The 237,947-nt window shown below is 39.3% G+C and overlaps 1 protein-coding gene and 1 pseudogene across 4 annotated transcripts; one reads left to right on the forward strand and one right to left on the reverse strand.

Moving 5' to 3' along the window:
- Window positions 1-5,575: 5,575 nt before the first annotated feature.
- On the reverse strand, window positions 5,576-218,164 carry MAP3K5 (mitogen-activated protein kinase kinase kinase 5). Of its 4 annotated transcripts, none has more exons than XM_037520445.2 (30): window positions 217,279-218,164; window positions 145,004-145,143; window positions 132,050-132,073; window positions 125,802-125,995; window positions 124,822-124,990; window positions 123,269-123,375; window positions 122,263-122,433; window positions 103,773-103,885; window positions 94,899-95,058; window positions 90,673-90,826; window positions 81,469-81,576; window positions 72,937-72,986; window positions 70,412-70,507; window positions 67,222-67,303; window positions 55,227-55,360; window positions 51,484-51,611; window positions 50,101-50,237; window positions 48,174-48,279; window positions 43,442-43,599; window positions 39,331-39,508; window positions 38,572-38,592; window positions 34,810-34,987; window positions 34,204-34,372; window positions 27,428-27,613; window positions 23,284-23,389; window positions 17,524-17,767; window positions 11,035-11,147; window positions 10,004-10,116; window positions 8,431-8,507; window positions 5,576-7,187 (listed from the first exon to the last, which is right to left on the reverse strand). In XM_037520445.2, exons 1-30 carry the CDS (start codon window positions 217,718-217,720, stop codon window positions 7,127-7,129), a joined length of 4,119 nt encoding a protein of 1,372 aa, XP_037376342.1. In that variant the 5' UTR covers window positions 217,721-218,164; the 3' UTR covers window positions 5,576-7,126. The 4 variants fall into 4 exon arrangements, with proteins under 4 accessions (XP_037376342.1, XP_054553837.1, XP_037376343.1 ...); XM_054697862.1 differs by lacking the exon at window positions 217,279-218,164 and adding an exon at window positions 149,772-149,985; XM_037520446.2 differs by lacking the exon at window positions 132,050-132,073 and having other exon boundaries at window positions 217,279-217,751.
- LOC119253153 (40S ribosomal protein S3a-like) lies at window positions 211,687-212,505 on the forward strand (annotated as a pseudogene).
- Window positions 218,165-237,947: the final 19,783 nt, after the last annotated feature.

A 237,947-nucleotide genomic window follows, 5' to 3' on the forward strand; every position in this document is an offset into this window, starting at 1 on the left:
CTTCCTAAATTTTATTCAAATTATTTTATCAGCATTCCATTCAATAAAAATAAAGCACATGGTTGGCGGAGATAGTTTTACACATCGGCTTGGAGACACACACACACTTCATTAAGTCATCAGATCTTAAACACTTTCATAGGGACATCAGAAAGACTCTCTTTGCTGAATTTAAAAAGTTGAATACTCAGGAGGAAATTTGTAAGTGGTTTTCAACTTTTTGATTTACTACCTACTTAAAGTAAACCAATGAGTTTTCTCCTTTAACCACCCCCACAAAAAACTCAAGATTTATTGGTGTTTATATTTTTTATGTGGGTTTTTGGGGGGAGATTTTTTTTTGCGGGGGGGGGGGGGGAGAAGAGCAGTGTGCTTATCCCTTGTCCCATTCTTTTACCAAATTCTGCTTCAATTCAGTCTGTCATGAAGTTACACAAAAATAAGAGCAATAAGAAACACAGTGAAATCCTGCACTTCACTATTCCTTCCAAACTTAATGTGGTGTCTGTAACAGAGTGGGCTGTTTCATGAATATGCGGGAATGGATGACATCTGCTAAATGTCGCACACCATCAAGTACTTTGTGTGTACTTTACTTAGAACACGAAAGCCATCTGTCTTGAGCTCCCACATCCCTCTCAGAATCTCTCAGAAACATTGTGGTTCCCCTTCCCAGGGGAGTTGGAACTCCCAACACCTCCCCACCCCCCTTGACTCCTTTGCAACTTCATTCTTATCTCACCCTACTCCCCAAATGCCTCTCCATTCAGCAGTTCTATCCCCAAACATTCTGGACTCCTCACTTTGAATATTTGTTCTTTTAACTTTCCACACTTCCAAATCTATTGTCATACAATTTGTTCACCAAAGGTTAAAAAAAAATGTGGACTCAAATGCCCTTTTGGTCTTAACATTTCTTAATCAATTGTAACCTTTCTTCCTGTTTATCAAAACTTTCCAAGTCATGAAATCAAATTGCCTGTTATTATTTTTTAATTCATGTTTCCCCTGGATTCTCTGCAGTACTTGATCAAGTCTTCCTCTTGGTTTACCCCACTAGCTTGGTGGTTATTTAGTCTACTTTGCAGACTTAAATTCTTCCTACTCCCCAAAACGTCCTCCTCGCAAAATGTTAGGCTATAACGTTTTCTATCTCTCCTCTAGTCCTCACAGTCCTTATTTATTTTTCTGTCAATCCAGATGACTCCTAATCCAGAATATAACTCCCCTGACCTCAGTGCTGACTTCCATCACCATTCAGTGATCTTGGCACATTTCTATCATGATGCCCTGCCATTAATTTAACAAGTCACAAACAGCTCCCCCTCCAAAACTTGCCTATTTGCCTACTTCTCTTACTCACAGAGGCTCAATATCTACCTTTTCCCATATCACTGCTCAAATCAGTATACAGACAGTATCAACTCATTAATTCTACCCCCTCAATTCCTATTGCTCTAACTCCAACTAGACCCTCATTCACATCTGAAATAGTTTCTGAACAGCTCTGTCCAGTTTCTGTCCCCTCTAACTTGCCTGACACAACTTCACCAGGTCAAACTCCCCATATACAACTACTTACATACACCCTGCTCTTGCTCAAAAACCTTCAATAGATTCCTCATTTCTACATAACTAAATACTAGCTGCCCTTTACCCACCAGTCATTCCCCCCAATCTTACCCCGAGCTCTCTCCTACCCCATTTTCCACTTCTCATCTCTATATTCCATATTTGCAGCCAAATAGGAGCTACACTTTCTGTGTGCTCTATACGTGTCCTCCCTCTCAAGAACACCTTCCCGATCACAGCTTTCTGCCTTTGCTTTTGTTGCTCTCTGCCCAAAGTGTCTTTCTTGGCCCTGACTTATTTAAAAATAAGTCTCTCCAAGGCTTCGGCTGAGGTTCATCATCCTAGTGAAGTGTATTCCAGCTGCCTGGCTTTCACAAGCCTCCTCCGAACTTCTCGCGGGGTTTCCAGGCTAGCCCCTCATCCAGCCTTAACACAGACGAGGTGCGCCTTATTATTGTAAGGTTGTCTCTTCCTTCTGATATGGATACTTGGTGGCAGGACCTTTGTCTTCTATTTCTGCATAGAGTGTTCATAAAAGTCTGAGCCATCAATTATTTGTTTACAAATTTCAGCTGCTCTTAATGACATAATGTGTTATCTGCATTCTGAACTTGATGGGCGTGGTGTTTATCTTTCCTGCTGCTACAGTGCCTTGCCCGTGGTAGGCGTTCCAGTAGGTTAATCATAATTACTTATTGTCAAAGTGTTTTATGTGGTACCCTAGGAGGGATTAAAGCAAAAACGCAATGACAGAATTTTGAGAAATGATCAAATGTGGTTAAAAGGAGACACCGGATTTACTTTACCCAGCAGATTCCTGTTTTGTTACTGTTAAAAGACTGTCTCCACCATCCCTGCATAACTGTTCAATTACAGTTATTTTCCAGGCTAACTTCTAGGTCATGTCTGCTCTGGAAAGCTTTTCTTGACCCCTGCTGGCTGTATAGCATTTACTGTACATTTACTGCACATTTACTATAGCATTTACTGTACATTTCTGTTGTTTCTGCTTTATTTTGATCCCACCTCTAATGCCGAACTTCTCGGCACAAGAACTGGGTCTTGTTCATGACCTAGTAATGATTTAACAAATAACTTGAATGAATGATAATAATCGCATGGAGCAATCTCAGTGCTTACTATCTGCTCAGCATGCATTAAGCACCTCCCTTGCATTCTTCCACTGAAATCCTGCAGCAATTCTCTGAGGAAGGCATAACGTTGCTATCATCTCAGACAGTAAAGACTTGGAATGCTGAATTTGCCCAAGGTCAAAAGGAATGTGACAGTTTTACTCTAGGCCAATGTGAGTAGACTCTTGCTACACTAAATGAACAATGAATCTTACTACCACCTCAAAGGGGAGGTATTCTCTCCAGGTGTCACTTGGGATAAGGAGGTGGGACTTGAGCGTGAAATTGTAATTTTTATAGCCCCCCAGTGGCATGACCTCAGATTACTGAACTCACAAAGCTTCTGTTTCCACGTGAAAGATGGGGATTTAGAACCTATTCCATAGGGGTGTTGTGGGACTAAATGAGAACATTCACATGAAACACTCACTGAAGGCTCCATCCCTTGACATCAGTGTCCCAGTCCCTCAAACAATTGTCACACAAGGGCCTCCCTGGTGGAACAGGGGTTAAAGACAGCGCTATCAAGCTATCGCCAGCCACTGCAGCAAGAGTTCGATCCTGGGCCAGGGAACATCCAAATGACACAGCAGATCTCACCTGACTCGCCCACTGCTCCCCTCAGCAGTATATTTCAGTAAATCTGCCAGTTCTGCTCCCCACTCTGTCTCTGGTGAATCCTCTCACCTCCCCTCACCTCTGATTACACCCGAGTTCTTGTATGCATAAATAAATCTTAAAAAAAAAAAAAAACTCTCATACAAGCCAGCCACTTGGGGACTCATCTCACAACCATTTCCTTATATCAGCTCCTACAGTCCTGCTGCCTAAGCTGAGATCTCAAGTCTTCCTCTTCCTGTCTTTTTTTTTTTTTTTTGATAACTATATTTGGTCCTATGTCATCTTTCTGTTCCTCAGAACCTCTGTATCTGCTATTCATTCTACGTGGAAAGATCTGTCTTCTCTTCAACCCCCCTATCTCCTATATCTCCTTGTCCCTTTCTTCTTCCCTTCGCTTTTTTTTTTTTTTTAAAGATTTATTTATTTATTTATTTATTTATTTATTTATTTATTTATTTATATAAGCACTGGGTATAGTCAGAAGCACAGGAGGGTGAGAGAATCCACCAGAGCCAGAGAGGGGAGCAGAACAGGCAGACTAACCAAATATACTAGTACACTGCTGAGGGGAGCAGCAGGCGGCAGGAGAGGTCTGCGCTCAGGTGGGACTCTCGCCCTGCAGCCGGGAATCGAACCCGGTGCTGCAGAGGCTTCGGGCAGCTTCGCAGCCCAGCACTCAACCACTGCACCACCGGGGAGGCCCCCTCCCCAACTCTTAATCCCAGAAATGCCATTTTATTAATGTTCACTAGTTTTTTTGCAAGGATTTTGTTTTTCCCAGTCGTTTTTTATGCGAATGTCTATCATTGTGACTTGCTTTAATGCACATGATCCCCTCAAACTCATTCCATTTTTCTGTAAATGGGAGCATTTCACTTTTCCCTATGGCTATGTAGTATCCACTTCACATCTTTTTGATCTACTCACCTATCATGGGCATTTAGATTGCTTCTGTGTTGTGGAGCTTTTTAAAAGGATCTCTGGGACTCACCCTAGACCAATACAGATTCTCTGAGGTGATGGCATCAGTATTTTTTAAAAAATCAAACAATTCAGGGCCTCCCCTGGTGGCGCAGCGGTTGAGCGCTGGGCTGCAAAACTCTGCAGCGCCGGTTCGATCCCCTGCCACCGGCAAGGGTCCCACATGGCGCACAGACCTCTCCTGATGCCCGCTGCTCCCCTCAGCAGTGTATTTTGTCCGTCTGCCTGCTCTGCTTCCCGCTCTGGCTCTGGTGAATTCTCTCACCCTACCACGCTTCTGACTGTACCCAGTGCTTGTATAAATAAATAAAAACAAAATCTTAAAAAAAAAAAAAATCAAACAATTCACTTTAATGTAAAGTTGGGTTAAGAATTATTGGTCTGGGGCATCCCCGGTGGCGCAGCGGTTGAGTGCTGGGTTGCGAAGCTGCCCGCAGCCTCTGCGGCGCCGGTTCGATCCCCAGCTGCTCCCCGGCCACCGGAGGAGGGTCCCACATGGTGCGCAGACCCCTCCTGCCACCCACTGCTCCCCTCAGCAGTGTACTTCGGTCCTTCTGCCAGCTCTGCTCCCTGCTCTGGCTCTGGTGAATTCTCTCACCCTCCAGCGCTTTTGACTGTACCCAGTGTATGTATAAACAAACAAACAAACAAACAAATAAAACAGGCCTCTATTTAAAAAAAATTTATATAAAAAAAAAGAATTATTGGTCTGGAGTCTCCCTGGTGGCACAAGGGGTTAAGTCTCAGCATTATGAAGCTATCCCCAGCCTGGGAGCTGACCCACATGGTGCAGCAGATTTCAACTGTCTGGTCTACTGCTCTTCTCAGCAGTGCATTTCAGTCTGTCTGTTCTGCTCCCCACTCTGTCTCTGGTGAATCCTCTTACCCCCGCACCTCTGGCCTACACCCCAGTTCTTCTATGTAAAAATAAATAAATAAATCTTTAAAAAAGAATTACTGGTCTACATTTATGCCAAAGAACTTTCAAGTACAAACCTTTCATGAACTTTGAGCCATTATGGAACTGCCTAATTTTGTGACTAAGATTCAACATTGTGAGAAAAAAGTTTAATGATGCTTGTCTGGGAATGTGTTATAAGCAGAGAGGGACACAGGAACATTCTGCCCATGAACATAAGGGAGGAGGAGGAGCACAAGGAAAGTCTTTATCATTAAAGAGTCGGTTGCATGAACAATGATATAAAGAATATATACATATATATATATATATAAAAGAATAAAAAGAAAATTTAAAAAAAAATCCTGAATTAAAAAAAAAAAGAGCTGGTTGAAGATAGGTAGCTTGATCCTATGGAGGGTCTAAAAGAAGCCCTAAACCATAGAATTGAAGAGAGAACTGGCTTAGTCAAGAGGATACCTAGTGTTTCAATATGAGTATCATAATTCACACTTCACCACCTTTGAAATTTCCCCGAAGGATACGAGAGATAACTATTTGTCCTCAGGAATGGAAGGGGAAAAAAATGCAGCTATATTGTTGCAAGTATCAAATGAGAAAATAATGGTGAGACTTTTTTGTATATGCTAATATAATGTAAAAGATATTTACCTTGATGTTCACATAGAACGAAAGATGACTTCTGTTTTATCAAAGACTACTATATATGGATCAAGTCATGATACATAAACAGCTGTTTTATTTCTATTCTGCATAATAAACAGGTCCTGTATATTTAGGAATTTATTTATCTCATTTATCCATCTAGGAGCTGTAGACTTCATCCTATTAGTTGGGTAGTCTTATCAAATATAACATTCAGGTTAAAATAAAAATATTTCCTGGCAATAGGAAAACTTAAGATAATAGAAAGTGTAGTGTTCTCTATGGGATGCCATTGCAGACCTTTGAGACACACAATAATCATTCACGGTAACTTGGGGCTTAAAGAAAACACACTTGCTTTCTTTTATTCTTTTTCTCCACCTTCTTTCTTACCCTGATGTCCTGAGGAACAACCCAGATATCAGCTGTGCTTTGATGACTTGACTAGAAGACAGATCCTATTGAAAGACATAGCTGAAGAAACAACTAGAATTTGACACAGGAGTTTATCTAGTTTGTCAAAACAAAATAAGAATTCTTGAGAATTTATCAAAGCAGTATGTTGAGAGTCTTTTTACTTTTTAGGGGAAGTATGACACAACGATAGCTTTAGAACAAGCTAACATTACTAGGATTCAGGCATGTGCAACTGGTACAGTTCAGTAGTACATAAACAACTCAAATGAATGTACTATGGGCCAGAAACTTAAGTTACAAAATATAGTCAATATTACAATTAGTACAGATAAGTAGATAAAAACCATTACTTTCAGATACTGCACATTTAAAAAACATAAACTTTATACAATAATTGAAATTATGCATTTCTACTCAGATTACCAGAGCATATTACAAGCACACATAAGCCTAAAAAGTTATGGTCACATTTTGTTTTTGTTCCAGTGATGCACAATCACATGAAATGTCATATCCATTTTGTGTGAAATAAACATTTGGCTGAAGTACAATTGCTGCTGGGATAAAAATATTTCCATTAAAATGTTTAGGCTAAAATAATCCTAAACATGATAATGTTTAGGATTATTTTGATAGTTCTTATGAATTATAGAAATAGGAGCAGTTAGGAAATTTCAGTGTATTTTTGTCTATTTTTTTTTTTAACATGAGTAAACAAATACTGGATTTAAAGTGCAGCTTCTTTCTCCTCTCCCTTCGATTCTCTGAATCCTAAGAAGATCCGTTCGGTGTTTGTTTTTAGAACCTCCATGGAAAGCTGGAAACAAATGGGGGACCGTCAAGTCTGTTTGTCTCGAAAGTCAGTGATGGCCTTCCACAGTGTACAGAGCATCCCGCCCCTGTTGAAAGACACAAGAACAGGGTGAAGAGAATGTGTCTTCAAAAACATTGCCCTTGAAATAGAAACGTGACTTCTTAGCACTCTGCTACTCTGATCAGAACCTTGAGGATCCCAAATTCTTATCAGTCATTATGTAGCCTTTTTGTATGTTTTTCCTTACCAACCCTCCATGTCTTTCCTGTCCACTCCCACAAACTACCAGATCCCAAAGCACTATTTTTGATTTTCAGCATTTTTGAAATGTGCCTTTATAGAGGTGGGTGTCATTTACATGCATATATGCTTGGCCTAATGGAAAAACTATTTATCATAAGAAACTGCATCAGAGTAAGCCAAGTATTTGGAAGGTAAATCAGTACCTCATATTTCTACATGTGCCTCAATCATGAGCTACATTTGAGCATTTAAGATGGCATTAGAATATCTGCATGATCTTAGGCTGTCATTCTTCCAGTTGATTTGCATTTTTTCTTTTTTCTTAAAAGATTGATTTATTTATTGATTTATTGATTTATACAAGCACTGGGTACAGTCAGAAGCACGGGAGGGTGAGAGAATTCACCAGAGCCAGAGGGGGGAGCAGAGCAGGCAGAAGGACCGAAGTACACTGCTGAGGGGAGCAGCGGGCGGCAGGAGAGGTCTGCGCGCCATGTGGGACCCTCCTCTGGTGGCCGGGGAGCAGTTGGGGATGGAACCGGTGCTGCAGAGGCTGCGGGCAGCTTCGCAACCCAGCGCTCAATCACTGCGCCACCGGGGAGGCCCTGATTTGCATTTTTTTAAAAGATTTATTTATTTATACAAGCACTGGGTACCGTCAGAAGCACAGGAGGGTGAGAGAATTCACCAGAGCCAGAGCGGAGAGCAGAATAGGCAGACTGACGAAGTATACTGCTGAGGGGAGCAGCAGGCAGCAGGAGAGGACTGTGCGCCATGTGGGACCCTCGCCGGGCGCCAGGGATTGAATCGGTGGTGCAGAGGCTGAGGGCAGCTTCGCAGCCCAGCACTCAACCACTGCGCCACCCGGGAGGGATTTGCATTTTTAATATAGAAATATTGGTTTTTAGAACACCCAGTAACAGCCTGGTCCTACTAACTCAGTGTACTCAGAGCAATTAAGAACCAAACAGCTCTGTCCTGGATTTAGAGCTAGTTAGGTACCCAGCCAGAACAGGAGCCCAGACTTCTTGATCTCAGCCAGTGCTCTTTCCATGATGACAAATAAGCAGTAAGCAAAGTGGTACCTTAGTCTCAGGCATTTTAAATCATCTCGTGTAACATAGCAGAGAACATCCATCAGTGAATAATTCTCAGCCAAAAACTGTGGAGAAAGTAAAATATGCACAAAATTAAGATGGTTTATTTGCCTTTCAAAAAGCAAACTCTGTCTATTATGTTAACTTTGGCAATAATTAAAACTGCAAATAAAAGGAAATTCACTAACACAAACTTCTGGAATTATTAAGGGACAGTCTTTCCCATTATAAAATAATTACAAGGAACTATATGCATGACTTCCAAATGTGTAAAGATTATAAGCAACACAGAATTTCTGAATGGTTTTCTAATGAATAGATAAGATTCACTTGCAATTACATCTACTGTTCTTAAGACAATATCTGTATTAAGAGATTTGGTACTGTGTAGTTTTATTTTTCGCAAGTGGATAAAAAGTGTTCTTGGAAAGATATTGCCTACACTTAATACTTGAACTTATTTTTGATGGCTAATAAAATGACTACAAAATCAGAATCCTGAATGTAAACTGAAGTTTTTATGTTTTAATCTAATAAAAAGAGCGATGAGTCAGTAGCTGTGATTTACATCTAAGAGAAATATATATTTTGGAGAACTTGATCGAGTTTGGGTGTATTATTTTCCACAGGCAAGAAAGTTGTTTAAATTTATGGAGCAGTAACTTATTAAATGTAGATTTCTAAGGAGATGCTAAATTTTAATTAGTGGCCTAATAAATGATGAATTCAGTTGAAAAGACAACTTTAGTCTTAAAAATTTAAATACAAAACTGAAATCAATGTATTAAGAGGCCTTTTCTATAAATTAATAGATAACTTCTATGCCTATATGTACAAACATACATGTAGTCTTAAAACATAAAATAATGCCATTATACCAATAACAAAAATCTATAAGGACTTCAGAGGAATTAGGTTATTATAGATGTAATATGGGTTGTATTTGACATAAATTCACTGATTAGATCTATTTTATTATGTAGCAATAAGTAGGTGCTTCCCTGTAGCATCTCAAAATGTTGCTTAATAATGATATTTTAAAATGAAAAATTTTAAGCAAACAAAAGAAAATTAAAAATAGAAGATTATCTTTTAGTTTCATCTTGATTTTTCCCACTGTTCCTTATTTTCAATTCAAAAACATGAAAATCCTTAGGTCCTTTCTAGACCACATAGTTTTTGGCTGCTTCACTGCCTCTGCACACTCTGCACTCCCACCCGAGTGATTTCCCCCTGCCTATCTGCATGCCCACCAAACTACATACAGATGGCCTGTTTATTCTAATGGATTCCCTTAAGCCTCAGCCAATTCATTACCTTCTCAGAGAACCTCCCTCACCTCTCCCTCCATCTCATAACCTTTCTGATAACCTTTCCAGCACAGGATTTATCCAGGTATAATTGTACTTTTACCTGTGGAATGATTTTACTGTTCTCTTACCCTAGTTTGTAGGAAGGAAGGGCTGGGATTATGTTGTTTACCAGTGTGCCCAGAGCATAGTAGGCACTCAACAATATGAAATGAAGTGAAAGTGCTTATCCCACAGATAGTTATCTTTACCCGACTTATAGTGTCTTCATCAGCTCCATTTCCTCTCAACCAGTCAGTAAGTTCAGAATCTTCAGTATTTGTGCCAGAAGAATTTAGGTGACTTACAGACAATCCAGGAATATCTAAGACAGAATTGGGGTGGGTGGTATGCTTAGCTTCATTTAAAACAGGTTATCTGAGACTCTTCCAGTCAAAAGAAATGTATTGATACATTAAAATATTTTATCAGAAAAAAATAGAAACAATTGAGAAAGGCAGAATAAGTGACACTATAAATAACTCTTAAAGACTAGTTAACCAACTAATAAATGGAGAGTCAAGAAATAATGCAGTGATATTCCCATTTCATACTTTATATAATTTTATAGTTTCTTAGACTACTTTGTGCACAAAAATTGTACATGGAAAGATGAGCCTAAGTAGGACAAAACTGTATAATTATAATTTTTCCCACTACTGGTAATAATACGGAAAAACCATATGTCTGAATGTAAACTGAATAATATTTTCCTCTAAACTGGCAAAATAAAAATTTCTAATGATTATCTTCACCCCCAACTTCTAACAGAATAGATTTCATCAAAGTTCTGATCTCTGACTTAAAAAATTGAGCTCTAATTGATATAGCACATTGTATTAGTTTTTAGTGTATCCATTTATGACTTTTATTACTCTATTCTATTTAGGCATTGTCAAATTATAAGAGGAAAAAAACTAGAATAAAACTAGAATAAATAGAATACAAATAAAAAAAGTATTATTTTAGTCTAGTAATTTTAAAAAGGAAATAAAGACAAAATACTTGAAAAGCTCTATTTTCTCAAAAATATATACCTTACAAAAAGGTGACTGAGTCATCTCATTTTTACTGCAGTTTGCTACAATTAAGAATAGGATTTTTTTAAAAAACACTCCCTACTTGTGGCTGTGGTACAAGTGACATATGATGATTAAGCCATGAAATAAAACTGCCTGCCAGCTTTCCCCGTTCTCGGGCAGCCTGTTTAAACAATATGACTTTAACATATACTACTATTCACCTATTGGTTGGGACTTAAGCTTCAGGTGTTTAATTTCTTGGTCTTTTTCTTCAATAGCTTGATGAAGGAGTGCTTGTAGTTCTTTCTCTTTACGAACCAATTCTTCCAGTAATCTGCGGAAGAAGATTACATTGGTTGACAGGGTAATAAAGCTGGAACTGACACCAAGTGACCTTCTGATGTGGGCTTCTGAAGCGATAAAGAAGCATGGACACCAGGGATTTTAATGAAATGCAGCTTCTGGTCTATAGCTCTGCAGGGAGGGCGGAGAGTCTGCATTGCTATTGAGCTCCAGGTGATAGTCCTGGTGTTGGTCCATAGACATAAGCATTGAGTAGTAAAGTTCTAGAAGACGTCATGCTTCCAGACAAAAGACAAAATCTCCATCCCAATTACCTGCAAACTTTTCAGAGATACTGTTCCTTTGTTTCTTTTTATGACCTTAAATGGCATTTCCATGTGTGACCCTTTATCAAAATAGGTCTGGTCAATCAATATGGGTATTGTAATACAAAGTAGAAAGGTAGTAATTTTTTTTAAACTAGCGAATAATTTCACTCACATGTGGTATATAGCAAAACCAAGCAAATGAAAAATAAAAAAAGAACCCTTTAGTCTATAAAACTAATTGGTGGTTACCAGAAGGTAACAAAGGAGGGAAGGTGGATATATTGGGTAACAGGTCAACTGTATGGTGAAGGACAGAATTGGACTTCAGTGGTGAACTTAAGGTAGTATATATACGGATGCTGATTTTTTTTTTTTTAATAGAGGCATGTTTTATTTATTTATTCATTTATTTGTTTGTTTGTTTTTTTGTTTATACATGCACTGGGTACAGTCAGAAGCGTGGGAGGGTGAGAGAATTCACCAGAGCCAGAGCGGGGAGCAGAGCAGGCAGAAGGACCGAAGTAAATTGCTGAGGGGAGCAGCGGGCGGCAAGAGAGGTCTGCGCGCCATGCGGGACCCTCCGGGGAGCAGCCAGGGATCGAACCGGCGCCGCAGAGGCCGCGGGCAGCTTTGCAACCCAGCACTCAACCGCTGCACCACCGGGGAGGCCCCAGGGATGCTGATTTTTAATAATACACACCTGAAACATACGTAATGTTATAATGCAATGTTAATAACAAAATTTAAAGAGAAAAATTGAGAAATAACTATGGGCAAGGTGGTCTATAGTTCCAGTAAAATAACCCGCACTCAAATATTAATGGTTGTTGGTAGACTGGATTGTTGTGTTTATTCTTCTCCCTTCCAAGTGTGGCTGGAGTGGATAAAAGGCTAGCTGTGGTCCTGATACACTCATTTCCTATTTATTATTGGATGCATTTTACAAAGAAAAAGGAAAAACTAAGATATTATTTATACCATAGTTCTTACCCATGAAAATGATAGAAGCTGAGAATAGAAAAATTCAGGATGAAAGGTCTCATAAGGACAAACATCAGAGGGTGTGGGTAGGGACAGTTAATAAATCTTTAAATTTGGCTATGGAAGTTTCCAGGAATCTGAGGTGGAGTCAGAAAAGATTATCAGCAGAGGTGGGGCAGAGAAGATTATCAATTCTGGAAGACAAATCCAACCTGACCCCAAGGTGATAATTTCCACAAAAATTCCCAATAAAGAACACTATAAAAGAACACTTCTTGTCTTTTAAGACTGCCCACCTGTTTCTATGCGGGCATTTCTTTTTCCTTCTCTCTTTTCCTTAATAAACTTGCCGTGTGCTAGAGAGTGGGAACATAATGCTGAATTCTTTCTCAAATGGACCCAAGAACCCCACACTTGGAACACCATCATCTGAACCCCAATAAAAGGCTCACTATACAACTGGGAGCCAGCTGGTAACCTACTCGCCATTACTGACAGTTTCTCTAAGAAATATTCCAAGTTATGAGGAGAGATGTTCTGACTTTTTAGAAAATTATTTCTAAGTAACTTGTATTCAAAATTATAATGTGACATAATTATTAATAAAATTATCAAGACAAATTTGTATATCCTACAGCTCTTAACAAGCAGTGTTTGTTTCATTTTCTGGGTATTAGTGGATTTAATTCTGGACCAGATTCCAGTCCAAAAGTCTGTTTCCTCCTCAGTTGAGCTGTTCTGAAGGCAGCAGCGTGGTGCAACTGAGAGAGGCCCTTGGCTTGCCTCCCGGTCAGCCATGCACTTCCTGTGTTTACTCTAACAAATTACTTAACACCTCAGAGCTTCAGTTTCCTCATTTATAAAAAGGAAAAGTAAAACTTCCCGAAAGGTTTACTGTCAGCGTTAAATGAGACAACACATATAAAGTGCCAAGCACAGTGCCTGACCTTTAATAAGAGTGATTCTGTTCTCTACTGCAGTCTCTGGAGGTCCTGGAAAAGAGTTTTCCCAGAGCCCAGTAGGGATATCTTCCCTGACCCCCATGTCCACCCCTTATTCACAGGAACATAGTGATGTGGGATCCTTAAATAGAAGAAAGATTCAGGGAAGTGGTGGCACAAGAAGAAAACACAAGAGGCAGCCAGAGAAAGTGGTCTGGGAAGACAGGTTATTTAAAGACACCTGCAGAGTAAGCAGTGCATACTCAGGTGGGTTATGCAATAGGAACTGAAAGCCAGAAAGAAGGAAGCAGAGGATTAGGAGACTTTTATATACTTCAACAGGAATTATATTTAAAGAAATGGCTCAGTATGAATCTTTAAAGTTGGGAACTTTTTAAATCTGGTATATATTTTTGTCTTCCTTGCTAGTTTTCATGTATGAAATATATTTAAAAAATCATTTTATTTATTTATACCCACAAGAACTGGGGTCTATGCCAGAGGTGCAGGGGTGGAGGTGTTGAGAAGATTCACCCGAGACAGAGTGGGGAGCAGAACAGGCAGATCTACTGAAATACACTGCTGAGGGGAGCAGCAGGCGAGACAGGAGAGGTCTGCTACGCCATGTAGGCCAGCTGCCTGGCTGGGAATTGAACTCATGCTGCAGTGGCTGCTGATAGCTTCATAGTGCTGAGACCTAACCCCATATACCACCATGGAGGCCCTCATGTATGAAATAATGATAACACAATCTTACTGTTTCTCAAAGAATAGTGAAGTTCTCTAGAATTTCACATTTCTTTATCTGGACTATATGTTTCCTTTTTCTCTTTAAAAGTCAGACCTTAAATTGGAAGCTAAGTAAGGGGAGGGCACCTAATTTATTCCAAATCCAGCTTTCAGAATTATTTATCTTGAGGATAAATCCAATACACCAGTTTTATTTTCACTTTGTTTTAAGTTGGTAGGAAAATCCTTCAAAACCAAGGCAGTTGCCTAACTTTCTGTTCAAGAAAAGTTTAACAAGGATCTGTCATGAGGTCAATTTTTTCACTTTGCAGGGTGTGGGTGGGGAGGCAGGATGGTGGGTAATTCCAGAATTTCAGGAAAGGGAAATAAGATAACCAGTCAGTTCTGCCTGAGTTACATTTTAATAATGTCCCTTCATTAATGACCCAATTTCTTGTGAGAAGTAAAATATTTCAGCAACATTTATGAAAGCATATATACTTATATATAGTAAGACATACATTCTAAAGCCATGTTATTATTTTATGCTGATGGTGTGATAATCAAGAACTGGATACACCTAAGTTACCTATATCAGCAATCATCCTAAAAATCAGCTTAAGATTTTTTATATGAGGGACCTCCCTGGAGGCACAAGGGGTTAAGTCTGAGCACTACGAAGCTATTGGCAGCCACTGCAGCACGAGTTCGATCCCTGGCCAGGGAGCTGACCCACATGGTGCAGCAGACCTCTCCTATCTTTCCTGCTGCTCCCCTTAGCAGTGTATTTCAGTCACTCCACCTGTTCTGCTTCCTACTTTGTCTCTGATGAATCCTCTTACCCCCCCACTCCAACCCCCTGCCCCTCTGGCCTGTACCCCAGCTCTTGTATGCATAAATAAATAAAATAAATCTTTGAAAAAAAAAGGTTTTTTTATATGAGAATGGCAACCTATCCTAAAAGCACTCTAATATTTTCTCTTAAGTTTGTTTTGCAATTTATTTACTTCTATATGGCAAGTAATATTCAGCTGAAAATGACAAGGGCAAATAAACACCCGACCAACTCCTTTTTTCCACTGCTCAGTACTCATTGTATAGCAGCTGCCTTCTATTCTCATGTTCATCTCACTTTTCTGTGGTTGATGGAGGAACTATTCGAGATAGTACTAGAAAGAAAAAAAAGAGGCCTAATAATCTGGTAGATCAAAGGGTCAAATATAAATATGTAGAGAGAAAATATAAATGTGTAGGCTGTTATGAAAAATGCAACTTGTACTACTCTAATAAAGAAATGTGGCAAGTTCTAGTATTTTCAACAGAGATGGGCAGTTAGGAAGACGTGGAGAAAGGTGTGGACAGAAGCAGTCCTTGGGGATTGATGGCATAAGCATGAGGACAACAGGGACAGGGTGGTAAGCACTTAAATGGCCCAAGGAGAGAAAGGGAAGGATGCATTAAGAGGTAGGTTCTAGTAACATAGCCAGGGAATGTAGACGGAAGGAGAAGCAAATACATCCACTCATTAGTAAAGAAAGGAGCTTTACTCTTATAACTGGAAGCTGTGAGGAGGGCAGGGGGTTAGACCAGAGCAGCTGAGTGAACTGACTCTCCAGAGATGAGAGAAGCACGTGGAAAACAACTCCATTCAGGACTGTGTGGCAGAGAGTGAGCTGAAGAGAAGTGAGTCAAGTTAACGTGTACTCTGACTGACCGAGTCACAACTGGGCTATTGCTTGAGAAATCGGGGACAACAAGATTTCACTGGACCAGAAGAGAAAAGATTCAAAGCCTCTTCCATTCAGTAGTAGAGATGGTAAACAAGATGTGGGTTTCAGAGGACAAGAGTGGGATATGGAAGTCAGAAAGCCACTTCTCTTTTCAGAAACATTTTACTATGCAGATTAGAGAAGATATGTATGGATTTACTTCATCATGCAGCCAGAATTCTTGTTTCTGAATACTGGAGAGCTTGGTACTATTCATATGCTTGATAGTCAAACTTCCACTTTAAAATCCTAATCTTAAGGGCCTCCCTGGTGGCACAAGGGGTTAAGATGCAACCTATGAAGCTATCTGCACCCTCTGCAGCACGAGTTCGATCCCTGGCCAGGGAGCTACCCACATGGCGCAGCAGACCTCTCCTGACTCGCCCGCTGCTCCCCTCAGCAGTGTATTTCAGTCAATATGCCTGTTCTGTCCCCCACTCTGTCTCTGGTGAATCCTCTCACCCTACCCCCCCCCCCCACACACACCTCTGGTCTGTACCCTGTTCTTGTATGCATAAATAAATAAATCTTAAAAAAAAATAAAATCCTAATCTTATGATTAGAAGCACAGTATGTTTTATGTCCCTGGTGAATTACTGGAATTTTTAACCAAAGTTTCTAAATAGTTGGGTAAAACTTTATTGATTCACTCCAAAGAAAGAATTTTCACTGCAAACCCACAGCACAGTCAGTTGCTCACATGCCAACGGCAGCCTGCACAGGAAGCTGTAAATCATAAAGATTCAGACCTTGAACTGTGCCAACATCTGCAAAGAACAGGAAATATTTACCGTTCACTTAATAACCTGACCATGTGGGATCGGTGCTACCAAGTTCTCAAAGAAAATTTCAACTCCTGACATGACACAGCATATTAAGAAATGAAACAGAACCCTAAATGCGCTCAACTGATCATCCTTTCAAGATCCTAAAATGCCAAGCGTTAGTTACTCTGTTAGTTTCTATCATCTCAAGGAAAGAGCTCTTGCTCTCTTGAAAGAACTTGATATTCCAAATCAGGGGCTTTCAGGAAAACTAAAAGGCTTTCTGTCTTTTAGTTTATTTTTCAGATGGAGCCGCTGCTATGAATCTGTATCCAAGGCACAGCATGGAATTTAAGATAAACTACTCTGAAAATCTCAGTACACTTGGAGATCAAGTAGTGATCAGAGAAATGGCACTGAAGGAGAACTAAATTGTAGAAGCAGAAAATGTATTTGACTAAAGAGATTAAGATGAATCTCTCTTTTTTAAAAAGATTTATTTATTTTTATACAAGAGCTGGGGTACAGGCCAGAGGCACAGGAGGGTGAGAGGATTCACCACAGACAGAGCAGGGAGAAGAACAGGCAGGACCGAAATACACTGCTGAGGGGAGCAGTGGGTGATATAGTAGAGGTCTGCCACACCTTGTGGGTATCTCCCTGGCTGGCTGGGAATCGAACCCATGCTGCAGAGGCTGGAGACAGCTTCACAGTGTGGCGCTCAACCCACTGCACCACTGGGGAGGCCCAAGATGAATCTCTCTTGTGTTATGATGAAAACCAGTGAATCAAATTTCTATGAAAGAGATGAGATTTTACATTTTCTCGGACCCAATGTCAAAGTAGCCCCAAATACATGCGCTTTTATAAAAGTAAAAAGGAAAAGAAGGCCACTCACGTCAGAACTGGACTTACCTATTAGTTTCTATTTTCATCCTTCCAAGCTGTACATTCAGTGACCGGTGAGCACTCTGGGAATCGTGGGATACAGTAGAACTGAGCGTGCTCACCCCTGAGGTTGCCACAGCATCTTCAATGACGGGGTGAGGCCTTCGGACAGTTTGATTTGAAGGCCGTTCCTCATGATCCTCTTCTATATCCAAGTCTTCCTGGTCAGCAGTATCACTCTCAGATGCGAGGCTAAAGTGTGGCCTCAGTTCTGTAAAGTGTAATAACCACATTACTGAAATGTGAATGAATGTCTTAATTTCTCTTTTTAAAAAACATTTGTATTATTTATTTATGCATACAAGAGTTGGGGTGTAGGCCAGAAGTGCGGGGTTGGGGAGTAGAGGTGAGAGGATTCACCAGAGACTGAGTGGGGAACAGAACAGGCTGACTGACTAAAATACACTGCTGAGGGGAGCAGACAGCGAGACAGGAGAGGTCTGCTGCGCCATGTGGGTTAGCTCCCTGGCCAGGGATGAACTTGTGCTGCAGTGGCTGGTGATAGCTTCATAGTGCTGAGACTTAACCCCTTGCACCACCAGGGAGGCCCAATCTTAATAGCTTGTCATGAATGTCACCTCCCCTGCTACCAGTTAGATATGTTTCCAAACTGCTTTTCCAAAGATAAGGATGGATTTCCGCGCACTGATTCAAATTTGTACTTTCAATGAAGTACAAAATTCACAAGTTATGTACACTCAGAATGATCTAATGCAAACAGAAGAAAAATGTTCACACTGCACATAAGAAAAATGCTTAAGTCAGAAATTCTGTAAAAACCTGTTAGGTACCTAACATCTATTATATGACAACGCTCATTCAGTATTACTTTTTTATTGATTGTTTTAACACACTATATATGGCACAGGATCACACCTCCTCACATATATCTCACCACACCACATGCACCTCCAAAGCTCCCACTGTCCTCTACCATAGCCCATTGGGCACCCTCCCCATGGTTTTTTCCCAAAGCCTCAATTCTACAGTCAGATTTCTAGGGTTTGGTTTATTGCTGCTTGGGCCAAATATATAGTATTTGTATTTAGAAAGGAAAAAAAAATATGAAAAAAATCCCCACCAAAACCAAAAACCTTACTGTAACAGCAATTTCAGAAAGTACAATTAGAGATTAAATTAGAGAGCCCCCCACCCCCCATATTGGGCTAGGGGTTAAGTCTCAGAGCTATTACCACTATGGCCTAAGTTTGAAACCCAGTTGAGGGAGCTAACCCACCTATGGCATAGCAGACCTCTCCTGTCTTGCCCGCTGCTCCCCTCAGCAGTGTATTTCAGCAAATTTGCCTGTTCTGCTCCCCACTCTGTCTCAGGTGTATCCTCTCACCCCCTGCACCTCAGGCCTACACCCCAGTTCTACCACACAAAATAAATAAATAAATAAATAAATAAATAAGAATATCAGATTTGGCAGCTTAAATTTTTCTAAAATAATCCTTAAATTTCTCTTATGGTCTCTTAGACTGAAATTTTAATAGCAACTTAAAAGTTTTATTGTCCTATTCGTTAGGATCTCACTTTTTTCTTGGGGGGCAGGGGCGGTTCTTATATTTATTCTTTTTTTTTTTTTTAAAGATTTATTTATTTATTTATACAAGCACTGGGTACAGTCAGAAGCGCGGGAGGATGAGAGAATTCACCAGAGCCAGAGGGGAGAGCAGAGCAGGCAGACTGACGAAGTACATTGCTGAGGGGAGCAGCGGGTGGCAGGAGAGGTCTGTGCGCCATGTGGAACCCTCGCCCAGCAGCCGGGGATGGAACCTGCGCTGCAGAGGCTGCAAGCAGCTTTTGCAACCCAGCGTTCAACTGCTGGGCCACCGGGGAGGCCCTATTTATTCTTATACTTAAGTATCCACAAATAGTCCTATAATTCTGTACATTTTAAGTCATTTTTCCTTATATATAAGTGGCCCAATTATTTAAAATAATTTATTATTTTTTTATTTATATATTTTTTACATCATTGTTCATTTTTAAACAATATTTGCTTCCCCCAAACCCCTCAGGTGTAGTCCCCGTAGGGTTTCCTTCACCAAGGCACCCGTGCACCATCACCACAGTCCCCTGTGCTCCTCTCTCCCTCCCTCAGATCCCTCTCCCTTCTCCTCCCCTGCACAATGTCTCTGGTTTATAATTGTCTGTTTGTTTTTGTTTTATTTTGTATCTCAAATAATTTAAGGAAAATAGAAAATTGTGAAAGAATGCAATACTTTCTAATAGTGGCTCCCTGAATACACATCATTCATTACATTAGACATTGTAGGATATTCAAATGAGATGGTCCATCAGGCGCTTGTCCACTAAGAGAGAACAATCTAAAGCAGATATGAGTGAACACACAGAAGAGCCACACCACCATGGCCAAAGGAATATGGAATTATACATAAAAATTCATAGAGCTAAAAGTACCTTAGATGATCTTAGTTACAGACCTAACTCTGTATGTAATTCACATGTACATGCGTTAAGAGTGCTTGGGGTAACATCACAATACTTATCAGTGAAGCAAATGCTACCTGTTGAAGTTACTTGTACAGAACAAAATGGTGGTCCATCTTATATTTTATACAAGACACCTGACTCATTCAGCTTAAAGACTGCTAGTGTTAAAAATAAGACACAGGCCATAATGGAGTCACATATGCTAAACCCTGATCACCAACCAAGACTTAAGTTAATTATAGTCTCAGCCTCTCCCAAAATAGAACCTTAAATGGGTCAATCAGGAATGCTTATCAGCACCAGTTATGTTATCTGCCTGATAGACCCCTGCTGTCCTCTAAAGGAAGGTGACTTGCCATATTTAATCTAATCTTTTGGTAAGTATAATTTCCCTGTTCCTGCTTCCTTCTGACTCAATTGCCTTTCATTTTGTTTTTTAACAGTAGTAATATCTTGTGCTTTAGCAGTTTTAAAATCATTATTAATACTGGACACATCCCTTCATTATCATATCTCTCCAGCTAAGCACTGCCAACATACTCCCTATGCTCAGCATTTCACCATCTGGTCCCCCAGGCCAGATGGACCCTAAGGAGAAACAACAGATACTCAATGTTGCCAATCTTCTAAAGGCTGATTCTTGATGACTCAGAAAATAGCCTGAGGGAAAAAAAACTCTCAAGGGGTGTGCACTGTACTCTTTGTTCTGTGTGCTCTTTTTTTTTTGAAGAAAGTAGATGGAACACTTCTTTATTTTTTACTTTGAAATGATTTTAGAATAACAGAAAAGTTGCAGTAAGTAGTACAGAGACTTCTTACATATGGGGCCTCCCTGGTGGCGCAAGGGGTTAAGATGCAACCTATGATGCTATTGGCAGCCACTGCAGCACTAATCTGATCCCTGCCCAGGGAGCTACCCACATGGCACAGCAGACCTCTCCTGTCTCGCCCGCTGCTCCCCTCAGCAGTGCATTTCAGTCAATCTGCCTGTTCTGTTCCCCACTCTGTCTCTGGTGAATTCTCTCACCCCGCCACACCCCAGCCTGTACCCCAGCTCTTGAATGCATAAATAAATAAATCTTCAAAAAAAAAAAAAAAGAGAGCTCTCATATGCCCTTCAGCAGCTTACCTTAAACTTAACATCTTATATCACCTTAACATCATTTCCCTCCAAAATAGGAAATGAATATTGAGACCATCCTTTGAACTGACCTACAGACCTTACTTGAATTTTACCCATTTCCCCCTGATGTCCTTTTTCTGAGCCAGGGCATCATATTATATTATATTTGTGTCATTTCTAATTTCTCCTTGAGTCTTTTTCAATTTGGTGGTTCCCTAGTAATTTCTTTCTCTCTAATAATATATATATTTTTTTCTAGTTCATTTTTTTCTAGTTCATCCCCGGCTGCCGGGGATCGAACTGGCGCTGCAGAGGCTGCGGGCAGCTTCGCAACCCAGTGCTCAACTGCTGCGCCACCGGGGAGGCCCCCTCTCTAGAATTTTTTTCTCAATTATACAAAATTTCAACCCCAATTTGTGATGATCAAGTGGATCTTACTTACTTATTGTTTCAACCAGTATTTATTTATCAGGTACTGTGTGGACAATGTGGATGGCACAGGAAACTAAAACAGATAGTCACCCTCTGGTGAGAGAACCAACTATCAGACAAGTAAATAAGTGGTTCTGGATTGTGGCCAGTGTCACAAATGTGGAAAAATCCTACTTTCAACTTCATGGTGGGTCAGAACTCTCTGAGGGGATGTCATGTAAAGTGATACCTGAAGAATGCCAAGGTACGAGAAAGCAAAAGTCTGTGACCATGGGATGTGGGTGAGGGTGTGCCTCTTGTAGAGAAAGCAGGATGTCCAGGGATGGTAGGATATCTACTTATATTTCTTTCTTACAGAAGAAAGAAATCAACCTTCACTGATGCTCAATATAAAGATTGGCACTGAATCACCACTTACCCATCAGACAAGGTATTCTGACAGGAAGGAGGGAGGGCTTTTCACAGCCTGGAAGGCTTGATGGTGATTTACAAGTTTGAGATACCTTTATAAATAACCTAAATTGTGTAACACTTCATATTTATCTCTTAAAATTTCTATTTTAAAATGCTTTACTCGGGCCTCCCTGGTGGCACAAGGGGTTAATAAGCACAGCACTGTGAAGCTATCCACAAGCCTCTGCAGTACAAGTTCGATCCCCTGCAAGGGAGAGAGCTACCCTCATGGCACAACAGACTTCTCCTGTCTCTCCTGCTGCTCCCCTCAGCAGTGTATTTCAGTCAGTCTGCCTGTTCTGCTCCCCACTCTGTCTCTAGTGAATCTTCTCACTCCCCACACCTCTGGCCTGTACCCCAGTTCTTGTATGCATAAATAAATAAATATCAAAAATCATGTACAAATTAGTATACAGGGGCCTCCCTGGTGGCACAAGGGGTTAAGTCTTAGCACTATGAAGCTATCTGTAGCCACTGCAGCATGAGTTTGATCCCCGGCCAGGGAGGTGGCCCACATGGAGCAGCAGACCTCTCCTGTCTCATGTGCTGCTCCCCTCAGCAGTGTATTTCAGTCAATCTGCCTATTCAGCACCCCCTGCTCTGACTCTGGTGGGTCCTTTCATCCCTCCCCCCCATATCTCTGCCCTGTACCCAAGCTCTTGTATGCATAAATAAATAAATCTTTTAAAAAATTAGTATACAGAACATATCTCTTTGTACCTCACTGCAAGCATAGCTGGGACCTGCCTAGACCAGTGACTTCCAAACCTGGCTATGTGTCAAAATGACCTGGGAACTGGATTAAAGTCAGATTTCTGGGCTTTTTCCCCAGCGGTCTCTTACTCACTCAGTCTGGGATGGGGCTCTGAGAACTGTAATTTTAAATAGCTCCCTACATGACTCAATGTACTGGTAGGCTTGGGAATGGCCAACAAAAGACAACACAGCAACCTGTTTGGTGGACACAGATAAAGCTACATATAGAAATGCACAGGTATTGGGGTGACTTGTATAGTTTTCTATTTCTCTTCATATCCAAATAAGCTTTTTAAAGACAAGAAAGCAAGGCTTCCTTATTTGTTTCATAGTCAACATTTCACTTGTGTACTATGCTCAGACTGTATGCACTAGATAAATGTTATTTGTTGACTCTGAAAGATAAAGAAAAGGCTAAGCTAGTCTGAAAAGGAGAAAATACCATAAATGATAGATGAACAGTAATCTAAAATATCAAACACAAAGTAATTAATATTTCTGACCTGGAACCAAAATGGTAATGGCTGTCTGTACCGCCTTTCGGATGATACTGTCTAAAGCAAACATCCAGTGTGGCTTGATGTTATGATTCCGAAGAACTTTGTTGACCTGGAGAAAGAGAGTGACATTTAGCCTACTTATATTTTTAGTTGCAAATCATAGTTAATGCACACATTTAGATGGTATTCTGTCAACAAAAATAACTAAAATGTTTATTCACTTTCATTTGTGAATCATTTTTTTATGTCATCAGAATACAAATGAAAAATTGCCAATTTCATGGGCCTCCCCGGTGGCGCAGCAGTTGAGCGCTGGGTAGCGAAGCTGTCCGTGGCCTCTGCGGTGCCGGTTCGATCCCCGGCTGCTCCCCGGCCACCGGAGGAGGGTCCCACATGGCGCGCAGACCTCTCCTGCCGCCCGCTGCTCCCCTCAGCAGTGTACTTCGGTCCTTCTGCCTGCTCTGCTCCCTGCTCTGACTCTGGTGAATTCTCTCACCCTCCCGCGCTTCTGACTGTACCCAGTGCATGTATAAACAAAACAAAACAAAACAAAACAAACAAACAAATAAAAACATGCCTCTATTAAAAAAAAAAAAGAAAAGAAAGAAAAATTGCCAATTTCAAATTAAAGCTTCGTGATCTCCAAGTAAGCAAAGAAGGTAAGTAATCCAAACAAAGGCAGTCTGGTTAAAAGGGACTGTTGCTTCTTTGAGATTCAGAGCTTGTAGCTTCCATCCTACTTTCATGACATATGCAGATTGGATGGTGGAGGAGATAAAGGAGGAAAAAAGAGTCTAAGAGGCTTGAAATAAAAATAAATGCTGTTCTTAAATGTTATCATTCTGCCATTTAACACAGTCAAGCTTCAGCACTCCCTGGTGACTTGGAAAAACTGGTAAAGGGGGGAATTAGCATTTATGTGCAATCTATAAGTTTGCAACAATTCATGCCTTGCTTTCCTTCCCACAGTTGCTTATATCTCTGTAAACAGGGGAATCACCTGCTAAAAATTCCAGAAAAGCTATTCAGATTAAAAATCTTTGTTGTAGGGGCTCCTTGGTGATGCAGGGGTTAAAGTCTCAGCGTTATCAAGCTATTGCCAGCCACTGCAGCATGAGTTAGATCCCCTGCCAGGGAGCTAACCCTCATGGTAAGGCAGACCTCTCTTGTCTCCCTGCTGCTCCCCTCAGCAGTGGATTTCAGTAGATTTGCCTGTTTGCTCCCCACTCTGTCTCTGATGAATCTTCTTGCCCCTCCCACCTCTGGTCTATACCTCGGTTCTTACATGCATAAATAATTAAAAATAAATCCTTAAAAATTTTTTTTGTTCTAAGGTTATCTTTTTTAGTGATTAGTAATATTTCACACATTTAAACAGGTACTAAACCAGATGTATGCATTACCTTTCTTTTTTTTAATTGCAGTATAATACATGTAACACAAAATTTATCACCTTAACTGTTCTTCAGTGTACAATTCCATTCTTAAGTTCATCACATTGCTGTGCTACCATCACCACCATCATCTCTAGAAATCTTTTCATCTTATAAAATGGAAAGCTTTATATACCTTAAACAATAATCCCACTGGCTTCCCCCCACCCCTTCGGCAATCACCATTCTACCTCCTATCTATGATTGTGACAACTCTAGGTACCACACATAAGTACAGTCAATGGCTTTTGTCTTTTTTTGTGATTGGCTCATTTCATTAAACATAATGTGTCAGAACTTTCTTATTTAAGGGTGAATAATATTCCATTGTATATAAAAGATATGAATATTACCTTTTTTAAATAACTCTACCATAATGCCAAAAAAAGCTTACTAAAAATTTGAGCTGGTTGATACAAGGCAATTTTCCAACAGAGCCCTGGTTAGAGGCTTTAGTGAAAGCTGGGGAGACAGTAGCTAGCTGCTATCCTAAACTAATGCTGAAGTTAGTTGTTTATTTCTGCCCTTGTTTCATCTTCATCAAAATTCCCTAGTACAGAAGGGAACTGGTCTGTGGAATTCCTCATAGTAGTTTCTTTTTTTTTTTAGAAGATTTATTTATGCATGCATACAAGAGCTGGGGTGTAGGCCAGAGGATTCACCAGAGACAGAGTGGGGAGCAGAACAAGTGGATTTACTGAAATACACTGTTTGAGGGGAGCAGCGGGTGAGACAGGAGAGGTCTGTTGCTCCACGTGGGCCACCTCCCTGGCCGGGGATCAAACTCATGCTGCAGTGGCTATGTATAGTTTCATAGTGCTAAGACTTGACCCCTTGTGCCATCAGGGAGGCCCTCCTCATAGCAGTTTCTTCCAAGGAAGTGAATCACTACCAGGTTCCCACTTATTCAAGGAAACTCTTTAACAATGAGTTTGTCCAGGTACTTTCATTTCTTAAAGGATTTACCTGCTTATTTGACTAATGTGGGACATGTGGCATTTAGTTAACTAGATTATTTCTCTCAAGAGTCACACAAGGGGCAGTGGTTGAGCGCTGGATTGCAAAGCTGCCTGCAGCCTCTGCAGCGCTGGTTCGATCCCCGGCTGCTTCCCGGTCACCAGAGGAGGGTCCCACATGGCGCCCGCTGCTCCCCTCAGCAATGTACTTCGGTCCTTCTGCCTGCTCTGCTCCCCGCTCTGGCTCTGGTTAATCCTCTTACCCTCCCGTGCTTCTGACTGTACCCAGTGCTTATATAAATAAATCTTTAAAAAAAAAAAAAAGAGTCACACAAGAAGATGGAAGAGAGATCCTCTCTACTATGATCCATTCAAGCCCTTCATTAAACAGCAAATAAAGAACCCATCCTTTGGGTCCATTCCTAACCTGGACAGTGAGTGAACATGGGTGAGCACATGAGTGCATGTGTGTGTTAAAGAGACACAGACACAGACATCTGGGCCCAAGGTGCAGGATGACAACTAAGCTGTTCTCAGTCTGAATTCTACAGGCCAATTTGCTTCCCAATCTGCAGGCTGGAAACCAGATATGTGGGCAAGCACAAATTCAACAAATTATTTCATTTCATTTGCAGATGATTAGGTTTCCCTAGTTGCAGTTTAAGTGTGCCTTTAACATGTAATACTTGAGATAGGCTTTGACAATTGCTTTTCATTTCCAGACCTCAATCAAGTCAAGAGTGCTGTCCGCGGCCATGATAGCACAAAGACCAAGTGGCTTATAAAGAATCTCAGAAAACATCAGAAACTGGCAAAGGATTTTAATTTGGTTTTAAATCAGGGATCATTTGATGTGCCAAATACAATTGTCAATATATCGCCTATGTAGAACAATAAATACATTATATGCATATTTTAAAATTTAAATAAAATTATGTACAGTACTTCTACATTAACATCATAGGCACTCAAAACTCTTATTTTAATCCCCCACAGCTTGTAAGAGCCTGCTGGGAGTGGCTTAGGGCTGTTTTTGGGTTTTTGTTGTGGTTTTTTTTTTTTTGGTACGAAGTTCCATAGATAAGTTAATTCAAGAATAACACATATGGTTTAGACTCATTCTTTTGGAAAGTTCACCTGTAGTTTGTGTTGCATAGCAACTTAGTTTGAGAGAGAAGAATCCTAGCAATTGTGAGATCATGTGGAGTGATTTTCATTCAGAGATGTCCTGTACAGTAAAGTACATTGGTGGTTAGGGAATAGTGGGCATTTATTAAACAAACATGTTTAAAATGTTCTGTATGGAAACCAGAGAAAACCTGAATGCAAGAGTCCACTGATTTCATCAGGCAGCGACCATTCCAGTCTGTACTGTTAACATTTTTCTCAATGACCACTAGATGGCATTTCTCATATAGAATTAGAAAGTACATGACTAAAGCATATTCTGTTGCTAAACTCATCAAAGTAAGTAAAGACCCACTATAGGATTTCATAAGAATAAAGTTCAGCTATGGGAGATGTCTGTGAGTTTTGCTATTTTCCAGTTTTCAATTTTATGCATATAAAACTTTGGGGGAATGCCGTCACACAAAACAAAGCTGATCCTCAGACTATTTCACATTTGTCAATCATCAAAAGAGAACAGAATTCATCAGAATGATTAAAGAGAGGAAAACAGAACATTGGTGTAATCTCATTTTTCTGTTTAATTTAGCTGGAGTTTATGGGAAAACACTGGCAAAATATCATACTTACAGCATCTTGAAAACCAAAGAGCACCACTTGCACTTGGCTTATGCCATGGCTGTCGAAGTCCAGCTCCAGCTTCAGCTTAGAGAGTGTGGTGGCTATGATTTTCCGGTCAGTGGATCTCACAAATTCTCTGAGGCTTGCGACAAGGGTTGTGATATGCTCCCATTTTAGTTTAGGTTCTTCAGCTCCCTGTGAATGAAAACAAGCAACCTGTCAGTTGATCTGTGTTAAACAGTCTGCCATTCCCATAGCCCTTGATGAGAAGAACTGGACTTCAAAGTGTCCCCTATAGTTCATATTTGAACTATATGGCTCTTCTTCCCACAAAGAAACATTGGCCAATATCCATAATATAGTCAGATATACACAGCTTTGCCAAAATGGGGTCAGCTGAGGCAATATGATTCCTGTTCACAGAAATGTTAACTGGGAACTAAAGAGAGATTCATGCAATTAGCCAAAGGAACTCAATTTTGAAGTCTGGCCAGAGAAAAGAGTCATAAAATAAAGGCAAGAGCACATTAGTTGCAAAGAAGGCAGCAGAAGCAATGAAACTGGGAACAATAATCAGTGGGGTGAGAAGCAGATAGAAAAGGGAGACCGTCAATAAGTGGGCAGGAGTGCCAACACTTGGAACTGGAAGTCACTCCAGTTTCTCTCAGCTAGGCACTATGGCCAGAGACCCTCATGGCTGTGTGTGTTTACCTACAGCAGATTTGGGTCACCACCCAGGAAAGACACAATCTTGAATGCCAGATTCCCCAAGGTAAAGTCCCCAATAGCTAAAAATCCCAAAAGCCAAATATCCAGAAGATCACTATCAAGAAAGACTGAAATCGCGAATGTTGAAAGCTTGAAAGGCCCCATCCTCACTGAGGGAAAAAGGTCATCTAAGGGGGGCAGAGAGCCCAGTTGGCCAGTGGCTGCTCTGGTTGTTCAGGGGAGAGGTCTGTTAAATTGTTCCTCAGAAAAGCCCCAAGGAGTTGGGTGGACATGGCGACATCCCAGTGAAAGTGGAGAGTGGAGCGGCCCCTTCTCGTGGGTGTTAACATGATGGATGTGGCTGCTCGGTTGCCAGTACCAAAGCATCGCGGGACTTTTCAGCAAACTGCATACAAGATCTGAATAGCAAGCTGTCTCTAAATGTAAGTGCAGTGAGTCCATGTTCTCAGATGTCTCTCTCAGACACCATGCCCTTCTTCCAAAGGTCAAGAAATGTCCCTGAAAGAGTTTGGAGGTATTCCCTTCTCCAGGATTTTCTTTTTGAGATTTTAGTCTCTCAGAATTGTGATCTCTGGGATTTATAACTTTCAGGATTTCTACTTCTGGATTCTGGAGTTCCAGATCATCCTTCCGCATTATGATCAGCACTGTCTACAACCGTTGTCCCCAGTACTTCAACTGCCCTGCACTGTCAGCTCCTAGCAACCAAAGGGGCTGACTTCTGACTCCATCCTTCAAACCATTCCTTATTCACCAAGAAGCAATGTGTCTTAGAAATTGATCAATTGGCAATATATTTTACATAAAAAGTAATACAATATTTAAACAAAATAATATTTAAATAAAATACAATATTTAAATTATATTAAATAATATACAATATTTAAATTCCCTCTCTCGAATCCCCCCATCTCCCCCGCTTTGAGCAAGGAGTGATACTTCCTTAAAGGAAACATAGTTGGGTTATTTATGTTCATTTTCCTTCAAGAAACAACATCATTTTTATTATGCTCATTTCTGTCATATTGCCCATCTTGTTACTGAATCATTAGCATTAAATTCCTCAACTGAGCTGTGAAAATGATAACTTCTAGGATTCTATTAAAATTAAAGAGCAATGCGCCATCAAGCTCCTTCTCTACTCTCACTTGGGAGCTCCTTCTCATGTTTATGTTTTCATGAGAAAAGAAGATATTGAAAAGCTTAAAAGCTGTCATTAAGGGAGTATTTTAAAATCAAATTGGGAACAATTATAAACTTTGTTTCTTTTTGTACCATGAACTTAATTATACCCAAAGTAAAGCTTCACAGGCAATATCGTAGTAACATGAAAATATGTTCAAAAAGAAAAATGTGAGTTATTCAGTATTTGGAAGCTCATCTTAGAGAAAATTCAGTGACATGTTTGCCAGCAGTTTAAATAGCAAACTTTTTTTTTTTGACATTAGCTTTGTTTTCACAACAGAAAAACATGTTGCTTCTGGTTTTTTGATGTGTGTGCCACTGTCTTATAAAGGAACACTGTCTGCTCTGGGAAATGTTTTCTCTCTAGGGTATCTCCTCCACTTACATAATCGATATTTCTGTTCTAACTCCTGTACCCATGTGCACTTGATGAGGTGCCTTCATAAATGAATATCTCAGGTATCAGTTTAGCCTAATTCCTTGTCAGGAGACAGCACCTGACAGGCCTTTCCTAAGCACAGCTGTCATCATCACAGATTCTTCTGCACAGGTGCTCTCTCTTATTTGTTAGACTTCCTTGAAACGATGAGTGGATTTCAGAAGGAGGTTAAAGACTGAAAACGTTTTTGTGGGTTGGTTTGAGGATCTGATCAAACGTAAGTTTCGGTTTCCTTATAAAGGGTAGGTTTACATGTAAAATCCACCTAGAAAATGTTTGATACAATGAAAAGAATTCTATCTGGTTGCAGGAAAATTAAAGATATTAGATGACTATTGTTTGCCTGCTTGGTAATGGTAGCAACAGCAATAATACAGTTGAGATTTGTGGAACATGTAGGGCAAATGAATTAATCGGGCTTTTTACACTACTAGCTTCTGTGGCTATCACCTGTGGCTTTGATCATGTCAATGCAGAAATCATTTGGGAATGTGGGTGTGGGGCACATGTCCCTGATTGTGGACACCTGGAGTGTAGGTGTGCACGCATGAGCAAGTGTGACACCTAAGCCTTAAAGGCCAGGGATATAAGGCAGCGTCATTCAGGACAGTGGCTACGAGAGGGTGAGCGGTGTGATGCCAGAAGAGACTAGACAATGCGAAAGAGAGGATGTCAGACAGCCCAGGGAAAGAACATAAAGATTCATGGGGGGCTTAGGGGGTTGGCTGCCTACCTGCCTCCCAGCCTGGCTCATGCGCCTCCTTGCATGCCAGCCTCCCTGCCTGGTGTACCTGGTTCCTTGAGAGAGCATTAAAGGCTAAAATATGCACCAAGGGTTCCACGACTCTCCTTTATTCATCTGCCCAAATCAATAGTGAACCTGCCTGTGCCTACTGGCACGAGAAACACTTCTATTATTATTTTGATTGCTCACCATCTTAGTTACACCTTACTGCAAGTCTATGAGGTAGATACTATCATTTCCTCTATTCCATAGATTAGGAAATTCAACCTCAGAGAAGTGAAATAACTTGCTCAAATACATGATGTAACTATAGCTCATATAGAGACAAAATGAAGCTGAGAGCTAGCTCCTAATTATTGTATTCTATTGCCACAGTCAGCTGGAAGAGGCATCAGCAAGCTGGGGTCCCCCACTTGCTCACCATGATGTCAGGGGGAAGGACTCAGCATCCTCAGTACTATAGTCAGAAGGACCTTTGCTCTCATTTGACAGTTCTGGGTTTAGCATGTGATTCTGACCAGCAGTTTCAGGTCCTCACTGGTCACTTCATGCTGGTTCACTCAGGCATGCCCTCTGAAGGTTGCTTTTTAGCTTTTCTTTCATTTTTCCTTTTAGAGAACATTCAAGTATGTGTCAAAACCCAGAAAGTCACAAATGATTGACTTGAATGTATTTTTATATTCAACTCCAAAATTTAAAACTCTTAGCACAGCTAGAGAAGTGAATTCAAACTCTTGCTAGGCTCTGTTGTAAGTGCTGGCAACAATCTGAAACTCTGGCAATGGCCAAGGCAGTCCCTGCCCCAGTGGGCCTATGTTCAAGGGGGAGACAAAGAAAAACTCCCTATAGACAGACATTTTCTGCACTGGACAAGATGATTTTGCAGCTGATCATCAGGTTGAGGAAATCCCTGCATTCTATGTGTTTCTGACCTAAAAAGGGCCCATTTCACACCAGTGGCCATGGAGTAGTCTTCCCTCCATGAGGCTAATGGTGATTTTCTTTCCTTCCTCATACCTACCTCTACCCCTTATAAGCACTGGCAACATTCTGACTGCATGGCCTTAGGAAGTTTCTTACCTCTTCTCTGCCTCAGAATCATCTGCAAAATGAGGAAATGAATAGAACTACTGGGATGTCAGAGAAGTCATGATGTATTTTTTCTGTTTTTCCGACATCCCAATATTTACTAAAGTACTACTGTCGGGCCTCCCTGGTGGCACAAGTGGTTAAGCACAGCTCTGTGAAGCTATCCCGCAGCCTCTGCAGCACGAATCCGATCCCCAGCCTTCCAGGGAGCAACCCACACGGCATAGGAGACCTCTCCTGCCTCGACCACGGCTCCTCTCCGCAGTGTATTTCAGTCAATCCACCTGTTCTGCTCCCCACTCTGTCTCTGAAGAATCCTCTCACCCCTCGCACCTCTGGCCTGTACCCAAGTTCTTGCATGTATAAATTAAAAAAAATCTTTAAAAAAAAATAAAGTACTACTGTCATAGAATTAAATGAATTAAGACTCTACCTGGCCCCTAGACATTGTTTGCTATAATTGCTATTATTAGTCCAGCATATTGCATGTTACTGTATGTTATATCTATTTTTATTATCTTTTGTTATGTATTTAACTTTATATTTACTAATTATTTTTGTATTTTCTTTTCCCATTTAGAAGCCAGCACCATGAGTGAAGAATTTTTTCAGTTTTGTTCACTGTAGTAACTGAAGCACATAGAAGAGAGCTGGGCATTTAGTACACACCCAACAAATATCTGCAGAATGAATGCATGAACTCCAATTGCTACCCAGTTGCTCCTTCCATCTAAACTTGGTTCCTCTTGCCATCTGAGTCACGGTCCTTGAATGGCCACAGAGAGTAGAAGGAAAGGCAAGAGACAAAGCTACAGGTTCAAGACAGCTCCAATCACCTCTACCTTTCCTGCCATTCCTGCCAGCATCCTCAGTGCTCATCCTTCTTCCTAACTCAGCAGCCTGGGAGCATCTCATCCCTGAGCATTTCCTTCCTAGGCCTGAGAGCAGCTGCTTGAGACAACTTTCCATTGGCAGACAAGTCAGAGTTTTCCCAGAATGCATAGATGGGAGCTCATTTAAGTCCTTTCATCCAGAGACTCTATTGGCACACAGCTCCTTGTACGGGCTCCAATAAAACTAAGAAGGCCTAGGTGATGGAATCAGCAGAGAGGCTTAGTGAGATTCTTAAATCAGATAGGCGGGATTGCACAGCAGAAGCCAAAGAAGAGAAGCTTTGTTCCCTTTGCATCCCAATAAAAGCCAAGAACAGTAAACTGCTGGACTAAGAGACGAAAACCTCAACCTGACCCCTCCAGCTCCACCCTTTCTGCAGCTGTTTTCCCAGGACAGAAGGGAGAAAGGAAGATAGATGCGGTCCACTGTGCTCATGAAGGACAGGTGGTGACCACAGGAGCGGAAGCAAGTAAACCAGTCCTTGATGCCCAGGGAGCTAAAAGAGACTCGGGAGTCATGCTGGGACAAGGCATGTCTGCAGAGAGACATGCCCATTAGAGCCTCTGCTCCAGCCCATGGCTTAGCGCTGGGAAACCTGATGCGGATTTGGGGAAAGGAATGTGTTGTCCCCATCCCAACATTCACATGTTGAAGCCCTGAGCTCCAGTGTGACTGCTTAGGAAACACGGTCTTTAGTAAGAGGCAACGAAGGTTAAATGAGGTCATAAGGGTTCAGCCCTAGTCAATAGGACTAGTGTCTTCAGAAGATGAAGGGCAGCGCAGAGGGAAAAAGGCCGATGAGGAACAGGGAGAGGAGGTCATCTGCAAGCCAAGGAGAGAGGTCTTGGGAGAAATCCATTCTGCTAACACCTTAATCTCAGACTACCAGCTTCTAGAATTTTAAGAATTAAATTCCTGTTGTTTAAGCAACGCAGTCTGTGGTTACTGTTATGGCAGCCCTACCAAATGAAAACACCAGAGAACAATAGTTTGACCAGCTTTGTTTTTTCCTAGCACATATGGCCTGCTATCACACTGCATAATTTACTTAGTGTTACTCATCACTGCCTTCCTGAGTATAACCCCACAAACACAGGGGTCTCTGTTGTATTTGTGATGCTTCCCAAATGCTCAGAGGTCCCCAGCAGATAGCCTCTTGCTAATGCTGCAGTCAGCTATTCACATGGCTCAATGGGTATCTATTGATTGAGTGAATAAATGAATAAAGGCTTGAAGGAACAAAGCAATGAAAATGAAAGTTTTGCCCTGCCTTAAAAATAGATTATGGGACTCCCTGGTGGTGCAAGGGGTTAAGCTTCAGCACTATGAAGCTTCATGCAGCCGCTGTAGCACGAGTTCAATCTCCGGCCAGAGAGCTAACCTACATGGCACAGCAGACCTCTCCTGTCTTGCCCGCTGCTCCCCTTAGCAGAGTATTTCAATAGATGCGCCTGTTCTGCTGCCCACCTGTCTCTGATGAATCCTCTCACCCCCCCACACCTCTAGCCTGTACCCTAGTTCTTGTATGCATAAACACATCTTTTAAAAAATTAAAAAATATAGATTATGTACAAAATTGCAGTTTATGTGTTTTTTTTCCACTCTAAGGTCAATTTTTTTTTTTTTTTTGTGATAATTCCAAGTGGTTATGACACAGTTAAATATGTCAACTCTGGGAAATAAAGTATCCACGAGAGGTTTTACCTGAACCAAAGATTCCATCAAGTTTCTCACGACTTTGTCTTGATCTTCCGTCAGGATCCTGTGAAGGGTGGCCCGCCTTTCACTGTCTTTTCTCAGCATAAAGAATCCAGAATCTTTTTCTTCAGGGGAAGGGGGGGCGCTGTGATCCTCAAAATTTTCATCTGGGATGCTGTAAGAATTTATTTGACACAAGTCACAATTTCCTTTATAAAATGACACACAATCTACAACAGACCTTGAATAATGTGGGTTTGAACAGATTGGACCCATTTATACAAGGATTTGCTTGTAAACAGACAATAGTGGTAATGGTATTAATAAATACAGTACTATAAATATATTTTCTCTTCCTTGTGATTTTCATAACATGTTAGCTTCATGGTAAGAATACAGTCTACAGTGCATGTAACAAACTATAATAAATATATGTCACTTGACTATGTCATTAGCAAGGCTTCCAGCCAACAGGCTATTAGTAGTAGTTAAGTTTTGGGGAGAGTCAAAGTTACAGGCAGATTTTCCACTATGCAGGGGTGTCAGCACCCCTACCCACCACATTCAAAAGTCCAATGTACTTTTTTCATCCAGAGTAAGTCAGGTCTTTACCCCAAAAAAAGTGTCCGTATTCCTTTGACATCTTTTTCTCCACAGGATTTTGCTCTTGTCTTGAAAGAGAAGGGGTCCACCTTTAACTCTGTGTCAGGAGAAACTGAGCCATACTCGCTGCTGCTGCTGGTGTCCTCCACAAGGACAGGCACCGGCAAGGAAATGCTCCTCAGATATTCTGCTTGTCGGGAGAGGGGGAAAGACAAAGAGTGCTTTTAAAAAGTACATATACTGAAACATCTACGAAGAGAGAGAAATGCCACATGCTGAATTCCTCATTTCATTGGGTAACAAAGGCGGAGGCTGGTTATGGGATTAGGATTGCTCCTGGACAGGAGGGCAGCCAAGAAAGGGTCTCCCAGCCCTAGAGGAAATCTCTCAGGCTGTGCAACAGTAGAGGGAGGCACGGGCTCCTGCAGACCCTGATTTCTAATCCTTCATTTTTATTGACTCTGGATAGGCCATTTTATGGGTCTCAGTTCCTATCGCTACAAAATAATCAGATTAATAATTTTTTTTTTTAATACTACTCAGCTGTTTATTTATTTTTTTTTTTATAGAGGCATGCTTTATTTATTTATTTATTTGTTTGTTTTGTTTATACATGCACTGGGTACAGTCAGAAGCGCGGGAGGGTGAGAGAATTCACCAGAGCCAGAGCGGGGAGCAGAGCAGGCAGAAGGAGCAAAGTACACTGCTGAGGGGAGCAGCGGGCGGCAGGAGAGGTCTGCGCGCCATGTGGGACCCTCCTCCAGTGGCCGGGGAGCAGCCGGGGATCGAACCGGCGCCACAGAGGCTGCGGGCAGCTTCGCAACCCAGTGCTCAACCACTGCGCCACCGGGGAGGCCCCTCAGATTAATAATTTTTAAGTTATGAGGCGTAAGCCCACTGACAGGATTAAAGCAAGTAAAAATGTGTCTCTGGGCCAAAAGCCACTGAAAAGTTGATTAAATTGAGAGAAGTGTTTGTTGGATTTGACTGAATGGATTTTATAAGTGGCCCTGACAGAGCAGAGTCAGTGATCAATGACACTAGTCACAATCGAGGGTAAGTTTGGGGAATAAAGCGGTTGAGAAGATCTAGAGATATCGTATTTCAAGGCCTGAAGACATGATGGAAAGAATAAAATCTGGAGCCTTAGCCAACAAAGTTAACACTTAGTATCAGAGGACAGATTACTTTATGATGGACAATGCTAGAGCCTGTTCTATGGGAATTGTCTGGAGAAGATGAAGCTGAAAAATTCTTAGGAGTATGGGATCCTGAAACCAAGTGGGGATTGGCCTTGTATAGAAAAACAAATGCCTTCCCCATTGTAAGGGTGGGAAGAGGGAGAAAAAGAGTATTAAGGCAGGTAGGTTCATACATTCTTGGTAGAAATATGTTCAAATCTACTCCCTAATTAGCTTCTCAGATGATTAAAGATTCCAAGTTAAATGAGAAAGTATATAACTTGTATTCATTTGGGAGTGTAAGACCAGGTCATAATTCATAATTCTAATTAATAGAAGGCATTGGAGTTCCCTGCACCAAAGAACAATCTTAAGTGGGATTTTAACTGCTAATTAGGTTGCCATATCTGTCTTGCCTTCCTGGGACAGGGAGGGTGGGCAGAGGGAAGTGTTCATCAGTCACAATATCCATGCAATGAAATCCCTTCAGTTGAAGTCTGAACAGTTCAGTCATGCAGGGAGTTGGGGTTTATCATTCTTTCTAGGCCCAAGTTAATGTCTCTGGTCAGGAGGACAGAGCAGGGAGGGTTGGGTCACTGGAGGGATTTCTAAGTGAGGAAGAAGAGAAGGGGCCTTAAGGAAAAGAAAGAACCTTATGACTGGTTTATAATTCCAAACAAGCCTCTGGGCCTAAATGGGCAGAAGCAAGAAGAGCAGACCAAAAACAATAGATAATAACTACCTTAGGAAGGCTGTTGTGCTAAACATCTCACCTACACAACTATGTTCAATCGTCACCACAACCCCATGAGCAGCCCGTGAACTCTCCAGACACGAGATGCCTGAGGGAAGCCATTTTCGAGGTTACCCAGCTAACAAGTGAACTTGCCTCTAATCCCAATCAATACCCATCCTCTTACTTCTGACTCTATATACATTCTTTTTTTTTTTTTTTTAAGATTTTATTTATTTATACAAGAGCTGGGGTATAGGCCAGATGTGTGGGAGCGTGAGCGAATCCACCAGAGACAGAGCAGGGAGCAGAACAGGCAGAAGGACCGAAATACACTGCTGAGGGGAGCAGCGGGAGAGACAGGAGAGGTCTGCCCCGCCATGTGGGTATCTCCCTGGCCAGCCTGGAATTGAACCCATGCTGCAGAGGCTGCGGACAGCTACACAGCACTGCGCTCAACCCACTGCACCACCGGCGAGGCCCTCTATATACATTCTTAAGAGTCTATAATATCTCAAGTGAAGTTAGCCCCTAAAGACAGAGCCGAATGCAAGACGGCTCTGAGGCCAGAGGGTAAGAGGGCACGTGGGAAATATGGCTAAGCCCGAGTTCAGCAGATTTATACTTCCATGTGATGCTCATGCTAAGGCACAGGTTCCCTGAGAAGACTTGTGGTCACAACGGTTGGCTTCAATTCTGTCTCCCTCTCCTGCCAAGTGAGTGTAGTTGAGTTCACATAATTTAAATGTGTGTATGATGGGAATTTATTCCTTCAATAAAAACAGCCCATGTGGAAGGGATAAAACCATCATGGATTGAGTTTCTTCTGGGCATGTTGCCAGCCTCTTTCCGTATGTATTTTTTAATTTTCTTCCGAGAACCAAATCTGTTAAGTAGGTATTATTAGCTGCACAGAAAGTCGTATGAAACAAGTAGATGAATGCATGTCACATATTTAGAAAGTGGGTGGGGATCAGAAGCAACGTCTACATAGTTCCTCTTTATGAAATGAGCAATAGGCTGGTCAGAGGGACCGGGAAGCACCCCAAGATCTACCCCATGAAGGCAATGATGCCATCCAGAGTTTACGCTGCCTGTGAAAAAGGAGGGAAGGGAGGGCCTCCCCTCTCCTCAGTGTTTCCCCTAACTTTCAGAATTGAAGAAGAAAAATTGGAGAGATTGTAGCCAAGAAGCTCCAACTACAGGGTCTCTACTCTGGGGTAACTGGCTTTTAAGCAACTCAAAACAAACAAACAACCCAAACCCCTGGCAGGTGGAACAACACACATTAAATTCACTATTAACATTAAGCCTCCTGCACTATTTGATTAACTCATCCCACTTAGGAAGATCCCAAACCATGCTCATTTCTTTGATAGTCTCTGAAATACTTTAATTGATCTTCCAGGACAAATTGATCTTTCCTGTTATGACCTGCCAAGAATAACATCAAAGGACAGACAGGCAGCTACTCCTGGAGGACGAACTCTACCAGAGAGAACCAAAGACGACAGGGGAAGGTTGTCTGGTGATGAAATTTTCTGCAATAAATCCATTTAGCAGGTCAGGGGATCCTGCTTAAGAAAGCATGGACTCCACTCAAAGTGAAGATTTGAACAACACAGTCACATGTTTCTTTAGGGAAACACAACTTAAGCCTCCCATATGAAAGAGAAAGGCAAGGTATGTCACATAAAACAGCTGAGCCAGGTTTGAAGTTATGCACATCCCAGATACCAGAGGCCCCCATGTGAGAAAGCTGGGGAGGAAGAGGAGAGGCTGCTTGGTGGGAAATCTAGAGCATATCACATGATACACCAAGCTTCAGCTCAATGGGCAAAATAAAAACAAACTCACCATTCGATCCAGCTGAAAGAACTGTGGGAATAAAAGCAAACAGCAATGTAAGCACATGTGGAGTTTATTGTTAAACTCATAAATCAACAGAATGAAGGCTTGAAATGGGATCAATTTCCTTTCCAAATATTCAATCTGCTCATCCTCATCACATGTAAACAACAAATGGATCATTTACTTGTTTTTTCTTTCTGAAATGAATTGTGAAAATTATTCCAAAAGACAGTTTATATATTTACACTGCTGTTTTATTTACAGCAGCAATCTTTTGGGGTTTTTTTGGGGGGGTGGAGGGTAATTATAAAGAAAGATATTCTCTAAGACTGGCAGGTATTGTCTAATGCCTAAAATTGAAAGAATGTAATTATCTAGATGGCTTAAATGTTTACCAACTCTAATATCACTTGTAGCCCAAAAGTGGTAATTTGCAGTTTCAGTTTAAAAAGCAATGTCTTACCTCTTTTTATACTTTAACCTTTGTATCAGCAATACTAGAATGCTGTCAATGCCAATACACTACCTCCTAATGGAAGGTGATGGAAGACAATTATGTATGAGCTCCTAGCATTTGTGAAACTCATGGTAATACAACTTCCAAATACTGAAACCAAACGCCTGAGAACACTGTGCCAATGTTTCCACCAAATTCCCGTGATATCTATAAACAGACTAGCTTACTTCTTGGAAAAATTTTCCCTATTAAAAGCTTAAGATTTAGTGACTCTGACCTGTTTTCATTCTCTCAGTGCAACCACATACCTGAAAGTTTAGGTTGTGTCTTTTTCTTTTTGCTTGAAACTTTTAAGAACTCATCAATAAGCAAGTCGTTAGCACAAGCTCTCTTGTCAGGATCTGGTTCAAAACATTTCAGTATGAATGCCTTTGCCTCTCCCGACATGGACTCTGGGATCTCCGGGTGGACTTTAAACATTCCCACCTAAGACATAAGCATAATATGACTTCTGAGTGGCCACCTCATTACATGTGCTCCACCTTACATGTTTTGGTCCACAGCACAATGACATCCTTTATCATATACTACAAACTCATGACTTTTCCAAAGTTATATGAGATGTATTTTCTGTAGGTTCTGGAATGTTTCCATCAAACTTTCATAATTCTATCAATGTCACAGGTAGAATATCTAGCTTAACAAAGAAGATAGTACTATGAGTAATAATCCAGTTTCCAAAGCTTTGGAACACATGAGTATGCAAAAAAGGTTATTTTTAAATGAACTCACTCAGTTGTTCACAGTAGTGATATTCCAGTAACTGTTTGACTTTTTCCATTAATGTATCTCATAGAATTCTCCCAACAACCCAGTGGATTAAATATTTCCCTTGTTATAGCAATGAGGAAAATTAAGGCTCAGAGGGTGAGGTTAAATAGTTATGGAAAGGCAGATCTGGGATTTAACAAATAGCTTTGTAAAGCTATTTTCCCTGCCACAAGTTGTCTTCACTAAAGAGGTATTTTAAAACACTTTAAAATTAGACAAACAGTATTTTTATCACCATTAAAATTTTCTTCTCATTGCTATCATTCTACATTTTTTTTCAATAATGGTCTCATGCACTTAGTACAGAAAATAGGTAAGGAAATCTTTTTGCTATTATATAGTTTATTTAAATTTATTATTATATACATAATAATATACAATTATTTATAATAATCATCTAGCCATTACTCTGTATCAGACACTGTTCTAAGTGCTTTGCACATGCTATTTAAGGCATTCCTGAAAAAACTTTTATTAAATAAGTACCTCCTTTATGCCAATTTTATAGTTGAAGAAACTAAGATACAAGAAGGCTAAGTCATTTGCTCAAAGTCATCAAATGGATTGACCATAATGGGGCCTGAATTAATACTTTATTTATTTTATTTTTTTTTTATAGAGGCATGTTTTATTTATTTGTTTGTTTGTTTGTTTGTTTTGTTTATACATGCACTGGGTACAGTCAGAAGCGCGGGAGGGTGAGAGAATTCACCAGAGCCAGAGCGGGGAGCAGAGCAGGCAGAAGGACTGAAGTACACTGCTGAGGGGAGCAGCGGGCGGCAGGAGAGGTCTGCGCGCCATGTGGGACCCTCCTCCGGTGGCCGGGGAGCAGCTGGGGATCGAACCGGCGCCGCAGAGGCCGCGGGCGGCTTCGCAACCCAGCGCTCAACCGCTGCGCCACTGGGGAGGCCCTGAATTAATACTTTAGACTAGGGCCAGAGGCCCACATCAAATGCATGTTGTATGACCATCACCACACTAGTGCACAAGAGTGATTGCTCAACATGAAGTCTTAAATATTGTTAAAAATGTAAAATATTGGGCCTCCCCGGTGGCGCAGCGGTTGAGCACTGGGTTGCGAAGCTGCCCACAGCCTCTGCAGCATTGGTTCGATCCCCGGCTGCTCCCCGGCCACCGGAGGAGGGTCCCACATGGCGCGCAGACCCCTCCTGCCGCCCGCTGCTCCCCTCAGCAGTGTACTTTGGTCCTTCTGCCTGCTCTGCTCCCTGCTCTGGCTCTGGTGAATTCTCTCACCCTCCCGCGCTTCTGACTGTACCCAGTGCATGTATAAATAAATAAAAAATAAATCTTTTAAAAAAAAAAAAAAAAGTAAAATATTTTTTCATATGCCTGTTGGCCATTTGTATTTCCTCTATGGAGAAGTTTCTTTTTAGTTCTTCTGCCCATTTTTTGACTGGATTATTTACTTTGTTTTTGTTGAGTCTCATCAGCTCTTTGCAGATTTTTGTGATCAGTCCTTTATCATTAGTATTGTGTGCAAAAATTTTCTCCCAATTGGTGGGGTGTCTCTGTGTTTTGGTTACTGTCTCTTTGCTGTACAGCTCTTTAATTTGATGTAGTCCCAGCTGTTTATGTTTGCCTTCACTATCACTGCTTTGGGTGATGTGTCTTTAAAGATTTACTGAGGTGTATGTCATGTTGTGTTTTGCCTATATTTCCATCTACATATTTTATGGTTTCCAGTCTTATGTCTAGTTCTTTAATCCATTTTGAGTTGGTTTTTGTGCATGGTATGAGGTAGTAGTCAAGCTTCATTCTTTTGCATGTAGCAATCCAGTTTTCCCAGCACCATTTATTGAACAAAAGATGCAAATCAAAACTACAATGAGATACCATCTTACACCAGTGAGAATGGCACATATTAAAAAAACTAGCAACAACAAACATTGGCGAGGATGTGGAGAAAAAGGAACTCTTCTGCACTGCTGGTGGGAGTGCAAACTGGTCCAACCACTATGGAAAGCTGTGTGGAGATTCCTCAACTTGCTAAAGATGGAGCTTCCATATGATCCAGCAATTCTACTCCTAGGTATTTACCCAAAGGACACAGAAACATTAATTCCAAAGAACACCTGCACCCCTATGTTTATAGCAGCACTGTTTACAATAGCTAAGCTTTGGAAACAACCCAAATGCCCAAAAATAGATGACTGGATCAAGAAGATGTGGTATATATACACAATGGAATATTACTCAGCAATCAAAAAAGATAAACGCATGTAATTTGCAGCAACATAGATGGAGCTGGAAGGGATCATGCTCAGCGAACTAAGCCAGAAAGAAAAAGAAAAATACCAGATGGTCTCACTCATAGCAGGAATCTAGAACTCCTAAATAAGGGACCGGGAAAAAGACTAATTATAATAAAGTAAAAATCAAAATCAGCAAGCAACTATATACCAGAGACACACTACACAGCGGGGGAGTAGGATCAAAACAAGAGGGGTCAGAATTGTATGGGGACTATAACCAAGATGAAAATGCATACATTGTGCAAAAATGAAAAATGATGTAAAAAATATATAAATTAAGAAATAATAATAAAAATAAGTAAAAATTAAAAAAAATGTAAAATATTGGTCAAGAAAAGAAAGACACCCATTCATGTCAAGAAAGATAATTTTTTTAGTGGTGGCTCTCACTGTTCTTTCATTTTGGTTATCCTACTCATTTCTCTATCAGCAGTATCCCTTTGGATTAAAGCAATCCAGGTTTTGTGCAAAAGCAGAGGGTGTATAACCCCTACAAGAGGCTACTCACTAAAGGAACATGAGCTGGGAACATGGTCAATGGTAGGGTCAGGAATAATAAATCGTTATCAAAGTCCTCTGGCATGGAGAACGGCAGATGTGTGAGTTTTACTTGTTGAAAAGCAGGTTCTCATTGTAAACTTTCCTCTGCCTTCTCCATGTGGCATGGGACACCTGCAGGGATGCAGCGGTGGGGTCAGTGCTTTGCCCTGTCCCTGGATTCCAAAGCTGTGTTCCCTGGGTTCCCTGGGGTCTATTTCCATATCAAGTGCCCCTTACTGAAGATGGGGCTGGCTCCTACTCGCCAGAGTTACTACTGGGTAAATTAACAGGCAGGAAGAATAGATCTATAAAAAGGTGATTAATATACTTAAAAATAGCAATTAGGATCCCTTTGAAATAGAGCTTTCAACTATTATCATAGAGAAGTAAAAGAAAATATTACTTTGATTTAAAACCAAAATGGATAAAAAAGTTCTTACATCTCCCTTGGTGGCAGAGTTTCAGACTATTTCTGAAAGAACCTAAATCATCTTCCATGCAGTTATTTATATTGCATTGTAAAAAAGTGGTCAAAGGAAGTTACATTGAATCTCACTTTATAGTTGAGAAAACTGAGGTGGTGACTTCATTGGGAGGCACAGACATTGCCTGAGAGCCGTGAATCCTCTTGAACTTAATGTGTAATAAGGTTGTGCTTATTTAGGCTCTTTTCCTTTCACCTACAAAAGTATGACATGCACACAGAGAAAATCCAGTAGCTTTGAAAAGTTGTATCCATTGGTTTCTATGACTATTTAGACCTATGAAATATGACCTTGAACATAGCTGCTTGTGGTTCTCCCAGTTCATAGAAGGGTGGTTTTCCCGTGGCCATCTCGATGATCGTGCAGCCCAAAGACCAAATGTCTGCTGCCTTCCCATAGCCTCTTGGTCCTTTATCTATTATTTCTGGTGCCATATACTGAAGGGTACCTGGAAATAATTCAAACATACTTCCACTTTAAAAAGAAAACAGATGAATATTGACAATTTGTTTCTCTGCATCAATAAGCCGACTTTAAAGGCAGGATTTAGCTCTTAATGTCTAACATTTTTTAACTTATTTTTTGAGACCCAGTTTTCTCTGCTGTTAATGAAAGTGGAAATAGCAGTTTTTATAATAGGGTTTTATCAGTGACATAAAAATAGTTTACTAATATTATCTGGTTATGAATAGATATTATCTCATTTCCTAGATGGTAGAGTATAATTGAGGCATTGTTACAAACTTCTAAAAATTAGTCATTTGAGAACCACAGAGGATACATCAATACACATTTTCTGTGATTAGTTTTCCAAATACATGGAGACTGTATTAAATAAACTTTTCTAGGAAAAACTTAGATCATTCATCCATTTCTTTAGATCTATGCTTCTCCATTCCTGAATTCAATGCTTAGTTCTCTGACTTTCATTCTTATTTCTTAATCAAGAACGCATGAAGGTTCTGAATGCCATTTTTCAAAATAAAGTAAACAATGTTGGTATATTTTATTCTGTAAATCAAATACACGTGGCTTCTGTGGTATGCCTGAGGTCCACAGAATAACAGGTTTAACAGGTCATGAGTCATGAGTGCAGACAATCACCAGTCAGAATGAACATGAGTAAAGTGAAGAAGGTAAGAGATTTAGAAGGCTGCAAGAAATCAGTGTTGAAGAGTGCAATAGGATGAAAACAGCATTTCTCAGGGAACCAGGAACCCCTGGTTCTAGATCTAGGCTGCAGCTTCTCACTGGCTCAAACAGGAGGCTCGATCTGAACTTCCAATACTCCCTGGAGTGATTTTCCACAGTCCAACAATGAATTGGAATTCAACAGGAGCAGATTACTGCCATGTCCAACACTTCTGAAATGCTCGTACAAATGATTCAATCAGAAACAGAAGCCTATGCAAGATTGAATTACTTCAAATCCTGAGGCACTTGCAAAAAGAGCGACTTCAGTATTTTCTGATTTATAAGCAAAGTGACAGACATCTTTTATGAATACTTTCATGCACAGTTTAAAGGTGAAAACTGCTACACAAAATTCCTCTAAGCTATTCCTATGAAAACCATGATTATAAGCAAGAAATTCGCTGCTATTCATAAAAGTGTATTATTTTTGTCAAGTATTTTCATCTTGCCAGGTTTCCCCTCCAGACCTCATCATTACATGGCAGTAGCTCATGTTCCTGTTCATGTACAACTGCACACGTCTGCTCTCAGCTAAGTTGGCAACATTATTGGAGGAAAACATTCCACTTGGCAAAGGATGAGGTAACCATGCTCCTCCGATCACCTACCCTCACAGAAAACTGTTAGCATTTCTCTTCCTTATAGCTTACTCCAAAGTGATCATTTTTCTTGATGTAAACAAAATTAAGTGGTATTTCAGAAAATGTGTTGAAGCCTAGCACATTATTTTGTTGTCTTTAAAACAGAGTTGATGCGAAAACTTTAATTATATGAATTACAACTGATCAAAAATACAGTGGATTAAAAAATTAGACAATTCAAGTAATAGCTTAACAATTAGGCAATGTTTTTATTCATCAGATGATATTTCAAATGAGCGCTATCTGCCAATTGTGTTCAATTATCCCCCATAGAGAAAGTGCAAAAAAAAACCCCCAAAACAGGCTTAGTCATAGCTGCTCCTCTCTTTACTCACAAACACATGACACATGATATTTTACATAAAGAGATTTACAGATCTGGATAATGAAGATGTAAGTCAATCTGAATATTAGCCCCAGGGAAACAAGTGAGAGTATTTTAACTGTAAAGCTCATATCTTATATATCTTTATTTCAAAGTTTAAAAAAGTTACTTTAAAAAAAAAAATCTACTTTAGAATTTCTTTGCCACTGCAACCACCCGAGGAGGTGGTACATACAGCTTAGTGGCTGAAAACATAAACTCATGATGTCACCCTAGAGAGCACAATAAATGAAAATTATAAGCGTAATAAATAAGTAAATTATATAGCATGTTAGAAAGTGACGGGTGATGACTTAAAAAAAGATAGTAAAGAATATTGAGAGTGCCAGGACACTGCTATGTAAGTGGGGAGGGGTGGTCATAGTGGGCCTCTGAGCGAAGACTTTCAGGAGGCGAAGGGATTATCCATGCAGATAGATGGAAAAGTATGAGCATCAGAAGAAAAGCCATGTGCAAAGGCCCTGAAGCAGGATTCTTCCCGGAGGAGTGAAGAAATGAAGGAAGGCCCATGTTTCTGGCACACAGGGAGGAAGAGACGGGAATGAAATCTAAAAGACACACCCCTCTGTACCAGGTGAAAGACTTGCCCGCCACTGTAAGGACTTTGGTGTTTATTTACTCTGACAGAAAGCTACTGAGGGCTCAGTGATTAGGACTTGATTTATGCCTAAAAGGGATCTCTCTGACTGTGATTTTGAGAATAGACAGTAGGGGCAAAAATGGAAGCAGGGAGAACAGGCTACTGAGGTAATGAAGGGGAGGGGTGAGGAATAGATTCAGTTTTGGAGGCATGTTGAAGGCAGGGCCAAGAGGATTCCTTGATGGATAGGGCTGGAGTGTGGGAAAAGAGAGGAACGATGGATAACTGTAAGTTTGGAAAGGCTATCAGCTGAGATAGGGAACAGTGTGGGTGGAACAAGTTTGGGGAGAAGAGACTTAATTCCACTTGGCATGTTAAGTCTAGTTTGAATTACAGTTCTATTGCATTAGCTTTATGAGCTTGGGCAAGTTGTTTAATCTCTTTAATTTTCCCACCATGAACTGGGATAAAGATATCTAAGAGTTAAGGTTGATGTATGAATGTCAATGCAACAACATGTGTAAAGGACTTAATGCAGTCAGACGTGTGGTAATCATTTCAGAAAGGATGTCCCCTACTGCCTTCCCTGTCACCAAATCAACAAGAGGTGAATCAGAACAATGCCTTTCACTTCAGACCCTGAGAAGTTGGCTCAGCACCTGCGAATTGGCCAGTGCTATGAGGCCTACGGTGGTGGGTAGACCCAGTCCCTGGGGATCACGGTGGCTGACAGAACACAGCATATTGTCAAAGATGCCTCTCTTGTGTGAGGCCAGCACAAGGTGTACAGGCAAAGGGCTCAGGGAGGACAGCTTTACCTCATCTTCCTTGGGGATTTTACCAAAAACAAAACAAAACAAAACAAAAAACCCAATGTTTTCAAGATTAGAATATATTAAATTAATATTGTTCAAATTATGTACTTGACATACAATCTGCAGGGATTTCCCCTGCAGAAATTACTGAGTCTTAGTAGCATCTAAAATGTCTCTTGCCAAGTCGAGACAGTATGAAGAAAGAAATGTAAAGGCATTTAAACTTACTAAGAGGTCGAAGCTTATTTTGTTACAAAACCAAAAAACATTCAGAATGTGTTTACTTCTGGGTACCTTCATTGCTGCATGAATGTTCTAAGGAGAAAACTTGCTGAATTTCTCTCTCTCCCCCTCATAGGCTACCAGAACAGATAATTAGCAAGGTGGAGAAAAAGATGGACTTGAAAAGGTCAAAGCAGACAGCAAAGGGTAGATTAAATATCTACCCTTTATCATTTACTAACTGTTGTGACTTAGGTGTGATGTGTGTTGTTTCTCCGATTCCTTATTGGCAAAATAGGGGTACTGCTACCTCCCTCCCAAGATTCAGAAACAGGGACATCTAGCTGTTTTGCTGTATCTTAGACAAAAGATTACTCATGATCTTTTCTAGTGAAATTATTTTTTTCTGATAATAAATCCAAGAACTTAACACTTTGTGACAACAGGCAGGATGGAGTGATAAAAACATTGAGGGAAAAGCAGGGTTGAAGTTCCAGATGCTCTCCCTATACCTTCTGGGCAGCCATCCATTTCTCTGTGCCTAAGTTTCTTGTTTGCTACTGTTACCTTTTTGGAAATCACTTAGTCTCCACCCTCCCAGGACTTTGCTCTAGAGGCAGCCCAGGCAGCCCAGGGGCTGGATTGCCTAATTTCTCAGACAAGCTCTCTCTTCACCCCACTTCTGAGCTGGTGAGTCACTTCCTCTTTCTGAATTGAAATCCTACAGTTATTTATGTTGTGAGTAGAGGAATATACCACAGAGAGTAAACAGATTAGGAAAGAGGGAAATCATAGTCCAAATGGGAAGTGATTAAGGTATGACAAAGAATCACAGAGAGGTTAGACTAAAGAAATGCTAAAAAAAAAAAAAAAAAAGAAAGAAAGAAAGAAAGAAATCTTGTCAGGATTATAGTACAAGTGGGAGAGAACAATGACATAAAAAGAAAAACAAGTAGCAAATTGAGAGAAAACTTCAGTAGTATTAAGAGAAGGTGCAAGTTATATAAATACAAAATGAGAACAGGCCTAGATCAAAATCTATGTAACATTTTCCAGTAAGCCTCAACAGATACCAGCACTCATGTTTGTGAGAACACAGACTACACTTATCTCTCACAGTATGCTCAAATGCACCAATTATTTCTCTAATTACAAAAGATCTGTATCATCATTGCAAAAACATACCCGTAAAAGTTTCAGTACATGGATTTATGCCAGCAAGCCTCTTTGATGTCCCAAAGTCAGAGATCTTGAGGACACCACTGTAGGTATTAATCAACACATTGTCACCCTAGAGAAAACAGGATTTTAATTAAAAATATGTTATCTTTCTCCCAATACTGTTTGTGTTGACTTGCAAGTTCAATAAGAAAAGGCATCTTTAGAGCAAACAAGGACACTAATTTCATACTCTTATTTAATAGTTCCTCTCAAAAGCCTCTTGATACAATTTTTTTTAAAGATTTATTTATTTATGCATACAAGAACTGGGGTACAGGCCAGAGGTATGGCGTGTGAGAGCATTCAGAGAGACAGAGTGGGGAACAGAACAGGCAGACTGACTGAAATACACTGCTGAGGGGAGCAGCGGGCAAGGCAGGAGAGGTCTGCCATGCCTTGTAGGTATCTCCCTGGCGGGCCAAGGATTGAACTCGTGCTGCAGAGGCTGCGGATTGCTTCATAGTGTGGTGCTTAACCCCTTGTGCCACCAGGGAGACCCCCAATTTTTGTTTATAAATTATCAGTTGTTCAGAATTTGCTACTCAGGTCACAAGGTCAAACATGGTTTCTAATTAGAACTTGCTGTGGTTTACAGATAGTAGAGGCTGTGTGTGATATGTATGATAAATGTGAGTATGGTAATCATAAGTTCCCAGTCACTTAACATTCTTTTCTAAGTTGTTTTACTTCTTGTCCTGGAGCATTTAGGGACCAGCACAAATAAATGGGCTTTTACAGTGTTTTAGGAGTAGTTAACATTAACTTACTCTTAATAGTCAGTCTTGGTTAGAAATTGGTTACTTCTAAATTTCCTCTTTTTAAAGAAAATCTGAAGTTATTATAGCTCAGTCTGCATACATGTGATATTGTAACAGGGTGGTCCCCAGGAAAGGGGTAAGTTCCAGGTTCCCTGCCCCACCTAAGGGAGGGTGGAGCTGAGCAGGGAGAGAAGAAGCTGCAGAGGAGACTGAGGAAGGAAGCAGGATGGAGCCAGGAGACCTGGAGGAGGCGCATGGAGCCTAGACACATGAAAAAACTGCGCTTGTCTTTTGGTCATGGACTGGGTGACACAGATGTAGGTGAGACCCATGGGGAGGTGACAATGGCAGCTTTTATCTTGATGTTGATTTTGCTCTTTTTCTTCCGGGCTTGTCTGGTTGTTTCTGGCCCTTTTCTGTGGATCCCCACTGGAAGATGCTTTAGACTTGTGGCAGACTTTGGGGCCTTGCTCTGGGCCAATCCCATTTGGATGGACTTTTACCCACGAGGGGACGGGTAACTTTGGGTGCTTCATTTAGAAACTAGACTCTTTGCCTTACCTGTATTGTTTCCTAGTTTTATTAAAGTTCCTTCCCAATCAAGTCTCATATGTTTTGTGTTGATGAGGCGGATGGCAGAACCCATTTAGAATAGGCAGGTTTGCGGGGATTGGGCGGCCCCTCTCCCTGTCCTATAACAATACTACTTATGAGGGTAGGGAGATTTTTTTCTTCATTCCCACCAATCCTCCATTAATTCAATAAATATTTACTGGGTAGCTATTAAGGACAAGGATACAAAGATTAACCAGCCTATAATCTCCATATCCTGTTCAACTTTGATCTGCTGTGCTACCAGCCCCAGAAAGCACCGAAGCAGTGGCTGGCAGGTAATGGAAACTCAATCTCTGAACATGGTTCAACCTTGAACATGGTTAAGGAGTTTATTCTTTGAATAGAAGAGGTAAGAAATGAGTGTCAGGAAGTAATTCAAGGCAGTGTGATATATTTTTGCTATTTCTAAGATTTATTTTATTCACCATTGTAATTGATATTTATAATGCAACATGACTTTTACAAATAAAACAATTACCCACTAAGGCACAAGGAAAATGAGTCCTAGTTCATTTTACCTTTATATCCCGGTGAACTATCTGATTGTCATGGAGGTATTTTAATCCTTCCAGTATCTGCTTTGTATAAAAGCCAATTGTTTGCTCATTGTCTTTCAGAGGGCCCCATTTGGAACGAAGGAGAGCAGAAAGACTTCCTGTAAAGCAGGGCACAAGAAGGTAAAATTTTATTAAAGTAAGTCCTTTAAAGCACATTAACACTGTAAATTTGATTTAAGCTAATATTTATGAAATATTCACAGTGGCCTAAGGGCTGTACTGGACACTTGGGCTCAAATATGGATTTAAACTCTGAAGATAGTTTTCAAATATAGTCATAAAAAAGCTGACTCATCGAATAATCTTAATTCAAGTCACAATGATTGAGATACTAAGAGACAGAGTGTGTGTCCCTACAATATATCACTTTAACATGGGAGTAATCTTAAGCTAAAGACAATGAAGACCCAAAGACTCAGGAAGAGTTTGTGACATTCCTCTTATCTGCTGAAAGAATTTAGATAGAGGGTCTATTCCAGGAAAGGAATTATCACCATTGGTTAATATAGTACAGTAAGAGGTAGGTGTGGTAGATTGGGAGGAACCCTGCAGAATCTGTTAAAATTCCTCTGTCCCACTGTCTTAGCTTGGCCAAGCAAACACATTTGTCAAATATGTGATCTTTTCATCTTCTTGTGACTTTCCTTCCTTCCTTTTGAAGTGCTAGGCCCCTACTCTCTTTCTCTTTCGACCTAAATAAGATATATTTTACACACACACACACACACACACACACACACACACACACCCCAAATTTGTTAACCATCTTTGGAATTTTTAAGATCTGTGAAGGGTCCCTGAAGGTACCTAATTACATTTTTTCTCCAGTTAATTTGTCAAATGTTAATTTGACTGTTCAACCAACCAAGAAGAAACAAGAGTGGAAGGAAGAAATTTCCCCTCTCTGACAATATTAAAATAGTTTGGCTATTTATTTATCTGCTAATAAACTGCAAGGTAATATCTAATTTTTCTTTTAATGCAGGCAAATTCCACTCCAGTTTCCTCTGTTTTAAGACTCTAGACATTTATACTTTCTATTTACTAAATTTATTTATGCATACAAGAACTGGGGTACAGGCCAGAGGTGTGGGGAAGTGAGAGGAGTCACCAGAGATAGAGTGGGGAGCACAACAGGCAGATGGACTGAAATACACTTCTGAGGGGAGCAGTGGGCAAGACAGGAGAGGTCTGCTGCGCTGTGTGGATAGCTCCCTGGCCAGCCAGGAATCGAGCTTGTGCTGTAGTGGCTGCGGATAGCTTCCTAATGTTGTATCTTAACCCCTTGCACCAACAGGGAGGCCCCGCATTTATATTTTTTAAAGAAAGAAAAATATTTCTTACCTCCTGGGACCTGCTCCATAAAGATTTTAATGAAACCATTCTCACTGAAAGAGCCCAGATACTGGACAATATTTTTGTGCTTAAGATGCTTATGCAATGCTATTTCTTCATGTAGAGGCTGGGAGTATCTAAAAGACATAAAAATGTCAATGAGCTAATTATGTACCCAGACTTTAGTCTATACATGTAAGCAATACAAACTGAAAATGTCAGCTAAAAAAATACCCATATATATAAAATAAAATATGACCATTTAAGGCCCTTATTTCTCATAACATAAATTCTGTGATGTTGAAACTGTGGTAGGGTCTGAGAGGAAATGTGTAGGCACTATTCTAAGCCTTCTGTACTTATATATATTAACTCATTTCTCACAATAACCTCATGAAAAGATACTATTAATATGCTTATCTTACAATGAGGCACTTGCCCAACATCTCAAAGCTAGTAAGTAAAAGAGCTACCATTTGAAACGAAGAAAATTGTTAATTATCCAGATGACTTACTGTCTCCATTAACATGACTTTCTATTCCATTGGTCTCATAACATAACTTTATTATTCCTGAAATTATTACCCAGGGAGACAGAAATTCTAATAACTTTGTTAGTTCCAGAACTTACTGAAAAGCATATTCTCTCTTCAACAAAAAACACAAATCACTTACATCTCAAATCTCCTTGAGATCTTTGCCTTAAAATCTTCATCTTACCATTAACTCTATTGTATTATACTTCTATTTCTTTTTTCTATGCAATCCTAACCAAGACTAAAAGGTCAGCTTTAAACCAGACTTTAAAATTATATACTTTATCAAAATATAAAATGAAAGTATTTTATATTTTTGGCATAATAATATACTTTTGACAATTATTTGAAGTACTATAAAGCTGGTAAACTTTTTTTTTTTAAATAAAGTAATTTTTTTTAAAAGATTTATTTATTTATGCAAGTACTGGGTACAGTCAGAAGTGTGGGAGGGTGAGAGAATTCACCAGAGCCAGAGTGGGGAATAGAACAGGCAGAATGACAAAGAAATACACTGCTGAGGGGAGCAGCGGTCGAGACAGGAGAAGTCTGCATGCCATGTGGGACCCTTGCCGCCGGCCAGAGATCGAACTGGTGCTGCAGAGGCTGCGGGCAGCTTCGCAGCCCAGCGCTCAATCACTGAGCCACCAGGGGAGGCCCAAAGCTGGTAAACTCTTAACAATCCTGAATACAGTGTAACTCTACTAAAATTATTGTATAATTAACTATAGTAGGGTATCAGCAATCATAAACTGAGACTCAAAGCTATTCCTTAATATTTGTTCTGTTGTACAATGCAGACTGCAGATGTGAAATACAAACCAGGTGCCTCATACTTGCTTCAATCCTACATGCAAAAATTACTTAGAATTTACAGTGACAAATCTATATCAACAGAATGCCAATAATAAATACTAGAATTAGTTAATATTGAATAATAGTATTTTCATGGAGTTTTTCAAGGATAAGCTTTCAAGCTAAATAATTAGCAGATTACAAAAATTTTCAGCTTAAACAAATTTATAATCTGTGAATATTACTCAGAAAGTTGTCCACCAAAAAATTGACTTGTATTTTAGATCTTTCATTCATTTCATTTTTCTTTAAAATTGCTCCAGAAGTGGGTATTAAACTGAACCCATTAAAAGGGTATCCACTAGGACAGTAACATTATTTGATAATTACTTGAATGAGTTAACATGAAAACACTAAAATATAATGTTACCACAAAGATACTTAGGTAATGACCCTCAACTTGAACGCCATTTGCAAGCTCTTTTCCCCAGGGGATTTCAAACATTTTCACATTAGTTCAAGAATGCTCTTGATATGCATGAGATACACCAGTGGAAAATATTTGGGCACATTCTACAGATTTAGGAGATCAAGATGACTGAAAAATCTGAAGCAAGCAATTAAGTCAGTTTCTGATGTACAAAAGGAATCCCACCTACTGACCCTCTACTGAAAATCAGTAATGAATGCTGAAAGGTAAGATCCTGCAGAGGTAAAAACACTACTCCCACCCATTATGTAACCCAAGGATAACTCAAAAGATAAAATAATAGTCAATAGTCAGGATTCTTAACTAAGAATAAAAGCTCTTCTCCAACATGGAAGTTAGTAGTAACATCCAATAATTTTCACTAAGCATGTAAGTGCTAAAACCTCAATAAGCACGAAATTATGTTTTTAGAATGTGAAGGAAACACAGAAGGAACTGGTTTTGTTGCCACGATCCGCGTCACAGATGGCCATGTCTAGTGCATGCTGGAGCATACATTATTTACATCCCTCCTATTACCTTCGCAAGGATCCTTTATGACTGTTGTCTTTTTTAATGGAACATCTCTCCAGGGCACATAGATGGAAATACCTTTGTGTTGTATCTCATAATAACAACATGATAGACTCCACAGTCATCTTCTTTGTTGATAACAAGGATGCCCTGCACCAGCTGTTCAGAGAAGGGCTGTTCACGAAAGTGTTTTCAAACAACCCACATGACAATGATGTGTAATGGTTACAGGATCTTTGTTGGTGTTGGTGCGCTGCGCTTGGTGTATGCACTTGGTGTGTGCCCAGCCGTAGTTGAATGAATGGAAGCTACATAGTAATTTTATTTTTCCTAATATAATTGCTATTGTTTTACCATTGGTTTACACCACGATCTAAGTAGCAGTGCACAGTTACACCACAGGAGTGCAGTTACACACCTCATTATGTGTATATACCACACCCAACAATTGTGATTTTTATATAACATTTTCTTCTGGGTGCTTATTTAAATTCATCTAGTAGTAGGAGGGGAAAGGATGTTGCCAAAGCTTAATAAGCTCAGCTACAGCAATTTAGTAAGGACACCCCTTTAAATTTTACATTGTTTCAAAATCTAGCTTAAGTATAAATTAAGAACCCATAGGGATATTTAGCAACAATTTTAACATGACAAATATAATTATATACGCTACTTTAGGTATTGAATGAATTTCTATTACTACTTCATAAGAATTCATAAATGTCTCATGAATTAACCAAGAGAAAACTACAGCAATACCACAGAAAATATAAATTGAAACCATACATGAGGCCCATAGCAAGAGCTATTTACCTGCCCACTCTCTGTTCTTTTTTCTAATGACTGTTTGAAGAGAAAAATGACTAGTTAAAAACTATTGAGTATCTAACTTCCCTTGTAGTTAGTTAGGGCTGGTCACTTTTAGCCAGTGAACAGACATGAACTTATGCTAGACATCTCTGGGAGTTTGCTTTCCGTTTTCTTCTTCCTGCCTGAAATGCAGATATGGGGGCTGGAAGGCACAAAGGCCCCCTTTGAAAGTCAGTATGAAGGGGTTAGGACCTTGGACATTGGCTACAACGAAGGGGGTGATATGTCAGCTTGTTGTCATCAGAGAAGACCTTTCTGAAGGCTTAAAATTTGAAATGAGACCTAAATGATGAACATGAGGTACTGCCACCAAACTTTTTACTCTTCAGAAATTCTGTCCTGTTTCCCCAGAGATGCTTCCTTCCCTATTGATCTTGTACTCGAACCACTGAATGGTTCAGCAATAATCCCCAGAAGGAGCTAATTAAAACCATGGCATTTTTAGACAGTTTCATTAATCAGATCACAACCAAATTATTTTTTAAAATATTATTATCAACTCGAAATATCTTAGAAAAAACATCTTTTACTAGTCACAATGACTGTACCTGCTATCTCTCTCTGGGATTTCCTTGATAGCGATTCTGACCTGGTTGCTTAGGTCTCGACCTGCATACACTATCCCGTAAGTGCCTTTTCCTAAAACGACTCTGTCACCATTTTCATCATATTCATAGTCATACTACAAAAGAAAAAACGGGGAGAGAAGATTGACACATCAGTTACATTCTACATTTTAAACATCAATATTTTTCAAGAGCATTTTTTCTTAATTTATCAAATGGCTTTAACAAGTGGAACAATAAGGTGTTTGAAGAAGCAGCCTCAAAAACCAAAAGATATGCTGTCTCAACATAAAGCAGATAGTGTGTCCATGTTTTCACAATTCTTATGAACACAGTGGGGATTATGTACTTAAATCCATAAAAGGGCTTCTCCCAAATGCTTCCTTGAAATTCTTGTTTTTCAATGATTCTGGATAGGAGTATGATTAGCATCAAGTCTATGAATGTCTAGCACCTCTAAATAATCTTTCATTTGTTTTTCAACTTTTGATATAGGCAAAGTATTTCACATTCTGCCATGAGGGAAAATACCACTTAAAGTCTTTGGGTTGGAAGAAAATTTTGAAGTCTTAATAAATAGTTGATGATAAGCTAAGTATTGTTTTTACTTCACACCAATTTCCCTAAGACAAAAAAATTTTTTAAAAAATGAAAAGAGGGAGAATTTCATGTTTGATGTATAAAGGAAATATCTATAGTCTAAACCCCAACTGTCAAGCATACCAGTCAAACAAGAAAAATTGGATCAAAATGAAAAGGGTATAGAGAGCATTTGTCTTCAGATGTGGAGACATCATCTAGAAATCCACATACTTTATATTGGATTCAAACCACAGAATATAGGGTCATTACATGCTCAAGCATTGTCTCTGAAAACTGTGAAACTATAATTCAGCAGACAAGAACAGAGAATATGTGTTTTCTACTGTCTACATTTTGAGTACAAAATTGGCAGCCACAGCTAGATTCACAGAAAGGTTTGGTTGACCACTGGAAGCAATTGATTTCTAACATTGAAAAGCCAATACATTTAATATTAATAGTGAAAAATAATCCACAAAGAGGATAGTAATCATGGATATTTACACTCAAAACGGTCTTAAAGCAGAGCTGATAAAAAGACAAAGAAAACCAGACAAATATAAATCACAGTGGGTCTTAATAGAATTCTTAAAAAAATTGGTATGTCTAGCAAACAGATCTATAAAATATGAAAGTATCAGACCGTAAAAGGAAGCAGCGATACAAAAATAATCAGATTACTCTGAAATGGGTATATATTCTTGACTTGAGAAATCACTGCTGTAAAGGATGAGGGAGGTGTGGGGCATGTCATTACCAGCTCCAATTTATTTATCTCCAACAGGTTTCCAAGTCTTGATAGAAGCAATAAGGTTGGAGTCCCTTGGGAAAGCTATGCCCAATACCAGGCTAGGACTGCGTGAGCACTGACCTCCTATCATGCACCTTCTCTGACTAAGGACAGGGGCCAAGCTCTGTAAGGTGATATCAGTGGTGACCGTGAGCACCCATTCCTAGGTACCCTGGTTTGTTAGATAAATACTCCTATTCTGGCTGCCTAACATAGAGCTAAAGATTGTCCTAGTCCGGAGCAGGAGAAAGTTATGTTTTCAGGGTAAAGGAATAGGGAGCAGGAATCAATTAACAATTACCCCAACTAGAAGATAAAGCTAAGATAAAGGTAAGGCTCCAGTAAAGAGACATTACATAGTACACCAGTAACAATGCCACCAGTAAGAACCCAAGTCTCCACACTCAATTCCTGTCTGGATTTCCACCATGCTATGCCATCCATGATGGAAATTTACCAGCCAGAACCAGGCCAACAGGAGGCAGGCCAAGAACCATTACCTATGTAGCTCATCTTTGTCAATGCTTCCAATCAAAGGAATAGAAACCTCTACAGTGAACCTAGTTCTATCATCACCATACATTATTATAAGTTAAAAGAATAAAAAAAAAAGAATTAAAAAAAATAAGCTAGCTCATGTGATGGTCATTATAAGCCTGTACCAAAGTAGGGAAGATCTATGACTAGCTCCAACTTATAAATGATCAGAAATATCTCTTCCAGTGAAAGTATTTCAGAACCGAGGTTTAAATCCAGCTTACAAGATCCCAGATTCTGTGTTCTTTTAAGTACTATTTCCAAACACTGGCATCATAAAAGTGTTCCAGCATACTGTTAATGTCCACTGAATATCCGCTCACCTTTTCAAGCTGACATCTGGAAGCCCCCTAGACTCTGTACATTTCTTTCCTTTACTCCTCATATCAAAGTGATTGCCAAATGCTGACAGATTTATTCTCACTTGCTATTGCCTGAGGTCAGGGCGGCCCTGCTTTTCTTCTCTACTGCCCTCACTCTTCCAGCATCTATCACTCCTCTTTCTCAGTCTACATCCCAAGCATAAGCTCAGCTCTTTGAAAACCAGGACTTTATCTTTAATTGCTCTGTCCCTAGTCTCAGCAATCTATCTGATTTGCCATGCTCAGTGATGATCTGCTGAGTTAATTAATCAGGCTTAGAAAAGTTGATGAGAAGCTTTAAAAAATAGGTGCCAAACAGGGACTCCCTGGTGGCACAGGGGTTAAAGTCTCAGCACTATCAAGCTATCCTCAGCCACTGCAGCATGAGTTTGATCCCCAGGCAGAGAGCTACCCACATGGCACATCAGACCTCTCCTGTCTCTCCCGCAGCACCCCTCAGCAGTGTATTTCAGTAGATCCGCCTGTTCTCTCCCCACTCTGTCTCTGGTGAATCCTCTCACTGTTTCCCACCTCCGGTCTACACCCCAGTTCTTGTATGGTCTTGTATAAATAAATGAAAATAAATCTTAAAAAAAAAAAAACAAACAGGTGGCAAACAAAACATTCAGTCAGTATTAGTTTATCTTTGGTTGAAAAGAGTTTTGCCACAGGGGTATTTATTATTTATATTTAAGGACGCTCTTTAAGTTTTAGTTCTCCTCAGGAATCTAAAGCATCAAAAGATTATTATTCTTCTTTAAAGATTATTAGGTATGGGGCCTCTCCTGGTGGCGCAGCGGTTGAGCGCTGGGCTGCAAGGCTGCCCGCAGCCTCTACAGCACTGGTTTGTTCCCCAGCCGCCGGCGAGGGTCCCACAAAAAAAAAAAAAAAAGATTATTAGGTATGGAAGTTGACTCCTGACAACAAAGTGGTCACAGCAAAATTCATAAGGACCTTTGGTAAGATCAAGGGGACTGAACTCACTCCAATGAGTAATTGCTACTTGGGTTCTTTTTATCTTCCCTTTCTATTCTTACGAGATAGAGATATAAACTGAAAAGTCAGGATTGAGGAGACCAGCCTGCTCTCTAAGGGCAGAGAATTATCTGTGTGGTAGCCAGATAAAGCAGAAAGAAGCTGGGCCAAGGACTAAGAGAAGGCAGGGTCTGTTAAATGCCAAACGTGGAGAAAAAGGGGGGTGGGTGGGTAGGTGGAGTGTTTCAAAAAATAAAAAGTAAGAGTACACTGCTTATATATATTGTATTCCATTTCTATGGCAATAGGGTAGCAAATCAGGTTGTTGCTAGGGGAAACAAGTGCATTTTGAAGCAATGATGGGAATACTTCTAGAATCATCCTCCTATTGTTGTCTGCCCACCACAGTCTAAACTCGTGCTGGGAAGAGAATGAATGTAGGATGACAATACTGACAAGGCCAAACAAAGTGGTGATTCACTTAGTCCTTGCTCTGTCAAGGGACCTCTAGTAACACAACCACATTCTCAAAAGCCACTTACTTCCCGTGGTACTTAATCACACTAGGTGACTAGTCACCACACAGACCAAAAGGTAGCTTTGTAATTTTCAGTCTGCATTGCCTTCTTAATATGTAAATGCTAAAAACATTAATCATGATTGATGGCATTAACAGAATGCTGAAAATGCTGCAGGTACAAAGCTGTAAATCTAATTAGCTAGATCTCTCTTCCCTCTGATTTTTCTCAAACATCACCCTCTCAATGAGTCTCCCCTGACATCTTTGTCTAAAATTGTACACACCTTTACCCTGCAACTTGCTAAGCCCTTCTCTGTGTTATTTAAAACTGATCATTGTCATCCCCGGCTGGGGAGACACCCACATGGTGCAGCAGACCTCTCTTGGCTCACCTGCTGTTCCCCTCTGCAGTGTATTTCAGTCAGTCTGCCTGTTCTGCTCCCCGCTCTGTCTCTGATGAATGCTCTTACCCCCCATGCCTCTGGCCCATGCCCCAGTTCTTGTATGCATAAATAAATAAATCTTTAAAAAAAAAAAACACTGATCATGGTCAAACACATGATATAGTTTAACTATTTATGTTGTTTCTTGTCCATTAAATTATGTCCAATGAGAGGCAGAGATTTTTCTCCATGTTGTTGTATCCCCAGCACCTAGAATAGCACCAACCACATAGGAGGTCTCTAAAAAACAAGTGTTGAGTGAATCGATGGGATCTATTTGGATCCACCAACATGGCGTGAAGATAATTTTAAACTGAAAATAACTGAATAAATAATAGCCACAGGAAATAAATATTACCTAAACATTTTTTGCTGACTCCTAAAAAATACAGCTGCCACTATCCATTCTTAGGGACATTTAGGACCATTTGTATCTGAATGAGAAATGACATAATAAAACCTTGTCAAAACTTTTTATGCCTTCCATTTCTCATTGATTTCCCTAAAATTTGCTTTACCTTGAAGTCCTAGTAAGGACTTTTCTTATTAGGATAAATTATTATATTATTATTTTTACATTTTAAAAGGACAGGTTTATTAGGAAAAGGAGAAAGAAATAAAGGGGCACCTGCATAGACATAAGTGGGCAGGAGAGCTGCTTAAGATAAACTCTTAACTCTAGCTGTTCAATGGCCACTTTTTTTGGGTGCTCCCATAAGCATGAATAGACTTTCTTTTCTCCTGTTAATCTGTCTTCTGTCAGTAAATTTGCAGGTCCCCTATCACTGAATCTGAGTTGGTGGAGGAAAAAGTTTTTTTCTTCCCAATAGAATGAATAATGAGTAACAAAAACTGATATATCATACAACATGGTAAGTAAATGGTTTTTCAGACAGTATAGTAACTGTGGGTGTTCAGATTCAGATCTGTGTAAAAATAAAAATAGGATGTAAAAGAAAAATAAATCAGTGCGCTACTTGATGACTCCAAATTGATTTAGATTATTTCTAAATCATAATTCACTGTTAATGTTTGTGAGGCAAACCATCAGACAGGGAAGTGGTAGGTATTTCATCATCCTGCATGTATTTGAACAAAGGAAAACCTTCCTTTTGTCCTGTTTGTCCACACTCCACCCACACATGGGATCAACTTTCTCTTTAAGCACACTGGAAGCTGTGCAAACAGGCTCACTGGGTCAGTTGTTATGATTGCCTCAGGCTCATGTCAATCATTTGCCCATTTGGATTAAAAAAACTGAGGTAGAAATGTATATATAAAAGATGAAGGGCGGGAAGAAGAGGCAAGAAAGGGGAACAGAGAGAGAGAGAGGAGGGGGCAAGGTGAGTAAGAGAAAAAAATGTATGTGTCAGAAGAGGAACAAAGAGGGAGACAACATATTTTGTATTGAGCAAGAAAGATCTCAGTTATTCATATATTTCCCTACCCCCAAGGCAATTTTTAAAAAGAGATGAAAAAATGGGTTGATAATAGCTTGGTTATGGTATTCATACTTTCTTTTTTTTTTTCTTTTTAAGATTTTTATTTATTTACGCATACAAGAATTAGGTTGTACATCAGAGGCTCATGGGGGTGAGAGGATTCACCAGAGACAGAGTGGGGAGCAGAACAGGCAGATTTACTGAAATACGCTGCTGAGGGGTGCAGTGGGCAAGACAGGAGAGGTCTGCTGTGGCATGTGGGTCAGCTCCCTTGCTGGAGATCAAGCTCACGGTGCAATGGCTTATGACAGCTAGATAGCACTGTTTTTAACCTCTGCACTGCTGCAGAGGCCCCATGCTTTCATTGACTTAACATTGATTAAACAACCTCCAAGCTAGTGTTCCAGCATCTACGCCACCCCCTCCAACTGACCTCTCCTCCCCAACCTCCAAGTTTGAGATATTATTTAAACAATTCTGGCTTCATCACACCACAACATCAAATCCTGTAGCATCTACTGGCTGAAATTCTTCTGCTTGGATTAGTGTCACCTTGTGAGACTATGTGATTAAGAGCGAAGCAGAACCACAGTCCTGTCTTGAGATGTTAACAGTCTGGTGCAGGCCACTGAATCACAATGCATTGAGAAGAGTCAGGACAAAAAAGACTGCATAAGAATGACATTAGAAAACAGAAAAGTGATTCAAGGAAGTTGAAAATTGATTCAAAGGAAAAATGATTTGAATTGGATCTCTGTTCCAAGTGGGACAGAGCAGAAAAGAAATGTGGAGTCAGAACTACATGTCAAGCCCAGAGACGGGAAAAGCTTGGCCTTCTGGAAAGGAGTTTGCCATTGCTGGACCAAGAAGTGGACAGGAAGGGGTAAGTTACAGACAGAGAGTTAAGATCACTGTATTTTAAATGGCATCAAGGTTTTTAATTAGGGTAATGACAGGATTAAATCTGTGTGAGAGATCTCTTCAGGGATGACAGAGACTGCATATGAACTGAAGGAGATCAGACTACATGAGAAATGATGATGACCTGAGATTGGGAAAGTGGTGAAGAGGATGAAAGGAAGGGGCTAGAGGAAAGACTGGACATGAGGAATAAGGAAGGCTAGAGCAGAGGTGATGTGTCTGGTTTTAATTACTGGATAAATGCCCTTGCTATTCAAAGTGCATGGAGAGCCTACGACTAGGAGAGAAAAAAATAATAGGGACCATAGCTGATAAGGATTAGAATCTTTATGCTTAATAACCATCAACTGTTCAATGATTTTAATATAAATTTGTAATAGATTGAATTATTTAAAATACAGCTTCACCCTTTTTCCATGTCAACATAATGAGTTGAGTTAAAAACATGGTCTTTAATCATAAGAAGTTTCTTTTTCTGTTTAAAAGCAGAACAGTCCTCTGAAAGTAGGTTAGAGCTATCTTTGAAATAACTTTGTAACAATTTGTACTAATCTTGAAAGTTATGAAAAATTTCAGCTAGGAAAGAACAATTAAGACCTTCTTGTTCAGGGGCCTCCCTGGTGGCACAGGGATAAGTCTCAGCACTATCAAATCTCTCCTGTCTTGCCTGCTGCTCCCCTCAACAGTGTATTTCAGTAGATCTGCCTGTTCTGCTCTCCACTCTGCCTCTAGTGGATCCTCTCACCCCACCAGCAACTCTGGCCTAGACCCCAGTTCTTGTATGCATAAATAAATAAAGTAAATCTTCAAAAACTATTCATTTGAAAAGTGGTCAGACACTGATTTAAAAAAAAAAAAAAGACCTTCTTGTTCAATTGTCATTTAAGGAATGAAATCACTGTAGCCCAGCAAGTGTATGAACCTTATTCAAAGTTATGTTGGCAAAGTTAGGTACAGAGCCCACGACTTCCATGGCCAGCACTGAATCTCACTAGAACCAGATTTAATCACTTGGAGGATTTGACCATGACCCTAAGGAACCTCTCCCATAATCTTACTATTTCAAAGAAGCCTTACTATTCAAATCAGAAAGTTAATCTTAATGTTGGCGTCTGATAGGTCCTTCAAATGCCAGGAAGTCAAAGGATTAGCTTCAAATTTGTAGTTTATAAATCCACAGCACAACACTTTGACATCACTGTACGTGAAATTAAAACATTAAAGACCATCTGACCTTCCCAACATTTTTATTTTGGACAAAGGCACTTAAAGGTTTTCGGAATAATTGACACATTATTGAAATAATTTAAATTCTATTTTCCAATTGAGGTAAAGATCAGAAAATAACTATTCTGCATACAAATCTTAACCACTGTCCAAAGATTATATCTAAAGTGATTCTTGTTTATACTCTAATGGAAAGTGGAGAAATTATTTTTGGTCTATCACTCATGGACTAAAGTTCAAGTTCAGTTAATGGCAATGAACTCATTTAAATCATATATATATATATATATATATATATATTTTAGTATACTGAAAAACTCATTTTAATCAAGACTGTTGAAAATATCTAAGGAATGTTACCAAATATGTAATGGAGCTATTGTATATTTTGCAAACATACATGTTAAAGCTATTTAATAGCTCATACTGTAATGATGCTGTGGTTAGAAAAGGGACAGTCATTGAGAGAGAGCCAAGATGGAGCTCAACATGACAGTACAGAACATCACTACATCCATTCATTAATGCTGTCCCCAAGGAACACCCTTGCCTCTCTTTTGTCCTACAAACCACATCAGCGACATCACTAGTTGTGGTATAATGCATACGATGTCAAAATACTTAAAGCAAGTATGCTCGAATTCAGGGTACTGGTGATACAGTCCAACAAGAACATTGTAGAAGTATTATGGGACTATTCCGAAATTTTAAATTATTCTGGTGAAATGCAAAGAAGAAGTATAGAATGTTTTTCTAATATTAAAAGAACAGTATCTCTGCACTACTTGAGAAGGGTGTATTAAGAGCACTTGACTGAAAGAGCACTGTTGCATAAACAGTTTTTTTGTGGGGTCAGCAGAACACTAAAGATTACTAGAAAGATATCTGAGAATTTCCCTCCTTATTTAGTCATATTTTCTTTAACTACAGGATACATTCTGAGAAATGCATCATTAAGTGATGTTTTTCAGTGTTAATGTCACAGAAACCTAAATGGTAAAGTCTACATCTAAATGGTTGATTTAATCAATAATCAATAGCACAGTTATGCTATTTTCTCTGTTTTAGCTAAGATGGATTATGTTCTCCAAGGAAAGTTATGAGAAAGAGGATAACAATGATAAAAAAAAAAAGTCAGCAACTTAGGACATTGCAGAAGAACTTTTATGAATTTTTCAGTCTGTCATTTTATGATTTTATATTACTAATGGAACTGTTTTATTTTCCTTGTCTTTGTTAATGTTTACCCCATCAGCTGCTGTGTATCAATGGATATAAAATTTAAAGCACATGAAAACAGACATAATGAGGTATAGTCAAAAGAGCATTGAGGTAGGAGTCAATATATCTAGTTCCTAACACAACCACTTGAATCAGAAAACATAAGACCATAAAATTTAAAACATACAAGTAAGAAGAATTGTTTATCACTCTGATAGACAGCAAGCTAATGCATGGAGAAAAAACTTTTTCCACCAAATTCCTCCAATAACTAATGAAAAGTCTAAGGCTTAGCTAGGAATAGCAAAATATCTTAACTACTAGGTACAGAAATTAAATATATGCAGACACAATAATTAGTTACTCAAATTTTCCACTGACTGTCTACTATATATGTCAATGTTTTTATAAAAATTTTAGTGCATGAAATGACATTATCAAAGTGACTTACACCAGTCCAACCAGTGCTCTAGTTTCTTTAATTTCACTTTAACATTAAAAATATAGGGCCTCCCTGGTGGTGCAAAGGGTTAAGACACAGCCTGTGAAGCTAACTGCAGCCACTGCAGCACAAGTTCAATCCCTGCCCAGGGAGCTACCCACATGGTGCAGCAGACCTCGCCTGACTCGCCCGCTGTTCCCCTCAGCTATTTGTCATTCCACCTGTTCTGTTCCTCCACTCTGTCTTTGGAGCATCCTCTCACCACCCGACACCTCTGGCCTGTACCCCAGTTCTTGTATGCATAAATAAATAAATCTTTTTAAAAAACCATTAAAAATCTAATTTTCAGTATTGCTTGCATTCAGAATTCTGCCCTAGGTCAAACACAGGGAAAAGCTTGAAGAACACAGTGGTGTGTCATATCTACAGAAGTGTCATCCTTCAGACACTGCAGAAATTCAAGTGCTAGTGTCAACACTCTTGAAGCACTTGGCATTGACCTTGGCAGTGGTGGAAGGATCTAATTCACACAGAAGATGTGAGAAAGAAAAAGGACACAATCTAAAAGTTGGCACCCAGTCATACCTGAGGCAGAAGGAAAGGATTTTTATGAGGAAGAACAGCATTTTCAGATGATTACTATTACCTCCTCTGTTTATTCCATTAATCTTCCACTGTTTCAGGTTCTTTGTATAGCATACAAATGAGGCCAAAAATAGTTCTATTATTCAAATTTTTCATTAAATTTTGCTTATCTGAATTGCACACAACTGGGAGGAGAATGGAACACATGTAAGGGTACTGTGGTGCAGGAATTGAGGGTAGTCGACACCCTCATAGATAAAGCGTAGTCACTCACTGTTAGATATGTAAAATACTGATCTTCGTATTTCTAAAAAGGGTTCTCAGATACTTGTTTCCCGTCCCTGCTACTTTTTTTAACCAGAGGAATTACAAAATTGTTTTTTATATTAGGGAAAGATTATATTCTGGTTAAGCACCCCCAGAACTGTCACTATCACACACTTACTTTTTACACACACACACACACACCCTTCCCTGCTAAGCCTTTAAATAGGTCAATTATTTATATATATATATTTTTTGAAGGCATAGTATTTTTTTTTTAAAGATTTATTTATTTATTTATATAAGCACTGGGTACAGTCAGAAGCACGGGAGGGTGGCAGAATTCACCAGAGCCAGAGCAGGGAGCAGAACAGGCAGAAGGATCGAGGTACACTGCTGAGGGGAGCAGCGGGCAGCAGGAGAGTTCTGCGCACCATGTGGGACCCTCACCCTGCGGCCGGGGATCGAACTGGCGCTGCAGAGGCTGCGGGCAACTTTGCAGCCCAGCGCTCAACCACTGCACAACCGGGGAGGCCCTGTATATATATATATTTTAAGAATAATAAATACTTATTCAGCACTATCATTTTCAAATGAGGGAAACAACTCAAACTGGTAGCACTGTATTTAGGGGCTAAAACAGTATTTATTATTGAGGTCATCAGCACCCTATCTCTTCATATTTCCTACTTTTTGCTTTCTCTTGGTTTCATTCTTAGGTACTTGCTCTCCAAGTGGTGATGAGATGGATTCCAGCAGCTACTGGCATGCATGGTCCTTAAAGCATGTGATCTCAGAGTCCCCCACTCTCTATTTTCAGTCTCATGGTGGGATACTGACTGGTCCTATTGAATATATTAAACTATCTCAAGTTCATCCACTTGTCTTCAATTCTAGTAGATCTGTTTTATATAAAACTAATAATTATTAGACATTGTTTTAGGTATTAGCATGGTGACATTAAAGTGAAGGCTCATTATCCCTTCCAGCTCCATCCATATTGCTGCAAATGCATGAATTCATCTTTTTGATTGCTGAGTAGTATTCCATTATGTATATATACCACAGCTTTCTTGATCCATTTGTCTATTTTGGGGCATTAGGTTGTTTCCATATGTTGGCTATTATAAATAGTGCTTCAGGGATTATGGTAAGTGAAATAAGTTTGAAGAAAAAGATAAACATAGGATGACTTCATTTAGATGTGGACTATAGAGAAACCGAACAAAAGTTCAAGAAAAAGACAAAACTTGCAAGCTTATCATATATCTGAGGCACACAGTAGGGGGAGGGGAAATAAGGAAGGCTCAAAACGGGTGTGAAGAGCACAAGACTATGGTGATGGTTCATGGGTGCTATGGTGGTGGGAGAACTATGGGGATTATACCTGAGGGGAGTAAACCAATTACTGTATAAAAAATGAACAATAATGAAAGAAAACAAATAAATAAAAAAAACCAACAACAAACAACTGAAGTTCACCCTGAGGTCTAACAGCACAGCCTCTGAGATGAGGCCAACCTCTGGAGAGGTTTTCTCGAATCACTGGATTTACTCTTTGGGATTCCACTCACTTTTTGGGACCAAAAAAAAAAAAAAAAAGAGTTCGGCTAAAAAATCAGTCACAGAAATTTTGTAAACTCAACAATGAAACAAAATTTGTTACCTCCAGGGAGTCACCTTCACAGTCTCCTTCTTCTGTGCTTTTCCCCTTCTCTTCAGTAATGGTGTTCACCATTTCAAAAAACCTACAATGAAAGATGGTAGATGGTCACTAGTAATAATATACATTATTAAATGTATTAATTAATACATAATTAAATGTAAGTGTTGATTCACATGCAATATTAAATGTAAGCAAGTATGTTCCAAAGTAACTTTGGAGCAAAAAATAGAAGCTAAAAGAGTCTCTAAAATCAATGGAATACTATTAAGCTATAAAAAAGATAAAACCTTCCATTTTCAACAACATGGATAGAAGCAGAGGGAATTATACTTGAGGGAAATAAACCAGTCAGAGAAGAAAAACATCACATAATTTCACTTACATGTGATATATAGAGAACACAAACAGAAGAACTACATAAAACAAAAACAAATGTTTGGACTATAATCAATTAGTGGAAGGAAAGGAGATAGGGTGGTGGGTGAACTGGGGAAAGGGTGACAATGGTATGGTGAAGGATAGAGTTGGAATTTTAACAGTAACTGAATATAGTATATGCACGTGTTGATTTTGATGAATACCTCAAACATTAATGTTGTAATGCTACTTTCATAAAAGATAAAATCAAATCAAATCACTCAATAATCAGCATCAGTGAGAAGAATATGACTTGAAAAAATACCATAGGTTGGTAAGATTCTCTAGAAATTTCTGATCAAATGTCTCATTTCAAATAATACATTATAGAATTAGAACAAAGAAGCTAAACAAATTCACTGAAAGGTTATGAATGTAGACTTGGTTATCATGCCAAGATTGTTGGTATTTATGTGATTTGAGGTAAGCTCCTCCACCTCTTTGAATCTCACCCTTAATTATAAAATGGAATATAATTCACTATTGCACAGGTCATTATGAGAAAAACTTGAGCTGATACTTGTAAATTCCTGAGCATAGTGCACTCATAATACATTAGCTAATATTGTTTTGCTGCTGTGAATATTTAAAATGTGACATACCGAAAATACCTATAGTTTGGAATAGAGTTTAAATTCTGAGGTGATTATTTGATACAGTGTTGGCCATTACAGCATCTAATTTCGATTATTAAATCTTCTGCCTGAGTATCTCATATTATACACTCTCATATTATACGAGAGAGATCTCATAAATACAGTCTGTGAGATGCTTATGTGAGCTAGGAATACCTAGAGTATATGTTTGTGACAGAAGTCATCTCTCTCTGAGTGACAAAAGTTTTCTTCAGGAAGTTTTGAAAGGTTTTTAATTTATCTGGAGACCATTTCAGAGCTAAAACAAAATTAAATACAGCAAGAAACAGTATTTCCCCCTGCAACACTAGCTGTGTCTCGCCATCAAGGGCAATGCTAATGATTCACAGAATTAGAATGAGGGAGACCCTGGGGATGGGGGCTGCTGATCTCACAGGCAGGCCACTGCCAGCTCAAGGAAAGAGCAGGTTATGTTCTGACAAGGAAAGTTTATCTACAACTCAGATATTTCATGCTGTCTCAAACCTCTTTCTATCTACACCCCTTTCTATTCACCATTCCATCCACTCATCTTTCCTTCCATCCAACAAATACTCAGTGTCTACTAGAACAAAAACTGTACTGGCTTTTGGGAATATGATAATAAACAAGACAGACAAAATCCATTTTGGAGTTTGAGCCTATCTATTATGGAGTTGGGATGTGTTGTCTGCTTCTTCACTCTTCCTTTCTCTCTACACAATTGTTGGAGGTCAATGACAAGGAAAAAACCCTACTGTAGATTAGAATAACAGTTACGCTCTGATGATGGTTAAGCATCATGATGAGTTAGAGACAAGAGCAAGAGGAAGAAGAAAGTAATTAACCTTAAAAATTCTAGCTTTAAACACAGACTTTAAGATTGGGGTAACGTCTTCTAACATTTTCAACATGAGCATCTCTTCGTAAAATATAACTCAGTGGGATGGAAACATGGTGTAATTTTTTTATGAGGTTGTATTCTGGAGTTACATATGTTTGATTCAAACCACAGATACTATTCTTATGGACTACAAGGGATTATAGACTAATTAAACTCTGCAAAGCTCTCTATTTTTTAACTCTTTCCAATGAGCGTATTAGTATTACCTATATAGAAGGGTTTATTTGAAGATTTAAGTATATATTAATTAAGTCTGAGGTAAGTACTCCGCAAATTTTACTTATAATAAACACAAATCAATAATCTTGTGAATTTAAATGTAATTAAAAAAAGAAGACCATATATGTACTAGGGGGGTTTCTTATTTCCACATCTCTTTACTTGAAAATACTCTCTATTCTTCACATTTTATAAGAATAAAGATAAAACTCTAGCCAAGAATTGTGGATTTAACAAATACCAAGATAAAATTCTGAGATAAAAATTCCAATATATTGTAGTTAGCATTACCAGTCATTTCTAATGGGATCACATAGTGGTAATTTGCATAAGAAAACTCCCGAAAAATATTTTCAGTCCAAACTGACTTTCATCTGCACTTTGGTTTCTAAGTTGTCCCTCAGTTTTCTAGGTCTCCATATCAGGCACTATGGTCAAAGGAACGTGACCTACTTAATTATTACCCCAAGAGATATATACCCAGGAGGTTAACACAAACGTACCATGCAGCCCATAGATGGCTGAATTTTATTGATGGAGACAAGATAACTGGCACTTAACTGAGGCTCGTTTACCCCCCAGTAAATTCAATATAATTAGTCCAGGCAGGGCCTAGACATTATTTAAAAGCCTACCAGTTGATTCCAATATGAACCAGAGTTAAGAACCACTGCTGCAGAGAAAGGTAAGATTATTCAAAAGAATTGAAGAATGAAAATTTTTGATTAACCATACAATAAGTGAGCACTTATAAAATGGGACATAATTTTAGGCATCTAACTGGTAAGTCATGGTTAATGTTCTGCCTGTGGAAAAATAAATTATGACTAAGAAAAAGTTAGATTTATTAAAGAGAGCCCCCCATATTCTGTGACCCTTAAACATACCACGTAATTATAAAATATTAGCTGAAATTAGATATTTATATAACCACAGAGCCATGAATTCTCTACAGGAGCCATATGATCACTCATTAATTAAAAATAATGATCAGGTAAGAACAGTCTTTTACACATAAACAATGACTAATACGTACTTTTTACAATGAAGTTCTGTACAGAAATAGATTTGGAAATCATCAGAATTGTGAAGCACATAAAGGAAACAGCATCGTTCTTCAAATTTAGAAATACTGGAACAAACAACAAAAAAGATTCATTCTAGCAAATACCAATACTTCTACAGATCTGAAAGGAAAAATAAATACTTTTTATATCCAATTCCAATTATGTTTGTCTACAACAAAGTTATAAATAACACTTTAAAAAAGTGATATTCCCCGTACCACATACCAAAGTTATCCAATATTCTGAGAATTGTCCTTCTACTCCTATCAGCAGATGGGCTGCTCTTGGATGTTGTAAGCACATGTCAGCTAACTGTTCCTTCAGACTAGCCTGGGTAAGATGTCCTACCTACAAGAGCAAGGAACTGTGTACTGGAAAGAAAAGCATAAATACCCACTGACTGACTGACTTTGGTGATATTAATTTTATGGGACTTGTAAAACAATGAGAGGTTTCAAAGCTAGGAAGGCAATTGTGGAGATAAGAAAAGCACCTCCTTCATTGTAGAGATTTTAGAGGAAGGAAGAAATATTCATTGCACTTGTTTTGGACTCAGCAAGTGGTTACTGTAGAGCAATGGAAAACAGTTTTGAGTTTACCAGTCAGGCCAGGCTGTTTCATGTCTGAAGTCAGCAAATATTGTCAGTAACAGGCCAGAGAATAAATATTTCAGGCTTTGTAAGTCATACTACTCGGTTTTGGAGTTGGAGCTGCCTGGACAATACACAGATGAATGAATATGGCTGAGTTCCAATAAGACTTCATTTGCAAACACAGGCAATGGGACAGACTTGGCATGAGGGCTGTTGTGTGCCAAGGCCCATTTTATGCCTTTGCATCTGTTGTTTCTTCAATTTGGAATGCATATATTTTGCACTTTTTAAAGACATGCTAGTCATCATGTAAGGTTCAATTCAGGCCTTACCCAATTGCCCTTCCCTACTTTGACTTTACACAGAAAAGACTTCCTGTTGCACCCCTATTCTTTGAACTCACTCCTGTTATTGCTCATCTCACACTGTCGTCATTAGTTGTTAAATGTCTTTTCCTCTGGCAGGTTGTGAGCTCTTCGGGAGTGGAGGTCACATCTTAGTCATTTTTGTATCCTTTCAAAGACTCAACATTTGAGTTGAGCTGGTACTCAACATTTGTCCGTTGACGAAGCTGAGTAAGTTCTGAGCTGATGCAAGACAAATACTGACTTAGTTGAATTTTCTAAGTTTGTCATGTCTTTATAGATGAAGAAGGCAAGAAAAGTTAGCTCTCTTTGAAGAGCTAATTTTATGTAACTCAAGTTTTCCAACATCTAAATCTTCAGCAGCCATGTGGAAGCATTCTATGTATCTGTCATGAATCACAGCAAAGGTTAAGCAGTGATGTCATACCTAATTAAAGAAAATCAATTCACTGGAAAATAGATACAATAAAGTGAAATGGATTGCTTAAAAATATAGCATAAATGAATGTCTTGGTAATGACTGGTCTTAAAAATTAAGTATTGAAAATAAAGCTTTATTTGAGAAGGCATCAATTGGAAAGATACATAAATGAGTCAGCCATAATCTTGCTTACTTTTGTTCAGATCATTCATGAGGTAACAGGTGGCTTTACCAGGCAAACTCCAATTATCAATGACTCAAACAGCTTTACCAGCTCATGCTCCAACAAAACCAAATACTTTTATGCCAAAAAAAAAACAAGGTATTGCATAAGTGGCCTGAAGAAATCTGTACCTTTTCATTGCTATTATATAGTGGATAAACAGTAGCAAACACAACTAGTTTGGTTTGAAGTTTGCAAGAGTTTATTTAGCATGAGTCTCTCTCTAGAGAACAAGAATTTAAACACCTAACCAGTGACTCCTGATTCTGAAAAAAATATTTCTAAATCCCAAGAATTGGTATTTCTTGGCATTACGATGGCAGCATTAGAACTGAAGGGCACTGAAATGAGTCACTGTCATCTCAAGAACACTTCATCAATGGTGACCTTAGGAAAAGCTTTTTAGAAGTGAATTCCCTCTAATCTCACCAAATTAACACCAAGTACAGGATACAGCCTGGTAGATGGCAAGTGTGTTTTGGATCTGTCTATGGAGAGATTAGTTCCTGATTAGTTTCTGGTTCCTAAAGACCAGAAAACCATCCTGTAACATAAAGCAGCTCAACCAGCCCCCACATAGGGGACTCCACATAGCTCAGTTTTATCTACACCAGATAAAGATCTTCATTGACCCTTCAGTCACCATATTTAAAGCAGGTGACAAGCAGAGTCAGTTTGACTAATGGTGACAGTTTTGTGTCAATATTTTCATAACGGAGTTAGTGAGACTGAAGAAATATTTCATCAATATTGCTCAATGTCTACTGAGCACTGCCATCCGTAAAAGCATTCTTAAAGTTCTTTGCATTTTTAAATCATGATTAAAGGTCCTATCCAAGATAGATTCCAAAAAAAAAGTCTTCGAAGTAAACAAACTACCAAGGATTCTTACCTCACTCCCCTGATAGAAGAAGCACTGAAATTCCACTCATGTATACCTTTCTAGAACACAGGGGAAGAACAACAGCAATCAGTGAGTAATCCAAGTGAAAATTAACAAAACAAGATTTTTATTATTTTAAATCACGTACACAGAGTAAATTTTTCCTAGTGCACAACTCTTCATGAACAAATTATCTGAATAAAAACTGCAATTCATTCTCAAGCCACAAGGGTGAAGTTTCTTTGACATAACTATTTCTGTACTTCAATAAAACAACTTCCAAGAAAACCTAGGAGAATCACGCTCATTAAATTTTAAAACCTGATTTATAGCAGATTCATAACTGTGGAGCCTTTGTTTTTTAAGTAAAAAACCCAGTGGTCAAGGTAATTCATTATGATAGTTGAGCATTATTTTTTTCTGAAAAAAAGGAACACCCATTTGATAAAATCCAAGGTTTTCAAGATAATTATTTCTGAATTATCTTTAGTTAGATTTTCTAATGAAAACAGTGGTTCTATTTCTTTGGAAAGTAGCACATCAAGTATGTTTGTATGTGTATGCCAATGCATGTAGTGTTCATGCCTGTAGGTAAAATGTGTTGCTATTTAATTTATGCAAAATTCAATATACTAATAAAATTTAAACATAAAAGTTATCACATGATAAACATGGATTATTTTCAGAGTAAATAAAAAATGTGGGAATTTATTGAGTTTATTATAAAAGCTAAGTTAAACATCAATATTCAGTTCGTATGATTCTAAATTAATTACACAGTGGATTACATTCCCTATAAAAATGTATCTGTCAACCCAGAGTGAATAAAAAATATTTCTGTGGAAACAAAGTACTTGATACATATGTTGCAGTCAATTCAGATTGGCATTCAATTCTGTAAACAACCAGAAAAACAAGCTCTTACCCACCCACTTAAAAGTACTGCCAAAAGGTTGAGGCTTTGACTGGTCTCGTGGAAAAGGTTGTAAAGAAACCTGTGACACCGAGATGGCTAGAACTCTCTATCTGAATGTTCGCTCAGCAAAATTACAATTTACATTTACAGCACCTTTGCTAGGACCAAGAAAGTTAAAAGTGTAATAAATACTCTCAAGTCTGAAGTAGATTTACTAAAACACTAGTTTCAATGCACATCAGTCAGGTCATGGGGATGTTACCCAAATTAACACAGAACAAATGTTGTGTTGGAAGCCTAGTGAAGGAAGAGATCACACAGATTTTGCATGGGATGTGGCTGTCTTAACCAGACTACAGAGGGAGTTAAATTAAAACAGCAGCCTGTCACTTCAGCTGATAATCTGGAAAGTTCCTTCTAAATCCACTGGCTTTAGTGACCTTCTAACATATATGACCCAGGATTTGTAGCTGTTTCCTGCACACACATGCATAAAATGCAGCTGTATTCTCAGAGGCTGTGACTGAGCTACTTTTTGAGGGCATGACCAGGAGCTGGTGACTGAGTTCAGACCTGGAAGGGCAGTGTGCAAACCTGTAGCTGAACACAGCATCTGGCAAACACCAAGATAGCACAGGTAAAGCTATCTTCCATCAACCCTGTCTGGGAGCAGCCAAGGAGAGATTTCCCAGATTAATTGGGATGATTTTGTAGGAAAGAAGTAGAGCATTTCCAGAATGTTAGATTCCTAAAAGGTTGCAAGGATGCCAGGGAACATTCCATTTCAGTGATGTAAAGCCCAGGGCCTGAGATGGAGTGACCTGGAAGAAGGGGCCTTTTCCCCTATCTTCATCACAATGGTACATGCCACATGGAGGCACTAGTGAGGTAACAAGTGAGGTATAAGGTTCCTGGGGCCTGTCTTGGCAAAGCTGGAGTGATGATTAGCCCTCATAGTCTCAAACCAACACTCAAACTAATTCAATGATCACAATTAACATTTTCTAGAAACTGCTTATCCTTAGACTCTGTGCCTTTGCTAGGCCAAGAATAAGGACTTGGAGTTAATACTGAGCAAAGGGACAGGAGTTATAAAGTGGCAGACACTGTTGTTTCCCTAGGCAGGAGGCATGTATGTCCTCACTTCTTTGCTAACGAAAAATGAATTTTGTTCAGGTTTAGGTAGCAATATTAGGGATGGTGAGGCTGATTGGTCTCATTTGGTCATGGAAGGTCCATTTCCCTCACTGGTATTTGGCTGGACATGGACACATGATGCTTCTTTGGATACAAAGGAGAAGGCCTGACCTTTGGAAGCTTCTGTGTGATATGCTTGGAGATCGTATTTCAAACCATGCGAGAAAAACCAAGAGAAGTCAACTGAGACGTCTGTCACTGCTAAGCCACTAAAATCACCACTCCGGAATGACCTCACCTCCAAAATTCTTATAACATTTCCTTACTATTTACGCCACTATTGGTGGGGAGCTTTAGAGAAAAAATGGGTGAGAGTATCTCATCATCAAAATTGAGACTGGGGTACACATATTCCCCTACTGAGTTTCCTGGGTCTCTTCTGAATGGCCATTGGCTGGAGCTGAAGTGAGCACTTAGGGGTGGGAGGGTGGGCAGGACTTACTCTCCACCTGGACCCTACTGATGTCCATCTTTGCTGAGAGCAGCCAGAGAGGCCAGCAGTATGTCAACTTCAAACCCAAAAGGAGGAGAATCCTAAATAACAGCCACTGAAACTGTCTTGCAAAAAAAAGTCTGTCTTCCTCAACCTAGGTTTTTCTTTCACATACACATCAGCCTTTTATCAAGTAGTGAGTTCCCAAGTAGACAGTCCCTAAGTAGAAACTATCTGTTAACCAAAGGAACAATGGTTGAAAGATTATAATTTCAATTAATTTTGCCCCTGTATGTAGAGTAAGTCTCTAAGCATCCCTGAACTCTTGGGAATTGGCATAATGACCTTCAACTTTTTAAAATTGCAAAATAAGGTACATCCTAGGTCATATAATTGTTCATTCCACATTTTATAAAGAAAACAGAGAGGAAGTAAAGAAATAAACATGATAAATGAAAAGCAACACAGTCCGTTGCTCTTTTAAAAAAAATTCAAAACATTCTATGACAAAAACAATCCATTTCCTGTTGACATAAGACTTATTAAACCTGTTGCTTATCTGTTCATTAATTATAGTTATTACAGTTGCTTTAAACTAATGTGACAACAGTTATTTTTATTGTTTGCTGATATTCCAACTGTCTCACTTCTATTTTTTTTAAGATTTATTTATTTATGCATACAAAAACTGGGGTACAGGCCAGAGGTTTGGGGAGTGAGAGGATTCACCAGAGACAGAATGGGGAACACAACAGGAAGACTGACTGAAATACACTGCTGAGGGGAGCAGCAGGCGAGTCAGGAGAGGTCTACTGCACCATGTGGGTAGCTCCCTCACCAGGGATCGAACACGTGCTGCAGTGGCTGCAAATAGCTTCATAGGTTGTGTCTTAACCCCTTGCACCACCAGGGAGACCCTGTCTCACTTTATTTTAACAAACAGACACAATAAATGACAGTGGTAATGAATATATTACAGCTAGAACTAGGATTCACAAAGAAAATCATATAAATTCAAAATGGAAAGTGATTGATTTAAAAGAGCTTGAATTTTGAACAAGGAGAATTTTTACCACCACAGAAAGGCAACAGGGACTGGGGATAATATAGAGGTAATTCTTTTGATTAAAAGATGGTAAAAAATGGAAGGTGGACAATTCACAGCCTAAATCTATAAACCTTAATACACTTGTTTCTATCATAGTGTATTTATTTCTTAGCATAATATTAAAAAGAAAACTCTACAATTATATTCTCATAAGAGAATCAATATTCTTAGTTCTTGAACTAAGAACCTCCAGAAAGGGGAAAATAATGACAACTAGCTGGAAATGATGCTCATTTTCCAAAAATCTCTGGCTTACTTTCCATGCTTTTTCTGTCTTCCACAAACTTCTGGCTCTCTCCACTCAATCTTCAGGCCTTGTTAATCGCTAATTCCTTTAGCCCCATTCTGCTTCCAAGTGTCCTTGCATAACCTTGCTCTTTTCAACCAAGCCTCTGAAAATTTGCTCTCCTAGACAATAATGCGCATGTCTCCTAACTTCTTTTTAGTTTTTGTAATTTCAACTGAATGACTACTCCAATTCTGCTTGGAAAATATGTATGAGTATACTTTAAAATAATGTAAAAGTGAGAAAAAGCCAAAGGAAATGTCTTAATTTTTTTTGAAAGACTTGTTACAGACTGACCTAACTGTATCTTGTGTAAGAAAATTAGAAAACTGGGCCTCCCTGGTGGCTCAGCGGTTGAGTGCAGCACTATGAGCTGTTGGCAGCCTCTGCAGCGCTGGTTCGATCCCGGCCAGTGGGCGAGGGTCCCACATGGCGCAGCAGACCTCTCCCGTCTCGCCCGCTGCTCCCCTCAGCAGCGTATTTCAGTCATTCTGCCTGTTCCCCCACTCTGTCTCTCGTGAATCCTCTCATCCTCCTGTGCATCTGGCCTGTATCCCGGCTCTTGTATAAATAAAACAAATCTTTAAAAAAAAGAAAAGAAAATTAGAAAACACTAGACTTTTCTTTGAAAAGTTTTAATAGAATCTCCAGACCCTCAATTCATTTCTCTCTCAACACAAGGTGGGGGATGGGGCAACTTTCCATTTTTTGTGATTTTTTTTATAAGAGTCAAAGAAAATGACTAGGTTATGAGGGAAGGGTATGAAAAATAAATCTTTAATAAGTATTTATAGCAAATAAAATAATGTAAATTAAACAGTGTGCACTTTGAGACAATGCTAACAACATATATAGATACTTACAAAGTAACAAAACATATATGATTGATTTCTGCTCTTGGTTCCAGGCACAGGGCTTCTGAAATTCTTGTAATGCCCTAAGTGATACGAGCACTAGGACCATCTCTTGTTCTAATAATCGTCACTCCACCATCCCTGATGTAGAGCTCCTAAAATTCTTGTAAATTCCTAAGTGACAAAAGCGCTAGTTGATGTCGTTTGGGAGAGGTGTTTGGTTCATATTAACACGGTCTCTGGGTTTCCTCTGAGCAAAGTTTCACCAGAGTTCCCCTTTCAATGGTACGTGGAAAGTTTACCCAAAAGACAAAGACATTTGCACAGACACAGGCAGACACAGGTTACAGTTTAAAAGGACAGGTTTATTAGAAAAAGGAGAAAGAAAAAGCGAGGCACCTGTATAGTTAGAGGCAGGCAGGAGAGCTGCCTCTTGCCAGTGCAGACATTGCTCTAATATAGTCTTTTTGGGAGGGGCTCACTCCCTTGTGGAACTGTCATCTATTGTTACATTAATTACTCCTAGGGTGTGACTAAGTTGATTTGCAAGGACTGTTGATTCTCTACAATGGCCCTCCATTTCCATCTCTGGTCTGCATCTCTGGACACTTCCTACAGTAGTCTGATACTTGCTGTAGCAGTTGGCACCTACAGATTTTTCTTTTCTATAGCTGATTTAATGATTATGTTAATCATTTCTACCCCCTCCTCCAGTTTCTGGACTTGTGATGCCTCCATGCTAAAGTTTCTACTCAGGCTTCATCACTAGGGCTAACATTTGTTCTACTGAGGCAACTCCAGATGGGCTCCTGCATGAGGACTTATCACCAGATAGACCAAACCATGATTAGGAGTTTGGAATTTTCAGCCCTGCTTGCCCCTCCTCCCAATTTTGCAGAGAAGGGGAAAGGCCTGGGGGTTGAGTAATAATTGATCCCACTTCTTGTGAAGAAGATGCCATAAAATCCCAACAACAGGGGGTTCAGAGCATTTCCAGGCTGGTGAACATATAAGCAAGAGGGTGAATCACCCCAACTCCACAGGGACAGAAGCTTCTGTGCCTGAAATCCTCACATACTTTGCTCTATGTATCTCTTCATCTCACTGTTAACCTGAATCCTTTGTCACCTCTGTTAATAAACTGGTAAACATGTTTCCCTAAGTTCTCTGAGCTGCTCTAGCAAATTATTTAAAACCTAGAAGGGGATCCCTGGAGTCTCTGATCTATAGGAGGTTGGTTAGAAGCACAGGTGACAACCTGGGCTTTCAATGGGCTGCTAAAATGGCGGTGGGTAGAAGTGGGTGTCTTGTGGGACAGAGCCCTGAATCTGTGGGATCTGATGCTATCAGTGGGTAGATAGTGTCATAATTGTGTTAAATTGTAGGCTACCCCATGTTGTTGCAAAGAACTGCTTGTTGTGACAAAAATCTCCACACATTTGGGGACCAGAAGTGTCAGAAGCAAAGTGTTCTGTGTGAAAGTAAAGGGAATATATGAGAGGAGGAAAACTGAGGTTTTCCCTTCACCAGAGCTACATAATTTATTCTGAATTTTGTCTCTGGATAATTCCACGTGGAGTCGCGCCATACTGGCTGTAGATTGGAGGCCCCAACCACTCCCTGAGGCTGATGAATTTACTAGAGCAGCTCACACTACTCAGGCAAACATTTTACTTACTAAATTGCCAGTTTATTATAAAAGTTTGTAATTCAGGAACAGCCAGATGGAAGAGGTACAGAAGACAAAGTATGAAGCCAGGGGTTTTTCCAGAGGCTTCATTATATAGGCAGGATTAATTAAATTAATCATGGCTATGACTGGCGATGGGTTCAACCTCCAGCCGTTTTCCCTTTCCCAGAAGTCAGAGTATGGGACTGAAAGTTCCAACCTTCTAATTACCTGTAGAGCCCCGTGCCAGCCAGTCCCCATCCCTAGGTAGGTTCCCCAAATCACCTCATTACTATAACAAAAAATACCTTCATGACTCTCAATATTTAGAAAATTCCAAGGGTTTAGAAACTTGGTGAGAAATAGGGTTGAAGACCAAATATTTATTTCTTACTATAAATCACAACACCACTGGGCCCTAATACAACGCCAATGGCCTTCTAAATGATTGCTGCCACGCCATCTAAAGAACTTACCATGGTTAAATTCTGGGGGGTTAAGGTTAGCATTAGTCTACAAGTGTATACTGCTGTGATTTTATTATTGCTGTTAAAATACATTGAGCATTTATTATGTGCCAGGTTCTATACAGTGAATACACTACCTATGTTATTTCATATTTAGCTTTCACAAGCTTTTGTTTTTTTTTTAAAGATTTATTTATTTATTTATACAAGCACTGGGTACAGTCAGAAGCGCGGGAGGGTGAGAGAATTCACCAGAGCCAGAGCGGGGAGCAGAGCAGGCAGAAGGACCGAAGTACACTGCTGAGGGGAGCAGCGGGTGGCAGGAGAGGTCTGCGCGCCATGTGGGACCCTCCTCCTGTGGCCGGGGAGCAGCCAGGGATCGAACCGGCGCCGCAGAGGCCGCGGGCAGCTTCGCAACCCAGCGCTCAACCGCTGCGCCACCGGGGAGGCCCTCACAAGCTTTTGAAGTAGATATTATTATGATCCCATTCTACAGATGAGGATGCTGCAGCTTGAAGAAGCTGTGTTGTGAAAGGGCAGTGGTAGCAACTGAACCCATGTCTATTAACTCAAAAGTCTATATTTTTAAAAACTTCAACTCCTAACCCCAAATGTATTTCCCAATTCCTTTCTCCTTCATTTCCCCCATCTCATCATTTTAATATATGTATCTATTTTATTTATCTATCTGCCTCCCCAAGTATAAGGTAAGCAGCAGATGGACACACATCTGATTTTGCACGTATTTCTTTGGTCATTAACACAGTGCCAAGGAATACCTGCCCCAGAAGATGTACCCAGTTAATATTTGTTGATATTTTGTTCATGTGGATGATGTTCAAGGAAAATTATAAGGGTATGTAGGAAAACAAAGCCAAAACAAACAAACAAAAAAATAAGAAAATATCACCAAAACTACTTTGCATCAAGACTTGTCTCATTCTGTTGTTTATCCTGTGGACTCAGGTCTGAAAAGTTTCAGTTTTTTTTAAGTGCTAGGATGTTTTACACATGCATTAAACTGATAAAATACAGAGTGGAAAGAGTTCTCTCCATTCCTGCCATGAGTAGAAAGGAGAACACTGAAAATCCTTCTGAAAACCAGTGGCAGTGTAGGCCCCTCAGCTTGAGCCCAGCACTCAGAGCTAGTGGCTAATCCAAGTGGCTAATCCAAGCTAATGGCTATTTAAATAAACAGCTAGATGTAATAACTATGATCATACCAGGGTAATGCTGGAAGTAGCATTATTCCTCCAGGCTTCCTAGAATTAAGATGTGCATCTTTTAAATCATGTATTTTAAGTATTGGCTCTTTGGCACATAATTTAATTTATAGTATGAATTTACAAACAGAGAAATATTGCAATTTTGAGTGCACACTGGATGGTTATGCCATCTACAATAAAAATCCAAACAGTTCAATTATATTTAATTAAATGAGTGAAATCCTTAATTCAAATTTAATGGAGTTTATACTGCAGAGTATAACTCTGATAAGGTAAGTACATACTCTTCTTAACTGATGCAGATATTTGCTGGAAAAAATAAATGCAGGCAGAGTGTTTAGTCGTTCATCATTAGTGCCCGTGTCTTAATAACTGCACAATTTACCTTGTCATCAGGAAGCACATGCCAAATAGATATTGTCTTTTCCTCAACTTCATTGTTGATAGACAAGTATGAAGGCTGATAGATTTTGGTTGGTTCTAATATTAACACCTTGAAAACATAAGACAGATAAATGAGCATTAGTGATTTAAGTTTCAAACCATTTATAGCATCTATAACAGCACAGTACTTCTACAGGAGATTATGGGATGATACTCTGGATTCATGGCTGGAATAAAGCATTTACAATTCTGGCTGTTGCCATTCTTAAGAATTCTTTGAGCATTTTATGATATTATATAATTACCAGAAGTTCCAATAGTACATTACCTTTTACTGCTTAAGAAACTGAAAATGTATTTTTGAAGTCCATATATTGGTTTAGGTATCCCCAGGGGATTTACCAATAGTAAAGCTTTCATTTTATTTTGGAAGCAATACATAATCTACTTCGATAAATATGAAAAGAAAGGGAGAGACATGGTAAAACAAATAGTTCTATTAACACAAATAAGAAAAGATACCATATAAAGAATACCACATACACACTTTAGGTTTTCTGCTGCCACACTTCACTATAAAAATGTAATGGGATGATTTTCATGCCCATGCAAATGGATTGAAAAGTGATTTGTTTATGGAAAGTTTTATATATAAACCAAAGGAATTGACAAAGTTCTATAAAATAATAAAAATGTTTTTGCACAGTTGTCAAGATAAAATGGTATATTCAAAAATGATATATATAGCCTTGTGAATAGAAAAGGAGAGAAATAAAACTTGCTCTGCTTTGGAGGTGTAAGAGGGGTATATGATGAGTTGAGAATCTCTATCAAAGGACTGTAAGATGTGTTATGTTATTACTAATGACTCATTTTTTGAGTGAATAACATTACGTTATCACACATGCCTTGATTTCAGAGGTGCTGCAACTATTTGTCCAGTTGCTGAAAGATCCCTAACTAACTCAAATTTTCCATGCAGATTTAAGTAGGAATGTTTAAAAGGAAAAGTTAATACTTAAGTATCAGAAAAACTGAAATAGTGCTTTCTACTCTACTGCTCAAAATTCAAGAAAATTGTTTTTTATTTTTTTTTTTTTTTAACATTATACAAACATTTATTTATATAAAATAAATCATAAAATGTTTAGGTATAATACTGATTATGTTCTTTTTTTTTTTTTTTTTTTTTTTTTATAAATTTTATTGTTATATTCCCCATACAATTGCCGCCCCCCATTCTGACCCCAATCCCTCCCCTCCCGCCCCCGCCCCCCTAAAAGTGTCTCTGGTTCATAGTTTTTTGTTGATTTTGATTTTCACTTTCTTATAGTTTTTCATTTTCCTGGTCCATTATTTAAGTTTTCTAGATTCCTGCTATGAGTGAGACCATCCGGTATTTTTCTTTTTCTTTTTGGCTTATTTCGCTGAGCATGATCCCTTCCAGCGCCATCCATGTTGCAGCAAATTGCATGTGTTTATCTTTTTTGAATGCTGAGTAATATTCCATGGTATATATGTACCACATCTTCTTGATCCAGTCATCTATTTTTGGGCATTTGGGTTGTTTCCAAAGCTTAGCTATTGTAAACAGTGCTGCTATAAACATAGGGGTGCAGGTGTTCTTTGGAATTGATGTTTCTGTGTCCTTTGGGTAAATACCTAGGAGTGGAATTGCTGGGTCATATGGAAGCTCTATGTTTAGTAGGTCCAGAAATCTCCACACAGCTTTCCACAGTGGTTGGACCAGTTTGCACTCCCACCAACAGTGCAGAAGAGTTCCTTTTTCTCCACACCCTCGCCAACATTTGTTGTTGCTAGTTTTTTTAATATGTGCCATTCTCACTGGTGTAAGATGGTATCTCATGGTAGTTTTGATTTGCATTTCCCTGATGACAAGTGATGTTGAACATTTTTTCATATGCCTGTTGGCCATTTGCATTTCCTCTTCAGAGAAGTTTCTTTTAAGCTCTTCTGCCCATTTTTTGACTGGATTATTTTCTTTGTTGTTGTTGAGTCTCATCAGCTCTTTGCAGATTTTTGTGATCAGTCCTTTATCATTAGTGTTGGGTGCAAAAATGTTCTCCCAGTTGGTGGGGTTTCTCTTTGTTTTTGTTATTGTCTCTTTTGCTGTGCAAAAGCTCTTTAATTTGATATAGTCCCAGCTGTTTATCTTTGCCTTCACTATCACTGCTTTGGGTGATGTGTCTGTAAAGATGTCTTTGATGTGCAAATCACGTAGTGTTTCGCCTATAAGTTTTTTAAAACTAATGTCGTATCAAGCAAGTTTACCAAACAAAAGTGGAGGAGGGGAAAAAAAAAACCTCTTTCAGAAAGCGCCATCAACCAACAATTATACGTTCACACTACCTTAGAACCTAGATTGCAGCTTGAGCAAGAATGTGGGTTATAAACTCACTCTTGGCCATTTATTATACCCAATGTATTTATTTTATGCTTAATTTATAGTAACAGTAAACTTATTTAAGCTAAAGCACAGAAAATGAAGTTAAACTTAGAAAAGCAAAGTGTACTCTTGATTAGAAAGAAGTTATGAGCTTACAGAATTCTGGTCAGGTTCTAGCTATAAAAGTAAGATAGAATATACTACAAATATATGGTGAAAGAGCCCGCACAGAAACACACTCTGATTCAGGGACAGACCAGGTGAATCAAGTCTAAATTCCAACCAAGAGAGAGTTAAATACAGATTAACAATGAAAGTCAGTTTTTGATCTAAACTTGTAGAAACGGAGCTCTCAAATCTGAGTCTCCAGTGTTTGTATAATTAAAATGAGTAATTGGGAAGAAAAAGTGAGCTTCCCAAATAGCACCAAGTCACAGCACCAGGTTATCTCTCTTAAATTATGTCTTTATCCCAAATATTTCTCCAAAATATTTCCAACAGATAAAATCTGAGCTTTGTTTTCCCATCAGACCATTGCAGTTACCACTGTCTGATGGTTGCGGAGCTCTATGACATGTCCTTGAAATGACAAAAATGTGAGGAATTTGTAGCATGCCTTATGGAAGGCCCAGAGAGACAGAGAAAGGACAAGGAAAAGGAGGCCATTTGAAGATAACCAGCTAGATATAACTCACTTGAAAGTATACATATTCTTGCTTTTAGTTCCCAGTCTTTTACTTTCTGCCAAGTCCACAATACTTGATCTCCACTTTATCATCTCCTACTTTTCAAAGTAGAAAGGAAAGGAAATGTACACAGGAGAGATGAGGAAAAGGAATAAACCAAACTGAACTCAAATAATAATAGATAGGACCACTCAAGTAATTTCCCAAAGAAATTTCTATCTGCTTTCTTTTGCTTAGGATCATAGCTGTTTCTTGGAGGAATAAGAATGAATTTGGTGCTGAGATAAATGGAAGTAATCATATAAAATTTTTTCTAAGTCATTCTGGTTTTAGTGACAGCTACTCTTAAAGAAGGGTAACTTTATTACCCTAATCAAGACCTACTGCAGTTTTCATAAGGTTGAGTCATGTATGAAGCTACCCTAGGACAAACTAAGTTTGTGACCAACACCACCACAAGTTCGAGAAGCCTGTCTTTCTCTATGTGGGTGTAGCCTGGTAGCAAATTCCCTGATTTCTGGGTATGGGCCTGCTGGAACAGGTAAATGAGTGGGTCAGGATGGATGAGACTCTAATCACCATTTAAAATGGCAGCAGCTAGTGGGCTCAGTAGATTGTTGCATTTGAGAACTAAAGTCACAAGTTGCAAATCCCAATTTTCCTAGGGCAAATGAAAATCTCCATTTTTGTATGAACTCTTCTTATTTACCACTTGGCATTTTAATAAACTTTATTTTTCAGTTGAAATAATTTACTGTTTCATCCATTGTCTATCCCTTCCTCTATTTTCTTTAAATAGCAATCTTCAATATTTGAAGTCCTTACTGGTAACTCCAATATGGAAATCATCTCTGGGTCTGCCTCTATTAGCTATTCTAGATCTTCATCCTGATCCTATCAAGGCTTAATTTTATTCAGGCTTTGGCCTGATGGTCAGGATGGGTCTATTTCAGTTTTGTCCTTACTCCTTACTCTTTGTTTCTAAATGCTTGCAGTGTTCACCAAGGTCTTGTCACTAAGCTGGACCCAAAGTCCAACATCTTATCCTTGCATTGTTTAAGATCTGAAATTTCTGTTTAGCTCTCAGCTTTCCAAAAATTGCTCTCTGATATTTCTGGTCGGGATGTGAATAGCAAGGGAATTTAAACCACACGGATTCCAAACAAAACCCAATTTTAGTCAAATACTGGGACCTCTAGTTGTGTTTTTTCATGATATGCTGCTCTTACTACCTGGGAGCTGCCCTAGAACTCAAGGGAAATACCCATGCAGGATCCTGGGATTCATTCTTAGGACTCCCCCTTCTCCGATACCCTTCCCTTCATATTCCAGCTGCCTTCGAATTCCAAACACTGATCCCTGCTTGCTCTGGCAGCAAGAATGCCACTGCGTGGTAGGGCTCCATGCCCTTGGGCTGAACGCAGTAAATGAGCACATGAGTGGTGAGTAATGGGTGGGTGAAGGTGGTACTCAAATCAAGTACCTCCCTTCTAAGGGTTGTAGTCCTGTGATGACTGGTACTAATATCTGCACAGTTGCTTTATATGACTTTTCCAGGTTTCATAGTTATTAAAGCAATACCAATATCATTCACATAGTACTGAAAGTCTAATTCTCTTTTTTTTTTAGACTTTGACTATGATTTTTTTAAAATCACTGAGTAGTCTTTTCAACATTACAATTTAATCATATGCACCTCATACACAATAAGAAAAACATTAATTACAATTATCCCATTAAAAAATCATACCATTTTTTAATCTATAAAGTTTAGTAAAAGTACAAGTCTCATTTGGAGAGATTTAGGGAAGCAGTCAATTGCTAGTGTAAATATGAATGCCTCTAATTCCTAAAAGCATTGTAAGGACTATGATTCCATTTCACTTTGGAGATAAATTTCAGGTAGATTTGGACATGTGCAAAAAATGGTATAAGTACAGGGTTATTCAATGTGGCATTATTTATAATAACAAATTAATGGTCATAAACTAAATGGCTATACTTTAAGTTAAATGAATTGTTAAATTGTATAATTTGCTTAATGAAATGAGTTAGGCAATTTATGTGCACTTGTAAAACTATGGAATTGTAAATACCATGAAATCAGATCATTAAATAGTTAAAAAAAAAAAGAATGAATTCTACATAATGACTGGAAAAACCTTTATGATATACTGCTGAGTCAAAGAAAAAGCAAGACATGAAACATTATATATAATATCTTTTTGTACCAAAAAAGAAAAATAATTATAGTGTATTTTTGTGTGGACTATATGCCAGATACCATTCTAATAGTTTTAAACATAGTAACTCATTTAAACCTAATCATACCCTATAAGGTTGGTGCTAGTATTATTGTCTGATTTTGCAGATAAAGGAACTGAAGTTTAGCAAAGTTAAGCAGCTTGCTCAAGGAAGCACAACCAGCAAGGAGCAGAATGGGACATAAATCACACAGACTAGCTCTAAATTCAGTATATCATCTGGACTCTCCACCAGCTGAATTCACATACAAAGAAACTATGAGAAAATATGTAAGAAAAAATAATAATGGTTTCCTGGGGAGAGTGATGGAGAGATGTGGGACAGTGGTGGGAGATTTTTCCTATGCGTCTTTTACTATTTTTTTTTTTAAATTTTCAAACTTCGGAACTGTGTTACCCCATGGGAAAATTCAATTATACTTGCAAAATGAATATAAAACAAGACATTTTTCAGTTCAAATAAAATGAACTGTAGGCTGAATTTTCCTCATGAGAGAAGTTTGCAACCTCCATGCCAGAGCCCTAAGGTCTCCAGTGTCTCAGAGGGGATTTCTGTGTTCTTTATGGGGGTGGCAAGTTACATGTCTTAGCGCGTCTTTAGCAGGGACTGCTTCATTGTTCATTATTCTGAGTATAAAAAGTTTCAGAGCCTATGTTCTCTGGATGTCATTCTCAAATTTAAGGAAGGACACAGAGAGGTATAGAAAGTGGGTTTATCTTTCATATCTATATGAGTAGTTCAGTTTGAAAGCTATAAATACATATCACAATCACTTTGAATAAATATTAGCATAGGGCCCAGTATTTGACTAACTCTGGGTTTTCTTATGAAACCTATATGACTGAAATTAAACTTTATTGAGGTATAAATCCCTTGTTAGTTAGGGGATCAGTATCAGCAGTGGTGGCTATTCTTTTTTTTTTTTTTTAAAGATTTATTTATTTATACATACAAGAACTAGGGTATAGGCCAGAGTTTTGGGGGGTGAGAGGATTCACCAGAGACAGAGCGGGGAACAGAACAGACAGATCAACAGAAACACACTGCTGAGGGGAGCAGCAGACAAGTCAGGAGAGGTCCGCTGCGCCATATGGGGCACCTCCCTGCTGGGGATTGAACTTGTGCTGTGGTGGCTGTGGTGAGCTTCATAGGTTGCTTCTTAACCCTTGCACCACCATGGAGACCCCTGAGGTGGCAATTCTTTATCCAAAACTTGGTATCATTTTTCCACTATACTATCATCTATACTGAGATTTTTTTTAATGCTCCATATCGTTTTCATTATTTTTTAAAGCAATCATTTTTTAGTTTCTGCATTTTTTTTAACCTTTCTTTATCAAACATGTAAATACAAGAAAATATTTCAAAGGGTACTCTGAAAGCAACTGCCACTGACTTTGCAACTTCTTGGTAGACTTATATTTGAATTAGGGTAGTTAGATTTTCTGAAATTAACACAAAATGAAGTAATATATAAGAAAACCCAACTTTCTTCTTTTAGACCAAAAAGAGCTAGAACACTGTACAATTTTGCATTCTGATTTACAGCAAACCACAAGAAAATAACTTGAGTATTTTACCATAGCTATGGATGCTGACTGAGGAGTAGTATTTACAGATCAGTAGGAAAACACGCATTTTCACAAAAAGATACTCATAAAATAAGTCACAAAGTTCTAAGAAGGAAATGGATAGCTTGGAAAACAAACAGTATAGCATAAATATGTTTGCAAGATGATAACTATAGATCTCATTCAATTTTATTAATAGTTGCATGATATTCTAAGGTGGCTATACTATTATTAGCTGAATCATTCCCTCATGAGTAAACACTGATTGTTAGTATTTGCTTCTATACTAAGGCACCAATGAATAGTGGTGTTTTGTTTCTGTAGAATAAATTCATTCCTATAAATAGGATTGTTAGTCAAATACATATTTTTTCAGTTTTACTAAATGCTGCCAGATTATTTTCTTAGTGTTCCTTTTAAAATGAAAATATACAGAATAATCTAAAAACTACATGCCTACTCCCCACAGATAACAAAGTATTAATATATTGCCATATTTGCTTTAGAACTTCTTTCAAATAAGGGAAATGTTGCAAATAAAGCTGAAGTCCCCATGGTGCCTTATACAATTCCCTTGTCCCGCTACCAAGACGATGTCCCAGAAGATTTAGCAATGCCCAGGCATACTGACAACCTCTAAAAATGCCCATGACCCTACACCTTTGCCAGGAGTTATAAAACTTAAATTTTTAGTCAAATGTGAAAAAGATTGGACTCATATTACTCATATTATCTTACATTTTCTTGACAATCCAGGGAAGTCAATTATCTTTCAAGTGTTCTGCCCATTTTTTTTTTCACTTACCAATTTGTAAGGGTCTTTTTTGTATATTAGGCAAGTTGATAATTTCATAGCATTTGTATCAAATATTCTGCCTAGCAGTTGCCATATTTAAGGTGTTTTTTACTAAAAAAAATTTGAATTTTGAAATGAAATCAAATGGGTAAATATTTGCCATTAGGGATTATAGGTCCTTTCTTGCATAATAAAGCCACTCTCTCTGGGAGTATATACCTAGGCTGTTCTAACATCTCTCTTAATATTTTCTAATTTTTTTATATTTACTTATTTTCATTATGATAGCATAATTAATCATAAATGAATTTAAATGAACTCAAAATAGCCAATAGGAGTGATTTCCTTATAGCTAGTTTTCCAGTTAATCAAGTCAATAGCCAATTAACTGATTCAGTTCTGAGCTGCACTTTCTTTCACCAGCATATTTATTACATGCAGAGCACCAGCTAAAGGCAGTTGCCAGCTCATTCTAAGTATTTTCCTAGGCTACACATTATCCAAGCTAGAAAATAAAGTGAAGTGTTTAGTTTGAAAGGCTTTTCAACTAAAGATCCTGCTGAGCTCAAGGCTTCATGTGGAAACAAGAGTAAAGACAGTATGTTAATGCCAGCAAGTGGATTTATTTAAATGAAACAGATGATCCTATCAACAATATCTAGAAAACAAGATCTTATAAAAGGAATTGAGAAGTGTCACTAGTTCTGCATATAGAAGATTGAGATCAGAGAACCTCGAGAGAATTATGGCATCATTTTAGAATGTGGGAAGAGATTTGCGTAATGTTGAGTTGCCAGTAATTCTTGAATTGAATGCCAAAGCTATACTGCTTTGCATGGGATTCTGATCACTATCAGGATGGCACCAGCTTCAACAAGCAAAGTATTTTTAAAAGTGTGTGTGTGTGTGTGTGTGTGTGTGTGTATGCTGACAGAGACTAGCCGAAATGAACTCCACACAGAATCTAAGAGTTCCATGACTAAAGCATTGCAATAGTGGTTGGAGGGACTAAATCTAACTCTGACCCACAAGGTCTGCAACTAGAGACAGAATAACAAAAACGTGGGTGAACCTAAAGCTTTTCACCACAATAATGGTGATGCTATTAATGACAATATCCACAAACTGATACATGAATTAAAATGCACCCATCTGTCTGGTCTGAAGACGTATCTTGACTTACTGAATAAATTAAGAGATGGTCTTTTCTTGAAAAAGTACACATCACAGCTTATATAAAAAACACCCAAAGTCCATGGCAGAAACAGAAATGGATCTCCTTTTTCTGGTTTTGAGAAGCTACTTTACAAAGTAAACTAAAGCAAACTCATTTGCGGAAAATATGTTAACCAGAGGACTATCATTTTAGGGCATGAAAATCAGCACATTAGTATGGTTCCAACACCATCAGAGATGCTCTTTGAGTAAAAGAAACCAAATAGAAATGTACTCAGAGCTAAGTCAAATGAAGGGCACTCACTGGAAACCTAACCACAGTAACATCCGTCTTGGTGGCCTCAACCAGGAAGTCCATCCAGAAGTCCACTAGCTCCTGTTTGGCCATGGGTTGTTCTGCAGTCAGTTTCACAAAATGCTTATATATCAAAATTGTCTCCACAATAGACTTGAGGTACCTAAAATTAAAAACATATAATATAAATAAAATATAAAATACATACAGGCAAGTTTAGTACTACCTGTTCTCATGCACTCCGGTTTTATTAAAAGCAACTTAAATATGGCATCAAGTACACATTCAGATTCACTAAACCTTATTCATTATGTTACATCATATACTGTCACACATGTCACCTTTTAAATCTCACCAAAATAAACTCTTCTGCACTGTTGATGGGAGTGCAAACTGGTCCAACCACTATGGAGAGCTGTGTGGAGATTTCTGGACCTACTAAACATAGAGCTTCCATATGATCCAGCAATTCCACTCCTAGGTATTTACCCAAAGGACACAGAAACATCAATTCCAAAGAGCACCTGCACCCCTATGTTTATAGCAGCACTATTTACAATAGCTAAGCTTTGGAAACAACCCAAATGCCCAAAAATAGATGACTGGATCAAGAAGATGTGGTACATATATACCATGGAATATTACTCAGCATTCAAAAAAGATAAACACATGCAATTTGCAGCAACATGGATGGTGCTGGAAGGGATCATGCTCAGCGAAATAAACCAGAAAGAAAAAGAAAAATACCGGATGGTCTCACTCATAGCAGGAATCTAGAAAACTTAAATAAGGGACCAGGAAAATGAATAACTATAAGAAAGTGAAAATCAAAATCAACAAAAAACTATGAACCAGAGACACTCTATGGGGAGTAGGGGGCGGGAGGGGAGGGATTGGGGTCAAAATAAGGGGGTTGCAATTGTATGGGGAATATAAAAATAAAATTTATTATTAAAAAAAAAAATCTCACCGAAATAAAGTAAGCTGTCATGTCCACTTTAAAGATGAAAAAACTGAGGAATGAAGGAACCTGAACTGGGTGATACATCTATTTGAAACATGACTTTTATAATAATGCCTATATTCTATCCAAGGAAGTGCCTAATGAATCTGTTTTTATATATACCTCCATGAGAAAGTTTTTCTAAATATTAGACTCTGCATAAGAACATTATTTTGCTCTGAAGCAACACAGCATATATAGTCTACAAATATCCTCCAATCTGGTAGGACAGATGATGCCTCAAAGAAAAAGATAGGAAAAAATGAAAAGCAAGATTATTAAACAAGGAAATGTGTGTGCAAGTACTTTGGAAGCCATCAGAAGGTCACAATAACTTAGTGGAACTTAAGACATTGTTTCGTGGGTGTTACTACTAGTGCATAGAATGATGTCTGTTTTCTTGTTCATAGAAGACAGGACATCTAAAACCAAAGCTCTTTGTATCTCTGCTTCATCTCCTCCTCTCTCATCAGAACGGTCAATCATAAAGAAATAGCAAATGTGGCTTCATGCGATGCTGCAGCTATTGGTTTAAAGTTCATGTCACTTGTGGAATGCTTTTAGGGACAAAGTTCTGACAGGACAGTCCTGTTGTCAAGTTGTTCACAGTGCCAAGGAGACAGAAATGTATAAGGTATTATAACCCATGAAATAAATATCAGTGGTGCTATCACTAAGCAGATGATTAAAAAAAGTCATACATCTGGGGACTATAACCAAGATGAAAAAAGTGTAAAAATGAAAAATGATGTAAAAAATATATAAAATTAAAAAAAAAAAGAATTTGGGCCTCCCCGGTGGCGCAGCGGTTGAGTGCTGGGTTGCAAAGCTGCCCGCGGCCTCTGCTGTGCCGGTTCGATCCCCGGCTGCTCCCCGGCCACCGAAGGAGGGTCCCACATGGCACGCAGACCTCTCCTGCCGCCCGCTGCTCCCCTCAGCAGCGTACTTCGGTCCTTCTGCCTGCTCTGCTCCCCGCTCTGGCTCTGGTGAATTCTCTCACCCTCCCGCGCTTCAGACTGTACCCAGTGCTTGTATAAACAAAACAAACAAATAAATTATAAATAAATAAATAAATAAATATGCCTCTAAAAAAAAAAAAAAAGAATTTGAACACCTCCCCCCCGCCCCCCCAAAAAAAGTCATATGTCAATCCCAATAGAGAGATGGCTGAGGAATCCCAGAAACATGAAGAAGACATGTTCATAGGATGAAAAGAACACACTGATGTGTTACATGCAACAATATCCATGATGTTCTAACTGGGTGTGGGGAGGGGTTTAAGAGCAGTGTCTGATTTATGAACAGATGTGATTCAGGGGTGTTTCCCAGATGGAAAGACAGATAAGAGCGCTAGATGGGGCATTCTCAGCACATGCTAAGACAGACACAAGAAGCTGTTGCATGGCATGTGAGATATGAATAGAGAGAAGAGCAAACCCAGGAACTGACAAGAACTGAGGCTGGAATGACTAAGGGTGGCGTTGCCTGCGAAATGAAAGAAGTGGCTTTTACCCCTTAGGCTGAGAGGATCCATTAAACTGTATTGATTTAAGGATTTCAGAGAGGCATTTAGCACTCTATCTAGCACTCCATCTAGCACTCTTATCTGTCTTTCCAGAGAGCATTTTAGAAAGATCAGTAGGAGTGATACTGGAGAGGATTTGCTAATACAAGGAGACCTGAATGTGATCAGGATGCCAAGAGACCTACCCCGGTGATCTCCGTGGTTCCTCTGATGAAACCGTGGAGGTGACTAAGAAATCAAGGAATTAAAACTGCTCAAGGGAATATTCAAATTGGAATCAGGAGGCCACTGGGGACTATAATTTATGCACATCTATGGCATCTGAGGGCTTGATATACTGGATTTACAATTGTGTACAATCCCCTCAGTAAAACTGCATCCTGACACGGAATTTAGGGAGCTTGAAGAGATGACATGGGGCTACTCCCGGAGATGGACACATCTCACTGGACCTCAGCATCCAGGAGGACAATCTATCACTGCACTGACAGCAGGCAGTCAGTCCCTTCCTTGAACATGTTTTTCTCTCCCCTTTTAAATAATTTCATTAACTTACCTATAGCAGGCAGCTCAATTCATATAAGTCCTGCATTTTTCCTCACATCAGACTGCTGACATGGCTTTGCCCTAGTGTTGTCTTCTGGATTGCAATCCCATAAAGAACCCAAATTAAATCTTTGTTGTCACTGACAGATTAAGATCTGGGGCAGGGTTAATAAAAACAAGTCAGTGCTTTGGGCTCTGTGCTGCTCTGAGCCTTTCATGACATCACTACATGACTTACAAAGTCGATGGTTGCTCTTTATATGTGGCGGGGACTAAAATCAGCACTGTCTTCCACAGTAGTTTAAAAATGCAGATGGAATTGTGTTTTCATCTCTCCAATTACATAATGATGAGACTGGGGCGCATTTCAAGAATAATTTGAAATTAGAAAAACACACATATCTAAGAAACACCCAACGTGTCAGTCAAACCTCAAGTAAAAAGAAGTACAGGAATTTAGAAACCTTACATAAGGGACCAGGAAAAAGACTAACTATAATAAAGAAAAAATCTAAATCAACAAGCAACTATAAACCAGAGACACACTACGGGGTATGGAGAGGAAGGATTAGGGTCAAAATAAGGGGGGTTCAATTGTATGGGAAATATAACCAAAATGAAAATGCATACATTGTGCAAAAATGAAAAATGATGTAAGAATTATATAAAATAAAATCTTAAATAAATAAAATCTTAAAAAAAATAAATGAAAAAGCAAAAAAAAAAAAAAAGTGAAGATCAAAAATGAGAATTCCATAATGGGTAGTAAAGGAAAAGGTGGGCATGTGTTTGGAGCAGAGGTCTGGGAGACTGAGACGAAATTTGTGGATCTATTGATTGGAATTGAAGGTCTAAATGTGAAGCTTCTGCTTGATTCTGATAGATAGCACTGCCCGGTGCAGGCTAGCGGCCTGGTTAATAAAATAGAGGGGTTCAGCCAGTTCTCAGCGGGTATCACCAAAGTCCAAAGTTATCAGAGCTTATATTTAACACAGTTTATTTATGGATACCACTTTTCCCTGTAATGTAATGTGCGTCTGCACATTATTCTATTAGTAGATTAAATAAATTGCCAGTTTAACAATTATAAACATTTGGAAACAAGTGATAGGATTTGTTCATTAAACGTGACTGTACAAACACACAACCGTTTACTATTACCATGCGGGTGTCTTCAGTTTAAAAAGCTTTTCAGATGCTTGAATAACTCTCATGTGGTCATTGGCCAGGACACTGGCACCCAGGAAAAATCCAACTTCCCAGTAGCTCTGGAGTTTTTCCAAATTTCCCTTTTTCCCAAGAAGGCTACTTAGCTTCACCCCTAGAAGAGATGGACAGGAAGTACAATGTTACAAATACACAGCAGGCAGAGTTGACTTATTTATTAAAAAGTAAAATTAACTTTTCATTCCTCATTTCACATTAAAATAGCATTGTTAAATTTCTGATTAGTCACTGTAAAAAAAATTAATCAGACTAATCAGAAAGGTACACAGAAGAAAATAAAAATTTCCCTTTAATTTGAAAACTTAAAGATATTAGCCACTGTGGCTTTGATGTTATTTCAGAATTTTTATGTGTCTGTACATGCAAAAATTAAAAGCTGATTCACACCAATACCTTATTATGTAACCTCCCCCCATTATTATATTGCAGATACTTTAGATAATTAAAGAGAAACAGGCTTAAATTCTATCAGCTGAAACACAAATGTTGCAACATATGTACCACAAGAGTAAAATGTGACAGTAATTAATAGTAATTTTATATGCATGACAGTTATTGTAAAGTTACGTGACAATGTCTTGATAACTGTTTTGTTATAAGACTTGAAATTAGGTCACGTAAATCCTCCAACTTTGTTTGTTGCAATTGTCTCTGTTCTTCTCATAGCATTATAAATATTCACTTTTCTAGTGCCTTGTATTTTTTTTTCACTTGTATTTGTTTAAAAAAGAATATATTCCCAGAGAATTGTTTAGTGCCACTAACAGCCATCACATTGAACTGTCAGGAAAATTATCCGAGGTTTGGAAGAAAGGTGGAAAGGTGGGACATGTTATTTCACTGTCATATGGGCTCAGAAGGCTACTCTAGGGCTGGGTAGGGGATATGTAGCTAGTTCACCTCATTATTACAGTTTAATAAAATCTCTGGGCCTTCCCGGTGGTGCAGCGATTGAGCGCTGGGTTGCGAAGCTGCCTGAAGCCTCTGCAGCGTCGGTTCGATCCCCGGCTGCTCCCCGGCCACCGGAGGAGGGTCCCACATGGCGCGCAGCCCTCTCTTGCCGCCCGCTGCTCCCCTCAGCAGTGTACCCCTCAGCAGTGTGCTTCGGTCCTTCTGCCTGCTCTGCTCCCTGCTCTGGTGAATTCTCTCACCCTCCCACGCTTCTGGCTGTACCCAGTGCTTGCATAAATAAATAAAAATAAATCTTTAAAAAAAATAAAAATAAAATCTCAAACTTAGAGAAGTGTATTTATTTATTGGAGAGTTTTTTCCCCTATCGCTGGGCTGGCTAACCCATGAGGGGAACCGCCCCCTCCCTGCTCAGGTTGTCCACTAGAGGCTGGACAACACCCACCCAAGCTGTACTGTCCCCCTCCCAGGACCTCATATTGGGGATGGGGAATAGATGTTCTGCAGAACTTGAGAGGACAGCCTAGGGACACTGGGGGTTAGTGAGTTTGGGTCTTGGATACGCCATAGTGGTCACTCCTTCTGTTCCTCAACCAGGAGGACCCAAGGGAAGTACCAAGGGCCTTGGGTCTATCTATAGGTTTTTGTTCAGTAATGATGCAAATAATATTTGTCCAGTTAAACAGTCCCTAAGATTGATGACCTGCTAGACATAAACCAGTTATTTTTAACCAATCCCAGAAAGCCTATACTAATATATATATATATATATATATATTTATATATATATATATATTTTTTTTTTTTTTGGGTGGGACCCTCGCTGGCGGTCAGGGAACAAACTGGCGCTGCAGAGGCTGCGGGCAGCCTCGCAGCCCAACGCTCAACCACTGCGCCATCCAGGGAGGCCCAACCTATACTAATATTTCTAAGTTAAATTCTCTGGTTATACTAGCTTCTTAAATGCTCTTTGAACTAGATTACTATTTTCCATAGTGAATAAATTAAATAAAATCTTACATGTCCATTTTATATTCCTGAGAGTTACAAGAATGTAATTCTTGACAATTATGACAATTACATCTTAACAAAACAAAACCTTAAAAAACTTTATGCTATTTTTGATCATTTATTAAGTCATAAATATCTCAGAAAAAGTTCCCTTGGGAATTTTTCCTTTGTTGTGGTAATAGAGAAGTTTTGTCACCTTAAAATTTCAAGTGATAAAAAAATTACACACTTGTATGTAATAAGAGCCACACCTTCCTATCTGGACATAATGAAAAACATGAAAACTACAAAGGGAAGAAGAAAATGCAGGTGGAAAATGAGATACTGAGAACCTGAGATACTGTCAATCTCAGTTGCAAATGAGCATTTCCTTATTGGGTCAGACTTGGAAAATAATGGTTCAGAACTGGTCTAGCAGGAAATCAAAATGTTAAACTTTTATTTATTTTTTTAAAGAGTTATTTATGCATACAGGAACTGAGGTTTAGGTCAGAGGTGTGAGGGTGGTGAGAGGATTCACCAGAGACAGTGGAGAACAGAACAGGTGAATCTACTGAAATACACTGCTGAGGGGAGCAGCCGGTGAGGCAGGAGAGGTCTACCGTGCCATGTGGATAGCTTCCTGGCCAGGGAGCAAACTCCTGCAACAGTGGCTGCAGATTGCTTCATAGTGCTGTGTCTTAACCCCTTGCACCACTAGGGAGGCCCCCAAATGTTAAACTTTTAAATAGGGACTATGAAAATGTTTAAGAGTAATATTAAAATAATAGCTTAAAAGCAAAATTTCCTATTTACTTCCACCTGCCAGAAGTTCACTCTATGAAGATAATATTTGGCCATGGCCATTGCATTAATTTATTACATGATTGTGTCACCTAGTCATTCAACTTTTGGACAAGGTGCATTCTTTCTTTAGGGCAAATAGTATTATGGCTTATAGATGTGCCATGATTTATTTACCCAAATGCAGATGATGGTCAACACTGTACATATAGTTTTGTATATTTGTTAATTATTTCTTTGTAGTAAAAGTCCTAAACCTAGATTTGTTGGGGGCAGAAAATGTACCCATTTTAAATGTTGATACATTTTGCCAAATGTTGTACTAATTTATGCTCTCACAGATGGTACCTGACAATAATCTTTTGTCCACACTTTCCAATTATGGGTACTATTAGCCATTCATTTTTCATAACCAGATAGAGGAAAAAAGAAACATAACTTTTTTAATCAATGAGATTGTCTTTTAATATGTTTGTACTTCTTTTGTGAATAAGTTTTTATGTTCTTTCATATGATATAGGTAACCTTTCACATGATGTATGAAATATAAAGATGCTAATCTTTTAAGTATGGCACTAAGCACATAACTCTAGTTTTTTTATATTTAGGGGTCTCTTTCTCCTCTCTGCCTCCCTTCTCTATCTTCCCTCCATCTACTTCCCTAAGAAATAGAAGAGTAGATACACATATTAGGACATAAAATTTGTTCGATATTTTGGATTACCTCCATACAATAGTCTCAAAAGCAGCATTATACTTGGTCCCAGACTACAACTTTTTTTTTTTAAGATTTATTTATATGTACAAGAACTGGGGTACAGGCCAGATGCATGGGAGGGGGAGAGGATTCACCAGAGACAGAGCAGGGAGCAGAACAGGCAGACAGATGGAAGGCACTGCTGAGGGCAGCAGCGGGCGAGACAGGAGAGGTCTGCTGTGTCATGTGGGTTTCTCCACTGGGATGGAACCCGCGCTGCAGAGGCTGTGGATAGCTTCACGGTGCGGCGCTCAACCTGCTGTGCCACTGGGGAGGCCCCAGACTGCAACATTTTTAAGGCTTTATATCCACAGGGTTCAACTATTAAAACATGATTGTTCATGTACAATGATAACTTTTTACCAAGTCCTTACCAGCTATTTTCTTTATTAAAAATTTTTTTGACTAAATTTATAAGCAACAAACAGTATGTTATTGTTTTAAATACCAATACTTGCATTCAGTTGGGCAATTTTGACAATGTTCTAATTCAAATGGCTGACTTCTAAGAATTAAAGACTTTTTGATAGTTTAGTTTCTACTTAGCATTTACAACTGCTATTAGACTCGCTTTAGACTGTTTTAATGGAGAAAGCTAGGAGACAGAAGTTTTACTGAACACTCATAAGCCTTAAACTGTGCAAAGCACACTGAAAATGCAACTCTTTCAATCTATGTGATAACACCAGTTAGAAATTATCTCCCTTTTACAGTGTGGGGAAAAAAGCTCAAAGATATTTAGCAACTTGTTTAAGGTCATACAGCCCATAATTAGTAGAGGATATATGTTCTTTTCATTACAAAAAAATTAAAAGATACAAGAAAACACACTACAATGAATCAAAATATTTTCAGTGATTGTCAGCATTTTACTATTGTTTTATTTCTCTGAATACTTCTACTCAGCCATTTCAAACTAAATTACAACATGACACTTACCCTTAGATACTATTCCTATTCAATTATTGCACCTAACAAAAATACTTGCCTCATGCAATATCTGATCTTGATTCAAATTTCTTAATTGTTCCCCAAATGTCTGCAATACCTTTTTTTCAAACCAGAATTCAATCAAGCATTAAGAATTGCATTGGTTTCTTATGTCTCTAAACTAGTTCTTTCTACCTAACCAATCCACCCACACATTTTGCCCATGACATTGACCTTTTGAAGAGACCAAGAGGGCTGTCCTGTAGCAAGTCCTTAGGTTGTGGACCTGTAGGCACTTTGTAGTGTTGGCGCACAGTGGTCTCTAGCCACTCTGATTCCTGTTAACTAAACAATAGAGCTTAAGATTTGGGTTAAACATTTTTGGGGAGACTGTGTCTCAGGAGATGTTGCTTACTCCTAATGCGTGACAAGAGGAGGTAAGGTTGGATCTTCTCACCATCAGGAGTGCTAGCTGGATCACTGACATCTGGATCCCAGCAGGAGATATTTACAAATAATTGTGTGGGCACATTTGTTCCTTGGTGATTAACAAAACATCTGTGATTAAGCTTTGGCACCATATAAATATGGTAAGTAAATGAAAAACAACTAGGTTTCACTTAATGGTTTTAATTCTAATTGATGATCCTTGCTAGAATCATTATTTCAGCATCACTGTCAATATCAGTTTTAGCATCTCATCTACTTCATTAGCTTGAATTTGCTTGAAGAATAGATATTCCTGAAGCATAGTACACTGAATATGTAGCATTCTCTAAAAAGAGCTTTACACCAGCAACTGGATGAATTATAGTATCTCTCAAAAAGAAGGTAAAGTACTTAATTCCTTCCATTTAATTTCTAATTTTCTAAGAAACTGATCACCTCTGAATTGCTCTGTGGTTGGTGATGGATTTTGTTTTTCTTTTGATTTTGTCTTTTTGGTTTTCTTTATAGACTCATGGACATTTATATTCAATAATAAAATTTTTATTTTTATTGTTTTCTGAAAATGAGATTCAACAGTGGTTTGTCCAAATTCATGCTCACTGTTTTCTCATTACATCCTCTTTACTGTTGGAGATCATAACCTATATTCTGACTCTCTCATGAAACATCTCAGTTGAAAAATCCTACAGAAAATGGGAGAATCATTTTCTATTTAGTTAAACTTCGAATTTTACTTTTATGTCTTGTGAAACTGAAAGTAGGAGAAAATGTAAGATACAATGCTGTATTTTAAAATCCTAGTCTAAATACTCTAAAAATCAATAATTATTCAAAAACTGGGAAAGTAAAACATCATGAAACAATTACTAACAGCCTGAAACAAACACATACAAACCAGAATTAAGTCTTTAGGCAACAGGTTTTGACAGTTAAGAATGGTTTCTGACATTAGAGATCTCAAACAATATAATATGTTTAGAAAGTTTCAGTTTTAGAGATCATTTGATGACATCTTAATTTTTAATGATTTACCCTTTGGAAATAAATCAAAATTTCAAAATGTACCTCATGAAGGAATGTCATAGAAAAGTCTTTTACTTAGAAATTTGGTAATTCAGACTAATTTGTGTTATATGCAAGGAACCCACAGAAGGAATGAGAGAAAACATAAAGTATAAAATTTTGATTAATGTTTCTCAAAAAAGTACAAACTGTATATCTTTAAAACAAGTCAAATATGTTGTTAATCAATCTGGTTTTTATTTTATATCACTAATTAATCATTGCTATATTAGATGACTTAGAGTTTTTCCTTGAAAAGTCCTTTAATTCTATTTTATCATGGGAAAATTAATTTCAGGCCAATCTATGTTGATGAGTTGATGAGCATAATGCGCAACAGTATATAATCTAAAGTAGTGAGTCTTAACTGTCTTTTATTATTAAGGAAATACTTTAGAGTATATGTCGCTGTAGAAGCCTAAAACTCTTAGAAGCCTAAAACTTTGCTTTTATAGTCACTAAAAATCCGTCACTGCAATATTTTAAGTCTGTGTATGTTTTGAAATTTTCAACATTTTAAATTTAACTTCATATATTTCCAAATGCTTATTCACATGTATTATGAATAACTTCTTGGAAAATATTATGTGTAAGCTTAAGATCTATAGTTTATTGATTTGATACATTTGCAGATTGCAAAATGATTCCACATAGCATTAGCTATGTCCCATAATTACCATTTCATTTTTGTGGTGAGAATAATTAAGTTCAACTTTCTTGATAGAGAGCTGGTCATTTTGATCTACCTTTAAAAATGGGAATTTAGAATAGATATATTTCAAACACTGTATTACTGCTTTACCCACATATACAAATCACTGTCAATTTCTGTAATGATTCAGAAGCTTCAACCAGACTTCATCTTAAGTTCAAGAATGGATGAATACAAATTATTTTTAAATAACTGGCACATAGTTTTGTATAGATTTTGAAAATTAACTTTAGATTAAAAATATTACTATAATCATTATTTCTGAGTAGCATGTTACCATGTATTTTCTCTGATTTCATCTGCAACTGAAAAAAAAAAACCCAAAAAACTTCAAATAAAGCTTTGTACATTGAAACTACTGCAATCCAGCAGTGATATTTTGTAATTCATTTAACCTGGGCCTTTAAAAAAGTACTCAAGGGCCTCCCCCGTGGCACAGTGGTTGAGCGCTGGGCTGCGAAGCTGCCCGCAGCCTCTGCAGCGCCAGTTCGATCCCCGGCCGCCAGGCGAGGGTCCCACATGGCGTGCAGACCTCTCCTGCAGCCCGCTGCTCCCCTCGGCAGTGTACTTCGTCACTCTGCCTGTTCTGCTCTCCACTCTGGCTCTGGTGAATTTTCTCACCCTCCCCGCTTCTGACTGTACCCCAGTGCTTGTATAAATAAAGAAATAAATCTTAAAAATAAAATAAAATAAAATAAAAAGTACTCAAGGTGGCCTAGGAGTTAAATCTCAGTGCTATCACCACTACAGTCTGAGTTTTCTCCCTGGTCAGGGAGTTAACCCACATATGGCGCCGCAGACCTCTCCGGTCTGTGGCGGTGCTCCCTTTAGCAGTATATTTCAGTAAATGCACCTGTTTTGCTCCCCACACTGTCTCTACTGAATCCTCTTACCCCCGCAGCTCTGGCCTAAGTTCCTGTTCTTCTATGCAAAAAAAAAATTACTGAATACTCAAACTTTATTTTGCTCAGAGACTTCCCAGAACATTACATCCAGTTTTATTTTAGAGTTTTATATTTTTAAGATTTATTTATTTATACAAGAGCTGAGGTACAGGTCAGAGGCACAGGAGGGTGAGAGAATTCACCAGACAGAGTGGGGAGCAGAACAGACTGAACCGAGCAGATGGACCGAAGACACTGCTGAGGGGAGCAGCGGGTGAGGCAGGTGAGGTCTGCGGCACCATGTGGGTATCTCCCTGGCTGGCCGGGAATCAAACTGGTGCTACAGAGGTTGTGGACAGCTTCACAGCGTGGTGCTTGACCCACTGCACCACAGGGGAGGCCCCTACATCCAGTTATTTTATAAGTTCCTCCCAACCTATGTGAAAAAGTCGAGAACTCATTTTTCTTTAAAGGGAAATTTAAAAGAAATTCTCCAGTTAAAAATCTTAAAGAAAAAGTCTTCTATAATTCATAACTTCACTAAGATTTACTTTTTATCCAAGAAAAATATGGCAACATAGTTCACTGTCTGCTGTAATAATTCCTGCAAGAGTTGGAAAAGTTCTCTGAAACAGGTGGTTACCCAGAGAGCAAGATCTGATTACCAAGGAGAGTATTCCTGCATTCAGAATATTAAAAATAAATGTTACCCACATCAGCACCAAGACAATCAGACAAAATTCGTTTAGTAAGATGCCCTAATTTCTTTAAATTCCAAAGAAATATCAGCAGATGAGATGCTTTATAGGTAAAAGAGAGGCTCATTCTATCAATGGCTTCAATTCAGACATCGTCTCTAAGGAGACTCAGTCACTGCCAAGATTTGGGGCTTTGGGAAGCTTCACCCCAACACCACTGAAGTCACAGGGACAGGTGTGCATGTGGGAAACAGAAACAGGAAATGTTAGATCTTCCCCCTCCTGCTCCTTTTAAAGCACCAGGAAAGCAGTATCAATCTAAAATAGAAAACATTCCCAATGTTCCACAAGACACTGCCTTACTTAGGAGTTGGAGGTTCAATGCTGAGTCCATATTGTAAATATCATTTTGAGATGGAATAATAAATAGTAAACAGGGGATTTTTAAAAACAAGTATAAGTTAAAAACTCAACTACATCCCAATGTCAAGATTCTGAACTAAAGAAATTTAAATGAGATAGAAAGCAAAAGGACTATCTATGGTTCTTTTGCTTTGCACCAAGTTGGGTACAATTACTTAATTTCCATGTAAATTCCCAAACTGTAATTACCAACTTTCCGGAGCTCAAAGGAAGATTCAAACTGGTGCCCAGCTGCCAGGAGGAGGACCGCATAATTAATTCCTGACTGTAGTGTTGGCTCAGATTCAAATGCCTTTTTGAACCTATAAAGAAAAAGCAAATGTATGAGTTTACTTTCTCAATCTTGAAACCCTGAGTGTGCAATGACTTCTGTTTGCATAACTCCAATGCCTGAGCAAGTAAAAATATTCCACTGGCCTTCACCCCAGAATCTAATGTGCTATTAGGATTTAATGCTTAAGTAACTGCATATCCTCACCCTCAATTCAACTGCATTCCGCACTTAACTCACCCTACCTAAGTAGCCTAGCCTTTCACAAAAGCCTCTCTTCAACAGTCTACCAGGAGAGAAAGAATACACAAACAGAAGAATTAAAAAATGAAAAACTTGCACATATTTTTTACAGTGGCTTTTAAAAAGCTGTAAAAGTACACAAAGCAGTGAGGATCACTTAGGTAACATACTGAAACAAATGGTTCCAAAAGACTGATATAGAAATAAAATATTGAATGTCAGTTGCACTACAACATTAAGAAAAACAGAGATTTTGTCTGTACATACTAATTTTGGGTCAAAGAGAAAATAAGAATCCTTTTCTGTATGTGCATGTAACTGAGTATCAATCTTTAAAAACACTTCACCATTTGAAAAGACTTCTGTGTTTGCACACAAACTGCATTTTAAGGGAAAACTTCCTGGAACCTGTTCAAGGATTTCCTCACATATATCATTTAACATATGACAAAATTCAACATTATTTCTTTTGGGAGCATGAAGAAGAGGAAATTTAAAACAACTGCCCCGGTGACCAGTAGAAAGTGCCTGAGACAAATATGAAAAATGAAAACTTTGTTTTAAAAAATCAGATAGGGGCCTCCCTGATGGCGCAAGGGGTTAAGACACAGCTATGAAGCTGTCTGCAGCCACTGCAGCAGGAGTTCGATCCCGGCCAAGGACCTACCTACGTGGCGCAGCAGACCTCTCCTGTCTCACCCACTGCTCCCCTCAGGATTGTATTTCAGTTGATCTGCCTGTTCTGTTCCCCACTCTGTCTCTGGTGAATCCTCTCACCCCCCACAACTCTGGCCTGTACCCCAGTTCTTACATGCATAAATTAATAAATCTTAAAAAAATCAGATAGAGGAAAATTTAAAGACTAAATACTGAATGATCATTTGATGATACCAAAAGGATTAAGTAGGGAAAAATATATTACAATTCCAAAATAAAGGCATTCTTATTTAAATTGTTAATGGTGTAAGAGAGGGACAGCAAAAGGGTATCAAGCACACTGGTGTGTATTATAGTGAATTCTTGGTTACTATATATACTTGAAATTTTTCATGACTTAAACTTATAAGTTATTCTTCAAAAGAAAAGAAAAATATATTTTTCTGACTATTGAGGACCATGTGCCCTTTTTAAGGATCTTACTTTTTAGCAGAGCAAATGTTCTTGATTAGAAACAGAAGTCAAATTAATATTAATCTTAACTACTTGGCTTGAATACCTACTTGTGTGGAATAGGGAAAAAAAATTTCCAACTGCATTACTGTTGGTGATTAAAAAGTATTTTTATCTCTCTAAATGTACAGTTGTTTCCTCTTTTCTAAAATGAAAAAAGCCTATACCCCAGACTGCTGATGTTCAAAGCCAGTCATATAAAGGACAGACAAGATTTAGGTGTCGTAGGCTCATAATTCTTAAAGGTCTTTGTGTTTATTCAGAGGCAAGTAGGAGGTCCCAGTAAGAAAGTATGTAGAAGAAAGAAGTTGTACACTTTTTTTCATACTAATTTATATCAAAATACATAGTATTTTTCAGGCCTCCCTGGTGGCTCAAGGGATTAAGACGCAACCTATGAAGATATCCACAGCCACTGCAGCATGAATCCAATCCCCAGCCAAGGAGCTACCCACATGGCACAGCAGACCTCTCCTGTCTCACCCGCTGCTCCCCTCAGCAGTGTATTTCAGTAGATCTGCCTGTTCTGCTCCCCACTCTGTCTCTGGTGAATCCTCTCACCCCCCACACCTTTGGCCTATACCCCAGTTCTTGTATGTATAAATAAATAAATAAATATTTTTTAAAAATGTAGTATTTTTCAACAACTGTATTCTTTCATTTCCCCTGCAACCAAAGAACATGAAATATTTTTTCTTGAAGATATTAAGAATATGCAAAAAGCAACACACTCAAATAAGTCAGTATTGGACTGAACACAGGAATTCCTATGTGCCCAAACCAGCCACAATGAAAAGTTGGACTTGTATCTATTTTTCTGTTATCATAATTTATATTTTTATATTTTAACCAAGATATAAATACCAATAAAATGAATAATTTATATTTTTGTAGGGCTCATAGCACTCCATAGCAATATATTTTGTATGGGGGAAAAAGTCTTAATATTTACTGGAGATCAAAATTACAAGTAGATCTATCACAAAGGAACTCCTGCCACAAATTATTAATATACCACCCACAAGAAGTGAGAATTCTCGTATATTGTAAAAGCAAATTAGTATAGTATTTCTTGGCAGAAATTTCCCAATCCCTATCAAAATTATAAAATTTTTTAAAAGACCCAACCATACCTGCTGATACAATTACACATCTACAAATTTATACTAAGAAAAAACATTCTACAACACAGAATGAAATGTATTCCAAATATTCAAAAGCTATATAGTCATTTAAATTGTAGATGAATATTCAATGCTTGTTTCTAAGAAAGACATAGTAGTCTACTTGAAAGCCATCACTTCTGCTAAAACAACTAGGGGGAAAAAGTTAACACCACCAAAACATTTTTATAGACATTTGAGATCTACGGAAGCACAGCCATCACAACATAACATTGAAATATAAACCCAAGAAGGAAAATATCCCTCCAAAATAAGCTAAATTGCTTTTGTTATCTAGTGGGGCATTTGCTGATTCTGACCCATAAGATTAAATTTGGATTTGGCATAAGGAGAGAAACTCTACCTATTTGAAACTCTACCAGGAAAAGAGAAACTAGTGGATTTCCTGATAGTTACATGGGTTAGCATGGCAGAGTGAAACCAGCAGTCATCCCAAACATGTAGTCAAGGGCAGCTGTTGAATGCTGGGTGGTACAGGAGGCTGAGGGAGGAGGTCAGGCTGAGACAGCAAAATGAAATCTCTCTGTGAGCAGAGAGATTTATGAGTCTTATTTATGAGATGATAAACAAGAGGGCAAAAACAGGCAAGAGGTGCTGACTCACAAATAATTCAGCTGTTGAGGTTTATAGACAGGATTTTAAAACAGTAATTACAAATATAGTAAAGAAAAGTAAGAAAAAGATGGGCAAATGGATGAACGGCACACAAATTTAAGAGTTGATATCTTAAAAAAACCCTAAATAACTAATTTGATTCAATTAAAAAAATCAAATAATCAAACTGAAATATGCAATACCTGAAAATAAGGATTTATTGTCTGGGTTTAACAATAGACCATACAGAGCATAAGATAATTTGGTGAACTAAAAATAGGTAAATGAAAAGTACCTTAACTACAGAGAGGGGGAAAAAGGGTAAAGTAACAACAAAGCATGAGGACAAGAAGGACATAGTTAAATGGTCTAATATCTATATTGTTGTAGCCCCAGAAAAAGAAGAGGGACAATATGGGTCATAAGAAACATATGAAGACAGGGCCTCCCTGGTGGCACAAGGGATTAAGTCACAGCACTATGAAGCTATCTGCAGCCTCTGCAGCACAAGTTAGATCCCTAGCCAGGGAGCCACACACATGGCACAGCAGACCTCTCCTGTCTTGCCCACTGCTCTCCTCAGCCGTGTATTTCAGTAGATATGCCTGTTCTGCTCCCCACTGTCTCTGGTGAATGTTCTCACCTCCCCGCCACCCTCCTATACCTCTGGCCTATACCCCAGTTCTTATATGCATAAATAATAAATCTTTAAAAAAAAACACATGAAGACATATTAGCCAAAAAATATTCCAACACTGGTGAAAATAATAACCCATAGATTCAAGAATCTCAGCAAGTCTCAAGTAGAATGAAAAAAAAAAAAAATCACCACATTCTAAATGCTTTGAAAATCAGCCAGAGGAAAAAAAGATGCATTTCCTTCAAAAGCGCAATAAAATCAATAGTTGACTTTGCAATACAAACTGGTAACCTAGAAGATACCATAACATATTTAGAATGAGTTAAAAAAAAAAAGTTGTACTGGGAGAACATTTTTGCACCCAACACTAATGATAAAGGACTGATCACAAAAATCTGCAAAGAGCTGATGAGACTCAACAACAAAGAAAATAACCCAGTCAAAAAATGGGCAGAAGAGCTAAAAAGAAACTTCTCTGAAGAGGAAATGCAAATGGCCAACAGGCATATGAAAAAATGTTCAACATCACTTGTAATCAGGGAAATGCAAATCAAAACTACCATGAGATACCATCTTACACCAGTGAGAATGTCACATATTAAAAAAACTAGCAACAACAAATGTTGGCGAGGTTGTGGAGAAAAAGGAACTCTCCTGCACTGTTGGTGGGAATGCAAACTGGTCCAACCACTATGGAGAGCTGTGTGGAGATTTCTGGACCTACTAAACATAGAGCTTCCATATGATCCAGCAATTCCACTCCTAGGTATTTACCCAAAGGACACAGAAACATCAATTCCAAAGAACACCTGCACCCCTATGTTTATAGCAGCACTATTTACAATAGCTAAGCTTTGGAAACAACCCAAATGCCCAAAAATAGATGACTGGATCAAGAAGATGTGGTACATATATACCATGGAATATTACTCAGCATTCAAAAAAGATAAGCACATGCAATTTGCAGCAACATGGATGGCGCTGGAAGGGATCATGCTCAGCGAAATAAGCCAGAAAGAAAAAGAAAAATACCGGATGGTCTCACTCATAGCAGGAATCTAGAAAACTTAAATAAGGGACCAGGAAAAAGAATAACTATAAGAAAGTGAAAATCAAAATCAACAAAAAACTATGAACCAGAGACACTTTTTGGGGGGTGGGGGCCGGGAGGGGAGGGATTGGGGTCAGAATGGGGCATGTGCAGTTGTATGGGGGAATATAAAAATAAAATTTATTATTAAAAAAAAATAAAATAAAATAAAATTAACAAATTAAAAAAAAAAAGTTGTAAAAAGGACATTTTCAAATGAGGGCCTCCCTCGTGGCGCAAGGGGTTAAGCACAGCACTGTGAAGCTATCTGCAGCCTCTGCAGCACGAGTTCGATCCCTGGCCAGCCAGGGAGCTACCCACATGGTGCAGCAGACCTCTCGTGTCTTGCCCGCTGTTCCCCTCAGCAGTGTATTTCAGTCGATCTGCCTGTTCTGTTCCCTGCTCTGTCTCTGGTGAATCCTCGCACCCCCCACACCTCTGGCCTGTACCCCAGTTCTTGTATGCATAAATAAATAAATCTTTTACAAAAAGATATTTTCAAATGAGCAAAAACTAGGGGAATTAGTTACCAGCAGCTCTACACTAGGAAATATGTAGATATTCTATATCTTCTTAATCCATTCATCCATCATTGGGCCTTTAGATTGTTTCCATACCATGGCTCTGGTGAATAGTGCTGCACTGAACAAAAGATGCATATATCCCTTAAAATTACTGTTTTTGCATTATTTGGATAGACATTTAAGAATGGGATTGCTGGATCATAAGGTAGACTGGTTCAGCCCCTATGGAAAGCAGCATGGGATTTTCCCAAAAAATAACATTGTATTTATCATCTGATTTCAAACAGGTTCTAACAGAGGTGAGTACTAGATTATGAAGTGAGTGATGAAGCCTTTATAACAAACACTTGGTTCTCTTTTTGCATTTGCATTGAAATGTTCAACAGGTCAAGAATAAAGGAAATATTCCTGAATTGATTATCTCTAGCTAAAGAGCGTGCATCCACTCTCCATCAAATAAGAAAATGAGCTCAAGTCAAATTCTATCTAGCTGTCACTTTTCCTTCTTTGTGATATAACAGTTGGATTCTTCCTGTGAGACATACAAGTAATTAAATTAGAAATTCATGGTGCTTTCCATCTCTAGGGATATTTCTGAAATTATCACTCATAACAAAATTCAGAAACAAAGCAGGACAGAATGAGGAAAAAAAGGAGTGACAAATCACTCTGTTGATTTGATCTGGAGATGGAGGGGCTCTCTTTAATTCAACCAATTAGTTTGTACATAATCTCTATTAATTAGAAAAATCAGGGAGAAAATAAAAGAACTCCTTTTACTATTCACATTCTTTTTCCAAAAAAAAGAAAATTGTGCTACTTTTTTTAAAACTGAATTTTCTTCTGGGTATACAGTGAAAAAAATTGAAAACTAAGAAACTCAGAGACATTTGTATACCAATGTTCAATAACAGCCTGCTACAAAAAGACAAATGACATCTAATTCCCACTTATATGAAGTATACACAGGAGTCAAATTCTTAGAGACAGAAAGTATACTGGTGGCTGCCAGGCAACGGCAGGAGTAGAGAATCGGAAGTGGTTTAATGGGTATAGAGTTTGAATTTTGTAACAGGAGAATTGTGGTTGGTTAGTGGTGATGGTAACAATATGAATTACTGAATGCCAGGGAATTGTATCCTTTAAAAGAACTAAAGTGCTAACTTTGATTCTATGCAAAACTCTCCCATCATTTGAAAGACTACTACTATTCCATCACACAGGTTCTTTCCCCTTGTTTAACATTTTCCCATATATTGGACATTTAGGTTTCTTCCTTTAAGTTTTTTTTTTTTTTTTTTTACCAATGTAGTGAATGATTTCTTTAAGAGAGTTTCCAAGAACACACCTGGATTAAAAAACATAAATTATTTCAAGGCACTTGGTGCATAATACCAAAGTGCTTACCAGCAAGTTCTTAACAATTCAGATTCCCAAAAGCAATGTAAGAGAAAGACTTTTACACTGCACTTATGCCAAAATAAAGTATTCTCATCTTTTTTTTAATCTTTGCTAATTGATGACAATACGAAGGCATAGTTCATGACTTTATTTGACTGCTCTGGAAAGTGAATAGTTTCCCCATATACATTTATCCCTCCAATAACTGCCAATGAACTCCTATCAAAATGCAAAAAAACATTTTAAGAAGGTTATGAAATGGAAGGAGATACTCTTGGGAAAGTTCTGAAGGGGATGCAGAGGAATGGCCAGAGGTTTAAATTTAATCTTTTTTTAAAAAAGATTTATTTATTTATAAGAAACTGGGGTATAGCCCAGATGCGTGGGAGGGTGAGAGGATTCACTAGAGCCAGAGGAGGGAACAGAACAGGCAGACTGACGAAATACACTGCTGAGGGGAGCAGCGGGCGAGACAGGAGAGGTCTGCTGCACCATGTGGGACCCTCGCCAGCCGGCTGGGATCGAAGCCACGCTGCAGAGACTGCGGACAGCTTCACAGTGCAGCGCTCAACCACCTGCGCCAACAGGGAGGCCCTAAATTTAATCTTATAAGGATATGAAGAATAGTAAGGATTTAGGAAGAAGAAAATAACAGCAAATATGGGGAAAATCTAAACAGTCAATAAAAAAGAGAATGATCATAGTATCAATTATGGTTAATCTATAAGGTTTGTGAGGTTGGGGGGGAGGGGATGAGGGAAGGGTCAAAGAGATAGAGAATACAGTGGTAGGGAAAAAAGTCAATTATGGTTAATCTATCCACAAAATGGATCCACTAAAACACAATCTCCAGGGACAAAGAAATCCACATTATTGAAGAACTTCCCAAGTGATTCTGATATCCAGCCAGGGTTAGAAATGATTGCTTTGATTCACTGAATGAAACACCCCTAGTCTCCATTATTCTTTTTCCTTTCAATATAACACCTGGCAAATGTATGGTTCTCCCATTCATTCCTCTGACAAATAGATCACATAAAAGAAGTCTTAGTTGCTTTCTTTAGGTGCCCAATATTTGTTATTCATAATTAAGAATCTCCACCATGATATATTAAATATTTTCATTCTTGGACTTCGACTTGGTCATGTCATAACAGAGCTTCATCCAATCTATCATTTGCTGACTGTGGCATTAAATCAAAGACAAAATATGAGACCAGAGTTCTTGATTACAAAGCATTGGTGGGCACCTTTGTTTTCCCCAAGTCTCCAGGTTATCCTTTAACTCAGCAGCCATCTAAATCTAGACACCAAGAAGCTGGGTCTCACAACCCACACAGAACACATTGTATTCTAAAAATGAAAATCCTCCAACATTTGTAAACATCTAATAGATACAATGAAGTACTAGGCAAAAAAAAAAAAAAAAAAAAAAAAAGATGTCAATGGAATGATGGCAAATAGGACTCTGGGGCTTTGGGGTCTAATGGAAATAGAAATAATACAGAGAAAGGTATCTTAAAGCCAAGGAAAAGAAAAAACGGCTAATCTGACAAATGGAAAATAGACATCGGTCTTTATTTGTATGTCAATTGGTCTGTTACATAACTCTTCCAAAGTAAAGCCAACTCTATTAATAATGTAAAAACTAAATCTTTATTAGGCACACATTACTGTTTGAATAGTACCATCACTGACGTAAAAGAAATTTTGTTGATAAGGCAAAGCTGTCTGTTCTTTCCCAAGTTACTATGGAAAAATGAACATATTAATGAACATATGAAAGCCTTAATGCTTTTAATTTCCTGGCTATAGATCTTTTTTTGGCACTGCAACAAGAGAGTCATGATTATTCTAATACAGTACAGGTACCTAATTTCCCTTCAATGTTTTGAAAATGACTTCATAATTCCCCTTAAAAATGAGAATACTGGGCCTCCCTGGTGGTGCCAGGGGTTAAGCACCGCACTATGAAGCAATCTGCAGACTCTGCAGCACGAGTTCGATCCCCTGGCCAGCCAGGGAGCAAAACAAATGGTGCAGCAGACGTCTCCTGACTCGCTCGCTGCCCCCCTCAGCAGTGTATTTCTGTCGATCTGCCTGTTCTGCTCCCCACTCTGTCTCTGGTAAATCCTCTTACCATCCACACCTCTGGCCTATACCCCAGTTCTTGTATGCACAAATAAATATATCTTTTTAAAAAATTATTTTAAAAATGAGAATACCATCATGCTTAAAAACAAATGTGATTTCAAGCAATCATTGCTTATCCCATGTGACCCCAAAACATTCTTGGTATATGAAATTCAGACAGGATCCGTATAAAAAGTATACAGACTCTGTAACTTTTCCCTCATTAGCTAAAATATTCAGCTAGCTCCAGAAAGGAGAGAGTGAGGTCTTAGGAATATTTTAGTAAAAGGGAAATTTAATATAGTCCATGTCCATTTTGAACATGGGTAAATATTATACATAAAGCAATACAAAATATTTTCACATATTATACATTAAGGATAGACCACTAAGTGCCTGCTAAATTCCAGGACCTTAATAGATGTTGCTTCATTTAATTCTTGTAAAGTGATTAGTCTAAAGCCACGTGTAATGATACCATCCTCCTTGCTAGTTATTTGTTGGGTCAATGGTGAAATACTAGAAGCATAAAAAAATGTAAGGAAGGTCTGGGGTAGGTCCTAAGAAAAAGATACAGAAAAACACTGTCTCCTTTCCCCTCCAGCTATGTTGGATTGATGCCTAGAATGGTTGCAGGCAACTTGTACCCTAAGAAGCCAGCCTGAGGGCAGAGCCACCCACAGCAATAATGAGAGACTGACATTTTCAGCTGCCAACTCAGACTATGCTAGAGTCAGTCCTATTTCTGGACTTCAGGTTTCAGAAGTTACCCTTTGTTAATGTTTATGGCCATTGATATATGGTATTCTAGTAATTGTAGGAAGCTAAGTGCTCTCCAGTTCATCTAGGTAGAAATTGATGTTTTTATAAAAAAACTGAATTCTCAAAAGGTTAAGTGATCTGCCTAAGATTATACTGTTTCCAAGTATTGAGTCAGCATTTATGCCAGACTCCCCAAAGTCCATGTCTCATCAATGAAATAGTACAAACATTCCTGACATATCTGTTCCTAGAAATTCCAGGGAACAGAGCCCGTGATGTAGTGAAAATGGTACATATGAAAAACTTGGGTTTGAAGTTTTAATAGTCTTATGATATCAAGAAATTAACTTATGTGCTTTTGAGTTTCAACTGCGGCAAAAATGGGAAGAAAAAATGTCAGCTTCACCTACTTTCCAAGTGCTGGTAAACCTCCAACAGTTATTAACATATGCAAAAACCTTGTGTGAATTCTAAAGATGAAAGGGTTGATTATTCTACCTCTTGAACAAATACTACATATAACAAAATGTTCTAGATAAGTCATGATGCCTGTCAATTCAGTATCAGTTATTTTGTGGTTATTTTTTAGATTAGGGTAAAAAAAGAAATTGTGGAGATAACTTTGGCAAACAAACCTTTTCCCATGGTTCTCTAAGTCATGATTCATAAAATTTCCTTGGGCCATTCCATGAAGTTACACTCCAGAAACTTTGTGGTCTTGTTTTAGGACGAAAGTCTAAGCTCTTGAGTCACAATACTTCATGCTTCAAAGGCAGGACACCCTCCAGCTTCCCTCTCATCTAGTATCCTCTCCCATGGTAACCACAAGCATGCACTCTCTCACATCTGTAAAAAGCACCATTTCTGCTTCCCCTAACTTAGGTCTAACTTCATATTGAACAGTGATAATAGAAAACTACAACCTTCTAATATCTAAAAGCTAAATTCAGTTTAATTACCTAATGACCTAAAGATCATAAAGGCACTTTTACACCTTCCCATGGATTATAGAGATCTAAATATTGAAAATAATAGCATTATTTTAACCACCCACAAGTGCTTCAATGAACAAAATTAACTTAAGAAATGTCAATGAAAACCAGCAAATGTTAAAGAACTCCTTTTTATACACAAGACAGCTATGTATATTCATTCAAACGACTCACTCCCTATCCCAGCAAATATTCAATAATCAAAGTTTGTTCTAAAAACATACCACAATTGTGCAAATTTAAAAAATCTAAACCATACACTTTTGCCCTTATTTTCTATTTTTGCATTCTGAAACCCATGTAAACACCTCAGAAAATGGACTTGCTTTAGAAGGTCTCTCAAGGCAGAAAAGGATGCCTTATAATGGTATAATGCCCAGAGGGGCACAAAACTTTCTCCCTCTATTATGGGGCAGGCATGTTTAATTCATTAAAAATGCTGAACAGGAGAACTGCAAGAAAGATTTCTATGAGTCATGTAATCAAACTGCTTAAGGTTCATTTCTTGTAGAGTTGGAACTCTTATCCTAAAACTTTTCATGCTCAGCAGGTCATTGTCTATTCAAAACCACAGAACACGACTCAGGCCATGGAAAGTGTCCAGGGAAAGAAACCCGAAGACTGAGTACCTGCCACGACATCCCACTCATCTCAGCAACAGCATTTGACAAGTGAACGGAGGACTATGGCTCCAGAAAAGGTTAGTTGAAACATCTTTGGGACCCATCACTCAGGGAAGGCTTAACCCTGGGTAAACCCTAGCAAATGCCCAATAAACTCAACGATGACCTCTTGCATCAGCATTTTGACAATACTTTTTCTCAGCTCTACGAGAAAAAGTATTTAGAGATGATGTCACACCAATATACCAATAGAGTGAGTGTGTTTGCAGTACACTGGGAACCAGATCAAAATACAAAAAACAAAAAAACAAAACAAAAAAACCACAGTGAATTAGTTTTACAAGGGTGAGGGCATGAAAAAGACACCCATATTTCAGTAGGGTGTCAGTAGAGGGAAAGCCTTCCTAGCAACCCATGAATAAGTGCATTTAATGACAATAATGGCAGTTTATGACTAGACAGTCTACAGTAAAAACAACATCCCTTTATTACTGAATAAATCGGTGCTCGGCAGACACAATTATCAATGCTAAGGACACTCCCATCAGAGGTTGTGAACTCAGCAGCCTTCCCTGCTCTTAGTAGAAAGTTAATGGACAGATTAATTTTAAAATGATATCATAAAACTTCTGACATCTTCAATTTGACCTGAAAACTTTGAACATAAAGCTCTTTTGAAAGACAGTTCATGCTGCTCAGCAAAATGGGAACCACAACAAAGGTACCAGAAGCTGGAAGTACAGAGTTAACAAAAACACAACCAGAAGAAACTCTGTTCCTAACTGAACTTTATGTGACCTTGAAAGCTCTCAGTAGTCTAAACTGTTTTGTTTTCAAACCTGGAAACACTTCTATTTTATTTCTGTGCAAGATGCACACTAACTTCATAGTAAATGTGTTCCATTTCAATTCACTGACCACAAAAACAAGACAGGATGACCTACGCATGTTGCCTTTACTGTTACATCAAAGCATTCATACTGGCATAAATGCTCCCCAAATACCAGATTCCAATTTTCTTACAATTAAGAATTTTCTTACAGTGTAAATCTGATCATGAAAAGGTTGCCTAGCTCCTCTTTTGTAAAAGCAGAAAAAGACTTGGTTAAGAGAAACTGTAAAATTCTCCATGTTATAAAAAAATATATGTACAAATTTAAATGTTCAAACCAAACATGGTTTTTCATGAGGGATCTAGGAAATCACTCTTCTCAAATGTTTGTCCCTGCTGATAGCCCATTATTCCTATTTCAGTCCCTCTATAATGATGTAAAAATCCTAACAGAAAATTTTATTGATTTTTCTATTCATTTAAATAATTTCAGGAGTTCACACCTCAACATGGTCACATGCTTAACTTGCTCCCATGTTTTACCACATTACCAGAGCTCCCATGCTTTACCACATTACCTCCTTACTCCCCTCATCTAGAAATCCCACATTTTTTATTGTATTATTTTTACTAACAGTGGTTTACAACATTTACACAGTTTGGGGGTATAGGTACACCCCTCTTCAGATGCATGTTACAACAACATGTCTGCCATGAAGGTGCCACCATCTTTCACTGAGTCCTCTTCTCTACTTGCTCCCCACTCCAGCCCTCCCTCTCTGGTATTTCAGTTCTACAGCTAGATTTTTAGGGTTTGTTTTGGTTTTTCTCTTCCTTTGATTTGTTTCTCTATATTTCACACACGGGAAATCAACTGGTATTCGTTTTTATTTTGCTTAGCATAGCCCTCTCAGTTCCATCCATGTTGTCACAGATGACAAGATTTCATTTTTAATACCTAATTACATACATAATCCATGGTGGTGTAGCGCTATATTTTTCACAGTTGTTTTGCCAGTTTGGGTTTTTTTTTTTGGTTATTTATATTCCACAAATGGGTAAGACCATCTGGTAGTTGTCTTTTGCTTTCTGACTTATTTCTCTTAGTATTATCACCTCAAGATCCATCCAAGTTAGCTAAGCTTTGGAAACAGCCCAAATGCCCAAAAATAGATGACTGGCTCAAGAAGATGTGGTACATATATACCATGGAATATTACTCAGCATTCAAAAAAGATAAACACATGCAATTTGCAGCAACATGGATGGCGCTGGAAGGGATCATGCTCAGCGAAATAAGCCAAAAAGAAAAAGAAAAATACCGGATGGTCTCACTCATAGCAGGAATCTAGAAAACTTAAATAAGGGATCAGGAAAATGAATAACTATAAGAAAGTGAAAATCAAAATCAACAAAAAACTATGAACCAGAGACACTTTTTGGGGGGTGGGGGCCGGGAGGGGAGGGATTGGGGTCAGAATGGGGCATGTGCAGTTGTATGGGGGAATATAAAAATAAAATTTATTATTAAAAAAAAAAAAAGATCCATCCAAGTTGTCTCAAAAGACATTATTTCATCTTTTTCAATTGTTAAGTAGTATTTTATTGGGGAATATACTACAATTTTCTTATCCAATCATCTATCAATGGGTATTTAAGTTGATTCCATGTCTTGGCTATTGTTAATAATGCTTCTATAATCATAGGGTGCATAATCTTTTCATATTAATATTTTCATATTATTTGGATAAATATACAGAAGTGATATTGCTGAATCATACGACAATGCCATAGTTTTTTCAAGGAATGTCCATGCTGTTTACCATAGAGGTTGCACAGATTTATGCACCACCAAAAGGAAAATCACTCATCCTTTTGCTCCACACCCTCACTGACACTTGTTTTCAGTTAAAGATAAAAGATTTTGGAAAATAAAGGACTTATTTCACAATTTGAAAAAAATGTTACGGGCCTTCCCTGGTGGTGCAGCGGTTGAGCACTGGGCTGCGAAGCTGCCCGCAGCCTCTGCAGTGCCGGTTCCATCCCTGGCTGCTGGGCGAGGGTTCCACATGGTGCACAGACCTCTTCTGCCGCCCGCTGCTCCCCTCAGCAGTGTATTTTGGTCAATCTGCCTGTTCTGTTCCCCGCTCTGGCTCTGGTGAATTCTCTCACCCTCCCGCACTTCTGACTGTACCCAGTGCTTGTATAAATAAATAAATAAATCTTAAAAAAATATAAAAAATTAAAAAAAAAATGTTAAGGCTACCATGCAGGAACTCCTGAACTCAGCTAATCTTCTTTAACACATTTTATCAGCAAATATTTTTAGGAATGTTTTGGGAATACTAAGAAGTACAAAAGAATAATATAAGCAACACCCCCACACACCCACCGTTCAGCTTAAGAAATAAAATCCTTTAAAAATTCTTGCAGCTTCATGTGAATCATTCCATGGTCCATTTCTACTCCTTTCTTCCCATTGGTGAGCAGCATACTGAACTCAGAAAGCCACTATCTTTATTTGGTCATTAAAATGCCCACCAAAGCCAGCAGATCATTAGGATTCCTATTTTTCTAACATATTGTCAGATTTATAAAATTTTGTTCATGTCAATGTGTAAAATGGTATATCATTACTTTAGTTTGGAGGTAAAGCATCTTTTTTGGGTATATTTTTAGACTACATTTATTGGCCATTTATGCTTTTCATGCTTTTGTGAATAACCTGTTCTATGCCCATTTTTATTTTTTTCTTAAGATTTTTAAGCTAAGACCTCCCTGGTGGTGTAAGGGTTAAGTCTCAGTGCCTCATGCTATCACCTATGACTGCTGTGACCTGAGTTGGAGTTCGATTCCCAGCTAGGGGGCTAACCCACATATGGCGAAGCAGATCTCTCCTGTCTAGCTCACTACTCCCTTTAGCAATGTATTTCAATAAATTTGCCTGTTGTATTCTCCACTCTGTCTCTGGTGAATCCTCTTACCGCCCCCTGCCTCCCAACCTCTGGCCTACAACCCTGTTCTTTCGTGCATAATATATAAATCTTTAAAAAAAAAAAAAGATTTTAAAGTTATTTCTGTATACTGAATATAATTCCTATATTGTTTATGTGCATTGCATTCATAACTTCTAGCCTAAGGCTCATTACTCCTGGTCTGCTGGTAACACATTATTTAGAATGTGTTATCTAGAATTGTATTTTGTACTCATTTTTTAAAGACATCCTGAGAGGATATAGGATTCTTGGATGACTGTTATTCTTAGGCACTTCCAAGATGCTATGCCACTGCCTTGGGCTATCTTCTTTTTTTTTTATTTTAAAGATTTATTTATTTATTTATACAAGCACTGGGTACAGTCAGAAGCGCAGGAGGGTGAGAGAATTCACCAGAGCCAGAGCGGGGAGCAGAGCAGGCAGAAGGACCGAAGTACACTGCTGAGGTGAGCAGCGGGCGGCAGGAGAGGTCTGCGCGCCATGTGGGACCCTCCTCCAGTGGCCGGGGAGCAGCCGGGGATCGAACCGGTGCTGCAGAGGCTGTGGGCAGCTTCGCAACCCAGTGCTCAACCACTGCGCCAACAGGGAGGCCCTTGGGCTACCTTCTAATGAGGAGTCAGCGCCCACTCTTTCCCTTGCATACAATGTATCTTCTTCCCTGGCTGTGCTTATGACATGTTTTATATGTTGTTTTTCAGCAATTTGTTTTCAAAGATTTATTTATTCATACATACAGGAACTGGGATACAGGCCAGAGGTGTGGGGGGTGAGAGGATTCACCAGAGACAGAGTGGGAAACAGAACAGGCAGACTGACTGAAAACACTACTGAGGGGAGCAGTGGGCGAGTCAGGAGAGGTCTGTTGCGCCATGTGGGTAGCTCCCTGGCAGGGATTGAACTCATGCTGCAGTGGCTGTGGAGAACTCCATAGGTTGCGTCTTAACCCCTTGCGCCACTATGGAGGCCTGTTTTTCAGCAATTTAACTATGAGTTGCTGAAGGATGGTTTTCCTTTTCTATTTATCCCACTTGGGTTTTGCTGCACTTCCTAGATATGTGTTTTTGTCTGTTCATTTGTTTAACAGATTTGGATAATATTTGACCATAAATTACTCCAATAGTTTTCCTGCTACATCATGTCTCCTCTCTCCATCTATCACTCCAATTAGTAGTGTGTTTTAAAGCAGTCAATGCAATTCCATGAATGACTGAGACTATTAATTTCATTCTCAATATTTTTCCCTCTACTTTTATCTGAATGATTTCTAATCTGTTTTCAAGTTTATAGATCTTGTATCCTACTTACTGTTAATCCCATCTCATAAAATTTTTACGTTAGGTTTTGTATTTTTCATTTTTAGGTTCTTTTCCAGTTTCTACATATCTTCTATAATTCTCCATATTTTCATTCATTATACCATCTTTTCCAGTAGTATCTAAACATTTTATCTTTGCTATTTTAATTTCCATATCTAATAATTCCAAAACTGTGTTTTCTGTGGGTCTATTTCTATTGACTAATATTTTTCTTAATTATGGATCACTCTTATTTTTTCACAAATCTAGTAGTCTTTGATGGTGCACTAGGCATTGTCATGATGCATTAATAGAGAGTTTAGATTCTGTTATTCTCTTCAGTTACTGACTTTTGTTATAACAGGTAAATAAAATGATTTATGTGGTGGCTTGGCTTTAGGTTTTAATAGCATGGCTCTGCTTTGGCTTTGCTATTAATTTCAGTGCACTTTCTCGGCCCTGGGATGCATTTTTTAAAATTTCTAAGCCTTGGCCCTTCTGAAGCCTCAGAGGAAAGTGTTAACTGTTTATCAAACTCCTCTAACTTGGTAAGGCTCCAAAGTCTATCTCCACTGCACTGGGCAGCTGCCAAAGTCTCTGTTCAGTTATTTTTGCCATCTAGTTACTATTTTCTGCCTGGACTCCTTTGAGTTTTACCCCACACATGCAAACTCCAGGGGTCAGCAAAGAACAGTTTGGGGCTTTCCCTCTGTGGCTCCCTCATTTACTGCACATCCCACCCAATTTCCAGGCACTCTGGCAGCTGCAAACTGACTTCTCAAGTCACTAAGACTGATTTTTCTCTTGAGATATACCTGCCCTGTAACCCTCCAGATCAGAGAACACCTCAAAGGAAAAACCATTTAAACGTGAATCTCACCCATGTGAGATTGATCGTTCATCCAAGGATCAAATATCAAAGTGACTACTTTGAGTCACTCTTTGGTGCTTTCAAACTTTTGTTTAAAAAGTGTTTTTCAAACATTCATCATTGGTGTCAGTAGCAGAGTCAGTGCAGCAAAACCTGCTCTGCCATTTCCAAACACCGGGACCAGGTGTGCAGAAGCCAATTTTAATACACTCCAGTTTCCCTGTCTCTTCCTTTCATTAATTATAGTATTGAAAAACTTGTTTAAGATATTCTTTCCTATACCAAAGTAATAAGTACTTAGGTGTATCTTATTCTAAAGTATTTTTCCTTAAGTGTATTTTTCGTATATTGGTCTTTAATTCATTGCTTTTCATTTGTGTGTGTGTGTGCATATCTTCAAGTAGAAATCTAATTTCCTATTGTTTTTATAATCAGATAAATAAATTTTCTTAGTACATTTACAAAGAAGTCCTTCTTGGTCCATGAAGTTTACTGCATCATAAATGTAATCTCGTATTGTATCTTAGTATGTTCCTGGCTTTTCTGTTTCAGTGTTTGTCTATGCTCCATTCATATTGCAATATCTTAATTAATACATTTTGTTATCTGGTAGAGTAAGGCCTCCCTACCCCGCATTATCCAAAATGATTTTGCCTATTCTTGACCTTTTATTTTTTCAAATAAAGTACAGAATCATTTTTTCAAATTATATCAAAGTCTTGGTGAAAATAATTAAGTTTGGTATATTTTTCCATTCATTAAGGTCTTCTTTAATGTGTTTCTATAAACATTCATAAATTTTTAACAAAATTATTTTTGTTACTATATTATACATACACATTTAAAAATATTTTCTTATTTACTTTTCCTTCAATTTAGTCTGCTATATTAAATGACTTATCAAAATTATTTACTAATGCTACAAAACCTTAGATTTTGTTTAGTTCACAATACACTCTTTAAAGGATAATAACAATAATTTAATATTAATTTGCAAGCCATTTTTTATGTCATGGATTTATCAAACTAAGAATCTAATTTATAGCCAATATACTTACCAAGAAGCTCCATGGTCTCTGCTTTCAGTGTCCATAAAATTAGAGTCCAAAAACATATCTTTGTAGATTCGACCAACTAAACAGTACATATCTGAAGCAACTTGCCCTTCGCTTGCCACCAGAGGAATCATAATATCAAGAGCTTTTGCTCTATCTCCAGGGAGATTTCTCCTAAGGTAGGGAGAAAAAGTATTGGTGTTTCAAGACAGTTACAGAAATAATATAATAAACCTTTCCAAGTTTCTGCTTCCTCATCTATAAAATAAGGATAATCAAGCTTTAAGCAACACATGGCAACTGCTCAATAGATGAGATGACCCCTCCCTTTTTCTTTCTATCATTCGCTTCAGTCATGATAATTACATTTATAGTAATTCTCCACCCTGGAAGAGAATAGCAACACAACTAAGCCCTGGATAGTCCAGTGCTTTAGGGGCCTCCATGTAAACAGCACAGGTGACCCTGTGGTGACACTGGGCAGAAAGTGGCACTGACTCGTGTGCAATGTGGATAGAGGCCTAGGGCAGGGCTACAGGTGTTAAGTCCCCACCCTAGCAGATTCATGGACATGTGATACGAAATGTGGCCAACAGAGTTTTGATTATAACTGTACCCACTGCAGATTTGGGGAAAATATGCTCTGGTTAGGAATATGTTCGTGGAGACATAATCGCCCTTACTATACTTTAGTTCATTTTTGTGTGAACAGTCACCTGGTGTTGAGTGTATTTGCCTAAAGATAATATCACATTCATATAATTTAAGAAATTCTAAAGTGTATAAATAGCAAATACTGACTCTGACAAAGAAGAATTTGAGTAACACAGTGACAGCCTTTTTTACTGACAAAAAAATCATAATGCAAGTTTTTTATTTTATGTTTACTGTAGATAGGTTTAGATTATATTCTAATACAGTGGTTGCATGCTACAGCAAAAACATATTCTAGAAAGAATCTGAGGTTAAACACTAATGTGTTAGGGCATCATAGAAGTGAATTTCTTACCGATTCAGTGCAAATGCATAATGGAACTTCACATGATGATGGGAGGCCAAGTCAAAGGTTGGCAACTTTTCTAAAGTCTCTACCAGCTTCACAATAGAATCATAGTCCTTTTAAAGAATCAGCAAATAAGACAGAATTAAACCATTAGGAGAAAGTTCTGATAGTAAAATGCCTTTAACTACCAGTTAACTGAACATAAGAAGGGCATTAAAAAGAAAACTGGTATTCATGAAACACTCTGGACAACCTAGAGGCAGGAAGAAACTTTTCTTCTTTCATTTTGTGTTTTTTGGTTATATAGTTTATATAGATTAACAACATTAGCAATATAATCACCACATCTGGCCAAAAAACAAAAATCCATCTAATATGATAATGCTCTAGTGTGCAAATATGGGTGGTTTAGTTCTTCATGAAGTCAGATTCTGGTATGAAGTGTCCTATGAATTGCTTTCAGGAAAATGATTTCCAAAATTTTCAAGGACATGAAGCAATTGATTGAATTTCTAAGTAACACAACTATTTCACTTCAACAACAGTAAAAGCTACTCTAGCCCTGGGATCCTAAGTACCACACCTCTCTACATACATCAATCTCTGTTGTCCACATGAAGGTTGACATGGACCTAAATGGCTGGGTATGGAAATAAGAAACCAGGTATCATTTAAATTTTATGTAAAAATCTAATAGCAGGGCCTCCCCGGTGGCGCAGCGGTTGAGCGCTGGGTTGCGAGGCTGCCCGAAGCCTCTGCAGCGCCAGTTTGATCCCCGGTTGCTCCCCGGCCACCGGAGGAGGGTCCCGCATGGCGCGCAGAGACCTCTCCTGCCTCCCGCTGCTCCCCTCAGCAGTGTACTTCAGTCCTTCTGCCTGTTCTGCTCCCTACTCTGGCTCTGGTGAATTCTCTCACCCTCCCGCGCTTCTGACTGTACCCAGTGCTTGTATAAATAAATAAATAAATAAATCTTTAAAACAAACAAACAAACATTAAAAAAAAAAATCTAATAGCAAATCCCCAATTCAGAGACGAGGTCATTCTTCTTTATCACATTTAAAAATTTTAAGATACATCAATAAAATAATATGGTATGTTAGTGCGTCTTACATTATATATTTTATCCTTACTATGAATCAACTCATTTTTTGCTTCTGGCTGGCCAGATCTAGCACTATCAATTTCAAGGATAAGACATATGTCCCAAAAGCTCTAAGAATTTCAAGTATATGCCAGAACAAAGCTTCCTCTCATTGACTGATAGGTGTGCCTTAGGCTAACAGAATAGAGCAAACTATCCATGGGTTAGCTATGTGTATATATTTTTCTTGTTCTTTTGGAGAAAAGACTCAGAACATTACCATACAAATCTTTCACAATCACCGATGATTAAATCATATGAGTCTTTTTATGAAAATCTCAGAATGGAAAACAGGACAGTCAATAAAACACTGTGTGTAGTAACACAGATGGCTCATTAGCTAACTGAAATTGATATTAACACTCCCTTATTCTACAACATGGTACATGACAAAGATTTTATTTAAGCATCTTCTCACCTGAATATCTCTGTAGGAAAGTAACAGGTTTATGACAATATCGGCTGTCAAGACTTCAATATTATCTACTCGCTGCCGAATTCTTGCCAATTCAGCTGCCAGTTCTTTACCAGTGTATAAATTACGAGCTTTCCTGATATCATTGAGTATAGATTCCCGAAAATACTGGCTGGTAGGAAAATACACATTTCAAAGAGTTAATGGTAGAAAGGATTTCAATTAAAAGCAACGATTTTATAAGGAAATGAATGACATTTGCAACATCAGTAGCATTCCATTCAATTAAGCATCAGTAGCATTAAGCATCAGCAGCATTCAATTCAATTAAGATGCATTGAATGAACACCTCAAATATCTGGCATTAAGAAATTTGTAAGTCCTATATTTAACACTTTGCCTTGCTTCAGAAACAATTAAAATAAACATACCCCATGTTAATGAATTTTCCCAGAAACGCCAATGTACCACTTAAAATGCCAAAACTTTCTATTTCATTTTATTGCTGTAAGTAGAGATTATTTTAAATAAAGTAGGTATGCCTAGGATTTGAACATAATATAATCTTTACTTACTCAACATTATCATTTATTAACATAAATGACTGCTCTTAACTGAGGTATAATAACGTTTCCAGCAATTTTTGCAGAATTCTTGCCTGTATACTAAAAGTCCCTGAACATTTATTCCAATTCTGTTTCTGTACTTATTTTGAATCTATTTTTAGCCCTATCATTACTAGACTACAATTAGCAGTCTGTGTTTGTTTTTGTGTTTGTTTTGCTGATTTCAAGTTATTCTCCTATGGATAAAATGAATAACATCTGGACTATGTGGCTTCTATTTTATCCACTCAGGACAGGACACATTTTCCCCTGGCTCTTTGCCGTGTAGTCTAAGAAACAACTGACAAGATGTAGAAGCAAGTGAAGTAGAATAACAATTCATCATCATCATCAAATGGCATGACTGTCAAACTTTACCTGGAACTTGCTTGTGCCACCTTTAAAAGCTGAATGAAACGATCCACAAGAGGTAAGCAGATGGGTCCAAGAAGCAGCTCAAAGTTTGGTTGCATGAGCTCTGTCAACCCCTTCATGAAGCTGCTATCACAGCAATAGACCTTGTTATGTGGAGTTACCATGTAAGGAACAAAGGTATAGTTGCCAGTGCACATCTGTGGAGAGAAGAGGCCCCAGGAGATGATGAGCCAGCCTGAGATGCCACATCAGCATAATCCCAAGTCTTCAGTGAGTCATTTTAACTAATAATGAACATGAAGGGACTTTAAAAAAAAAAAAAAACACCTCATATCTTATTTATGACCTGTAGAAATGGAAATTTTTCCAATTTCTTTAATTGCTTACTTCAAATAATCACAACAGGAAGATGATACAAACACTCGTATGGCACGATTTCTATTAATCAATTAAATATTTATTCACCATCTCTCATGGCTAAATGACTAAGGCACTATAATATATGCTTTAGGAAAAAGAGTAGTTAAAACATGGCCTTTAGTCTTCAGAGAGCTTAAAATGTACTCAGACATATAAATATACGAAAATAGTAAGAGTGAACATTATTTTTGCTCCCTACGTGACAGGCAATGCTGCCAGCGATTCCATAATAAACTGCTCTCCTACAGGCTGCTGTGTCAATGGCTCCACTAGTCTCCAGCTACTAACAATTAGAGACCCAGACGTGGTCCTTGATGCTTCCATTTCCCTCACCTACTATCTCTTACCTATTCTATTTCCAAAATAAGTCTCATGTTTGTCCATCTCCCTCCATATTGCTGTTACAGGGCAGCCCCGATATAAAAGGGGTTGCCTGGCTGTGGGTTCTCACCCGCACGCTTAAAAGGGACTTATTAATACTCCACTGCAGGCACACACAAAAGATTAATAAAAAGTTTATTTACAAGGGAAGGGGAAATGAAGAAATGTACAACTCAGGGAGAAAATAGGGAAATAAAGTCTTAAATGTGTCCTATCTGTTCTACCGACCTGGAAACCCAATGGCACTCTGAGAGCTGGCCGCGAGCCAAGAGCCGTGAAGCCAAAAAGCCCCCCCAAGACCCACATGTCTGGTTTTATACCAAACCTGCCTGCTTAACTCCACCCTCAGGTTCCAGCAACCTTCCCTTTGGTGGTGATGGGATTTGTCTTTCCAATGTCCTGATGGCTTTGGTCTGGACTGGGGGTGGAGTCCACAAAGCCTGTATGGAATTAGCTCAGGACATCCTTTTCCCCCTAACATTGCCAGTACTTTATCTCACGCCACCAACACACCTGGCCTGCATCACTGTAACTGGCTTTTAGCTGGTCTCCCTGCTTCTACGCTTGCCCTCCTGTCTATTCTCAACCCACCCATCAATATGACCTTTTAACCATCTATATGCTTTCCTCAACTGCTTAAAGCTCCCTGTTAGGGTGAAGATAAAACAAGTCACTACAAAGGCTGGCTATCTCAATCCTGTTCTTTCTATCCTCAGAGCTCAGCCATTCTCCCTTCACTCATTAAGAGTTTGGTGCACTGATTTCTACTTATACCTAAAGGTGCCAACTGAGGGTCACAAGTGTGAACTAAAGCAGAACTGAGAAAATAGAAGGGAGAATTGCATTTGGAAGCCAGAGTAGGCAAGTCTATCTGGCATTCATGGCTCAGGAAGGGAACAGAATGCAAAACTAAAGGTTTCAAATTACACATGCTGAGCAGTGGCAATTCATGGAAGGATTCGGAGCAGGAAAGAAAACATAATCAAAGCTATGCATTTTGACAGTATGGACAGAAAACAAGATGGAATGAAAGAGAAAGAAAGAATAAGAAAGTAGGAAGGACACTACAAAGCATGGCCAGGTGAGCAGCTGCACAGGACATGCATGCACTCCATGTTTCAAAGAATCTTCTAGACCTGCCAACTGGTTACAGATTTTGAAACCAAGAAAGAAGTCAAAGGTGATAGTATTAAATGGGGATCTCTGAAAAAAAAAAAAAAAAAAAGGCTATGGTATCACTAATCAAAAGGAACAACTCAGACAGCAGAACAAGACTTAATAATTTATGGACATGTTATACTCAAGGGGTGCTTGTTATATGTCAGGTCAACAGAACCCTACTTTTGAAATATCAGAAGAACTTCAAAGGGCTGAGATTTGCTTTGGAGTGGTAGAGTAAAATGTTCACTAATGCAGAGATTGAGATTTCAGGGGAGTGGGGATATCCAATGTGAAAACACGTAAAAGAGAGTTGAAAGCATCTAATTAATATTTGACTGCACATGAAAGAGTTTCAAACCAAAATACAGGCCAGCAAAGGGCTGGAAACTAGAATGAAATATATAAGAAACTCTATTAGTCATGGATTTAGGGAACACAGGGAGTCCAGATGATTGGTTCCTAGCCATATTAGCATTCTGTGGAACAGTACATCACTTCTCTTACCTTAGCACTCAACTAACAGAGCAAACATCTCTTCACCATTACGTGTGCCAAGGACTGATTATCATCAGATTGCAACCACCCATCTGAGGAATGTGTTACTGTCTCCTTTTTATAGGTGAGGAAAAAGATAAGGCTTCAAGATGTCACACAGTTGATGTGCGCTGCACTTCGGACTCCCAGCTCATGGACTCCTCCAGAGGGTGTGCCATTACCACTGGGCACCCTCCAGTGCCTCTACATGCTGACATCCCAACCCTTTGTCTCAGGTCACCTTACACAGACCCTGATGAGCCAAGTTACTGTCTCAGCAAATAGAAGAGAAGAACTAAATGCCCTTACTTGATTATGACCACATTATTTCAGGAACTTGTATGTCAGGTAATGAAGCAGAAACTGGACTTGACTTCCAGTTAAATTATGAGAAGGAATTGCAGAGGCTGAGATGGAATTTTTTATATTAAATACATTAAAGTTCTCAAGTTCTCCTTCATGGAACAATAATTAGAAGGCTAACCAAAAAAGGTGAAAATGAACGTATATACTGCTTCTAATATGTTACCAAGATCCCATAGTATTCCCATCAACTTAATACTTTTATCCAAACTACTCCCTAGGCAGAAAAGAAAGGCAAAAACACCAAGAGATTGCTTTACAAAGCTTCTAGAGTTTAAACTATGAGTGGATTATAAAAGATTAGTACAATCAAATACTCTAGATTAAGCACTAACTCATAATTATGAAAGAAAAACTTCACATCTTCTAAGTTACATAATAAGAATAGATAAATATTCAATAAACCAAAAAAGTGTTACTAGAATTTCAGAATATTATTCTTCTGCTGCTGGATAAGTTCTGTATCTTCAGAAGCCTTAATACCACATGTATTTGTGGACAAGACATGAAATGTAATACATTTTTGTTAAAATACTGGGCACTGGGGAATAATAAATGTGTGTAAAACTAATTTTAGGAGAGAATGACTATCAGATGTCGAGGAGTATGTTTAGAAGTGGAGGGATAAAGGGAGAAAAATGAGAATCGTGCAAACAGGAGGGAAAAACAGATTCCTCAAGTCCCAGGAAAAAGGATTCAGAATCCTTGTTGAAAATACCAAGCACACTAAGGATTTTCCAAAGTTCCTGGCCTCATTGCAATTTATGGAGTCTCCCTCCCTATAATTCTGATACAATAGATAACTTTTCAATTTTCCATTGTTGATATCCAAAATAAAAGGGGTGGGGTGATAAAATGCAGAGGGCACATGTATGCTCCAGACCCGAGCGGGGGTGCAGAGGGGGCAAGCGTGGGGCTAGTTGTAGGATGTTGTGATACCAAAGGCTTAGCAAAGCACTCTTTGAAAATGAAAACTAATAACATGGGAACATTTATTTCCCAAGTTGACTCACATATAATTTAGAAATGTTATTACTACAATTTCTGTTCACAGATTGCTACCAGCCCATTGTTTGAAATAACTGATAATCCAAAGCAAATAAGAGCAACCATTGTATGACCAACAGCACCTCAGATGCAACTGCTGTTTACTAACAAGGTATTAATTCTAAAATATTAAAAAGAGGGAGATCACATCTCTTTAAATTTCAAAACATGAAGGTGTGGTCATAAATGAGCAACATTCACCTCCTTTACCATGCTTGATTTCATGGCTATAAAAACCCAAAGCTCAAAAATCTAGTTTTAATCTAATTATCTTCACTGTAAATTTTTTTTGATCATGCTGATTATGTGTTTTACATTAGAAAACTATATGAAGGTGAATATAAATATGTAAGGAAAAATGAATGAAACTACTGGAGGAAAGTGCTCTCAGCATTCACATATATTGAAACATATGCTCCAAATACCCTCCTTTTGGTAAGGACAACCAGCACCTGAAACACCGCTGCTTACTCACATCAATGGGCGATTCGTCCATAATGTGCAATATTCAGTCCTCGCACGAACCATCCAGAAGTCCAAACCACATTTGTGCTCTTTCCTGCCATTCAGGTCTCAGGTAAAGGCTACCTCCCCTGAAAGACCTTCCATGACCACTTGATACATGATGATCACCTACTATTTAGCATCTTGCTTTATGTTAATTTCTAATTTCTTTTTTTTCCTATTTGTTTACAGACCTTCCCCAACAAGACTTTGACACTTCCCATCTGTTATCTCATGGGACAATTATTAATATGCTTGTTTTGGGGCCTCCTTGGTGGACTGTGGGTTAAGTCTCAGCACTATCACCACTGTGGCCTGAGTTCGATCCCCCGCAGGGAGCTAATCACATATGGCACAGCCTGAAGGGCCCCTCAGCACAGTATATTTCAGTAAAATCCACCTATTCTACTCCCCACTCTGTCGCTGGTGAATCCTCTCACTCCACCCACCACATCTCTGGCCTACAGCCCAGCTCTTCCATGCAAAAATAAAAATAAAATAAAATAAAAAATATATATGATTGTTTCCATGTTTAACTTCCAGAATTAATCCTTGAGTCACCCAAAGTGTGGCACATGGCTCACATTCAATCAACACTTGTTTAATGAAATCTGTTAGACTGAATCCATGCATGAAGCAATAATGGTTCATTTCCTGCTGAGATGTGAGGAATAAGAGTTTACAATGGCAATGTTATATGTGTTGCATCAGTCTCTTATACCTGGTGAAATCGTAAGCCTAACTTATAAAATATCTGATCTACAGAAAAATAACCAATTCTACTTTTAAACTTATCTTAAATCCAATAATGTGCAGATTTTTAAGGAATATGTGATTTCCACTCTAAGTTGCAGAAATACTTTTATTTCTAATTTAGTGTATATATATATATATATATTTTTTTTTTTTTTTGGTAGCATTGGTTTATAACACTTTCTATGATTTAGAGATAAAAGATCATATCGGGCCTCCCCTGGTGGCGCAGCAGTTGAGCGCTGGGCTGCGAGGCTGCCTGCAGCCTCTATAGCAATAGTTTGATCCCCGGCCACCGGCGAGGGTCCCACAAAAAAAAAAAAAAAAAAAAAAAAAGATCACATCCTTCAGGTGTATGTCACCACACCACAGCCACTACCAAGGCACCCATAGTCCTGCACAATAGCCCACTGTGTCTCCTCCCCACTTGGCTCTCTACTCTTCTCCTACCCATCTAGTAGCTTCAATTTTGCAGTCAGATTTCTAGAGTTTTTGGCAGATAGCTACATAGCGCTGACACTTAACCCTTTGTGCCACCAGGGAGGCCCCTATTTTTTGTTTAATTCTATGTAGAGGATAAGAATTCTGTGTTGTTACCTCAAAGGCAGACTGAAAATTTAAATCATTCTCTCCAGATAGACAGGAAAACATGTATATACATATACTTATGCGTGTGTGCATATGTGTGCAGGTGTCTGTAAGTATGTACAACATACCTTATATATAAATATCTATATGTGTTCATATATAGATATACATGCACACACATACATGTATGTCTCTGTGTGCATATATATCACTTTAGTGCCATTCATAATTCCACAACTATGAATATAGTATGGATATAGTATGATTGTTTTCCCCAAAACATAATTTTACATATATAGGGAAAGAAGGCATTAATGTAAATTCCCATTTTTATAGTTTTACTATAAAGTAATATTTAGCTATAGTAGTCATACTGATATATCAGAAACTCTAAAAAAGGAAAAAACTGCTATAGAATTAATTTGTGGAGATTTAAAAATACCCGATCAGTGGATGAAAAAGATTTAAAAATTTCTGTAAGGGTTAAGTAAAATACTCACAGTATTCTTCTGGCAAATGATTTCCTGAAAAATGAGAAAAGAAAAAAGGAAGGCAGAAGTTAATACAAAATTAATTAATCCGACTAATTATTTGAAGTATTCTATGTGGAAAAATATATATTAACAATTTTGTTAGCAACTAGAAATTTCAGCGAGTGTGGAATAAGATCCTGCCCCTGAGAAGTTTACAGTCTTATGGAGGAGCCAAATGGGCATAAAAGTATCATCAATAGTAAAAGGAAAAGAGCACAGATACGTAAAAATCCAAAAGCTGAATAATCTAAAAATCCTTTCTGCAGAATACGTGTGTGTGGCACTCTCTCTCAACCGTGGTCTTTTTAGGAAAAGGTTAAAATGATTTAAAGTCACCAGCCCCATAACAGCATTTGGGGTCAATGAGCTCACATATACCCTGGTGATCCCTTTATGAGATGAGTATGTAGAAGACTGCAGCATCTAGGTTTGTGAGAGCATGCTCTGTCATTCTCACCAACAAAATCACCTGACAACACATCTTTCAGAATGTATCCCTGTCACTGAGTGACACCTGACTGTACAACCTCATGCACACCGTAGGAGGAGGCCAAGCAGCATGTGCCTCCTGGGCAGCTGGAATCAAAGAGTATTGGCCTCTTATCCCACACATTGATAGCAAGGGCATGTGGCAATGAAGAGTCAAGTATGACTTAGATATTGATCATGAAGAAGTGGAATGTGACTAATACACTGTGGGCAGTGTCCCCATTAGGTTTGAGGAGTAAGTAAGATCGTGCAAATAGTGTAGCTATATAGTGTCTGGTGCACAGGAAGCTCTTCATGAAGCTAGCTATCATTATTAGTCCTAGATGTTATAATGACTAGGGACTTGGAAGAGACAATCTAGAAAAGCTTGTAGCACAAAAGTTTCACTGAGGTCAGGGAACCAGAATTTAGAAAACAGAAATGGCATAGCCTATTGGAATAGATGGCAGGTATGTTGTCATGGAAACAGGAAATGTCAGGCACACGTGGGGCCTCAGGGTGGGTCCATCTGCCTAAGAAGAGAAGCCAGATCTGACAAGGTAAGAAAGAATCAGAAAAGCAAATTCAGGTCATTATTCATCCTAGGACCAACATATGGACAGAGGGGAACCATAAGGGCTTTAGAATACAGCAGCACGTAAGATTTTTTAATAGTTAAGGAAAATAGGTAAGTAAACAAGTATTTATAGGGGAGGAATTATTCTGGGTAATTTTGAGAGCTGCAAAAATATATATAAAACACTAAAAGAGAGCCTTCCATACCTCATAATCTTGCTGATGAAAAAAAAGGGCATCTTTTTATGTTAAAAAGAAACATAAGCCAGGATTTACACGCCTATGTGCACACGTCTGTTATGTTAACACAGTGGTGTTTCAGCAAGGGCTGAGGTTTCTAAGTGAAAGGTATTACCAGAAATTGAGAAAACCTACAAAGACAAAGAGAGAAAGTAGAAGTCAAGATGAACCAAGAACAAACAAAACCTCCAAAGTCAAACCTGGGAAGTGGGGATTTAGGTTGAGGGACTATGAACAGCAAAAGGCCATTTAGAAAACAATTACTATTATCAGTGGGGGTTAAAGACGCTCATTTGGGAAGTATAGAAGCCAGAATTAAAGAGCTTTTATTTTGTTAAAAAAAAGAGCTTCAATTTAATCATTGGGCTAAATGAGAAAGTTCACTTGGGCATGTACCCTAGTAAGATTATGCAGCTATTTGGGGTCTGATTGAAGAAAATTTTGAATGCCAAAATAAAGTACTTTACTTTGTATTTGTTGAAGTATTTTTTAAAGGTGGGTGATATACATAGTGTCAGCACACATTAGACAAAGGTTGTGAACAACACAAACTTTCATCAAGCAGAAACTGGCCGACTAATCTATGCACCTCCTTACATGGGCATACAGTGCAGCCGAGCAGAGAACGAGGAAGTGCATATGTGACAATGTGGAAACCCCCCAGTCTATACTGCTAAGTGAAACCAAGCAAAGGACAGGATGATTTTTATCCTGTGCTCCTATTTCTGTATAACAGGAAGAAAATGAAAATTCTCATTTGTACATTCATAAAGTCTCTCTGGAAGGATAGAACAGAAACTAGTAACACTGGTTGCCAAGGGAGAAGGAGCTGGCTGGCTGGGGGGCAAGGATGGCAGAATGACATTTCACTAAATATATCCTTTTGCATGCAAAAATGTTTTTAGTGCATTATCTAAAAAAGACAAATAAATGAAAAGAAAGCCTTATTAACATTATATAAATACTAATTAGATGGTAGTATTAGAGGGGGTAAAATATTTAGATAACTATAGCAAAAGTATAGAGACAGCTAAATAAGGGCCTGGATGACAGTGATACCCAGGGAAATTGAAATCAAGAGACAGATGAGTGACATTGTGAAGGTAGACAGTGCAACACACACACACACACACACACACACACACACAAGCTCAGGTTCCGGCTTATGAAGAAATAGAAAATACTGGATAACCATGAAGTCAGAAACAAGGTATGCAGGATTTTCCAATATTGACTTACGGAGCATGTCCAGAGTAGCACACCATACCCTTTTAGACACTGCTGTCTTTGATAGAAATATTCTTCTCTCTTTCCTCTAAGTAATAAGAAAATATCCTTCTCTTTGTCTTACCCCATAGCATCCTCTGTGCACAGCCTAAGAAATCTGTTCTTTTTGTGTGTGTGTGTGTGGGACCCTCACTGGCGGCAGGGGAATGATCCGGCGCTGTAGAGGCTGTGGGCAGCCTCGCAGCCCAGCGCTCAACCGCTGTGCCACCAGGCGAGGCCCTAAGAAATCTGTTCTTTACAAAGTTGGTCTGGACTGACTTCAATGACTCTTATCCTCCCATCAGAAGTAGATTAGGTCCTTATTTCTGCCACCACTAACCCTCACACAGACCTGTGTGACAGGACTGCGTGTACTACATTGTACATGTTTGTGCGTATGATTCTCCCATTCAACACCATGGGCTCCTTGGTTACACGGGCCATCTGTTATTCATATTTGTATCTCCACTGGTTGTGAGCAAATTGCATGAACTCCAAAAAGCATGGAAAAATGAAGAAACTAAGTATATAAAATATTGGACTATAAATTAGTGTACAAAGATGTAGGTTGGGGCTTTGCTCCCTGTTAGTCATGTGTCATTCCACTTCTCTCTAATGTAACACACTAAGACTGCTGGACTGAGTGATCATTGCTCTCTTACAATTCTGTAGCTTATCATTTGCTTTTGGTTAATGGTCTGTCACAGTGCTATTGTATCCTTGAGCACTGGAAGGAGAGGCACCCCAGTATAGGAGCTATTCTAAACATTATCTCTTTTGGGGGTACCAAGTACAGAACTGGAAATGATAGGGTAGAGAGCTGAGGACCGAGTAAGCTAAAGTCTCTCCTCTGCTCTGCACCATAGTTGTGAAATAGCCACAGTTGCTATTGTTTTACAGCCAGTGTTATAGCTTCCCCAGCTGCTTATTGCAGTAATAACCCTCTTAAGTGTCCTCTTTGCTTTCATCTCAGGTAATAAATACGTACATTATAACACACTATAGAGCTATATTAAAATCATCCCTATAGAAATCCAGAATTCTTACTAAGTATTGCTTATGTTTGTAAAAGTTCAAGGAATACAAGTTGTTCTCTTGAAGGACGCAGAATTTATTTTTAGTTTATGCTGTGACCTTAAATAAGATTTCTTTAAAAACAAAAAAAAGAAGGTATACTTATTTGTGCATTTTTAACTCAGTACAAACAAGACCTGGAAATGTATCTAACTATGGAGGGAAAATAGTGAATGCTGAGTTTATACTAAACCCACTGAAGGAAAAATAAAAGGAGAATTTAAGATGCAACTGCTATATTTCATTTCAATTCATGGAAATTTCTCATCTAAAGTAGACAGACATAACATGATAAAATCAGCTGAACTCTAGTTCCTACTAAAGAAATGTTTCTTGAAAATGCATTACCCCAGTACAGGTTCACTCTTGCTTGAAGTTTTTAGGGGACTTCTGGTCAGTGCACCCCCTTGCCTGTCCCAAAAAAACAAAAAATATCCTCTCCCCACGCTTTCCAGGATGCTTTGCTAACCAAAGAGGGAAGCAAGACAAAAGAGACAATATAGTCTAGGTCACACTGCAAGGGAAGATAAAGACAACCTTTGGTAACTACTTGGGGCAATAAACTTTGAAGAGGTCATTTTAAGGACAGATAAATGGAGTGTGTCTTCAAAAATAAAACACTGTTGTGCCTAATATCCAGGTGATTACTGCCAGAGGATGTGGGAACAGCTGGTGTGGGACTGCCAAGTCAAATTGATTCAGGGTAGAACCAGTCACCACAATCTCACTTCCCTGAAAGGAATGCAAGAAGCAGGGTAGAATTCTCGGCCACAGAGAAAACATGGCCCTGGCTAATGACCTGTTATCTTCCTTTCTGATTATTCTTTCTGTCCCAGGGAAAGCTGGCAAGTATTCCACCACAGCCAGGAAAAAAAGAAGGCTATTACCTGTACTCCCAGGGTATCCTCTTACCTAACTACATCGCTTGAAATTTAAACAAGGAACAATTAGATGGGTGATTGTGAACACCCTGGGCCTCACTGAGAAGGTGGGACTTACTACACCCTTTGGTTTGCCACTAAGATAAAGGTGAGCAGACTCAAGAAGACACTCCACTGAGGTGTCCCACAACTGGCCATCTTGATAGTCAGGAAACTAAGCATATTTGTGGTTCCATGTTCTGTTTACATAGAAGCTCAAATAAAAAAAAAAAAAACCAAAACCTCAATAAACAAAAACCTGGAAAATCATATTTTTACAGGGCATAAGAAGTCCGTGGACAGACTTAGAGGAAAATGACCTTGATAATGGACCTTGCCCTGCCCTGACACTTATTATGTGTGCCCCTAAGTTACTGTTTCTCTCTGGGTTTATTTCTCATCTGCAAAATCTATCTGCTCAATCTATCTCTTAAGTACTACCTTGTCTATCTCATTTTTTTGAAATAATATTGGGCTATAACATTATATATCTTTCATGTGTACAGTCTTTTAATTCAACACCTTTAATATATTACAGTGTTTGTCACCAGAATTCCAGCTTCCATCGATCATCAGCCAGTTGCTCCTTTTACTCAATTTACCCTCCCCACTTCCCCTTCCCCTTTTGGAAACCATCATTTTATTCCTATAGTCTGAAGGTTTGTTTTTCTTTTGTTTGTTCATTTGCTTTGTTTCTTTACCTATCATTAGCTTGTCCTTAAGGACCAAATGAAATGTTTACGAAAGCACTTCAAGCAGTTTAAAGCCATATACGATTATCAATATTACTAAGGCAAAACCTCCAACTCAATTTCTACACTACCAGATCTAGAGACATTGTTTTTTTTTTTTTAAAGATTTATTTATTTATTGATTGATTGATTTATACATACATACATAAAAGCACTGGGTACAGAAGCGTGGGAGGGTGAGAGAATTCACCAGAGCCAGAGTGGGGAGCAGAACAGGCAGAAGGACCGAAGTACACTGTTGAGGGGAGCAGCGGGTGGCAGGAGAGGTCTGCGCACCATGTGGGACCCTCCTCCGGTGGCCGGGGAGCAGCTGGGGATCGAACCGGCGCTGCAGAGGCTGTGGGCAGCTCCGCATCCCAGCGCTCAAGTGCTGCGCCACCGGGGAGGCCCATCTAGAGACATTTTGTACTCAGGTTTGTGATCACAAGTGAGAAAAGAGTAACTCAGTTAAAACAAACTGTACCCAAAACTCAGGTACAAAATGGAAAGTAATGCTAAGAGAAATTCTAGACTTTTCTCCTCCCCTATGAATTTTGTTTCATGCTGAAATATATTTAATACTACTGTAAATAGATAAGTCTTTAAATTGAGCTAAGATGCTGATGAGTGACATTTTTACATTCAGCATTTGAAACAGCTTCTTAATACCAACGTCTTAAATGTGTTGCCATTATTACAATTATCTCTCTTCTTTGTCGCCAGCTGTGTCTTTCAGCAACACCTAATTATAACATATTATTCATGTACATGCATTTCTTTAAAGGAAACTATTATTGAGCTGTTATAGGTATCATGAATTTCTGTATAGCAAATTACATTTTACACATACATTTCAGAAATAATTTCAAGGATGCATCTAAAAGAATCCAAATAGAATGATAAGTTGGAATGTTATAAAGACCAACTTCCACAAAAAGAAGTGTTTATTGATAATGCACAGAAGGGAATAGAAGTCAGCAATTCTTGCTCCATTTGGATGAGAGTCAAGAGGGCTTTCACACTCACATCTTCCATGTGCAGAGGTATCCCTGGCTCTTTAAAAAGTTATAAAAAGTCATTGGCCGACAATGAATGTCTCTACATATGAAGAAATTATCTGGTGGCAAACTGTGATGGCATGACAGGTTCCACTCCCAGCAGAGTGTAGATTTCCTTCCCTCACTGATAAAATGATAAGATGCTACAAACTGGGGTGGTGGTGGGGGGGGGAGGCAGTAGAGGAAAGGAATGACAGAAAGGTTATAGATAATTCCTTCTAAGATTGCTGAATGACATTTAGCCCACAAAGGCCAAGTGAGCACTCCTGAGGGACCTGGAAGCAATCCCACCGCAATGGGCTCTGACAGTGAGCCTGGGATGGGACCTGGAAGCAGACCTGCCATGGCAGGCCCCACAGACTTCAACATGGTTGACACTAAGGAGAGTCTCACCAAATGGAATAGGAAGTGGGTGTAAAGCGAAAGCTGGGGGTTATGGTCTAGAGGATGGCACACCACTGACAGGCTGTCAGCTCAGCGTGGGGCCCGGGGAGGAGGGGCATAGACTGTATGGAGGCTCAATCCCTTGAAACGGGGAAACTTGTGAAGGAGCTGAGATGCTCCACACAGGCTGGGTCCCTGGTAATCATAACATCAGGGCAGGCATTCTGATCTGCCCTCCCACATTCCAACTCCTGGGACTGGTGCTTACCTTGTGAGGCATACTGAGAGCACAGGGTCTGCCGAGTCTGTCACCACAAACCCAGGAGATGAGGAATATCAGGGGTGCCACAAATACGAGCCAGCCCCACTCCAGCTCATTCACACCAACATCTGGATCCCAGCAATACCTTTCCTACATTGCTGACTCAGCAACTACAAAACAGACTTGAGTACACAGAAGCCAGCAAGACCAAAGTAAATAAATTAATAAAATCAAACAAAACCCAGCACCATCTGCAGGAAAAATAAAATAGTTTAATCCATTATGTTACAGCTTAAAGGGCCTCCCCTGGTGGCGCAGGCAGTTGAGCGCCGGCCAGCGAGGGTCCCAGACGGCACGGCAGACCTCTCCTGCAGCATATTTCATCAGTCTGCCTTTATGTTCCCTGCTCTGTCTCTGGTGAAGCCTCTCACCCTCCCGCACATCTGGCCTGTACCCTGGTTCTTGTATAAATAAATAAATAAATCTTTAAAAAAAGAAGTTATAGCTTAAAGGTATTAAAAACAATAATACAACAGGGAGAGATCGAGTAGCCAAATAGGCAGACAATAATATTTAACACATAGAAATACAAGACCTCAAAAGAATGACATCACAAGGTAAGAAAAATTCTCCAGAATCCAAACACAATAAGACAGAAGACTACCTCCCCACTGGACAAGAATTCAGTAGTATCAAAAAAAGTATCAAATACCTAGGAATGAACCTAACAAAGGAACTGAAAGACTTATTTCAATAAAAAACTAGACATTGTTAAAAGAAATACAAGACACAAAAAAATGGAAAGACATTCCATGCTCACAGATTGGAGAACTAATATTGTGAAAATGTCCTTACCCAAAGTAATATATAGATTTAAGGTAATCTGTATCAAAGTTTCAATGATATTCTTCAAAAAATAGAGTAAACATTGCTGACATTTACATGGAACCAGAACAGACCCAAATAACCAAAGCAATCTTGAAAAAAGAAGAGGGATAGAGCCATCACATTACCAGACTACAAACTATACTACAAGGCTAAAGTGATCAAAACAGTATGGCATTAGAATAGACATAAAGCCAATGAAACAGAATTGAGAGCTCAAGATAAACCCACATTTATATGGGTAATTAATCTCTGACTAAGGAATCAAGAGTATACAATGGAGAATGGAAAGTCTCTTCAACAAATGGTACTGAGAAAACTGAACATTCGTATGTAGAAAAATGAAACTAAACCATTCTCTCCAGCCATATACAAAAATTAACTCAAAATGGATTAAAGACAGTCTTGGATATAAAACAAGAAACCATAAAATAGAAAAAAAATGCAAAACACCCCATGATATTGGTTTCAGGGATGCCTTTGGGGCCTTGACTCCAACAGCAAGGAAAACAAGAGCAAGAATAAACAACTGGCACTACATCAAACTAAAAAGCTTCTATACAGCAAAGAAACTATCATTAAAACAAAAATCACCCTACTGAATAGGATAAAATATCTTCACATCACACACTGAACAAGGGCTAATATCCAAGATCTATAAAGAACTCACAGATCTCAAGGGAAAAAACAAAACAAAACAACAAATAACCCAATCAAAAAATGGGCAGAAGAACTAAATAGATACTTTCCCAAAGAAGACATGCAGATGGCCAACAGGCACATGAAAAAAATGTCCAGTATCACTTATCAGGGAAATGCAAATCAAAACCATAATAAAATAGCACCTCACCCCCATGGTAATGCCCTTATTAAAAAATAATACTAAATAAAACAGCAACAACCAATGTTGGTCAGGGTGTGGAGAAAAAGAACCCTCATTCACTGTTGGTGTGAATGTAGATGGGTCCAGCCCCTTTGGAAAATAGTTTAAGAGTGTGGAAGTTTCTCAAAATATTAAAAATAAATGTCATATGACCCAACAATTCCACTCCTGGGTACTCACCCAAAGAATGCAAAAACTCTAATTCAAAGGGATCTATTCACTCCCTAAGTTCACTGCAGCACCACTGACAATAGCCAAGTCATAACTACCTGAGTGTCCCACAACACAGGAGATCTTTCTCTCTCTCTCTCTCTCTCTCTCTCTCTCTCCCCTCTCTTATACACACACACAGTTATAATGGAAAAGAGATGAACTCTTGCCACTTGTGACAGCTTGAATGGAACTGGAGAGGATAATGCTGAGTAAAGTAAGTCAGAAGGAGGAAGACAAAATCAGATGATTTTACTCATATATGGAATACAGAGAAACAAAGCAAAGAAACTGAAAAAATTAAACCAAAACAACCCCTAGTAATGACTACAGAACTGAGACTTCTAGAGGTGGAGGAAATGTGTGAACAAGTTGGGAATGAGGCCCAATGGACAATGGTAAAGGACTATGGGTGTTTCAGTGGTAGATGTGGTGGTGACATTTACCTGAGGAAGTGTGAGCCTATTCCCCTAAATCATATACAGTGTTGCAAAGCAGTGTTAACTCAATTCAAAAAAATTTAGGGCCTCCCCTGGTGGTGCAGCGGTTGAGCACTGGGCTGTGAAGCTGCCCGCTGCCCACAGCCTCTGCAGCGCGGGTTCGATCCCCGGCCACTGGCGAAGGTCCCACATGGCGCAACAGACCTCTTCTGCTGCACCCCCTGCTCCCCTCAGCACTGTATTTTGTTCTGTTCCCCGCTCTGGCTCTAGTGAATTCTCTCACCCTCCCACGCTTCTGACTGTACCCAGTGCTTGTATAAATAAGTAAATCTCAAAAAAAAAAAAAAAATTTAAATGCAAATATGATTGTAAAAAAATAAAATATATTTAGAAAATCTATGAGAAGCTCTTGTCATAGGCTGCACCACACATTTCAAAGAGCTTAAGTTTGTTTGTTGCTGTTATCTAGGAATCTGGCAGGGTTGGTAGAGCTGAATTACCGAAAGAGAGCTCATTGCAAACTACATCAGTTAGAATAAGGGCATGAAAGTTCTGGATGTGGATGATTTAATAAAATAGTTTTCATTAAAGTGGACTAAAAACCTGTTGAGTTTTGCAAAAAATTAAATAAAAGCAACCAAATTTTTAAAAACTAAAAAAATTTTCTAATTAAACATTTAATCCTTACAAGAGCACTTGTGGTTTTAAAAAAATATGAATCTTAATGGAAGTACATGATTTGATTAGATTCTAAATACTCTTTCATATGAAAGTTCAGACATAAATGTTAAGTACTTTCAGTGTCTATCAATTCTTTTTTCAAGAGCCTGAAGTTAAAAACTTTTTCCCTATGATTTCTTTCTGAGAAATTGCTGCCAGAGAGAAATTTTTGTTCTCTTCAACAAGCCACAGATTAAGATAAAACTAGTGCAGCTGTACTTCCTAGATGTACAAAGAATAAACCAAATGAAGCCAGATATATGACAAGAATAGCATTCTCACTCTGTCTTTGCCCTGTGAAAGTAGAGATGCTTCATTTTTATTCTATTTGGTTGATCCCTATAGTATATGCTGTTTATAAATATCTCTCGTTATGTCTTATTTCACAGCAGTTTCTCTTTCCTTTGATAGGTGGCAGGGATAACAGTTATACCTATAGCTAACTACCACAGAAATAAAATTCACACACACACACACACACATATGCACGCACGCACATGCCCACCCTTTTTTATAGCTGTGGAGGACCGGAGGGTTCAGAGGATGTTTTCAGACTGGAAAAAATACATTCTGTCCCAGAGATCTCCATCCTCTGCAATCAGATACCTATCCAACTAGGAAAAAACTGACAAAAGCTTATGTTAATGGGAGGAGAAGGAAAAGAGCAAAACAAGTGGATGTTGCATGGACTACTCTGGAGATAGTTGATGGGTTTTTCTGAATCGACATACTTAGCAGAATGTCTGGTAAGTTTCTTAGTCTTAGTATAAAGAATTGCATACAGTGTAATGGTTAACAGTCAGGCAGACCTGGTCCTGATTTTACCAGCTCAGTCACCTTAGGCAAAGGATGGAATTTGCTTGCATTTCAGTTTGCAATTCTATAAAGTGGTGATAGAATATATACCTATCTAACAGGAATACTTTAAGAATTAAACGTAAAAATGTGTGTGGGTAAAGGCATTTAATACTTAGCACATAGTAAGTGCTCAATGGTAAGCAGCTATTCTATACAAGCTAAATGCCCATATCTTAGAGAGATTAGCCTTTTAAAAGAACACTATTTAAATACTAATTACTTTTATACCAGGATTGGCTGGAAGCAACTAAATAAAAGAGTTTATTTGTCCCATATAAATTTCTCATTAGTTTTCTCTCAAATTTTAACTTTAATTCTTTAAAAGAAATTCCCCAAGAAAGAACAGTCATAAAAATTAAATCTTCAGAGACCAGCAGGGCCAGAAGAAAAATATCAGAGTGAAAGATGTATAAGAGTTTAAAATAAATTTAACCCAAAGAAAAATGAAGAGAACAAAAAATAATCTCACTCCATCCTTCATTAACTGTTAATATGTGTTATAAATCCTAGCAAATCAAAATGTTTAGTTAAAAGTACACCATCAGGTCCTCTCCCTGGTGGCGCAGTAGTTGAGAGCTGGGCTACGAAGCTGCCCACAGCCTCTGCAGCGCTGGTTCGATCCCTGGCCACAGGCGAGGGTCCCACATGGCGGGAGAGACCTCTCCTGCCGTGCCCACTGCTCCCCTCAGCAGTGTGTTTCATCAGTCTGCCTGTTCTGCTCCCCTCTCTGGCTCTGGTGAATTCTCTCACCCTCCCATGCTTCTGACTGTACCCAATGCTTGTATAAATAAATAAATAAATCTTTAAAAAAAAAGTTAACAAAGATGTAAGAAAAAGCTACTCTATAGAAAACAAAACAAAACAACAACAAAAAAGTACACCATCACGAAACTTTATGATCTATTAGTTAAAGGCGTAAAATTAAGAAAATTGCTCCAAGTGAAAAAACAGGCGGAGGCTAGAGGCAAATCTTTTAGAACTACTTCAGTGTGTTTGGGAAAGGATGACTTTGTTGATGCCTGGCATGCAGTAAATGAATTTGCTAAATGAAAGTCTGCAGGTTTTTCAGAAAATGTTACATAAGCTCTAGAAGCTCAGATAAAAGCAAAAAAAGATTTTTTTTTTTTGCATGATTTCGGGTTAGAGATCATATAACAATTACTGAGCCATTAGATATACAGCTCTGGGCTTTAGCACACCACATCCCTTTGGCTTTGATTTGGGTACTGGAAGAAATAGATGAGCAAAAGCCACATGAAACTAGCTGAAGCTTCACAAAGGAAATGAATGATACCAAGCTCAGCATGCATCTCACCATGAGATGCTTTTCAAAGAATCAGACAGTGTAAAATTACTAGGGAACCTTTTTCCCTACAGTGAAGGACAGAGGGAATACCTTCATATCATTCAGTTCCCATAATAAAGAGAATGACATTTGGACATGCTGCATTTCATAGACAAATAGAATAAGTTTTTATTCCCCCCTCTCCTATCTTAATTGAAATCCTATCCCAGTGAAAGATGGCAAATTTCTGATGATACTGCGAGAGACAATTTGTACTCAGAGTACTTTCAGTGGGAAATATATTGCTAGTTGGAGACAGGTGTGCCAATGAAACCCCTGATGGTGGCCCAGGGGGAGGCCTGCCTATACTTTATGCAAGTTCCTCTTCTTGCTCAGGTGTGTACTGATGTCTTCCCATCTAGTTAGGCTGCCTCTCTAACTAGAGCTCACAACTCAACAGTAATTTTTTTCCTATTGTGGATAGTCACATTTCTATACTGAATTCTAGATAAAATCTGCAACATAACTAGCAGTTGTATAATTATCAGATTGACAAAAACATCGTTTCACAAATGTAAACTAGTTAACTTGGGGGGGGGGGACAGAGGTATCCCTAAAACTGGGGTGCCTAAATTAAATATTTAGAAAACACATGATGTACCTTCAGTGACTGCAGTGAGTCAGAATTGGTATCACAGTAGAGGATGATGTTGTTGGCCATGCTGAAGCTCTCTCTCACTCCAAGGTGGTAAAACAAGGATGGCTGTCGGAAGGCATCACTCATCTCCACCACAGCAATATCTGCAAACAGAAAACACAGTCCCCCAAAAGATGACACCAAAATAATGCCCAGTAAGCACATCTTGGTTTCAATAACTTAGTATTCAAAGAGGGAACAAAGAAATGATAGGGATTTTCCCTCTTCATATACCACTGAATTTTTAATTTGCCATTATGCTCAGAAGTAGTTTTATAAAATGCAGCAAGCCTCCATTTTTTAAACAAGAAGATCATGTGATTACTGGAAACTAAAGAGAGTCTATAGTGGTGGGAAATAGCAATATATAATAAATGTAGAATAGTATTTTAAAAATCAAATAGGTGAGTTCATGAATTAACCAGAGTTTTATTTTATAGTTAATATCAAATAAGTCCCTAGCAAGTCTCAAGAAAAAGAGAAAATAAAGGTATTGAAAAGTATGACTAAGAAGAAGCTCATAGATGACTAATACCAAAGTAGTATAAAGCTCATACCAAAATTTGATAATGTACAAAAATGAAATTCAGATTAGTGTCAAACCCGTTTATGTCTATGGACATAAATATGCAAAAAAATGAGCAAAATGCACTTAGTGTTATTCTATAAGTATACAATAAGATCATGCATGGGTTTAAAATGTACTTAGGTAATACAAGGATGACTCAATGTAAAAAATCATCAGCATCTGCCCCAAGCTCCTTAAAGTTCAAAATCTATTTCTCATTAAAATCCGTGACAAAATATAGACCTCCCCAGTGGCACAGGGGTTAAGCTGTTGTTAGCCACTTCAGTGTGAGTTCAGTCCCCAGCCAGGGAGCCAACCCATGTGGTGCAGTAGACCTCTCCTGTCTCCACTGCTTCTCCCCTCAGCAGTGTATTTCAGTGGATCTGCCTGTTCTGCTCTCCACTGTCTCTGGTGAATACTCTCACCCCCCGACCCCCCCCCCCCCCGCACCTCTGGCTTACACCCCAGTTCTTGTATGCCTAAGTAAATTTTTAAAAAGTGACACAAGGCCTCCCTGGTGGCATAAGGGCCTACGAAGCTGTCCGCAGCATCTGCAGCACGAGTACAATCCCCCAGCCGGCCAGGGAGCTACCCACATGGCACAGTAGACGTCTCCTGGCTTGCCCACTGCTCCCCTCAGCAGTGTACTTTGGTCAATCTCCCTGTTCTGTTCCCCACTCTGTCTCTGGTGAATCCTTTCACCTTCCGCACCTCTGGCCTACACCCCAGCTCTTGTATGCATAAATAAATAAATCTTTTTTAAAAACTGACACATATCTTTTTAAGAAACTGACACTGCAAACTTTTTGTTTATAGGTATTTCCATGAAAACATGGTATTTTGTGATTCCACTCACAATTGAAATGAAAATGTCAACATACTTAAAAGACATTAATTGAGTGAAAATATGTACAACTGACAATTAAAAGATTAATATTAAAAAGAAACAAGCTGAAAATGGAGTCTTTCGTGCAAAGCCCACCAAGGCTTAACACCTAACCTAAATGCAGTTATAACCTCCCCAGTCATCTTGGAATTTTTTGTCAACACTCATAAAATAACCCTTCCCATTCCCCAAAGGAAGATGAAATAAATTCCCTCTCTGGTTTGAGTTCTGCTCTCTTTGCACTTAAGTTCTCAAGGTATTTTTCCAATATAGGGCAGGTCAGCTTGGTACCGTTTTGTCTGGAACCCAGCTGAGTTGGCAGATGGTTCTGCCCAGAGCTAAGCCCCTAGCCTTTCAGACCACAAGCCCCCATTTGATTGGAAATCCGAGCCTTTGACTCTGTCCATGGATTCCAAGTTAAGAACTGCTGTGGCAGCTGCAATTCCTATTTATTTGGAGTCACTCCACAGTGCCTATTCCCAGCTTCCATGGAGTCCTTGGCCAGGTCACGTAATTGGTTACTGGTGGGGTATTAAGATACAAAAGGACCAGCTTCAAAAGATGGGAATCTCTGGATTCTCTACTCTATACCAATGGTTGGCTTTTATTCCAGTACCATGTTGTTTTAATTATTATGGCTTGATAGTATAGCTTGAAATGTGAACGTATAATATACACTGTTTTTTCCCTTTTTAGTCAGGAGAGCTTCGGTTATTTGCGGTCTTTTGTATTTGCATATGAATTTCAGTAATATCTTTTCCATTTCTTTGAAGAATGCCACTGAGGTTTTCATTGGGATTACAATGACTCTGTAAATTGCTTTGGCAACATGGATGGTGCTGGAAGAAGCTAAGTGAAATAAGCCAGAAGGAGAAAAATAAATACAGGATGATATCAGTTACATGTGGAATACAGAGAAACCAAACAAAGGGTAAAATAAAGACATACTATGAAACCAGTCCCTGAAAACTGATCGTAGATCTGAGGCATTCAAGAGGACAGGGGGAGATGCAGGGAGAGGAGCAAGGAAACAATGGAGCTTGGCAGAGAACTAATGGGATGCTTTGATGGTGAGAGAGCTACAATAAGCACACCTAAGGTGAGAAATACTCTTAACTGTAGGGGGAAAGGATGTCCTGAGCAAACTCCATATAGGCTTTGTGGACTCCACCCCCACGACACTAAGAACTGCAAATCCCATGATCACCAAAGGAAGGTTAGATCTCTAACAAAATGGCAACTCTTACCAAAAACAATCTAAGTAAAATGGCCATATGGGGAATGCTTCAATTAGACCAGACCATTCATCTAAGTGCACTAGAAAGGGTTTCCAAACTGAACAAACAGGATACCTATTTTAATAGGTACGCAGAAGCTTCCAAAGGTCTAAAGATTCTAAAATGGCTTCATTAAAAGACTCATTACAAATGGTTAATGAAAAATTAAATATGAGAGATGGTAGGGCTGATGTGACTTCTATCGCTCTCCTCTTTGCTTCTTTACCGAGTTCATGTTTACCAAGTCTCTGAACTGCCTTTCTATAACACACTTATATTTTACACTGAAACTGTTAGGGGGAAAGGATGTCCTGAGCTGATTCCATGCAGGCTTTGTGGACTCCACCCCCACCCCAGACCAAAGCCATCAGGACACTGGGAAAGACAAATCCCATCACCACCAAAGGGAAGGTGGCTGGGACCTGAGGATGGAGTTAAGCAGCCAGGTTTGGTATAAAAAACCAAACACATGGGCCTTGGGGGTCGCTCTCTCACCTCCTGGCTTCACGGGTCGGGCTTGTGGCCAGCTCTCAGAGTGCCATTTGGGATTCCAGATTGGCGGATCAGGTAGGACGCATTTAAAAAATAAATAAAAATAAAAATAAATAAAATAAGGAAACCCTACCATTTTTGACAACATGGATGAAACTGCAGTACAGGGTGCTAAGTGACATACGTCTGTCTGTTCTGTACCACAGTTCTTGTATGCATAAATAAATCTTTAATAAATAAATCTTTAAAAAATAAAACTTTGTCTCCCACTTTTCTCCCTGAGCTGTACATTTCCTCATTTGCCCTTCCCTTGTAAATAAACCTTTTATTAACCTTTCGCATGTGCCTTCAGTAGAGCATTGGTAAGTCCTTTTAAGCGCGCGGATGAGGACCCACAGTCAGGCACCCCGTTTTGTAGTGGGGCTGCCCTATAACAAAACTACACAAGGTTGCAGATGAACCTCCTCAGGCATCTTCACTCCCTTGGTCAAAGATCAAACTAAGGATCATAATTAAAGAATGTCCTGAGCCCAGGAGGGTCCCAAAAAGCCTTTTTAAGACTATAGGGTCATTATAGGGGCTGAGGACACCATTCTGCTGATCTGGAGGACTGGTGAAATCCAAAATGGATGCAGGAAGTGAAATTGCAAATCCCAGAGGATAGTTTTTGAGATCCTTGACCAGAAAAAGCTCACAGACTGATCTTTTACAAGGCATTCCTAAGGTCTGTCTGTATTCCCTGGTCTATTATTTAAACATGCCAACAAAGGAAGGTGAATCTCTACAGATGAAAGCCGGCTTGCAAGTCCTCTTCCTATAGCATTCTGGGTTTCATATACTAAGGTCACCCAACCTCCTTTAGCTCCTCTCTTTGTAAATGCCTTATCTCCTGAGATTAGTGGATTGATAAAAAAGGCAGAAAATAGGATGGGAGGTCAAGGGTCCTTTGAAAGGACCCTGGAGCAAAATCATAAACAAGCAACTGCTAAACTGCTGACCTTATAGCTGCAAGTTTCCCAGCCCAGAGACTAAAATAATACCTGCTCCTCATCCCCCCGGCCACCAGCCCCCGCCACATTACGCCTTTCTAAGGGCTCACCATCAAAATGTTACAGGGTAAGGAACAGGGGTACCTTGGGACCCCCAAAGCTGCTTACTCAAAATGGGTTCTGCCATCTGTACCATCAAGACAAAATACATTCTAATGTGTAAGGCCTTCAATAAAAAATAACTTTAATGCAGTTAGTGTACAACAGAGAGAAGAAATAGAATACAGATTCCAAATCAAACATCCTAAGTTACCCATCCCGTTGTGGGTAAATGACCAGCCAAATGGCCCAAAGCAGGACTGCTCAGGCATGAAAGCCTGCCATAAATTTAAGGTACCTTCGGGTGTGGACCCACAGGAAAGGGGCGAAAAGGCCAGGCAAGTCTGGAAGCAAAAGGGTAAAATCAAAACCCAAGTCAAGATAAAGGCTGCCATTATCAACCACCCCACAGGTCTCTCACCCACATCTGTCTTTTTCAAGTGTCTCCTTCCATATCCCCCAAATCCCTGGTAAAATACGTCCAATGCTGAGAACCAAGTGCAGTTTCTTCACAGGATTCTCTGCTCCATGTGCCTCCTCCAGTCTTCCTGCTCTACCTTTCCTTCTCCTGGTATTCTTTAGCTTCCCCTCCCCACTGAGCTCCACCCTTCCCTGGGTGGGGTAGAGAGTATGGCACCTCCCTTTCCCCTGGGGAAAACTCTGGCCCAAGTATCATAGTCTCTTTTGTGATCACTGGGAACACTGGGAAAATGACTGTCCTTAAAGGACCATGCAAATTCTTCAGCTCAAGTGCCTCTAAATGTAACCAAAAGGAAGAGGCCCCATATGGGTCCCTCCCAGAACTGATGGGCCTCTAAAATTCTTTGGTAAACTGTTACCAGTAATTACCTTAAACAGCCAAGAAGAAACTATAATTAAAATAAATGGGAAAGCTTGCCAAATTTTAGTTGATACCGGAGTTAGGCTTCCTACTTTATTTTTTAAAATAGTACAAACCATGGTATTTTTTTATATAAAAGATTTTTGTGCTGCTTAAATTCCTTAGTCTTGTCAGCAAAACCAAGTATCTTGAGGGGATAAACATAAGGTTAAAGGTTTTTAAAATCACTGAGAAGACAAATAATGGATAAAGAATAGGTACTAATAATTTACAAGAGATAAATGGCCAAAAATATATGGAAATGTTCTCACTGTGACTCCACAAATCCCTCAGATTTAAAGTTTTCCAAGATAAGAGCGTAGAACAAAGTTCAGAAGAATTTCTGTGTTAATCAGTATTAACGACTTTGGGATCTTTACTGGAAGTACTATTTTTTGCTAGGCGATACAGTATCAGCCAAATTATTAGGTAGAAATCTACTTTTTAAATTAAAAGGGCTAGTATATTTTGCTTCCAATGGTGACCTCGCCTTAGACTTTCCTAACCAAACTGAACCTAATCTTTTAAGTTCCTTACAATCTTCCTTTAATGTAGAAGAGGAAGAATTCCAACCCAAGCCCCTCTCTTAATATGTGGGCTACTTCTAATACTGACACTAGGAGATTAAAAAGTTCAGGGTCTATAAAGGTTCGGGTAAACACAACTAAACCTTCCAAACTGCCTCAATAGCCATTGAAGCCTAAGGCCATACAAGGCCTCACACCCCGAGTAGCTGACTTAATTGCCCAGAGGTTAATTATTTCCAGTACTGACCCCTCTGAGATTCAGATCCTGCCAATCCAGAAACCTAATGTGTGTGAATGATGATATGTCCAGGATTTAAGAGTTTTTATAAAAGTCACAAGTTCCACCAGGCTCAAAATGGTTCACTGTGGTGGACCTCTGTTCAGCATTTCCCACATTCCTGTAGACCCCAAGAGTCAATAGCTACTTGTCTTTACCTGGGACAAATAGCAATATACCTGGACAGTTAATGTCTCAAGAGTTGACTGAGAACCCTTCTTATTTCACCCAAGTATTCCACCAAATACCCTCTAGTTCCCTGGAAAATCTACCCTTTCTACAATACAAAACCTCACTATGCTCAGTTATCCAAGAGGTATCACTGTAAGATTTCATGCAATGATTGCAACAGTTAGCTGAAAAGGGACACATATTTTCTTTTTTTTTTTTTTTAAAGATTTATTTATTTATTTATTTATACAAGCACTGGGTACAGTCAGAAGCGCGGGAGGGCGAGAGAATTCACCAGAGCCAGAGCGGGGAGCAGAGCAGGCAGAAGGACCGAAGTACACTGCTGAGGGGAGCAGCGGGCGGCAGGAGAGGTCTGCGCGCCATGTGGGACCCTCCTCTGGTGGCCGGGGAGCAGCCGGGGATCAAACCGGCGCTGCAGAGGCCGCGGGCAGCTTCACAACAACCCAGCGCTCAACCGCTGCGCCACCGGGGAGGCCCAGGGACACATATTTTCTAAGGGAAAATTACAATTATCTCTAGAAAGGTCATTACCTAGCTCATAATCTAAACTCTGAAGGAATCCAGCCATCTCCAAAAGGGATTAAGCAAATCCAAGAATTTTCTAGACTTATACCAAGTGACCGCTTCAGAGGCTTCCAGGTTTAGGTGGTTATTGCCGACTATAGGATCCCAATTTTTCTTTATTAGTTTCCCACTCTATAAACGTACTAAAACTTCAGATTCTGAATCCCTTATTTGGGAAGATAAACATGAACAGGTTTTGTTTTTCTTTTCCAAGACTAAAACAAGCTCTGCAAGAAATGTCTGCCTTAGGCCTACCAAACTATTCCAGACCTTTCACTTTATTTGTCCATAAAAGAGATAAGTAGGCGCTGAGAATGCTCACACAAGAACAGGGCAATAAACACAGACCTGTTGCCTATTATAGGAGGCAACGTGATTCAATTTCCCACACCTATCCCAGCTGTCTTGAGGCTATAGGTGCAGCTGCAAAGTCAGTAAAAGCCTCAGCAGATTTAACCTTATAAAATGATATTTACAAACTCCACACGCTGTTCAAAGTCTTCTTAACTCTGAATTGATACAACATTTCTATGCTAGCAGACTAACCACCTATGAGATCCTTCTGCCACAAAACGGATGCCTTCACAGTGGTAAAGAAGTGATTGGAAAATGTTCCCCACTTGGCACATGCCTTCTACAATCTCCAATGATAGAGGCTCCCACTTCACTTGGGCAAATCATACAAGCCTTGTGTTCTGCAGCCATCCCAGGCCAGGCAGGTTCACCATCAGTTCAGGCAGTTTAAAAGAGAAGCTTGGAACCCTTGGCATTATCCTCACAGGTTTTCTAATATGCAGGGGGTAAGGTAAGGTAAAGTACCAGGCTTTTCTGCCTTCCTGCCATTAGGATAGATGATGGATCCCTGTGGTCCTGAATGCATGCCTGATGGCGGGCACCTAGAATAGGGGTGGGCATATGTAGATGGGATTCACCTGGGTTAATACTGGGCTTATAAGGGCGGCATCACAGGCATGCAGCAGAAGGAGAACGGAAGAGCAAAGGAGCGAAAGAGAAGTAAAGGCTACGAGTGAATGCTGGAGTGAAAGAAAAAGAGTGAAGAGTGAAAAGAGTGAAGATTCGCTGGGGGCTAGGAGGACTGCCAGCCTCCTGGCCCCCCGGCACCCCTGCCTGCCGTGTACCTTGCAAATCCCATTAAAAGTCTGTAAAAGCCACTGAGGGCTCTAGGACTTCTTCACCCGTCTGCTCGGATCATAGAGATCCTGCTCTGTCCCTGTCCTGCCGCTACACAGGGGAAACAAGCAAGCAGGGAGACAGCAACTTGAGCCCCTGCGAATCTCTACACGCTCTTTCCTCTCTAGCTGTTCTCACATTCCATCACCCGCTGTCCTCTGTGACGCTGCCCACCTCTGTGTTCATGCCGCCCTTACAGCCTCAGCCCCCAGGCGCAGGTGTGCACACTTACCCATGCCCACACCATACTCCAGATGTCCAACATTAGGCATGCCCAGCCCACGCCCCCAAGCACCTCCTGCATTTAAGGCCACAGATGATAGCCACAGAGGCCAACAGAGCAAAAGCCTGAGCAATATTTACCCCACACCTTAATAAAAACCTTGCAGACTTCTTGGAATTATTACAATCCCTATAACCTCAATCACTAGGCAAGACAAGAAAATTAATGGGATCCTCAAGTTAAAATCTCGAAACTTGCTGAAACTACTGGACTCCCTTGGTCTAAGGTATTATCTCTGTGTAAGGGGCAGGAGGACACGGAACAGGATCTCTATGATTCCAGGAACGGGTGAAGGAGAGAGTCCTAGAGAGTCCTCGGTGGCTTTTTAGGCTTTTACTGGGATTTACCAGGCACACGGCAGGCAGGGGTGCTTGGGGGCCAGGAGGCTGGCAGGCCTCCCAGCCCGCAGCAAGGCTTCACTCTTTCTGGGCTCTCTGGCGTTCTCTGGTGGCCTTGTTCTTGCTCCTCTCGTGGTTCTGCTTCTGCTTCTCCGCTCTTCCATTGGTTCTCTGCTCTCTCTGCTTCTCTGCTCTCGTGGTTCTCTGGTGTCCCAGTGATGCTGCCCTTATAAGCCCAGTCTTAGCCCAGGTGTACCCACTTACGCATGCCCATACCCCACTCCAGGTACCCGCCATCAGGCATGTATTCAGGACCGCAGGGATCCATCATTAATCCTAAAGGCTGAAGGGCAGAAAAGCCTGACACTTCACTTACCCTACACTCTGTTTCTGCTGACTTTTCTCAGTATTCCCTGTAGGAAATATACAGTCCCCAAACTCCTGAGACAGTCACCAGTAGACCAGTGTCTACTGGCATACAACCTCTGGCCTATTCCTTGTTGTCTGGTGCTACTATAACCAACTAGTATAAGCAGCTTCCATAGGTCTTTGATGTCTTATTCTAAAGTCTGTCTGTAGGGGCAGGAAGACCACCGTTCAGGTTTTCTGATTCAGCAGACCGGGTAAAGGAGGAGTCAGAGTCCTCAGTGGTTTATTTGCAGCTCTTTTATTGGGATTTAGCGGGTACATGGCAGGCAGGGGTGCTGGGGGGCTGGGAGGCTGGCAGTCCTCTATCACTCTATCTGGCTCTCTCTGGCATTCTCTCTGCTTCTCTTCTTCTTTCGGCTTCCGTTCGTTCTTGGCTTCTGCTGGCGCCCCTGTGACGCCGCCCTTAAAAGCCCAGTCTCAGCCCAGGTGAATCCCATCTACCTCTGCCCACACCCTACTCCAGGTGCCCGCCATCAGGCGTGCATTCAGGACCGCAAGGATCCATCATCTATCCTGATGGTGGGAGGCCAGAAAAGCCTGACATTTTTCCCTTACCCTACGCTGTCATTCATATGTCAGAAAAGTTTCCTGGATCCCAATCAAAAAAGATCCTTTTGGCCACAGTCTGAAACCTGGGTGACTGGGTATTCTGGAAACATTATCAGAGGAAGACGGCCCTCAAACCCCATCGCAAGGGAACCTTACAAAGTGCTCCTGACCATTGATATTGCTGCAAAGCTAGAAGTCATTGAGGGTTGGCTCTCATCTCACAGCTGAAGAAGATTCCACCTGACTCTGGTCTTGCACAGACACTGGAGCACTCTGAAGAAACTGGCAATAGAAGTACTTGATACTGAGGTAGACTGTGCTGAAAGACAGTGAATTGAGACTTCATAATCTAAATAAACACAAAACCCTTTCTCTTCTCTCTTTCCTTTAATGTGTCTGGCATGTATCTGAAAAGATAATGCCCTTATTCCTGTCTCCCAGGTCATTGTAAGGGGAATAACCTTTCAGATTGCTGGATTTGTCATTAAAAGTCTGACGTATCTATGATACTAGAGATCTGTAGGGTAAGGTAAAAGGTATCAGGCTTTTCTGCCCTCCCGCCATCAGGATAGATGAGGGAACCCTGTGATCCTGAGTGCATGCCTGATGGCGGGCACCTGAAGTGGGTACACCTGCGCTAAGACTGCTTTTAAGGGCGGCGTCACAGGGACGCCAGAAGCCGAGAAAGCAGCAGCAGAAGCCGAAAGAGAAGCCGAGAGAGAAGCAGAGAACGCCAGAGAGCCCAGATAGAGTGAGGACTGCCAGCCTCCCGGCCCCCCAGCACCCGTGCCTGCCACGTACCCACTGAACCCCAATAAAAGACCTGCAAAAACCCACTAAGGACTCTGACTCCTCCTTTACCCGGTCTGCATGGGATCAGAGAACCTGCACCGTGTCCAGTCCTGTCCTTTACAAGATCCCTTGGTCATACCTATGACTAATTTCTCTTGTATTCCCAATGTCACTGTAAACTACAATCAACCTCTCTTAGAAATCTCTTACCAAGTCCAACTTTGATGATCAGATTTACATGATAATTTACATGAAAGAAGTGAATCCTGAGTCATTGTCTCCTAGTAGGTCTGTTCTAACTCAACAGTGTAAATTCAGGTGAGTAGACGACGAGATGCCTGATTTAGTCTAGTCCCTTGATTTTTTTCCTTTCTCCATTTATAACCACATGCACTCAGATACAATTACCATGTAAATCTTAGTACATTTGCACCCCCATGTTCCCATGATTATCTAGATCAGATCTGCCCCCACTCACTAAGAAATCTCAACAGCAGCACTGTTTCTTGCAAGGCTTTAGAATGACTTTCAGGCTAAGAGATTCTCTTTCCAGTTGAGTTGAATACCTGACTGACCCCAGAGTGAATGCACAAATGCAGCAATTCCATTCATAGTACCTCCCTTAAGGGGAATGGCTTGTGTCTGGGCAGGCTTTATCACTGTCTGGGTATGTTACTCTTTTTGTGTCCATGGATGCCTACATAGCTGGGGCATAACGGGGCAATATTTCTTAGATTATCTAACTATGTCCCTAACTTTCTACAAATGAGCTAAGGCATCTCATTGTCTACTCACCTGAATTTACAGTGTTGGGTTAGAACACACCTACTAGGAGACAATGACTCAGGATTCGCTTCTTTCAGCATGTTCCTATTTCCCTGATTATATAACTATAAATCTCCCCTTAACTCTTTTTTTTACAGATGTATTTATTTATGCATACAAGAACTGTAGTACAGGCCAGAGATGCGGGGGTAGGGGAGGCCTGAGAGGATTCACCAGAGACAGAGTAGGGAAAAGAACAGGCAGAGTGACTGAAATACACTGCTGAGGGGAACAGCGGGCGAGTCAGGAGAGGTCTGCCGTGTCTTGTGGGTATCTCCCTGGCCGGGGATCAAACCTGCACTGCAGTGGCTGCAGACAGCCTCATAGGTTGCGTCTTAACCTCTTGCACCACCAGGGAGGGCCTCTCCTTAACTCTTGAAGAGGTTACAGATTCTGTTGCTGAGACAATAACCTAACAAAGACACACAGACTTTCTGGCTAAAGTTGTTCCTCACAATAGGAGAGCCATTGATTATCTTTTGGCTGAGCTAAGAGGAATCTATGCTGTGGCCAACACCAACTGTGGCACCTGGATTAACACTGCTGAGTTAACACTTTTGGGGAAACTGAAATTCAGCTACATAAGATCACTGAGTAAGCCATTTGACTTAAAAGGTGACTCCTTCAGTGAGGTGTTTCTTTGGTTTATTTTGGTTGTTTTGAGTCTTGGGCACCATGGTTCCAAAGTGTCCTCCAAAAATGGAAATTATCTTGCTTATTATAATCATAATAAGCTCCCTGGTACACTGTATTTTTTCAAAACCTTTATTTTTTAAGATTTATTTATGCATACAAGAACTGGGGTACAGGCCAGTGGTGTGGGGGGGTGAGCAGAACAGGCAGAGTGGGGAACAGAACAGGCAGATCAACTGAAATACACTGCTGAGGGGAGCAGTGGGTGAATTGGGCGAGGTCTGCTGTACCATGTGGGTAGTTCCCTAGCCAGGGATTGAACTCGTGCTGCTGTGGCTGTAGATAGTGTCATTGTTGTGTCTTAACCCCTTGCACCACCAGGGATGCCCCTTTTTCAAAACCTTTAAATGCATGTTTGCAGGCTCTAACTACTAAGCAAATTATTTCCCTAAGATTCAAATATCAGAAAGGAAGTGAAGACTGACTTAAAGATTGTGAACTTGAAGTCATGACCTGTGAAGGTCAAAATTTAAGCAAAACATCATGACTTATGGATATCATACAGAGTCAGCAAAAGCTGTGAGAACTACAGCTTTTGTGCTGCAAAGGCCTTAAATTTTGACACATCTCTCAATATAGCTGAGAGTTTGCTCAAAAGGGGAAAATAGTAAAAAAAAAAAAAAAAAAATCCAAAATGGAATCACGTGTGCTAAGCCCACCAAAGTAAGATTTCAGACCTACCCTAACTACAGTTACAACTTTCCCAGAAAAATAGTCTCATTTAATCAGTGTGAAATTTTCTGGTCAGTATCTATACAGGGTAATCCTTTCCATCCCCCAAAGGAAAATCAAGTCTTCACAGACTTCTTCATTTCCCATAGGTGGGAAAAGGTTACCTAAGCCTGAAATCACCATTTTCCGCTTGTGTCTTCCTTATCTTACCTTTAAAAACCTTTCCCACTCTACCCCTTTGGCGCTCCTTTCTGCTTGTCACCTGTGTTCTGCTTACTGCCCATATAATTTGTGATACAATTCATGACTCATTTAATAATGCCATAGAGGGGCCTCCCTGGTGGTGCAAGGGATTAGGATGCAGCCTATGAAGCTATCCGCAGCCACTTCAACACGGGTTCAATCCCCCGCCAGGGAGCTACCTACATGGTGCAGCAGACGTCTCCTGACTTGCCTGCTGCTCCCCTCAGCAGTATACTTCAGTCTGCCTGTTCTGTTTCCCACTCTGTCTCTGGTAAATCCTCTCACCACCCCACATGTCTGGCCTGTACCCCATAAATAAATAAATCTTTAAAAAGTAATTTAAAAAAAATGCCACAGAGATCTTTCAGTATACTCAATTGGATTTTTGTAATTTAACAGTATGTTTATAAGTCATCTCTTATTGGTCAATTAAAGCATACAAACAACCACAAAAACATTAGAAAACTAGGCTGTCAACACAGGCAGGCAAGGTCACAATGGTATAATTAAAATGGTTAAACAAACATGAAAACATTCTACATCTCACTACAATGTATATTAAGCCAAATACCTAGTATCAGTTATTTTGCCTAACAGTAGCCAAAGATATTTCAGAATACCCAAGAAGGATTTAGAAAATGGCATGCTTACATGCTGTGGGGAAGTATAAACTTTCTAGGGCCTATCAATCCTCAAAATTATGCACCTTTTGACCCAATGATTCCATTTCTAAGCATTTAATCTGAGAAAATTCTTATAAATGTGAACGGATTTATTGGGTTCACTGACATTATTTTTTCAATAAAAATGGAAAATGCCAAAATACCCATCAATAGGCAAATGGTTAGGCACATAAATAAATGCAAATAACAGCATATTATGTAATCATTGAAAACTAGACTGTAGAAATATTTATATTGGGGGAAAATTCAAGCTATATTAAGTAAATGATATTAATATATATCATGTACATTATAATGCATGGCATTACACTAAAATATCATGTACACATTTAATAGTTATAATATGTATTCCATGTGTACATATATACATAAATTTTTAAAAAGTCTGGAAAGTTATACTCCAAAATGAAAACCATGTGAATAATTGTGTAATGGGATTATGAATTATTTTTTCTCCCTTATGCCTTCTATGTATTTTACAATTTCTATTATGAACATTGATCACTTTTATAATTAAGGGACTTACCAAAATACAAAAAGAATATTAAAGACACATGTAACTGAATGTAAACCAAAGTGCAGCACATAAAAATAAGGCAGACTCTTGAGAAGCTGTCAGTCGGCCTCAACTAACGAAGTTGAAATCAGAATTCACGTTCTTTGAAGGAAAAATAAATCAAATGAAATGGAGGCTAGAGACAGAGAAAACTTATTGAGGTTATGAAAGCATTAGACAGGTCAAAGGAGCTTCAAAGGACTTTTTTCAAGGATAAAAATGACTTAAGGGCACTTTAACACAAAGAGTTTTCCTTTGGGGTCCTTAAAATTTCTACATCAAAAATCAATACATGAAAAAAATGAGTCACCACATCCCACCCACACGCCCCATCTGCCATCTGCACCCACAGGCATCCTCCTCCCACAGATGCCAGCCTCTCAGTCAGTCACAATGCTTTAAAATCAAGAGAGAGCAAATGGGGCTGCAAGAAACCAAGTAATACAATTGCTGATGAAAATGAAATGAGAGACATGCAAAGAAAAATACTAACTAAGTTAAAGCAGTAGCTGGGGAGAAGGGGGAAGGGCTATTTTCAGAACACTGACTGGTAGAATGTGATGCTGATATAAAATAAAAACACTGCAGAAAGCTTTCAGATTGAGAGAATATAGACATTGAGAATAAATGGCACAGGAAAAATAAGGCATATTCATTTGATCTGAATATCTAAGCAGGGGGATAGGTCCATATTAGGGATGTAACATAAAACATTTAAAAAATAGATATTGGATAATTTTAAAATACTATAATACAGTAAAACTCAGAAAAAAGATTGACTTTACTTCAAATTCAGATAAATGATTGTTTGAATTATTTGCATTCTTTTCTCACTTTACTTTTTAAATTTTCATAGAGTAAAATTCACTCTCTTCTCTTTGGTGAAGTCTTCAAAGCCTATGTTATTTTGTTGTTGAATTTGTTCTCTTATTTTTGAGGTTTATGGGTTCTTTCTATTATCTGGATATTTTTCTTTTTTCAGATACATGCTTTGTAAATACTTTCTCCCAGTTTGTGTTTTCATTCTGTTAACAGTGTTTTTTAGAAAAGCAGTTGTTAAATCCAATTTAACAAATTTTTCTTTTATGGATTATGCTTTAGGCATGGAATCTAAAAAAAATCTTTGCTTAACCCAGGGTCACAAACGCTATCTCCTAGAAGTTTTACAGCTTTCTTTACATTTCACATTCAGGTCTATGATCCATTTTGAATTAATATTCGTAAATGGTGTGAAGTATGGGTCAAGGTTGGTATTATAAAGGTACTCCTTTCTCCATTGAATTATTCTCCAAAGCTGCCTCTGGTTCTTTGTGAAATATTAACTGGCTACATTTGTGTGGGTCTATTTTTGGGTTTTCTATTCTGCTCCATTCATCTGTGTGTCTACCTTCTGCCAATACTACTGTTTAACTATTGTAGCTTTATGGTAGGTATTGAAATCAAGCAGTGTGAGTTTCCAAATCTAGCCTTCTATTTTCAGAATTTCAAAATAGCTATTTCAGTTGTTCTTTTTGCCATCCTGAATAAGTTTTAGAATCAGTAGGTAATTGAGAGTTATCAGTTAATAGCTATAAAAATATCTTTCTGGGATTTTGACTGGAATTTTGTTGAATCTGTAAATCACCTGGAAGATAATTAAAATCTTGACAATATTGTCTTTCAAATCATGAATATGGTGCATCTCTTCATGTATTTAGGTCTTTTATTTCTTTCATCAGCATTTTATAATTTTCAATATACAGTTCCTGCACATGTTTTGTTAAATATATACCTAAGTGCTTATGTTGGTGCTATTATACACGACATTTTAAAATTTCCAATCCCTGGGGCCTCCCTGGTGGTGCAAGGGGTTAAGAAGTGTCAGGCACTATGAAGCTATTCACAGCCACTACAGGATGAATTCGATCCCTGACCAGGGAGGTGACTCACATGGCACAGCATACCTCTCCTGACTCGCCCACTGCTCCCCTCAGCAGTGTATTTCAGTTAATCCACCTGTTTCGTTTCCCACTCTGTCTCTGGTGAATCCTCTCAGCCCCACCCCCCCACACACACCTCTGGCCTATACCCCAGTTCTTATATGCATAAATCTTTTTAAAAAAATTTCCAATCCCAAGTGTTCATTACTAATATATAAAAATAGAGTTGATTTTTATATAATGATTTTCTATCCTGAAATTTTATTAATGTATTAGTTCCAAGCATTCTGGGGGGTGGTGGTGTTTTTTCATGCCTTGGGATTTTCTACATGACAACCATGTCATCTATAACAAAAAATCGTTTTTATTTCTTCCTTTCCAATCTATATGTCTTTCATGATTTTTGTTTCAATGGGTTTTAAGTTGTTATACTGGCGAGGACTCCCAGTAACACAGCACTTTTTTAATAATTGTAAAATATTTTTTACAATATAACTAAAAAAAATATTAACTTACTTTGTTTGCCTTTTGACTCTAACACATACCTTCTCAAAAGGAGTAAAACAAGCAGGTACAAATTACCTTCTTTGTGAATAACACTGAAATATGCTGAAAACGTAAAAGATGATGGAATGATGCTAAATTAAGCAAACACTTCTTACCCCATAATTCTTGAAACCCACTTACATGAGGTGCAGTTTATCCACTTTATCTCAGGTATTAAGTAATTACTGTGTATCAGTCATATGCTTTTCAAATACTAACAATCTTCAGACTACCCCTGGTGGTGGGTAACATTACTTCAGGACACTGAGCAAGAGAAGTTGTATGGCCCAAATCAGCTGGAAAAGTGGTGATGGCGGGACTCACACCCAAGCAACGTGGCTGGAGAATCCCTGCTCTTAATTCTAAACTGAGCTACACTCCACACACTTACAGGTATGGAAATTCCTAAGATCAGAGCACAAACAAAAGGCAGAAATGATTTGGGAACCAAAGCATATTCTCCCATAATGTAGTTCATGAGTAAATACACTTAACAATTTCCTAGCTGAGTTTTTGTGGTAATATCACAAATTAAATGGCCATATTCAAAAGTATAGACAAAAACATGAAAATCTCATATTTTTAACTAAGGTGTGGATTCTTTCCTTGTTCCAATTGAGCTGATGTAAAATGGAGCAAAAGTTAGGTTTATCAAGGGTTGATAGGGTTTTAGGGCAAGAACGTGAAACTACTGCACCTAAGTGCAATTTGGGCATCAGTGGCGGAGGTTCATGACTTTTGTTTCCTTTTCTGCTTGAATGTTTCCTTCATACCATATCTGTTAGTAACTCACATGAATTGCTGCTGTCTGTGAAAAGGACAATTGGAGCTATTAATCTTTAGTTAATTTTTAATCTATCTTTTTCCTTAGGCAGTAGTTCATTGATGACAAAGCAGGAGTCCAGCAGTGATTGGGTTTGTTATAGTCTACGTGATGCTCCAAAATTCCCTAAACAAGGGGAACTTCCCAAGTTGTGACACAGAAATACTCTACCCAGTCACAATGGATCAATCTTCAAGATGACCCATGGATGCCAATTTAATTAGACAAACATCTTGCGTGTCAATTATGTACAAAACCTTTTCTGTTATGTGCTGTTAGAAAAATTAAGAGAAATCATGAGATATGGCTTTTGCTTTCTCTTGTGAGACAGAAACACGTGTTCACAGACACCGATACAGGACAGAATGCAACCAGTGCTGGGGAAGGACAAGTATGACACTCAGAGACTAGAGAGGCCAGTGCTGGTAGGATGGAAGGTTACATGAAAAAGGCAGCAGCTGTCAGTGGTATAGGAAAGTAAGCACCTCAGAAAGTAGCACCCTGATAGATCAAAGGCACTGTAGAAGGAACTGAAGAAAGGAAAGGAGCCTGCAGCTTGGTCAGAGAAATGTAGTAAACCTCAGTAGGAAAGTGTCCATTCCAAATGGGATTCTCAATGGGTGAGCCAAGGAAAGAATCCCTGAATAGTAACCCACGAATGTTCATTCCTTCCTTAATTCTTAAGGGAAGAATAACAAACATTTCATCCATGCTTCTATTTTACAAATGAGTAAGGGCTATTTACAACTAACCTACTATATGAAAATAACCAAAACTTTGTCTTGTGAAGACTCTAAGTCAGTTTTCTACCGTCTGGCAGGTATATAATGTTGGGAAATTGCAAAATTCCCATTGTATATCTAAAACTGTTGAAATTTAAGAAAGATAGAACAACAGCCTATAGTCACTGTTGTCTTGAATTGGTCATGATTTAGCAATTCCTCCTATAAATTATTATTTGTTTAGCTTCACCAGCATAAACTTATTTTCTTGTATGTTATTTAGTTAAACCCTACCATGTATAATGATAAGTATTTGTGTCAACAATATATTTTAGCCCACAATTTCTTCATCATTTGACTCCAATAAATGAATGCATGTACAGTGATTCAAACATGACTCATCTTTATATTGCTAAAGAAAATGTATATATAATCTCTCTACCCCAGCCCTAATTTGCTTCTTTGATATCTGTTTGGTTATTACACTGAGGTTTTGGTTTTGTTGTTGTTTTTTAAGATTTATTTATTTATGCACACAAGAACTGGGGTACAGGCCAGAGGTAGGGGGCGTGAGAGGATTCACCAGAGACAGGAGTAGGGAACAGAACAGGCAGATTGATTGAAATACACAGCTAAGGGAGCAGCGGGCAAGCCAGGAGAGGTCTGCTGCACCATGTGGGCAGCTCCCTGGTGAGGGATCGAACTCATGATGCAGTGGTGGCCGCGGACAGCTTCACAGGTTGAGTCTTAACCCATTGCGCCTCTAGGGAGGCCTGTTTTGTTTTGTTTTTAACATGAAAAGTGAGGAGTGGGATGTTGGAGGAACACATTACACCTCCACACGTTGGTCTTTAGTAAAGCTGAGTCATTGCACTTAAGAGGGGAGAGAGGTGTTAGAGAAAAAAGGAGAAGCTCAGAGAGAAGAAAGACAAAAATTGAAAGAGCGGGTGGAGAAGGGAGAAAGACTCACACAGAGAGGAGGGAGCAGAACCAAACAAGATGGTGTTGTAACCCATCAAATGCTCTAATTTAGAGAATACACATCTGTAGAAGGTGCTCATCACAGTTCAATAGGATCGAGAAACACAGTTCTCTGCCAGGTGGTGATAAAGCCTCAGAAAAGTCACCACAGAGGAGAAAAGTTACAGGGGAGTGATGGATATGTAAAGAAAAGCCAAGCTATTCCAGGGCTGTCAGTGTTTAAATCCTAATTAAGTTTTTGTATGGATGACCTAGAACAATACCTTAATTTCCATGAGATTTGATTTGTTTCCTCAGCTGTAGATTAAGGGTAATAACACTGGTATTTACCACACAAAGCTATTGGAAGGATTATGTGTGCTAGGTACAGCAAACTCTTACTACATGGTTTTTATATGGCACCATAAAAAGAAATATTCATAGGAATTCCTTGGAGCGATTTATTCTAAAAATGTTATTAAAGACAATATCCCCTAATAAAACCTCATATGAACAGTTTTTCATGGAAATAATGTTAAAATCAAATTATAAAACCTTAGAAGACCAATATAAAATTTTTGACTTGATTTTATTATCCATTTCCATGAATTCTTGAGAAGAGTTAAAGCGTATCAAAGCTTTGGAAGATACACTTAGAATTTGCAGATGGATATGGACGAAATGGTGGGAAGTGAAGACCAGTTGGTGTCAGCAGACTAGTGACCGTAAGTTCCTTGTCCTTGCCCTGTCTGTCCTCATTCTGTTCCTATTTACCATTTCTCCCAGACAAAACTATAGAAATTTAGTCTAGACTGGCTGAAACCAAGATGAAGGTAGAAGTAAGATAAGAATTAAGCCAGAACCTCATTATCTTAGTAAAAAAAGCACACCCACTGGCACCATGACAGATTTGGTTGAGACAAAATGTGGCAAAAAAAAAGGGTGTAAATGTAATGACTGGAAACCTTGTCTGTTTCTCTGAAATTCTGATGACACCTACCCTTTAGCCTCTCCTTCCTTAGATTTCTTCCATATAAGTCCCGGCTTCTCCCCAATTTGGGGAGATGACCTTTGAGATGAGACAGTCATCCCTCAGGTCCTCAGGTTTGTCAGCTTGATTTCCTTCCACCAACTCTGTCTCTCAAATTTTGGCTTATGAGCAGCAAATAGCCAGAACCCAAACTCCTGTAATAACATAAGTAGTTATTTAAAGGAGAGAATGACCTTAAATTAATATATAGAGACAACATGGGGATAGGGAGAGAAGAAGAGGTTTTAGGGATTTGGGTGGATTCAGGGTAATCAAAGAAAGAATTAAATAAGTGTGTTTCAAACTTGAAGGATCAAGATTAAGTTGATGCTTTGCCATAACTACAGAGAGTGATACAATAGGAAAAGCTATTTTTGGAGCAGGAACTTGAGTTTGGATGGCACACACTGTTCAGTGCCATATACACACACCGAACAGTGCGTGTGTTTCTGTGTGTATCTGACAGCTGTCATTTTGAATCTCAGCAGAGTGATCAGAATCAGAGAGATCTAAGAATCACAGTGATGCGTGATCATTGTTATGGTGGGCGCAGATGAGAATGTCAACTTAGAGAGCTTAGAAAGAAATGAGAAGGCCTCTATGACTCAGGAAATCATTGTGTAGACCCAATAGAAACACAGATATATGTTCACCAAGTGCATGGAATGAATGCTCATAATCGCAGTATTTGCAAACCATCAACAGTAGAAGAAATTAAGTGTGCTATAGAGAGAGAAAAACGATTTAGCAACAAGAATAAAAAAATCCACAACCACATGTGACAACATGAATGACTCTGATAAACAGATTATTAAAAGAAAGAATCCATATCCAAAAGAGCAGATACTTTATGATTCTGTTAATATTAGGTTCAAAAACATGATACTAAAGGTCAAATTAGTGGCTACTGTGGTGGAGGTAATGGCTGAAAGGGGACTAGGGCAGGTGAGGTTCTGCCTGTTCATCTGGGTGCTGGTAATCAGCCATGTTTGCTTTGTACAAATTAACTCCTCTCTGGTCAGTAATTTTGCCAAGAACGTTAAAGGAGGATTGTATTTAGATGCCTATGATCATTTTAACAAATTACCACAAAACTATTGTCTAAATTTATTTTTTCATAATTTTAAAAACTGGAAATCCAAAATCAAGGTGTTATCAGGGCCAAGGCCATGCATCATCAGGATGCACTGGGGAGAATCTGTCCTTGGCCTCTTCCAGAATCTATCCCTTCTCAACATTCTTTGGTGTGTCGTGTATGTATCTACAATGTCAAGTTGGCTTCTGCCTCTCTCTTATAAAGACACTTCTGATGGCATTTAAGACCATCGAGATAATCTAGGAAGTGAGATCAGTCTACTCAAGATCCTTAACTTAATCCCATTTGCAAAGACTCTTTTCCAAATAAGGTAGCCTTCACTGGTCCCAGAATTTTGGCATAAATGTTGGAGCGTAGAGGTACAGGTTATGTCTCAGCCTATGGTAGGGTTATAAGAAGCCATATGAAAAGGATGGTGATTATAGCCAGAGCTAAGGGTGCTGAATATCCAGTGAGGATATAGAGATGATGAACACAGATGGTTCTCCAGAAGATTAACAAAGGAAGAGGATGAACACTAAGGTGCAAAGTAGGGGTTTTTACATTCAACAAAGGAACCAAGAGATCAGACAACACTTAATTGAAACAGAAAAGCCTAAAGGTTTTTAGTTTTAAGTTGATATATTTCTGCCTCAGTAGAAAGATTAAAATAATTAATGGAGATGATCTCTATATTCTCAGATGAACGGATAAAATGGGAAAAGTCAACTTTGACAAAAAGTGGAGATACTTCAACACCAAGAAAGGAAGTAATAAAAGACAAAGACCAAGAATAATGAAGTAGAAGAAAGAAAACTGAGCTCTCTCAAAATAAGTGATGGATGGTGGTGGCCCAGTCCATGGTCAGCAGAGACAAGCCTGCATCCTTGAGAAATTACTGGAAATGTCTCTGAAGGCAGCTTTATCTCTTGTCAGAAATCATGACCCCGGCCCACAGCCACACCACTATGAACACTCCAGATCATGTTCTTTTCTCCATAAAGGAACGAATCCATATTAGCATTTCTGTAACTTAGGATAGTAAGAATGCTATCATAGCAACAAAAGCAAGATGCAAACCCACGCTTGATAAGAACCAAAAACTTAAATTTCGGGCCTCCCTGGTGACGCAAGGGGTTGAGTAACGCACTGTGAAGCAGTCCGCAGCCTCTGCAGCATGAGTTTGATCCCTGGCCAGCCAGGGAGCTACCCACATGGTGCAACAGACCTCTCCTGTCTTGCCTGCTGCTCCCCTCAGCAATGTACTTTGGTCAATCTGCCTGTTCTGTTCCCCACTCTGTCTCTGGTGAATCCTCTCACCTGCCGCATCTCTGGCCTGTACCCCAGCTCTTGTATGCATAAATAAATAAATCTTTAAAAAAAAAAAACAACTTAAATTTCCCCTACTTCCATCTTCCTAAAATTAAGACACATATGATAAAAAGAGGAAATATATAGGTAAAAAACACTACAATCTTAATCTTACAATATATATTGTTGGTCACAAGGAAGACTACTAACAAAGAATTCTCTCCTCCTTTTAGAGAAGAATTTCCAGCACACAGCATTCTGATGGCAGTTTAGTATAAGTGTTATTAAGGGAGTCCTGTAAATACCCTTAACTAGATTTAGTTTTCAAGTGAAGTCTTCATATCAGTGCACAAGGAAAGTAGATAAATCATAATTTGTATTTTTTGGTGCATAGAAATTACTTTATAAAATATTTCCTTGCCACAGGCAGAGCAGTTCCCTGCATAATTCCGCTTATTAAAGAAATACAAATAGGTTCTCTATCAAAAAGTGTTATTCTCTTTCCATTTCTTTTTTAATGTTATGAGCAATAACAACAGACCTGGTCAGTGATCTATAAAGAGTATGTAATATAAAAGTCAAAATCAATTCTAAAGTTTATTATATGACAGGACCATGCTGCTCGTTATAAAGATAAATGGGATATGAGGCTGTTTTGTGGTAAAAAAAAATTCTCTATCACCATTGAAAATGATTTTTTTCTTTGAAATTATTATGTTTCCCGAAGATATGCTAGCTTTAAAAGTATAATCATAGACTTAGATTTCCATAAACTCATTTTATGGAATAAATTTCAGCCCTTCAGTAAGCAATCTATTGTCATAGACACTGAAAGAGCTACCTACGCACATTCGAACAAGCTTTTTAAAGGTTTACTATAGTTTTTATTGTAAAGTGCGTGACTTTTTTTAGGTGTCATATTTAATTTTAGTTAAATCATCAAAGGTGCGTTTATGCTTCAGTGAAGTTCCCAAACACAGAGTAACCCTCTGTAATTCTAAGACTCTTACACAAGACTTCTCCTTGCCAACCGGAACCGATAATCTGTTTATTTAATTGGCACTTGCATTAAGCTGTATAATGTTAAAAGAGTTGATTTATGATGATTTATTTTAAAAGAAAATCTGATTGTTTCTCACAAATGTACATCCTGGGGAACATATGTTTTCCTAATTGCTTTATACTTTTGCAGCTTATTCACACAGAGACAACGGAACGTAACCAGGGGACACCTGATAGTGTTTTCTAGCAAATACACTCTGACCATTTCATGCACATTTGAGGTCCTGACGAAGAGATGTTTCTCCCCCTACCTAGGAATGGCTGTGTTTTATGTGTATGATGTTTACATAAACAATAACAGTTATACCTCAGTGACACAGGGTAACAATCAACAAAATCAAACTATGGAAAATTCTATAGGAAAAATGACCCGGTGTCCTCAACAAAAACAAATACAAGAGGTAGAAAGTGATGGAGGGGATATTAGCTATTACAAGAGAGACATGTCACCAAGTGCAATATATAGACCTGATTTGGATTCTGACCAAAACACAATTTAAGAAATCATGATATTCATGAAAAAATCTGACAACTCACAGGCTATTTGATGATCATAAGAACTTATTTTAAGTGTGATAAGGTAATAAGAACCTTTATCTTTTAGAGATTACAAATGCAGAATGGTAATTTAATCCTCTGTTAAAAGTGGGGGATACAAACTATGTTTGAGTTCAAGACACTACACAATACTATTTTTTTTTTAAGATTTATTTATTTTTACATACAAGCACTGGGTACAGTCAGAAGCGCAGGAGGGCGAGAGAACTCACCAGAGCCAGAGTGGGGAGCAGAGCAGGCAGAAGGACCGAAGTACACTGCTGAGGGGAGCAGTGGGCAGCAGGAGAGGTCTGCGCGCCAGGTGGGACCCTCCTCCGGTGGCCGGGGAGCGGCCGTGGAGCAGCCGGGGATCGAACCGGCACTGCAAAGGCTGCGGGCAGCTTCACAAGCCAGCGCTCAACCTCTGCGCCACCGGGGAGGACCTAATACTATGGTTGTTTTTTTTTTTTTTGGTCAAAAAGCGTTACTCCTCATGCAACATGAAATTTAATTGCAAGCAATAAACACAATGCTGTTCCTACTATAGAAAGAATATAAATAATAAAAAAAGCCAACTCAGCTCACATGTACTTGTTTCTCACCTGGGTGAGCAAGTCAAGTAGAAAGGTTTTTCTTCCTTGTCTGTATGGTCTCTTGACCTCATAGATCCAACTCAATCTAAGAATCATGGTCAGTGCCCAGGAGCTCCACAATGCTCCATGATTCTTTCCATCTGTCCACAGGGGTTAACTTCTCTGAGTCAAATTCATCAATATCTATATGATGTCATGCTTTTGTAGACTCTGTCAAATTCACTTTCAACACCTAATAACTAATCTGCATCTAATCAAAATGTGCACCACTTTTGTTCAAATTTATACATCTTCTAAAAGTATCTGTAATTCTGCTCACACCACAGATGTGTAAATATGATTCTCCCAGTAATGATTTCACTCCACAGCTTACATGTGACATTCCATTGAGTTCAACAGTTCATTCTGAAGAGTTTTAGAACTTCTTTCTTGAGGATGATCTACTAGAATGAGTATGGTTAACACAATTCACTGTTACATAATCCTTTTATTGCTGACAGACTAGGGTGACTGACCTTAACTGACCGTAATGAAATAGTCTAGATTCTTTTTTCAAATTTAACTAAAATTAAATTAAGTTGCTTATCTTATGGAGTTTCCTTACTCTCTAGGAAAGTTAAGGTTTGTTTGTTTTAATGTGACAGATTAGTGACATTATAAAGTGTCAGTTAAAAAAGAGTTGTGGGTACATCTAAAAGACCAGTCCTCTCCAATGGGGAGAAAGAGATAAGAAAGGCTGTTCCAAAGACACAGCAAAAGACCAGGGAGGAAGTGACATGGCACACCCCTTTGTGCCTTACTTCCTAAATAAGTCTGCCCTGGAGCCTTTCAACAGCAGCTTTTCACAGTATCGCAGTTACTTACCCCCTCTCAACCCCAGTCATCATAACACCGAAAATCTCCCTGTACTCTCATACTCACTTATTTTAACAAACATTTATTATAAAGCCTGTGCAAGTTATTGTGACAGGGTCCAAGAAATCAGCACCAGTCCTTCAATGAGCTTATACCCTGCAAGTGAGATGCAGAACTCCAAGGTCAAACAAAACACATGTAAATGATCCACTGGAGCCAAGAACAAGATTAATTCTGATGGAGGTCTCTGGGAAGGCAACAAAAGAAATAGAGGCACTAACTCAAAGAAAGCCTTGAAAAATGATAATATTTCAGTACACAGAGACTGAAAAGGAAGGGTATTTTTAGCTGCTCAGAGATTGCATAATATCAGTGCTCAAATTTATATCCTTTACATGTCACTGGAATGTCAATGTTATCTATCTCCCCTACTCCCTTCAACTGAGGGAGTTGCACAATCTTCCCATTTTAGCTTCCTCTACTCACAGTCCTACAATGATGGGCCTGCTTGTCTGAGCAGCAGAAGGTGGGAGGTATCCAGTAGTTGAACTTCTTATAAAGAAGGCATTTGAGATATGGGTTCAGCTTTTAATTCACATTGCAAAAGCAGGAAAGACAGATAAGAACTAACCAACATGAAGGGATTCTGGATTACAACAGGAGAGAATCTTCCAGGCAGTGCTCAGTCCAAAAGGTTAAGTCCACAGACATCATCACCACCACACCACTCTTTCAAGAGTATTCAGAAGCAGGAGAGAATATAAAAAGCATATTTTCCAAAGGCAGTAGCAAAATTATTTCTTTTGAAAGAGAGCTGTCTATCTCCTGAATTCTCAGCATTAAGAACTGTTGAAGAGGACCTCCCCGGTGGCACAATGGGTTGAGCCCAGTTCTATGAAGCTGTCTGCAGCTTCTGCAGCGTGGGTTAGATTCCCAGCCAGCCAGGGAGATTCCTACATGGCAGGGCAGACTCTCCTGTCGTACCTGCTGCTCCCCATCAGCAGTATATTTCGGTCATTTGCCTGTTCTGCTCCCCGCTCTGTCTCTGGTGAATCCTCTCACCGTCCCGCACCTCTGGCCTATACCCCAGCTCTTGTATAAAAATAAATATTAAAAAAAATAAAAATAAAAAATAAAAAAAAGAACTGTTGAGGGGAGAGGATGTCCTGAGTGAACTCCACAGACTCATGTTTTGTAGACTCCACACCCCACCCCAGGCCAAAGAGATACAAGGCACCAAGGACTGCAAACCCCATAATGTCATCACCACCAAAGGGCAGATTTCTGGGTACTGAGGGTGGAGTTAAGCAGTGGGCCTTGGGTTGTTGGTTTTTCACCAGTTTTCAGCGTGCTCTTATGGTTCCAGCTCAGGGGAACTGGTAGGACACATTCATCAATTCATCTCTTTCTCTCTTTCTCCTTGGGTTATTCCTCTCTTCATTTCTCCTTTTTTGGTAATTAAACCCTTTACCAACCATTTTGTGTGTGCCTGCAGTTGGGTCTCATTATAAGTTTTGTTTTTAAGCATGTGGGTGAGGACCCACATTTCACATTGGGATTGCCCTGTGACAGAACAACAATCAAAAACAGAAAGAGCTTAAGAATTAAAATTACAGTGACTGGAGCTCAGGCGATAGTAACCTGTATTTAAAGCAATCTGCTGTTGGACTGAGAGCAACCTGCAACTACTTCAGCTCTGGCACAGGGATAACCAGTTTAGTCAGCAGTTCAACCATGTTCATTAAATCCCTAGTATGTATAGGCCCAGAGGATCTGAAAGCCAGATACATACACTCACACACAACCCTTCCAGGCACCTGTCCTTAGACAGCGTGTAATCTAGTAGAAGAATAGGCATTCAAATCATCATACAAAAACAAATCAAACTGCGGTAAATGTAGTGATCAATTATAGGGCATTTGGGAAAAACAACAGAGAGAACGGCTTAGTTGGTGGGACACGCCTGGCAAAGTGATGGGATGTGAAGGAGGTTCACAAACAAGGGAGATAGAAATCAGTGTGGCCCATCATGTTCAGCACTGACCAGGCCTTACAAATGGTCAGGTGTCCCTCCCACTGGGTGGGGTGTAGCTTGTTGGCTGCCCAAGTCTGCACTTCAATGGTGCAGCAAGCATTCCTGTGATCCCTGGGCTTGAATCTCCCCCACAACCCCCAGAGCATTTCCTCACCTGCCAAGTGAGACTAACAATAATTGTCTCTGCCCCTGAAAGGGCTTAAAATGAACTTTCAGTGAAATTTGCCATCATTAGAGCCTGGGCCACAGATTGAGAAGTGCCTTCACACTTTACCCTCACCACTGTTAATAATTTATAGATAAGCTTGCATACGTTTCCTTTAGATAAATGGGAGCTAAGAAATCTATATAAGGGATTCATTCTTCTCAGCAGACCCACTTGCTGCCTTGACAAAATCTCTAGTGAAAGAACATCTTTGAGAGAGGTCCTAAACCATACAGACACAATCAATATTTGTACTTACTATTTTGGGATCTGGAGGGCACAGACCAGGGTAAATAATTGCAAGCTTCTTAGAAGGTGCCAGAATGGTCTGCTGAATACACAACCTGGTTTGCTTCAAGCTGTCCCAGATAGTGTCCCATTGTAGCTTCACTCTGTCACCTTGAGCAGTGGGGTAGTCCCTGTTGTACTGCACTGTCACCCCCCGGGGGCAGTGTCAGCAAAGGGCCTACAGTTGCCAAAAGTTTCACTAAAAACCCCAATATGCTGCTGCTATCCCAGTAAACCTGGTCCCCAGGCTTCCACAAGATGAAGAACTCAGTCTCAGATGTTCTTCAAATTACTTGCACAAATAAGTTGATTTTTCCAAATCTCCTAGGCCAGAGCAATGGATAAATGAGGGGAATTTTTCTAAGTGGCATAGAGAAGAATCACAGTTGCTGACCTGCAGTTCTTTGCTTCTCCCAGTGAAATGAATTTCTTTTTGCTGGGATTTTTCACCTTGTTGTTGCTTGGCTCCCCCTCTACCCCATTCTCCCACTTTTCACCTTTAATCTTGGTTTCCCTTTCTTGGAATCTACCTCAAAGGCTTTATCTTTGTCCTCTCTTGTTTCTGCTGTTTGTCTTACCTTTTCTTACTGAAAATATCCATGCTAGGGTCAAGTTTCTTTTAGACATTAACGAGCTTGACCTAGGTTTAGAGCAGTCCACACGTACCCTGGATCTTGGACTAAAAGTCCCAAATACTCTTTTTAGGAACTAGTTTAAACCAAGCAGCCAAATCTGGAACACTATATTCTTTCTCCCCATTCATTTCTTCTCCCAGGTGCTTTAAGAGCAAGATTCAGACAATGAAAAATATACCAGAAAAATTACCCAAAATCTCACCATTTTAAATTAAAATGGCGAGTGTATTAATCCTGAAGGCACTATTTGCTTCTTCATTTTGAATTCCCAGTAAACCTCATCACATTTCATTATAAGATATGTAGTAGCTTTTCTGTCAATAAGGCTATCTTGATTAAAACTAAATGGACCATCGACATGGCCTCAGCAATAGGACCCTCTTTATCAAATGTGCAAAACTGTATCCAAGTAAGTGCTAAGATTTAAAAATTTAGGGGTCTTCCCTGGTGGTGCAGTGGTTGAGTGTTGGGCTGTGAAGCTACCTGCATCCTCTGCAGCGCCAGTTCGATCCCCGGCCACGGGTGAGGGTCCCACATGGTGTGCAGACCTCTCCTGCCACGCCCGCTGCTCCCTTCAGCAGTGTATTTCGTCACTCTGCCTGTTCTGTTCCCTGCTCTGGCTCTGGTGAATTCTCTCACCCTCCTGCGCCAGTGCTAATATAAATAAATAAATAAATCTTTAAAAAAAAAAAAATTTAAAAATTTAAATGTTGCCAACTCTCTGGGATTTTTCTAATCCTTGTCTTGTCTCTTATCCTCAGTATCAAAGAAATGAATTATATATTAAAATGATCTATTTTTAGAAACTATCACATAGAGATACTAAGCATTTTTGGTATGTTTCATTTTAAACATTTCCCTATAATTTTCCCTATAATTCCCATACACACACAAACACTCATATAATACAGATGCAACTAATCTATATATAATGTTCTAATCATAACCATTTCTAATCGCTAACTTTACATATGGAAAGCCTTAAATATAATATTCACAAAATCATAAAAGTTTGTGTTCAAACATCCTCAAAAACCCACAGCTAACATTATAGTTAATGCTGAGAATCTAGACATTTGTCTGTTAAGATCAAGACTGGGGTAAAGATGCCCCTTCTCACCACTCCTTTTGTACTTTGTACAGGAAGAACTAACTAATGCAACAAGACAAGGAAAGGAAATAAAAGTACACACATTAGGGAGGAAAAAATAAAACTGCACTTGTTTGTTCTCAGATTACCCAGTCATCATGAAGAAAGCCTCAAAGAATTGATGAAAAAAACCCCAAAGTCTAAAATAATTACAATAAGGTTGCAGGAATCATAGCTGATTTTAACAAAAGTCTATATGCCAATTTCCTATATGCTGGCAATGAGCAAATGAGATTTTATTAATTTTTTTAAGATTTATTTATTTATGCATACAAGAGCTGGGGTACAGGTCAGAGGTTCAGGGGATGAGAGGATACACCAGAGACAGAGTAGGGAACAGAACAGGCAGATCAACTGAAATACACTGCTGAGGGGAGCAGTGGGCAAGACAGGCGAGGTCTGCTGTGCCATGTGGGTAGCTCCCTGGCCGGGAATCAAACTTGTGCTGCAGTGGCTGCAGAGAGTTTCATAGAGCAGAGACTTAACCCTTTGCACCATTAGGGAAGGCCAGAGCAAATGAGATTTAAAAAAAAGTATCATTTACATTAGGATGTAAAAAATGAAATATCAGGCATAAATCTAACGAAATATGTACAAGAAAAACTATAAAACTGATGAAAAACAAAGGAGAACTGAACAAATAGATAGTCCATGTTCAGGGGTAGGGAGACTCCACATTGCAGAGATGTCAGTTCTTCCAACTTGATCTATAGAATCCAACGAACCCAATTGAATTAAAATCCTGGGAAGTAATTTTGAGAAGATCATCAAACTTATTTAAAGTTATATGGAGGGCCTCCCTGGTGGCGCAGCGGTTGAGCGCTGGGTTGCGAAGCTGCCCGCGGCCTCTGCGGTGCCGGTTCAATCCCCGGCTGCTCCCTGGCCACCGGAGGAGGGTCCCACATGGCGCGCAGACCTCTCCTGCCGCCCGCTGCTCCCCTCAGCAGTGTACTTCGGTCTTTCTGCCTGCTCTGCTCCCTGCTCTGGCTCTGGTGAATTCTCTTACCCTCCCGTGCTTTTGACTGTACCCAGTGCTTGTATAAATAAATAAACCTTTAAATAAATAAATAAATATTTATATGGAGACGCAAAAGACCCAGATAGCTAATGCAACACTGAAAGAGAAGAAAGTTGAAGAACTGACACCACCCATACAAATAAAATCCATACAACTAAAATCACTGATCTTTGACAAAGAAGCAAAGGCAGTATTAGTAGTAAAGACAGCCTTTCAAAAGTAGTGATGGAACAACTGGACACCCATATGCAAAAAAAACAAAATTAATCCAGACAGAGACCTTACATCCTTCACAAAAATTATCTCAAAATGTATCAGAGACTAAATGTAAAGTGAAAAACTATAAAACTCCTAGAAGAAACTAGGTTAACAAGGCATGAAAAGACATGTAGGAAAGGCTAAATGCACATTACTAAGTTAAAGAAGGCAAACTGAAAAAAGTTATAGGCTATCTATATGCTTCTAACTATATTCTAACATTCTGGAAAAGGCAAAACTACAGAGATGGTAAAAGTCACTATTTGTCAGGAATAAGGAGAAGCATGGGACAAAACAGTAGACATGGAGGATTTGCAGTGCACTGAAACACTTCTGTTTGACACCAGAATGGTGGAAACCTGTCATTATCTATTTCTCAAAGCTCACAGAACATACAACACCAAGAGTGAACTCTGATGAAAACTAGAAACTTTGAGTGATAACGATAAGTTATCACTGTAGGCTCATCACAAATGTAGGCTCATTGATTAATAAACATACCACTCTGGCAAGGGAGAGTCAGGGAGACTATGTTTACATGGGAGCAGAGGAAATATGTACCTTCTTCTCTATTTTGCTGTGCAAACTACAATTGCTCTGAAAAGCAAAGTCCATTTAGACAACAACTGGGGACTCCTCTCCCCCAAAAGAGTCTATGTTCATGGTGTCAGGATTAAAAAGAGGGCTCCTGGCACTTCAGTAGAAGCCACGGAGCTCCCACAGATATGCTGAGACTGTGTGGGAAGGAGGAGCTGGTCCAGGGCTCCATCGTTGGGAACAAGGTAGTTTCGCACCAGTAGCAGAAAGCAGTAACCTCTGGTCCCTTCTGCCCCAAGGTGCACAGGCACCTTTACCCCATAGCCCTCACCACACCCACACTTGCGAGTCCTAGTTAGATGAAGTGCAGCTTCAAGGCCTACCCATTTATAGAATGACTCACAGCCTTGGCTGCTTATTGTAATCACTGAGGAGTTTTGCAAAACACTGAGCCTGAGAACGCACTCTAGAGATCTTGATTTACATAGTCTGGGGCGGCTTGGGCATCAGAATTTTTAGATTCAGGTGATCTAAATTTCAATACAGTTGAGGACCACCAAGTTGGAAGCTGATGTAAGGATGCTCACTCATCCATCAATTATGCAACTTGTTGAGCAGCAAAGCACGAAGTGCTTATTTCAGCACTTTGACCCATGACTGTGCTCCTTAGAAATTTTGGCAACAAATACTCATTTGCATACTAAAGGAAATAAATGGTTCTTATAGCGAAGGCCAGTGTAAACAGTGTTTGGATGGAACCCAATTTTTCCTGTGCAGAAAGCTGACAGGGCAGTGCTGGCATACACTTGGCAGTCATTAAATATTCTTATTTTTTGAGGAATTTAATTGGAGATTTTACATCTGTTTTATATCCTGTTTAGAAAATTCCTTTAAAGTGGTTGAATAGATGAGTACTTTCCCTCTTTTCCTATATCAGATTATTTAGAGTGAGATAAACATAGTGATAATCTTATATTTCACCAGTACACAAACTTCGAGGATGAAAACTAGTTTGCCTGCATTTTCAACGTCACGATCTCCATACATGAACACATTTTTTAAATAAATAATGAAATAACACAGATGTGGCCTACAAAGGCATTATATCAGGACACACAGAGTTAAATGAAAGACCAGGCAACTCTTTCCCTAGGCTGCTGGGGGAAGAAGGTGGACATTGGTTAATTCTCCCATGGAGAGGCTCTTTCTTCTCAGTTCTCTGTGCTGGAAGTATAGAGATGTAGGACACCTTCCTTATGGCCACAAAAATCACAGAACTGTATTCACAAGGTGGACTTTGAAAACAGAATTCCTTTTCAGGAACTTGACTCTTGTCCATGCCTCTGTCTCTATCCTAGTAACGATCCTGTCGAAAGCCATGTCTCACCCAGAGACAACCATACAGGGCTCTAATGCTCAAGAAAGGGAGACAAAAATGTTATGTTTTATCACTGTTTAAGAGGGGAAAAAAAAAAAGGAGAAATAAATTTGAAACACACACTATCATTTCTTTTTTACAATAAAAAATGAAGATTAGAATAATTTGCAGCCATCACCGAGTTTCTCTCTCCCTAGTACCCTTCAGTAGGCTTGGAGGTTTTGGCTCGAGTCCCCTCTGCGCTTCCAGGATGGACAGTTTGCTAAACACTGAGAGAACCTTATAAGAATATAAGGTTATAAGAATATAAGGTGAGAGAAGTGCATTCCATTGATGGAATGTTCAAGTTTTTGTAAAAATTCTTTTTTATATCAGTGCAAAACCTGTCTGTCTTCCACTCATTGTTGTTTCTACTCCTGTTTTCCTAGAGCTGCACTGAAAAAAATTCCTTGTCCTCCAAAAGCCTTCAGAGATTTAAGAGCAACAATCCTCGCATCCTTGACATTTTCTTCTCCACATTTCACATCCCTAGTTCCTTCCCAGGCAACAGGTTTCCAATTCTGTGAACATGCTTGCTCTCTGGCCGAGGAAAGAAGTCAAGGGCCAATAAAACACAGAAAATAGGTAGGGGTTTTTTTGTGTGGCAAAATAAGGTAAAAATACTTTTTATTTTTAACTGTATTATTGGGGTAACATTGGTTTACAGCACTGTATATGACTTAGGGGTAGACGATCACACCTCTTCAGATGTATGTTACCACACCGCAACCACCACCAGAGGTCCCACCGTCCTTCACCCTAGTCCATCGGGCCTCCTGCCACTTTGCTCCCCTCCCCGCCCCCAGTAGCCTCAATTCTACAGTCAGATTTCTATGGTTGTCTTGGTTTACTTTTATCTGTAGAAATTTTTAAAGAGTAACTCTTCATGGAACTCACAGAACTGATGACCATCGTGATGGCACGCGCTGAAAATGCATGAGAGGCTGAAGCCTGAGTGCTGTGTGCACGTCCAGCCATTATCAGGTCGTCATGTTTCTTTCAAGAAATTGGTAGGCTAAAAGCAATGAATTGAGGAGCAAGTGGGAGGTTGTGAAGTAAAAATAGTGAGTGCAGACCAGTGTTCTAATATTTAATGTGGGGCCTCCCTGGTGGCACAAGAGGTTAAGTCTCAGCACTATGAAGCTATCTGCAGCCACTGTAGCACGATTTCAATCCCCGGCCGGGAGTCACGCACATGGCACAGCAGACCTCTCCTGTCTCGTCCGCTGCTCCCCTCAGCAGTATATTTCAGTAGATCCACCTGTTCTGCTCCCCACCCTTTCTCTGGTGAATCATCTCACCCCCCACACACACACCTCTGGCCTGTACCTCAGTTCTTGTATACATAAATAAATACATCTTTAAAAAAATAAAAAATAAAATTTAGTGTGTACGCCAATCACCAGAAGGTATGGTTAAAAAACAGATTCTGATTGAGTTGTAGGAAGGGGGCATCATGAGACCACGCCTTCCTCACAAGCCAAGTCACAGGCCTAGTTGTTTCCCTGCTCCTGGTACTGGGACCATATTTTGAAGCAACAGATAGTTTATAAATCCATAAAAAGGATACAAGGAACACTTTAAGAATACAAGGAAACACACTTCAGTCAACATGACAAATAATACATATATACAAACACATAAATACATATATATACATACATACACATAGATACATGCATTTATACATGGAAATACCAGGTCTATGAGAAATATGGTAGTTCCTCTGAAGCAATAACATCAATTACCATAATCTAAAAGAGCGATTTCAGAAAGCCAATTCTCTGAAAGAAGCACATTTCCGTTTCTAACCAACTGTAGGACATTCTAAATGAAGTGGTATTCTTTGAGTCATTTGTAGAGCTGAAAATGCAGGCATGGTGCATGCAATGTCATCCACTTCACTCCTCACCCAACTGCTTTTAACCCACCTTTCTGCATCAGATGTGAATATCTTGGCTAATAAGCTTCCTGAAATGTATTCAGATGAAGAAAGCCCTGGAAAAATATTATTTGCCACTATATTCCCATATCTGGATTTTGCCACTATCAGCAGTAAATTCCAAATAGGTCTATTTATGTGCATTTACACAAATATATACTTAGGAAAAAATTAAAGGAGTCATTTCTCTTGGGAAAAATGGGAGGGATCCATTATAAAGTACGTGCAAAGAAAAGGCATAAGGCAAAGTCTGAAAAAGCATACAACAGATTGCCTAATATTAATAAGGTAATTTCCATATAAAGAAGGTGAAATTGAAAGTAAATTATGGAGTTTAACATGGCATAGTACAATAAAAACACTTTGAGATTATAAATTCAAAGTCAAATTTAAAGAATTTAAAAGTTAAAGTGGGTGTTTGATAAAAACTGTGGTAAAAAATTAGAGTACTATTTCCAAAAGAAGTTTGTAGAATACCAAAGCAGCTTTAAATAAGTCAATACCACTCAAGGCTCTTGGGCATATGCATGTATATGCATATAACATATATAATCACTAAGGAGGAAAACAGCCATTGGAAAAGGTTTTAATCTTTCATATACAGTTATGGGAAAATTACTGATCTTAAGACACAAGACTGAAACCACCAAGAAAATTACATAATAGGAAAAGTTGTAAAATAGCAAATGATCTCAATGACTGAGTTCCATTAGGTACATATTAAGGTCACCAATGTAAATCCCTAATCGGAAGTGAGAATGTCTGGTATGAATCTTGACTTTAACGTTTTAGGACCATTGTCATGCTCACGGCTCCATCACCTCTCAGCAACTTCAGAATGCCTGCTCACCCTCCAAAGGGCTGAGTTTAAAGATGACCTCTTATTAGATCTTCTACAACCCCCAGCACACAGTCTTATTTGCAATTATATAATTTATATGTCATTTATGTATCAGTCTTGTACAATGAGGAACAGAATGAGTCTAATTCATCTGGCACATATATGCCTACAGGGCTGTGGAATGAGTGACTGAGTGACAGGTGAACAGGCTGGAAGTCAAAGGCCAGGGATGAAGTAGGCTCCTCGAGACTGTGCTTGCAATTGCTTCTCTATCCAGCATGTAAGGAGCTGCCCTCCCTGAGGCTGTTCACCGGGAGCAGCTATGTCTGTAAATCACCTGTTGATGTTCCTTTCAAATGCACCCCTTTCCAAATCATAAGCATGCAAACAACCATTCATTACACAAATGCCCCTGCTCCAACATACTCAGCACAGAAGAAATTAAGAGACAAGCTGGAGCCACTTCTCTCCAAACCCCATTGACTCTGGGGAAAGTCAGAAGGCCTGCTGTTCCTTCTGTCTTTTATTAGCCAATACAGAAAGGCTCAGAACATAATTCTGAAGACCTCAGACAATGAACACTTCATCTTGCGCCAGTTATGTGTTGAAAGAACTGCAAAGGTCTATTCAGTGATGCTAGGCATGAACTGTTAGAGTTCAAGATACACTTCAGTATTTTTCTTGTTAAAATTATTTGTCACATTGGGCCTCCCCTGGTGGTGCAGGCGGTTGAGCCCCATGCTGTGAAGCTGTCTGCAGGTGAGGGTCCCACATGGTGCTGCAGACCTCTCCTGTCTCACCTGCTGCTCCCCTCATCAGTGTATTTTGTCAGTGTGCCTATTCTGCTTCCTGCTCTGCCTCTGGTGAATCCTCTCACCCTCCCGCACACCTGGCCTGTACCCTGGTTCTTGTGTAAATGAATAAATAAATCTTTAAAAAAAGAAAAAAGAGTATTTGTCACATTACTTCTTCAACAAGATCATGTGGCCTCTGTAGATAGATTTAGAATGTGTTGCTCTTAAAGGTATTTCTGAATTTAGACGGAAAAACTACGTTGTTTTTTGCTTGTTTGTTTTCAGTTTACCTTTTGTTTCAATTGATGGTGAAAAAAAGGTCTTAAATTTGTCAAAATCTGTATTTTCATACCTTTCATTTTCTTCCTCTCTCTAAAGAAAACAGTCTTAAGTCCTGGTCCTGCAGTGTGTCTACAAAATTCCCTCCCACTTCTAAAGATCAGCTACTAGGGCATCCCTGGTAGGGCAAGGGGTTAAGCACAGCACTATGAAGCTATCACAGCCTCTGCAGCACGAGTTCGATCCTGGCCAGCCAGGGAGCAGCCCACATGGTGCAGCAGACCTCTCCTGAGTAGCCTGCTGCTCCCCTCAGCAGTGTTTTCAGTCAGTCTGCCTGTTCTGCTCCCCACTCTGTCTCTGGTGAATCTTCTCACCCTTCACACTTATGGCCTGTACCCCAGTTCTTGTATGCATAAATAAATAAATCTTTAAAAAAAAAAAAAGATCAGCTACTAAATGCAAAATTTTTCACTAATCTTTTTACTTAGTATTTCAGGGATGTCAAATGTTCTGGAGTTCCTGATTTGCAGCTTCATTTGTCACGAAAATTAAACAGAGTCTATTCCTCTCTTAGGGAACCCTTGTTAGGTTCAATTTTCTCATGACTTCTAACTCCAGTGAGTATATTTATTTTTTTCCCTCTTCTTCACCACTGAGCCCATCCAGAGCAGTACTGCTTTGCTCTAACTCGTGTCCTGCAGAAGCCTATCTGCTCTTAATCTTTGTTTCTCCCTGAGCTCGAGCTGCTTTTTGAGCTCAGGGTTTTACCACCTTCATTTTTGACTAGGTGACCAAAAGGCCTGTGATCCTCAATCTTCCCACACAGGATCAGTGTTTATTTTGGAATTACAGCTATATCAATATGAAGTTTAAATCATATTAGTAAAAGGAAATGAATTCCAGATTGCATTGCTATCACCCATGGGAATTTGGGAGAGGTGGACTCAGTGGCCATTAAAGAAACACTAAAACAAACACTAATAAAATGTTAAATATAGTTATGAGAACATTTGCCAAATATAGTAATGATTTCACAAAGAAACATACTGGTAGATAAAGACCTACATATTTCTTCCTTTTAGTCAATAAACACAAGAATATCAAAATGCTTCTGAATGCGGGAATCTGCTAACAGAGAGTGCTGTTTTCAACACCCTCCACCCTACTCCAAAATCAGACAGCAATATTTTATGAAGATGAGAATTGCGACCTCAGCCTAGAAAGGTCGTGAACACTGTTCGGGAAAAAGACAGCACGTTATGTTTCTTGTTTTTTTGGCACAGAGTATTATTTCCCAAACCACACTGCTAAAGAAGGGATGTGGTTATACAGAAAGCAGATTTAGGCTTGCATTCTTGTAATTGAACCCACTAACATGTAAAACACCAAAAACATATTAACGAAAAGGAAAAAGCAAAGCCACGCCCACTTTCAGCAGGTTACCACCCTAAAAATGTAGGTGAACCTTCACTTTGATGGGCTCCAAAATCCACCACTCACTCGATCCTAGTGCAATGGATAAAACCATCGTCATTTACTTTTAATGTGTCTTTATCAGAATGCTTCACACCTTCAAAGAGAGATAGTTTTTGGTATGGGATTTTTTTCCCTTTTGTTTTGTTTTTAAGCTAACCTTGACTTACTGCACCATCTATCAAAGAAAGATTTTCCATTCATTCCTTCTTCGCTCACCCTCCCTCTTCCCCTTCTTCTCTTTCCCCTTCCCTCTCTCCCTCATTCATACAAAGATTCCACAATTATTTAGCATCTATCATGTCCCAGACAAGGCTCCAGGTACTGATTCTATGGAGGTCTTTACGTCAGAGACTTAGACTAGAAAGAGGGAAGAATTTTTTTTTTTAATTTAACTCAGCCCTTTAATTTTTTTTTAATTTTTAAATTTTAAATTTTATGTATTTTTTACGTTATTTTCATTTTTGCACAATGTATGCATTTTCATCTTGGTAATAGTCCCCATACAATTCCCACCCCCCTTGGTTTTCTTGTTTTTTTTTTTAAAGATTTATTTATTTATTTATTTATTTATTTATTTATTTATTTATTTATTTATTTATACAAGCACTGGGTACAGTCAGAAGCGCAGGAGGGTGAGAGAATTCACCAGAGCCAGAGCGGGGAGCAGAGCAGGCAGAAGGACCGAAGTACACTGCTGAGGGGAGCAGCGGGCGGCAGGAGAGGTCTGCGCGCCATGAGGGACCCTCCTCCGGTGGCCGGGGAGCAGCCGGGGATCGAACCGGTGCTACAGAGGCTGCGGGCAGCTTCGCAGCCCAGTGCTCAACCGCTGCTCCACCGGGGAGGCCCACCCCCCTTGTTTTGACCCTAGTCCCTTCTCCCCCACACCACCAGGAAAAAGACTAATTATAATAAAGTAAAAATCAAAATCAACAAGCAACTATAAACGAGAGAGGGGAGCATTTTAAACAAATCCATGCTAAGTCAAATTAATAAAGGCTGTGTTAGAAATAGAGATCGCACAGAGAAAGCAAAGAGATGAGGGGGCCCACCTGTTTCTGAGGAAGAATGGGAAGGCATGATGGTGGAGAGAGGGGTGCGGGAGGGGTCACTGATACATGGTTTTTCAGTTATGATCTGAAAGTGTTATTCACCCAAGTAAGAAGAGGAAGGACACTGAGACAGAGGAAATAATATAAAAGCACAGCTTTGTAAAAGGGGAGAAGTTAAGTGTGGCTGGGACAGTAGTGGGAGGTGAGGCAGAGGTCAGGCTTCAGTTCCAGGGCACAAGGAACTGGTTTTCTGCTCCCTCTGCCTCCTTCATACCCCTTCCCGATCTTTACATGGTTCCTTCACATCACATCATATTTAGGCCCTGTTCCAATACCACTTTCTTATTCTTGCCACTCTATTTACAATCCCTGGCTCTAACACACTTCTTCCCTGTGATGTCTAATTTTTTCTTCAGGGTACTTATCCCAAGAGGGAGTCATTATTTATTTGTCTGCTTTCTTATTGACTGACATTTTTCTAGACGTACAGCAGGACCCATAAGTGCTATATGAAAAAAAGTTCACATTTTAAGTATTTTTTCTTATGCGAGAAGGCTATATTTCAATAAATCTGAGTAATTAATCCATTAAAACAATAATTAGGTTATCTATTGATTTTTCTTGTTGATACTAAATTCTCTACTTTCTTGTCCCACTGAAGCACCAGTGCTTATTCTGAGGAGGCAGCTCACCATTGTGTTGGTGCAAAAACCTTGGGCACAGCATGCAGGACCGTAAGGATGGGGCATGGGTCTTTCTATGGCCTCATTGGGTGATAAATTAGACAAAGGGAAATTCCATGGCAACAAGTGAACATCACCACAGATAGATTTTTCCCTCTGAATCTAAAAGGATGAAACGGCATTTCAGTAATCTTAAAATGCTATAAAAAGCAAGGCATGGTGTTAAATGATGATGTATAGTAAATTGTCTGAACATCAATTATTCTTGGATCAAGTAAAAAAAATATCTACTGAATGCTTATTCATTCATCCACAAATATTCTATTTTCTTGAGGCATCTGTGCCAGGTCTGAGTAAAATACAAAGATGAATCAGACCTCAGGTAGCTCATAATCATAAAGAATGCTGAGGTCTGTCTGAAAGCCTAAAATACCACGAGAGGCAAAGAAAATGTGTCTGAAGGTAAATGGTTCTTCAGCATCAGCTGGAGTAAGACTGGGCTTTGAAGTAAACACTGTGGCCCAGCCAAGGAGGGGAAGAGATTTCAGGCCTGTACACCTAAGGGAGCAGAGACAGAAATGTAGGGAAATGGACTGTGTTGGCCAGAAGCAGCAAGGAGGTCAAACTGGTAGAAAGAAAAAAATATTAGAAGGACCCAGTTTGAGGACAGATCTTAGCACTCCACCGTCTAATGATTAATCTACCGAAAATGGAGACCCACCAAAATTATTTCATCAGCAGAGTAATCTGTCCATATGAATGCTTCAAGAAGACTATCTAGGCAATGTATGGGAGGGGGCAAATCCACAAATGGAGAAACACCAAAGGTCTTCAACCACATAGGAGGGAAGGATTGATGTGGCTGTGCAAATGTGAAAGAGGGAACAGGGTTGAGGCATATTTCTAAGGTTCATTTACAAGACCTGGAATTTTCTGGATGTTGGAGAAAATCTTATTCTATTCACTCTTATCCTCATGTTCGGAATCTAAGGGTTATCCTTGAATCTTTCTTTCCTCCTTCACTCACTCAATCATGAAGTACTATCAATTCTACTTTCTGTTGAGTCTATTCCTATTATTTCTTTCCATCTATACTGCCCATCTGGTCTCCTAATGCCACCCTCTCCAGTTCATTTGCCACATATCATACTAATTTTCTTAAAAATGCTAGGCTGATATGGCATTCTCCTCCATGGAAGCTCTGTAATGGCTTAGGGAAAGGTTGGAAACCTTTAACACTTTAGTCTTTCATGTCATGCTTAAATCTGCCCCTGCCTCCTTCTCTAGCCACATCTCACCCATCTCTGTCCTGGCTTCCTCCTAGACCCTCAGCATAGCTCTGCTCCTCCAGGCCTTAAAGTCTCCACATGAGAAACTTTCCCTTACCCTGTCATCTAGAAGCTCAGACTAGGGAAGCCCCCTCTCAAAGCCCTTCTATTTTCCTTTAAGCCTTTAACTTGTAATTAAATAATTAAAAATACATTTTTTAATGACTGTCTTCCTGGATAAGCCCTCCCCTCCCCTCACCTTAAAGCTGGGATTAGAAAGCTTATTGTATACATAGAAGTTAGCATGAGGCACTTGTTAGACAAATAAACAAGGAGTCAAAGATGAGTCTGAAGTTGCCAGTCTGAGTTACTGGAGAGAAAATACTACCACTGGTAAGGGTCACAGCCTTCAGAAACAAGATGATGACATAAAATTTGAGGTTGAAAGAGATGTTCATTGAATAGACTGTTGAATATATGGAGATGGCATTAAGGAGAGAAGAGGCTGGGAACATATATTTCAAAGGGCTAAGTCAGAGTGCATCAAAATGATGCATCTTGCAACTAGACTATAAGCTCCTGCAGAATACTGCCCAGGGCATATATATAATCCACCACAGATTGAAAGTTGTGTCCCTGTCCAGATTCACATGTTGAAACATAATCTCCAATGTGGCGGTATCTGGAAAGGGAGACTTTGGGAGTGATTAGACCATGAAGTTGGAGCATTTGTGAGTGGCTTTAGGACCCACATAAAAGAGTCCCCAGAGTCCCCTAACTGTCTACACCTTGCAAGGACACACAGCAAAAAGACAGTGATTTAGATGACAGTCAGAAGCAGGACCTCACCAGACTCCAAATCTTACAGCATTTTGATCTTTACTTTCCCAGCTTCTAGGCCTAGGAGTAATGCCTTTTGTTGTTTAAGCCATCTGATCTACGGTATTCTGTTATAGCAGACTGAACTAACTAAGATACCATCTTTTTATTCCTGGTACCTTAAACAATGACAGGACAAGACTTCAAGAAAATGGGAGTCTTTAGCTCTATGTACTTTCCTGATAAGGTGAATGAAGACCAATGTCATTTAAAACCCTGCTGATTCATCAGAGGATAGTTCTAATAATGTGATAGGGGAAAATACAACTGTAGGAGTTAGGTAAAGAGCATTAGTACAAGAATGGCGACTACTTGTTCAAGAATTTTATCAAAGAAGTGTCAGTCTCACCTGTGTTAGCAATCTAGTGCATGGATGTGTCACTTTCCCCCTCTACCTTGTCAAGAAGAGTTACCCCAAAACTCCCCCAAGAGACTCTTCCTCAATTGCATGCATGGATTTTTTCCAACAGATTCACTCTAAGCCTTGAAGCAAGCTCTTTTCTGTTTCTCCAGCACCTTTGTGGTTTTCCGTTAAGACTAAGGAAACTGAGGCGTCAGTGCTGTGGTGGAATCTGGTGGGAAGGTACTTTGACCTGCTTTGGTTCTAGACCATTTCCAGCTACCTAGCTCAAATAAGGAGATCTTCAAGGAATCTAGTCTGGCTCACCAGAGTATTATATTGAGGTTTATAGTCAGAGCCTCCTTTAATAATTAAGAGATAATTTGCTGTGCTTTATTTTCACTTACCTACTTGTGGGGCCTCTCAAGAAAATAAGTTCTAAGACAGTATGATGGTATTGCTTAGGAACCCAGCCAAATACAACCCTAACAGTTTCTCAATTTCAACACAACTTACAGGAAGAAAGAGTATATGGAGAAATAAGGTCAAGCGAGTTATTTCAGTACTGAGAAGCAAGAATTCTAAAAGAGTCATACGTCTAACCAGATAGCACCACAGATTTGTGAAATGTTCATACATTGACTATTAACAAGATTCCCCCTTGCTGTGTTTACCTATTAAGAAAGTTAAAAGTTCATTAACACATTAACCAGAGAACTCACTTAATAGATCTTAAAGATTTCATTTCTTGAAATATCTGAATATATTTTAGATATAAAATAGAGAACAGGGCCTTCCTGGTGGCACAAGGGGTTAAGACACAATCTATGAGGCTGGCTGCGGCCACTGCAGCACGAGTTCAATTTCCTGTCAGGGAGCTACCCACATGGCATGGCAGACCTCCTGGCTCTCTCACAGCTCCCCTCAGCAGTGTACTTTGGTCAATCTGCCTGATCTGTTATCCACTCTGTCTCTAGTGAATCCTTTCAACCCTCCTTCCGCCCCCCACACCTCTGGCCTGTATCCCAGCTCTTGTATGCATAAAAATAAAATAAATCTTAAAAAAAAATCAACAGCTTTAAAAAAAAAATGAATAAATAAAATAGGGCCTCCCCTGGTGGCACAGGCGGTTGAGCACCGTGTTGTGAAGCTGTCCGCAGCCTCCATAGCACCGGTTCGATCCCAGCTGGCTGGCGAGCGTCCCACATGGCGCAGCAGACGTCTCCTGTCTCACCCGCTGCTCCCCTCAGCAGTGTATTTCGTCAGTCTGCCTGTTCTGCTCCCCACTCTGTCTCTGGTGAATCCTCTCACCCTCCCGCATATCTTGCCTGTACCCTGGTTCTTGTATAAATAAATCTTAAAAAAATAAAATAAAATAGAGAACATAAAAATTAAACCCCTTATAGTGATAAAGTAGTACTGTGAATGTTATAGAAAAGTATTACAACTGAAGCAACAGTCTTTGTGTAAACAACTGAAGCCTATTTTAATATAGGCACACAAGACTTTTGTCAAAATATGTTAGTATGTTAGGTTCTGTGGTAATTTAGTAGCAAATGTTATTTGACTTTACATTCACTTAAATACTGCAAATCAGTTTCATTACATCATACTAAAATTTAAATTAAATAATCTTCTTGGGGCTTCCCCAGTGGCGCAGCGGTTGAGCGCTGGGCTGCGAAGCTGCCCGCAGCCTCTGCAGTGCCGGTGCGATCCCCGGCTGCTCCCCAGCCACCGGAGGAGGGTCCCACATGGCGCGCAGACCTCTCCTGCCACCCGCTGCTCCCCTCAGCAGTGTACTTTGGTCCTTCTGCCTGCTCTGGCTCTGGTGAATTCTCTCACCCTCCCGCGCTTCTGACTGTACCCAGTGCTTGTATAAATAAATAAATAAAGCTATAATAAATAAATAAATAAATAAATAAATAATCTCCTTGTGTTAAAAAAATAAGCTTCTTGGGCCTCCCCTGGTGGCCCAGCTGTTGAGCACTGGGCTGCGAAGCTGCCCACAGCCTCTGCAGAGTCGGTTCGATCCCCAGCCGCCAGCGAGGGTCCCACATGGCGCTCAGACCTCTCCTGCTGCCCAATGCTCCCCTCAGCAGTGTGCTTCGGTCCTTCTGCCTGTTCTGCTCCCCGCTCTGGCTCTGGTGAATCCTCTCATCCTCCCACGCTTCTGACTGTACCTAGTGCTTATATAAATAAATAAATCTTTAAAAAAAAAAATAAGCTTCTTTACCCCTGCAAAGTTAATTTTCACATAATATTTTAAAGCACTGCAAGGCCTTGAAGGGTTTTTTGGTCATTTTTATTCTTTGGTTAAATTTTATCTTTTATGATATTCCCTTAATATTGACTAAAGCCTAATAACTTTAGTATAATGAAAAATGAAGCAAAATGAAAACAGTCTGTGAACTTATGCTGCATTTATAGTTCTCTGAGTCAGTCTTCTGGCAACCCAAACAAAGCAGTAGTGGAAATGGTAGCAGCAGCAGTAGTAATATTTTGTTTAACATTTAAAAACCCATGGGTTCTGACCACCGCCTCAATACTTTTCAAATGGCATTTCAAATAATTTTTGTGGTACTGGCAGTCATTCCAGATCCTGAGACTTTAGAAGCAAATCACCTTTCCTCCTCCTTTGCCTGTGCTTTAGAAAAATCAATAAACTACAGAAAGAGTAGCAGGAAGCCAACTGGAAAATTCATATGTTAAAGCTTTGTTTATACTTTAATAATTTATAACTAATTAATTGTTAGGTTTAAGTGTATTCTGCTTGATTAAAACTGCAAATTCTTCTGAGAAAACTAAAAGGTGTTTTGAGTTTGTGCACTTCTTACATTCATAGTAAGAATCCTGTTTTTGCCTAGGATTCGATGTATCAAACCTATACTAAATATAGACTTTTGAAAATAAACTGTTCTCTATATAGCCTTATTTACTCACACATTCAATAAATATTTATTGAATAAATTCTATACACCAGACACCTGAGCAATAAGGACAAAGATGAGTAAGTTGATTCATGAGCGTGCCGTATTTCCCACTGCTGATAACAGGCGGGAATCAGTACAAAAATCTGGATTGTAATCTAACAATAGCATGGTCCTGAGATTATCTTAAAAGGAAAAAGTTGCCTAAGATAGGCTTTTTACTAAAACTGTACATGAAGTAAGTTAAAAGTATGAGGAAGAAAAAACTGTCCTTACACAAACTTTTCCCACTTTTCAAATAGGTTCTACCTACAATTATTACAGGAAAAGTTAAAAGAACTTTAAAGGAGAACTGAACATAAACAAAACTAACTTTTTAATATATGTTTTAAGTTCCTGAGCCTGGGAATGGGTTTTTAGTCTTGACCCACGCTTTATATATTTAAAAGTGCCAATCAAATGCGATAAGCCAGCAGGAGCTTATGAAGTTAGCAGCAGGAGCTGTGAAGAGACAGAGGGAGTTACTGGCTGCCTGGGTGAGACTGCTTTGAGGAGAGAAGGTTCTCAGAGCTGCTTGCAGGATGCAAAGGAATCCCCCAGGAAGTGAAATTCAGGCAGATGGGAGGAAGGAGCCTAGAATAATTAGTCCCATTTCACAAATCATTGGCTTCAGTAGCTATCATCATCATGCAAAACTACAGAACTTGAAAAGGGGAAAATGGAAAAACAATCATACATTGCTATTTGCACACACGAATGGAAAGAATCTGAGTTTGATATATTAGAGAACCGGCTGGCAGGCCCTGAGACTGTGTCCAAAGGCAGGGCTGTGAGAGGGCTTGCTGATGCAGCAGGTGGGGCAGAACCTGGGTAGGATTTGCATGCCGTGCTAACCAGTTTGGTTTCCTCCTACAGCTGGTCAGGGGCCCTAAGCAGGAAATGGCACTGATTAGAAAGCTATTTCTTAGCCCCTACTCAGAAAGCATGAAGGAAAAGTGATGGAGAAGCAAGGCGAGAGGGCTGAGCCACCAAACGTGCTCCTGAAAGCAAAGGCTGATATAACAAATGAATTTGGGGAGGATTGGCTCAGGCAGCAAGTCTATCAAAAATTTAAAGAATTACTAGAATGTCCTGATGCATCAACAAAATGTTAGAAAAAGGAAACAAACTTCATTCAGTTTAAAATCCATGATTTTAAAGAAAGCCACGTAAATATTTTGTTGTTGTTGTTCCTAATTTTAGCAGGGGACAATGTTGTCAGTTACTTCTCTACTGTTGGCTCAGCCAGAAAAGAAGTTGAAAGAAAGACTGAGTAGTAAATGGGGAAGGCAGTGGGTGTGGGAATGAGCAAACAGAACAATAGAACTCGGACGTCTGTATGGTTAAAGCTGGAAACATCTTGTTCACCAACTAGAAGAACCCAGGCTTTTTCCAAATATAAACAGTACATTTGATAAGATACACTACCAAGAACTTTGCATGTAACTCTCAGGTGTTCTGTGGGCAAAGATTAGGGAGAGAACTTGGCTCACGCGCTCCATTAGTTCAGTCATCCATGGATAGCACCCAAACACCAAGTATATGAGTATAAGGCAGGAGGACGGCATAGATCAGGAAAAGTACAAAAGCAAAGGCAAGCTTCTGGTCAAGTTCCCAAAGCCAAGCAGAATTAAACAGGAGGGAAAATACCAAGGGGAATTAACCAAGAGAAAGTACCTCCTGTACTCTGTCTTCATCTCTCGGAAATGTTAATGCTGGTGGGCAAACCCCTTAGGATAGGAATGTTGCTTGCAGATTAAACCAGTCCAGAACCCCACATACTTACATCTGCCTCTCCTCCCCAGCCTCCTGCTAATCTACCAGTGTTACTACCTGATCTTCTCTATAAACCTAGTCCTTGCTGCCTTGGCCTCTGCACAATTAGAGGAAAAATGAGTTTGTTCATTCCCAAGGCTGCGATGGGCAATGAGTCTAGGATGCATGTTAATTTGTATAATTATCAAAAAGGCAATGATCTGCATTTTTTTTGCATAACTAGTTAGCACAGATGAAGTCTCTGATGTATAGACAGGATTTTCATATAATTGTTCACTGCCTTCTTCACTTCAAGCACTGCCCAGACTAAATCTTTAGCTGTTTACTCTCTTCACCCATTTAATCCCCAAAGGACTAAATATGTGTGGGGGTGGGAGGTGGGGGTGGGGACAGGTCAGTTTTCAGGCAAGTATTCTGGTGGAGAGCAAAGAGTCCAAGGATGGTATTTTAACATTAAGTTTTCTACCTGCTGTCCTATCTGTGGAAACTGAACTTTTATGGAGTAAAATACACACACACAAACCCCACCCACACACCCACACACCCACACACCCACACACACACACAGCTTTTTCTTGTTGGCTCTATTTAGGATCCTTCATTTTGAGTTTTAATTGTTTCTTTCTCAAATGTTAGTAACTCTGAGGCCCAGGCCTCAGTTTCTATTCATGACTTAATTGCCACATAAAAGCAAAGCAGGCAGCTTTACTGAACTGATAATCAGCCTCTCCACGTGTGTACACCCAATTATGTAGACAGCAAGAACGTAAGAACATTCACAAAGTCCTGGATGTTTCCAAAGATGGCCACCACCAACTCCTTACTCCTCTGTACACATATGCCCACTTTCCCACTGAGTTATACCCTCACTGAGTTAGGTTGGCACTGTGACTACTCGGCCCATAGGATGCACAGCAAAAGTAATGTTCTGAGAAACTTGAAACCAAAGTATGGGAGAATTGACAGCTTCCATTTCCTTCTTCTTGGAATGCTCTCTCTGACATTCCCTCTCAATGCAGACTCCATGTGGAAGTCCAACCTGGTTGAGAGACCTGGGAGAACTGAGGCACCTGCAGCCAGTCATGGGAATGAGCCTTCTTCACTGCAGCCCAATCCAGCCCCTAGATGACTGCAGATGCAACCAACTTCATGTGAAATGAAAGAACCACCCAGCTGAACCTAGCTACCCCCTAGGGTGTGAGATAACAGGTGTGTCTGAAACACAGACGGCTCAAAATAACAAATCAACACTGAATATATCAATGGACCTACTATGTGCCTGCTCTGTTCATGGTCTCAAAACAGTGGTAAAATACAGGTTTCCTGTCACAGACAGAATATACAAGAGGCAGAACTGAAACAATGCAAGCCTCCTGACCCTAAACCATGCGTTCTTCCCATCACATCTCAGAACCTGAGAGGAACTCTGTTGGGCCAGTTCTCCACAAATTGCTCACTTGGGCACCACCATTACCACACATTTGCTGCCAGGATCTCCCCTCTAGCATCCTCCCCCATCTTCTACCATCTCTAAATGCCCAGGCAGTGGAGAATTTTTAAACAGTGCCTTAACAAAAATTCAGAAGTCATCATGATACTCCCAGTACCCGTCAAATTAATGAGGCAGTATGGTAAATATTAAAAGCACACATAAAATCCTTTTGGTAGATTCATGCATCAGCTAAGGAGTCGGATTAAATGGCCTGTGAAGTACTTCTATCTGAAGAATGCAAAAACACTAATTGGAAGGGATATATGCACTCCTATGTCCACTGCTACACTATGCACATAGCCAAGTTATAGAAACAACCTAAGTAACCTAAGTGCACAATGACAGATCAGTAGATTTCAGTCACTCCTCCTGTTCTGTTCCCCACTTTGTCTCTGGTGAATCCTCTCACCCCCTGCACCTCTGGCCTGTACCCCAGTTCTTGTATGCATAAATAAATCTTTATTAAAAAAAAAGATGTAGTATAGGGCCTCCCTGGTGGCACAAGGGGTTAAGTCTCTCAGCACTATGGGGCTGTCATCAGTCACTGCAGTACGAGTTCGTTCCCCGGCCAGGGAGCTACCCACATGGCACAGCAGACCTCTCCTGTCTCGCCTGCTGCTCCCCTCAGTAGATCTGCCTGTTCTGCTCCCCACTGTCTCTGGTGAATCCTCTCCCCCCATCCCCACCTCTCTCCTACACCCCAGTTCTTGTATGCATAAAAAAAATAAATCTTAAAAAGAAAATGTATGTATTTACCCAATGGAATAGTAGCTATTAAAAAAGCTATAAAAAGGATTAAATCTTACTGTTTTGGGGAACTTGGATCGAGCTGGAGGGGACTACACTAAGGTGAAATATGTCAGGAGAAGACAAATACAGGATGATTTCTCTCAAGTAGAATACAGAAAGGTAAAATAGAGATACAGACAAAACTAAACTTAAAGCCTAGAAATCAGAGCTCAAGCCATTGGAGGGGGGAGGGGGGAGGGGGGAGGGGGAAGTGGGGAGCGCCAGGAGGAGGGGGTCCGATGGACTAGGCTGGAGTATTATGGGTGTTTTGGTGGTAGGTGTGGTGTGATAACTTACACCTTGCATATATGCAAACCTATACCTCTAAATCATTTAAGTGTTGTAAACCAAAGTTACTTCAATAAAAAGTAACACAGTTAAAAAATAAATACTTTATTCTAACAGTCTATGCCATTCTACTTAACCTTCTTTGTGTAAAGACACAGAGGCAGTACATGGTAGTGTCAAATGTCAGAGGTTTGTGGGGTCCACAGTCCAAGTTTTGTGGAGTCCACAATACACTGTTTCTTTTCCCTCACTAAGAAGACATGATTTTTTCTCTCCTCTTCTGATGTGTGGAGATACAAATACCTAATGTGAGCATGTTTATATTACCTGCATTCTTAGAAAAGATCCCTATTGCTGCAGATCTATCGCAGCTGCATGGCACATGATGAGATGGGCAAGGATCTATACTGCACAGCATAAAATCATAGCGCTACAAGAAAAAAACCAGGACCCAAGCCAGCCCCCCGCCACACCCCACTCCTGGGAGCAGTCCAGAGACAAGCTGCATAAACACCTTAAAACTGTGCTACAGGATAAATTTCTGAGTTTTCCTTTCAGAACAAGGGCAAGAAATAACTCAGCAGAGAAATGCCCACAAGCATGACCTCTGGAATCACTGCAATTCAAAAACAGAAATAACTGGGCACCACTGATTTCACAGCCAACTAGGTCAAAGCGTTCTTGCTGTTTCAAACTACCACAGCAGTTTTCCTTCAATTTACTCATAGTAATGGACAGACTGGTATATTATCTGGGGTGTAGATGCAGTCCCTTCATTACCAGCCATAGCAGCCAGCAACGGGGTTTTAGGTTACTAGGTACTAGGCTATCTGGCCCAACGAAACTGGACAGGCTGGAATATGTGGTTGGGGACAGAGGTCATCTTAAGATTTACAGAGCAAACAGGAAGTCAATGTGATCTCCCAATTTAAGGTAACATTTCAGAGAAAGTTTCAATTAAAACAATGCAAGGCAAGACTGGGCATTACAATCTATCATAAACTCCATTTCTTCACCAAGGATCTTACTACTAAGACATTGAGACTGCAAAGCAGAGTGTTAAATCAGTCCCCTTGGAAACTTTTACAGATTGGGGTTACTTTTAGAAAGAGCATAATATGGTATGGCAGACCTCTCCTGACTTGCCTGCTCCCCTCAGCAGTGTACTTCCGTTGATCTGCCTGTTCTGCTCCCTACTTTGTCTCTGGTGAATCCTCTCACACACCCTGCACCTCTGGCCTGCACCCCAGATCTTGTATGCATTAATAAATAAATCTTTAAAAAAAAAGAAAGAGCATAACATAAGTATGATATAGGAAATTAACTTCTCAATAAACATTTTTCTTACAAAAATCATGTTTTCTATGTTATATAAGAAACCAAATCATAAAGAACAAATTTATCACCGTGAGCCTTTCAAGAAATATTTTGACTTTGCACATTTAAATATTGAGATTTTAGTTAATAAGCAAAGATAAGAAGTGAGTCTTGCATATTCTGAAGCCAGACACTGCCAAAATCCATAAATCTAGTAAGTACTAAACCTACAGGAAAGAAGGAAGAAAGTAAAGAAGTCAGGTTGGGAGGCAGGAAAGAAGAAAGGAGGGAAAAAAGGTGGCAAGTATGTCCAAGTTACACCACAGATTATGAGGTGGCCAAGGACCTACCTGGTATAGCATAAAACCATGGAAGCAAGAAGGAGGCCAGGGCCTAAGCCAACCTTCCCAGGAGAGGGAGGAGCCAGAGAAGGAAGGAAGGAAGAGAGAAAATTACCTATTCCAGGTTGCAATAAATGACAATAAATGTCAAAAACCTGAAATCTCTGCAATGCATGACTCACTAATGAGTTCAATAGCCAATAACTAAGAAGCAAAAGTTGAGACCAGCTGCCATGGAAGCCAAGAAATGTGAGCTGAACAGGAAGGGAAAAAATATAATGAGAAAGGAAAGAATACCAGGGTAATTAAAAATAGGAAAAAGACCTGTGTTTTTACAAAAATTAGCAAGCCTAAAATTTCAATGGAAATACAAGGAAACCAAAATAGCCAAAACAATCTTGAAATAGAAGAACAAAGTTGAAGGTCTCATACTTCCTCATTTCAAAATGTAATAATACAAAATGTAATTATTCAGGCTATGCTGTACTGACGTAACAATAAACTTGTAGATCAATGAAACAGAATTGAGAAATAAAGTCATACATTTATAGCCAATTGATTTTTGACAAGAGTGCAAGGAGATCCAGTGGTGGAAGAATAAATGGTCATTTGACAAATAGTACTAAGACAACTGGTTATTCATGGGCAAAGAGTGAAGGTGGACCCCTACTCATGTGACATATAAAAATTAACTCAAAATGAATCAATGACCTACATGTAAAAGCAAAACCATAAACCTCTTAGAAGGAAACATAGGTACCAATCTTCATGACCTTGGATTGGGTGATGGATGGGCTTGGATGGGCTTGGATGGGCTTCTTAAATGAGTTACCAAAAGTATAAGCAACAAAAGAAAAAAATACATAGATTAGACTTCCTCAAAATTGAAATCACCTATGCTTCAAAGTAAACTATCAAGAAAATGAAAAAACAGGCCACAAAATGGGACAAAGTATTTCAAATTAAACATCTGACAAGGAACTTACATGCAGAATACATAAAGAACCAGCCCAATGTAAAAATAAGAAGACAAATTTAAAATTGGACGAAAGAGTTGAATAGACACTTCTCCAAAGAAGATATCCAGATGGTCAACAAGCACATGAAAAGATGCTCAACACCATTAGGGAAAACCAAGTCACAACCACATTGAGGTACCACTTCACACTTACTAGGTTGCTTAGGGAAATAAAAATAAAACAGGTAAAAATAAGCACTGGTGAGGATGTACATAAACTGGAACCCCTTAAAAATTATTTGTGCCACCAAAATGGTACAGTCACTTTAGAAAATGGTTTAGTGTTTCCTTAAGCATAGAGTTACCATATGAACCAGAAATTTCACTTCTACATACATAAGCAAGAGAACTGAAAACATATGTCTACTTCCTAAGTTTATATATGAATGTTCATAGTAACTTTACTCATAATAGTCAAGAAGTGGAAATAGCCCAAATGTCTATCAACTGATGAATGGATAAACAAAATGTGTTATATAGCCATGTAATGGAATCGTATTCAGCCAAAAAAAACCTGAAGTATTGGCAGTTGTTACAACATGGGTTTATCTTGAAAACACTATGCTAAGTGAAAAACTCCAGTCACAAAATGCCATATGTCGTATGGTTCCACTTATATGAAATACCCAGAACAGCAAACTCATGGAGCAAAAAGCGTAACAGTCATTGCCAGGGGCTGGGTGGAGAGGCACATCGACAGTGACTGATAATGGGTATAGGGTTTATTTTTGAGGTGGTGAAAATATTTTGGAATTAAATATTGGTGATGATTGCACACTGTGTGACTCTACTAAAAAAACACTAAATTATACAATATCATATATTGGACACCAAAAAATACATTTTGTTCATTTCTCATGAACAAAAGGACTGAAATCTAGCTGATTCCTCATGTTGTGAGAGCTGTATAACTAAACCTGTCCTCCCTAATCATTTTACTATAATTACTATTATTATAACAATTATCAAAGAAGATTCTGCACTAGCTCAATAACCTAATATTTAAAAGTAAGTTCTTTTTGGCAATGCTACTTTAGAAAACCCGTGTTACCCTGAGAAGTGATTTTAAAAAGTTTTTTTTTTTTTTAAGAGGAAAACGGAGACACACACACAGTAAGAGAGAGAGAGAGAGAGAGAGAGAGAGAGAGAAGTAATCAAGCCTTAAGCATATGAAAGGAAAAGTTTCTAAGCAATGTCTTCCTACTCTGGTAAGTATGCCATGAGACTCCCTCTTTTTTATGGTCTATCAGAGAGAAACATCAGGCAATGCTATTCCTCTGTATATGGAAGGCATCAAAACTAAGGCTACAGATCTATGGTCAGTTTACAAGTTTTGTCTTTTTTTGAGACATACAGCAAGGGAGGGGAAAAGCAAGGGGTCAAAACAGGGGAGGGAGAGCACAAGGGACTATGGTGATGGATCATGGGTGGTAGGAGAATTATGAGGACTACACCCAAGAGGAGAAGCCAAATAAATGTACAAAAATGAGCAATGATGTAAAAAAAAAGGAATAAATTCAGAAGAAAAAAAGAGAGAAGGCTATAAGAGCTGTTAAACACTAGCAAAACAAAACAATGGAACCGTTCAGGTTGGATGGGGGAGAGCTTCTTTTGGAATAGGAATGAATGCACCTATCTGATAGGAGAACACCTTCAAGCTAATCCAGGGTTTACTTCATTAATCTATTCAGAGCAGCCCTCCACTTTGGAGTGGTTTGGAAGCTACAGTGAAGAAGCTCCAGTAGTAATCAGAGTTTTGAAAAAGTGTGTTTCCACTGTAAATTTACAAAGTGAGAAAGTACTGGACTTACAAGATCTTTTAAAAAAATGTATTGTTTTCACTTATAAGTGACTAGTGTTACAAGCAATGAAGTATTGCAAGTGACTAAGGAAATAAAAGCATTTTGGTTCCTGGTCTTATTCTTTAGGTTTCAAAAGTCCGTAAAGTCCAGCACTAGATGAATGAAAATTTACCAAGTCAGAGATATATTTCATAAGTGAATGAGCACTTTCACTTCTTGAAGAAGTGCTACATTTCTATAAACTGAGTTCAAGCAGTAAAGAGCCCTCAGTTAAGTTCCATCATTGTGAGTTCAAATTTAACTGTTATAGGCAATTTTGTCTAGTTAATTATAATTACGAAAAAACAGAAGTACACTTACAGAGAATCGTGCTCCAGAAGAAAATGGTTGGGAATTTGTATTCCATGTTCCCACAGAAACAAGTTAAATAATAACTAAGCCTACAAAGGCTTACTGACCTCATCCTGTCTCGGAGGCAAGAACACGGGCAGGACCAGGCAATGTGCCTTATCCTGGAAATGGTGCGCTGCTTCCAGAGACAGCTTTCTCGTTCTGCTTCCCTCACCAATACATTTATTGAAATGATATTCTTCATTATATGCTGCCTGTTGTTCTCCAGCAATTACTCAAGAAATTATCCCTGGACATCTGGATGGCCATTGACCGCTGAAACTGCTCGCCAAAAGTTATCAGGGGCTTTCTAATGAAACAGCCCAGTTATTTTTCTGCAACATCCAGTTATTTCTTGGGAACATTCAACTTTACTGATCTGCAAATTTTCTTTACACTTTCATCTAGCAATGTCTTCCTCTCTTCTCTTCTCTTCTCTCCTAACTTTCCCTGATCCTGATCCCTATCTCCTGATCATTTTTCTTTTTCACTAGTTGCTGTCTTCCTCTGTCAATCTTTAAATGCTGGTATTTTCATGGTTCCATCATAGGCCCTCTTTTTATTGTCTCTCTTCCTTGTGGGGAGACTTAAATATTCTTATAATTTAAAATACTAGCAACATAAAAAGTATTTTCACCACCATCCTTCAAAATCCAATTCACATGTCACCTCCTGTCTAAAGCCTAAACCAATCTCCTCCACACTCCTTCCTTCCCAACATCTGTGTTCTCAAGGCACTTTCTATAAACCTCCAGTAAAACAATCATTTCAACCTACCATACACTCATGGGCTGCTCTCCTCTACCAGACCTTACACCCCTCAAGAGAAGGGCTGAATTCTCATCTGTGAAGTACCAGACACGGTCCAGAGGCCAAGCACTGATCCTGAAGGCTTGGGGAGCTGCCAAAATCTCTAACATTTTGCCACCTATAAGCTTAACATACACTTAAGTAGGAAAAGCACACATCAAAATCCAAAACTAACACATCAAGAAGGGAAAGTGCACTATTCACGCATTCAATCCATCAGTGTGTATCAAGAATCAATTATGTACCAAGCACTATATTAGGCACTAGAGATTCAGGACAAACAAGACAGACAAGGAAAAGCAACATGGAATTATATTTTAACAATCCTTTAAAGTGCCTGAAACTACTCCTTCTATGTCAGACATTTTTAACAAAGGATTTCTCATTGTCCTATAATATTGGACTTGACTTTCTCAGTTATTTCTTCTTAGTCATTTCACATATGATGCAAGACTTATGGAGCAATATTTAAAAAAAAAAATACCTCAAAGAATCAAGTATGCACTGCATATGGAATCTTAGAACAAATCGAGTTATTTAATAGCTTCAAAAGGATTATTTTATGAGATAATGGATAGAGGCTACTAACATAAACATGCAATACAAAATTACACAAATCTTTTTTTTTTTTAATTCACTGATTTTATTTTAGTACATGTGGAGGTCTTCATGCTTTTTCCATTGCTTGATAACCCAAATATCAAGTTTTTACTCTGGGAACATATTGCAAAAAATTACACAAATCTTAATTAAAGAGAGAATAAAAGTAGAAAGAAAAGTAGTTCCATGATTGGTCTTACCTTAAATAAAAAAGAATACTAAGCACATGTTCATAAATACATAATATGCTGGATTCAGGAAGGAATCTCCCTGGTGAGCGCATATTAGGTATATATTATGGTTCAAAAGTTGAGCAATACTTTCTTCTGTGACTAAAAGGGACCATTATTAAGTCTTGAAAAAAGACTCATAGGCTCATAATTCTCATACACTAAATATAAAATCATCAGAAGTTTGTAACCCAGTCCAAGTCTTAAATTGAGCATTTAGACCAGGCAACTGCAAACTGAAAGTAGATTAGAGCCTTGGATTCTCCAATTGTAAGCTAGTCCTCCTTTGGTGTGCTCAGGAAATTTTCTCAAATTAAGTGTAGCTTATCCTCTGGCACAGAATTCTGTTTAGATTACATGTTCTTACTCCCCTGACAAATAAACCACGGAAAACAGACCCAAAAAAAGTGACATTTGAAAACAGAAAAATCATGATTGCCACTGCAAACTTACTTCAGCAGATCAGGTATTTTCAGAGGAAAGCACAAACCTATTCAGCAGCTGTGGTCTGGAGGAATTAGGCACTGCATTAGATAAATTCCACAGAACAAATTTGCTTCAAAATTTCCAAGTAATGTCAAACCACATTGTTGTGTGAAGGACTCACTTGAGGATGGGGTTTGGCCCTTCTCGGGCTATTTCTCATTAAAAATGAATAGAACTGGGGCCTCCCTGGTGGCGCAAGGGGGTAAGCACCGCACTATGAAGTAATCCACAGCCTCTGCAGCACGAGTTCAATCCCCGGCCAGCCAGGGAGAAACCCACATGGCGAGGCAGACCTCTCCTGTCTCACCCACTGCTCCCCTCAGCAGTGTGTTTCAGTCAGTCTGCCGGTTCTGTTCCCCGCTCTGTCTCTAGTGGATCCTCTCACACCCCACATCTCTGGCCTGTACCCCAGCTCTTGTATGTATAAATAAATTAATCTTAAAAAAAAAAAAAAGAATGGAAGTAAGTAATGAGAAGAGACTACAATCCTGGGTAATCAGGAGATTATCAATCAGGAAGAATGTTCCCTGTGTATTCAACAAGATGAAGCCTGCTTTTTAAATAAAACCTAACTAAATACAGTCCTGAACTCCATGAAGTTTAGAGGCTGTGAGGCAGCCCCTTCCAATACATACTTACATTTCACCACAGTGGAAATATGTGCCTTAATGTTGGAGGAAAACCAGAAGATAGAGCAATATCTTATTTTAATTCTCAGGGTATAATAGATTTGGCTGAAGTAGAAGAATGTCATTTAAGATATGAAGAGGGCCTCCCTGGTGGCACAGGGGGTTGAGCGCAGTGCTGTGAGGCTGTCCGCAGCCTCTGCAGCGAGGGTTTGATTCCCGGCTGGCCAGGGAGCAGCCCACATGGTGCAGTAGACCTCTTCTGTCGTGCCCGCTTCTCCCCTCAGCAGTGTACTTTGGTTGGTCTGCCTGTTCTGCTTCCCACTCTGTCTTTGGTGAATCCTCTCACCCTCCCACATCTCTGGCCTGTACACCAGTTCTTGTATAAATAAATAAATCTTTTTAAAAATGATATCAAGATTTTACCTTCTATAAGATGTCACAAACGGGCACCAAATGAGACAGGTAATAACAGTTATGTATGTAACCAGAAAATACCATGAAGGTTATTTAAGTTCAGTCACCTATGAATTCCTGCCATTAACTGTCTGCCTTTTTTTTCTGTCATCTGTTGCCTTAAACAAAAATCAAGAACAGAAGAATTTTGCCTGAACTTTAAAAGGTCCCGTCAAACCAGGCAAGTCATTCTCTAGCCTGTCATTATTAAACACTGATGAATGTTCATTCGTTGGCAATTTTTAAATGTTCCTGCAATGTACCTTCTTAACTAGTATATCGCCATCTAAATCATTTCTTCAAAAGAACCTTAAAAGTGAACTTTGTACACATGCTATGTTCATAGTAAGAATCTTAGTCACTTCAACATTGGTGACATAGTTAATCAAGAGTAATATACTTAGGGCCTCCCCGGTGGCGCAGCTGTTGAGCGCTGGGTTGCAAAGCTGCCCGCAACCTCTGCAGTGCCGATTCGATCCCCGGATGCTCCCCGGCCTCCGGAGGAGGGTCCCACATGGCGCGCAGACCTCTCCTGCCGCCCGCTGCTCCCCTCAGCAGTGTACTTCGGTCCTTCTGCCTGCTCTGCTCCCTGCTCTGGCTCTGGTGAATTCTCTCACCCTCCCGCACTTCTGACTGTACCCAGTGCTTGTATAAATAAAAAAAATAAAATAAAATAAAAATCTTAAAAAAAAAGAGTAATATACTTAGACACGTGCTACTCATTTGAATATATGCAAAATGGACTAATAAACACAAAATTTTCCTAGAAATTAATGTTAAGTCAAAAACATAATTATGCAAAGATGATGCTGACAGGCCTTAATTTCATATTTTGAGGGGAAATGCAGATATGCAGGTGGATATTCTAATAAGCACTGCAGGATCAGTCCTTGGGTAACCCATTCATTGTGTCATATTTTATGATTAAATGAATTTTCTACAGCACTGAATTTATAAGGTAAAGAGAAGTCTAGGACTCGGTTAAGAGTCTAGGCTAGCATTTCCCTTCCAATTTCATTTCAGATTTACCAACAGCCAAGTAGACTTTAAGCACACACAATACTGGCAGCACAAAGTTGCCTGGCAAGAAAAGTCAGGCTAACTATTCTTGTCATAATTCACCTGTAAGCTACAACATCGTTCTCTAATTTCACCAGGTCAAGCCAAGCAACTGTGCTTTGCAACTTATTCTACACACACACACACACACACACACACACACACACACACTAAGAGGTACCATAGGTACCTCTAGATTCTCTTCAAAAGTTTTCTTACTGGTTGCATATAAACCGTAAACATTGGGCCAGTATATCTGGGAAACTGATCAGGAGTTAGTTTTGAGTAACTCAAATCTTCCTGTCCTCATTTGATCTGAATTTTCACTGAATCAACTAAAGGTAGTTTCCCAGAAACAATTCCTAAAAATCATAAGGAATGGATTTGGTAGAACTTACCATACATCAATCACTCTGTGTGTGTTTCAAAAATAATTAAAAATGTTGTGTAAAGGGTACATTCATAAAAGTGGCTTAGAATATTCAAAGGCAGTCCAGATTTCACCTCAGTCATTTGTTATGTAGCTCACAATGCAGATAAGTTTCTGCATCAACAATGCATTCAATACCTGCCTGCTGTTATCTACATGGAATTTTGTATACTTATTTGTATACTTTTCTCATTCTAGCCCAGCCATTCATTAAGTTGGCATTCTCATATTGACTATCAGCCAAGGGCCATATACTCCAGGAATTATCAACAAGCTAGCAATAGAATTTTATTATGGCTATAGGCCTACAGAATACGAAGCTGAAATTACATTGTTGACATATTCAATTATCAAAAGCCTAGACTTTCTTCAACTGAAAAGATTAATACAAGAGAACTAAGTACAGATCAAATTCTACTACTATAAAAGTAATATATAAGAAAAAAGGCTTTCGTCTCAGGCAATAACTCCACTTAGTTCCACTAGCATCCATATAAAAAATTTCATTAAAGAATAATACTTCCTTAGAAGTCAATATTTACAAAAGATATAAATGGTTTGCAATAGAATTGGGAATGTGATTAAATAATTTTGAGTATGATTCTGATTTCATATCAAAAATAAAGGGAAGAGCCCAATGTATAGTTTTTGGTTGCATAAGATTTTGAAATTTCAGTGCATTTTCACATCTATGATAGCAGTATTAAATACTGTTCTCAAGTATACAATTCAATGAAATCACCCATATTACGAAGTTCTTAAAAATATTCCCTTGAATTTTTAACTTATTTACTATGTAGACTATCACCTTGCATGTGGTGGCTCCCAAAAATTATTTATTATCTAATTCAACTGGTATTCTCTACACTCATAAAAGGCAGAAATTGCACTTTTAGCTTAATTTTATACAGACCTTAAAAAGGAACCTTGTAAGGCCTCCCTGGTGGCATGGTGCAGCGGGTTGAGCACCGCGCTGTGAAGCTGCCCACAGCCTCTGCAGTGCAGGTACAATAGCACAGCAGACCTCTCCTGTCGCGCCTGCTGCTCCCCTCAGCAGTGCTTTCGGTCAGTCTGTCTGTTTTGCTCCCTGCTCTGTCTCTGGTGAATCCTCTCACCCTCCCGCGCCTCTGGCCTGTACCCCAGCTATTGTATAAATAAAAAAATAAATCTTTTTTTTAAAAAAGGAATCTTGTAAGTAGTGAATAAATGTCTAGTAATGAGAAGACTGTAACCATGGTATTAATAATAATTTAAATGCTCTCAAATAGAAAATTTATTTTTGAGAGACAGAAGAGGATAGTTATAAATGAATAGAGTCTGGAATCTGACAGTCAGGTTCAACCTGGCTGTGCCTCTTAGTAGCCATGTGACCCTGTGGAAGTTGATAAGCTATGCCAGGCCTCAGTTTTCCACTACGTAAAACTAATCCACTGATGGCCTCTGCTGCACAAAGATGAATAAACTCTGGCATGTAGAGTGACTGGCAAAGCACCCAGCATTGGTAATTAATGCATGCCGTTCTTCTGGGCATGACTTGCCTTAAATGACAAGACCAAAGCAATATATCTTGCTCTGGAATTTTACAATGATTTTCCAGACCTGTAAAATATCATAAGGACTTCCATCTGCTGTCTACAAATAATAAACCTATATTGTGCAGTCTAGACTACTGAAGTTCCTATTAGTAATGATGATTTCCTCATGTAAGAATGAAGGTGGGTTTGTGGACACTTAGCCAGTATGCTCTCGTATTTCTGGCTTGGTTCTGGCTACATAGTCTTAACACATCCCAAATGCACATGACTGACATCCTAATATCCAGCTTTTACATGTTTCCTGATCTGAAGCAACCACAATTAGGAACCCCATTTCAGGGATTCTCTCAGGGCAATCACAGCTACAGACAGTAGAGTAGTTGAGGAAAAAACATAACAGACCCTAACCTGGCTGTTTCATCAAGTGCTGGCTAGGTCACAGCACTTGATGAAAACACACAGGCACAGAGCTGTTAAGTAGGACCAACCTTCTGTGAAAAAAAGTTGTCAAAGACTTGGAACTAGGCAAAGGAAAGTACTGGGCATCCTTTCTGTGGAGGGCTGCACCCACTGGGAACTATAAGATTCTGGAAGGATGTGCACCTCTAAACATCCACCTACTGGTTGAACCATTACAGCGCTACTGGGCGAGACATTAAGTCTCACAAAACTGAGAGTAATTCTCATCCACAGCAACACACACGCATGTTGTCTGACAGACATACAACTGATTTCCATGCTATAGAGAAGACAACTCCAAACACTTATATTTACAGAATCACCTTTAGTCAGTTTTGTATCTATTACCAAATTTATTCAGCATTCCTGATTATGTACGTATAATATCTGCTCTTCAGATTCCTCTTTGAACCAATGTTATTATCATACAGATTTTCTCATAAAATGAATGAATTAATTATCTGACATGTCTTTATATTTGTAGAGAACCATGATTTTGGGCTTATGAAAATTATAATTTAGCACATTCCATAAAGGAAGTCCTTTCCCAAGAAGGAAAACTGATGTGGTGGAAAGGGGTTTTTAATTTTGTCCAGAATAATTTACTTCTCTAAAAGAGCAAGAAGGAAAGGGAAGTGAAACAAAAGACAAAATGTTTAACCATTATTATATTTAGGAATGCAGGAGTGTCTTACATTACATGTATTTTCTTTATAACTAAAATGTCTCATGACTTAAATGTCTTAAAAATGTTTTAAAAATAGAATTAGTTGTGTGGGGAAGGATGGAAAGTACAGGTAGTTCTTCCTGACTTCGTCCTTAGCATCAGTCTTTCCCATGGAAACAGAAACTGTAAGCCTCTATTCTGTAGATTTATGCTTTCTTTTTTGTCACTCTTCAGTACATCTGTCTTAGTAAGAGGCATACCACAAGCAATTAATACACGCTTCCAGAACAGATTACTGGGAACATGCTATAATGTTAAGGAAGAGCGAATCAGGACTCAGGAGGCAGAAGTTCTGTAGAACCAAGGAAAGGAACTGTCCCCAAGCTGTTTTGTCAACCCTGCTCTCTGGCTCTCTTTAGAGAAATGCTTGTTTTGCTCTCACACTTGGCAGTCCATCTGACTGCCATGCCCAGAAAATAGCCTAAGTCTTGCCTGGAGAAAGTCCAGTTTATAGCACCAGCAACTAGTGACCAGGAATCAGCTAGGCAATAGGCTCCCTCTTTGGTATTGACTGAATGTCAAAGTCTGCTTTCTGCTGGATTGCCTTACAAAACTATTAACAAGAAGTCACCAAAATTTTTTAACAAAAGGGAACTTAATCGTCACTGCTATGACTCTTGCTCATAAAAATGCTCCCTTAGATGAAGATTTTAACACTGATCTTCTTCAACAGCATGTGTGCTTTGAAATGTTTTTCACTGTAGGCAAAGAGAGTGGTATAGTGGGAAAATTACTGGGGTTATTGGAAATTGAAAAACCCAAGTTCGGTTCCTACTCAACCCCTTGATTTATTCTGCTCAAGTCATTACCTTCTTCAAGGAGGAGTTTTTTCAACTGTCAGATATAGTTCACTTTACCCATTTGTTGATTTTATGGAGTTAAAAAAAATGATCAAAAGGGGGCTACATTGCACAGAGCACATTTATATTATAACTCTGATCTAACTTCACATTATCATTTCACCCCAGTGTGATCAAACCATAAATTAGAAAATACTTAGCTGAGGATAAGAGCCCAGGTCCCTAGGTAGCAGGAATGGCACTAGTAGTCATGATTGTCGCTGCTCTAAGCTCACAGCTGTCACAATAAAATATTACCAAACTTGAATATGACATTAAGAAGTCTTTGACGAAGAATATCATGGATTTTCTAATTTTCCTTAGATGAGTATTTAGTAAGAAATAGGGGTAACAGGTTTATAAAGGAGGATGAATTCTCTGGGTTAGGCAAATACTTGGTTTAATCTAATTGAAGTCAATTCACAAATAGCCTGACATTCACAGGGCAATTTTTCCCCATTTTCTGTTTCTCGAAAGTTCTCAGAAGAGACAAAAACTGCTGGAAAAATTGTTATACTTGGTCACAACCATTTTTAGAGGCTTGCTGTACAAAGGAATATAACTTCCTTCCTGTATGAATCATATACCAAAGGCAAGCACTTTCCTCTCTGTTGATTACCTACTGTAACAGAAAAGGTTTGCCTGTAATTGAATGTTTACTGTTACCTTGTGTAACTTCTAAGACTCCTTTGTTATGATTTTAAATAGGAGATGCTGCTAACATTTAAATTTTCTTTCTCCCCTTCTGTCTTCCCTAAGTACCACATGTGCTCTGGGTTACACATATTTTAGTTTTTAATGCTTTATTCTCTTGAAAAAAAAATACTGAAAGGTAAAATAAAAGATCTACTCACTTTAAAAATGTTTCTGCAGTAGTCAGACAAGACATTAAAAATCACCTTTGTCTCCAATCCTTTCTCCTTCTCCAATACTCTGGCACATACTTTGATCAATGTATTCATCTCCAGCCAGAGAAAAAAGGCAGAATGTTAAAGCAAGTAAAGAAAACAAGGCATTAGAATCACTGGTGGATTTTTCAATAATTTATAATTTTGCCTTGATTTTTTTCTTATGTGACGCCACTAGGGACTGTTACAAATTTAATTTTGCTGTCTGAAAATAAGAGTGGCTGTCTTAAACACAGCCAACTTCTCCACACACCTATATCCAAATTTTAGAAAAGCAAAGCTGTTTCTAAGGCATACCTCTCCTCAGGGTAGGGGTTTCCAGTTTTTTCCTGATTCCCACATAGCTGGGAGGTCCTGAACACTGCCCACTCCCACCCTACTGCCTGCCTGTTCAACTTTCCTCTTGCTCCCCACACAGTAGGGCAGTGTTTGAAGGGAACACATTATGCAATGACTTGGAAAGTGAAAATAGATGATATCCATTTGGTGCAAACTTGCTCTCTCATAGGGTTTTCTGCTTAACAATCTCCCACTGCTCCAAAAAGAAGCTGTGAGCCAACTTTATCCCACAAATCAGAAACAGGAACTGCAGGGGCCTCTAACAAGACTCTGAAACAGGAAGCAGAGGATAGTCCTGGTTGCCACCAGAGAAGAAATGACCTGTGGCAGAGAAGGCTGGCACCTACCTAAGTCACTGGGGAGACTAGGCCACACTGAGCACCTATAATTAGACTTCACCCAGAAATGGAACTAGCCAGAACTACCAACTAATGAATGTCTCCAGCAAACCAAAGGCAACCAGACAGAAGGAAGAAACCAGGCACCTGGGATACAGGGTCCTTCATGATCATGAGCAGTTGGCCATTTGGATAAAAGAAAAAGAAAAAAAAAATGGTGTTCTAAACACTAATTTATTTTCGTGTTTTGGAGTTTTCTTTTTTTCCAATTTCCTAGTAAAGCTCATTTTGAGAATTAAAATGTTGCCTTAGCTGACTTGTTATTAAAAAAAAAAATCAAACTAAGAGGTGCACAGTGCTCTGGGTTTGGAGGGGGTGGGCAGGAGCTGCCCCCTTGGCCAACCAGCAAAAAGTTACAAAACTAGAGAAAAGCTGTGTGTGAGGCTTTGCTGGGATTACTTTCTTAATCTCTTCCTAACCGAAGTGTGTCCTTATGAGTTTGTCAATGTTTGCTCTTTTGATAGTTTTGCCAAGTCTGGTTTCTTATGGGAAGGGTCTGTAAGGCAGCTTCTGTTAGAAGTTCAAATACTGCTGTGTGGGTGGGGATGGCAACCTTTTCACTTATTCACAACAAAATGGGAAACAGGAACAAGAAATAATGAGTTTTTCCAAACATTTACTATATGCAAAGAGTTATACTTAACTAGTTAGGTATAACCTAACTAAGGTTATACTTCCCTAATTCAACATAAAAATATCTTTTGTTAGAATGAAACTAGACTACTATCTCACACCATACACAAAAACCAACTCAAAACAGATAAAAGAATTGAACATAAGATCTGAAACCATAAAATACATAGAAGAAAATATAGACAAAACACTTCATGACATACATCTCAGTAACATCTTTAATGACTGTTCCCTCAAAGCAAAGAGAGTAAAGGAAAAGATAAACAGCTGGGATTACATCAAACCAAAACGTTTCTGTACAGCAAAAGAGACATTAACCAAAACAGAGAGACACACCACTGATTGGGGGTAAAGTTTTGTACTCCATACAACTGATTGGGGACTGATCACAAAAATCTACAAAGAGCTCACCCGACTCAACAAAAACAAAGTAAACAATCCAGTCAAAAAAATGGGCAGAAGAGCTAAAAAGACACTTCTCTAAAGAGGAAATGCAAATGACCAACCAGCATGTGAAAAAATGTTGAACATCCCTTATAATCAGGGAAATGCAAATCAAAACCACAATGAGCTACCACCTCACACCAGCAAGAATGGCACATATTAAAAAAACTAGCAACAACAAATGTTGGCTGCGAGGATGTGGAGAAAAAGGAACTCTCCTGCACTGCTTGTGGGAATGCAAACTGATCCAACCACTATGGAAAGCTGTCTGGAGGCTCCCAAACTACTAAAAATGGAGCTACCATATGGCCCAGCAATTCCACTCCTAAAGATCTACCCAAAGGACACAAAAACATTAATTCAAATGGATACCTGTACCCCTATGTTTATTGCAACAGTGTTTACAATAGGTAAAATATGGAAACAACCCAAATGCCCAAAAAGAGAGGACTGGATGAAGAAGATGCGGTATATAAACACAATGGAATACTATTCAGCAATCAGAAAAGAGAAATTCATGCCATTCACAGCAACATGGATGAAGCTGGAAGGGATTATGCTCAGTGAAATAAGCCAGAAGGAAAAAGAAATTATCGGATGATTTCCCTTATAGGAGGAATATAGAGGAACCAAATAAGGGATCAGGAAAAAAAACAATAAATAAAAAACCAAAATTAACAGGCAACTATAAATCAGAGACATTCTGCAAGGGAGGGGGAGGGAGAAGAATCAAAATGGGAGGGAAGAGCACAAGGGACTATAGTGATGGTGCACCAGTGAACTAGTGGTGGGAATTTTACAGGGATTATACCTGAGAGGCGAACGCAAACATTGTACAAAAATGAACAATGATGTTTAAAAAAAATTATATATATATATATATAATTATATATATATATATATATATATAATGAGATATATATATCTCTCACCCCTTTTGGCTCTCCATGCAGCACCATGGCAGTCGGCAAAAACAAGCGCCTTACAAAAGGTAGCAAAAAGGGAGCCAAGAAGAAAGTGGTTGATCCATTTTCTAAGAAAGACTGGTGTGATGTGAAAGTGCCACCAATGTTCAATATAAGAAATATTGGAAAAATATTAGTGATGAGAACTCAAGGAACCAAAATTGCCTCTGATGGCCTCAAAGGTCGTGTATTTGAAGTGAGCCTCGCTGATCTGCAGAATGATGAAATTGCATTTAGAAAATTCAAGCTAACTACTGAGGATGTTCAGGGCAAAAACTGCCTGACAAACTTTCATGCATGGATCTTACCCGAGATAAAATGTGCTCCATGGTCAAAAAATGACAGACCATGATCAAAGCTCATGTTGATGTCAAGACTACGGACAGCTATTTGCTTTATCTCTTCTGTGTTGGTTTTACTAAAAACCACAACAATCAGATTTGGAAGACTTATGCTCAGCACCAACAGGTCCGCCAAATCCGGAAAAAAATGATGGAAATCATTACCTGAGAGGTGCAGACAAATGACTTGAAAGAGGTGGTCAATAAATTGATTCCAGACAGCACTGGGAAAGACATAGAAAAGCCTTGCCAGTCTATCTACCCATTCCATGATGTCTTGGTTAGAAAAGTAAATATGCTGAAGAAGCCCAAGTTTGAACTGGGAAAACTCATGGAGCTTCATGGTGAAGGCCGTAGCTCTGGAAAAAGCTACTGGTGATGAGACAGGTGCAAAAGTTGAACGAGCTGATGGATATGAACCAACAGTTCAAGAATCTGTTAAAAATAAGACTTTCAATGATGACAAATAAAAAGTCAAATTTGTGATGTTTCAAAAAAATATATATCAATCAATAAATTTTTAATAATCTTGTTCTTAAGGAATCATGACAGTTAGTGGCTATTAAATTTTCTCTCTCAATTTATAATATCCATATTTGGAAGAATAACATGTTGGCAAACATATGTCCAGTTTTCAACTGACTCATGGAAAGCATTCTAGAAAATAGGCTTCACCTCCTACCTATAGTGTAAGAAACAATGTATATGAAATGAAAGACTGTGAAAACCTCACTGGATTTGAAAGTAGAAAATGCAGAAGTAGGCTGGAAGACTCTCAAAAACTACTCAGTCTGAGATAAATAGGAGACAAGGGTTATGCTTGCTTTTGCACTGTTTGTTTATCAAATAAGACTAGAAGTCCTAAGTTGCTTCAAAGAACACAAGTAGAACCATTGCCCACATAGCTCAAACACCTCTGCAGTGACACGGCCTAACTCGGTGTCTTTCATTATGTGCTCAAATAAAGCAGGTCCATAATAGAGATGTTCTTAAATTGTCAGCCAGTGCCTGTTTCCTTCCTGTTACCCACTGTTGCCACAGGTTGAAAGGCGGAGTGAGATTGCAATCTACAGAGAGCCGGGCTAAAAGACCCAGGCGGATGTAATGGCTGGTAGCAGGAAAAGGGGAAGCTGGCAGTCAATTTTACCTGGGTCAACTATGAGAGAATGAGTCAGAGACAGAAAGATAAGAGACAGAAAGAGAGACAGAGACAGAGAAAGAGACAGAAACAGAGGTGGCCTTGAGCAAAGCAAAGTCCCTGGGTCTCACATCAGCAGGAAATCAGGGCAATAAATAGGTTAGGAGAGGCAGAAGCTTGAAAGAGGTGAAAGTGTTAATGGATCCCCTGCTGTGCAGCTTCCTCCTTCAAGGATCCTACTTCATCCTGGCCCAGCTTCCATCCTCTTCCTGTGGATCCCCCATCCTTCCAAGGTCCCTTATGTCAGCCTCTCCTCTCATCACTAACAATTCAACATGATGATGCTCCCACATCTGGCCAAGATGATGCCAGAGTAAGGAGCATCCAAAGTCGTAGGTTTCAGGAACATAATTTCCAGAAGATTGAAAACAGTGAATGGGTCACACACTTCACCTGCACTGAGTGAGTTACCAGGTTGCTTCTAGGATCCTGTCTCTCATCCCCATCTATAATACTGTTCCCACAGAAAGTGTGAGCCTCCAAGCAGCTAGCCTCCATGCTATGACCTGAATGAAGGAATATAATCTCTTCATGATTCCGTTTTCTCCTAAGCAAAATAGGGGAATATAAAGTTGATTCATTCTAGCTATATGTCACAGAACTGAGGGCATCTAAAAAAATGTCTTAGAGACCTTGCCAGGGAAGGTCTGGCTCCTGAATAGAGTAGCTCCATTTCACTGGCATCTCTTATTTTTACAGAAGTGTGCTATCTACATGGCAGGGGCCAGGAAAGGAGGTGGTCTGCTTGGCACCTGCCACTCTGACTGCTAGTTTTGCATAGGTAAATTTGATGAATTTTTATAAAAGCTTTGTTAGCAAATTAGTGTCACCTCAGAATAAGAATGAATAAGAGAATAAGTGTTGCCACAGAACAAGTAGATTATAGTTAAACAATAACCCAAACGTGGAAAATATTCTTCAATGACACCAGTACACAGATAGGGAAGGCTTGTAAAAATGTAAGCAAACTTTAGGCTCATATCCATTCCAGTAAGTTGAGTCACTCCAACACCAGCATTCCCTTTGAAATAGTGAGACCCTTGTTAAGTCATCCTTGCTTACTCTTCCATCTCAGTCCAAGGGTCCTCTCTGAACCCTCCCCACCCTGAGCCTGTCTACACGTTTTTCCCAGGAGGTCAGGGGCATTCAGGGGATCCTCACAGAGGCCCAGCTACAGCCTTTGAATCTATCCTCCCTCCCCTACCCCAAATCCCCCAACTCTAGACTCCTCAGGCCAGGAACATGATATATGCAAGCAATTCATTTACCTCTAAGGACCGAAATGGTTCAATTTTGTATTAATGACATAATTTGAAAGTACCTAATTTGAGAGCTACAGGGAATCTCAAAGAGCAAGTACTCCAACTATCTGCTCTTTTCTGGGGTTTTAAATTACTTGCTCTAAATGAGAAAAGAAGCCTGTTCCAATGCTCTGTCCCTATAAGCCATGCTGCCTTGCCTTTGCAAACTCATTGGATTAAACGAGGGCTTCCTAAGAAACTTCATTTAATTTCCTTCTCCACTTCCACCTCTGCTCAATTTTGCAGGCCTTGCTCACAAGCACATGGTCTCAAGCAGAGCCAGAATAAAAAGTTAGATCTAACTTGAGGGACAGGGCTCTTGCTACCATAGCATAATGATTCTGCTTTCAAGTGGAGCTGGATGACAGACTACAAAGGGCAGCACAGACTCAGGGGCCTAACCTTGCCAGGCTTACTTTGATACATCTTGTACCCTAAGGATGGTTTTTACATATGTAATGGTTTTAAGAAAATTAAAAGAATATTATCTTGTAAATTATATGAAATTTGATTTCAGTGTCCATTAAACCCTGCCACAATTGCTTGTTTAGGTAAGCTGATGGCTGCTCTTGGTGGCAGAGCGTACTAGTTGTGAGAGAGACCTCATGCACATCTACAATTTATCATGTGACCAAAGTTTTGAAAAATTTGCCAATGAGGGTGAAGGGTGAAGGGGTTGAAAAGAGCAATCACTGTCTGAGGAATCAGAAGGAAAGTTCAACTACCAGCAAACTTGGTGGCCCCTCACTTGAGAAAAACAGAGTTTGGACACAACAGGTAACATCTTCATTCTGCCACATTTTCATGCTGAATGAGAAGGTTCAAAGTTCATGGCACAAAGATAGGCAGGGCCCTACTCCCGGGGGCAGTGGCTCTGCGGACAGAGCTGACCTGGAAACACTGGTCTTCCCCACACCCCCACCGCCCCTCCCCTAGAACGCCACAGGATACCTGAAAGGCTCAAAAGGCCCTGCCAGCTCACTGCCATGTGATTCCAAGATGGCAAGTGTCCCCTGATTCTGAGAGTAAATCATCCCAGTTCAATGAAGGCAGCAAGGGCCAGGCAGGACCTCTCAAGGTCAGTCACCTGAAGTGGAATCCCGCATTGACCAGTTTTTACCTTGAGTCCCTAGTCTTCTCAGCTAAAAAAGGCTAAATAAGTACTTCCTTCACGGCTTGTTTGGAGGATTAAATGAGTTACAGTCAAATGTCAGGTTCTTTCTAGTTTTTCTCCTTCCCTTTCCCAGAGATGGATTTTTGGAGAATAAATAGTAAGTGAGCCCTGTTAAGAAATTTTTTTTTCAAATTAGCGTAGCGTTTAAGATATTTTTATAGAGCCTTATAAAAAAATAATCTATCAATGCAATAAAAATAGGCTCTGTGTTTAGGTGGGTGTTTCCTCACATATCTTTTGGTTCTTCCAAATCACAATCCAAAAATAAGTGTGCTGCAGTTTTTAGAAAAGTTATGTTTATCTCATTTTCATAGCAAGTCACCCAAAGAACCTAAGATATATCTATATTCAGTTATGAAGACCGAGGCTGTAAAAAATACCAGAACCAGAAAGTCCTAGTTTATTTAGTCTGGTTTCCTTAACAAGAAGTTCTTCTTGTTCTTAAAATATTCAGCTTTGGCTGAAATCCAAAACTGACATAAGCCTATTTCAGGTGTTCTGAAGTGACTGAAGAGAGTAAGAACTGAAAACAGGACTGGAATATAGAACCTTTTATGTCATCACACATGCAAGGAACTTCTTATTTGAAACTACCATTAAATCAAAGTTTCTACCCTCACTTACACAATACACGTACATATTCTCAACTTCGGTTGTGCAGGGTGCTAAAGTAGGTTTCAGTAACATGTTATTCCTAACATGTGCTCACAGCTAATTGCTTCAATCACCAGAACTACCCAACATTTTCTGAAATCTGTGACAATTTGAAAAGATAGGGTCTTTTTTCATGGCTTAGTCTACCGATCACTTTAATGGTCAACCCAGTCTTAGTTCATTAACATGAAATACCAGCGTTTTAAACTATGTCAACTTAAAAACCTTCCAGCCCAGCAGGGCATACGGGGCAATGAAAGAACAGACGGTGGTTCTTTCACCCAACTCCTCACATACACACCACATGAGGTTAGTGCAAGTTGCAATGTTATCACTTTTGGAAGCAATTACCTGCAAGTTCAAATTACTAAGAGATGGGAGGTTCGAGCCACTAAACTTGTTCAGGGAAAGAGCTGGGGCGATCAAGACATGATAACCAAATTCAGAGACACACTGCCTGCCACTGGTGCGTGGCGTGGGCCACCTTTCCTGCACTCCCCAAACCACACAGAGGGAAACAAGAATGCCACCTGGAACCGTCTTAGGAATACACAGAAGGAAAATACAGGTCAACCTGGGAGCAGAGAAATCAAGACACTGGACGGAGAACTGATGGAAGCCAACAGCTTGCCCTGCTGCAGAGCAGAAGTTCTCCAAGAGGCTCCCACGGCCCCACGAGCCCGCGGGCGGAGGGGTGCCGAGCGGGTGGGTCCCCTGCACAGCACCCGCTCCCAGGGGCGGCGCGCGCCAGCAGCAGTCACGCAGCGCCGCTCGCTGCCCCTAAGGTGGGGCAGTAAGTAAATAAGAAGGAAGCACGCTTGTCGCCCAGAAAAACATGTTTTCTTCCCTCCCCGTGGCAGCCCGGGGAAGCGCGGCCCGTGGCCGCCGAGCACAGGGAAGGGGGTCGCACACGCACCTGCATTGTAAAAGCGGTCCAGCACGGCGGTCTCCCCAAAGTCCAGCTTCCCAAAGTGCAGGGTCTCCAGGGTGGCGCCCACCGCCTCGCACGCCTCCCGCAGGCTCAGCAGGGCCTCGCTCTCGGCCACCACCAGCTGCCCCTGGCTCGCCTCGTTGATCACATAAGCCACGGTGGTCCGCCGGCCGCCCCCGCCGCCGGAGCTGCCCCTGCCGCGGGTGGCGCTGCTCGCGGCGGGGGCGGCGGGGCACGCGGGGCCGGGCGCGCTCTCCACGTTCCAGAAGCTGCCCGGCGGCGGCGGCGGGAGCTGGTCCTCTTCGCCCTCGGCCGCCGGCGCCGCGCCTCCCCTCCGGCAGCTGCCACCCTCGGCGACGGCGCAGAGGCCCGAGGGCGCGAAGGGTGGCACGGAGAAAGTGATGCCTTCGCCCGCCTCCGCGCTCATCTCTCCCGGCCGGGCGGCGGCGGGGTCCCCAGCCCAGGCGCCCCGTCTGGCCAGCCACAGCTCCGGGCTGCTCCGCGCGCGCCGGGCTAAGCAGCTGCCATCGCGGGTCGCGCCCTCCGCGCCGCGCCGCCGCCGCCTCTCGGGCGCCCTGTCCCCCGAAGGCGCGCCGCTGCCGGGCGGCGGCTCGCCCCTCCTCGGCGCCTCCGTGGCCGCGCCGCTCGCCCGCTGCGGGGTGCCGGGGGCGAGGGGTGGGGAGCCGGCTCGGGCGGGAAGGGACGGCGCTTCCTTCTCTTGGCGGGCCGGGTCGCCTCGCGGACCTGCGCCGCGGTGCGGCTCAAGGGCGCCGCGCTCGGGGTGCGGTGCGCCCCGCTCGCCCCGCGCGCCGCTGCCCCGACTCCTTCCGCGCCGGCAGCTCGGGGAGGGGCCGCCGAAGGTGCCCTCTGGGTGCGGGGCTACCTGGCCGGCACCTGACAGGCGGGCGGGCGCCCCGGCCGCGTCCGGGAGCGGCGGCAGCTGGTGCTGCCGGGAGGATCCGCCTCCCCCTCGGAGGCAGCGCCCGCTCCGCGGCGCGATCTGCTCCGCCTCCCCGGCCTCGCTGCTCCACGGCCCGCCGGGGCCGCGGCGTCCCAGCGCCAGCCTCGCCTCCCGAGTCTCGGCGTGGCGGCCACCGGCTTCTGGCCGCCCACTCGTCGCGGCCCCGAAAGTCAGGGCCCGCCCCGGGGGAGGGCGCTGCTGGGAAGCTCGAGTCGGGACGCAGCCGATCGCGCCGCCGCTCGCGGTCTCTGCCCAGCCCCGGGCGCGGCGCGGGCCGGGGTTCCCCGCCGCCGCCGCCGGCTCGCCGCGCGCTGCGCCCCCCGCAGACCCGGAGAAGGCGAAAGCCCGCCACGCGCGCGACGGCAGGAGGGCGCAAAAGTCTCCGGCGAGTCCTCGGGTCTGGCGAGCCGGCGCGAGAGGCGTTGGCGCGCTCCTCGCCGCCAGGGCGCCCCCTCCCGGCCCTGCTGGGCTCGCGCGGCGGCGCTTTGGGGTACCGCGCGCGGGCCGGGGCGGCCCGGGGAGCGCTGCGCGGCGCGCGGCGGGAAGATTTTTAAATTACGCCCTGGAGCTGGGGCCTAAATTCGGAGGGTGGGGTGGGGGTGTGTGTGTGTGTGTGTGTTTGGTTTTTTGATTTTTTTTTTTTTTTTTTTTTTTGGTTCGTGACAGGGGCGCTCCGGAAGTGGTAGGCTACATTTAATAGGTCTGCCCCATCTATTTTTCATTTAAAAATTTGCAGTACCTTGTGTTGTCGTGAATGAGTTGTTGATTGACCTCAAGGGCTTTAAGATCTTAAAACCCGAGTGTCCCCCTTCACCACCACCACCGCTTCCATACTTGCAGCGGATAATGAGGACTACACCCCCGACTTGGCAAATCTTGGCCAGATCAAAGAAAATTAAGTGACTTATTCTGTTTTTTTAAATCGCACCGGGGAAGGCAAAGGGGAATGCCTAGATTGCTTAAGAACAATGAAAAAGTATGTATTTATTGGGGCAGCCAAAAACCAGATGTGTAAGTTCTAGAGAACTTCTCCTGAATGCTGTTAGGAAAATCAGTGAAAGGTTTTCAACGTCCCGTGCTCTGGAACTGAGATTAATGCCTTGTATGGGGAAAAAAAAATAGAAGAAGAAACGCAATTTACTTCAAATTGGGGAAAGGAAAGATGAAAAATTTGAGTAGTAAAGCGTTAAAGGGAGGAAATGCAACTAATAGCTACACAATTCCATCCTGAGTGAAGGAAAGTGACATGGGATTTTTCTAAAGATTTGTAAAATGATAGAAGTAAATTTATACTAAGGAAACTTTATATTCTTCATGTCCACTGGAATCTGTGTGAACCAAACCTGCCTTTGGATTTGAGATCATTAGGAAAGTAGATATATTGTGAAACACTGATCATACTGAAATAAAATATGATGGGATCCTAAAAGATATTCAATTTTTAATATTTCCAACAACTTGGAAGCAGGTAATCTGTGGGAGCAGATAATCTTCCATCCACCCCATCCTGATAAAAAAAAATCAATAAACACTGGAGATTTATTAAGACCATGTCTGGAAAATGAGAGCGCCTTAATTCTCAAATGGTACTTCACTACAGAAATAAGATCTAAGATTATATATTAAGTTCTTTTCACAAACCATAACTTTTTAGGCCCTTTCACAACTTACTTCCCTTCCAGAGTGTTTCAGAGTCCTTTTTCACACACAATTTTTATTTTTGTCTTACTTAGCCCACTTGTTTTACATTGGATTGATGTAATAACTCTAACAGTGTTAATGATGACTGGCACCCACACTCAAAGCAATGCTGAAAGTCTGCTTTTCTTGGTCCCAAAACTCTCTCCTTGCCCAAATGGCATGGTTTAAGCTGCTTCATCTTCAGCCATGTGACATTTCCATTTCTATAACTGATAGTTGACTATGCATAATACAGAATGGATATTCCACAATCCAAGCTGGGGGAAGGAAAGATGAAAAATTTGAGTAGTAAAGCGTTAAGGGGTGGAAATGCAACTAATAGCTACACAATTCCATCCTGAATGGAATATTATCCATTACTATGGAATATTATCCAATATTATCCACAATATCCATTCAGATGGATCAATTTATGACTTAAATTTGGACCCATGAACAGGCAGAAGGGCACCAGGTATGGCATGGATGTGCTGGAATCCCACCTGACCTCAGTTTGCCACACATGCCTCAGAGAGCTCATCTTGGGAATGAAAACCTTTTTTTCTGATTTGATCTTCCAGGATTTTGCAATTTGTCTCTGTAGAAGGAACGCCTTTTTCTAATACAAAAAAGTAGTGGTGAATAGCAGAAAAAGTATTGCCTATTTTGGGTTTTCATGTTTAATCTTGAAGGGCAAAATGGTGGATCTTAAACCTGAGACAGGTGAGAATCTTCTAGCTAGCTAGTTTTGCTTTAGGAGCTAGGTTTGCTCTTTTTCTCTGTATCCTCAGATAAATGAGAATACAATAGATTCTTAATGTGAAAAATTATTTCAGGCGACATGAAAACAAGGTAAATGTAATTTAAATGACTAGAAATGAATAAGAAGACCAACAAAAGGGGTATCAAGCATCTGGAATAATTAATTATAATCGATAATTCAATTGATTATATTTTTTAAAGATTTATTTATTTATGCATACAAGAGCTGGGATACAGGCCAGAAATGTGGGGGGTGAGAGGATTCACTAGAGACAGAGTGGGGAACAGAACAGACAGATTGACCAAAGTACACTGCTGAGGGGAGCAGTGTGCAAGCCAGGAGACGTCTGCTGAGCCATGTGGGTTGCTCCCTGGCTGGCTGGACGTTTGAACTTGTGCTGCAGTGGCCGCGAACAGCTTCATAGGTTGCATCTTAACCTCTTGTGCCACAAAGGAGGTCTCTCAATTGATTATTAAATGTAGCTGATTTTGTTTTGACTTTCAAAATAAAAAGAAAACCCATAGAAGTATACATATTCATATTAATGACTATGTCTCTGCTACTGAATTCTGTAAGAACGTTATTCCACAGAGTCTGACATAGAGGACATTGGGCAATACAATGCAACTGAACATGGATTTCTACAAAAGTATATATGTTCCTCACATATATGTATAATATTTATTAAAGCTAAGAACACAATATTACATATTAATTCAATGAAAGCACTTCTGAGGAATCTAAAATAATATATATCAGATAAAAGCTTTCTGGTTACATTACCTTAATAAATGCGAGGAATAAAAGGGATTGTATTTCTCTTTTTTTAAAGATTTATTTATTTATTTATACAAGAACCAGGGTACAGGCCAGATGCGCGGGAGGGTGAGAGGATTCACCAGAGACAGAGTGGGGAACAGACCAGGCAGACTGATGGAAATACACTGCTGAGGGGAGCAGCAGGCGACACAGGAGAGGTCTGCCACACCATGTGGGGCCCTTGTCAGCCGGCCGGGATCAAACCAGCACTGCAGAGGCTGTGGACAGCTTCACAGCCTGCGCTCAACCACCTGTGCCACCAGGAGAGATCCTGAAAGGGATTATATTTCTTATTGTAAGCTAAAAACTTGTTATATTTTGCATTGGGGGGAAAAGGAATCCAAGGAAATATTTAGATGCTTCACAAATGGCAATTTTTTTCTGGAAGCTATTGGCAGTATTAAATCATAATCATTAAATGATGGAATTGTAATATCATAAAGAGTCCATGACATATTTATACTGAAAATGGCAGCAGAACTGAAGTTTATTAGTCAGAATTATGTTTTTATTCAGAGCTCACCACACTTCTACTTAGAGATATAGACTGGGAAACCTTTAAGGGCAAAAATTTTCCTCATAAGAGTTGGAGAAATATCGAGAGATTTCTTCTTTTGTTTATGATAGAATAGGTAATTCTGATCACCCCTGTCTTTGAAGAAGACTAAGGATGCTGGACAAATCCTATATATAGGCATCAAAGAACTATGAGGCAAGGAGGAACTATCTGGCCAGATTCTGGAAGAGAGAACAGAGTAAGAGGTTAAACCTCCAGCAATAGCTGCTTTTGGCCTGGCAATTTTTGTGGATCTGATCTGAATCAGACAGCAGAGAGGCTGAGCTGCATTTTTAACACCTTGAAGGACAAAAATAAAGATGAGATAACCTAAGCATAAGGAAGAACTAGAAGTAAAATAACCCTTACATGGAAAGCAATCCTGTCTCCAGACATCTGAGTAACTCAGAACAGTCTCAAACCCCCAAATTGGATAAGGTAATTCCAGTCATTCAACAAACTTCCCTCGGGAAGCATCAACCATCATCTGGGTCATGAATTATTTCTACAACATAAGATCTATAGATATTGGGAAACATTTGGATACACGGTAGAATGGTGGGGTAGGAAAAAGTATGTGAATTCATCTGTTCCTGAGTTTTCCCTTCAGAACTACTATGCATTTGTATCCCCATAGTCTCTGCCCCAGGAGACTAATTTGTATGAATGAAATCAATAGGCTTCCATGCTTTCTGTTTGCCAACTGGGTTTGGCTAATGGGGAGTCCAGGCAGGGGATCTGGGGGAGGAAGGATGTTGGAACGCTATGACTCACCTCAGCCTGGCTCTGTTCCTCAACAGGAAGTCATTGCTCATCTCAAGGCGGCAGGTCCTACAGGATTCACTTTCTTCCAGTGTCTCAGAACTGTCTCCCACCTTGTTCTTGGGCACCTAGAAGGAATGACAGCTTTGAAGCTGCTTCCTCAAGTATCTGCACCATCCACTGAATTTCCTTATTCCATCTATACCTTTAAAATTAGTCTTTTTGTAAATAAATCCACCTCAAATTATCTTGTTTTTTGTTGGGACTCTGATAACTACCAATGAGCTTTAGAAAAAGGAAAACTAATTAGAAAACCTCTTTGGGCCTGTTTGTTTCTTCATCCATAAAGTAATGTGTTGAATTGGATCAAATTGGAAATCCCTGGAAGCAGTAATGTGTTGCCTTTAAGTATTCGGTTAAAATATCAGTTCTTATATTGAATTGAAATGTGTACAGCATGTAATACCACTGGGTAACCAAATAGGGAACTTCATGGAAATATTTCAGATAGTGCATATAAGGAGTGTGAGGTAGTTAGAACATCACTGTTTTGTTAACTCGTGATGAGCTTGGATCCAGATCATCAATAGCTACTAACATCCTTAAAAGAGAGAGAACCAGATATGATAGCCTGTGTCTCCTGATGAAAAGACACCACCAGTTACAAAGTAGTCATACCCAAAACAGAGGACATGAATTTTATCAAAGTCCTAGAATCCCAGACTGAGTAAGATCCCATAACTAACGACCAAACCAAAGAGAAAAAAAAAAGATTTATATTCTCAGGAAATGCAGTGGGTAGAAACTAGACTTTGGAAAACTGTACAACTTTCTTTCACAAGAAAGTTACTACCACTAGCTGATGCTAAATTCATTTTCTAGTAATGACATGGTCAAAAGTGTCTTAGGCCCATTTCCAATTGAAAATTAACAATAATGATAATATAAAAATAACAACAATAATAATGCTAACTGCTTTATGGACAAAGCTCAAGTCTCCCATCTTTATAGACAAGGAGCCCAGAGGGCAAAAGTTTATACGATATCAGATAAGGAGTTAATAACAAGACCAGGGTTCCAGTCCATATCTGTTAAACACTGCCATTATCCACTACTTCTTTTTTTTTTTTTTAAAGTTTAAGAAAATTTATTTTTTTATTATTTTTTTTAATCTTAAATTTTATTTTTATATTCCCCCATACAATTGCAAACGCCCCATTCTGACCCCAATCCTTCCCCTCCCGCCCCCCACCCCCAAAAAGTGTCTCTGGTTCATAGTTTTTTGTTGATTTTGATTTTCACTTTCTTATATTCATTTTCCTGGTCTCTTATTTAAGTTTTCTAGATTCCTGCTATGAGTGAGACCATCCGGTATTTTTCTTTTTCTTTTTGGCTTATTTCGCTGAGCATGATCCCTTCCAGCGCCATCCATGTTGCTGCAAATTGCATGTGTTTATCTTTTTTGAATGCTGAGTAATATTCCATGGTATATATGTACCACATCTTCTTGATCCAGTCATCTACTTTTGGGCATTTGGGTTGTTTCCAAAGCTTAGCTATTGTAAACAGTGCTGCTATAAACATAGGAGTGCAGGTGCTCTTTGGAATTGATGTTTCTGTGTCCTTTGGGTAAAGACCTAGGAGTGGAATTGCTGGATCATATGGAAGCTCTATGTTTAGTAGGTCCAGAAATCTCCACACAGCTCTCCATAGTGGTTGGACCAGTTTGCACTCCCACCAACAGTGCACAAGAGTTCCTTTTTCTCCACATCCTCGCCAACATTTGTTGTTGCTAGTTTTTTTAATATGTGCCATTCTCACTGGTGTGAGATGGTATCTCATGGTAGTTTTGATTTGCATTTCCCTGATTACAAGTGATGTTGAACATTTTTTCATATGCCTGTTGGCCATTTGCATTTCCTCTTCAGAGAAGTTTCTTTTTAGCTCTTCTGCCCATTTTTTGACTGGATTATTTTCTTTGTTGTTGCTGAGTCTCATCAGCTCTTTGCAGATTTTTGTGATCAGTCCTTTATCACTAGTGTTGGGTGCAAAAATGTTCTCCCAGTTGGTGGGGTTTCTCTTTGTTTTTGTTATTGTCTCTTTTGCTGTGCAGAAGCTCTTTAATTTGATGTAGTCCCAGCTGTTTATCTTTGTCTTCACTATCACTGCTTTGGGTGATGTGTCTGTAAAGATGTCTTTGATGTGCAAATCCCGTTATCCACTACTTCTTATAATAAAGGGGTAAGATTGTCACATCTGAAAATATCAAACATCCTGCTTCTTTTGTTCTAAGGGGAGAATAAGTGACCGATTCATCTAACAGCTGCTTAAAGTTAAAAGGTTGACGAGAAGTTGAGTCTATCAAATTTGTAAGCTTTGGCAACATACAGTAGATTTGTTTCCAGAAGCTCCCATCAGAAGCCAGAGAGAGTGAAGTCTTGGGTAATAACTAGGGTAAAGTCAACAGGGTTGAACGTGGTTTCGGTTTGTTTGATACCTGTTTTGTCTTAAAGTTTGCCATTGATTTCATAACTTATGTTAGAGTGTTTTAATATAAACCATGTTTTAGATTTCTTAATCCTGCAAGAAATATCTGTGTTCTTAGAAGAAGGAACTTGGTTACTTTGTCTATCCAAGAGTTCAAATTCTCTGTTTCCGCTTCAGCGACCTTCTGGCGTGGAGACTCTTAGCTGTGGGCACAGATGATATTCATGTGAGGAGTTTTGCATAATTAGAGATCCCTAAACTCTTAACTCCAAGAGATGTGAGTTAAACAAGTTTAAGGGCAGGAATTCCATCAATATGTGTATATGATTTGATAGAACAATTTTATTATCTAACAATGTTATTCTTGAGATTTTCAGACTATTGAAATGATTCGATAAATTCTTAAAAATGGGCAGTTACCGGAGTTCAACTACTACAACACTAGGGTTTCTAACATGTGAAGAAATTGTCATAAACTTGAAACTGAGTAAAAATATTCACCTCAGGCAAGCAGAGAAATCTGTCCCACTGTTCTTGCATTAAACCATATGAGTGAATAATGATATCCCCAAATTTTTAGCATAAAAACTTATTTTGAATTCTCTTGATATGCTCCTTCTAAAAGCATGGCTGTTAACATTTAAAATTCCCCTTCTTTCCTAATAAACGTAAGCAATTACAATACAAATGAATGGCACTCTTCACATTTTGTGAAAGAAAGATAAGGCCTCATCTACTTAATGTTGCCATGCTGTCCCCAACATACTCACCATCTCTCAGACTGTCAAAGTGTCACTCTCTTCATTTCGGTAAAAATTCTAGCTATTAAAGTCTCTCCTTAAATTTAGATAAGCAAACTATCAAAAAGATATACATAAGGCCACAGCAAGAGTTTTGTGTAAGTAACAGAAACCAACAATCTACCAAAAGCAAAAATTAATTTTTTGCAAAGATATTGGGGCTCATGGTGTCCATGCAAGGTTGGGGTCCAGCTCAGAAACCAAAAGCCTTCAGTGACCAGAAGCTTTGGCTGACATTGTTCCATAGGAACAGTACCTGTGACTTTGTCCCAAACAGGCGTCATAGTTATTTTCTCTGACACTACAGTTGTTACGAGACATAGTCATCTAAAATTAATAGTGCTGGTTCATGAATAAATAGACAAGTCAATGAGACAGAATGGAAAATCCCAAAATAGATCCAGTTACATACGAAAATTTAGTAAAAGACAAAAACAGCCTTTTAGATTATTGGGAAAGGATTTTTTTTTTAAGTGGTATTGGAATAACTACATAGCCATATGGAAAAGTTAAAATTGGCTTCTTCCTCTACACCATACACCACGAAAAATTCCAAAATGGATGTAAGATTTAGTTATTTAAAAATTGAAACTATGTGAGTACTGAATAAATACATGGGTAAATTCTGTTAAAACTTAGGTGTGAGGAAAACTTTCAGGACTCTGACTCAAAATCCAAAAGTAAAAAAGGAAACAGATAACTTGGTAACATAAATATATTTTTACGTGACAAAAGACATCATAAGCAAATTAGAGAGAAAAGTAGCAAACTGGAAAAAATGTCTACAATTTATATTATATCTCATAAATGAGTTTCTAAAAATAGGCATCAAATATCCTACAGAAAAATAAGCTACAGAAAAACAGACAATTCATAAGCATGAAAGTATCTTTTGCTCTCCCCTCAAAAATTGCTCCATCACATATTTTATGAGGTAAATGCAAATTAAAATTATACTAATATTCTACTTTTCTTGTATTATGCTGGCAAAAATACAAGTTTGACAACATATTCAATTGGCGAGGCTGGGGGGGAAAAAAAGGTACTCATTTGTTTCTGATAGAATTCAACAAATGATAAAATACCTGAGGAGGGAAATTTGGCAATATCTAGAAAGTTATATAAACTCTTATCCTTTGACCTAGAAACCCTACTTCTAAATATTTAACCCAAAGATACATTGGTAAATTGTATACATTGCATCATGTATTATTTCATAAAAATGATGAAAGACATTTTTTAAAAGATTTATTTATTCATGCATACAAAAACCAGATGTGCGGGAGGGTGAGAGGATTCACCATAGACAGAGTGGGGAATAGAACAGGCAAACTGACGGAAATACACTGCTGAGGGGAGCAGCGGGCGAGGAGGAGACAGGAGAGGTCTGCCACGCCACGTGGGTATGTCCCTGGCTGGCCGGATTGAACTCGCACTGCAGAGGCTGCAGACAGTTTCACAGCACTGTGCTTACCCGCCAGCACCAACAGGGAGGCCCATGAAAGACATTTTTAAAAGGCTGTTTATTTTGGGGGAACTGTAACCCCTAGGACTCACTGACATGTACAGAGTCAGAAAGAAAGAAAGATATGGACGCTGATACGCTTTTTATAACGTTATCCAGTATTCATCTTTTCTATTTTCGATGCCTTAATGCATAGTTGTAAGAGCACAATTCACATGTGTTCTTGTATTTTATCAACTAGATGCTAGTGGTATAAGAACCATAGTATATTTATTTATTAAATTCTATTATAACCTTACTAAACGTTGGTCAGCTATCAAAGTATCAACATTTACTTCATCTATTATTATATAAAAAATATGCTTTTTGTAAATCCAGATTGTTCCTTCACTAATAACCTTCTGCAAGCTATAGATAGTCTTTTACTTTCCAGAATGATCAAAGGTTATCTTGATATCTTAAAATTCCATTATGAGTAGCAAAGATTGATACAAGTAAGTATAGGCTATTATTCACTTGTCTGGAATCTTCTTTTGATGTATGGGCCCAAATATCATATACATGTTCCTCTATTACCTTTATTTTAATTAAAGCTAATCATAATGTCTTGTATAGAATTCCAATTTATGAGGCCTTTGAAAAAATACAAGCACTTATTGTCCTAATTGTGAACTAAAAACCTCTAAAACTAACCAAGAAAAAAATTTTTAAATGACTTTTTATCTAGATAAGATTTACCCAAATTGTGATAGTTAATTTTATATGTCCACTTAGCTAGTTTATAATATCCACATGTTTGTGCAAACACCAGTCTAGATGTAATTATGAAGGTATTTTGTAGAATGATTAATATTTATACCCTATGTGTTGTAAGTGGTCTCATCCAATCAGCTAAAGAACTTAAAATATTGAGGTTTTGTGGGAAAGGAAGTTTGCATCAAGAATGTAATGTAAAAATCCTGCTTGTATTTGAGTTTTTGGCCCGCCTCATGTTGATGTGTTTCAAATTTGTCAGATCTTACAAAGCTACAATGTGTGAGCCAGTACCTTAAAATTTCTCTCCCTCTCTCTGATTGATAGACTCATTCATATCAAAAGAGGTGTCAAATGCTAAATATTTAAACTTTATTCAAAATTCCAAAGCAAAAATTTCTCTATGCATTCAGGAAATGCTCAATTTTTCTAACTTGCATTAGAATTAATTCACAATATATACAAGTATTTACACACTTCAAGCATACTACACTTCATTGAAAACTGCATGTTTTTCATTACATTTACATAAGCTTGACTCTAAATTTAGTGCACAATTTCAATGTTATGCATGCAATTAAACCTTCCATGTCCCAATTTCCAATTTTGTATCTTTAGTAAGTACTTGTCACTACTGAGAAAATCAATAAAACTATTTAAAATTAGACAATATTTGACTGTCATTTTTTTTTATTTCTTTGAAGTTTTTTGCTACTTCCTACCATGGAAGTCCCTAATCTTCTCCTGTGGTCTATTAAATTCCCCTTTTTAAATTAGTTGACAACTGATTTTGTATAAAGTATATGATTTCTCACACCACTTGCAGTTTCCTGTCTATATACCCATAGTCACCCTTCTTGAATAAAAGCAATTTCAAGTAAGATAGTGAACTTTTCTTTTTAATTCATGTATTTTGCCAATTAAAGTTTTTAAGTTCAATTGAATCATGTTTGGAATACAGAACTCTCAGATAATCATTCTTGATTCCAAAGATCTCTGAATGCCATTTCCAACTCAATAGACTTCTATGTTTTTATGATTTGGTAAGAATAGAAACTTTCATCTGTAAAACATTACCTCACTCTATAAACCGAAACTCTTAAATTTATGAATATTTAAAATCTAGCAACAACTCATTGCCTCTGTTTTACTGGGCTTCTTTATTTCAAACAGACTATTCTTTACTCTCGGTAGTTTAGGCTTACTTCTGATTCCTAATTTCCACAGGGAAGAATATTCCAGAATATTTGACCTCTGGGGATGTGTCTTTAGTCCATTTATGATATGTGGAACACACTCCAATGGTCATTCTAAGTCTATTAATTCTAGAACATTCACCAGAATTTTCAAGCCAGTTTCTCTTTAAAGTGGAAGGCAATTAAAAAAGTGCCAGGGAATAACACCTCTGACTAATGTGGCTTGGATCTTGTGTAATTCTGAGGCCACTGTATCTAGAATAGTGCTCTGTGAAAAGCTTGGTCTTAGTCTAACTCTGGGCCTGTCGAGTGAGGAGTAGGGATAACAGAAGTCTGCTAACAGAGAAGGGGCTGGGGTCCGGGCAGATAGAATCAAGGGGCATTGCTGGACTTTAAACTTACTACTTTACATTGAAAGGAGCTGCTGAGCCTAACCTGCTTTTGAATGAATACCATAAGATTACTGCCATTAGTTTCTCCTGTGTCCTTAGATTTGTAATACTAATAATACCTGGATTGGAAAGTATAGGTTTTCCCCATTATCTGAAAGTAGAGCATTCTTATGAAAATTGAAATGATTTAAAGTGAAGCAGCAATGTCCATGAATTTGTACAGAAAAAATTTTGAGCATTCCCAGACCCCCAAAATAACCTACCAAATTATACCAAATTAACACATAAATCTAAAGTAATACTAACATAGTAAAAGGAGGAGTGATGTGATAAATGCACAGCCTGTATATAATGACTTGCTTGTGACAAAGAAAATATAGTGAATGTAATGGGATGCAGATTTCTTTCTTGCTCATCCTTTTTTATTCTCTCTTTCTTCCTCCCCCACCACCTCTCATTCTCTTCCCCTCCCTATCTCTCTCTCTCCTCTCTCACCCCACCTTCTCTCCCCACTTCTGAGGAAAGTCAGTTATCCTACTGTGAACTGCCACTGAGAGTCTTACTTGGCAAGAAACTAGAAGAAGGGCTCTTCCATTGGTCAGCAAAGAACCAACAACCCACAGTCCTCTGTCCAACCCCCAAGGATTGAATCCTTCCAGAAATTATGTGAGTGAAGTTGGAAGTAGATCCTCCTTGGTCAAGTCTTCCAATGAAACTAGCTCTGTCTGACCCCTTAATTGCAGTTTTTTGTAAGAGATTGTGAGTGATGTGATATGAAGAAAGAAAATAAACAGTTGTTTCCAGCTGCTAAGTTTAGGGACAATTTGTTATATAGCACTAGATGTCTAATATGGCTATTCCATAATTCATTGGATATATTTGAGAGTTATAAAATATTTTAAAGTTTACAATGATATTATCTTTCAATATTCTTGAAATTCTGTTATCTGCAGCTACTGAAACTTAGGGGGTAACTTAAAATTTGTGTGTGGGTTTTAATTTTTCTAAAGTTTGATAAGGTGTTCATGAACAAAAATTAGCAAAAGTTCTAACAGCACTGGGAAATCCTCATTCTTTGGTGATAGTGAAAAAAGATTAAGAGATAGAAATGAGAAATAGGAACTGTAAGGTTAAGCTTTATGCTTTGAAGAAGTTAAGTTTAATACATAAGCCAAGCTAGAAAGCACACAACCAAGACAATAGCCTCTAGAAATCTAGAGTTTACAGTGACATAGAACCTCATTTAATTATATGAACAACTCTTTAAGGGAGATTTGATTTTTGGGAGACTTGAAGTGGCCAATTTATCATACCCCATATTGTTATGTTGAGCCTACAAGAGTCATCCATTTATCTAATCATTTATGCACTGGAGCCAATATTCATTTGTAGGATAAAACCACCCATTATCCCATTTGTCGATTACAGAATCAAGGGGCTCTGTCTACATGTGCAGCATCACCTATTAATCCTGCCCAAGAAATGAAAGAGCAGTTAATCACTAAATAGAATTTAGACCTCTTCATAACACAAATTCAGTACAAAGCCTGGATTCAATCCTAAGTCCTGATTCTGAAGTCCTGGTCTCTTAGCAACTCTATCTTTCCAAAAAACAAGGAAAATGATTAACTGCATTTTCTACTCTGTTCAGATTATATCAATCACCCACAGATATTTTTTCTCTCCTACTCAAAAGCTCAGTAAATTTTGGTCTCATTATGACCAACATTCTAGTTAAGAGTCAAAAATTTTTCTTTATTCTGATAAAATATACCATCAAGATTACCATATAGGGCCTTCCCTGGTGGCGCAGCGGTTGAGCGCTGGGCTTCGAAGCTGCCCACAGCCTCTGCAGCGCTGGTTCTATCCCTGGCTGCCGGGCAAGGGTCCCACATGGCACGCAGACCTCTCCTGCCTGCCCGCTGCTCCCCTCAGCAGTGTACTTTGGTCCTTCTGCCTGTTCTGCTCCCCACTCTGGCTCTGGTGAATTCTCTCACCCTCCCGCGCTTCCGACTGTACCCAGTGCTTGTATAAAAAAAAAATAAATCTTTAAAAAGAAAGATTACCATATAAGCCATTTTTAAGTGTATAGTTCAGTGGTATTAAGTATATTCCCATTATTACACAACCATTGCCACCATCTATCTGCTGAATTTTCTACCTTCCTGAATTGAAATTCCATATCCACGAAACATTAACTCCCTACTGCCTCCACGACTTACCCCTGGCTAACATCATTCTACTTTTTGGGCCTATGCATTTGAGACTGGCTTAGCTCACTTAGTGTAATATTCTGAAGTTTCATCTGTATTGTAGCATGTATCAGAATTTCCTCCCTTTTGATGTATATACCAACTTCTAGTTATCAATTTATTTGTCCACAAACACTTGGTTTGCTTCTACCTTTTGTCTATTGTGAGTAATACTACTGTGAATACCAGTGTACAAATATCCAGTTGAGTCTGTTTTCAATTTTTTGGGGTCTATATGCAAAATTGAAATAGCTGGATCATATGACAATTCTGTCTTTAATTTTTGGAACAACTGTCATACTGTTTGGCACAGTGACTACATTTGACATTCCTACAAGATTTTAATACTTTTAACAGAAAATTATAATTAAAATAATATTCAGTGACATAAAATGAGCAATGCAGACAATTAACTCACATTATAGACTCTCACAAGTCCAAAGAACTTGTATAACCACCCGGCATTCATATCATTCTGGACTAAAAACAGCAGAATAATTTTTTTTAAGCTGGTCTTTGTGGCAAATTATAAATATACACTTCCTGTTTGGCTTTTGAATTATTTAAAGTAGTTTAACCTTGTTATAGTAGTCAGGGCCTCCAACCTAGAAATGATTCAAAACTTTTCCATTTTGCATAGAAAGAAAGAAAAATCTAGGGAAAGTATGGAATTGAGCAGTAAAGGGCAAATTGAGATTAAAGCTCAATCATCTTCATCCTATAGCCTATTTGCATTTAAAAGAGGAATGGTCAACTAATCAGTTAAAAAAAAAAACTCACAAGGAACACATCTAATAACAGAATTTCAGGCAGTCCTTCACTGTACTTCCATGCACATCTCAAACAAACCTAGACTCCATTTGAAAAGTACAGGTGTGAAGAAGCAGGTGGAAAGAGGTAGAAGATAACAATAAAGCAGGAGGGAAGAGGTAGAAGATAAGGAATCATTTCCTCTTTCGTATTCCTTAAATTTCTAAGTCAATTCATGCTGTCAAATATTTCTGGAAGATTTACTGTATACTGGGCATACTTTAAGGTGCTGGAAATGCAAACAAATTAGACCAGGACTTTACTTAAGGGTGCCTAAAATCCAGAGAGAAAGTGTTTGATTATATTGTGGAAAACCTCACTGGTAGGGTGAGATATTTTATAATGTGTTGCTAGATAAGTTGTAGCTAGTATCTCAGAGCCCCCCAGAACTTTTTCCATGGTCAGAATCACCATAAACAGTTTACCCCAGCTGGAATGTGCTTGTGTCCTTCCCAGAAAGCCCATGCTATTTTTAGCCTAGATTGGATAAATCTTCCTGCACCATTGTTTGCCAACATGGTAGCTGCTTTGAGTTTGCTCACTTCAATATTTTATTAACCTCTGTTTAGCAGTGCAAAAACTCAGGATTTTCCATATTATCTTTTTCAGGGTTATAAAAAATATAGTGAGAGTTTAGTCTGCATGATGAAGCATTTACTAAACAGTATTTCCTGAATGACTGTGTCAGATCCCAGGAATATGTCGGTGAACATAACAGGAAAAGATTCCCAACCTCATGAACATATGTTCCAGTCACTACATACAATAAAAATAAAAAATAATTAAGGTTCAAAAAATAGAAGTATCTCTTATATAAAGTAAGTCCGGGCTTAATCCAGAGCACCAAGGATTATGATTTCTTCACTATTTCTCTTTTCTTGGCTCTATCTCATGGTTTTATCCTTTGTGTCATCACATGATCAGAGAACGTCTGTTGTATAATAGTCCAGACATCATGTTCATGTTCCAAGCAGTGGAATGAGGACAAGACAAAGGGATATGCCAGCATGCTAGCTGACTCTTTTAAAATAGCCTTCCTAGAAACCAACCATGTCCACCTAGGGAAGGGTTATCTGCCAGGGAGTCTGCAAGGTAGTTTTAAAACTGAGCACATATATGCAACCACAACTTAGGTTTTAAAATTTTTTTAAAAGATTTATTTCCTTGATTTATGCATTCAACAAGAGCTGGGGGGTAGGCCAGAGGTGCACTGGGGGTGAGAGGAGTCACTAGAGACAGAGTGGGGAACAGAACAGGCCGATTGAGGGGAGCAGCAGGCGAGTCAGGAAAGTTCTGCTGCACCATTAAAAACTCTAACTTTAAATAAAAGACTTCTACCCAAATTTAAATTTTTAGAGTACTGGTTATCCCATCTAAACTGTTATTGTTTAAAGAATGTGGGTTTGGGGCTAGCTCTTACTTCACTGAGTGAAATCCATTATTCTTGGCTCTCAAAATAGTTTGCACATTTCTTAATGTATTCGGAAACTGAACCAAAAAGATGTCCACTAATTTCCTATAAATAAGAGGGGAAAATAGACTTCTCTGACAGATCCTGTTTTGGTTTCAGGGAAAATACTCTGAGTCCCTAAACCCTTGGTATCTTAGAGACAAGGCAGGGAGGTGAGTGTTGAAAGCCTTTCCCTCCTTTCCTCCTTAAAATTCCAGGAATGGAAAAATCCTGTGGCTATAATGCAGCGGGTGTAATGGTAAGAGCACTGGGACCTGATTCCATCTTGTCTTGGAGGAGCTGATGTTGTTTCTTTGGCCTTAGTTTGCTAATTTGCAAAACATGCTGACTAAATTCAGTTACCGTCACTGCAGTTCACCTAACTGCTAGAGTAGTCACTAACTTCTTGAAAGGTTTTTGAATTTGTATTGTCTATATCTTTTTTTTAGCTTAGAACAAATTTTGATTTTTAAAAAAGCACATATAGTAACAAAAGCATCAGCACATTTCCCAGCTGTTCTGACAGAGGAGGGATTTCCTCCAGGCTGATATACAAAATACTACAGACTGGGCAGCATTAAGAGCAGACATTGGGCCTCCATGGTGGCGCAAGGAGTTAAATACCGCACTATGAAGCAATCCACAGCCTCTGCAGCACAAGTTCGATTCCCGGCCAGCTAGGGAGCAACCCACATGGTGAGGCAGACCTCTCCTATCTCGCCTGCTGCTCCCCTTAGCAGTGTATTTTGGTCGATCTGCCTGTTCTGCTCCCTGCTCTGTCTCTGGTGGATCCTCTCACCCCCAGCATTTCTGGCCTGTGCCGCAGCTCTTGCATGCATGAATAAATAAGTCTTTAAAAAAAAAAAAAGAGCAGAAAATTTATTTTGTCACAGTTCTAGAGGCTAGAAGTCCATGGGTGAAACAGAGTATGTGGAGTTTTCAAACAGATAAGAACTTGTATTGTTAAAAAGCATGAGTTTGAACTATGTGTGGATATGGAGCAATCGCTAAGTGATACTGTGAAAAATGTTAACTGATAGTTATATAAAGTATAAAATGAAAAGAGCACTGCTCTGCACTTTGCTTTATTTTCAGTAAACTTCTCTCTGAGGAGGGGCACTGAAAATTTAGGGGTGTAGAGTGAGAAGGACACTTGCTGCCCAGATAAACTCCTTTGAATATTTTAAACCATGTGTATTAATGTATTAATTTAAAGTTAATTTAAAAAATCAATGTATTAATTTGTTCTATCATAAAACATACCCACAAGAAAGCTTCCACATATTTTTTTTCCAAACTGAAGCATAACTGACATATAACTACACATTCTTAATATTTCAAAACTCATAGTAAGATTTTAAAGAAAGTCAATACAAGTCAATCAACTTCTCTTTTAATGCTGGGGGACCATTAACGTTGAGTATCAAGGTTTTCAAAAACACTTTTGGAATTGAACTTTGGGTTCTGATACCACCAATCCACTAAAACTTCTTTGCTGCCCTTGAAATTTGGAATTCAAGTTTTGAGATAAAGGTTGGCTAACACCTGGTGGTCTTCATTTGAGTAAAAATAACCTTAAGTACAACAATTTCTTCATAACGAATCTTGGAGGCTTCATATGAGATAAAGGGATCTTAATTTAGCACACTCATTTCACAGATGAGAAAAACAGAGACCAAAATAATAAATCACATGCCCCAAACACAAAGGAGGGACTCCTAACACTCAGTTCACTGCTTCCTCCATTAAAGATATACCTTGACAATCATTACCTTGTAATATCTTGTTCATTAAATTTGCCACACAAAGGACCTGACCTGTAAATCTTCCCAAAAAGGGAAAAATAAGAAAAGCAATGGTGATTCTTAGGAACTATATTAGATACATGCATTTTCAAATTTGGAAGTAAAGTTGTAGGGAAAAGTTAGAATCTCTGGAACTAGTCAACCTTGAGGGAAAGAGGACAGGGTTGGCTTGTGGGATAAAAAGGCAAAAACTTCTGCGTAGGGGGCAGCATTAAAGAACACCCAGAGAGGTCTGTGGGTGTAGGGAACAAAAGAATCTTTCAGAAGAAATCTGTAGACAATCGGAGTTAGTGAGATGGGGAAAGGGGGATTTTATTTGATTTTTAGTTTCTTGAACATCTCTCTGAAGGATAGTGGAAAATAAAGCTAAATTCTAAAACTTTCTAGTTTATTCAAGAACATTAATCGCCAAGGTTTGTTTTCAGTGAACCAGCTTTTTTAAAATTAAGACTTTATATCCTCATCACTTGTGGCTTATAACTGAAAATTTGTACTTTTTGACTTTCTTAACCCATCCCCCCACTAACATCCACCCAGCCCCTACGCCTGCGGCAACCATGAATCTGTTCTCTGTATTTATGAACTTCTTTATTGCTGTTGTTGTTGCTTGTTTGTTTTATTATCCCACTTATAAATATAAGATCACGTGGTATGTGTTACTCTCTGTTTGATTTATTTCACTTAGCATAATGCCCTGAGGGGTCATTCATCTTGTTGCAAATGACAAGCTCTCCTTTTTTTTATGTTGGAAAAGTATTTCATGGTGTAAGTTATATGACGACTTTATCCATTCACCCTTTGAAAGACACTTAGGTTGTGTCCATATCTTGGTTATTTTAAATAACCAGGTGAATCAAGTTAAATGGCTGGATTATAGGGTAGTTAGTTCTATTAGTTTTTTGAGGCGCTGCCATACTGTTTTCCATAGTGACAGCACCAATTTACATTCCAGCAGATATTTACATTTACATTCCCTTTTCTACACATCCTAGCCAACACTTGTTAATTCTTGTCTTTTTGATAATAACATTCTAACAAGTGTAAGGTAATATCTCATTGTGGTTATGATTTGGTCCTTGGTGATTGGTGATGTTGAAAGTCTCTCCATGTACATGTTAATGATTTGTATGTCTTCTTTGGGAAAATGTCTGTTCAAATCATCTGCCCATGTTTCAACTGATTGTATGTCCCTCTCCGCCCCCACATTGAATTCTAAGAGTTTTCTCAATTTTTTTAAAATTTTCTTTTCTTTTTTTTCTGTTATAAATGTTATTTTTATATTCCCCATACAATTGCGACCCCCTTATTTTGACCCCAATCCCTCCCCTCCCCGCCCCTCACCCCCCATAGAGTGTCTCTGGTTCATAGTTGTTTGTTGATTTTGATTTTTACTTTCTTATACTTATTCTTTTTCCTGGTCCCTTATTTAAGCTTTCTAGATTCCTGCTATTCAATTCTTATTATATATTTTCTTCTGCTTACTCTGGAATTAATTTCCTTTTTTTTTTAATTTTTCCAATGTGAAAAGTTAGATAATTGATTTTACATCTTTTCTATTTCATTCAGTTTTTGTTTTTCCTATACTACCTACTTTTGCTGCATTCCACGAGTTTTAAAAAGTTGCATTTTCACTACCATTTTGTTCAAAATATTTAGAAATTTCTCTTGATATTTCTTCTCAGGCCTAGTTAGTTCTGTTGGGC

This window comes from Talpa occidentalis, unplaced genomic scaffold (genome assembly GCF_014898055.3).
Source record: "Talpa occidentalis isolate TD23 unplaced genomic scaffold, MPIMG_talOcc4v2.1 talOcc4.2, whole genome shotgun sequence".
NCBI classification, from domain to species: domain Eukaryota; kingdom Metazoa; phylum Chordata; class Mammalia; order Eulipotyphla; family Talpidae; genus Talpa; species Talpa occidentalis.

What these genes read in the sequence shown, in the direction of transcription:
- MAP3K5 (XM_037520445.2), bottom strand. Translation starts at nt 217,720, where the DNA reads ATGAGCGCGGAGGCGGGCGAAGGCATCACTTTCTCCGTGCCACCCTTC. An exon ending in ATCCCAGAGAGAGATAGCAG is followed by an intron (nt 51,612 to 55,226) that starts GTACAGTCATTG and finishes TATGTCTTTTAG; the next exon opens with ATACTCCCAGCCTCTACATG. An exon ending in TCTTTCAGCTGGATCGAATG is followed by an intron (nt 34,988 to 38,571) that starts GTGAGTTTGTTT and finishes CCCGACAAGCAG; the next exon opens with AATATCTGAGGAGCATTTCC.